Source organism: Ambystoma mexicanum, chromosome 1p, assembly GCF_040938575.1.
Source record: "Ambystoma mexicanum isolate Mex_15411 chromosome 1p, UKY_AmexF1_1, whole genome shotgun sequence".
Lineage (NCBI taxonomy): Eukaryota > Metazoa > Chordata > Amphibia > Caudata > Ambystomatidae > Ambystoma > Ambystoma mexicanum.
Genome location: NC_090921.1, coordinates 1,340,403,319 through 1,340,691,676, shown reverse-complemented (window position 1 = coordinate 1,340,691,676; position 288,358 = coordinate 1,340,403,319). Strand labels below are relative to the sequence as shown.

General features: G+C 46.4%; 1 long non-coding RNA gene across 1 annotated transcript; it reads right to left on the bottom strand.

Moving 5' to 3' along the window:
- Positions 1-62,023: 62,023 nt before the first annotated feature.
- LOC138576774 (uncharacterized) lies at positions 62,024-231,570 on the bottom strand. The gene is made up of 3 exons (XR_011303968.1): positions 231,493-231,570; positions 67,623-67,798; positions 62,024-62,196 (listed from the first exon to the last, which is right to left on the bottom strand). It is a non-coding gene; the product is annotated as an uncharacterized lncRNA (long non-coding RNA).
- Between the last annotated feature and the right edge of the window lie 56,788 nt (positions 231,571-288,358).

The following is a 288,358-nucleotide window of genomic DNA, read 5'->3' as shown; positions in this document are numbered from 1 at the left end:
ACAGGAGCATTTCCCAACAAATTTTCATGGAACCTACACCCACAATACATGCCAAACTTGTAAAAACATGTTCACATTGGCTGTACCCATACATTTTCATGCTGCCGTACCATTACATGTCAGACTTCCTGTAAAGGAACATACTAGTATTTGCTTTGCACATAATGGCAGTAATTACCATGAGAAAACAAGTCCACACTGGCTCTACCAATATATGGCACTATCCCCAAAAAAGAACATACTCCTCTTGGTTTTGCCTTTAAAAATGTCATGACACAATAAGAAAACATGTCCTAACTGGCTGCACAATGTAGTCCAGTCTAGACACGTAATTACGGATCTGTGTGATTTGGCCGTGGCATAATTGTTTGCGGCAGGAATTGACCCCCACCCTCCCCCCACTTACCTTTTATGCGTCTGCTTTCATTCTGATCTGCAGCATCAGTTCCGTCCCTCCTGCGTGAGTCGGATCTGACGCTCTATGGTCCACTTTTCTTCTTTTTTTCCCTCCGTGCCAGCCTCCAATCTTCCGGAAGCGGGGGACACCCCCACTACCTCCAAAAGTAATCACTACCAAACATTGGGAGGGGGGACACCCCTGCAACACCCACTCCCCATGTTCAGTAGTAATTAATCAATTTGATTGATTTTAATCGATCAAATGGTACTGGCTGAATTCGACCAGATGTACCATTCGATCATTTAAAATCGATCAAATTGGGTAATACCGTAATATGCTTGCTTTATCAAAGATGCCCAGAATAAAATGCCATGCCACAATAAAAAAAAGGGCGAAACTGGCTACCCCAAGATGCCAGTCTAGCTGAGTAATACATATCATGATTGGTTTATTACAGATACCCAGAGCTAATGTCATGCCACAGTAAGAAAGTGCTAGACTGGCTTCCCCAAAATGCGGGTTTAGGCAAGTAATAATGCAGATCATGCTTGGTTTATAATTACAATGCAGTAAAGAATGTCATGCCACTATAAGAAATGACTAGACTGGCTTCCCCAAAATGCCAGTGTAGCCAAGTAATAGCACATCATCCTTTTTTTCATCAACCGCCTGTTGATGAAAGAAAGGATAACAATGTTTTACTAGGCATCTATGATAGGGGCCCGATAAAAAAATTCATTTTTGCGTGCCACCATCCCCACCCCCACTCCTATTTCCCACTTGCTCCCCAGCCCAGCACAAGCACACACACACATCCACATTCACATAACACATTCACACACAGCATTCTCTCACTCATTCACACGTACATCCATACACTCACTCATTCAATCAAACATGAATATTGTAATACGAAACTATAAACATCTTACCTGAAAGCAGCTCTGGTCCGGAGTCAGTTCCCTTCTCTCACAGTTCCTGCTCGTGCATGAGAAGAGACCAAGAAATAGAGCATTTCCTGGTTCCTGCTCATGTGCAAGTAGGAGACGGAGCGCCGATGATACAGCGCCGCGCAGGAGCGCCCCCTCACACATACAAACATGCAGTTCCCGAGCCAGCACTCCTAATGGGCCATGCAAGGCTGGGGAAGCATAATGCCCTAGTCTTGCTTGGCTCATTGAGCATGCGCTATGCTGGGGAACTGAAATGTCAAAGGGAAACCGTGTTTCTCTTTGACAGTTCAAGCCAGCCCAGTAGTATTCCTTCGGCTGCAGCTTGAATTTATCTTAGGTGAATTTATATGAGGTGGCGACCTTAACACCAGTACTGAAACGCATTGCAGAGTCAGTCCACAGTGATTGTGGTACCAGACCCTTCTTCAATATGGAGCTGGTTCCTGCTCATGTGCAAGTAGGAGACGGAGCGCCGAAGATACAGCGCCGCGCAGGAGCGCCCCCTCACACATACAAACATGCAGTTCCCGAGCCAGCACTCCTAATGGGCCATGCAAGGCTGGGGAAGCATAATGCCCTAGTCTTGCTTGGCTCATTGAGCATGCGCTATGCTGGGTAACTGAAATGTCAAAGGGAAACCGTGTTTCTCTTTGACAGTTCAAGCCAGCCCAGTAGTATTCCTTCGGCTGCAGCTTGAATTTATCTTAGGTGAATTTATATGAGGTGGCGACCTTAACACCAGTACTGAAACGCATTGCAGAGTCAGTCCACAGTGATTGTGGCACCAGACCCTTCTTCAATACGGAGCTAAGTGGTTCTTAGCGACCTGGGTTTTATGCTCACACAGAACTGACAGGAACTCAGTGGGTGGAAGTTCCTGTGACAGTTGACACAGGTTCTGGGAGGTTCCGCTGCAGAGACGTTCTTAACACATCCAATACATCGCTTGAACACTGTTGTCAGCCGCATGCATGGAAAACGAGGCTATGATGACAAAAAAAGTATCCAATTGAATTGAATAAAAAATAGGCACCGCTGGGAAGGGAGACAGCAAAAATGAAAATCAAGAATGCCCTGAAAAGGGAGGTGTACGGAGAAACTCTTCCCTCATCCAACCGCATTGGTGGAAATACATGAACAGGGAGATGTTATTTGGTGAAGCACAGGTGGGCACAGGGTGTGGCTCGCTGAGGGATGTTCACATGTACCGAGCTCCACCTCAAAACACTACATAGTTTAACACTGGAGTACATTTATGTGCTGCTGTTAGATCAATGAGCCCCTGGAATCTGCCTGAATTTTACGTCTGGTAAAAGTAGGTGGATTTCATAGGAATCCATTGTAAGTGTCCGACTGAATCACGTGTACGGCCAGGTTTAACACCTTTGATATTGATATTGATATTTTATTTCTATCACGCTCGTACACAAGTGTTTCAGAGCGCGACAAGTCAAAGGAGGGGAACAGGGGAGAACAAAACAGCGATCTTACTAGGCCCAGTGACATTGAGAACGCGCAAGTGCATGGGAGAGGGGGAGGGGAAAAGTGCATGAAAGGGGGGAGAAGTACAAAGTGCGAAGCAGAGGAGAAACAGATAAATAACAATAAATAAATAATAAAGGCAACAAACCGTGGTAGTGCAGACAGCAATTTGCAAGTGCTAGGTTTAAGGTAGCAGACAGGGTAGGTCTGATAATTGCAGGAAGAAAAACGGGGGGCTTTATGGGTACAGATACAGACCCCAGTGCGAGGGGTGGCCCGGAGGCCGTGAGAGTCTTGCAGTCCAGTTCTGGATTAGTTGCAGAGGGCGGAGAGTAGAGGCAGGTAGATTTAGAAAGAGGCTGTTACAATAGTCCATCAAAGAGAGAACCAGAGCTTGGGATACCATGAGCTTCTGCGGGAAGGTGAGGAAAGGCAGAGTACTTCTGAGGAGGTGCAGTAAGAAATTTGACTTTTTAGAGACCTCAGAGATGTGGGCGGAGAAGTGAAGGGTGGAGTCAAAGATGACCCAAGGTTCTTAGCCTCGCAGGTGGGAGTAGGAGGAGGGCCAAGGGAGGCCGGCCAGAGAGTGAGGGGAAAGAGTGGTGAAGGTGTGCCGATGAGGAGGATCTCCGTCTTGCTGGCATTCAGACAAAGATCATTGGTGGCACACCAATCTTGGATGGCGGTTGGGCAATCAGAGATGAGAGAGGGAGAGGAGGTTTCAGAGGGCAGCCTGAAAATGAGTTGAGTGTCGTCAGCGTAGCACTGGAAATTTGAGCAGAAAGTGGCAATGCAGTGGGCGAGAGTTGCCAGGTATTGGTTGAAAAGCCTTTGTTTTCCATTATGTTTTTCGAAATGTGGACAATCGCTCAGAGGGGAACTTTTTGCATGAAAGTGCAAATGGATCCAGCAGCTTACAGGCAATTACCACCTTTGGAAAATAGATTGATCTTAGAACGTATTTACTGGGAAGACTAATCATGGACTCAATAATGCTCTAAAGAAAGCTATTATTCTTTGTTTGTATATATTTTATTTACATTTTCAAGAAAAAGTAATAAACAATAGAGTAAATTCAATGCAATACTCCCCAATAATACAAAATTCATACTAGGTAAAACGCACACAGACAACTGCAATTCAACTAATCCATATATTATAAATAAACACCTATCCCAACAAACAGACAAACCAAAATAACAAACACAAGCAACAGAAAGAAGAAAAGAAAAAGAAAAAAGAGAAAAGGAATTGAAAAATATAATATATTACTGAATTTCATAGGTTTTTAGTAGCGCAACTTAACCATAACGTCCCTTTAACAACGTTTTTTTACTGAATTTCATAGGTTTTTAGTAGCGCAACTTAACCATAACGTCCCTCTAACAAAGTTTTTTTACTGAATTTCATAGGTTTTTAGTAGAGCAACTTATCCATAACCTCCCTTTAACAGCTTTTTTTAAACTAAATTTCATAGGTTTTTATTAGTGCAACTTAACCATAACGTCCCTTTAAATGGATAAAGGCCATTAGCACCCTAGGTTCCTAAAGCGGGAACCCGGGGTGCTAAAAAAAGATTTTTCTTCCCACACCTTACCAAGATGACCACCATGGAAAGGGAAGGCGGGGTTCCATATAGGGCCCCTCTTCGCTTTCCATGGCAGCCTACAGAAGGCAAAAAGAGAACTCTATGACCATATTTCTTCCTTTTGAATTCTATACCAATTTCGAATAACTTTACCACAAAGCCAGTCCCAGGAGGACATAGCCACTTTAACCCTATGTTTTGTCCCTCATGGTCATGGCCAGTAGCCAAATTGCCAAATTGTCCAGATCATTACCTTATTCCATGAACCGGACAATGTGGGCACTGCCCATGGCCACAGGCTACACCTCAGTCACCAAAGATATATCACAATTTTTTGTAACTACTTTATGACAGTGGTCAAAAATTAAAACACGGGCACATTTGCAAAACCATGCTTTCGGGTCCTTCTCAATGCTCCTTACACAAGTTTGCTGGAAATCCACCCATGTTTTATTTTTTCAAAAGTGTCAAATATATGCACAAACAATCATCATATAACCTAGCCCCCACTTGACAAAATCCATACAGACTTTACGAAAACATTTATATCTAGATCTATAATCTGTTTGCAAACCTTTGTGTCGATTTGTCAAATGGCACCATATTAATAAGCCTTTACAATATTTTGGACCCTCCCCTCTAATTTTGCCCCTCTTGACAAAATCCCACCAAACTTCCAAAATCATTTATATCTATATGTATTATCAGTTTCCCAAATTAAGTGTAGATTCATCAAATGGCACATCATTTATAAGCTTTTACATAATTTTGGGACTACCCCTCTAGTTTTGCCCCTCTTGACAGAATCCCACCAAACTTTGCCAAGAGCTGGTGAAGTAGTTACGCGCGTGCGCGGTTTTTGTTTGCTTGTGTCACTAACTCTGCTGCGGTCTTCACTGATACATGTTTCCTCCAAAACGTGTATCAGTGAAGACTCTACTGCAGGAAATCTCCTATGCGTGTGCGCTTTGGAACGTGAACTCTGCTACGCGTGAGCGTGGTCTACACCGCTACGTGCTTCCTTCAACACGTGTGCGCGGTCTTCGCAGCTACATGTTTTCCACAATGCGTGTGCGTGGTCTTCGCAGCTGCGTGTTATCTACAGCACGTGCACGCGGTCATCACAGCTACGTGTTTTCTACAGCACATGCATGCGGTCTTCACAGCTACATGTTTTCTACAGCGCATGTGCATGGTCTTTGCAGCTACGTGTTTTCTACAACATGTGTGCGTGGTCTTCGCAGCTATGTGTTATCTACAGCGCGTGAGTGCGGTCTTCACAGCAACGTGTTTTCTACAACGCATGTGCATGGTCTTCGCAGCTACGTGTTTTCTACAACAGGTGTGTGTGCTCTTCGCAGCTACGTGTTATCTACAGCGCGTGTAGCGGTCTTCACAGCTATGTGTTTTCTACAGCACTTGTGTGTGTTCGGATGAGGCGCGTGAGAGCTCAGATTCACATTTGTGATGTCATCTTTGATGTCCTGGGTGTTAGTGTTAGCGGTGCACGGTGGCGCGAGTTATGGTTGCTTATCTTACCATAACTGCCGAATTTCAGGGGTTTTTCGGTTTTACTTTGAACCATAACGTCCCTTTAACAAAGTTTTTTCACTGAATTTCATAGGTTTTTAGTAGCGCAACTTAACCATAACGTCCCTTTAACAAAGTTTTTTCACTGAATTTCATAGGTTTTTAGTAGCACAACTTAACCATAATATCCCTGACATGTAACATAGAACATACTAACCCCCTCGTAGTGATTTTCATGTCCGCGGACTACTGCCATGTCCGCAGACACATCGAAAATCTGAGCGTGCTGAATGTAAATTTAAATAGTGTGCCCCATTTCCCCTTTGAAGTTGGCTCTGAAAAGAGCCGTTTTTTTTTTTTTTTACAGATGCTTGACAGACACCTGTTATTTTATTTTATTTTTCTTGGTTTTTTTTTCTTACTTTACTCCTAAAATCTTCACATAACCGTCTGCAAAGCAACCCTTACATTCCAAAATAGAAAGGCATTTCCGGTAAAAGATAAAGAAATGCCATCTTCTTTAAAATTAACAGCATTACTGGCATCAATATTCTCATTGTTACAGAAGAACATACCAGCTCTAAGCATGAAGGCACACATGCCTGGGTTGATGACACACCTAGCAATGTTTTGCTGAGGACAAAAAACTGAACTATTGTCCCATATTGCCCTAGGTAGTAATCCAGAAAAAATTACTTTCGCATTTGGAAGGATCTTCATTACGGCTTGAACCAAGCGTTCCAAATCAGCCAACAAAGTAGGGGCACTGACGTTGCCCAAATGGAAAGCACCATAGTGCAAAACTACCACATGCGGACTGTTCATCGTGGCCATATCCGCACAAACTTGTACAATTCCCTTTACATTGCAATCAGGCACCGTGCTCCACACCACCTCCACTCCTTTCACATCAAAGTTCTTTGCAACATGCCTGCATTCAGCGTGCTGCTGTAAACCATGCACAAACATATCTCCGAGCACCAACACCCTGACTTTCTCCACTTCTGCCACCTTCACCACACACAGTCTCTTTCAACACAAATCCACAACCTCGACATCTGATTGGCTGATCCGTACAGTCTTCTTTCCATGTTGGATTTCCTGGAAAAACCCGGATGTACCACGCCCTGTCCACGAACAGCCGCGGTGTCCGCAGACGGCGTCCACTTTACTCTCTGTGCCATTCCCTCATTGCATATGGCTAAGCAATCACACAATATGAATAACGTCCTCAGAACACCCCCATTTTGTGAATTTTCGAACATTTCAGGACAATTATCATTTCATTATTCAACATATTAACATTACAAATATACTTTTATCTTGTACTCTGCACACAATGCTATCTTTCTCCATTAGTAGCTCAGTATACTACATAGAATCCCATAATACAATGCTATTTATATCAATGCATCGTTCAAAGCACTAATAACGGTATGATATTTATTGCAATATCCTTGACACTTTTTTCAGAACATTATAATAAAAATCCCTAATACACAAATTCCATGAAAAGTACATACACATGTGATGTCATCTGTGATTTCATCAATGACATTTGCGATGTCATCTTTGATGTCCTGGGTGTTAGTCTTAGCAGTGCATGGTGGTGGCGCAAGTTATTTTTCATAGCTTACCATAACTTGCTATTTTCAGGGGTCTTTCGGCTGTACTTAGAACCATAACGTCCTTTAAACAAACTTTTTTTAATATCACGCAAACAATATACAAACATGGCGTGCAAAAACCAACTTCTACAGGTGGCTTTACACAGAATGTTGCAAAGTAAGAATTTATGCTCGTTCACAGTGAAGGTCAGCTGCTTCCATTTTTTTCTCGGGCCCCGGAGAGGCTCACGAAGCAGACTATAAGGTTGTATTGTGTTTTGACCTTGACAGACAGAGATTGTGATGAAAGACTTCTCTTGAAGGAGTGTTGCTAAAATGTAAGAGAAGATAAAGATGAAATTTCTGAAACGAAACCACTTTTATATATTATATCACTATGCGAAAGATCATTGGCACACGCAGAGTCGTATTTTGGGACTGCACCACTCGTAGACAATGGAAATTGCAATTGTACTGTAAGTAACCCTTTAGATTACTTTATACCAAATATAATTACAATAGCGTAGCATTAAAGACCGCTGAAGTTGAACTTGTTCGTTGAAAGTGGCATAATGTTTTCTACCGCGCACTATCACCGCCGAATTGATCCCCTGTCGTTTAGAGGGCTCTGAAAAAGGCAGACGACACAGGGTGGGTTAATAGAAATAATTTAACCGGTCTATAGGCGGTCAAGCGCTCTACTCGCTGTGCCACTTCACTGTAGCCGTCAAGTGGCACAGCGAGTACAACGCTCGCTTTGACATTCGTGCACAGCTTGCTAACGCAAGTTTGAATCCCGGCAAGGCGAAACCCAGCCTTTCATCCTTCCGTGGTCGATAAATGAGCACCACACACTGTGGTTAATAATAAGCACCGCTTACATACCTCACGGTTCTTAGCGCTATATGAATGGGAAAATATTATTATTTTATTATTAACATACTCTGTTGCACTATCTTCGATAGCAAATAGTTTCACGTCCTAATAAATAAAATGATGATTTTTAATGAAGATCGGCTGGTGAGACTAATTTATGTTTTTTAAAACAGGTACGTGGCCCCATTTTGTCTATGTCACGATTTACAGACTCCAGCGGATGGGGTCTTCAACTGCCAGGTGCAAGTCCAAATATGCAACTTCATGACCCTCACCATTTTATGGGACAATCGCCAAGGACCAATATGCCCTTACGCAGTACTAGCGGCTACAAACAACATACCAACCAATAGAGTGGTCTAATGGCTCGTTGTTGGAGCAACCTTCCGATTATCAGAGCGACCATTTACTGCTTGTATCATAAACCAACAGCCTATCTACCGCAAAGGAACAACGCATGGCTCCAAATAAACTTTTCCTGATCGACAGCAGAGATAATAGCAAATCGCTGAATATTCACTAAACATTTCATGTGAAATAAATGTACTTTACCAAATGTACAATCCTGCTGTTTACTTTTAAACCACAGTTTCATATTCCGAATTGTGGCGCACTGAGTTGTAAGCTGATCTAACACTCTCTGTACCGCAAAGGAACATTGCGTGTCTCAACATGAACTTTTGCGGATCGACAACAAAGACAAATGCAAATTGCTGAATATTCTCTAAACATTTGATGTCAAATAAATGTACTTTACAACATTTACAATCTTGCTCTTTGCTTTTAAATCACAGTTTCATATTCCGAATTGTGGCGCGCTGTGTTGTGACATAATGTGTGTTGTCTTCCGGGTTCTGTGTAAAGTCGCGTAGTACTGGAGACGACTGGGCGCGTTTGATTACGCACCCTGTAACGTCACGGAGAGCGGCGGGGAATATGAATGCTTTGATAATATCAGGCTTAGGGGCGGGAGATATGATTTAGTGTCGCAAAAGCAAGTCAGCCAGGTCAATAGCGCCAGTCATAGGATTATCACATAATGTCGGCGCACACCAGCCGGATTTATCGTTTCTTTAGTGGACAAAAAGTCGGTTGACGCTCCAAGGAAATTGTACTATTAGCGAACAAAAGGAGTGCTCTTAAAACACTTTCACTCTGACAACAAACAATACAGACAACATTCTCAGAACACCCCCATTTTGTGTAATTGCAACCATTTCGGGACACTGCGAGTGTTCTTAGAACACATTCAACTAAACAGATTACAATACGGACAGCGTCCTGAGGACACCCCCAGTTTGTGTATTTACGAACAATTAAGTACACCACGAGTGTTCATAGCTCATTTTTACCTTCCTTGCGAACAAAAATGACACATACTCAGTCCACTAAACACCCCACCATTTAGTTTATTTACAAAATGTCAGAACAGCCGTGTTCTCCGCGGACAAATCGAACGCAACAAAAAGGTCTAGCACATAAAAAAACAAAACATTGAACCTATCTCATACACTCCCACCCTCCCCAAACACTCCTACACACCAACACACTCTACAAAATACACATTTTGAACAAAGTTTCACCGCGCTGTCCGGGGACGTCCACGAATCCAATATGGCAGGCGCTACCGAAAAATCTGACGCGCTTCACGCTCCACGCCGTCCAATCAGCGAACACGTCGCATGTCCGCGGACATGACGCAAGCCCATGGGCCAATCGGGGGGCTGTCTGCGGAGCGAAGAGGGAAGTCCGTCCACGAAGCGAACGCAGATATCACTAATTTTTTTGCCTTACATTTTGGTCATTTTTAAAAAAACTACTGGACAGATTTACACCAAATTTACAAAAGCACGCTTTTGGGACCATGCCACCGCTCCTGCCGCAAATTTGGTGTAAATCCGTCCAGCGGTTCGGGCTGTAGCCGTGCGCAAAGTTTTTTCCCATTCAGTCTATGGGAAACAAAAATTTTGGCGCCCCCCCTATAACTTTTCCCCCCCTGGACGAATCCTCACCAAACTTTGCAAAAAAATTCAGAGTGACCCAACTACTTTTTTTGCAAAGTTTGGTGAGGGTCCGTCCAGGGAGAGCGAAGTTGTAAGCCGCCCAAAAAGTGCTCTACCTATGGAAACAGCAACTTAACCATAGCTACATGGCCACTACCGTGGCCATGTAATATATATATATATACATATATATATATATGTATGTCTGGATTGGATATATATATATATATATCCAATCCAGAAGAAAGGAGGAGAAGGGAACCGCACTCCCGCCAGCCCAAATGTGGACTCCACAATACGGACAAAAGAGAAAAACACTGTGTAATGGATAAGGATGTTTTTTAATAGTGAAAAATGTAACAAATATTACACAATTGAAAAAGAGCAGCAACACATAGACAGACAGAGGCAGGACGCCGTGGTGCACGACCTGCAACACAATGCGTTTCGCGCTACACTGAGCGCTTGATCACCTGGGGGGAAATGGGTTGTCCGGCATAAATGTGGTCAAAACAAACAGTCCTACAACTCTGTCAGTTATTCACTCAGTCAACACAGCATTGGATGGAAACAATGGCGGCCATATTGGCATGGAGACAGGAGCATGAAGTGCATGGGAGACTGGAGTCCAGCCTGCACAAACAAGAAAACAGGGGACAAAAAAGCAAACTTGGCGCATAGTGCGCGTATACTGCTAAATATGGAGAAAACACGGCATGAAAAAAATATGCATAAAATTAATGTCGAAATAAACATCAAAATACCACATATACATTGTAATCAACAGAAGCAAGTATAAAATCAAATAATGCAATATAGTCCCCAGGTTTCCGACAAACATGCACACAATAAAGCAATGCTACCTGTTAAAAAAGGCTACGTGGAAGAATTGCAAATAGTAAGTATTAAAATGGGCACAGAATTGTGCAGCAATATAAAAAACATACGAGGAGACCAATTAAGGTGGACAAACCATGACAGCCGAAAGAAGATACAAGAACAGGTAAGTTTAATGGTCACAAAGATTATAAAAATATGCAGAGAAAATAAAATACATGAGGATAAATATATATATATACACACGCACATATATATATAGCAAAGAAAGGAAAAGTAATTTCTTCTTTCCCAGAGGGGATGGCACTCCAAACACTGAAGTGCTCGCCAGAAAAATGCTTCGTCCGTTTTAAAAAAAAAGCCAAAACCAACTGAAATGTCCTTTCAAAGTATCCAGTTTTATTGCGGCATCAGCCAAAGATAGAAAACACACGGTACAACGCGTTTCACAGCTTCCTCGCTGCTTGATCACGTACCTATATATACTCACATATACATAAATACATACATCAATAGAACCAGTCATGTACAAACATATAGTTAAGAACCATCATTCTGTGTCAGTGAGAAACTTGAATTTGGATAGTACAATTTATTTCACTTTCCACGATGTAACTAACGGGGACAATGTGCGCGATGATGTGTTTTGTAGGATGCAAGGGTGCGGTGGCCGTATCTTTGAGTTATAGGATTGCTTCATCATTATTTGTAGAAATGTAGCGCTTCTCAGATGGACGGTGGATGAAATACAGACACATTTGATGGGGTTATTCTATCTGTTGAGATGAATTCAGACATACCATTGTGTGCGTGGACCTTTACAATATATCTAGCATGTTAATATAACAATTCTGTATATGACTTTGTTCAGGGAGATAAAGTTGCTCAACAGTGTAGTCCGGGTTTTTTGCAAGAGTGTCCCTCCACGTTATACAAAACGAGCCCAGGGCAGGTGCCCACGCAACCGAAGGAATTATGTTTATTTTATTGGGGTTTTTTCTTTAGTGTGCTTCTGCGCACCAGGAAAACATCTGAACTATTGTAGGCCATTATAAACATTTAATTCAACCAAATGTCCACTTCCATTGTCCTACAACGTAAAGTAACGTGAGCACAAAAACGAATGTCCTCTGAGCTTTCTAACTGTACTTTCATGATACACAACAAAAGAAACTGTGTCTCATTACAAGGTCGGCGGTAGCCCGCCGATGCTACTGCCGACCTTGTAACACCATGTCTGCCGCCTGATATTCCCGTGCCACCACGGTATTACAAGGTCTGTGATTTCAGGCGGCGGGAACTTTAAGTCCCCATTCCCACAGGGAAAGGGAACGCAGAACACGGAATGGGGACACGGAAGCACCGGCACCATTGCTAACGGTGCTGTTGCTTCTGTAGAAACCATGCTTGCAAAGGGCCAGTGCTCCCGGCAAGTCAGACATCCCGGGAGCACCGTCCCCAGCAGGCATTCTCATTGCTACCGGCACCCTTATTTCCAGACCACCAGCCTTGTAATGAGGCCCACTGTGTGAAATGGACAGCTGCTTGTAATCATTGTTTGACGCAGCATGCAGACTTTTGATGTGTGTGATGTGATAAATAATTCGAAGTGCACAAAAAAGGATGCCAGGTTTCTTTTAGATTCCGGTTCTTCTTTTGTAATATAAGATTTCTAAATAGGACGTGGGAGCGCTTTCAGACCAAATGCACCCACTCGAGTTTGATTCATTCAAACATTCACACTTACATGAAGGAAAATGTGTAAAATTCCATGCTTCACAGTAACCACAAGTGGCTTCATTTCATTTTTAATAATGCCTTTTTAAAATGGTATTCATTTTATGGACCGGAAAAACAAACGAAAGTGGCCCTGGCAGAGTTCAAGCATGTGCATGTTTTTTCTTCTGGGGCAGTACAATGAGATGCATGCAAAGTGACTGGCAGATATGAATATTCATAACCTTGCTAAAGGCAGAAATGCAGAAATGCAGAAAAGACGCAATCCACTTTTCTCAACTAACGCCATTTCATCATACATGCTAGGGTTTCTTAAAAATATGCCAAAACAGAACTCTCAAATCAGGGTCTATAAACCTTGGTATTTATATTGGATGCAATTTTGCATTGCTGTACATTTTATATATACAGCACTAAATGAACCAGAATGCAACAGGAAGTCAAAGTAAAACCCAGAATTGGTTTACTTCACACCTGAAATGGCACAACTTGAGATCTCTGCAACCATATTTATTTGACTTTAACTCTTTCATACCTAAACACAACCAAAAAGGGTCTGTTGGATAGTCACCCGCTTGTAGTAATTGTTCCACACATGCAAGTATCTTGGTACTGTGCGGCACAATTTTGTAAATCCTCAGTTAAAGGTGGTAAATCCCTTGCTACCCGAAGACTAGCCGAAGCGGTTGACTGTCCATCCTGCTTATGTCATAGCTAGGAATATCACAGATGTTACTAGGCTCTATTTATCTTTGTTTTCCAGTCTTTCTGAAGAGGCTCTCAGTACTTTTATAGTAGAGGACCCGCCCCCTTCTCCAAGCCCCACCCACCCGACTCAACCACTTCTGTTTTTGTAGGTTGCGTGTACGCGGGGGTGACACTCTCTTCACATCAGTCCAGGAGATGCTGCTAACTGGGCGCTGGCCTTCAGATCTGTCGCAGATACTTAGTTTCCGCCCACACCTCGATGTGATTGCCCACAAACGGTGTGTTTGTAGTCTATCACATCGAGGCGTGGGTGGATTTCCTTGGATTGCGGGAAACCCTGGAGACTCCACGCTCTTCCCCAGAGACCCGGAGAACAGCGTAAAAACCTGGAGTCTCTGGGGTAAACCCAGAGACGAGGCAGGTATGGACAGAGCCCCAGTGCTGGCGGGGCCCTGGTTGTTTATTTCTCTTTGCTATCTGGTTGTTTATTTCTCTCCTGTGATATTCTGTTCACTGGAAACTGTGTTTGACCCTTTTAAGTGAGGGCATTCTTAACATATTTTGGAAATCTGGACACAGGCCAGGTTTGGGGCACTCCTCAAAACCCGAACCTAAAGAAAGAAGGTACCCTAAGTCTCTCTAGTTGTGCCCACCTCTACACATTTGTCGCGATAACATACCCATCTTAATACTTTGCCCTGATGGTCATTAAAAGAAACATGGGACTTCCTCAAAGTCCCCCTACCTTTTCATCCATGTTAGAATGTTAATAATAAACAAGTGGCATTTCAATGGAAACATAGGCTATCCAAAACAAGGCTACTTGTGTTCTAGCATAGCTACAGGACACATTGTAACAATAATAGCCACAAGTAAAGTACAAAGGATTGAGTATAGATCCAGGGGCTGACCAGAAGCCCTAGAACAAAGGTACACATAGCACAGCATCGGGACAGAACTCGGATTACCAGCCTCACAGGGCGTACAACCGTTTAAGCATGGAAGAGGTGTACAAATAGGAAGCAATAGGCAATGTACACTTGCAACAGCATTTATAGAGGATACAGATTAGAAGGTACTGGGAAGGTGAACATGCCCAAACACACTAATTGTGATATCCAATATATATCAATTTCCCTATTATAAGATATGAGCCAAAACTATAAACCATGAGGGGCAGATTCCCAAAACGGTTTTTAATGCTAATGAGGAGATGTGCACCCCAATCCCCAAAGGGCATCTGAATGTGCACATTCTGATGCCCTTCTCCAGCCCTTTTGATTAAAAAGGGGGGCGTTACTGCGCATTTCAATGCATGTCCCGAATCTTCAAGCGGGATGAGCTCTGAAAAGTGCAACAATTAAAGACCTTCCTGTTTGGACTAAGTTAATGTTAATATTAATATTAGAGGACATTCGTACCGTGCACTATCACAACCGGAGTGGTCCCCTGGCGCTCTGGCGGCTCTGAAAAAGGAGGGGAGGTTGAGTTAGTGGGAGGAAGCAGGAAAAGTGCAAGAGAGTAGTGATGTGCTGTTGGAGGCCTCAGCCCGTTGGGTCCGTTGGCTGGGCCTGGGGTGTTTGCGGCAGGTAATCTTCGGGTACTGTTGTGTCTTTTTTGTTTTGTTGTTGCAATGTAGTGAAGTTTGTGCGGTTTGTTGTGCTGTAGGTTTTGGTTTTGTTGGTTAGGAATTTGAGAGGTGTATGTAGAGGGGAAATTGTTAGTGGAGTTGGTTAGTTGGCATCTCAACCCTGAGTTGAGGCGTTGGGCTTCTGTAGTCTCACCCGATGCGCCTGTCCTGATCTGGGTCCCTCTGACATTCAAGGTTCCTTACTCCTCTGGTCCCCACCTCTATCAGGCTCTCTCATACCCCCACCTGTACTCCCTTCATACTCCTGTGGCTAGTGCACCTGCCAATGTCAACAAGTAAGACAGTGTGCTAATTGCCAATATCTCGGGAATTCCACACCAATGTGGTACCTGGTGGTAACTAAGGGCCGGGTGGAGTAGTCGACTCGATCTCCGTGCGTGTCGCCTGAGTTCCCGTCTAACCGGTGTCACCCGTCCATGTGACGTGGGAGCTTCCCTATCATTTCTGGGGTTGTCCATGTCCTTTCCAGTTTAGTCATCCTTTTCACTGTTTCGGTTTTCAGTTTGAGTCAGTGGTGTTGAAGAGCCAGGTTTTTAGTGATTTCCTGAATTGTAGGTGATCTTCGGTGTTTCTTATTTCTTTTGGGATGTTGTTCCAAGTTTTTGCGGCTAAGTGGTAGAAGGAGGTGCCTCCAAGTTTTTTCTTAAGGAATGGTTTGATTTCCAGGCGGACTTCGTTGCTTGATCGGAGGTGTCTTGTTGGTTTGTAGATTGTTATTTTCTTTTGTAGGAATTCTGCTCCTTGTCCACTGATTGCCCTGTGCGTTATGCACATTGTTTTAAAGGTGATGCAATGTTTAACTGGGAGCCAGTGTAGTGTTTTTAGGGCTGGAGTGGTGTGGTCTCTTCTGGATAGTTTGAGGAGTAGTCTTGCTGCTGCATTTTGGATCCGTTTCTTCAGGAGGTGTTCTGGTATTCCGAGGTAGAGGCTGTTTGCATAGTCGATTCTTGACATGATTAGGGCGACGATAGTGTGTGTTTTGTGCGTGAAGAATTCCTCTTGCCGTGTGGAGGAGGAAAAAACATTTCTTCACTGTTGCATTTATTTGTGGTTCCAAGGTTAGGGTGTTTTAAATTAGGACTCCCAGATTTTTTACTACCTTCGATGGTGTTGGTGTGTTTCCCATTTCCGTAGGCCACGGGATGGTGGTTTCATTTTCTTGGTCTTTGGGTACGATCATGATTTCTGTTTTTCCTGGGTTGATTTTTAGGTTGTTTGCATTCATCCAAATAAAGACTTCTTTTAGGCAGTCGATTAGGGCTGAATGATCGGCATCAGTGTCTTTGATTTTGTAGATGATTTGAGTATCATCTGCGTAGTTGTAGCATGTAATGTTGCATTTTTTTAAGATTCTGATGACCGGAGTCTGGTAGATGTTGAAATATAGTGGAGATAATGAGGATCCTTGTGGCACTCCACAATCGTTAACTCGTGGAGAGGATTTGAATGTTTTAATCCATACGGTTTCTGTTCTTTCTGCTAGGAATGATTTGGTCCAAAGTAGGGCTGTGCCTGTTATGCCTATGTCTTCTAGTGTTTTGGTTAGGGTGTTGTGGCTCACTGTGTCAAAGGCTGCAGAGAGGTCGAGCAGAATAAGGGCTGAGGTAGTGTTTGAGTCTGCGTTATTTTTGAGGTCGTCCCAGATGGATAGTAGTGCTGTTTCCGTTCCTCTTGCTGGTCTGAAACCACCTTGAGCTTGGTCTAGCAGGTGGTGTTTTTCTACATGTTCATGGGTTAGTTTGTATACGTAGGTCTCTATAAGTTTTGCCGGGTAGGGAATGTTAGAGATCGGCCTGTAGTTGGAGAGGTCTTCTACGTCGCCACTTGTGTTTTTTAAGAGTGGTTTGATATATGCTGATTTGAACATCCTCGGTACAGTCCCTGTTGTTAGTGATAGATTTAGAAGGTTTCTGTAGTGTTCTGCTGGCGTTCCTTGCGCGAGGATTGATTTGTAGATGTCTGGGGGACATGGGTCCATGGGTGATCCAGCTTTTTTGCTTCGTTTTACCAGCATTGCAAATGCCTTTGCTGATATTTCAGGAAAGCTTTGGAGTTTGTGCTGTGGTTCCGTGTTGGGTTCATTAGGTTGTACGTTGTGGTTGGCTGGTCTCTTTGTAGGGTTTGTCGGATGTCATTGATTTTTTTTTTTTAAGTGGTCTGCCAGGTCGTTGCATAGTTTTTCTGAGGGGGTTGAGGTGTTATCGCAGCCTGGTGAGTTTCTCATTTCTTTAATGATGCAAAACATTTCTTTTTGTGTGTTGGTGGCATTGGTGATTCTGTCATTGTAATGTCTTCTCTTGGACTTTTGAATTTCCTTCTTGTATGCGCGGATTTGTTTCTGGAACAGTGTTTTTGTTTTTGGGTTGTATTCTTTCCTTCATTCCTGTTCCATCTTTTTGTTTTCCTTTTTCATGGTGCTTAATAGTGGGGTGAACCATTTACCCATTGCTCTTTTTTATGATGGGGTGAACGGTTTTTCTGGGGCGATCTTGTCTATTGTATCTGCAATCCATTTGCGTAGCATCTCCGCTTTCCCGTCTAGGTCAGCTAGCTCTAGTTCTGTAGTTGAGGGTTTGGTTAATTCCAGTTGTTCTAATAGGTTGCTTTCTTTGACTTGTTTCCAGTTTCTCTTTGTGGTGGTTGTGAGTTTCGGGGGTTGGATGCAGACTTGAGTAGGCAGAGTGATCACGAATGGGATGATGAGATGGTCACTCCACAATATTTGTATTGGTGGTGCCGTGGTGATGAATTTTTCGTTGGCGAAAATTGCATCGAGGGTGTGTCTTGCAGAGTGTGTTGCCCCTTTGACTAGTTGTCGTAGTTTCATGGTGGTGAGTTGTTCAATCAATGAGTTTTGTGAGTTGGCGTGATTGTCTTCAAACCATATGTTGAAGTCCCCCAGGATGATTAGGTGTTCGTGGTTGATGGCTAAGTTGGTGATGGCTTCTGTGAAGTTGTCGACGAATGTTGCATCATATGTCGGGGGTCTGTACACCAGGATGAATGTGATGTTGGTTTTTGGGTTCGCCGTTAGGTGTATTACCATGGTTTCGCAGTTGAGGATGTTGAGTGGTTCGTCAGTTTTTATTTTCAGGTGTTCGTTGAATGCTATTGCGATGCCTCCTTCTTTTTTGTTTTTCCTGTTTATTTGCAGGCATTTGAAGTTGGCTGGAAGGCAGCTATGGAGTATGATTTTGTAGTTGTCGCCCAGCCATGTTTCTGTGATGAACAGGATGTCAATGCCGTTGTCGTCGAGTAGGTTGAAGATGTCTCTTGAGTGTTTTGACATGGATCTTGCGTTTATTAGATTCCAGTGAAGTTTGGAGGTGTTGTTTGGTTTGGACTTTCTTGTTGAGGTCGTCTTCTGATCGGTGTTGAGGTTTCCTTCCTGGTCGATCTCTTGTTGAGCAGTGGGTTTCGGGGTGTCCGCGTCTTCGAAGAGTTCTTCTAGGTTCTGTCTTGGGTTATTTTTGTTTTCATCGTGTTCATCTTCCAGAAGTTGTGCTTGTTGATTGGAAGTTCCTTTTGTTTTGGTGATGTAGGGTGTTATGGCATAGGTCGTGTGCTTGTTGTTTTTTAAGTTGTTCCCCCTTTCTTCTACCTGCTTGTGTTATGTTGTTTGATGTGACTGCTTCTAACATTGGGTTGGATTGCTGTGGTTGCCAGTTGTCAGCGAGGTATGGAGTTAGGTAGAGGGATTTGTCTCTTCTCTCAGTGTTGGTTCGATTTGTGTTCTTTTCAGTGGGGGTGCAATCTATCGTTGTCATTCTTAGTTGCTGTTCTGGAGTGTTTGTTCTTTCTTCTCTTCGTCTTTTCCTTGGAATGGGTCATTTGCACGGCATTATAAGCTTGAGAGTTGTTTAGTCTTTTGTTTGGTGATGTCCAGTTGGTCCTGCTTTGGTCTGGTTGTCTTGTGGTGTAGTAGTGGGTGTGAAAGCTGTCCGCTACTAGTTTGGGCTCTGTCTGTCGGTGGTGTTCCTGCTGAAGTTGGCGACTCGTGCAGCCCCTGTCCTTAGACGGGATGGGGGTGCGTTTATGGGTAGTTTCGTTGGGTGCTATCTGTGGCTCTCTTTGTGTACGTCTCCTCTCCCTGAGCGCGTTTCCCTGTGGTGAGCTAGCTATGTGGATTTGGGGAGGGTATCTGCTAGTTGAAGAGTGGCTTGGAGTGGCGCAGCTCGGACCTGCGCCTTGCGATGTGTGAGCCCCTAATCAGAGTGAGACTCCACAGTAATTCACTAATGGGTTCTGTTTCACTTGAGAGTGAGTTAGTCAGCTAAATTTGAGACACCTGTATGGTGGGAGAGAGACCTATCACTGCAATCTAAATGACACAAAAAGAAATGTGGGCACAGAGGCCCTGCTAAGCTTGAGCGACCTGTATAGTGGGAGGGAGGCTTGCAAATGCAATCTAAATGACACAGAAAGAAAAATGTGGGCGCAGAGGCCTCGCTAAATTTGAGAGACCTGTATAGTGGGAGAGAGGCCTATCAATGCAATCTAACACAGTGCAGTTGGGGACAGAACCCCAGCTAAACTGGAGAAGCCTGTATAGTGGGAGAGAGACCCCTCAATGCAAATCAAATGACACAGAAGGAAATTTGGGAACAGAGGCCCTGCTAAATTTGAGAGACCTGTGTAGTGGGAGAGAGGCCTAGCAGTGCAATCTAAATATCACACAATGCAATTTTGGGCACAGAGGCGATGCTAAATTTGAGAGACCTGTATAGTGGGAGAGAGGCCTAGCAGTGCAATCTACATATCATGCAATGCAGTGTGGAGGCCTATCAAAGCAGTCTAACACAGTGCAATTGGGGACAGAACCCAAGCTAGATTAGGGACACCTGTATAGTGGGAGAGAGGCCTAGCAGTGCAATCTAAATATCACCCAATGCAATTTTGGGCACAGAGGCCCTGCTAAATTTGAGATACCTGTATAGTGGGAGAGAGGCCAACAGTGCAATCTACATATCATACAATGCAGTGTGGAGACTAAGTTTGGATTTAGACAAAATTTGAGGAAGAGGGTGAGAGATGCAGTGTGGTGTAGTGACCCTGCGCAACGTGGTCTCCCCAAATGGCTGACTCTAGTGCAGAGCGGCTGTTCCTCTCCCGGCACTTGGCCACCCCTACCTTACTGGTCCTTGTAGTTGCAGATTGACGGCTGGCCACTGGCTTCCCCTGCGGACACCTGCTGACACTTCCTGGGACCGCCTTTGTTGGAGCTGCCCTTGGCCTTGGGCCCTTAGCCGAAAGCTGCACGGGCAGAGGGCTGCCCTGGAAGGACCAGTGATAAAGGGTGAGAGGACCCGTGAGGACGGGGCGGGTCGGGAGGTGGGAGGGAAGGGGAAGTAGGAAGAGGGTGCGGGGTGGGAACGGGCTGCTGGGGGATCCAAAAAGGCCTCGGGGCCTGCATAAATTAACAATTTAGGGCTCTCCTGGAAGGGCCTTGGCACTCACCGTGCTCCTCTGCAAATGGACCCGGTAACTTCGGTGCGTTGCTGGGTCTGTAGTAGCAAGGTCCTAAGGACCAATGAGGACGGGCCTGGGCGGGTCGGGAGGCGGGAGGGATGGGGAAGCAGGAAGAGGGTGCTGGGTGGGAGCGGGCTGCTGGGGGATCCAAAAAGACCTTGGGCCTGCAAAAATGAACAATTTAGCTGCCGGATTCATGGAATTATTTGCGCTGAAAATGCAGATTTGCGCGCCTTTCTGCCCGAAAATCCCCATACTTCAAACAAGGATTTTCGGGCAGAAAGGTGCGCAAATCTGCGTTTTCAGCGCAAATAATTCCATGAATCTCATATTAGGGCTCTCCAGGAAACCCCTTGGCACTCACTGTGCTCCTCTGCAAATGAGTGCAGTGGAAGGCGAATTGCATGCATTTCTAAACCTTTCATCCAATGTCTTTTAGGTGGGAGAGCACTGGCCTGAATCGCTCTCCGACTTGCATTTCTATCCCTCAAACAAAGATAGAAATGCTTTTGGTCGCTTGGGGGGGGTGCTGGACAGCACATCTTTTCGATACTGTCCATGCCCTCGTGAAATCTGCAGGTCACCTTTGAGAAAAAAATGACCTCCGCGTTTAAAAAAGCAGCGCAAATGATATGTGCACATTCACCGCTTTCCTTTCATTTGCGCTACTTCTTCAGAATCTGGCCCAGCGTGTGGATTTTTTGACGTACAGACCATCAGAACTAAATTCACTTTTCTCTATGTTCCCCCCTGTTTTTGTCTTTTAATTTAGTTTTCTACTTCAGTAAGTTCATTGATGCTGACTTGCCCAGCATATTCTTGATCAATTGGATTTGTTCTGATTCATCAGATCATTTAATCGCTTAAAAATTGGTTTACCTGTTCTCGCACCATTTGCTGTATGCTATTCCTCGAAATTTGCCAGCAGGGAGCCATTACGTGTGTAATGTGCAAATGTGCATGGCAAAAAGCGGCATGCACGCGGTTGCACTCTGCTATGCAAATGAATTAAATGCAGCCTGCCATGCGTGCATGGCAGCCAGCGTTTAATTGCAATTGCACCCATGGTAGGCAGCATTTACAATGGATCGCTATGGAATCGGCCTGCTTTATGCTGGCACCTAAAGCCGGCTAGCTCAATAGCATCTCCAGTATTTACACCGACATGAAAATTCATGCAGGCGTAAATGCGTGGGCATTGGTATGGCGGAGAGGAAAGGGGGCGGCGGAAACCCAAGTTGCTTTCCACCCCTCCTCTAGGCCATACAAATGGACAAAAATGGGGTGGGACGTTCATGAAAGGCGTAAAAGCCTTACACAATGCTTTTACGCCTTCCATTTACATTACGCCCCTCCCCAAAATTAGCCTCAGAATGCCTTGCAGGATTTATTGATCAATTCAGAACTTAGTTATCCACAACAGCCAGACAGCATGCTCAGTGCTTCTATAAAATATCCTAACGTATTCTTTATTTTCATAAAACAATGCATTGCCTTCTTTTTTTATCAGGGCACCAGGTGGGGGCTGCTGCCAGGGTTTTAAGTGTATTCACGTGCCAGCACACTGATCAGTATTCCAGGGAACTCAGAAATAGCTGCAGCTTCCCACTCCACACTCGTCCCCGCCCCTCAATTTAATGTCACAAGCTGGACTCTGAGGAATAGAGTGTGGGCTTTGCCCTCATGCTGTGGCCTGTCTAGGCCCCTGGAAAATTCGAATTTCTCAAAAGATGGCTCTTTCAACAACACCTGACCAAGGACTAATTCCAATGGACGCACATACCGGTGCACAGGCCTCACAGTACTGCGCTGCTGTTAAAAGATGGCAGCCCAAATGCGGCTACCCACACTCTGTACAGTGCTCTGCTGCTCTCGAGCTACGAATGCGCTTTGAACAATAAAAATAAAAAACATTGTGCAGACCCTCTATAATTCTAAAACATCCAGCTTTTTTCCATGTCACATGCGGCAATAGGTGAACCTGAGCTTGCATAAAGTGCTCAAGGGAATTTAAAAAGTTTTCATTCCCTGCCTCATAGATTCCCACAAAGGCCTGTGATTTGGCTATCCTTCATTGGTGACAGTTTTGTGATGATATGGGGATAATTTTTATTTGGGCAAAAAAATGGCCCGGAGGCATGGAAACACGCAGAGGGAAACTCCCCACTGTTTTTTTCAGACGTTGGCCAACTTGGACCAGATTTCCTGCACAGAGCGGGAAATCTGCTCTGTGCGCTTACACACTTGTACAGAGAATCCGTATGAATCTTGCAGAGAATCACAATGTGTATGTGGGCTGAAATACATGAATCTCTGCAGGCTCTGCACAGGACAGGAAGAATCAAATCGGATCAACATCAATGCTGTGTTTTTGATTTCGGTGAAGCACCACAAAATTGCCAAAACCATTGTTCCAGAAGAGAGGGTGAGGGAATGAGTGCTTCTGAATGGAGATTATCTGGTTGGCATAGCAACGGGCAATGCCATGGCATGAAGTTACCAAATCACCCAAATCTCTTTTTCTAAACTCCTCCACCGTACGACCCAATGAGAAGTTCCCTAACATTGTTTGCTCCAGTCAGCAGCTTTGTAAGGCTTTGCATGTTTTAGCTGTGTATTTATTGGTGGGTTATTTTGGGCTATTTTTTGCAACAGATGTTTTTTTGTCCTCCTGCCTTTCAACATTCAGTCACCCGCCGACCCCACTGGCACGCTCTCTACCCTTCACCCCCACTCGCTCTACCCCCACGCACCCCACTCCCACTCGCTCTATCCAACCCACCCCACCCCCATTATGTAGGCTGGTTTGATTTTGTTTGGGCTATTTTGGGCTACTTTTGACCATTCCTCCTGAGGCTGCATTTTTCTTCATGTTTTTTGTCCCAACCAACTGCCCTTACCCAACCAATCCCCATTCACCATAACCCCACCCTATCAACCACCACTAACCAATCCTACCACCTCTTGACCCAACCCATCATACACCCTTTCACTACCCCACCCACCCTACCTCCACTCTCTCTACTGCCACCCAGCCACCCAACCCTCTCTCTATGCCCCCACCCAACCACCGTACCCCCACTCCCTCTGCCCAACCCACCCACCCTACCACCGCTCTCTCGTCCCGCACCCATCCAACCCCACTCTCTACCCCACTCACCCACCCTACCACTGCTCTGTCTACCTGAACCCACTCAACCTACCGCCACCCTCTCTACCCCCACCCGCCCTAGCCCCAACCTCTCTACCCCCACCCACCCAGATATCTACTTCTCTACCCTCACCCACCCAAACCCCACTCTCTCTAACCCCTCCCACCCTACCCCCACCCTGTCTACCACCCACCATCCCTACGCCCACCCTCTAACCCCACCCACTCTACACCCACTCTCTCTACCCCAACCCACCCACCTTACCCCCACTCTCACTACCCCAACACACCCACCCTACCCCCACTCTCTGCCCTCACCCACCCTATCCCACTCTCTCTACCCATCCACCCATCCCTCACTCTCTCAACCCCCATCAACCCACCCTGCCCCACATGCACTCTACCACCACCCACCCACCCTAGCCCCACACTCTCTACCCCCACCAGCCAATCCAGTCCACACCACTCTCTATGCCCCACCCACCCACTATACCTCCCCTCTCTCTACCCCCTCTCTATAGATCCCTACCCATCAACCCTACCTCCACTCTCGAACCCCACCCACTGTAACCCCACTCTCTACACCCACTCTCTCTACCACCCACCCACCCTATGCCCAACTCTCTCTACACCCAACCACCCACCCTACCTCCACTCTCTACTCCACCCACCCTACCCCCGCTAGCTCTACCTCCACCCACCAACCCTACACCTGCTCTCTCTACCCCATCAAACCACCCCCTGCTCTCTCTACCCCCCACCCAAGCTCCCCCACTCTCTCTATCCCCACTCTCTCTACCCCCACCCACTCTTTCAACCCCCACCTTCTCTACACCCACCCAACCACCTTTCTATACACCCACCCACCCTACCCCCACTCTCTCAACCCCCACATACCCAACTCTCTGTACAACACCCCCACCCACCCCCACTCTGTATCCTCTATCATCCTTCCTTTCACAATCTCGCTTTATTTCTTACTCTCTGACTTTTAACATTTCTCGCTCACCTGTCTTCTTGATCATCATCAATGGCACCCTCTCTCAATCGCTTCCTCCCTTGCTCTATTCTCCTTCCTTCTCATTCTCTCCACCCCTGTGCACCTTTCCTCCTTTGAAACTTTGCACTCCCCACCTTGCAGCATTGTGCCTATAAATGCAAAGTACACAGCAAACACTGAAACTACTGGCTTTGCCAATGCTTCTTTTTATGGCATTATCATTCACTGTAATGCACACCAAGGCTTCACACATTCACTGTTTCATAAGGTGTCGACTATTAGCACTTGAAAAGATCCCAGGTCACATCAGTGGTCACAATCATACTCGCACTCCTTCCAGCAGATAAAGGCAGAAAATGCGCTATTGCGCGGATGCCGGGTTGGGCGGGTGTGCGGTGGCCAGGGGGGGAAGTGGCTTATGGATGCCAGCTAAAACTTGTTGCCCCCAGTGGGGGGCCGGGCAGATTTGTGGGCTAGGTGGGGGGGAGCAGTGTGGTGCCGATTTGAGCACTTAAAAGAGGCCCCTGGGGGCGAGGAGGGCATCGATCTCTGCTTCGTCCTGCTGGGGATTGTCGCTGCCACACTCTCACTGCCCTGTCCTGAACCCCCGACCGCTGGACCGATTTCATTTTGGGATCTCGTGATCATCTAGCTTTGGACATCCTGCCTCTGGTCTACCACAGATGCTGTTGCTGGACTCCAGGCAAAGAGGGAGCATTTTGTGGAGCGCAGGTGGTGTGGGTCTCCCATCTTCGCACCAGAGGAGGCTTACAGCGAAGTAAAGTGGCCAGGGCAAGGTGGGGAAGGGAGGCAGGAATGAAGCAACGGTGACTGGGCTGGGAGTGTGGTAGGTTGGGTGGTGGGGCTGTGGGTGAGATTGAAAGAGGGATTGCCTGTTTTGAAGTACCGAGTAATTTTACTGTATTGCATCATTAGTCTTGAACGACCGAGAGCCGGTAGGGGGCAGAACTGTCTGACAAAGGTTGTGCAGTGAGAAAGAAAGATTGATTGCATTAAGGAGTGCCCAGTTGGTTAATTAGTGTCATTTTCCCTTACCTCTGCAGTGACAACGCTGAGTGGCAGTCGATGTTCAAAGAGGCAACAGCTTTCTTAATTATTTGGAGCATACAGATAGTGTCGGCTGGTTTCTGGAAGTGAGCTCGGGGACTAATTTGATTGTCAAGGGTGTGCTGCGGGGAGCAGGCTGTCGGATCTGTGACTGGGTTGCTAGGCAATGGGGAAGATACTTTGTGGCGGAGGGTTGTGCTTGGTCCGGGAGTAATTACACATAGAAGGTAAGAGAAAGGTTTTAAGAAGCTGGAATAGAGAGTTGTAAAAAGAAGGTTGTTTCAGAAGAAGAGCAGGCATGGACCCAGCCGAATTGGCAAAATCTTTGCTCTTTTACGGGGAAAAGAATTGGGAACAGTATTGGGCTCCTTAATGGGGAGCGCAGGGGCAGCGCAAGCGGAGGGGACATAGGGATGAGAGGGGGTCAATGCTGAGGTTCCCCCTACTTCGAGACCTCAGAGAAAGAACGTGGCACCCAGAGCTGCTTTTCCTCCTGCAAAAAGGAGGCGGACAGTGGCAAAGCAGCTTCTTCTCCTGCCACATCAGTAGTATTAGTGGCGACATCAGCTCCTACTCCAGTGGGGGAGAATGGGATTGGCTTTTGGTGAGGAAAAATGCCGGGGCAGCAGGGGCTTGGGCAGGGGTGATGGGCAGCAACGGAGTCAGGGGAGGCAACATGGGGAATGCAGGTGGACACCCCCAGGGAGCAGAGGATTTCCCCGGCAGAGCAGGCCGCCGCGGTGCAAATCATGGGTCCGCTGGGGGCAACAGGTGGGGCTGGTGCCACTTCAGAGACGACAGTAGCATTTCCGCTGGTTGTGCAACAACCAATGAAGAGGGATCTAAGGGGGCAGCTGTACTGGTAACAAGTGCGTAGTACATCACCAGCTCATAACGCCGGCTGCCTCTTTCGTAAGCACTGCCCACGTTCCTCCTTGCTTAACAGCTGCAGGTCCTCTTTATTGTGTTTTATAAAGATTAGAATATGCGTTTTGAAATCCATGCACTTTCAGTTGAATTAATGTGGTGTATCTGTTTATGACGCAGTCAGGTGGATATCTGAAACAACCTTAGGGCTTGAGTGTAGTAACCTGTTTTGTGGGATACTTTGTTAGTTTATTCAATAGAGGCCATGCCCACCTTTCCGCTCCTTTCATGCCACTAAGCTCCTCATCATTTCTTTGGTCTTTTCTCGTATCGACTACTGTTGTGCCCGCCTCTTTGGACTACCCCCTCCCATCTTGCCCCTCTCTGCTCTATACTTAATTAATCTATTAATCTCCTCCTCTCTTCCCTTTCTCTCTTCTATTACCTCCTATTTGCTATCTATGTCTCTTCTTCCCTTTGAGCCCCGTCTTCTTTTTCACTTCTTGTATATGGTCTTTAAGTGTATCCATGGTCTCGCTCCTCTCTATCTTTCCTCACTGATTTCACTCCATTCCCCCTCCCGTGTGTTATGGTCCAAGAACCAGTTCTTGCTTTCAGTCCCCAAACACCCCTGTGCTTCCTTGTGTTTGCTTTCCTTTGCCCTACTCACCCCCTCAAGCACAGGAAGTGCCTCTTTCTATCCATGCGTCTGCCTCCGTACGCATTTTTCAAACCAATCCCAAAACTTATCTCCTTTCCGCTCTTTCTAATAATTGACTGTTTTTCTTTTCCCAGTGATTACTTGTTATTTGTAATGTACTATCTACTCTGAATGTACCGTCCTTTTTTAAACTTGTTCAGCACTTTGGTGAAAGCGCTATAAAAGGGAAATATAATACAAATAGGATCATCCTAGTAATATATACAAAAATTAAATAGAAACATATATTCAGAATGAAATATAAATCCCTTTTGAAAAATGGAGTAAGTGCCATGCAGCTTAAACACAGATCTAAGTTACACTCTCTCAACCTACTGAGCTACCTCTTCTCATTTCTGCTTTAAATCGGATCCCCCATGTGGTTACATCAAAGAGCTAAAAAATGCAGAAAAAGTTCATGAATACTGATGGGAACATGGAACCTTATGGGTGCGAGGGTGCGTCACAAAGCAGGAAGTGAACACCCACCAAGACAAGAAACAGAAAACAGACTTGCAGAATACAGGCAGCAACACGCTTTGGTTGTGTTCGCCTGCAGGGCACATATTAGGTGAGGCATTCACAGTCGACGCACGCTGGTGGGGGGCTGGCATAATACAGCCTAGGACTGATAGCAGTAAGGGCACAACGACAGCTATAAATAGGATTCAGTCCTTTTGTAACCCATGCCCGCTCAGTGCCCTGCCAGGATGACCCTAAGGCAGTGGTCTTCAAACTTTTTGACCCCGAGCCCCCCCTAAGAAAAATTTCTCCGGCCCAGGCCCCCCCTATACACATGTACTCCAAAATGTTACTCGGTTGCGAACGGTTATCGCGCGCTGGAGTATAATGGTGCCCCCAACGAAGGAGTGCATGCCACACACCACGTTGTTTCAAAATCATTGCTTGCAATGATTCAAATCAGATGAGGACAAATATTTGTGAACAAAGCATTCCGATTATTTTGCTATAATACAGAGGACTCGACTAAAAATAGTGTTGGGTATTTATTTCACACAAACGAAAACACCCAATATTGCTGTCCTGTAGTAACATTTGCTATGCAAGTGCTGTAACAATTTGTTTCTGAAGTACAACAACGTACTGTCAATGCTGTCACTTGCAAGTTGGACAGTGGCATACTGGAGAACTAGTGTGAAGGGTGGGCCTGCCTTTCACCAGCCAGCCTGTCAATATTGGGTTCAATTTTTCCAATAGCCAACCGCAGGCTTTCTTCCACCTCCAGCTTTGAGCGCAATCTGAGCAGGAACGAGGAGGGCAAGCATTGACTAGGGGTCCATAGATAGCTTGCGTTTAGGGGAGGAGAAAGGAAATGAGCTTAGTGTAGTAATTGAATTTGCAGTAGTGACAGATGTGGTATTACATACCATTTGGGGATTTTCCCTAGAGCCAAGAACCTTAGTTATGGCCAAGTGCCATCAGTTTGTAGGAGAGGCTTTGCCGAAAGGAGTATCAACCTCAGAATTGGGAAAGAAAAAAGGTACCACCAAAAGTTGAAAAACATTCTCCAAAAGTCAGTAAATCATCTGTCAAACAGGACCAACACTGAAAACGAACCTGACTTCATATCCAGAGAAATAAATTTCAAGCTGCAAGTTACTACCAGGCATGAGAAGTAACTCACCACTTCAATTCGCCAAATGCACACCATATATATACTCCCCATGATCACTCGCTATTGGCGGGTGAAGGTTGAGAGCCCTGGTTTAACCAACACATTTTTTCCAGAACGAGGAGCATTGCGCAAGCTAGGGATCCAATGGATGACTGGAAACACAGCCATGGCAAATGAAGCAGGACCGGTGCTGCATTAACAACGCGGCTCCCCCATGGCAGATTGCTGGGCTCCAGCAATCTGCCATGGGGGAGCCGCGTTGTAAAAAAAAACACCAGCAGAGCAGTTCCGGTCCCCCGCTCGCCTCCTCTCCTCCATGCATGCCCCCCAATGTGGGGGATGCAGGAAGAGAGGGGCGCAGGGGGACCGGTGCTGCATTAACAACGCGGCTCCCCCATGACAGATTGCTGGGCTCCAGCAATCTGCCATGGGGGAGCCGCGTTGTAAAAAAAAAAACACCAACAGAGCAGTTCCGGTCCCCCGCTCGCCTCCTCTCCCCCATGCATGCCCCCCAATGTGGGGGATGCAGGGAGAGAGGGGCGCAGGGGGACCGGTGCTGCATTAATAACGCGGCTCCCCCATGGCAGATTGCCACGGGGGAGCCGTGTTAAACATAAAGCGGAACGAGTCACTTACCTCGGACTCGTCGGCGGCAGCAGCAGCAACAACAACAGGGAACACAGGACACCACAACGCAGCCTGGACGCGCGATCCAAATGCAGGAAAGCGCGCGTCCAGGCTGCGTTTATTTCCTGTTTCCATGGCCACGCCCCCACCACATCGCACTGGCTGAGCATGTGCATGGGAGCCAGTGGCTCCCCTTTGCACATGCTCAGTTCAGTGCGGCCAAAAAAAAAAAAAAAAAAGCGTTACTCGTTTTCTTTTCTTTTGGAAGGCATCACGCGCCCCCCCAGGCATGGTGGCGTGCCCCCCAAGGGGGGCGCGCCCCACAGATTGAAGACCTCTGCCCTAAGGGGATTCCATACAAAGGTAGTCAAAAGGCAGGAAGGGGTGTTAACGACCAGCTCTGTGGGGCATATCGCCAGGAGTTCACGTGGTGGAAAACCAAACAGGTGATAGCTCGAGCCCCTGGAGCTGCAGCTGAAGCTTGCCCTGATGAATAGTGCCTAATGGGCGAAACGGTGGGAGCCGCGGGGGTGGGGGGTGGCAGAAGGGTGTGGCGGGGGGGGGGGCGCAAAGTGGTGATAAAAAGTAACATTCTTCAGGTTGGTTCTATTTCGTTTTACCAACAGTCATTTTTTCGATGGATTTTTTACTGATAAAAATCCATCGGAAAAACTCAGCAAATGTTTTATTTTTATTTTGGAGGGGTACCCCCCAAACCTCCATTCCCTGTTATTAACCCCACCCTGACCCCCTGCCCATCCCTTTTAACGCCTTACCCACCCCACACATATATTTCGACTCGAAAAACCGACTGTCGCTAAAGGACGCCGTGCCCTTCAGGATACACCACAGGCTGGAGATGCATGGAGCAGCAAAGGCAGCCTGTAGCATACGCGCTGCAGCAAAGTGTCTTTTAATGTACACGTTAAAGAGGAATGTACTTATAACGCAACATGGGGGTACTAAATTGAAACGATTTTGCACAGAGACTGGTAGGCCGTTTTGCCCCACCACCGTGGCCCTGCAGAGGCCCCTTCGGCTTGGCCAAAGTGGCACGACAGCCAATTGGGCACCGCTCGCTCGCTCAGCGCGAGGGTGATTTGGGTGCAGCTGCTGACATTTAGCAGCTGTGCCTAAATCTCCCTCACACCAAATGGATGCATAATTCTGGCTTATATAAAAAGAAATGCACTGCTGCACTACGAACCCAGTTCTCCAGTCAGTGTTCAAGGAACGTCAATTGGCCACATGACCGAACGGGACTTAAAGGTGAAGGGAACAACGTTCATACTACCCTACAACCATACATATGCACATACGTATGACACATGGATATGTGTATGGTTGCGGGCTGTTAACGTTGTGCACCTCCTAGCTGCGAGTTCCATTTGGTCGTGTGGCTAGGCGAAGATGAAAGGCCGGTTTCAGATCGCAGCAAGTGTAACCGTACGTTTTTTTTTTTTTAACATATGCCATTTGGCCGGCGCTGATAGATCCCCGCGCCCTGCAGGCCACGGCCTATAGGGCGCGCGTGCGCCGACAAGGGATCTACGTCAAAGCAGCTCCCAACATGTCCTGCTTCGACTTTCAAAAGGATCTCCGGCTGTTTTACAGAGGTTGGCCGCCACCTGCTGGTCCACGATGGTACGGACACTGAAATATTTGTCTGAAATACAACGAGTGAAGAACCATAATACCCTGCTCAGCACAGACTAGGACAGGGCTTTTTCGGACCAGTGTGCCATTTAACAATCCCTTATTCCCAGTTTTTGCTACCCCGATGTTGCTTGTTTTTGCCTCTCCCCTGCTTTTGGTTCAAGGAATGGAGGGAGAAGGGGAGTGCAGTGCTCCTCCTTCCTCAACCCTCCACATGTAACTTCCCGCCCATTATAGCTAAACTAACGACGCTAACCACTGTAATATTTTTGAATGTTCGTTATCAATATCTAAATGCATTTTCGTTTTCAAAATCTCAGTAAATTCACAAAACTTCTTGGTCAAACGCTTTGTCATCAGAACATCAGAATTCAGAATAAAAATCGATTCTTCTGCTTTGGGAAACGTTGGCCCGCCGGTTTTATGTTAATGTTAATGTTAAAGGATATTTGTACCGCGCACTTTCAATACCGGAGTGGTCCCCTGGCGCTCTGGCAGCTCTGAAAAAGGGAGGGGTGGGGTGAGTTAGTGGGAGTAAGGTGGAAAAGTGCAAGAGAGCAGTGATGTGCTGTTGGCAGCCTCAACCCGGTGGGTCCGTTGGCTGGGCTTGGGGTGTTTTACGGTCGGTAGTCATCGTGTACTGGTGTGCAAGTCTATGTGTGGTTTGTTTTGTTGTTGCAGTGTAGTGAAGTTTGTGCGGTTTGCTGCGTTAAGGCTTGTGGTTGTGTTTGTTCGAATTTGAGAGGTGTATGCAGAGGATTGAAATTGTTAGTGGGTTGGTTATTGATTCATGATTGCACGCTAGGCAGGAGAGTCATATCAGTCATTGAATGGCTTTTCTATCTAGATGTGGCGCATGGAAGGCTAAAGAATTCCATCTATGTGTGCACATGCTAACATTTATAATTCTATCCAGATGCGACGCAGGCTAGGTTGAGGATTCCAACTAAGTGAGGCACATGCTAACATTCACAATTCCATCTAGATGTGGCGCATCCTAGGCCAAAGAATTCCCTCTATGTGTGCACATGCTAACATTTATAATTCTATCCTGATTCGATGCAGGCTAGGTGCAGGATTTCAACTAAGTGTGGCACATGCTAACATTCACAATTCCATCTAGATGTGGCGCATGCTAGGCTGAAGAATTCCCTCTATGTGTGCACATGCTTACATTTACAAATCTATCCAGATGCGACGCAGGCTAGCTTGAGGGTTCCAACTAAGTGTGGCACATGCTATCGTTCACAATTCCATCTAGATGTGGCATATGCTAACGATTATTACACCTGTCTAAGGTGGCATTGGTTGATCATAAGGTAGAGTGGCAGAGGCTTTCTGGAGTAGAGTGATTACTCTACCCCCCACCCATGCCACACTTACAGTTTTGTTGGTGTCTGTTGCCTTCCCTTGCGGACACTTGCTGACACTTCTCTGGAGCCGTCTTTGTACCAATCATGGGTGGGGGGTGGGAGGGACGCAGGATTGGGACGGGAGACACACAGGGGAGGGCGCCGGGCTGCAAGGCAGCACGCAGGGGCCTGGGGGCTACAGGACGAAGGCCCAAGATTTCACTGGGGCCAGGGGCCTCCAGGGGCCTCACCTGCTCACCGGGGGACGCCGGATGGTAAAGGCGTGATCCCCCGGTGCAGCGAGCAGTCCTCAGTGCCTGAGTACAGGCAACCAATCACGGGTGGGGGGAGGGCTGGGAGGCGGGATTGGGATGGGAGACACACACGGGATGGAGCCGGGCTGCAAGGCAGCACACGGGGGCCTGGGGGCTACAGGGCGAAGGCCCAAGATTTCACTGGGGCCGGGGGCCTCCAGGGGACTCACCTGCTCGCCGGTCGGAGGCTCGGATTATGCTTTAACTCCTTTCTTTAATTTTAGGGCAACATAACCAGAACATGTTAAAACAACAACACTATGACAAACTACAAATCCCTCGAACATTGAGTCTTTTCAAAGTTTGTGCATGATTGGTGTGTTCTGTCACGTGGCTCTCTCGTCCAATCTGCAACTTCATCCTGCCTTCATCTTCTCTCTCTATTGTCACTTCCTCCGCTTCCTTTTCTGCTCGGGCAACAGATCAGTACACTGTTTTCTTCATGTACTTTGTATGTGAGAGTGTGTGTTATTGTGGATATGTGCCACAGGCTAATTAGCGCATCACGTTTCTGAGAGGGCGCGAGCGCGGCACAAGGCAGACCATTTCCGCATTCAGAGGGACTGGCAGAGGGTGACAGAGTTTGTTGCTCCACTGCCGTCAGAAGGGCCTCTCTTTATAGGGCACTGCCCCACAGAAGTAGCTCAGAACCCGACGGGACCCTGCGGTTCCGCCGTTCCGGCACTTGCAGCGTGTACCTCCGTGGTGGTCAATAGGTGGCCGAGAGGCTGGTAGAGCACGTGGTGAGAGACTCGCTGTACAGAGTTATAGAGCACAGATTGAAGGGAGATTAGCGACATTTACTTACCAATAAGAGAGGTCGGCTGGTATCAAACGGGACACCGATTTCAAAGAACAGCATTAGCTGGCTACGTGATGGGCTCAGTCCCAAGCTCAACTGACAAGGTTTTGGACAGCAACTATCCCTGACTCGTGTAATTATTACTGCGTGATAAAAGTACTGTGACGGGGCAGGCCCAAGTAACCTGCGTGTTACCCACCTTCATAAGATCAGAGAGTATTTGGGACATTACAATGATAAGCATAACAGCAGCTCCATTGAGGAGTAAGAGGGGCCTCACACAAGCCACAAGAGGCTTCAACCTAGCATGGGCCAGGTTATACAGAAAGCCTTATGCGCAGGACTGGGACCCATCTCTAAACAGATGAGCTTGGTGGAAGACTGGCTAGCATTCTCCCAGGGGAAAGAGGAGCTGGGAGGCAGATCAGGAGACGCTAGAACCAAAGGGGGAAGAGAGACAGCCTGCAGGGTTTGCAGTGCACAGAACCCCCCCCCCCCCCGGGCTCACCACGCAAAGAACAAGGTGGCAAAAAGAAGGCAGCGAGGTTAAGGAAAAGAGGTGGCAGGAAGTCACCACAAGCAAGCTCGGACGAGCAAGATGGCATGAACTGGCATGAGTCATCAGACGAGGAGGCAGATGAAACACAATCATCTTCGAGTGAGGCCCATGAGATCAAAGCTTCCGAGAAAAGGGCAGAGGAGCAGGAGGTAGGCAGGGATGAGTTCGATCCTGACACACTCATATACCCCAGATCCTCAAAGTGGGAGCCACCAGCAAAGATTGTGGCATACTTGAAAAAGAGGCTGCAAACACCACTGTCCAAAGAGGCCAGGAATAAATAAAGAGCAGAATGCCCTAGACCACATCTATCAGATGGTGTGATGGACACACTGGAGATTGACGGGAGAATGCTCATGTTCATGGGGCACTATACTAAATACATCCAAAAAGGCCTGGGCAGATCATGGAGATCGTACCAGGACAAAATGCTACGAAGCAACGTGCTATGCGAGCACATGCAGAGGTACCCACAGCAGGCTGGAGAGTAGTGCAGTGCATGGAGTGGGGAAGAGGAATCTCCTGAGATCCTTGGGTACTCGACACAGTCGAAGGTCCAGTCAGATTTCTATTAGGAACTGATTCAGGTCTTTCCCCCAAGCCCGATAGTAGTCAGCGAAGAAGAGCAAAAGCTGCTAGACACAGAGATCGAGGAGCTAGGGCGAATAAAGGCTGTTGCGCTGGCATCGGACAACACAGGCGGGTTTATAAGCAATATATTCCTAGTAAAGGGCAAACACAAGTTGACACCAGTGATCAACCTCAGGAATCTCAATGATTTTCTAGTATACAGACACTTAGAGATGGAGGGAATCCATCTCATAAGAGACATCTTTCAGAAAGGGGACTGGTTAGCCACAGTAGACCTCAGAAACACGTATCTGACGGTACCTGTAGCAACAGAACACCGACAGTTTGGTCAGTTTATCTGGAAGGGACAGACGTGGGAGGGTATGAATCTGCCTTTCGGCTAGCATCAGCCCCGTGCTGTTTCACCAAGCTGATGAAACCAGTAGGGAGTCAGCTAAGAGAACAGGGCATTTGTCTGATTGCATACCTGGATGATATCTGCCTGATGTGTCAGGACAGGGATCTGCTATGGAGGCAGGTGCAGACCACAACCCATCTTTTACAGGAGCTAGGATTTCTAGTAAACTGGGAGAAATCTCAACTAGATCCGGCTCAGTCTATGGGATACCTGGGAGTTATAGTAGACAAGAACCAGGGACTCTCAGTTTCCCATTGGACAAGATGAACATGATCAAAAAAGAAATCAAGACGAGCTTGGTAAAAGAGGTCATATCTCTAAGGGAGCTAGCCAGGTTAGTGGGTCAACTAGCTCCATCGATCCAGGCCCTTTTCCCAGGGCCTCTCCACTACCGAGCATTTCAGCAGTTGAAGGTTCAACATCTCAGTAAAGGTCTGTCTTACGAACAGAGGTTTCCGATATCACAGGAGGCAAGAGGAGGGTTGCAATGGTGGTTTCACCATATGGAAGCATGGAATGGGAGAGCGATTTTCAGATCCTCCCCCGATCTTGTAATAGAGTCGGACGCCAGCCAGTGGGGCTGGGGAGCCAGATGTGGAGAAATGACGACAAGAGACAGATGGTCATAGAAGGAACTCGATATGCACAGCAACTGTCAAGAGTTGCCAGTGGGTTAATTTGCATTGAAATGCTGGATTCAGGAGAGAGCCTGATGTTGCGTGCTCCTCAAGATGGACAACGTGTCCGCAGTGAGGTATATCAACCGTCTAGGTGGCACAAAGTCCAGAATGCTAGCGGAGTTAGCAAAGGACTTTTGGCAGTTATACCTACAGATGAAGGTCTCAGTGATGGCGGAATACCTCCCAGGTCTACAAAGCCAAGTAGCAGACTGGTACTCAAGGTATCTGAGAGATGCCAGCGATTGGTGGCTGGACCCAGCAGTATTTTGTGAACTGATGTCCCAATGGGGCCCCTGCATGACAGACCTGTTTGCACTAAGGTTGAACAGGCAGCTGCCTCTTTTTTGTTCAGTTGGAGGCCGGACCCATAAGCAGAGGCAACAGATGCATTCCTTTAGCCAGGGGGTTTGGAAAGGGAATATGAGTTTCCACCATTCACGATGATCCTGAGAACGTTGGCTCAAGTGAGGAGGCACAGGACCTCTCTATTACTGATAACGCCAGACTGGGAAGGGCAGGTGTGTTTCCCAGACCTGTTGGAAATGTCATGCGACATTCCGGTCTCACTACCTAGAATGGAGATGATTGTGCTGGGCCCAGCAGGAGGGGGCCACCTCCTGGTTCAAGTAGGTAACTTGAACTTAATGGCGTGGATGATTTCTGGGGATCCAGGGTTATGGGCTTTTGGGAGAAGCTGAGCACATTATCAAGGAATCATGGGCTCCAGGAACCAGGGAGGCTTACAGATCAGCTTGGGCGAAATGGCACAGCTGGTGTCTGGAGAGGAACGTGCATCCCGCTGGATCAGATGTGGTACACATGATACATTTCCCGGCAAGTTTGGCAGCGCAAGGCAGAGCATGTAGGTCAATAAATAGGGCATGGTCAGCGTTCTCAGCAGGTCATCCCCGAGTGGATGGCCTTCCGTTAGGGGAACATCCCTTGGTATGCAGACTTATCAGAGGGATACAAATTATGAGACCACTTACACCCAAGTACACACATCTATGGGACGTGAATGAGGTATTAAGGAGATTCCCTGATTGGCCAGATAACAAAGTGCTATCTAGTAAAGCTCTCTCGGCCAAGGTGACGATGTTGTTATGCCATATCTCTTGCAAAAGAGTATCGGATGTAAAAGCTTTGGAGATCAATAGAAAGAGGGTGTCCACAATGGGGAGTTACCTTCTGTGTATTACCTTCTGTGTATCGAAGAAAACTAAGACAGGACTTAGGTTGGTAACCTACGCAGAGTTCCCAGAACATCCGAGGCTGTGCCCGGTCAGATGCCTGGCAGCTTACGAAGCCATGACAGAACACCTTAGACCAGCGGGAGAGTCTCAGCTGCTCATAGCATTACGCAGACCATATACTGCAGTGGCGCCAGCAACTTTGGCGAGGTGGGTGAGATGTTGCATGCAACAAGCGGCCATCGACGTAGAAACCTATAGTGCTGACTCAGGGGAGCAATGTCTTCTAAAACGTACAACGTAGGAGCACGACTAGAAGATATTTTGAAAGCAGCAGAGTGGTCGAATGAGACAACTTTTAAGAATTTTTATTTTCGACCAACTGACCAGATATCGTCATTGCTTCTGAGTAGCTTTGAACAAGCGTAATCCGTGCCTCCGGTCTTGATATAGAATTCAGATTTTCAATGCTAACGTTATAGAAAGTAATAATTCTATTAAAGACACAGAGGTGAAGGATTATCCGCCCCGTAAAATCGAGAATTTCATCAGAGGACTGTATAAAGTAAATGTTGAAAGGTTGTTTTTTTCATAATGTGTTGGATAATTCACGATTGGCCACCCTGAAATGTTGGCTTCATGATGCATTTGTTTATATTTACTGCAGATTTGGGAAACAAACCAGCAGGTTCATGAGGTGTGACACAGAACTGTGCTTGAAGAGTGGCCTCGACCGGTTGGAGCGCAAGAGTTAAGTTATCCAAGAACAGCAAAAGAAACAGGAGGAAGTGACAATAGAGATGATGAAGGCAGGATGAATATGCTGATTGGACGAGAGATCCACGTGGCAAAACACACCAATCAAGCACAAATAATGAAAAGACTCAATGTTCGAGGGATTTGTAGTTTTTCATAGTGTTGTTGTTTTAACATGTTTTGGTTTTGCTGCTCGAAAATTAACAAAAGGAGTTAAAGCATAATCCTTCACCTCCGTGTCTGTAATAGAATCATGACTTTCTATAACATTAGTATTGAAAATCTGAATTGACCTACAGAGCCGGCGCCTTACAGAACAGGACACACATGTTAAACAGCACCTGGGCTTGGCTGTTAACAAAGCCCCTGCAATTACTAATTTAAAGCATTTCACTGCTAGCACTTGCATTCATATAGATACATTTTTAGTCAATCGAAATCGTGGAGTGGGGTTAGTACTTGAATGCTGGGGGAGTGATTGGAAGGGTAGAGAGGGGACAGGAGACGGCTCATTCTCACAGCAGTCCTTAAGTGGGTGCTTTTAGACTTAAAGGAGAGAGTTAACTGCTTCTAACATTGAAGCTGCACTAGAATAGTCTCATTAGAATGCATAAGAAGTTAGATGCCCCCACATAAATAAATGTGCCCCTCCCCACCGTCTCTGTAGTTTGCTCCTCTCCCAACATTTGAAGGGTTAGACCCCCACAGAAATGTAGGTTTGTTGCGCCCCTGGTGTATGAGTGTCATTGCTGATATGGCAAAGGCGCTGCACAGCGGCATTTAGATATGTTTTTAGAGCTCGACGTCGGCTTTAGGTGCTGCAGACTAGGAGTGAGGTACATTGGCAGAGCCGAGCTCTGCATGAGCTACAGTACTGCGGGTGTGGCTATGGCGCTGCAAGCCAGGAGTGAGATATATCTTTAGAGCTATCGCGATGTTAGTGGCATTGGAATAGCATAGGTGCTGCAGGTCAGAGGCAATCGCCGTTAGCAGAGTTCCGCCCTAAGAGCTTGAATTAGCTGGGGAGAGGGGGTTGGGTCCTAGAGTTCCCCGACCTCAATTAATTCTCGAATGCTGCTAATGTTGGTTTACATTTTTCAGATTCATCAACTCACCACATCCACTAGGAAATCAATCCAGTGCCGTACCTATGTGGGTGTTACCAGTACCATGATAGCAAGGAAGTGGCAGAGAAAGATTGAGGTGCACTGGCAGAGCGGTGTGCAGGGTTAAGTGGCGGTGAAATGGACTCCCAACCTGAATGGTGCTGTTCAAGGCCACTGGATATCAGCTGACCATCAGTTAAGCCGCCGAGTGCATCCTACATACAGCCCTTGCCCTATAAACCTCTAAATCCATAAACGACCCTAGGCAGATTTTTACCTGTTTTCAAGATGGCGGTTCTGGCATTCCGGAAGCAAGGGCAGTGCTGAGGCATTCCTTGCATCGCTGCTGCAAGCTTCATTCTATGACAAGACAGGAGGCTCATATTATGCATTACAATCTTTACTCTGAAACCACAGCAGCAAAGAAAAAACTTTTACAAACAAAAAAGTTGTAAAGAACAGAACTAAATAGAGTTCAATGGCAATGTATGGGAGCTCCCCAATCCATCATGGAGGACAGGTCATGCCCTGCAGGAGACCAATGAGCAGGGACCCTTCTCCATATAAGTCCATTACTCCAATCCCAACCCCTCGTTCTTTCCTGCTGACACCACAGTTAAGTACACTCCTTTCAGTTTGTCTCTTACATGTTGTCAGTAGAAGTTAAACCTTAATTGGTTATATTATGGGAAAAATATTGTATGCTTGTAGCATTTCTTTGTGATACATTTAAGGTATATATTAGTCCTTTATATTTTAAAGTACTGTTTGTTTAACTTTCCAACGCTCGCTGCGCCTGGGTGCCAGGGTTCTAATACAATGTCCGGAACATCATGGATATTTTAAAAAATGTATGTATGGTTAATTTGCGCCTCTTTTTTTTCTTTGAATTACACCTGGGACTTCCAGGTGCTGCGGGCGTGCTTGGTCCTATATATTTCGTATTTTTCCTTCTTTTCTATTATTTTGAAGCCAGTCTCTGTAGCACAGGCAGTAGGGGTTGTCACTGGTACTTGGAAGGTTCCAGGTTCGAACCAATCCTCCAACTTTTAAATTCGGAACGTGTTGGGGTAAATAATTACAATTTTATTTTCCATACCGCCCAACCATGCAAATCCCAGAGGGGTTTCTCAAATGGAATCCGGGTTGCCTGTTCACCCTAGTTATGCGAGACCACTTGAGACAGCCCAGTCCGCATTTTTCCACTTTAACAAGATTATATGTAATTTTAATTACTTTTGAATATGAATGTTTATGTATATATATATTTAAAAATTGATATTTTATTTTGTGTTTATATTGATATTTCAACTCATATTAACACTGGTTGCCTACTGCAGAGCCTCATACACTGCCAATTCTGCAGTTTTTATTTTGTTGTTTATTTATTTACTTATTTCTTAAATTAAGTGATTTGTCTTCACTCAGGTGCCATCTGTTCGGTTTCAGAATCAGCCTGAATTCTATTGCGAGGTTAGCCCCTCGTGTACTGCAGATTATCACGCCCTGCTCGGGCGAGCAGTTGGAGGTGCACTTGCTCAGTGTTTCCTACCTTAAACATGACAGTTTTCTTTTGTTTGGGTGCTGCTGGTGGCAGATGTCATTATCTTCCCTGGAAAGGTGCAGTCACCTGCTCGGTGGCAAGGTTGCCTGTGTTTTCTGCGAGGGGTCCCCTCGTATACTGCTGGGTCCACGCCCTGCTAGGGTGAGCAGTTTGAGGTACACTTGCTCAGTGTTTCCTCCCTTAAAGTCGGCAACTTGGGTAATTACCTTAACTGGCATGCACCATAACCTGCTCGGTTTCAGTCTCTGCCTGAGTTCTAATGCAAGGTTACCCCCTCGTATACTGCTGATTATCACGCCCTGCTCGGGCGAGCAGTTGGAGATGCACTTGCTCAGTGTATTACTCCCTTAAGGTCAGCAGCTTTGTTTAAGTGCTGCATATGGCTGACGCCATTGTTTGTTCTGGTAGGCGTGCAGTAACCGTCGGTTTCAGGCTTCGCCTGGTTTATACTGCGAGGTGCTCCCTCGTGTACTATTAGTTGCCACACCCTGCTGGGGTGAGCAGTTGAGGTGCACTTGCTCAGTGTACGCTTTTGATAAACAATATGTTTAAGTGTTGACTGGAGCACATTTGCGTTTTTCAGAATTGTCAGTGGCCCGGATAGCTCAGTGAGTATCAGCTTATATAAGGGCCTGGGGTTCGGACCCCTGTGAGGGCGTAAGCCCTCTTTGTTGGATATATTATATATTTTATATATTATATATTATTTATTTATTAAGTACTTTGAAGAAAAGAGAGTGTGGAAGTGTTTGTAAACAGACCCATATGGAGGGGTTGTACCTTCCTCTCTAACCATCTCTCTGGTATTATCCTTCGTCTTTTAGTTAAAAATTCTGTCGCCCTTTACCTTAGTTAGTTCAGGACAACTCAGTCCTTTCCTTAGGTTTGCTTCCCCGACCTCAATTGCTCCACCCAATACCCGTACTGTTTAAGCTACAGTATTTTCTCTCAACATGAGGAGAAAAAAGTGTCTCTAGTGAGGTCTGCAGGGCTTAAGGCTCTTTAGTGGGGACATGTTTTTCTCCCCTACTTTTGTTCCATTGGACATTCATTATTCTATTGGATTTTGGTGGAGACAGGGTCAGCTCGAGGGTAACTGTTCAGTTTTTGTTGCATGACAAGTTGAGCAACCATGTTTTACTTGGATGGAATGTTTGGAAACACTTGATGGAAACACTTGATGGTATCTGATAGATGAGTTGCCAAGTAATAACTTTATGGCGCCTGCCCCATGGTTTTCCTCCCAAAGCTTGGCCTATGGTTCAGCTTGCTGTCTAATAGTATATTGCAACTTCTCCTCTGCTCAAGGAGTACAAGTAGGCTTCTGTACCCTCATGAGCGTTGCTTAACCTCTTTATACATATATATTTTTCTATAGTGCACCAAATAGAGTGCTGTTTTCATATCTGTGCTGACCCTACTGATGCAGGTTCCTAAATTTGGAAAGGTCTAAATCTGTCTTTTATCCTGCTGAGATCGATAAGTAAGCACCTCTCGTATACCTGAGGGTTCGTCGTACTGTATAAGTACTGGGTTGCTATGGAAAATGTGCTTAGTTTTTCATTCCCTGATTCCTTTAGTGGCCAGTCAGCCTCACATGAATACAGTGATTCAGTCCTCAGGGTTTGAGGGGACAGTGGTCCCAGTTTCTTTCTCAACCTTACATTTACAGGGCATTGATAATTATCCGGAGTCCTTTCCCCCTCATTCCCTTCCTGCCATCCTTGGGGGAGATTGCATCATATCATTACATCTCTGGGGGTAACACCCGATGGTTTTCCGTTTTCCTTTTTTACAGGAGTTCTGACGCGTGACCAGTGCAGACTCGCACTGAGCATTTCCCTCCCGTCAGTTACTTTCCTTTCTGCTAATATCTGGTATTTCAAGAAGTTAAGCTGAATATGTCCACGGTCAGGGGTTGGTTAGAGGTGCTATAGTGTATTTATTTCTCTTAAGGGTGTAAAGCGGTGCTTTAATGGGGTCCTCAGGGTAGCTTTCTTCTGGGTTGCAAGGTTTCCCTTGGATAAGTGGGGGAGGTTTCTCCTCTTTTGGGAGGACTCAATATCCTTTGGTGGGATAGAGGGGTCTGGGAGTGATACTAATTCCCCATCCACGTTCTCATGACCCTCTATTGATGTGTTTCTAGCGTCTATACATTCACTATCAGAAGGTGTCTGCCGCTACGATTCCCAGAGGGCTGGGATATTTATATTTAGTTACTGACGTGGTTCTCATAGTCGCCTGCATGGCAGGTGGTCCTTTGGGTTCTTTCACAAGAGTTTGTTTGTACAGTAAGGTGCCAGCTCAAGGTGCTGTGAGCTTCAAGGATCTGCAAGTTGGCTGAAATATTTGCTGGACCTTTTCTGGTGTACAACTTCAGTTTAACTGTTTAGTGATTAGTTCTTTGCAGTTTAGAGTCTTGCTAAGACTTTGGAATTTTGGTGTCCTCCTTCGGTTAGTTTTGATCCTCTAGGGGGTTTATCTCCAGGGAGGAGGGATCAAGGTTCAAACACCGGGCATATCTACAAGGGGGTTTACATATCACTATAATGGTGGCGATTGGATGTCAGATACATTTTCTCCTTGCCAAGTTTGCCCTCTTAAGGATCAGGTTTGTTAATATCTGCCTTTTGTCATGTAGCAGAGTCCTTCTGCAAGAGTTAGGGAGGTCTGAAGGTCTCTGTGTTGGCGGTTTGATGGGTTTAGCTTCTCAGGTGGGGCTCCTCTCTTCCATTCTGTTTCTGCCTCCAGAAGACATCCCTCCTTAGTATACATATATGTCTGAAAACAATTGTGGGTTAATTCTATTTCTTTTCCGCTCTGCTCAGGATGGGTTGTCCTATTACAAAATGTACTCCCATTTTACCTTTTGAAGATTTGTCTTTCCCTCTTGGTTCCCAGTGTAGTTCTGCGACATGCCCTATTTCTAATGCAATATCTTCCTTTAATGCATGGGATGGAACCTACAAGACTTTCACCCCTATGGGGTACTTTTCTTTTCTTTATCTCCAGGAGAGCTAGGTGCTTATTTTCTTTGGTTTGCTTTCTAGGTTCCCAAAAAGGGTATGAATTTAAGTGTTTTAAATGTTTGATTGAACAACAGAGGTGTTTATTTCAGATGAGTTTTGTCCTAACCTATTAGTATAGGAGAACTTTGTTCAATGTTTTCCCCTCTTTTAACCAGTTGGTTTTGTGGCTGGTAAGGAAGACATGAATTGACACATTTTCCTGTTTTCTTGCAGTGGATTTGTCTATGCCTTATAAGACAGTTTTTCGGGCATCCTAGTCTTGGGCAATTCTCTTGCGGTCAGCTGATTATTTAATGAAAACATTTAAGGTTTCCTTTCCTATTATTTTATTATTCATTATATTGGCTCTATTATGGATCATGTTGTACTAATGAGATGCAAGGGCTTTGAACTTGCATAATATGAGCCTCCTGTCTTGTCATAGAATGACTAATCCCCCACACTAACGTGAGATGGGGGTTTAGATTCTATTAAAGACAAGGAGGCGATTATTATCCCACCCTCCCACCCTGGATATGATATGATGTCAATTGTGATATGCATGTACATAGGTGGTTCAAGTGAAAACATTCTTTGGTTTGTTGTTCTGCCCAACCACCCACCCTTCTTGCTTGTTGTTTTTTACAGCTATGGTTTAAGGTCCTGATCAGGAGTGTGGCTCGCAGTTACAAGTTATGGAGTGCGTGGTACGAGAGCTTCACTGGATTGGCCTTCATCGTTTATCGTCTGATCTGTGCAGTGGACGTCTGGTTCAAGACAGCTACAGAAAGAGGGGTTGGGATTTGAGTAATGGACTTATATGGGGAAGGGTCCCTGCTCATTGGTCGCCTGTAGGGCATGACCTGTCCTCCATGATGGATTGGGGAGCTCCCATACATTGCCATTGAACTCTATTTAGTTCTGTTCTTTACAACTTTTTTGTTTGTAAAAGTTTTTTCTTTGCTGCTGTAGTTTCAGAGTAAAGATTGTAATGCATAATAATCGCCTCCTTGTCTTTAATAGAATCTAAACCCCCATCTCACGTTAGTGTGGGGGATTAGTCAGTCTCGGAACCAGGTGGGGGTGGGTATGACAATTAGATGTAGAGAGGTGGAGACAACAGTCATCAGAGGTGCCCCTGTGAAGGGCCCAACAAGAGAGGGGGGAGGCGAGGAGGGAGCGGTAGTCTTTTTGGCTCTCTTCAACCTGGAGTTGTGTAGGGGTGTCAGGCGAGGGGCAATATCGTCGAATATTTGAGAACAATTAAGAGAGATTTTTCACCAGGAAGAGGAAGGTTTGTACTTTCCCATTGACTTGCACTGGTGTTAAGTTAAGTTTATAAAGGGGGAGGCAGAGAGAAAAACAAGCAATGACAAAGCCAATAGTTCTACCTTCTCTGTAAATGTAGAGAGTACAACGTTTTTGTAAATCCTCCAAAGGAATTAAAGGCCCATTGTCTACCTCTGCAGAGCCAAATCCATTGGCTATAACAAAGTGTGTTATTGTAGATTTGTCATTGAACAGAATAACCAACGCTACTAGTTCATACTATATGGCAAGTTTGTCAAGGTCACTATTTGCTACACAGCCTTGGCTTTTAATGATTCTGACCAGGACCTGCCATGCACGCACCAGGAATCAGACAGGTCTTGTTTGCATAGTCATGAATCCCTCTTCAGATCAGCACTGCCGCTTTCTTCGTGTAAATCCTGTTATATTCTCATACAGGATGAATTACAATGCATTGACTGCCAAGATTTGAGTGCACAGACAGTGTTTACTGTCTGTTGCTCGCAATCTATGGCGGGCACAGAAGACCCTAAATGGAAGCCTGAGGACTGCCAAGGCTCCGCCCACCCCACGCAGGCTCGACCTAGAAGCGGCCTGGCAGAGGAAGGACACCGGCACGCAGAGAAGGTAAGTGTGTGTTTGTGTGTATGTGTATGGATGGTGTGAGGGGCGGGGAGCGCAATGTAGACTGTAGGGCTGTGCCACACTGTTGCAGTGGAGTGAGACTTTCTGAGGTCCCCAAATCAAAGTCTGTACATGGGGGTGCACATTTGTTGGGGCGGATGCCATGGCTCTCTGTTACCTGGAAATCTGCTGCTCAAGCCCTGGGGCACGTTCAGGTTCTGGGCAGTGCATGATTTTAGCATAACTGTGTTCTTGGTAATGCACATATCTATTTTTCGAACAGGATGACCAAACAAGAGCCTAATAAGAAGTTAAGGTCCCGCTAGTCCCCAGGGATCTGTCATCCAGGTGGCCAGGACACGGCCATCGCTATTGAATACAGTTCCTGGGGGTGGACAAGTGCGGGAGGATCAACTGGATGGGGAGTCTTTGGGGAGTGGAAGTGGGACACCGACAGGTGAGACGCGGTACCCCCTTCCGTATAACACCTTTTCCCATCCTACCCTGTAGGATATTCAGAAGCTCTACCCCACACCCCCATTTCCGACACAAACACTTTCTTACACCACAAAAGACAACGGACTAACATCTGGCCCGTTTACCTGAGACATGTCCCAACACAAGGGTCAGGCAGAGTCAGGCAATTGCCAATATTCACACACACCTGACGGCCATTTCTCTTCCCCACAGGAATATAAGGTGGAGCACAAGAGCACACTTTGAGCAAGACAGACGGCATGACGAGACAGCTATTCCAGGATGACAGTTCAAGAGGAGAAAGGCGGTGATAAGCAAAAGGATGACAAGGAGGGAGGTGCCCTTGCCCTTTCCAAACCTGTGAAGCCTCCGTGAAAGGAATCATTAGGCCGGGAACAACAGCTAGCTTGTGTTGTAGCAGATGTCAATGGTGCACGGAGCCCTCCCATACTGATAACCAAATCAGGGAGAGACGCTTGCTATTGTGGTACTGTCCTTGACTCTAGAGACAAGAAATACCAAGCAGTTCATCATAGCCGGTGTGTCGGAGTGAGAACCGATAGCAGACAGAACTGTGTTGAGCGAAGGTTGCAAGTGGCAACATAACTTAAACTGAAAGAACAAAGACTTTGTGTGTTACGGAACTGTTGAAATAATCCAGGGAGAGACCAGCTGCACAGTGGTCTGCCGTCACATGGGCGCTCATTCGAAATACTCTGGCCGGTCCCTGATTTTTGTTAAAACTACAGATCCCAGAGGGCCCTAGGAGAACTGACGCAAGAGGTCAAAGTAGTCCTACAAAGGTCAAGTAAACACCCCTTGTACAATCAAAAGTCTTTGACCCATAACCAAGAGGAAAGAGGGAAGTGTGAACCTGACAGAGGGATGCCAAAAGAAAGCTAGGGGAAGGGAACACCGCTTTCTGATGCGATTGTGTTAGAATGGCTATGTGAACCCAGCGGAGGGATGCCAGGGGAATTAATTCCACATTGGGCATCATTACAACTATACCGGTCTGGAAAGAGCAGTGCCGGTAGCACCGTACCAAACCGTTTTCCGGACTGGGACATTCAGAGTCGCAAGTGCGGAAAGACTGTGACCGTAATCTGTGCAAAGAGTCTCCGGACGTGCCTAAATTACTGGCACGGTGGTAGTACGGGCACATTCAGAGTACCGCCTACATGGGAAAACTGGCACGGTGGACCAGGTGTTAAACAGTGCCAGGTGATCAGCAACAGGCCCCAGGTGTCCAAAATCCACACAGCTGCACACCATTGACCACTGTGAATGCACAAAAGGACCACACCCACACCAAACACCCCTCCCAACACAACCATCCTGGCAAACAGGCCACAGGTGTCAGAAATTAGCTCAGCTGCAAACCATTGACCACTGGGAATGTACAAAAGGACCACACCCACACCCAACCCACCTTCCAACACAACCATGCTGGCAGTCGCAGTAGCAGCAATTGGGCTGGGGAACCTGCAAGGAAGGATTGAGGATGAAGCAGCAGAGAGGCAGAGGAGGTGGCATAGGTGCAGGAGGCGAATGAGGAATCAGTTGGCCATGCATGACATCAATGTCCAGCAGGTAGCACCCAGCAGGCAGTCACCAATACCCCGCAACAGGGCCTCACCCTGGAACCTGACCCCAAGCCAAATCCACACCTTGTACCGGCTTGACAGGGAGACCATAACATCAATAGTCACCCTCATTCATGACGACATCAGCAGCCTGATAAATATAAGGACTGCAATCCCCCCTTGCTGATGGTAGTGTCGGTACTGCACTTCCTTGAAACCGGCACATACCAACAGACCGTAGGTGAGCTGCATGGTCTGTCACAACCCTGTTTTTCAAGGGTCTTGTTCCAGGTACTGGATGCACTGCTGCACCATGTGGTGGACCACACCGCCTTTCCCCAAACCCCATCCCAGGTTAATGCCACTAAAGTGGCCTTCCATGCCCTTGCAGGCATGCCCAATAGCATTGGTGCGTTAGATTGCACCCATGTGGAGTTGGTGGCCAGACATACCATTGAGGCAGTGTATAGAAACCGCAAACAATTCCACTTCCTCAATGTGCAGATGGTCTGTGATGCTGAACACCTCATGACCCATTGTTGCTCGTGGTTTCCGGGATCCACCCATGACTCAATGGTCTTACAGAACTCCACGTTGCCATGGTACATGGCACCGCACATCAGAGAGCGCACCTGGCTGTTGGGTGAGTAGAATGAGCAATGCATAACCTCTGTGTAGTGGGTGGAGGGGTAAATAGGCACACACCAGAGTGCACCTGGCTGTTGGGTGAGTAGAATGACCAATGCATGACCTCTGTGTAGTGGGGGGCGGGCGGGTAGAAGCACAGTTAGCAGAGCATGTGGCAAATGCAACCTAACACACATTGTGCATAAAGCGCGCTTTTCTTTTAAAAAAATCAAAATTTAAATTTCGGATTTGTTTGCCTGCGGGCAGTGGACTGCAAGAAGTTGCAATCTTCATCTGTATTGTACCCATCTTGTGGGTTTCTGCCATTGTGCCTGCCATAAACCATTGGGGCACACTGTTTTTCAGGCCCTTCCAAGATGGCCTCATTCTCTTCATGCAACTGATGTCTTATTGCCTTGCCTGACTCCCAACCCCATTGGCTGCCTGTGCCTTCATTGCCCAATCCAAGCAACCGGAAGGCGGGAGCCAGCACCATCTCCAAAGGCCCACTTCTAAGGCCCCTGTCTGATTCCCTGTCCGCTACCGGTACACTACATGATGCTACTACCACAGCATGACCCTCCCTGGGACTGTCAGCTCACTCAGCTTTGAAACTGGACTACCAAGACTCTCTTACTTCCCTCTCCATTGGTCAGTTCCCTCCTTCTGCCTACCCTTTCTGTTTCCCTTCATGGACCTTCACTCTCCCCTCTGCCTATTTCAACTGTCTCCCTGTATGCTCGCTAATGCTCTTGTATTAATTCTCACCTCTAACTCATACCTCATTTCTTTTACCTGTTGTGTCTTAGCATTTGCCTTTGTTAATCAAATGTGGGTGTGTTTTTCAAAGTCAAATTTGGGTGTGTTTTTCAAAGTCAATTTTGAGGTGCATTTTTGTAAATCATATTTGGGTTGAAGAGCTGTTTTTCACTTCACTTCTGCCCTCAATTGTAAAATGCTAGCCCAGTGACGGTTCCTTACCTCTGTTGTTGCATCATTCTCCCACTGCCTCCTCTCTCTCATGGCATTATCTGTTTCTCCCATCTACTCCAACTGCTTCTCTATCAACTATCCTTCCCTTCTCACTAAGTTTGGTAAGAAGAAATTTACAAAGGATATCTTGGCTTCCAACCCGGTTCTCCCCATCACTGATACCTAGTCCAGCGCCTCTGCCAGACAAACCCTCACCTACATCCTATTTTCCATTCCTTCGCCAGATCTTTGGACCCCTCATATGATCTCTGTGCTCTGTCCTCTCTCCTCCTCTCCCATTAATGGTGGCACCCACTGGGAAGTCCTCATGGATTCCTTTAACTCCTCCAGGGTAACCATTATTGTCTAACTAAATGGCACTTCATGGTTCAAGGCCCTCAGGCTAATCTCCTCTTTGATAGGCGGTTCCCTCGCCTCATCAACTTACTCTCATCTCCAACTGTCCCCTACTCTCCTCCCTTGGCTACCTTACCCTCCTTTCCATCCTCCTCTACCCCATCTCAAACTCCCTCCATACCTCTGCAGGGCGTACCTCTGATTTGTACCCTCCCCGGATTGTCTTTAAGGCTGGCAACCTTCTTCATCTTGCCACTCTCAACTCTCGCTCGGCTGTCAAACACTCCTCTGACATCTGCCACCTCCTAGAAGAACTTAACCTCAATGTCCTCGGTCTTACCGAGACATAGTTCACGGCCAGCTTTGTCACAAGTTTTGACACTCTCCTCCCTGACAGCTACAAGATCCTCCCCGCCCCCAGATTCAGCTGGCCCGCAGGGGGTGTAGCCCTTATCTTCCCTCAGTGGATTCCTGCCTCGATAATCCCCACTCAGACTTACTCCCCTTTCGAATGCCTTGTATGCAGGCTCTCTCTCTCTCCCAGCCATTCTCTTACTGTTGCTTCTCTCTAATGGCCCCCTGATCAAATCACCTCTTTTCTCTCTGAATGGGCTGACCTCTCCTCCTCCCTCCTAGCCTCAACCACTCCACTCCTCCTTGGTGACCTCAACATCCATCTTGATTCTACCTGTTCCTCATCTGTGCTCTTTCGCGACCTCTGCGTTTCACTCTCCCTCTCTATCCTCTCCTCCAGCCCAACTCACTCTGCTGGTCACACACTTAATGTCTTGATCTCCTCCGTCCTCCCCTCTTTACTCCCCTCACCACTCCTCTCTCATGGAGTGATCAATGCCTCCTCTCCTCTCATCTTTCCATCTCCTCCCCTCAAGCCAAGCCTACCCCAAGACTTCCACCCACCTTCTCGGACATCCGGCCCATGAAGCGTGTGTCAGTCGAGGCTTTCGCTGCCACCTTTCCCCCCTTCTTCCACTCCAGGCTGATTCACACCCTGACACAGCCCTGTCCCTGCTCTACTCCTCTATTTCTGCTACTCATGATGCTCTTGCCCCCGTCATGAGGATCCGCTTGAAGTCCAAAGCCAAGTGCAATTCTTGGTATGACTCTGACCTAGCTACACTTAAATGTAAGTGTAGGGCGGCGGAGAGGAAATGGAGGGCTTCTTGTGCATCCTCTGACAAACTGGCCTGCCGCCTGCTCGAAAGACAATACCAACTCGCTGTCTGCACCAAGAAGAGAGTCCACATTCAAGCCCCCATCTCTGCGGTATCTAACAACTCGGCCAAACTCTTTAAAATATGCAAAGAGCTGGCCAACCCTGCTGCAGTCTCCACCCCTCCTCTCACCTCCCAGGCTCTTTGCAATGCCCTTTCCTCTCACTTTATTTCTAAAACCCAGGACATCTTGTTTACCCTCTCCTCCGCTCCCCCCTCCTCTCCCCTCTCCTACCCGGCTTGCTGACCCTCCCTCAGCTACCCTCCCTCCCTCTTTCTCCTCCTTTTCTCCCCTGATGAGGTTGCTAGACAAGTCCGATCTATGGAAGCCTCATCAAAACAGGTCCATCCCTGTTCCTCTAAAGCCATTAAGGACCACATTGACACCCTTGCTCCGGCCCTTGCTGATTTCTGCAACCACTCCTTTGCCTCTGGATCTTCCCCCTCCCCTCTGAAGCACTCCCTTGTGCATCCTCTCCTCAAGAAACCCACAGTTTATCCCTCTTGCCCGGCTTACTATCACCCAATTTCCATTACTCCCTATCTGGGTGAGCTCCTGGAAAAGCTGGCCATCACTCAGCTTAACCTTCATTTGGACTCTGTTGGCTCTCTACATGACCACCAATCTGGTTTCAGAGCTTCCATAAGCACGGAAACTGCTCTCCTGAACATCCATGAAGACCTCCTCTCCAGCCTTGACTCTAACATTTCCTCTGTCCTCATCCTACTTGATCTCTCCTCTTCTTTCGAGGCGGTCAACCATCCCAACCTGCTCAATCGTCTCTGTGACAACCTGGCTATCACCGATCAGACTCCGGCCTGGCTGACCTCTTTCCATTCTGACCGACCCTCCCAGGTACAACTTGGGTCCTTCCTATCTTCTATCTCCCTCTCTACCTGTGGTGTTCCCCAGGGGTCTAACCTCTCGCCCTGGTTTTTCAACCAATACCTGGCAACTCTCGCCTACTGCATTTCCATTTTCTGCTCAAACTTCCAGTGCTATGCTGATGACACCCAACTCATTTTCAGGCTTCCTTCAGCCACCTCCCCTCCTTCCCTCATCTCTGATTTCCTAATCGCCATTCAAAATTGGTGTGCCGCCAACCATCTTTGTCCAAATGCCAGCAAGACTGAGATCCTCCTCATTGGTACACCTTCACCATACTTTCCCCTCACTCTCTGGCCGGCCTCCCTTGGCCCTCCTCCTACCCCTACCTGAGAGGCTAAGAACCTCAGGGTCATCTTTGACTCCACGTGTTCCTTCTCCGCACACATCTCTGATGTCTCTAAAAAGTCAAACTTCTTACTGCAGCTCCTTAGAGGTACTCTGCCTTTCCTCTCCTTACCTCAGAGGTTCACTGTCTCCCCCAAACTCTGGTTCTCTCTAGGTTGGACTACTACTGTAACAGCCTCTTTCTAAATCTACCTGCCTCCACTCTCTGCCCTTTACAACTAATCCAGAACAGGACTGCGTGACTTGTCCTTGGCCACAAGCCCTGGGATCATATCTCTCCAGCTCTGAAATCCCTTCATTGGCTCCCGGTGGATGCAAGGATTACATTTAAAACCCTCTGCATTGTCCACAAGGTGTTCTGGGGCCTGGGTCCAAAATACCTTTAACTATCCCTCCGTAAATACCTCCCCTCTCGAGCCCTTTGTTCCTCCACTTCTAACTCCTCAGGGTCAGTCGTTTTTCAAAGAAACGAGCTGGGGGTAGATCTTTGTCTTCAGCTGGGGCCTCCCTGCCACCTTGATACTTGAGGAGAACCATCTCTGGTTCCGGAAGCACCTTAAGACCTTCCTCTTTGCTTCTGCCTTTGCCCCTTTTCTCCCCTGCTGATCTGTTTTCTCTCTCGGCACTGTGCACCTGGCCACCCTCTGTTCTCCGGGCCCAGTTACCTGCTCACCCTGCCACCCTCCTCAACTGCCTCCGGGCCACCCCTTGCACTGGGGCCTGTATCTGTGTCCATATAGTCCCCCTCCCACTTTTGTTCTGCACTTATCAGATATACCCTATCTGACTAATCTAGCACTTGCCACATGCTGGCTGTATTACCACTGTTTATCACCTTTATTTCTTTATTTTATTTGACTTATTATTTATTCTGTTCTCTCCTCTGTTGCGCACTATCCACTTCTCCCCCTTCCATGCACTTCCCCCTTTTCCCTTTTCCTTGCACTTGCGCATTCTCAATGTCACTGAGCCTAGTAAGATCGCTGTTTTTGTTCTCCCTTGTTCCACTCCCTTTGCCTGGTCGCGCTCTGAAACACTTGTGTACGAGCGTGATATAAATAAAATATTTCATCATTTCATTTACTTTGCATCCCTTAGTCCAAAGGCATTGAACGCAAGTACCAAACAACAATATGGATCATACTCAATCCCTATCAATAAAAAGTCTAATGAGGCAAAACAAAAGTACCACATGTACCAGAATGCCTCTGACAACCTACAAAAGTGCCTGCTAAAAGACTGTGCACATCTCCCACCGCCTTCATCACAGACAAGTCAAATGAATGCAATCCTACACACCATCATCAGAGAAACCCACAGCATGTATCCAGTACACATGCCAACACAACTGTTCAGCAAGCACCAAGTGCTCATTACAGGGCATACACCCACCTCAAACAATACACAATTATGTCAAGCACACCCATGCTGCATCATGTGTGATGAACGATAAACGTATCACAGCACACATGTTCATATATAGCAAATCGATGTACATCTGTGTGCCATCATGATACAAATTGTACCTGTGATTGCAGACATGCAAATTGACATATGAGCACTCAGAAGATGTCGAATAGCATGGTGAAGCAGGCAAAACACACAACATGAAAGAACAATGCAGTGGGATTTGGCATCAATATGTGCGAGACATAAAAGCCAACACGCACATGGGCCACATCCGTAGGCATGTGGGAAGCTTGAGCTTGCCCCTGCTGGGGTTGTGCCGGACACCACATACCTGGCTTATCAGTGCAACAGGCCCATCACAGGTTTCTGAAGCCAGGTACCGGTAAATTGCAAGTCCCCCTTACCATGGAGTGCCAGAGTACGCAATGGGGATATGTACATGTGAGGATTGTCATTGTTGATAAAGTAGCGCCTACTGGGCCAGTAGCGCACAGCAGTGTCATGCCTCTTGCGCGCTGCGGGTGCGATAGGCAGATTGTTAGCACCGTACCAGATACGAGGCTCCTAGTAGGCAGACACGCACCTTTTTTCCATACCAGCAAGAAAACACATAGAAGCATCGTAGGCCATATGAATGAATGACTGCAGACATTGAGCACGACAAACAGTCTCAGATCAAATGAGTGACCAAACATTTGAAAGTGGTCATGGCATCACATGTGACATTGCAGCAATCACTAGGGTAATCTGTGGCATGTGCTATGTCTTGTGCTAATTAAATGTGGGTAATGTGTACATGCACACCTCACTGACCTGAGATTGAGACCACAATGATTCAATCCCCATTCTGTCACTCGCATGCATGTGATGCCGGATACCCCCTCATGCCATGGCTGATGACATCCGTTAGATGGCCACGGAACATGCATGAAGAGGCCTATCACTGTGCACATATCCGTACACGGGGCACTATTGAACAGACATTTAGACTAATCAAGGCAAGGTTGCACTGCCTCAGCAGATCCGGCGGTGCCCCATCAAGGTTGGCAGGATTGGCCTGGCCTGTGCAATGTTGCACAACATGTGTATTAGACGCAACATTGCACTGCCCCCGGACATGGACCCTGCTGAGGAGGAGGATGGGGATGACTACAATGACGGGATGCCTTTGCGACTCCGGCGGGAGGCCATGGATGGGCAACAGCTTGAGAGCTACCGGCGCAATACAAATAAATAAATAAATAAACATGCACGGGATGCACTGATACACAACTTCTTTTGAACACTACTCACAAGCACATGGTGCACAACTAGTGGCATATATTTTTGAGCACTTCTATTAAAAAGGTAATACTCACGCAGAAACGGAATATCCAGTCATGATTTTTATGCAGAACCAAGTGTACTGTTAATTAAGATTTTGAAAAACAGGTGCACCATCAATACCATCCACAACTTACCCTCCCACTCTCTATCACTCCCAACTATGAACCTCCCTACCCCTCCCCAACTTACCCTTCCCCCTCTCACTCCCCAACTATCACTCCCAACTATGAACTCCCCCTCCCCAACCTACCCTCCCACTCCCTAACTAGTCACACATGGAGCAAGTGTTGTCTGCCCATGTGTGAGCCTTGCCATGTCCAGGGTTCCGCACTACTTGCACCCATGCTTGGCGGCATGTGAGTGCTTGTGTGACGTGACAGACAGGCGCATGGATCGCCTCCTAGGGCTGGCTGCCTGGAAGCTCACAGGCGTGGAGCTGGTGGAGACCACGGTGTGTTATCGGTGGAGATTTGCAACATGCAAGTCTGGAGGGCCAGTGCTATTGTCGCGGCAATAGTAGACTGGATGCTATCGCCCTCACAGACCCTCCTAGCCAAATGAACGGTGGCCGCAGTTGACTGCCCAATTGCACGGGCAACCCACCATCCAATGGCCTGGTTACTTTCCCTCATGAGCCGGGACTCTTCCAAGTGCTACTGTACCAGGGCAGTGAGGGTGTCCTGACGCTCTTCCATGCGTCTGAGACGTGCAGTCATCTCACGGACAGAGGGGTAGGGTGAGCGCTGTGGACTTGCTAGGCTCATGTGGCTGAATGTGCCTAACATATCCAGAGTGTGATCTGTGTCGTCCCCCGTGTTAAGTCCAGCCTCTCGAGCTGCATCCCCATCACTGGTGTCAGTGGCATGGGAGTCAGTGCATGTGTTGCACTTCTCCTCCCAGGGAAGCAGCTCGATGGCTGAGGGTGGTCCACCACCTGTAGCTTTGCAGTGCCTGTGGTGTGCAGCAAGGAGGTTGCGCACCCTCTGGCGCAGGTCGTCCCACCGCTTATGGTAGTCTTTGGCACTGTGTGGTGTCACCCCCACAGCAGTCATCTTCTGGGCAGCTTGCACCCACATTGCCTTCCTCTGCTAAAAAAAGCTCCCTGGCATGCTCCACAATGTGGTCGACCAGCATGTTCAGCTCAGCCTCACCAAAGCGTGACTTGCACTGGTGGGTTTGGGGAATCTGGCTGACATGTCCCTTGATTGACTCATGAACTAAAAAGGGGTGGATGGCTTCAGGCACAGGGAGATTGCAGTGGATTGTGATTTTTGAAATGGCTGCCGGGCTCTTTCCGGTTCCCGCCATCACATTATACCGGTACCGGTGTTTCCGGCTCCATGTCCACGGTGCTACTACGTCCAGCATGCACGCGGCGGAGGCGTATGCACCGCCAACCTGCGTGGCGGTGCATCCGTCTCCACCGGTGTAACCGTGATGGCGGTGGCACCGGTTCCGCAAATAATAGATACGTGCGGCTGACAAGCTGTAATCCTACCTTGTTTCCGGCACACCACGTTGGCGGAACCGGTGGGACCGCCATCACGTTAACACCAGATTTTTAACCACCAGACTTGGAATGAGGCCCATTGTGTTGAAGCCAAGGTGAACTGTTGAGTGAGGCAAATTGTCAATCCGGCTGAGGGATGCCTGCAAAACGGGGTGAAGTACAATAACCCAGTGAACATTGTGTTGACAAGAGTGAACCCAGCTGAGGGATGTCCACAGTGAAAAATTGTTTAAAAAGACATTGTGACTCGTGAATACAACAAGTGGAATGATCAGAGAAAAAGGTTGTAGTGAACCTGACTGAGGGAGGCTAACACTGAGAGAACAAGGATCGAAAGCCCGACTGAGTGGTGCCAAGAAGAAAGCTAAGGGAGGTGAATCCTATACTGTGATAAAGCCAAGGGAAGGCTAAGGGAAAGCAAATGTGCACCCGATCGAGGGATGCCTGCGCCTTAGGGCGAACAGTAACACACCCGTGAACATTGTGGTAACAAATATGAACCCGACCAGGGGTTTTTCACAGTGAGTGGTTGGGCATAGTGAACCCGATTGAGGGAGGCTCACGTAGCAAGGAGGATCAGAGCCCGGTTGAGGAGGATCCAAGGGTGAAGAGAAATCACCCAACGTGAAGATTTATTAAAGATACTTTTTGTTGTTTATGGTCCATCAGGCCTTCTAAGGCAAAAGACTTTGTAGAAAAGAGACTTGGCCCCAGAAGAGCCTGGTATCCTTGCAAGGAATGATAACCTCATGCTGGCGAGGCCCAGGAGTGTGCTGTGCTCAAGAGTCCCACCTTGTCCCATGCTTAAAAGGTGGGGAAGGGAGACCCCATCCATACCATCCTGACATCATTTGGTGAACATTTCTTTCTTACCTGGTGACCATTATGCTACACTATTTTGTAATTTAGAGGTAAGGATTTGCAATATTTTTTTTTAGTATAGGCCCTTTTTGTTTGACAAGACGCCACTAGGACCGCCTTATTATTATTTGATGGTCGTAGCTTGCTCCCATCTTAGATTTAGGTTTACATCAGGCCTTTTTCTCACCCATTCATACAGTTTAATAAACACCCTTGAACTGTGATCACATGTGTCTGTCTTTACTACTGCCAACATGAGTTCCTTAAATATGGTGTCAGTAGTGGGATGTGATTCAACTGATAAAAATGTAAACCCATGCTGATAATCATGGTTCCACCATAAGGGGAAAATAAAATCAGTCAACTCCTCGACTCTGATCGCGTATCCACACTCAAAGAGATGTTGTTCTCACAACTTCATATCCTGACTGGGCAGCAGGATCTGTTCTTAAAGACCCAAGTGCTACTAGACACCCTTCCTCTCTCACATAATAATATACAACAGTGGGATCGAATAATATTGAAGGTTCGACCCATCTTTATTTTTATCAGATCAAGTGCACTGGACCCCCGCACCTCCTCGCCACCATCCAGCCCCTCTTCGAAACTTTTTTTTGGTACCCAACTGCCATCTGGGTTAGAGATTAATTTATCAAAACCCACTCCTTCGGCAATCTCGGAGTCAGAAGATTCTGAGGATTTTGAAACCTTATCCAAGGGAGTAGAGAGTTGTTTCTTTTCTGATTCAGAACCATCCACAGAAGGAACCCTTATACCCCTGGAAGAAATGGCCGACCTAACCAATGTCATCGCCCATTTACCGGCCCATCAGATGCATGCTGACTCTAGACTCCAAGAAAATCTAACCAAGCTAATTGAATTACAAGCAAGACCTTTACTACCACAGGGGTACTTCAACCATATCTTGAAGATGAAGATCTAGGAAACTTCTTCCTAAACCTCGACTATCTAACTAAACAACTAGGAGGGGACGAGAACCTTAAAATATGCTATTTGGGCCCTTTGTTGAAAGTTGAACTCCAAACCTCTTTTCAACTACTTAATCTAGCACAGGGGGCCACCTTTGCATCCATCAAAGAGGGGCTGTTAAAAAGAGTGTGGCAAACCTGCAATTTTTATCGACAAAAACTGAGAACCATTACATTAAACCAGAGAGAAACCTCCTTAAAAATAGGTGAACATAAAACACTGTGGATCAATGGTAAATCTCTAGAAGAATTGATGGAAATGATTACCCTGGAACAATTCACTAATTCCTTACCCAAAAAGCCGTTCTCCAGTTAAATAGACCTACCATAGTTACGGCCATTGAGACTGCACAAAACCACTCAGATGCAGCTAAACAATTCCACTCGACACATCATTGGGCGGACCGGAAGGATCATAAGCTGATCCACCGACCTCAATTTCAGGGAATGAAGAAACAAGGGGGGACATATAGAGTCAAAGAAGGGATGCCACAGGAAAAAGTAGAAATCAGAACTGATTCCAAAAACAAAGAGGAAAGCAAAAGAGAGGAAGTAAAAGGAAGCAGACCACCTCCTCCTATCTGTTTTTCCTGCAGAGAAACCGGGCATGTAGCTAGACACTGTCCAAAGAATCTGAGGAACAAAGCTCTGGAAATAGGCTGTTTAAATGGCAAACAGTGTGAAGAACCCAAGGAAGAGCTACAAACCTTTAGCATCTGTTTATGTCAATCATCTACGGATTTTACATACAAAAAGGCTTGGGTAAATGGGAGGCAAGTGAGAGCCTTAATTGACTCAGGGAGTAAGCAAACTGCTGTACGGGTTGATTTAGTTACAACCGAGGACCTAGAGGATGCTGCTCTAGTTAGAGTCACATGTGTACATGGGGACAATGAAGTGTACCCCAAAATACCTGTACACATTAAAATCTGGGGTAAATCCTGTGAAATACCGTCAGCCATAATTCCTGGGCTCCCCGAAGAAGTTATTCTTGGGAGGGACTTACCTACCTTCTCAGATCTCTTACAGTAAACTCCACCTCTGTTTGGAGATTTATTACCCAGATTTGCTGGCAAGCAGACTACTATGCCCAGAATTCTCCAGTATGGGACTGCGAAAACTCTGTGCCTGTGAAACCTGAGATAACCCTTAAACCCCAATTCATGGGCTACTGTAGAGAGACTGGTAAAACCCCTACACCTCCACAAACACTGATCACAGTAAATTAATGGGACAGCTCTCGTCCGTGTTCTCTTCCAGATCTTGACAACTGGGTATCTGGACAAAGAACAGACATATCCATCTAGCATATGGGAAGAGAATGTGAGAAACCTGAAGGTGTCTCCTCTGCTAGACCCCAGGGAACTGTCATCGAGGTGGCCAGGACACGGCCATCACTACAGTATCAAGTTCCTGGAGGTGGACCAGTGCGGGAGGATCACCTGGATGGGGGTTCCTGAGGGAGTGGAAGTGGGACACCAATGAGTGAGACGCGGTACCCACTTCCTTATTTATAACACCTTTTCCCCATCCTACCCTGTAGGATATTCAGAAGCTCTACTCCCTGCCCCCTTTTCTGACACAAACACTTTCTTACACCACGAAAGACAACAGACTGACGCCAGGGCCGTTTACCTGACATGTCCCAACACAAGGGTCAGGCAGAGTCAGGCAATTGACAATCACACACACCTGACAGCCCTTTTGAACTGGGTATATATATGTGTATATATATGTATATATATGTATATATATATATATATATATAGTCTATTTTATGGTTGCCAAAATAATACAGCTGGTCTCTCAGAATAGTCTGCATGACACACGTTGTACCCTCTTCAATAAGAACATAGATGCATTTATCTAAACTTCCCTTACTTATCTGGCCTCATCACAATCTTGTCATTTATCTAAACTTCCCTTACTTATCTGGCCTCATCACAATCTTGTCTGCTTTTTCTGCCAATTTCCATTTTTAACCTAACATACCTAATTACCTCACTGTGAGATGCTGCCAAAGACTGTCTCCAATGTATCAGCCTCTGTTGCTTGTCTGAAAACTCTTGGCATGGTTCATAGCCCGCCACACCTGGCTTAGACCTGGAAACCCTTTTGAAATATATCTTTGTCTGACACTGTATTTTTCTTCAGGGGGATATTATTTATTGATTAAGCATCCCATACTTTGTATCCTTTATTCATAATATATCCTTACACACTTATGGTATGTGTGTGATATTTGAAGCACCCTTTATTTCCTGGGCCATCCCAACCCAAATATGCACAGTGCCATGTGCACTTTTTACTTTTAATGAAGGCAATCTAATCCTGATTTCTACAATGATGGAACTATTTCATCCTCCTATCATGTTATCTATATTCAGTTGAGGGGGGAGGGGTTGGCACACCCTAAACATTTCCCCCAACTGGTCGATATTCGACCAGTGTTCAATATTCAACCACTGCACCATTGTCCACCCTCCCCCATATGCAGTGTACCTATGCAACCCTATCTCAGTCACCCCCCTCAATGCAGTGCTCTATCTCAACATGGGTGGTATCATAAAAGACACTTTTAAAGAATCAATAGTGTCTTCAACCATATAGTATTTTCCTAATCTAAGATATATATGTATCTATGTGTGTATATATGTATATATATATATATATATATATATATATATATATATATATATATATATATATATATATATGATTTCTTCTCCCTCCCAACCCACAACAATTCCTTGGTCCATGCCCTCTCCCATGCACATTTAATTTTGTCTTCCATCTGCACATTTTCCACGCAATTCTTTATTCTCCTTATTCCAAGTCCAAGAACTTTCTCAATTTAGTCCATAATTTATTGTATTTGTCCTTTTGGCTGCTTTGCAGCAAGTTCAATGGCCCCTTAATTCAAAGGCCTATCTTTTTAGGATTCACTGTGGACTCGAACCATCAATCTGCTGATCTGAATAAAATAGTCAGTTGGGGGGCATGAGATTGTTTCTGGGGAACACAAGAATGGGGGAGTTTTATAAAGAGAGTCTTCAGTTTTAGTTGCAACTGGGCATCTGGCTGGGTCCCTCAAAACCCCTTTTCATGATGAGGGCTTTTCTCCCTGCTCGCAGGATCGGTTGCTTTTAATCACACGGAGTGCAGGTGCTACCCGTCCATCTGTAATATAAATATTGGGTGAGTTTTTTGAAGAATAAGTACATTTTTATCATCAGTACTTCCCTCCTCAACCCTAAGCTTTATGGGGACCATATCCCTTTTTTTTAAAGCACTCCTACCTCCTAAAAACAATTGCTACTGAATTTCCTCTTTTTCTTATGATAATGATTTGTTATTTATATAGCACCTTAAGCCAAATTGCTTTACAGAGAACATATTTACATACATTTATCATCCCAACCAATGTTGGTACTCTAATATAATAGAATGGCTGTTTTGTTCTCCCTTTCCTGCATATCTTAGTGTCACCTATGCTATATATACACTGGCTGATACCTGAGTGTGTCTATGACATGAGACCATAAAGCACATACATAATTGTTTTTCTTTCACTTTCACCATCTGGGCTCATACTCCATTTGTTTCCTTTATAGTGTGTTTATTTTCTAAGTGACAAAGGAAACATTTTCTCTGTGGTTGTGTCATTCTTCACACCACCAGAGTTACATTTTGTCCTTCTTTATGATAAAATAATAAAAGACAAAACAGACAACATAACAAATTCTAAACATTTTTTCAAAAAAGGATGTCGTCTTCTTCAGCCGCTCACCTTCTTTCTTCTTTTCGTATCAATAGCTAATATGGTGTCTTGCTCCCTGTAGAAACCAACATAGAGGCAAAGTCATGATAAACTAGCCAAGCGATCAGTTATTTCTGTAAAATAGGCCTGGTTTATTCATTTTTTCCTTCAATATGATGTTGCTGGGGTAATTTCTTTGTAGCCTCAGCTCAATAAAATGAAAAACTTGTTTTCTTGAAAAATGGAAACGACGGTGCACTTTAACTAGTCTTTTCTTTTGAATTATCATACATATAGTGGCAGGCCTGTTGTTAATCTTTTCTGCTATGCTGAAAATGTTCTCTGTACTTTTGTAGTCTTCCTCCTGATCGCGTGGGACCACGGTCTCTGCTTTCTTTGCTATATTTATTCTGTTAAACATAATTAAACATTTTTGCGGCCCTTCCTTCACTGATCTTACTTACCCGTGGTATTTGGAAATAAGCACTGATCCTATTAAGTGCATGCAAATGTGGCATATAGGCATACATGTTTTGCCTATCCGTAAAGTTTTGTGCATTTGCCAAATATACATATATGACATTCCTTATTGTCAGGATTACAAAAGGTTACCCCACCTTTTATCTAAGAGTCTTCTTTGTTCTCTTCAATAGATATGGCCATATTCACATATATGTACTATTCTGTGCTCACACCTGTTTACATCTTTCTTGGGGAACATTCTATCTATTTAAAAATACGGTATCCGTTACTACCTTTTTCTGTACTCACCTGGGTCCTCTTTCTCCTGATAATGATCAATGAGGTTATTCACACACTTATTGTGTCCACTGGTGCCTTTTCTTTTTCTACTTGTTCACTAGTATTTATCTTTGTCATAATGTTTCTTCCCATTATATCGCTATACTCCGCTAAGGTGACATAGACATTCCTCCTGCGCTCCAAAAATATCAATTATTTCATCTGTAATACATAAATCAACATTTTCATGTAAACATAAACAATGTTCTTGTTACTTACTCTCATGTGTTCTTTTGTGCAATTCTGCTATAGGTTCTCTCATACTGTAAGATCATTGTTGGCCGTCCATACCTTCTTGGCCTTTCATCAATCGCATTTATTTGATCAAATATACTACACTGATCAATTTAAACAGGCACCATTCTTTGCGGCTCATTGTTTGAAAATCAGGTTTATCCACACCTTCCTCCATCAACCTTGTGTCACAATGTTATGTGTGTTCCTCTATTTACACCTTCTATCAACTTGTATTATATTGTTGCTTTAATATTCATTAATTCATCCATTTTTTTGTTTATTTATTTCAACCACTGGATTGATGTCAATCTTTTGGTTAGGAACCTCTTACTTCAGTGCTTTAGTTTTAACTGTGTATTTTTATCTTGTATTTATTAGTCTAAACACAACCCAAACTCCTATACTGGACATAATAAAATCCCTCACAATGCATACTTTTATTTTGTCCCCTTATGTACATGTTTACTCCACTGTCTTAGTGGATGTACTGTCTTTTCTTTTTGTTACCTCTTCTGGGTATTTGATGTGCACTCTCCTACCGGGCCCTGCCAGTAGGAATCCTTACCACTCTCATATGAGGTGTTCTAGTGTGTACCCTTCCCGTTGCTTCTTGAGCCTGTACATTCAAGGTATCCTTATCCCTCTTCCATTTATAGTCCCCAAAAATACAGCTTCTCTTATATTGTGTTTCAGCAGGACATAATGTTTCTAACTGTTGTTCCTAATGTGTGTGTGTGGGTGAGTATCACTTCCGCTCTCCTCATAAGCATATCATGACAGGGACGCTAACTTAATTATCTCTATTTTTTCCCAATCGCATAAAAAATGTCTTCTCTTTTCATATCTCCAAATGCCACTTCTTTCTACTCCTTCAAATAAATCAATTCATCATGCATAATAGTAATCCATATTGTACTCAATAATTGTGCCAAGCCTTCCTTGTTTCTCCTTGTCAGCTCCCAGTCTGCTTGCACTTATTCATGAATATGTTTCATCTAAACAAACCTTGCATGAAATCTAAATATTGCACTCTGTATTCTTGAAAATCATACTAATCAGGATGTGTGCTCTATAAAAAAAATACTCCTTTGACCTAATAGCACACTCGTTTACATGTTCAGGCCTTAAAAATACTAGTGTGATTTCTTGTGTGTCTACATAACTAATCCCTTAAACTAGTGCATGTTATCTCCTATTTACTTACTGAGATCTTTCCACAATACAACTATTACTTTGTTATAAAATATATCATGCTTTTTTATCTATAGTGTGTGCAACCTTAGCCTTGGTGCGTTTGAGAGTACTTCCTCTCATTACTTGTTGATCCCCGTTCTAAATATAAATGTTTGCATCAATGCATGCACTTTTAACATTGTTGCTGAAAAAAGTGTTTTATTTTATTAATTCTTGCTATTCCCCATACATATTTACTGTGCTTAATCTAGTATCCTTTGCTATTGTGTTTTACATTTTATTCTCGGCGCATTTCTCACAAATTGTGTGATCTTGGGTAAAAAAAATGTAATCCCTCTATGCTGTACAATGGGGGAGATGCTGCCCCCCTCCTTGAAGCTTGCCTAAAATTTGCTGTAGCTTTGGTGCATATGCTTGAGTCTGCATGTGTAATATCCTTATGACTCTGCATTGTATTATGGTGCATATACCATTCCTCATCTCTCTCTCCTTAAGTACCAATATTCTCACTGTTCTAGTTACTTATAGTACTCTCCTGTGCTTTTATTTGCAATCTGTCTTACTTTTTCTATTTTTTATTTTATTATTATTATTGCATTTGTTTAAATTTAAACCTTTACAATACTCATTAGAAAGGAAGCAGAACAAATAACATCAAACATATATACAGTAAAAGATATCTGTCGTACTTTTGCTCTCCCAAAACTGTACCTTCTCATCCTCCCTCTCTCCTTCTGCAATCACTTTCCCATTTCTTTCTGCTGACATACTTCCTTGCCTTTTTTGTTACAAATTCTATGAAAATAAACTGTGTGCATCAGCTCTTCCTTTTTGTAGCGCACTAAAACATTTTAGCGAAGCAGCTTTCCTTTTTCCAAATTACTTTTCATCAATGTGTCTAGACATTTTAAAATGGTTTCTTTCCATTGCCTTTTTCTCATCTATGTAATTCACCTATGCATGTTTATGATATATGCTCCTACAAAATACCCCATTTATTACTTAATTAAAAAAAGCCTGTATTGCTTAAAATGAGATTAACAGATCAGGGGTGACCAAGTGTGTGCCTAACAGAGAAAGCATCAAGCATTAATTCCAAAATAACTAACAAACCCTTTGAAATGGGAAGTGGCGTGTGTAATTTTAAAATGTGATTTAATGGGATCAATCTAGTTCACATATGTGTAATGACTGGCGACAATTTCTAGTGTAAAACAGTAGACTCACAATATGGTTTAGTCACACATAGCTTTCTTGGCAAAACAACAATGTTTGAGAATATATACCTTTACTTAACTTTAATCAATCAAGGGCTTAGCCACCCCACAATATTATATATTTCAATCAAGTGCTCCTTCAGCACCTTGCTTCAACATAACATGCACAAATACCACTAAAAATGCTTTCCTCAAAACCTACTCAATTTTCAATTTCTTCAACTGGTGTTTGTCATATGAACCTAAACTGAGCTTCACTACTCAAGAAGCACAAGCATTACACGTGTGTTTCACAAACATCCCTAACAAACGAAAGTTAGTTCAATGAGTTCTGGTTGAAGGGTACATTTTCATAAGGGTGTCAGTCAGCCCTGGCTCACTTACAGGCTTTTACACAAAATATGAATATTTTCAAAATACACAATTCAATCATTATAATACTCTCTCTAGTAATAATGTTGAACCAAAATCACTCTACTACTATACAAAACATATTATGTTGTTCTAAAAAACTAAAAGTTACAAATTTAAAAAATAAATCTGTATTTGTTCTCAACAAATTATATGCATGGTCATACATGCATAAGCTCTAGCTCCACTCATTCATTTTCATTTTGCTCAATTTTCAGAAATTGTTTACTTATTTTTCTGTCTCAATGTTAGTACACACATATACATCTACACCACGGTTCTCCTTCATTCACAGACACTTGTCATTTCTCTAATCTACCCATATTTTCGCTGGTGTCTTATAAAAGTATGTCACTTTGCTAAAGAAAACAGCATTTTCCTAATTTCTCCTGCAGAAATGATTCACAGCTGCTTCAACACCAGAGCTCCCTCATGTTTTCACTCATCACTTGTCTTTCACAAGGAATGCAAGGAGCTGTTTTTCTGCAACTATTAATCACTTCCTTGCTTCGTGTCAGCTCTTAGCTCATCTTTGAAAAAGTCTTCAAACTCCCTAGTCTATTTCAAAGCAACAGAATGATGTATCCGTTTGAAACATAAATCTTGCGCTGCACAATATGTGTGGTTCCTTTCGACTATGCACACATTGTGCTTTAAAATAAATCAATTTCTATTTTCTTTTCACTCCTACGGCATGACATGTTCAAGCTGTCTTCATTTGTCCAAAGAGAAAATAGAATCACTGTTGTTTTAGCTCACAACCCAGCATGGAATGCTTTTAACTGCATGCTTTCCTAGCCAGAGAAATGCTCGCAGATTTTATTTCCACTACTGTTTTATGTCATTCTTGGTTTTATAATCTGAGTTTTATCTCTATGCATATGTTGATTTTATTTATTTTCAACCCCTTACTTGATGTCAATCCTTTGTTTAAAATGTGTAACACAAAGGGTGTTTTGCTTAGGTGCATGAGAAGAGTATCCTCCATAATGACAAGTCTCAATTGACTGTCAATACTTACCAGATCGTTAAATAAACCCTTTACTTTAACTTAAACCACCACTTTTAATATTTTAATACAACAAATATGAGCACGCACCATCAATTGCTGCTCAATCCTCTTATTTCAATTACCTATCTATTCTTTTGATTGGCGCCAATCATTTTGCTACACTTTACCTCTAATCACTGTTACCTTCTCAACTCTTCACAATTCTATCACTCCTCGATACTTTATTCAACAACAACATTTAGACTGGTCACACACTACATATTATAAAAGACCGTAATCACGCTTCGCTCGCCTTTATTTTTACCCTGTACAGGGTTTGAGACATCACCTTACACGGTCCTGACCTGTGTGTTTTTTATTTCTCTCTACTCCCGTTGGAGTTTGAAATGTCTCCTTCTAATTCCCTTGAATTAGGACTCCTAGGCGGTCTCTCTTATTTTCACAATATTTCCCGTTACTCAAAATGTATCACAATCACCTTAATCTGTACATAAACATGTTTATTCATTTTCTCCTGCCTCTGCCTTTCACAATACATACCATAATTCATAGATGCCAGGTGTGCTGTGCTGGCAGTCATGAGGACATGTTCTTGACAGAAATGACATCATACTGCAGTTTGTCACTCACCTATTATCTTTTCAGGCATTCTCCTCCTGCCCGCCGGCACATCACCACCAAGAAAAAGGGTCTTGGGTCGTTGACCCTGAATCTAATGAAAGACTAGGTCCCAAAGCTTGGGCGCTGCATGAACTGGGGGTCCTGCTTCCCATCTTCCATCAAGCACCAGACATCTATGAACACTTCTAAGAAAGAGACAAGAGAAAATCAGACGCTTGGGAGAATTTTAATCATAGTCTTTATTTGCTGGAATAACAAGACACACTCTAAAAGAAATGTTTTCCTTTATCCTACTTTATATTCTTTGAAGATGATGCAACATTTTTATGCAAATAACCACCTTGTACATGGTATGCTTCTGATAGGTCCCTTTATTCAGAGGAAAAAAACATTCCTTCAGTATCATTGGATAGCTTATTTTTATGAGTACAACAAGCCCACATTAGCATAGCTGGCATCCACAATTTGCTCTGACACATGAAACTGATATGCTTATTTTAGACTTGGCTGGACACAGCTATGACAGTGCTCAACTCCTGCCAAGAAAATGTTCATGCACCGATATCAAATTCCTATCTGATTGCTGAGGTCCTGTCCAGTTAGTTAGTGCTTTGTACTGTTGGAGAAATATATATATATATATATTCTGTTTCATGGTTGCCAAAATAATGCAGCTGGTCTCTCAGAATAGTCTGCATGACACACACTGTAACCTCTTGAATAAGAACACATATCAGTGTATCTAAACTTCTCTTACTTATCTGGCCTCATCACAATCTTGTCTGATTTTCTGCCAATTTCAATTTTTGACCTAACAAACCTGATTACCGCACTGCGAGATGCTGCCAAAGACTGTCTCCAATGTATCAGCCTTTGTAGCTTGTCTGAAAACTCTTGGCCTGGTTCCTAGCCTTCTACACCTGGTTTAGACCTGGAAACCATTTTGAAATAGATTTTTGTCTGACACTGTATTTTACTTCAGGGAGCTATTATTTATTTAATTAAGCATCTCTCACTTTGTATCCTTTTTTCATAATATATCCTTACACACTTATGGTATGTGTGTGATGTTTGAAGAACCCTTTGGTTCCTCGGCCATGCCAACCCAAATATGTGCAGTGCCATGTGCACTTTTCACTTTTAATAAAGGCAATTTAATCCTAATTTCTACAATGATGGAACTATTTGGTCTGCCTATCATGTTATCTATATTCAGTTGAGGAAACGAGGGGTTGGTACACCCTATACACTTTCCCTTTCCCACAGGGATAAAAGGTGGAGCACGAGAGCACACTTTGATTGATTGATTGATTGATTTATTTATTTATAGAGCGCTTTACACCAAGGCACTGGAGCAAGGCAGACTGCAAAATGAGACAGCTATTCCAGGACAGAAGTTCAAGAGGAGGAGAAAGGTGGACATAAGCGAAAGGACAACAAGGAGGGACATGCCCTTGCCCTTTCCAAACCAGACCCGCAAAGTCTCTGTGAAAGGAAACATAAGGCCGGGAACAACCGCTAGCTTGTGGTGTAGCAGATGTCAACGGTGCACGGAGTCTCCTACACTGATAATCAAGTCAGGGAGAGACGCTTGCTACCGTGGTACCGTCCTTGACTCCAGTGACAAGAAATACCAAACAGGTCATCACAGCCGGTGAGTCAAAGGGAGAACTGATAGTAAAGGGAACTGTGTTGAGCGAAGGTTGCAAATGACAGCATAATGTAAACGGAAAGAACAAAGACTTTGGGCCTCATTACGACCCTGGCGCTAAGTGAAAAACGATGGCGGTATATGGTTACCGCCATCGTTTTCCGCTAGGTCCGATCATGACCCGTGACCGTTAACTATGATGCCATTAGCGGTATCGTAGTTAACGCTGCCGCTAACTGCGCCAAGGGCGCGCGCACGCGACCTCCCACACCGTACTTAGCGCCATGGCGGAAAGGTACGCGAATGCCGACCCAAGCGGACATGCACCTAACGCCATCACCCAGCCCGTTAAGTACCTTACAGCTATGGTGCTAATTACGCCATCGCGAACCAACCGTAAATGGCCATGTAAAGTGAATGCAGCTGCCACAGGTGCACAGAAACAGCACAGATGAAGGCAATACAGACTCAGGAAGTACAAAAAGAGCACACCCCACCCCTTCCCACACCCAGTCACACTCCACAATGATACCAATATGACTAGCAATGTTGGGGCTGGAGGACCTGATAGCAATGCAAGTGCTACAACAGCAACAACAACAACAGGCAGCACAGAGGAGACGCAGGAGGAGAAGGAGGGCAAGGCAGGCCCAGCAAGCCCCACCAGCACAGCCAGTGCCACCACGCAGCCAGCCCCCAATCCCACGCATCAGAGCCAATCCATTCAACCTCACTGCTGAGCAGATCCACACCCTGTACCGTTTGGACCGGGACACCATCACCGCCATCGTAGACATAACACACAACGACATCGTCAGCATGATAGAAACTCCAACCGCCATCCCACCCCGACTGAAGGTAATGTCTGTACTCCACTTCCTGGCCACAGGCACCTACCAGCACACAGTGGGGCACTTGCATGGCATTTCACAACCATTATTCTCATGAACACTCATCCAAGTGCTCGATGCCCTCCTCAAGCACACAGACGACCACATCTCCTTACCACGGACTGCCCAGGAGATTGCAAACACCAAAGTGGGTTTCCATGCACTAGCCGGCATACCTGGTTGCATTGGTGCCATCGACTGCAACCATGTGGAATTGGTGGTTCCACTTGCCATGGAGGTACCGTACCGCAACCAGAAACAGTTCCACTCAATCAACGTGCAAATGGTCTGTGACTCCAACAAGATCATCACACATTGTTGTGCCCGATTCCCCGGAGCAACCGATGATTCTATGGTCCTGAGGAACTCCACAATACCACGCTACATGGAGCGACATGCAGGCCCAAGATCCTGGCTACTCGGTGAGTCCAATGTCATGACCATGGAAATGTGAAGTGGGTAAGTGAATGACGTACCGATGCATACTCCACCTGGCTGAAAGGGGGGGGAATGATGCATACTCCACCTGGCTGAAAGGGGGGGGGTGATGCATACTCCACCTGGCTGAAAGGGGAGAGGGGGGAATGATGCATACTCCACCTGGCTGAAAGGGGGGGGGATGATGCATGCTCCACCTGGCTGAAAGGGGGGGGGGAATGATGCATACTCCACCTGGCTGAAAGGGGGGAGGGTGATGCATACTCCAACTGGCTGAAAGGGGGGGGAATGATGCATACTGCAATTGGCTGTGAGTAGCAGAGAGAACGGAGACAGATGATACCCTAAAGCAACCCAAACTCCACCCAACACCAGTAAAGCCAATACCCAATGTATGCAGCCCTACCATGTGAATGAGGTTGTATCCCAACCATGACACAACCATCTGCAAGTGCAGTCTACCAATTCAGACCACATTGTCAACAATGAAAAGCATCTACATGCACGTCACCAAACACCATCAACCGATAGGCCTGTCCCCCATAACTGCCCACAAAGGAGGCACATGACGGACAGAAACATCAACACACCATTACACAGACAACAGGGCCCCCAAAATGTCCCTGTCTACATCAGCATTGCTCACTGGGGTCATGATGAGGCCCACAGCAATGTTGCAATGATGTGCGCATTGCCATCACAGGACATGTGCCAGGCCAACTAACCAAACGGCATGAACGGACACAGTGGATGGGCACTCACAATGCACTCCACCCCTCTGCATGCATTGGGTGATGGCATGCAAAACAGGCCATGGGAGCCATGAGCATATACTGGTTGCATTGTGTGAATCAATTAGTGCATGTAGAATTGAGCCAAAGTAACAGTTGGATGCAAGCCATGGTGGCACATCATGTTCTTGATCAGACGTCATGACTGACACATACATTCTCGCCTGCATACAGGTGATGCAGGCTATCCCCTGAAGAGGCGGCTCCTTACACCAGTCCGGAACCCGCAGAACCAGCACGAGGAGGACTTCAACCGTGCACATACACGTACCCGTGTGGTCATAGAGCAGACATTCGGCCTATTGAAGGCACGGTTCCGATGCCTCAGCAGGTCTGGTGGGGCACTCCTGTACCGCCATGAGAAGGTGCCAAAGATCGTCATGGCATGTGTCATGCTACACAATATGTGTGTCAGACGGAATATGCCCCTGCCCCCGACGCAGAACTGCAACCACCTGACGATGAGGATGAGGAGGGTGCAGATGGGGCGGCACCCCATGGAGGAGGCGATGCACAGGAGGGGCGTGCAATGCGCCAAAATATCATCGACCACTGCTTCTAGCACACACGGCTGGTGTGTATCACATGGAGACTGCACTTGGGGCACTGTGTGTCTCTGGGACATGCTCACTGTGGACTGTACACCAATAAAGCACACATATGCAATGGAAATGTCCACACATTTCATTTCGGAAAAGCAAAAAGTGTATTTCAATCATAAAACGTCGTGACACACCCCCTCCCACCTCCCCCCTGCCCCCTGCACACCCCAACACACCCCCTCCCACCTCCCCCCTCCCCTCTGCACACCCCAACACACCCCCTCCCACCTCCCCCCTCCCCCCTGCACACCCCAACACACCCCCTCCCCCCTGCACACCCCAACACACCCCATGTAAGTGTCAACAGATGCCTGTGACAGTGGCCACAGGCTGTTACAAGCCCCCTCTCCCGGCCCCCGGGGCACCCCTGGCTGTGGAGCGCAGGTTCCGTCCGGAACGTCGGACGGGGCTGCTCTGTGTAGAACTGGCAGCGGAGGATGTCCCTGCCTGCCCCCGTGCATGCACGTCCTGTAGGGTGTGGGTGAGCTCGGTGAGCGCACGACGCAACCCGGCAAGTTCACCACAAATGTCCCTAGACATGGCCTGAATAGCATCCCTCAGGGTGGCAGTGCTCTGCGCTATTTCGGCCCTTAGGGTCTCTGTGGCCTGTTCAATGGTTGCCCTAGCCCCCACACATTCCGCAGCATGCTCAGTCAGCATCGTGGACAGATGTTGCTGCCGTTGTATGATGTCCTCGAGGGACTTCTGCCCCTGCTGGGCCATGCCCAGTGCTGGTGGTGTGATGGAGGGGCTGCTCCCCTCCTGTGGACTGAGGACTGGGCATGGGGTAGAAGGCCACTCCTCTTCCTCTGTGTGCCCCTGTGTGTGATCCTCATGGGGGCTGGCATTTGACAAACAGGGGGAATGTAGAAGGTCAGTGGGGCTTCTGACTTTGTGCTCCTCAATGTCAGAGTCTGAACATGCAGCAATTGCAGCTGTTTCACCCATGTTGCTGCTGGCCGCAGACCCGGTGCCTTCTGTGGCAGGCAATGTTGGTACAGGTGGAGCTGCTGCTGCTGGCCTGCTGCCTACTGGGGTGCTTGCCGGTGGGCCGTCCGGTTTGCTTGCAGTGGATTCTGCTTGTTGTGGGGTCTGCCTCACTGCAGCTGAGGTTGAGGGTGCGGGGATGGTATTATTGGCCTTCTTGGCTCTCTTCGTCGCAGGGGTGTCCTGGTCCTCGGGGTGTGAATCTGTGCCTGTGGTGGAGCAAAGGAGGGAGGGCGTTATTGATGGGTCTGCGGACTTTGGAATGACAATGATTGACATGAATCTGGTCAGTAAATGAGGCAGATTTCAGGCAGGGCCATGCAGGTTGTCTCCTTTTTGTGTGGAATGTGGATGCAGGTATGTGGGTGGCAGCAGTGTATACAGGGTGGAGCTCGCATGTGGCTATGGGCAGTGTCGAGCTAATGTGTTGCATTTACACACTAGGGCAACATTGAGCTACACATGAATGGACTGCAGTGACTATGGCATGTCTTGTTTGAGGCATCTACCTTCATCGCCTGATGTCGGAACTCCCCTTTCCATCCCTCCGACGCCTTCAATGCCTTCCATGCCAATCGTGGTTGCACAAATCTCCCACGGTTGGAGTTTCAGTGGGGATTCCGAACCTCCACCGGTACCCAGGGCAAGGTTGCGGTTCGCAGAGATGACGGCTCTGACCCGTATGCAAAGGTCATCCCAGCGCTTCCTGCACTGCTGTGGGGTGCGGGGTACGGTCCCCACCGCGCTGACGCGCTCGGCCACCAGGGCCCATATGGCCTTCTTTTTTGCTATCGCTGGCCTGGTCATTTCCGGCGAGAAAACGACAGCTGCATTGTCTTGCAGGGTCTCCGCAAGCATGCAGAGTTCCTCCCGGGTAAATCTTTCCTGGCGCTGGTGGTCACATCCCTTCTTAACAACTTTAGGCATTTTTGGGTGGTTGGATGGGTGGGTGATGGGTTGGGACAGGTGTCAGGGTTGGATCTGGTGTTGTTCGGAAGGATGGCAATGGATTGTGTTTTTAAAGATGGCCGACATGCTGTTTCCCGTTCCGCCGCGATGACGCTATTTCCGGTTCTGCTTTTTACGGTGACCGCTAATTGCGGCCACCGCTAATTACGGTGGCCGCTAATTACGGTGGCCGCTACTTACGGTGGCGGAAGTGCACCTTGCTCGCCCTACGATGCCGGTAGGGGCCCTTTCCGCCATGGCGTTATTTACATTACCGCCATGGCGTAATGCTCGTGCGCGATGGGTCGTAATGTGGCGCTCTTTACGCCATCGGCCCACGGCGTAAACGCTCATTACGCCATGGCGGTAATGTCGGCAGATTACCGCCTGGGTCGTAATGAGGCCCTTTGTGTGTTAAGGAACTGTTGAAAAAATTCAGGGAGAGACCAGCTGCAGAGTGGTCCAGTGTCACATGGGGCTCATTCAGAAGGTTCTGTCCGACCCCCGTTTTGTTAAAACTACAGATCCCAGAAGGCCCTTGGAGAGCCGATGCAAAAGGTCAAAGTGGTCCCACAAGGGTCGAGTAAATCCCCCTTATTCAATCGAAAGTCTTTGACCCATAACCAAGCTGAAAGAGGTAAGTGTGAACACAATGGAGGGATGTCAAAAGAAAGCTAGGGGAAGGGAACCACGCTTTCTGATGAGATTGTGTCAGAATGGCTATGTGAACCTGACGGAGGGATGCCAGGAGGAAGCTAAGTGAAATGAATCCCACATTGTGTTAAAATCAAGGTGAACTGTTGAGTGAGGCAAATTGTGAACCCAGCTGACGGATGCCTGCAAAACGGGGTGAAGTACGATAACCGTGTGAACATTGTGTTGACAAGAGTGAACCTGGCTGAGGGATGTCCACAGAGAAAGATTGTTTAAAAAGACATTGAGACTTAAGAATACGAATTGAATGATCTGAGAAAAAGGCTGTAGTGAACCCGACTGAGGGAGACTAACACTGAGAGAACAACAATCAAAGCCCGACTGAGGGGCGCCAAGAAGAAAGCTAAGGGAGGTGAATCCTGTACTGTGTAAAGCCAAGGGAAGGCTAAGGCAAGTGAACCCCACCTTGTGATAAAATCCAAATGACCTGTATCATTTGGCAAATATGAACCTGATCGAGGGATGCCTGTGAATTAGGGTGAACGGTAACACACCCGTGAACATTGTGGTAACAAATATGAACCCGACTGAGTGAGGCCCACGTAGCAAGGATGATCACCCAACATTAAGATTTATTGAAGATACTATTTGTTTGTTGTTTATGGTCCATCAGGCCTTCTAAGGGAGTGGTCTTTAAACTTTTCAGGCCTGGGCCGTCCCCATCAAAATGGGGGCAGGCCGGGCCCCCCAAAAATGCCAAATGGACAGTAAGTCCAAATGGCTATGAACTATTGTGCTCCGTCACCGCACCCTACTCTCAATATAGTCCCCAGGCTCCACCGCCTGCTCCCATCACAGTCTCTGGGCACTTTCATCCCACTCCTATCCAGTGCCTGGGCTCTCTCCACCCCACCACAGACCCTGGGCTCTCCCCACCCTGCTCCCACCACTATCCCATGGCTCCCGCCCATCCGGCTCCCACCACGTCCCTCGGCTCCCCCACCCTGCTACCAGCACAGTTCCAGGGCCAATGGTGGCTGGTGATTTTTTTAAGTGGAGGGGCATACACATTTCCCCCAGATATGCCATAGCGACCGAGCGTAGCGTGGGAGCCCAAACTAATCAAGGAGGGTTCGGGGGGTTTCTCCTCTGGGAATTGTTTTTTAAATAATGGGTTAAAATATTGCATTTTAGAGCACACTTTAAAAAAAATTGGGTAAAAAGACAAACAGTTTGCAATTGGTGCTGGGAGGCCCAGGGGGCAGGCATGATCTTTTTTTTACTGGACGTCTAGATGTAAAGTAAAAAGATACCATCCCTATCCCCTGGGCCCCACAGTGCATAACACAATCAACATGATTATGTGTGTATGCACGATGCTGAGGGGCCCAGGGGGAAAGTATGGTGTTTGTGGTGTTTTTGACTGGACATCTATTATAGATGTCCAGTAAAGAAAATACCATCCCTGTCTCCTGAGCTCTACAGCGCCTCAGAAGGAGAGCTGATATTGGCAGGTTGGTAGGGGAATTGTGCAACAAAGACATTTTAAAAATGCCTTTGTTGTACAATCTTCCTCCCCCCCACTCGCCAAAATCAGCTCCATAGACCAACACAAACACACACACAGCAAGCACTTTATCATTCACATGAGCACCCATCATCATACACTCACTCATAGCACAAGCATACATGCATCCATACACATATTTAAATAAAAAATGAATTAACATAAACTTACCTTCTGCCCCAGTCCTGATGTTTCCTCCCCAGCATTTTAGCTCCTGCATCATGAACAGGAATTGGGACGCAAGGGCTTCCTGGTTCCTACACATGTGTGCTGGAGCCTGCTTATGGGTGCTGCAACACCCCGCTCCAGGCTGCTCTGACCATATTTGCGAGGAGGCACACAAGCTCCCCCTTGCACATACAGACATGCAATGAAAAGGGAAGCTCAGAATACACCTCCCATCCCGGAAAACCCTCTTACCGGAAGAAGCACCAAAGACAATATGGCCACCGATCGTATGAACTCACACCAATTCCCACTGCTCCCACAATGGACAATTACCATGAAAGATACCCTCTCAGCAGGCCCTACAAACCTCCAGCAGTACGAACCCTACCCAGAGTGGACGAAGATGCACAAGAGGGAGCTGGGGACAGCTACATGGACATAATCGACTAAAGCACCGAGAAGCCATGCATCAAGTCGTTAGAAACATCACATCGGCTTAGCTACGTCAGACATGATGCACACGTGCCATCCGTACATTCGGGACACTCACACACCCAACTACATGAAGAACACATGTGTACAGCTCTATAAGTTAGAGGACAGTGACATATACATAAGGTTTGTTCGCTGTAATAAACCACAGTTGTACCTTGCTACTTGTGTGGACCTTGCATTATTTTGGGAAAGGAAGGAGTTAGGTCTTCCATGAGTTCGGCATCCGCGGACTCCTAACAAAGGCTCTGCCTGCCTGGGGGTCCACCCTAACAAGTTGGAGGCACTGCTGAGATAGTTTTTGTGCCCGGCCAGAAGCTTCCTCCTTAGCTATCGGACCTGGAAGGCTGCAGGACCCTCGCGGGAATTGCGAGATAACCGGACAGCGCAACCAGAGATAGGCCATCGGGAGCCGTCTTGAGAATATATCCCACCCGCAGTCAGCACGGTGTCCAAGCAGACTAGAAGGGAGAAACAAGCAGTTGATGGGGAGCCAGCGGGCAAGCAGCGTCGACGAACGCAGAGCGTAAGTAGTGGTCCACATAAAAAGCAACGTGTTGTGTGAGTGGGTTTCAGGCATGCAGGAGGAGGGAGGTGTTAACTGTGATTTTGTGAGTTATGGTTGTGAATAGTGGTGATCGAATAGTGGTAGCACGTGCATGACAGCAGGGACTGGAGCGGAGGTAGGAGTCCCTTTTCTATGTCTACAGAACGTTCGGTCTTAGAGGTGAAAGGTTCTGGTGAACAAGCAGGACTATTGACTTGATAGGCTTGGACTATAGACATATGTACATTAGGTATCCCTATGAAGTGGGCATTTTAGCTTGAAGCATAGATGTCAGTATCCCCGTAAGTGTTAGCTGGAGCCATCCTAGATTGCAGAAGATGGATTAGCTGTTTAAGTCTCCTGGAGAGAGGCATGTGACGTGTTAGGCGACGTGGCAGGTGCAGTTAATCACGAGAAATAAAAGAGTATACTCCACCCCGGAGAGTTGGGAAGACAGCTGTGGGGATCGTGGGTTGTGGGTTTTCTGTGCGGGTTTGAAGCAACGGGTCGGTGTTCTGTGTATGTGTATGTACAAATTGTCTGTTCATCTGGTCAAACTTTAGCTTGGTGACATCACCCATAGGTCGGTGCATAGAACGGTGTGTTGTAACGGTGAGGAGTTAGCATTGCGGCATTGGGATTGGTATAGAGGTGAACCAGTGGCGGTGCATGGACCGCACATGCGCACAATTGAGGTAGTGTGCCAGAAAACGGCAGCGCTTGTGAAGGAAGGGCTGTACATGGAGTACGCCATGTTAGGGGCAGATCCGCGGAGGCTCATAATAAGCAAAGTGATAAATGATTGCATTTAACGTTTGTCCCTTGACAGCGGACTATCAAAATCCTCGACTAGAGGTCAGGTTAAAAATAAAAATACATGCATCAAACATACAGCAGGTGGGGGTTATGTACAGCAGGGCTGTAACACCCATACAACACATGTGCAAGACCCTTCCCCCGTATAAGGATAAGATAGTGAAATACTGTGTACAATGGTCCAAAGGTATGGAAGGAAAGATAGCAAGACCTTGGCTGCCTAACAGCAGTTTCTCCAAAAACGTGTTTCAATCACTGCTGACCCAGTTACAGAGCACCTACAAGGGAAAGAAATTATCGAACCGAAATGCAAATATTTGAACTGTGGCGTATGTTCCAGGAGGACAGGTCATGGATGATGAGCCAGCAGGAGGTAAAGGAGGAGGGATCAGACCCTTCTGCTCTGCCTGCAGCTCCGCCTAGTATAGTGTCTGATGATGCAGATGAGGAAGAGGGCATATACTCATTAAGAGAACTAAAAGCAGCCGAGGGGTATTCAAACCCTACGTATAAACCACCCCATATGCTAAAAACGAACAACATCAAGGTTTAGGGCAGGTGGCCACCAGCTCCGATCTCGACGAGGGGGTGCTGTGGCACGCGAAAACAGAGTTCGTGGGAATAGGGGCAGAGGAGTGGATAGCAGCACAGATACTTCTAAAATTAAAGGGGACGACTACCGGGGCGGCCGAAAGGGCCAACAAAGGCAATAGAGAGCTTGGAGTTGAGACAAGGATGTTGTGGAAGGGCAACGCAGGTAGAGGGGGAGGAGAAGCAACAAGGGGATGAGGAAGCAAGACTAGAACGTGAGGACAGGGAGTGGAAACAAGAATTAGCAAAGGAACTGGAGCTTCAGGAGCAGGGACAGAGAGAGCACTTGGCAGTGTTAGAAAGGGAACAAAGGGACATAGTGGAGAGGGACACGAAAGAGGAAAGACTAAGGGAAGAGATGGATAAGAAGAGGGAGGAAATAGAGAAGCTGGGAGAAGAGGAAAAGGAGATGGAAATGGCGTTATGGATGAAGAAAATATTATCGCAAGCAACTCGTAAGTATGAGGAGAAATGGCTGAAGCAGTTGAGGTTGTAAAGATTGGCAAGGGAGCAGTGTAGGGAAGATGAAGATGCGCAAGTATTAAGACGGGTAGGTGACCAGGTCGCCTTAGAATTGGATAGGAAAAGGAGAGATGAGGAGAAGCAACAGGAATGAGGCAGTGTAAATGTACCTAAGGAAGGCCCAGTCGGGAATGGCGCTGCATGCCTAGGAGTACAGGAAAGGGAGAACAAAAGTAAACTAACAGACATTGATCTTAATGCACCACACAACCCCAACCTAATCACATGAAAATTAATCTTTTTAAATGGGTTCTGAAGCCACATGGATGAAGAGTCCGACCATGACGACGGCCATAATGATGAGGAGAGGGAGGGGCCCAGCAAACTCTACCTCACAAGGACAGGTGAAGGGACCTTGTGGGAGGGCAGGTCACAGGAACAGAGGAGAGGAGAGCACGGCACAGACAAGCCAACACAAGGCATAGCAGAAGTGGTAGCCCCACAGACACCATACAATAACAGGCTACGGGATCTCCCAAGGCGTAGGAGGGATGAAGCAATGATTAAACAATCCAGGGGACATGCCTGTTACAGGGGGCAACAGCTTGGGGTACATGACCAACTACAACAGACACCTGCAGTAGAGCAGATAGACTTATGTCCAGGTATCGAGGATGAGAGAGGGCCCGTCCTGATCAGGCAGTACAGATGGACACCAGAGGTGAGAGCAGCATACTCACAAATGCCTTTACTAGAGCGGGGAGGGGCAAGCACACAGACAAGGACAACGTCAAGTACCGATTCCCCTCATTAAGTGCTGGGGCGGGGAGGTGGATCTATGAAATAGAGAACCTGACTGCAGGACACAGACTGGCAGTGGGTGACATAATAGAACTGCTGGTCTCCATACTGGGTGATGAAGCTGACAACATTTGGAAAAGGGCAGGGTTCCCAGTGGTGACTATACAAAATACAGCCTATGACGGGTCACCACTCGCCAATTGTAGAGCTGCAGTATGGCAATATCCACACAATATCCCGATACGTCAGACATAGGGGCTTTTACATCAGGCAAGATGCGTGACGACGAGGACCCTGTTAATTACATTCAAGAGATTCAAGAGTTTTGGTGCCTTGAAATTCGAGAGCTGTGTGACAAAACAATAGCATTCTTTTATCACATCTTGAAACAAGGGTTACCAGAGCAGGTACATAAATGTTTGAAAAAGTTAGTGGGGATGGAGGCAAAGGTGTGGCCAGAAATACAGTTCACCATAGTACACCATTGCAGGTTATGGCAGGAGAAAGCAAAACAAAAGGCAGAAGAGAGAAAAACAGATGAAGCAAAGTTAGTGCAAAAGAAATTATCAAAATATGCACTGGAAGGAGCACTAATAACGAGCCCTTACCCACAAACACAAGCACTGGCCACTTTACCTCAACCCCCGTACCAACAACAGACTGCGTCCAACCTCATACAACAATACACACCACCCATGGGAGGAGGGCGTATGGGAAGGGGTGGATGTTCACAGAATTACCGAGGGTGGGGAGGTTCCCAAAGGGGGGGAGGTTTCTAACCTCAATCACACCAACCCATGGGGGTTCAGGGGATACACACAGCAAATGTCACAGGGACCAGGAGAGGGAGGTGGAGGATTCCCATGGCAAGCGAGGGAGCCACCCGAGTGCTTGACCTACGGGCAGCAAGGACACATTTCCCATCCATGAAGAAAAAGGGGGTACAACAAGGGTGGAGAGAACAAGGACAGCAGGGCTACCAAAGGGGACAGGACGAGGTTTTACCCTCAAGACATGCAGCAACAAGGACATGTACAGAACATACAACAGTAGGCCACACACACAGTACAGATACAGCATCAGGCTGCACCAACAACACCCATGATAGCACCCCAAGCAACAACACCACAAATGACAGCACCATTACCCCAATATCCACAGGCAGCACAACAGTTAACACAATTACAGGAGCATCACCCCCCAGAACCCATGGACACAATGGCAACTGTATCTGTCAGGCGGATGGGAGGAGTTACTATAGTAGGGAACAACCCATACACAGGGAATGGACTATCATTGTACCCACAACAGGACAGCCCACAGACAAACTTGTGTCCCATCATGTCGGTCACACCCAATCCTGCAGAGGAATCTTGCATAAGGGTAGCGATAGGTGACAAAACGTTTTCCTTTCTTGTTCACACTGGGGCGACTAGGTCGTGCATCCGGGAAGGGACATTTGCATTCCCAGGCGATGCCATGAACACTCAAGGATTCTCTGGGGCTCGAGAAGGGGTTCCATTTACTGATAACATCTCCTTATCTATAGGAAATCACAACTTATCTTTACCCTTATTTTACTCCAAACAAGCACCTGTAAACATATTGGGCCGCGACATAATGAGCAGACTGAACATGACCGTCTCGCATTCACAGACTATGGCATAGTATGCTCCACACCAGGAATACACATGCTCACTCTAAGGCAGATTGTTCAAGCATATTGTGGGAACACAGTACAGAGGGGGGAACCATCAGACCCTGAAATGAGGATCTGGCCAAGGTACCCGACACACTATGGACAACAAGTCCCTATGATGTGGAATGCATCAAAAGCATAGTTGGAATGAAGATCAAATTGAAACCTGGAGCAATCTTGCCAAGGTTCAAACAATACCCACTGACCAAAGAAGCAGATGTGGGCATTTATGAAACTATCAATGTCCTCATTGATTGAGGCATTCTAGTACCATCAGAATCTCCATGCAACACCGCAGTGTACCCGGTGTGCAAAGCCAACAGAGGGTCATGGCATATTTATACAGGATTTACGAGCTCTTAACAACATTGTAGAGGCAGAATACCCTGTATCAGCACACCCTGCAACGATCCTATGTGGCATTTTTCTCAGTACCATTACACCTAGATTCACAAGATTTGACCAGCTTCATGTACCGCAATCAGAAATGGAAACACAATAGATTAACACAAGGGTACTGCGAATCACCATCCATCTTTAATAGAGTGATACAAATGGATTTAGGGAACATTCAGACAGAAAGCACTGTCTTGCAGTACGTAGATGATATCCCCATCTGCAGCCAAACCGAGGAAGAGTGCAGAAAAGACTCAGTGCTCATGTTCACAGTACTGGCAGAAAATGGCTACAAGGTAGACAAGGCCAAACTCCAGTACTGTCAGAAGGAAGTGCTGTATATTGGACAGTTGATTTCCAAAAATAGGAGGCACATTGCCCCAAAAACGAGCTCAAACTATCCTTAACACTCCACAACCTAAAACAGTGAGAGAGTTACATCAGTTCCTCGGCTTATGCAACTATTGCAGAGCATGGGTTTTTGACTACAGTACCTATACATGTCCACTCCTCACCGCCCTCAAAGAAGCACAGAGAGAGGCAAAGCCACTGGGGTGGACAGGACAAATGACTGAGGCATTCAACAAGCTGAAAGAGGCAATATGCACAGCTCCAGTGGTAGGGACCCCAAATTACAAAAAGCAATTGTTCCTGTTTTCACACACCAACGGTGTGGTTATGAAAGCAGTACTGACCAAAAAACAAGCATGGGCCATAAGCCAATTGCTTACTGCAGTGGACAACTTGAACCAATAATGAGAGGACATTATCTGTGTGAACAATCATTTGCTGCTGCAGCATTCACGGTAAAAAGGGCCTCAACAATAACAATGGGGTGCACAACCACCCTTTATGTGGAACACGCCCTCTTTGCGATACTGCATAAGCCAAAAAGCAGGTTGACAACCCAGTGAGCATCAGGTTACGAGATAACACTATCAAAGGCAGAGCTGAAGATAGTAAGATGCAAAAATGTAAACCCAGCACTATTTATGACAGATGTCTACCAACCAGGAGAGTGGGCCCATGGTTGTACCAAGAACATAGAATTCTTCACTGAGACATGCAAGGTAGAGGAAGATGCACTTGAGGGAGGAGAGGTACTGTACATTGATGGGTCTTCAACTATTGATCAAAGTGATGGGATCAGAAGAACTGGAGTTGGTGTAGTGAGATTAAAGGAAGATTGGACAAGCGAGGTGGTAGTGAGTGCTTGATTACCTCCCCATTATTCAGCACAAGCAGCAGAATTAGTAGCACTAATATTGGCCCTGAAAATATGTGAAGGAAAGAGTGTGACGATATACTCAGACAGCGCTTACGTCACCTCAACAGTACATTTGGGATTGGCCAGGTGGCTCAGGAGAGGGTTCAGGAGAGCCGATGGAACTCCAGTACAGCATGCCTTGTTGTTAGGAGAGCTGATCAAAGTAATAACATACCCACAGGAGCTAGCATTAGTGAAGTGTCAATAAGGCAGCAGACTATGAGGCAAAATGTGCTTCATACTTTGGAGAACTGTAAAAGGAAGGGGGGTGAGACAAATGTTGTTGAAGGAAGGCTACAATTACTTACCAGAAACTCAGATAATGGAACTGCAAGGAGCCGCACCAAAAAATGAGAAGGAACTCTGGGTAAAGAGAGGATATATAATGTCCCCTACAGATGCCCTATGGTGACAAAACAACACAGGGAAAGTGGTCATGCCACTTGCATTACTAAAACAGCATTAACACAGTTGCATCACTCCAAACACACAGGGAAAGTGGTAATAGCAGCACGCATTGGAGAATCATGGTTCTGTCCCAACCTAAATGAAAATGTAGCTAACTTCATCAGTAATTGTTTGACGTGCCAGCAGTTTACCACTGGGCACACCCTGAGAGTTGTGACGGGAGCCATACCTAGACCCGAAGGCCCATTCCTGCACCTCCATGTTGACTACGTGGACATGATCCAGGTATGTCAAGGATACCGCTACATGATAGTGGTTGTCTGTCCTTTCTCAAGATGGGTGGAGGCTGGAGCCTGTTCCCATGCCGACACTCTCTGAGCTGCAAAATTCCTGGTTCGGGAAGTATTCCCAAGATGGGGTGTTTCTGAGGTCCTGCGGTCTGACAACGGCCCTCACTTCGCCAATGAAATGTTCCAACACATAACCACTCCGTTAGGAATAAAACACAAATTTGCATGTGCGTACCACCCGCAAGCAAATGGAATGGGTGAACGCCTCAACAGCCTCCTGAAAGAGCGCATAGCAAAGACTGCTTGCCCTTGGCATTATTCAAGATGTTCAACAAACCAGGGCCCGACCACCATTTAAAGTCCCGCGATGTGGTGACAGGACGACAAATTCACCCCCCATTGGCTCCTCCCACCAGGGCATTGAAGGATTGCGAGAATGTGGCTGAAGTACTGGGTCAGGAAATGTGTGAGTATATAACTTCACTGGTGTCTAGCGCTTCTTTTATCCCTCGCCAGATATAGCAAACACGGGGCAGGCAAGAAGACAACCTACAAGAAGATACTAACGACCAATAACAGGAACAACACAAAGAACCACCTGTGCAAATGGGGGACCTCGTCCTCCTTAAAAAAAAAGTATCCAGCTCTGGAATTCACCCCGTTTCACTGGTCCTCACATCGTTGAGGAGGTAATAGACTGTGCAGTCAAACTGCAAGACAAATCAGTTTGGAACCACATCTAGGACATCAAGCCCTACAAAGCACCAGCTTCGCCCCAATGCGCAACTGCAGAGATCGACTGAGCCAACACTGCACCTATCAACAATCCACAAGGAAGCACAGATGTCCCAAACACCCCTGAACTAGAGACTACTGACCATCCTATGTCCAAGTCCCTGAAATGCCCACAGCAACATTGGTGCAACTTGACCAGTAAAGAACACTACCTTATCTCCAGTAAAATAATCCCCAAAATATTCCCTTGCCCAAGCACGCTCCTCTGAGAAGAAACAATCCCGACAAGTGCACATTGACAGCAGTAACACGATTTGGCACACCTTTTTCTCGTAAACACAGTTTGTACAAACGCCTACAGCAGTAACACTGTTTTAACATTTCTCTTTCCTCGCACATTCAGGGTGCTGCGACTGTGATATAAATGTTAGAGAGGATTGTCTGATTTTACCTCCTATTGAATGCCCTGAAGTATTTTCAAACCAGTCCGTCCATGCTATAAGAAGACCCAGACACTTTAGAGCATGATCCTCTGAGATTTACTTCCTAGTATTCATAGAGTATTTGGCCCAAGCATACCCACAACTTGAGCACAGGGCATACCCTGTCCTGCCCACGCTACGAAACTCATCTATACAGAAAATTTGGGAAGAGATATTTGCATGGGCACTTAGTGATTATTTAGTTTGCAGAGCTTGAAAATACTCATAAATAATAAAACAATAACACTTTTTCTCATGATTTTCAGGCAACTTTATCATCTCATCAGCTGCCAAAATGCAGCATGAGAAATTATGGCAAATGTAATAAAAATTGTCATGACTTCTGTGTGGTTACTGATATCCACTACCTACTGCCCTCTGGCAGCTATACCTTGCTTTGCATGTCTCTGCTGTAGCCCTCACTAACCATTCCCCGATTCAAGGTGCAAGGACTACTGTGTCAGGTGGTACAGAAGACACTGCTGATAAGGTAAGAGATAAGCGCAGTGTTAGCACAGACATGAAGGGAGTTGACACGTATCTCACAGACACAGCACACATAACAAACAACATGTGGTACAAGCACATGTCCAAAATTGGTAGAGATACAACCAGGGAGAGCTGCTATGTCTGCTTGTTAAACGGGAAATCATTTTGTGCCTCCTTTCCTGTATATATTGGCCTAAACCCAGTCTCTCTGCGAAGAAAACCGTGTTACAATGTTCCCATTTTAGATCGACTTCGCCACCATTTTAGGTCTATCCGCCATTTTGATTTCTGTTCCAATGTAACTCTGTATTGTAAAATGGTGGACAGTGTTTCCCGCTTTTAACTGAGCCGCCCTGAACCTTGTAGTGAAGTTAATGTTTAAACTGTCCATTGGCTGAATGTTTGGGTTGAGTAAAGACACCTTGTCCCATGCCTGACTTGTAGACAGAGGATTGTCTGCACCAAAAAGTGTGATCCGCGGACATACATCGACCACAATGTTGAACAAATACTGAACGTGGTCACTAGCTGAACTGCATTGTAAAGAACATGGGTTAAGGCTTATTGTTAAATCCAAGAATACACTGTTGCCATTGTAACTTGTTTGTATGTAAACTAAAGATGATCCATGTGCATATTGTTGGTCAAACCAGAAGTGAACTCAGCACGAACCTCTGGACCATGGATGATTAACCTGCAGAGGGGCTGGACATCATTATTGGAAATGTATTAAATGTACAACTGTTTAGAGGTCCAGTACCTCTCACTTCTCACACCGAAAGGGATGGCATTCGCTGTGATGTTCTGAGGGCCAGATAGCTATCTGATTCTGATTTTGTTCCTTTGTAACTGTACAGTTTTAGAATAAAGATCTGTGAATCTTTATAAGCCTGCGTTTGGTGTATTTCCTTTTGTGGTAATCAGCCTCGATATTTCCTTGTTTTTACAGATGGTGCCCGAATAGGGACCCTCAAGATTGATGCCATCTCGTTGAAGGTTGACGGGGCTATCGGACCGGGATCGGACAGTGAAAAAGGGGGCCCCTTTCCTGGATGAGACGCGATTCCTCAACAGTACGGCACGACCCGATCCCTGGACGGTGAGCCTGCTATCCCAGACGGCATCTTGACGAGGGTCCATATATTGAGGCAGGCAGTTTTGCCGAAACCACCAACCACGTGGGTCCTTTGTGTCCTTAGAAATCCGATCGGACTTCCTTAGTTCTTTGATCAGGTGAGTCGTGACCCAATTCTTAAGTATCCTGATAATTTGTTTTGGGGTATTGCACTCGCGAGTACAATTATTGACCAGGTAACACCAGTAATCTGATATGCCTGAGAAATTGTCTGCCTGCTTCAGGGCGTTATTCCGCAGTGACAGACAATCTTTGGAATTTGGCCGGCCGGTGCCAGTGGAGGGGTCTCCGGCATGTACTATGTACTGTAAGCACGGCATTGGTAGTATAGTGTTTAATGATATTTGGCACAGACAAACTATACATGCTTCAGAACTTCAGTGGCCAACCAATGGTAGTTTTGAAATTCCTCGTATAGAATATTTAGAGTCTATATTGTTAAAGAAAAAGGCTAGACCTGCAGCATTTGATGTATTACAAAAACAAAATTGGAAAAGAGAAGCTTTGCAGCAACTTAGAAGTAGGGAAAAACATTTGCGTCGTCATATGACCAACGCCGAAAAAGCGTTGTTATACGATCAAAATAAACAATCTGAGTCAGTTAGAAGTATGGATAGGGCTTTTTCACCTGGTGTTCAGAAAATGTATCCGTCTAAAGATTTTCATGTACCTGATGAGTTAATTGACAAACTTCTAAATGAACGAAGGCCTGGTGCCACTGCGCCACATCCGGATGTACCTATTCCTGTTGTTTTACCTCTTCCTGCTGTTATTCCTCCTCCCGTAGTTGCTCCTGCTCCTCCTATCGTTCCTCCCATTGTTCCTCTTCCTCAGGTTGTTGTTCCTCCTCCTACTGTAGCTCCTGCACCTGTACCTCCGCCTTTGCCTGCTGCCGTAGATTTAGAGGATTTGTCTCTTCCACCAGTGTTAACACCTTCGTTACCTGTTGCACAAGATTTGTCTACTCTTTCTCTTCCAAGTGGTTCTATTCCGCTTGTAGTTGATAAGGGAGCGGAATCAAAGATTGTAACTCGTAATACTGTGGGCCTCATCACGAGTTGGGCGGTAACGCCGACGCTAATAGTCCTACCGCCAAACCCCCCAGCACTATTAGCGCCGGATCACGGGGTTGGTGGAAGGGTTATTGCCCATTCCCCATTGGGCCCATTCGGGAATTCCTCAAAATCGGCAATTTTGCCCCGGATTTTCCCCCCAGCTCAGAGCTGGGGGGAAATCCACCACAACCATGATCTGGTGGACCCTTAAATGCGGCGGTAATAGCGCTACTGCTGCATTTAAGGGTTATCGCCAGACTCGTGATGAGGCCCTGTGTCTAAAGAGAGAAAGCACAATTTGACTGCATGGGCTAGACACTGCATGGAGAGGGCTGAACAAGCTGATGTTTTTGCCACACTCTCTAATCTAGACAGTTTTCCTGAGAAAAATGTTTTTATCGAAGGGTTGGGAATTCATTTATGTGTAATGTGGAACAGACTAAACCCACAAGGGTTGAGGGATCTGAATGTTTTAGCATATTTAAGGGACACTGCAGAGAAAGTATATGAGCACGTCAAGAGGGTTTTTGAGTATAGAAGGGAGTGGAAAGGTTACGGAATGAAGAAAAAGATGGTGATTGCTTGGACGCTATGTTTGTACAAAAACGGTTCCTGCCTGGTTGTAAGTCGATAAGTGAGGAAACGCGAATTTGTACAAAGGATGCAATTAGATGGATTTCAGACATGTCGATATCTCCCGTAGAAGTATATGAGACGTATAGTCAGTATACGCCAGAAATGCAGAGGAAGGTGATACAGGGAATGGTAGAATACCTGCAGGATGAATGCATAAAAAGAAAGATTTGGTGTCCCACAGAATTATTGAATATCTATAAGAGAGCCTTTTTGTCAGGCACTTCTTCCGCTGCCTTAGCGCTCGATTTAGCTCTGTTGCTCAGTAAGCGTTCGGAGTTTCCTCTCAGTTGCCTATGAGAGAAGTTCCTCTGACATTTGTCCCAAAAGTTGAGGTTCCAGCTGATGCCACAGCAGGTACAGCTGCCTATGACATTCCTGCACATTATGTGTCGCAGTTCGTTCACGTCCCGTTCTCGAGACAGGAAGTGAACACCATTAAACAATCCATTCCCAATATTAGGAAGACTCCAACAGGGCTCTACAAAGAGATAGAATCTGTCTTGCAATCATCAGTATTTACCTTGAGCGATATTGATTTGTTATTTCCCGTACTCCTACCAATTGATTTATTGAAACAGATTAGAACTGTAGATGATGTAGCAGGGTTAGGAGACACATGGGTAAATATAGTCAGGCTAGATAGAGAAAGGCCAGCTGGTGAGAAACCACCACAGGTAATACTGACTCTGCCTGTTAGAATAGTTACGAAACTAAAGAAGGATTATTTGGGACAAACTGACTGCTTGTGTCCCAGGGAAGTCTGAGGGTGTTACCGAATTCTTTAATCGGTTCGAACAAGTGTTCTCTGGTTTCAGTGGACAAGATTTGAGCACAGAGTCTGGAAAAATTTGTGGACAACATTGTGTGTGGATTGCTGCCTGACATCCAGTCGCAAATTATATCTTCTGAGAGCGCTTGGCAAGCTAAGTCTCAGGCAGAAGTATTGCATATGGCTCAGTACTATGAGAATCGTGTCAATAACGAAAAAGAAAGAATTGAAAAAAGGAAGGGAGACCTCAAAACAAAGGTTCTATTACAGCAAATTGTCAAAGGCCCTAGAGGGGGTAATTCACAGTTTAGGGGACAGTATGCTCCACAGGGTAATGCGCCATTGGGTCCCATACATGCAAACCAGTGTGCTTATTGCAGACAAGAGGGTCATTGGCGTGCGCAATGCCCGATCCTCCAAAAGAGGTTGAATAACACATTTGGTGCCATGGGTAGACAATCCAGAGGCCGCCCTGGGGCAGGGGGTCCTAGTAGAAGCCAGTTTTCACAAATTTGCACTTTTTCGCAGGATATTCAGTCTCCGAGTGTGGATAATAAAAATATTTTTGATCATCCTTCTGCTCATATCTCTCTGAAGACCTACCCTAATGATATTCTGTTTCGCTAGGATTGCCCGAAGTAGGGTTTGGAACCAACGCCTATTCCCATTAATCAGAAAGGTCCCTACGTTGAGATGGGAGTGGGAAATAGGAAACAACTATTCTTGGTAGATACAGGAGCACAGAAGTGTTCCATTGACCATTCACGGGTTCTAAACATTCCACTGTCAGGGCAAACCAATGTTTCTGTAGGGTTTTCTGGTACACCAGTAGTTTGTCCGGTTTCTTCGCCGGTACCGATTACATTGGGTCCATTTACGGACCATTGTCCATTTCTTTTGACTTCGAATTGTGGAGAGAATTTGTTGGGGTTGAAACTGTTGAAGGAATTAAATGCAGTAATTCATTGTTCTTCGGATGGAGTACGTTTGACGATTTCACCACAGCAACTTTCTGTCTCTCAGTTCCTGACCAGACCTTTGCGGCCGGAATTTAGTGATGTTCCGGAGTCTTTATGGGCGATTGATGACAATGATGTTGGTGTCCTACAAATTGAGCCTGTTAAGATTATTTTGAAACATGGAGTAAAGTTGCCACGTATTCTCAGTATAAGATTTCGGTCGATGGTGAGCAAGCTTTGAAATGCATTGTCTCCGATTTTGTACATTGTGGGGTAATTGAGGAAATTGTAGGTAGTTTGTGCAATGGCGGTGTCTGGGCGGGACAAAGACTGATATGCAAATGGATATTTCCCATCTGTGAAAGGTACAGTGAGCAAAAAGCGTGTGCTGCAAACTCTCATCTCAGAACTGGTTATCATGCCATTTTCTTTCTGGAGAGGAACGCCTGCAACCTTTTTTGAAAAGTTTGTGCAATAGTCCGATTTTGCCCGTGTACAAAAAAGGCGATAATACAATTCCTTTTCGTTTCATTATTGATTTAAGTGCCATCAATAAGATTGTTGCTCCACAATTTCCCATTGTGCCTGATGTGACGACAATACTTACCATGATTCCGGCTTCTGCTACTCACGTTAGTGTTGTAGAGCTTAAAAATGCTTTCTTTAGCATTCCTATACACAAAGATAGTAGATATCTGTTTGTGTTCACCTTAGGGGGACGCTCGTTTACATTCACCCGTGCACCGCAAGGTTACATGGAAAGTCCAAGCATCTATAGTAGGTCTTTGAAGGAGCAGCTCGACACACTCGAGTTACCCACCACTTGTGCACTGCTTCAGAGAGTGCCTGTAAGGAGGGCACCGTGCTGTTGCTTATTCGCCTAGCAAAACATGGACACAAAGCTTCACTCAAATAGTGTCAGTATTGTTGACAGGATGTCGCCTATTTAGGCTATCTCCTGTTAAAGGAGGGAAGAAGGTTGACGCCTGAGCTGTAACGACTGCCAATACAATTCAGAAGCACTTTGCAGGTAACAATGGAAAAGTCCTACCTTGTCTTCGGTATCTCCGAAGGAGTGAAAGTTTACCGAAGGCCCCTTCCCCAACCTTCTAGCACAGGTGCCAGAAAGGGGTTCTCCGGGAAACCCTCTTAGAGGGGAAAAACCCGATTGTGGATGTTGTTCTGTACGTGGTTCTCGTCGATCCTTCACGACTGGAGTTGGAAGTCTAACAAGATGGAGTCGCGATGAATTGGCTTGGGGTTTAATCGGTGAGACTCTTCTGTGGGAATAGAATGGATAGAATTATCTACCTGTAGCACCCTTCATCTTATGGTTACCCAAAGTTGAATGAGTGAGAAGTACCTGTGGGAGGATCCCAAAGAGTGTTATGGAGAGTCTTTGTTGGCTGGGGACGTTGTCCGATCTGATATAAGTTAAAGGAAATAGAATGGAAGTGTTTGAATAAGGTTTTGTAAGAAGAGAAGTGAAGTGAAGGGGAGCAGAAGCCTGAATGCTTAGATCCCTACCTGTGGATATGCCAGGATGCAGAGATCGTGTGTTGAGTCTTGGGAGTTTGAGTGTAGTATCGAGACGAGATCGACCAAAGTGAAATAAGACTGCTGAGGATTTCTTCCGTAAAGCTGAGCAGAGTGGAGCTGCCGGGTCGGACAGAATAGGGGTGAAATGGTGGAAAGTCCTGCAGGGAATGTAAGCAGAGTAAAGTAAAGAAAGAAAGGCTACACTGAATTGAAATCAATGAGAGGCGTGTATCGCAGTTCAATAACTCACGGAGCGGAGCTGTAATGAATCGTAGCAACGCGTAGTACTCCTGGAAACTCTCGTTCATATCGTACTTCCGGAGTGGGGGGAGGAGTCTCGCTCTCGTCCTTCTCACAAGCCACTAGACCGCTCCTCTGAGCTTGAGGCTCCATGTTGGTGGTATGAACTCGCAACCGCGGCTGTAACCGCCAACAATGCCAAAGAGTGGTATGCCGAAATCTGGGTGTAACAGTATACCCCCTCCCCAGAGAAGCGAAACCAGGTTTGCCAGGATGAAAAAGATGAAAGGAGCGATCCAATCGGGAAGCATGGACGGCCGAAGCCGGCTCCCATGACCTTTCAGAAGGAGAATAACCCTTCCAGTCCACCAGGTATTGTAGCACACCACGATGATACCGAGAGTCACAGATACCCGAGATCTCGTATTCAGGACCCGCATCGGTCATCACCGGCAGAGGGGCGGATACTGCTGTTCGATGAAAGAGGTTCCGTACGTCCGGCTTCAATTGGGAGACATGAAAAGTCGGATGAATACGGCTCCAGGATCTGGGCAACTGCAAGGTATAGGCCACAGGACCCCATTTAGCCACTATGGAGAATGGTCCAAAACATCTGGGAGACAGTTTGGACGGGACAAGCCTTCTAGGTAGAAATTTGCTTGCCAACCAGACCTGTCCACCAATCTGTAATTGGGGAGTTGGAGAGCGATGTTTATCTGCTTGAGGTTTACTGCGAGTTTGGGCTTCTTAAAGAGCCAGGTGAGCAGTCCGATGTCCTTGTTGGATGGCGTCTACCAATCTCTCTAGAGCAGGGAATTGTGCACCTGGTGATATGGCAACTGGAAAAACCGTAGGATGAAAGCCATAGGTGTAGAAAAATGAACTTGCTTTGATGGCCGAATGTGCCGCATTATTATAAGCAAATTCGGCCAACGGCAGTTGACGCTTCCAATTGTCCTGTGCAGAGGAGACATTACACCTAAGATATCCTTCCAGCGTCTGGTTGAGGCGCTCCGTCTGACCATTGGTCTGCGGGTGAAACCCATAGCTCAAAGCTCGGGATATCCCTAGAAGGGAGTAAAGTTGTTTCCAATATCTGGAAGTATACTGTGGACCCCTGTCCGAAATAATAGTATCCGGAAGGCCATGTAGAGAAAAAATACGTTCCAAAAATATGTGAGCCATCTGGGCCGCTGAAGGAACTGCAGGCAAGGGTATAAAATGAGCCATTTTAGTCAATGTATCTATGGTCACCATGATAGCGGTACAATCTTCCGATCTCGGTAGATCCACAATGAAATCTATTGAAATTATTTGCCCTGGTCTCTCCGGAATCGGGGTCACGACCAATTCCCCCATGGGTGGTATTCGGGGAGATTTAGTCTGAAGGCATATCGTGCATTATGCAATATAATCCTGTACATCAGTACGGACCGAAGGCCACCAAAAATGCCTTTGAACCAATTCGAGAGTGTTGACGATTCCTCGGTGACCAGCTGCTAGTGAATCGTGACAAAGTCTCAATACTTCTTTTTGGAGAGTTATATCCGGGACGTGCACTTGTTCCCCTTTGAATAGGAGTCCTTGACTGCTTGTCAATCCCCTAATGAGACCATGTTCTGGTTCTGCTGTTAGCAGATCCTTAGTCTTGTCCTCCAGTGTCTGTAAAAAGTGATGGACTACTGGAACAAAAACAGCCTTTGGAAACATAGGTTCTGCTCGGAAGGGGATCTTCCCCGTAGGGTCTTTGCGGGATAAAGCGTTGGCCCGGAGATTTGTACTTCCCGGGATGAAGGAGAATTTGATTTGATAGGGTGAGAAAAAATGTGCCCATCGTGCTTGTCGGCTGTTGCAGGTTTGCACATACTGAAGAGAACGAAGGTTGTGGTGATCAGTTCTTACTTCGATAGGATATCGTGCTCCCAAAAGGAGATGCCGCCATTCCTCAAAAGCCCGCTTGATGGCTAGAAGTTCTTTTTCTAAGACGGTATAATTGATTTCTGTGGGTGAAAGGGTTTTGGATAGGAAGGCTACGGGTCTTTCGATGTTACTGCCAACGATGCCAAAGAGTGGTATGCCGAAATCTGGGTGTAACATGAGCGGATAAAAACCCTTTCTGGCATGTCTGTCCCAAATACACAGAAGGAAGTCAGAGCCTTGATAGGAATGGCTTCTTACTGTAGGCAATGGATCCCAAATTTCTCGTTAACGATTAAACCAATGTTGGCTTTGACAAAGAAGGGCATTTCTTTGCCATTGCCGTGGAACTTGGAACACCAGCAAGCGTTTGATTTGCTCAAGAGTGTACTGTGTTCAGCACCAGTTTTGGGCACACCAAATTATGAAAAGAACTTCGTGTTGTATGTGCATGAACGTGATGGATGTGCTTTGGCTGTATTAACGCAGGAACATGGAGGGAAGAATAGGCAGTGGGGCCTTGATCCTTTAGCATGCGCTTTGCCAAGATGTTTGAGAGCTGTCACTGCTGCTGTTGCGTCTGTAAAACAGAGCGAGGGAATGGTCCTAGGCCATTCTCTAACCCTGATGGTACCTCACTCTGTGGATGTTCTATTAAAAAAACACAAACGCAACACCTCACTTCCACACGATTAATGAGATACGAATTGATCTTGTTTGCACCGCACATCAAAATTCAGAGGTGTTGTGTATTGAATCCTTGAATCCGGCTGATTCCAAACTCCCGGATGGTACATCTACGGCTGCTTACGCAATCACCACATTGAGCACGGTTGTGGAGACCAAGAGAATCACACATAATTCCACGCAGGCCGCAGAAATTATTGCATTGACTCGAGCTTGTGAACTTTCCGAAGGGCTTACTGTAAATATATATACTGACAGTCAGTACGCCTTTGGGGTGGTTCACAACTTCGGCAGATTTTGGGCAGAACGAGGTTTCTTGACTTCCCATGGAACTAAGATTCAGTACGGCTCCTTGATAGTACGGTTACTCTCAGCGATTGCACTCCCCACTCAGTTAGCAATCATGAAATGCGCAGCGCATCAGAAGATCATAGATAATGTGGGTAAAGGGAATGCTTTCGGTGATCAGATAGCCAAACAGACTGCCACTGATCTCTATTCAGAAATGTATACTTCAAGGGAAGCCACAAATCTGTGTACTTTTGATGAGGGTACCGAATCTGTGAAAGACATTCAAGCTGATGCCACTTTAGAGGAATCTAAGAAATGGGCTGAGGGTTTGGCAAAATTGGATGATGATGGGTGTTGGGTGGACAAGGTGGAAAGGAAATGGCTACTGCCAGATGCATACATTACGATGATGGTCACTATGGCTCATGGTCCCACCCATATCTGTGCCCGAAAGGTTACCAAAATGTTGCAGAATGTGTGGGTAAATGATAAAATCTCCAAGGTAGCCGAGCACTTTGTCCAAAGCTGTATGATTTGCTTGCAGCATAACGTGGGGAAGGGCACATCGACTCCTAGGGGTAGCTTTGGTCCACCTTCTGTCCCCTTTGAGATGATACATTTTGACTTCATTGAAATGAAGCATTGCAATAACTACAAATATGTACTAGTTGTAATCTGCGCTTTTAGTAAATGGGTTGAAGCCTTTCCTGTCAAAGATGCCACAGCTATGACAACGGCGAAGACCATGCTGAAGGAATATTTTCCTAGATTTGGTTTGCCAAGAGTCATCTGGTCGGACAATGGTCCACATTTTATCACATTTTATCACTGCTGTAATTCTGCTGATTTACGCGGGATTACAGATCGATAACGGTTCCATTCGGCTAGGCACGCTCAGAGTGCTGGTTTGGTAGAGAGACACAACGGCATCGTCAAGAACAAGCTCGCTAAGACGTGTGCCGGCACCAAACTAAAATGGCCGGACGCCTTACCGATCGTGTTATTGTCTATGAGAACAACCCCTCAAACTAAGACTGGGCTCTCTCCATTTGAGGTGGTCATGGGTAGGCCAGCTAACATTTGGAACCTGCCTAAGCCCCGCTCGCTACGTGATATTGAACATGTACTTCTTTCTGATTACTGTGGACAGTTAATTAAAAATCTGTATTTGATTTACCAACAGGTGTGCGAAGCTCTACCTGTTAGGTACGAGGGTCCTGGCCACAGCATACGGCCAGGAAATTGGGTCTTGATTAATGCGTTTGAAAGATCATCTTGCCTCGCACCCCGTTGGCAGGGCCCACACCAAGTTCTCCTGGTCACACAGACCGCTGTGCGAGTAGAGGGCCGGAAGCACTGGATACACGCATCCCACATCAAGAGGATTCCCTTCCCTTTGCCACACGATACAGAATACACAGAAACCCTTACCTGTACCGTAACCAACGATCACGAAGCATCAAACAGCATCGAGAGTGCGTCGGAGACTCTCCCTGAGCCCGTGGGGCCTGAGGAAATAGCCGCTTCATCTCCACACTCTCCAACAGATTCTTTTGCACCATCGTCAAATTCTGTGTTAAATCCTGCTTTGAATTCACCGCTTCCATCAGGAAGTAACGACACAGTGTTTGCAGATCACTCAGTACCAGGGATCACAAGGTACGATCTGCGTCCGAGGAGTTATATTTACTGCACGGTTCGGCTGTGCCATCAAGGAAAATCATTGAAGGGCTTGTCTTTTTGGGCCGATCTTTTGTACGTAAGGGGATTCTTTTGGCTAAGGCTTGGGAAAGGACTAAGAAAACGCTCGATCTGGAGATCGCCAGCAAATTAACTTTGGTGAATTTGTTTGAAGAAACAATGCCTGCAATCGCTCCCACTCGCACAGAACAGATAAGAGACTGTGGCCCTCATTCCGAGTTAGGACTACACCATGGAGTAAATAGCTCCATGGTTGGCAACCATGGAGCTATTTACTCCATGGAATACCGGCATGGTGAATGGAGTAATTACCGGTCCATTCCAAGGTTGGATGGACCGGTAATTCCCCATTCACCATAGCTCTTACCCATCCCCATTTCTGCCCCCATAGGGCTCAATGGGAATGGGGAAGGAGGTAATTACGGCACCGTAAATTACGGTGCCATAATTTACTCCAAGGTCACTTTGCGGGTCCCGTATTTTACTCCTGCTAAAAGCAGGAGGTAAAGAGGGACCCGCAAAGGGAACTCGGAATACAGAGGTAAGGGATTACCGCCATCGGTGCCCTTACAGGCGCCGGTAATACCTTACCTCCAACCTCGGAATGACCCCCTGTGTGACCGATCGTAAAAATGAACTATCGTCTGTGTGGGCCCCGAAAACGTATTGTTGTCTTGTGATTATGTTAACTGGTTTCACAATAGTCATTGCCTTAGGATTTTGGTATTTGGAAGAAGTACATCCGCTTGAAATTCTGTTACCCACTGAAAATGTACCCACTGTTTCAACACCCTCCTAGAGACTCTCAGCACAGACAGAGTTACCATAACAATACTCTATTACTCATCATGAATGCCACACATGCCATTTTTAATAAGTCTAATTGTTGGGTCTGCTCGCATATATCGCAACACGGAGATAAGGGGCTGAGGTGGTATATTCATCCTTTAGCTCTGACTACTGCCTGCTATGCTTCTTTAAGGGCTCTATTCTTTGGTCGATGGAACAATAGCATCTCGGAAAACTTTGATGGGACGAATCTGAATGATTTTGGGAAACATGTTCTAACGCCCCTGGGATGCTCACTCTTTGCGAATAGGAGCAAGCCTAATGTTGCTTCTATTAGGCCTTCTGATAGACTGTCTCGTCCTTTCCAATCTTTGATCTCTTTCAAGATGGCTCCTATAGGCAATAGGGACGCCACGCCACCTTCCTATACTCTTAACCACAGCCCTGAGTCAGTTTTGTTCTGCATACAGAGGAATGGTACTCAGTCCATGGGTAATTTCAAGGGTTGTGCCAACATTGCGAATTTGACCAGTGAGGACAGACCTTTGTATGTAGACAAACCTATCTACTTTGTTTGCGCTAATGAAGCTTTCCCATGGTTACCTAGGGATTGGCAGGGAACCTGTTATTTAGGAATTCTGTTGCCCGGGGTATTCATAGCGAGCACTGTAGAAATCTCAAAGGCTCGTCCAAGACGGGACGAAAATGGCGATACTTCAGCACAAGTTCTGGGTGACGTAGCAAAATCTTTCGTACCATTTTGGGGGCAAATATTAAACTCTGAGGATATCAGAAGACTAGCGAGAGTACTGGAGAGGATCATCAACCGGACCACTGACATACTCTATAACATGACTTTAGAACAGAAAGCGATAAGGTTAGTGGCACTTCAGAACCGGATGGCATTAGACGTCATCCTGGCTGAGCGTGGTAGAGTATGTAAATTAGTGGGGTCCGCTTGTTGTGTTTTTGTGCCAGATTCCTCCCCAACCATCTTTAAGGCAATACAAAATCTGCACGTCCTTAGTTCATAAGTGCATGTTCCCGAGGGAAACTTGGATCTTAGCGCTTGGTTCTGGGACTTCTTACGATCTTGGGGATGGAAGCTACGCTCAGTCTTGTTGATTATTCTGGGTATTCTGTTGTTTTTCTGTTGCTGTATACAATGTTTTCCTGGCATATGTTTGGTGTTAGGAGGTGCACAGGCGATGGGAACATTAGGACGAAAGGTATGCGCACCGGAGGAAATGATGAGTGAATTTGTGTTGAAAGAAATCTCAGCATCTGACCTCATGGCAATCGATATCTCCGATAGTGATTCAGGATGAATGGACATTGAGACGTGGAGTTACTCATAAAGTGACTAGAAGTAGTTTAGCGCTTGGCTTAGGCCAAAAGGAGGGTTTGTTAAACGGGAAATCATATTGGGCCTCCTTTCCTGTATATATTGGCCTAAGCCCAGTCGCTCTGTGAAGAAAACTGTGTTACAAAGTTCCGATTTTAGGTCGACTTCGCCGCCATTTTAGGTCTATCCGCCATTTTGATTTCTGTTCCAATGTAACTCTGTATTGTAAAATGGTGGACAGTGTTTCCCGCTTGTAACTGAGCCGTCCTGAACCTTGTAGTGAAGTCAATGTTTAAACTGTCTGTTGGCCGAATGTTTGGGTTGAGTAAAGAGACCTTGCCCCATGCCTGACTTGTAGACAGAGGATTGTCTGCACCAATAAGTGTGATCTGCGGACATACATCGGCCACAATGTTGAACAAATACTGAACGTGAACACTAGCTGAACTGCACTGTAAAGGACATGTGTTAAGGCTTATTGGTAAATCCAAGAATACACTGTTGCCATTGTAACTTGTTTGTATGTAAACTAAAGATGATCCATGTGCATATTGTTGGTCAAGCCAGAAGTGAACTCAGCACAAACCTCTAGACCACGGATGATTAACCTGCAGAGGGGCTGGACATCATTATTGGAAATGTATAAAATATACAACTGTTTAGATGTCCAGTACCTCTGACTTCTCACACCGAAAGGGCTGGTATTCGCTGTGATGTACTGAGGGCCAGATAGCTATCTGTATCTGACTTTGTTCCTTTGTAACTGTACAGTTTTAGAATAAAGATCTTTGAATCTTTATAAGCCCGTGTTTGGTGTATTTCCTTTTGTGGTACTCAGTCTCAATATTTCCTTGTTTTTACATGCTCATTGATCCCCTATGCCATGAGTGATTCCGGAACCTTTGTAGAAACAGAAATACCTGCAGCAACAGCACAGTGCCTGATGTATCTAGCAATGTTCCAATCACGAGGAAGATTCCAAGGGTAGTACAGCCACCTTAAGATGGATGTCCAAGGCAACCTTCTCATACGAGGACAATTATATTAAGATGTTACCTATGATGGACAATTACTGGCAACTCAGTGTGGGGCTGCAGTACGTAACAGAAGGACCTGAGAAAGGAGAAACAAAGACAATCACATTGCAATACCTGCCATGCAAGTGGAGAGCGAGAGAAATAGGAGGAGAGCCGGGGAGCTGGGAAAGGCAACAGATATTAGTCTATGGAAAAGTATACACAGACAATGTCTGGGTAGACGGAGTGGTGGGAAGCAAAGCAGTAACATTCACAAAGGCGGCAGTGAATAAAGTGCAAGAAGAAAACGTCAAGTGCCTCAAAGAGTGGGACAGAGGTGCAAAATTAGTGACATGGGTAGACAACGAAGCTGGACTGATGCCAATAATTCCCCTTACTACACCAGCACTGTGTTTCCAACACAATGGTGAAGAAGAAGTAGGAGAAAACGTCAGATGCAAGAGAATAGAAACAATACAGGAAATGGGAACCAGAACAGTTGTACTGATGTACCACTATTGGGCCTGCGGAGCTAAGGCATATGACAAGCTGCCCCCAAACTGGGGAGGAATATGTTCCCTAGCACACGTCAACACGCCAAAAAAAGACTTTAAGCTCGATGAGTTCCTGAAAATTCAACACAACGAAAGGAAGAAAAGATCATTGAACACACTAAAAACTGTCCAACCAGACAACGCCGACCAACACAAGACACTCAGCCGGGTGAAAAGAGAGGGAAATTACTTATGGGGAAGGTCAGAAGCAGCATTGGATGAAGTACCGGCATCTCACAGATTGTTCAGCAGAACACAAATGTTCTTTGCATCACTATATCCCGGAGTGCAGGCATATGCAAACGCCAAGGGGCTACAAATTACCGGCTGGGAGTTGATGGGACTCCACAGTGAACGGGTTCAACGCAATAAAAGAAGAGCTCAGAGCAATATGGTTGGTGGCACTCCAGACCAGATATGTTCTGGATCTCCTCACAGCTATGGAAGGAGGAGTTTGCGCAAAAATAGAGAGTTCCTGTTGCACATTCATAGGTGCCAACAACGAAGATAACGGGACACTCCCAGATGCAGTAGCACAATTGGCCCAGATGCACGCAAAGATGGAAGAAGAATCGAAGGGAAAGAAGGAGGACAGGTTTGCCTATCTATCGTCATGGATGCCCTTATGGCTGGCAGATGGCCTGAAGGTGATAGTTGGAGGATTGATACTAGGAGCAGCGTCTCTGTGCGAAATAAAGATATGCATTGGAAAGTGCCAGAAAGAATGCAACTACCAATGGAGCTGGAAAATGGAGGTGCAATGGATGACATTATGAAGGAAAGAGAGAGACTAAGGCAGAAGATAGCGGAATCTGACATATTCCTACCTGGAATGAAAGTAGAAAACCCACGCAACCAAAAGAAGTACGTAGGGAAGTGGATTTATTGCAAACCCGAAGGTGGATGTGTTTACATGTACTGGTCGTTCGTGGATCATGTCAATTACTATGGACACCTGGCAGGGATAACAAAGGCATGGTGCTTCATAGACGACAGAAGAGATTGTGATGGTGTGGTCGACAAGTCCACCATAGTGGGGGACTGAAGAGGGAAGGTCAGAATAAGCCTCTGGAAGACCCTCTAATGGGAAGAAGCACCAAAGACAATATGGCCGCCGATCATATGAACTCACACCAATTTGCACTGCTCCCACAATGCACAATTACCACAAAAGATATCCTCTCAGCAGGCCCTACAACCCTGCTGCAGGACGAACCCTACCCAGATTGGACGTAGATGCACAAGAGGGAGCTGCGGACAGCTACATGGACAGAATCGACAAAAGCAAAAGGAAGCCATGCCTCAAGTTGTTAGAGACATCATGACGACATAGCTACATCAGAGATGAAGCACACGTGCCATCTGCACATTTGGGACACTCACACACCCAACTACACGAAGAACACATGTGTACAGCTCTATGAATTAGAGGACAGTGACATATACATACTGTCTGCACGTTTATCATTTTGCCATCAGGCTTGTTGCAGCAACGCAGGAACACAAGAAGCAAGAAGGGCTTGTGTAAATTCTTGCAGATGCTTCATGCAAATAACCCTATGGTATGGCAGGAGCACTCGAGGGACCTGACAGCCATGACACACTAAATTATGGATACTATGGGAGACGCATACAGTAGAAGCCAGACCATGGTTTAGGAAAATCTAGTAGGCCATGATCATCTTAGAGAAAGCTGAAGCTACACAAAATGCTGTGCAAGCAGTACCACCCCAGCGGGAACAACGCCACTGCCAAGGTCGCAATGTTGCAAATGACATTCCTCACCCTGAACCGAAGTAACAACAGCTGCAGGAGAGGCACGTTCTCTGACAAACACAGAATAATTCAGAGCTCCTGCACTCAGAAACGTGTTCTCCAAGCACGTGATCCGGCCGAGCTGATGAGGAGATAAGATTTGGTGACCGGGAAGAGCAAACCGTCCCACGGACCAGACAATGGTTGCAACACATTTTTTACACCCCAGCTACAGTTCTGCGCTGGAAACGAAGCACGCTCATGGCAATACTGGTCCACACACGGTTATGGTGCTGACACATAGTTGTACCTCACGGACACATAGTTGCACATGCACCGTGAACAGGTGTCTAGCGGGCTGGGAACTGAGGTTGTCCCAGGCTTGGGGTCTCGTGGCTCAACCAATCAGAAATCATGCCCTAGGGGTGGGCAGCTGGGGTCACTGACCAATCACAAGGTCCACATAGTGTAACAAATAGTTAGTATCAGTTTTCGGGGATGTTCCAAGCCTACCACCTGACGCAGCCTTGTCCAATAAAATTACTTCTATAGGGGCTCCTATATGGGAACTAACACTCAGCAACCTATACAGAGTGGAGTTAGGTTGTGGAAAAAGGCCCAGAGTGTGATGCAAGTTGTGACGCCACACGTCACCAAAACTGTCCTGCGAGCCAGAATGCGGCAAGATGTGCCTGGACTTCCCTCCTTGCATGTAATTCCTGTGGTTTGTTGGCTGTAATAAATCCCAGTTGTACCTTGCTACTTGTGTGGACCTTGCATTCTTTTGGGAAAGGAAGGAGTTAGGCCTTCCATGAGTTCGGCATCCGTGGACTCCTAGCAAAGGCTCTGCCTGCCTAAGGGTCCACCCTAACAGCAGTTCCTCAGCCAGCATTTCCAATAAGCAAATTGCCCCGAGCTTGCAAGGCTCAGTGTGCATGTGCGGCTGGGGAACTGAACTGTCAAAGGGAATGACAGTTCAGCCAGCCCAGGAGCACTTCCTCAGCTGGAAAAAGGAGCTGAGGGAGTGCTCAGTGTTTTACTGGGCTGACTCCTCGGCTCCTCCATAATGGCTGAGGGGGCCACTGGGTCGACTCCCCCTCGCCCATTATGGATGACCGCCAGGCTCGGACTAGCCTATAGGGCAATAGGGCAATTCCCGAAACCAAAAATGAAAAATGCTAGTGTGGGTCAGTTTATTTTGGTCTAAATGGGCCACTTTAATGGCCAGTGTGGGCCAGTTCGATGAGTTACTGCACTATGCAGCTAGTAGTTTTGACCATTGCTGCTGAAAAAATATTCCTTAAATATCGTAAATTTGCTTACATTTTAACAACCCCGCCCCTTGGGTACTATTCAAACAGTCTGTCACCTCAGGAATGAATTTCCATTTGCAACTGTGGGCCACTTTTTCATTGGTGCCCCGAGACAGTTTTATGCCCATGTCTGGCCCTGTGAGACGATCCTGCCCATTTCCATTTTCACCATTTAAAAAAAATATTTAAATTTCAGCCTGGGGACTCGCGTCCCTCTCCCCCTCCCCCGCAAATGTGGCCACGCCTGCCTGCAGGGGCGCAACCCACAGTTTAAAGACCTTTGTACTAAGGCAAAAGACTTTGTAGGAAAGTGACTTGGCCCCAGAAGAGCCTGATATTGTTGCAAGGAACGATAACCTCGTGCTGGCGAGGCCCACGAGTGTGCTGTGCTCAAGAGTCCCACCTTGTCCCGTGCTTAAAACGTGGGCAAGGGAGACCCCAGCCATACCATCCTGGCATATTATTTGGTGAACACTTCTTTCTTTTCTTGTGAACATTATCCCACACTATTTTGTAACTTAGAGGTAAGGATTGGCAATAGTTTATTTTTAGTGTAGGCCCTTTTTATTTGACAAGACACCACTAGGACTGCCTTATTATTATTTGATGGTCGTAGCTTGATCCCATCTTAGATTTAGGTTTAGATGAGGTGTTTCTCTCACCCATACATACAGTTTAATAAACACCCTTGAACTGTGATCACTTGTGTCTGTCTTTACTGTTACCACCATGAGTTCCTTACAATGGGTACATGGTTTCTCTCATGTCCAAGAGCCAGAGGAGCTTTGGACAACGGAAGATCCTTCTCCTCTCTGGATTCTAGAGCCTGGAATTCCTTGCCTGTGAATCTTCAGCAGGAAACGAACTTACCACCATTTCGAAAACGTTTGAAGGCCTTCCTGTTCGAATAAATTCTCACCGGTCTGGTGGATCCCTTGATCTTTCTGTGTTGTCTAGTGTTTTATGTTTTTCCCTTGAGTTTTATGTGTGCCCTGATGCCTGTGTTGTTTTGGTGCGTTATAAACAAACAAATAAAATAAGATTTATCGAATAACAATAGAGTATTAACTTCAGATCCAGTGTAATATACATTTCTGTGCAAATATATTGGATCGGATGCACCATAGGTATGGACCAGTGTCAGATGTATCTGATGGAATAAAACTACAAACCAGAAAGTGAGGTTGAAAAAGTTTTAAACCGGGGTGGAAAGAAAAGCTTGCTGGGTGAAGGCATATGTAAAACGAGGTCTTACTTTCTAGACAGTAACTTAACATGAAAGGTATATCAAGGAATTTGGACTCACTTGTTAAATGCTTAAGTAGTTTAGCTCACCGATAAGCGCGGGCAGAAAAGCCTTGGTGGTTACAGCATGAAGTCGGAGCTTGCGTGGTAATGTCATCCCATCATGACGTCACAACGACGATGACTGAGCAATCGGCAACTGACTGTAAAGTATGGTATGTGTGAAAGAACAAGCTATCTGCTGCTGTGGTGCAGATTTGCACTTAAGTGCTAATGGTGAATGTCAAATAATCCAACAAGTGTAATACACTAAACACACTCTATTCCTGAAATCACAGGTATGTGTGTGGCGCACCAATAAATTATAATTTGTATTTGTATTTTTATTTATTTGTTTATATAGCGCTTTACACCAAAACGCTGCACAATTGAACAACTTGATACATTTAAACATAAAATAATATAACGGTAGAAGCAAATTACAATTATGAATCAGTCAACAAAACAGTAAGAAGAGCAATTAAACTGAAGGGAATAGGGAGAGTGGTGCAGTAGGACTGACTGTGAGGGAGAGGGAGGGGTGAGGAGGAGAAGGAGGAGGGAAGGGGAGAGGAGGAGAAGGAGGAGGGAAGGGGAAAGGGTGAGAGTGGAGTAGTAGGGGAGGGAGATAATCAAGGGGAAAAGATAAAGGAAGGAGGGGAAGCAAGAAGGGGAAGGGGCTCAAGGCGGGGAATGGAGGAGGAGAGATTTAAGGGAGGTGCAGAATGAGGAGAAGGTAGGAATAGAGCGGATAGAGAGAGGGTTTTCATGCAACGTACCACTCTGGCCTCTTTGAGAAACATATGTTTTTAAGGATCAGATCTTCTAGTGCCAGTGTTAAGTATCCACTATAGGATGTCCTCTGCAGAATGGTGATGTCACCAAATGTTGAATAAGTGATGCATTTAGGGTTTTACATCGTATTCTCAATCAATGTTCTGAGATGTGCACATGGACAGCTCTCATTGTCTGGTCAACGTAACTTTTTTGCCATGGGCATTCAATGCAGCAATTACTTTATTGCTTCTGCAGTTCGTCATCTCCATCAGGGACCATGTCTTATCGAAGATAGGAAAGTGTTCCATTTTCTTGGTAAATCTGTAAACTGAGCACTGGCCGCAGGGAAAATGGCCTACTAATGGCCCCAGATTCCACGTTGTTGTTTGATACGTGGTTCTAGAATACTGGGAGTTAACCAACCATCATCATCATCAATTTACTTTATTTGACAATAGTGCCTTACAGGAAGAGTCTTGGAGATTTCTAGATCTTTTATGGGCAAACAGAGGGCCTCATTACGACCCAGGCGGTAGCCGTGCCCTTATTAAGGTCACGGCTGCCGCCGGTAATGAATTTTTACTGGGTCCCAGAAAAGGGCAATAACCGGGTCATTCCAACCATGGCGGACCCAGTAATTGCTCTTTTCTGGGACCCGGTAAAAATCAATCCCCATTCCCATTTGAGCCCTATATGGCTCGATGGGAATGGAGAGGATGCTAACAACGGGCCCGTTAATGACGGGCCCGTTGTTAGCATCCTGGCCTGCTAGCGGGTCCCGCTTTTCACGTCTGGTCTGACCAGACGTGAAAAGCGGGACCCGCTAGCAGGCCTCGTAATAGGGCAGCCCGTAAAGAATAGTGCCGGTCTGTACCGGCACCGTTCATTACGGGACCACCAGGGTCCTAATGAGGCCCAGAATGTCTTAATCTAGGAGACACATCCCCACTAGTAGACAGACTGGACTCGTTATCACCCAACGGGATGAACGAAGAGCTAGACCTCAGTTGGTTCCTTTGAGTCATGAATAGTTAAACATGCAGTTGTTACATTGTAAAGTGCACCCTTTTTGCGAATTTGAAATAACAATGTATTTTGTCTATACAATACAGCACATGATATAAGCTCTTGTCATAAGTGGACGTTTCAGATCCACTGCAGTGATCACCAGTGCAATTAACGTAACATACAGCGAACAACACGCAGGATTACCCAACAAGAATTCTTGAATATGTACAACATATTCGTTTCCTACTTTTTCTTTTCTCTATTTGTTTCCTTTTTTATATATTTTTCTCGTAACTTGTACTGTGTAAAGTAGATTATAACATACCATCTTCCTCAGCCGTTTACCTTCCGGGTTCTCCCCGTTAAGTGTATGCTTTATTTTATATTTTGCCCCTTAAATCAATCCCCGTTTTAGATAGACAGTTTTCCATACACCATTATGGTCTAATTTATCTTTTACATCCTAGACCGCCTTTATAGTACGATCGCTCGTTTCGGTTATGGCCGCCCTTCAGTGCCATCCAAGTATGGTTTCATAATTAATAAGCACCAGATTGTGGCACAGGCAACAGAGATCTGATCAAGACGAGATTATCCACCCAATTAAGCGCTATTATTACGGACATTTTTAGCACTGAATTAACATCCTTCCAACACCTTATGAATTTGTTTTACAGTTGATCATAGTCTCTCTTACACAGTTCGGCATACATTTAACTGATGCTTCATGTGTAACTATCTGATAGCACCAGTATTTGCACATAACGTCTGAAGTTACATATCCTCTAATGCATGGAGGCAGACATTACAAAATGGCCGCCGCTTTCTACACGACCTTGGTCGTTTCCATGACTACGGCATGTAAACACCTTTAAGTATATCTACACGAAGCGCGCGCTCTCGTAGCGTCCTTCGGGGATCTTCAGCCTGTGGTTGCTAGGTAAGGTGCCTTCTCCATATAAGCATATTCTATCCGCTCCTTATATCATACTCAGTACCATCCTGGCACACACTTTAACTATTTATTCACAACGTGATACTTGTGTTTTTCATAGACCCGTAACGCGGCTAGTAACCTGTTTTGTCAACTCACTCCCGGCGGCTGCATCGTGGCATCCAATTAATGCTAGTTTCAATTCAAGGTCAGTGCATTCTTTTTGACCACTGACAATTACATGACGCATATCATCTGAATTAGCTAAACTGCATTTTCTCTTTCCCTTTTTCTTCTCACCTTGTTATTTTGCTGACTTATGGATACACCAATTTATCTGCATATTCTTTATGGTCTGGCACGTATGTAGTCACTTACTTTTTTGATGTACTTCCGGATTCAATTAATGATAAATGTGATTTTTTCATGTGCATCGGTATGCATCTACATGTATTCAGTTACCAATTGTCCTACTGATTCTTGGCATTCACACCTGAACGCGATCTTTGTCTCATTTAAATGGTTTGACTTTTATTGAATGTCCAATATGCTCATGGGGACATGCATTCTGCATATTTAACATGATAATTTGGAATCATGATAAAATTCTGTGTTGACGGCTGTATTACACTGCTTTTCACAGATCTTTTTATTTTTCATTTTTTTATTATTTTTTGTATTAATTTGATGAATAATGTATTCACATCTTCTTGCATTCAATCTATGTGGTTAATACACATTCTATATGTTGTAATATGTGGGTCACAGATCCGTTTTCCTTAAAAAAATGTTTTCGGATCTTATGTGCATATTCAAAGAGCTGGCCCTGACGAAGGATTTTTGAATCCGAAATGCATAGGCCATTATGAGCCCACCCGATGCACCTGCTTTGATCAAGATGCATAGCTGCCTAATGTTAAAATATGAATAAATAACTACATTTTTTCAATAAGCATCATTTGAGTACTAGAGGTTTTCTTACCCTTGAGTCACCAACATTAAATAACTTCACCATTTCGTGGTGATTGGGAGTGCAGCCCGCACCGCTGGCTTTACGGCATTGGTCTTTTCCCCTGTTCTACTTTGTGTGCCATTTCACGGAGGCACCTCTCCAGCGGGTTTGCACCCCTTCTTGAAAGGAGCTTTAAATCAAACACTGTACCTACCAATCTTAAAGAGTCTGGGTCCTCCCCTTACTCAAAAAACAAACCCTGGACCCCACCATCACCACCAACTACAGACCTATCACCACTGTGCCATTCCTACTTAAAATCCTAGATAGAGCTGGCTACATACAAATCCAGGACTATCTGGAAGCTAACTACCTACTAGGCTCACGGCAATCTGGCTTCCGTCCCCTCCATGGCACGGAAACAGCTTTACTAGACCTTAAGACACAAATTGAGGAGCTAAAGGACAATGGAAAAACAGCTCTGCTACTCCTACTGGACTTGTCGGCAGCCTTCGACTTGGTGGATCATGCAGTCTTATGCAACCACCTTAGGTCTGCCGCCAACTTCACTGAAGAGGCCATAGCCTGGGTCCAATCCTTTCTAGCTAACCGCACCATGAGAGTCTTCTCCACCTCAGCCTCTGCTGACCCTATCAAAATAACCTGCGGCGTCCCACAGGGATCCTGTGTCTCTCCTGTGTCTCTCTCACCATGTACAACATCTTCACCAAGCCGCTGTTTGACACGTTGGACAGACTGGGTGTCACCTACACTAATTATGCAGATGACACCCAGATCCTCATACCCCTTTCGGGCAACATCAAGGCTGACTCAGCTTTGGTGAATAAGATCTACATCCTCAATGACGATAAAACGGAGATACTAATCTTAGGATCTGAAGCTAACATCAAAAAACTAAGCCCAAACTATGCATCTTTCAACATTGACAACAATACTATCAAGGTGATGTCTGTGGTTAAAACCTTAGGATTCTATTTGGACTCCTCTCTCACACTCAAGATGCAAGTCAACTCCCTTACCTCTACTACAGCCTACACCTGCAAACTAATCAGAGCCTCTAGACCGTACCTTTCTAGTGCTAGCTGTATCACCCTAGCCAATGCTCTCATCATGTCGAGATTAGATTATTGCAATGCCCTGTATTCAGGAGCTAACAAATATATCACAGACACAATTCAAAGACTGCAGAACAACGCCTTGAGAGCAGCATTGAACATCCCCTATACAGAGCACATTACCAAAATCAGAGAAGAGGTTAACTGGCTGAAAATAAAGGATAGAATTTTCCTTAAAACAGGCTCCCTCACGTCCAAATGCCTGAATAACCTAGCACCCCCTTACCTAACGGAAAAAATCACTAGGAGTACAGCCATCCGCCCCATGAGATCTGCTAACACTTTTATGCTTGAGATTCCCAGGTTCAAACGATCGACAGCGGGAGGAACTAGTTTCCCTGTTACAGCTGCGCAATTTTGGAATAAGCTCCCACTTGACCTCAGACTAGAACCTTACCCTAAATTTAGAGATAAGATACTCAAATGGCTTCGCACTAACGACCTTTAACCAGACTTACCTTACACCCACCACTCCCGGCGTTCATCTGACATGACTTTTGCACACTTCTGAGCCATACTGTACTTTAGGCGAATATGTATATATAAATGTATATGTCAATGTTTCCATGACTCTCTAAGGATATGCTCTGTATTATATGTGTGTATGTACTTGTACTTTCTTGTGTCATGCACTGTAACTAAGCTATAAGACTGCTTGTACTGCTGCGCCCGGCTACCCAAGGGTTTGGTGCGCATTACCAAATAAATAAACAAACAAATCTTGCTCATTTACAGGAGTGGCTGATTAGTTTATTGGGGTATCCCCTCTGTCTTAAACGAGTGCCACATATTTGAGCATTGTCTCTAAAGTCTGCAGTGATGTACAATTCCTCCTTATTCTCAAATATGGATTGAATGGGATGTTGTCTCTTAAGCTCCGTGGATAACTCCTATAGTAGAGCAAAGTGTTTCTGTCCGTCTGCTTTTGTTACAGAGTTCAAGCCAGTTTGCTGTCAACAGTTTTGTTGGTGAAATCTAAAAAGATGATATTTTGACAATTGTATTCCTTGGTGAACTGTATATTGTGATTACGAGTGTTCAACCGGTTAAGGAATAGTTCCAGGATTTCAATTTGGTCATACCAGATCAAAAGAATGTTAGCGATTTACCGCTTCCACATCCTGATTTTAGCTTATTAGGGGTTATTAGCAGGCATCCCTCATACTCAATTGTCTAGGTTCCAAGTTGCTCAAAATGCAGCAGTTAAGACTAATTTTTCACATTCCAACATCTGCCTCCGTCTCTCATTATCGTATATCTCTTAATCGACTGTCTGTTAGACAGAGCATTGAGTTTAAGATTATTTGCCTAGTTTTCAAGGGTATCTAGTGTGTTTTGTACCTCGCTACCTGCCAGAAAGAATTCAGCCATTCAGCCCTATCACCTGGCCTGTAATTTGCGATCTGCTAAACAATAGGCCTCATTACGGGTCTGGCGGTAACCCTGCTGGTGCTACCGGCAGGTTGCCGCTGGACCCGTAAAAATGTAGTTGCACCTGACTTCCCGATGCCACCGGCTCATTACGAGTCTGGCGGCCGGGAAATCAGGTGCTGGTAAATTTGTAAATCCCCATTCCCATAGAGTACCATAGGACTCTATGGGAGTGGGGTCATGGAAAACCTGGCACTGTTGCTAACGACGGTGCAGTGTTTTCGTGATGGGTTTGCATACCGTGACCGCTGCGCCCGGCAGGGTCAGACCTGTCGGGCACAGCGGCTCCGGCAGGCAAACCCAGAGTTTGCCGGTTCAGAAACCAGGGTGCTGGTGAGCTTACCGGCACACTTGTTTCCGGACTGGAAAACTTGTCATGATGCCCAATGTCTACTGCCCAATGTCTACTTCTGGTGTCTAGATCTCGATGTAGCGCCAGAGGTGATTGGCGTTTCCCTGTCTTGGGCTCACGTATATGAAATTCAAGTACTCTGTCTCTTAGAGAAACTTTCTCCTTGCTACTATTCCAGAAACTGCTCAAGGCCTACTATTGTAAAAAATTAAAACGTTCTCTCTGATTATCTCATTTGTGTCTCTTACCTGCTAATGTCACCTGGGCCCAGATGCAGTGTACATCTATTCAGTTTTGTGCATTATATGTTAAATGAAAATGTGAAATGCTCCCACGTAACGTGGGGGCCTGGTCTATTGGAGTAGGTCATTTGTTCTCCTACAACCCCGATTTTAAAAGTTGCGGCTTTAGATCACATTTTCCGAAATTTGGGCTGTACAATTCACAAAAAAGATATATTTTTTTTTTATTGTCTCAGAGGTCGACACCCTCTGACACCATCTCAGTTGATTTGTACTTGTTTATTGTTCTTGCAAATGTGAGAAAAAACGTTTAAAATGCAATTTAATTATATTACCGATCCCCTGACTAAACCCCCACAATTTCCCTTGTATAAAAGGATCTTTCCTTAAGTCTGGCTGCAATGGAGTCTTAATTCATGTCTGCATTCTTCAAAGAACTTTACCCTGAGGCAGTTTGGTCGAATAGAGAAAAAAGAATGTTCTAGACGGTTTGATGCCTCTGAAAGACTGGTAGGACTGTGGCAGAGTCGTCTCTTGTAAGGCTCACCATATTCCAATGCTATTTTCATAATGCCCGAACTGCTTAGTCGCTGGAGGGGGGATCAGTCAGTTGGCTAAAGCACCTGCAACAGAGATCTGCACATAACCTGAGGATTATAAATTTGAATCCCATTCAGATAAATTGGTTGTTAATGCAGGAGCGGCTAAGTAAGGAATACATTTAGCCGTTCGGTGAGTACCACTAACTTGTGCATAATTTTCCCTGCTGATACTCTGGGCACACTTTATGATCTCATTCTTGAGGAAAGAGGGAGCACGTAGTGATAAAAACTTCAGTCTAATAGATTTTTTAAGGGCTTTTAATGTTGAATAATACTTTTTGTATGATGGTTCTAGCTAAAAATATTAATATTTTTCAACTTTCTTCCAGCAAAAGTCCATAGGGAAAACACACTCCCTTATCCTAATGTTAAATCTCCCACTTCCCCATTTAGAAATCTTGGAAGGTATAGGTACGTGGTACGTTTGAAACAATAATGATAAAACAAAAGAATGAGCAGAAGGCTTTGATTTTGGCAGAAGGCTTTTTTCTTCATGTTAAGACCACCTCCTGTTTTATTTACAGCACCTCAGAATCTAAAGAGGGACATGAAACACTGTATGAATGGAGACCAAACATTACAAGCAGTTAGGACAATGGGCCACAATGGACGGCACAAGCCCGAGGGCTGCTGCCTGCAATATTTAATTTGTATGGGGCTATAGAAAGGCCTACCTACAAAACACCGCTGTCACCTTTCTTTCCATCAGGCGGGGAAAAGGTGTTAAAGGAAAGGCGGTTATTTAGCCCGTCAATTAAGAATTGTTGCTTTAATAGCCGTACATTGTACAGCCAGATCCGAGGCACTTCACGTTTCCATCAAACGCTTATTACGGTTCTCTCGATCCTCGACACCGCGCTCCTTCTTTCAACTATTCTTTTGTCTAATTAAGTGGTGCTCTAATTGCCCTCGGCCGCTAGCCTGCACACCACAAGCGCGGAATCTGCGCAGGAAATATTCAGTAATTGGGCAGGTGGCCTCCTGTTTCCTGAATAGTGGCGAGTCTGGCCCGCGCTTGCACCAGTACATTTCAACCCAATATGGCGGGCGGAAGCGAGGGGGAGGGTGCTCGAGCAGCACAGGGGGACCAAGGCTCACCAAGATTCCTAGAAATTGTGCTTTGGGAGTTGTCTCTGCTTAGTGGGCCCACGCCCTTAGGGACGTCGTCCAGCCCTTACTCATTGTATTTTCTGGTGCATGTAAACTGATTATGTGCTTGCAGTTACCAGACATTTGGTAGAAAAAAATTGGTCGACCAGACAAATGGTCGAACCAATTTGGTCGAAAACCAAATGGACGAATTTTTTTATTTTTTTATTTTCACCCCTTTTTTTTATTTTTTGGGGGGGTCCCCCCCAACTCCCTTTTTTTTCTAAAAAACCCATTTTTTTAAAAAACGAAAACCCGAAAAATAAATATATAATTTAAAAAAAAATTCGACCATTTGGTTTTCGACGAAATTGCGTCGACCAAATGTCTTTCGACCAGTTTTCGGTCGACCAAATGTCTGGACACCTGTGCTTGCTATAAGACAACCATATTTTTCATATCTCACGCCATAATTACAAGTAGCAGAAGGAACTCGTGAAATATATCTCCTGCACTCATGAAATCAGTATGCAGTTTCACATTGACTTTCTTTTTATTCATTGATATATATATACTTGTAGTTTATCTTGAGCTTGAATTGACAGGTGGGCCTCCTCCTGGGTTGAATCATAGAAGTTAATAGGCCATTGTCCAAGGAGTGGCAACATTTCTATTAAAACGTTACATACAATGTTATTAGAATGTTCTGTTTAACACAAGGTTGTCCAACATACGGCCCGCGGGCCACAGTGCGGCCCTCCAAGCCATTTCATGTGGCCCGCGAGGCTGTACAGACAACATCGAACAAATAAAGAAATACACTGGGCCGTGGTGGAGGACTGTTACTGCCTCTGGTGCCCCCTAAAAGGGAGTGAGGGCACCAGAGGCAGTAACAGGCCACGGCCCAGTTTATTTTTTTATTTATTCAATGTTTGTCGGGTCCGTGGACCCGATTAATGTATTTATTTCTGCAGAAATAAATATATTAATCGGGTCCACGGACCCGGCAAACATTGAACAAATAAATAAATAAACATAAATAAACCAGGCCGTGGCGGAGGACTGTTACTGCCTCTGCCACGGCCCAGTTTATTTATTTATTTGTTCAATGTTTGTCGGGTCCGTGGACCCGATTAATTTATTTATTTCTGCAATGTTGGGTCCGACCAATAAACCGGGCCGTGGCGGAGGACTTTTACTGCCTCAGGTGCCCCCTGGAATGGGATTATGCTTCTTTCATTACCACAGAAGTAATGAATGTGTATTACAGAGATATCTGGCATATGTATTGGGCACACTGCACATGCTCAGGCAGCATCAATCATGCCTTGTAGAGGACAATGCTGGCCTAAATTGGTAACAGCCAGCACAGACATGTTGCTACAGAGGCATATTTTGGGCACAACCAGCATGTCAATGTGTTACATCAGTGACAATGCTGTCTTACACTGTGGACACATTGATCATTAAAATGTGTTGTGTTCTACAATGTTCATGTCTGCTGTTAGTGACATGGAATGTATATGTTCCCCTTTAGAACTGATTGTAAACGTATGGCTTTTTGGTCACTTTTCCTGCTGTAAAATGCACAATTTCAGCCCCATATTTGGAAAATAAATCTTGGGGGGGGAGACCCCCCCAAACCCTCCCTATATTGTTATAGCTCCCTCGCTACGCTCGGTCGCCCCCACTATTTCCGAGAAATATCAACACATACACACTGGAAGAAATCACAAGAAACTAACCTTTCATCACTGCTCCCGACACCAAAAGCTATCTTTGGGACTGCATGGCTATGCCTTTGATGCTATTGTGTGAAAGGTCACACACCATCGCTTTTGAATATACTGCTTTGGGTGAGGGTGTTCACTTTTGGCTCGCCGGCCCTCCGGGTGACAAAAAGTGAAGGCTTCGGCCCCACATTCAAAAAGGTTGGACAAGCCTGGTTTAACACAAGTAAAGTTAAAGAAAACATTGGGACAAACACTTACACCCGTCATATTGCCCGCTTTCACTTCGGTGTCTGCAATAGATTTAACAACATAGCAATGTTTTAATTAATATTTGGTCTCGGCTGTACCAGGCCTTATGGGCCTAGGTGTGAGGCTATAAAACTGTCATACCCGGCATTACTCTTGAAAGTATAAAGTACATATGAGTCGTGCAATTAATTTCCTGCCACTTCCCAGGTGGGTTAAGCACATAAATCCGCCTCTGCTCTCACAGAGAAATAGCTGCAGATACACACTGCACTGTCAGTAGGATAAGAATATAACATTTTGGGGGGAAAAGGGCCTCTCAGGAGTTATGGGCCCTTAAGACCAAGTTAAAGGACCGAGCAAAGCAAGCGTGTTTATAGAAGTACATGGGTCTATAACGCCAAGTACGACCCCAAGGGCAAGGCCCATAACGCTTTCATATCCTGCATCGTTCTTGATATTTGGTATGGTTACTCATTATTTAGCAATTTGTACTACATCTCTCATGTGACTGAAAACTAGTTGTGCATTTATACTTGGTTTCGTTTTCTTCTTATTTTTTGTTTATCTCTATTATATTTGGTATTTTACATATCATGTCATGATCTACGGTTTTTCTGCTTTCCTTGATTTATCTACTCTACAATGGCATGCAGTGTTTTTATGATTTCACATGTTCTAACTATTTCACTATACTATGTTCACTATGTAAAATGTGTGGTTTGGCACTTACTAAAGCACCAGACAACTCAAATATTTTATGTTAGTTACATTTATTTTTTGCAAAAAGGGTTGTACTTTGTAAGTTGCTGTTATCCTAAAAATAACACAATGATACCTTTTGACAGTCATGTCACACAATTTTACAAAACATTAATTTGTTGTACAACATCTATATTTTTGATTTCAATCCCGATACTTGTCTTGCTATCTAACTAATATCACAATTTCACTTTCTAGCACATCATAAAAATTACATGTTACAGTCATACTGCTTTCTGCCATTCCTGCCTACATGTGTTTCAACCTTCAACTTCAGGTCTTCATCAGGGCTATTGTGCCAATAGTGAACAACATAAATTGAACATAAGATATATTCACAATTATATTTCATCACTATTAATATAATAGTACAAACCGCATGTCAGGTCACTGAGGAATCACAAGGAGATGGGGGACGGGGGGAATGAGATCATTGTTGTGAACAGAACATAGGATATTCATCACATTACATATTCATCATGCCATTTCATATACTCAATATCCTCACATGTTGATTACATAAATAATTACATGTAATCCATTGACCATCTTTTTGTCCACATTGTCGTGAATCTTTAACTTTCCATTAATTACTTTATGCTAATCCTTTTTCCAATTAACTTAAAAATAATACACCGGGGCAGCCCCAGATCCACCACCAATCACAACTGGATGCCAAATTATTTGGCTAAATTAATCCCAATCTTCCGATTGACACATTTCAATAATCCACCCTACGTGATTAAGGTCATTAAACCTACCTCTCTCAAAATCTTGTCATAAGTATTTTAGCGAATCACCTAACAAATTAAATTATTATTATTGTGGTTGTGACAGCAAGTACTTATTCAACACCACATATGTATATCAACTTCATAGCTTATAACTTACTTATTTGCTCAGCGCCAACTTGTGTTCTTTTTCTAACTCTTTATCATCAGCATGATCTCCCAATTCACCAGTACCTACAAACAATAGTTACTATTATCCAATATATCAAGGCTGTTACCTTAGAGCTCTTATTTGAGATACGTATCTTAATTTACCAAAGACCTTTACGTTTTACACATCCATCTTGCTTGTCTCAATTAGTTTATACTTTCTCAATGGTCTATAGCGGCTTTTCGCTACTACTACCAACAATTTAGCATATGTATTTCTCATATAGTGGAACTACCAATACTCTTTATTGATAGTTTGTTCAATCAGTTTGTTTGGAAAGTGTTAAAAACCACTATTACTTGATTCATATATTGTGATTAGTTCTTTACACATAGTTAAATTAATACTATGGTTTTATAAACCCCCAGGGGCCTCAACTAAGTCATTACCAATAGCAATTCAAATACAATCAATACATTTCTAATGATGTTGGTTACCAAATTGTGGCCAATATGAGCAGTTTTAGCCAAATACTTGCCAAAGAATTACTGTCTCACATAACATCTTGCATAATATTACTATGGCACCCAATGTCACTGACAACGGAACAAGAACTGCATCCATGCATCTTTCCACACAATCAGTATATGCAGGTGTCAAACTCACAACCTTTATTTTTGCAATTTGAAACTCTATTCATTTGTTACATTTCAAACATCAGACATCTAATAAATTACAAGAAATGTCCTATTTCATAGTCCCAATTCAGCTCCCTCAATATAGGTCTGTAATTGCAAATCATTTTCACCTAGTGCCTTTTCTTTATCGCCCCATCTCGGGTCTTTCTTTACCATTTTAAGGCCCGTGAATCTAATTCCAGCGTTGTCCTCCATCTGATGGTACTCTTGCCAATGTACTGTTAAAGGTAGTTTCATATCTGTTTTCTGCAATGCTTTGATATGCTCCCTAATCCTCACATGAAGCTCACGTATTGTGCTACCAATATACATAAGTTTACACACACATATAATGCCATAGACAACATACTTTGTTTTACAGTTGAGGAAATCTGCAATATTTAGTTCCTCGTTAATATTAATCCTCAGACTTTGACATTCATTAGTGTATTTGCACATACTACAATTCCCACATTTGTAGAAACCAATCAAATCTTGATGTAACCAAGTAATATTAGTTGGAGATGGTTTTAGGAAAGATGGACATAGCGTGTTTTTCAATGTTGATGCTTTCATGTACACAATATTACGTTTATTGTCAATATAGTCTCTGAGGTCAGGGTCTAATGTTAACATTTTCCAGTGTCTACACATTAGGCCATATCACTTCTGACTCTCAGCTGAGCATTGTGATACCATTCGCATTTGTTGATAACCAGTTTTCTCTCTCTCTTTACGTTTCAATAAATCTGTTCTTACCAACCCCAAATGTTTCTTCCTAGCAATTGACAGTACCTCCTCAGTATATCCATTTTGTCTAAATCTGGTATCCAGTAAATCACATTCCTGCTCAAACTGGTTAATTTCTTTCCAGCTTCTATGCACCCTAATATATTCACCAGTTGGAATATTCTTGACAACACTTGATTTATGACAGTTCGAAGCTAACAGAACAGAGTTCACCTGAGTGGGTATTCTGAAAGTTCTTGAAAAAATAAATCTTGTTGTCCTTCACATATAATCTATCATCCAAAACTCAATTTCCTGTTGGTGGTTATTACATGTAAACTGTATACCAAATCATTCAAATTCAGATATTGTACAAATTGTAATAAATTAATTTTAATTGTTTGTTTATTTGTATTTAATCAAGATAAATAGATTTTTACAAAATTGAGGTATATTGTCAATTGAATAATCACTGTCTTAAAGTTCTGTTTAAAGTTCAATTTAAAGTTCAATTTTAAGGTAGCTTGTGTCGATGTCGTTGGATCAAAATGAGTTAAGTTTGATTTGTTGATGCTTACGCCAATCAGAGGCAGAGTCAGCCTCAATTCACGATGGATTGATTTGAAGGAAATTTTATATGCTGCATAATTTTGTAGGTCGCGATTAACCATTTTGTTGACTCGCCGCTGATCAGTCTAGACCAGCATGTTGGTTCATCCATCAACACAAAGTCTGAGAGGGTGTTTTTTAGGTAACACGATCTGATCTGTTAATTCGCTGGGCACTGGAGCACAAGATGTCGTACAATTTCTTTTTCAGTTTTTGAGTTACAGAAACAACATAAATTGGTTGTTGCTAGGCCTCTGATGTCCAAGATTTCATTCGTAAGAAGCAAGTTGAGTCTGGATCGCAAAAGGAGATCTCGTCCCTGTTTGTTTGGGAATTTTTTTATGCAGCTCTGGAGCTCATTCAGTTTTTTTGTGTTAGGTGGCAGGTGAGCTGCCAATTTGTTTTTATCTGCTGCTTCAAGCGTAGATATCCAGTCTTGCTCCTTTAGTTTCGTTTGAATTCTAACAGGGTTGTTGAATAAGGTGCCTTTGTCGCACCTAATCGAGTCCAGAGCGGCTGTGTTTGAATTCCACCATAAGAGTAGTTTTTTGGATTGTAAAACCTCTAGTTATTGATTGATCAAGTTGTAGATAGAAGGAGCAGGGGCCATCCGGCACTTTCGATAAATCATCAACTTGCTGGATTTGACCATTCCTTGAAGAGAGGACAGACTTAGTTTGTGTCGTATAGACGCTACCAGGGTTGAATTGGGCAAGCCGAGAACTTTCCTCCAAAACAGAGCTTCAAGTTTTGGCCAGGTTTCTTGAGGGATGTTTAGCATCGCGTCTGCCCATATATCAAAGTTGGAGCCACCTTCTTTTTGTAAAACTCAATCACTGGAACCAAGGAGAAACAACCACATTTGTTGTCTATGGCTTTGCCTTGTGCCGCCAGTTTGATTGTTTTAGATCTTATCGACAGTTGCATGGCTGTTTCATGTTTGGTACTGTCGAGCATGACTCCCAAGTATTTGAATTCTTGTACTTTTTCGATACAGTTGCCATTTAGTTTGAGTCGGATCTTTTCATGTTTTCTGTTGCGAGTTTCTAGAATCATGAACTTGGTCTTCTTTTCGTTTATTTCTAGATTGTTTAACTGGATATATTGATGTAGGTTGTTTAGTTGTCGCTGAAGACCAATTGGCGTATAGTCGAGGAGAATGAGATCATCGGCATACAGTAAGCGGGAGATGGCTGTTTTGTGTAATTTTGGAGGGAATGCCCTGACAGCTGTTTCTGACTCCTTAAGATCTCTCAAATTCGCCAAAAAGAGTGCTTTGGCTAAAGGACACCTCTGCTTCACGCCTCTTGCTGTAGGAATTAGTGATGATAGGACCCCTTGTTGATCTAGACTCACACGCATGGTGGTATCGGTGTAAAGTGCCCTGATGGGATCTAAAAGAGCTGATGGACAATCCCAGGCTTCAAGGTTATTCCACAGGCAGGCTCTATCGACTTTGTCAAATGCTTGTGTTAGATCTATGAACACGATGAAGATTCAGGGCCCTCCTTCTAACACTTTGTTCTTCAAGACATTCAACAAAAGGATGTTGGCTGCTGTACCCAAGTTTTTTAAAAACCTGTTTGGCCCAGGCTTTGAATTTATCCAATAGTAGCATGCCGAAGACCTTTCCTATCGAATCTAATAGAGCAATAAGCCTGTAGTTCGCCGGATCACTCTTGTCTCCTTTCTTAAAGATCGGCACAACCAATGCAGATTTCAATGAGGGTGGAATAGATTTTAGTTCTGCACATCTCTCAAAGATTTTGCTGAGGAGTCTTGACCATTCTTTCGGACAGGATTTCAGATCAACATTTGTCACCCCATCTGGACCTGAAGCTCTGGAGTTCTTTAAGATTTTAATTAGGTCTTCGAGGCCTTCCTAGTTATTTAGTTTTACCCAGTGTGTGATTACTGTAGTTGAGGATGGAATAGGCCCGGTGGATGGGCATTGAAACAGTTTCTTGAAGAATGTCATCCACTTTTGCTCACTTATACAGGTTATCATTCAGTTTTCTACTGCTGGCGATGTAGATTTTAGGAGAGTGCAGAATTCTCGAACTTTGTGTCCGCTTATTGCTGTTAAGATGTTTTCGACATCATTTTGATAAAGGTCGAGCCGGTACCTTTTAAGCCAGTTTTTATAGCTTTTTATTGCTTGGATGCTATCAGTGAAGTGTTTGCCTTTCGTTTGATTCTTCTCATCTCTCGTCTTTTAGTCACTAGCATTTTGTTATAGGTGTGAATGATTTGCATACTTGGTCTCTGTTTACAAGTGGTTTTTTTTTTGTACACTGTCAGAAGTGGAATGTAATTGACTTGTTTTAATCGGTCGGAGTAAGTCATCCCATTGTATCTGGTCACCATGTCTCTTATTAAATCGATCTTCTATTGTAACCTAGTCCCTTTGGGAGTTGCTTTCTAGGTTAATACTCATCATTTGTCTTGATGGGGCTGATGCGGACCATGTCATAGACAACGGGTTGTGGTTGCTTATTTGGTTACCTTGCCATATTAAAAACACATCATCTATATATCTCGTCCATAACTTGATCCTGGATGCATATGGATGATCTGAGTATACACATTTGTGTTAAAAAAAAACAGAAACAAATGTACTAGTTAGGGGGCATAATTGCCCCTCATGGCCACCCCTCTCAACTGTCTGTACATGTTCCATCAAATAAGAACACATTGTTTTTCAGAGTAAATTCCAACATCTCTTTTACCATCATGATATGGCGCAAATAGGATGCTAATCAATCTCTGTGCATACATGAAATCAATTGTCTTCAAGGCTAACTCGTGTTCAATCCAAGTGTACAATGCTTTCAGATCAAGGGTCACAAAACAAAAGCCTTCATTGCACTCAAAATTGTCTAACAAATTTAATAGATGCATAGTATCTCTTAGATAACCTGGTATTTTAGGGACTTCTTTGACTATAATTACATCAGTGTATTTGAAATATTTCTCACTGAGCCAAACAATTCCACTCACCTGCTCATTGGGGTTGATGGATGCTCGGACTATCACCATGACATAATCAAACTGAGTGGAAGTCAATAAGTGCCAGAGCTGATCCTGCCAAGCACCCCCACACATTAAGCTATATATATATATATCAAAACCTGAAGAGAAATGCACCGAAAGGGTGTAGGGTCGCACAGCGGGCACGGCAAAAATGAAAATACACCAAACACGACTATGTAATGAAGTAGAGTAAAACTATATATTTAATAGGAACAGTGTCCAGAAACCACAAGGGAAACAAAATATATATATATACTATGGAGCATCCCTTATGGAGAATTCATCCATATCAGGCGAAACTGCAGCAACATAATGGACTTCGATTTAGCCAGTAAAGTGACTGCCCAGAACTTCCTGCAACAACAGTACCCTAAAAAGATAATTGAAAGGGCATACCTGAAAGTCCGAGAAATGAATAGACACAGCATGCTAATAGCATCAAAGTCAGACCAAACTAAGAGAGACGATGAAAACACCACCAGACTGATTTTGACATATTATCAGACGGATAATTAAAAAATATTGGAAGGTGCTGAAAGCAGATAAAGATATTGGTAGCCTACTAAACGACCATCCGGATATCACCTTTAGAAAGAGTACTTCCATTAGAGACTTAGGGGCCGATTCATGGAACAAACGTGCGCCGAAAATCCATGCGCAAGCAGGCGCAAGGGAGCGCAAGCGTGAGAAACGCAGCGCACGCGCACGTGTGCGATTCAAGGAAGACGCTGCGCGTGTTTCCTGCTGTCCGTGCGCCCAATCCAGCCATGGCGCACGCAGGCATACACGGCGTGCGCTACGCGCACAGCAAAAGCGCACATAGCGCGGCGCACACAACCAAAGTGGGCGGAACAGTGGGCGTAACACGCGGAATGGGGAACAACACGTGAAAAAGAAGGCGTTACAGGGCAAGTACTGCAGGGAACTACACGGAACGCCCACACGCACGCGAACAACCCGTATACATGGATCCGAATACGGGAAACCCGCGCATGGCAAAAGACGCTCAGAGGCGTCAACGCGTCCGCCACACGAAGGCAGGCGGAAGCGTCCCCGCGCACAGTACAAAAGTGCGCGCAAACAACAAACACGTATATACAGCTACGATGAATGCCCCATTTGTCGCAGCACTGATCGTGGGACACCGCAGAAGGAGGAGAATAGCCAGGGCACGCATTTTCGCACCACGGACAAGCCTTTTTGGGATGCCTGACGACCAGGTCTATGGCAGGTATAGGTTTCCACCCCACATCATCCTAGACCTGGTCAGGGAGTGGGAAGATGACCTTACATCCCCCACCCTTTGCTCCCAAGCATTGAGCCCCTTGGAGAAGCTGCTCAATGTCCTGCATTTTTTGGCCACTGGGTCATTTCAGCGGACTACTGCCATAGTGGGGGGTCTCACAGGCCACGCAGTCACGCTGCCTACACCAGGTACTGGCAATCATGACAGCGCGCCCCTCAGTCCGCAGGCACATATACATGCCCAGAACACCCACAGAAAGGCAGGCCGTTGTCCTGGATTTTTTCAGGGTGGCACACTTCCCCAAAGTGCTCGGTGCCATAGATTGCACCCATGTGGCCCTACTGTCATGATGCCTACCTCCAAGGAGCCAGGTCTGACCCAGCAACCCCAGAGGCAGGCATCATTCCCCCCAGGGAAGTGCCAGCGGGTCCAAGCTGGGGCCCTTTGGACACAGTCCTGGCGCCTTAGGCGCCAGGCTCATGTTGGACCCCTGTCCTGGCGCCTTAGGCGCCAGGCTCATAAAGCTAGACATGTGTTCAAGTGTTTTAATGTGCACTTACCTGATGCAGACCATGCTGCTACATCCAGGCCCTCTTGAGGCCTGAATGGAACTACTTTACCTGTGGGACTACTTCCACCTGGGTGTGGTCGGGGAAGGATACATACCTGATCGGTGGAAGGGTACATGCCTGGAACTTCTTCCAAAGCTATTTAAACCACGCCCGATCAGCAACTCACGCTTCGCGTTGTTCTGCTCCTCGCAGCTGGACGCTCACCGTGTCAGCTCCTGCATCTGGACTTCAGCCACGCCTGTCAGCATCCTGGGTCGCCTGCAAAAGGAGATAAGAAGGAATTGGAGAGAAAGAAGACCTTACCTGCTAAAGCTGCATCACGGGGACATCACACCGACGATCCTGAAAGGGAAGACATCATTTTAAAAGCATTTCGTTTCGACCGCTGCAGCGCTGCATTTCACTCACCTTTCCTGGGCGCCTCCATCTTCAGCAGCGATCATCCGGATCCGCACCCACTTCCCAGAGCCTAGAGAGAAAAGACAAGAAAACAAGGTTAGAGAAGGAAGGGAAAAAGGAAAAGCTCAGTTTCCTTCTAAGACTTACCTGTTGGGTCATTCCCATTTCATTTCGGGTCCTGCCGCTTCCAGGCATTCCGGACCCCGGCCCCAATGGGGAAAAAAGACAAAGACATTGAATGAGCGAATGCAAAGACATTACCTGAACGCTCATCCAGAACTTACACTTCGGGTCGGCGCCATATCTCCGGCATTCCGAACCCCGGCCCCTAAGGGGAAAAAGACATAAGCATTAGCGCTTGCTGCAATAAGACAATGAACATTATCATTAAGCTTGAACTTTTGAACTTGCAACAGAACTCTTACAGCGCCTCACCTGAATAGTCAAGCTTATATTGAACTCCCATCAAACCTCAATCCAGTGAAGTAACTGGGTTTCAACGCGCCCCTGCATCAGAAGCAGGATGGAGAGCTCATCCTTCCAAACCCTAAGGTGAGACTTCACGGGGAATCGTGGAAGGGTATCGAAGAGGGTTGGAAGGGAGTGGGAGGCTTGAGCATTATTCCGTCTGTAGGTAATACTCCTTTTTCACGCACAGGGGAATATTCCTTCGAGCCAGAAAAGCCAGAGTAGAGGGGCCCTTCCTGTCCATCATCAGAGTCCTGCGCTTCACCATTGAAGAAGCATCAGCACTCGAAGCCAGACCTGCGCCTCCGTGGGAATCAGGTGAGCGTGACACCTACGTCCACCTAGGGCCACTGAGCACATCTACCGAAACCGCAAGTACTGGCATTCCATCAATGTACAGGAGGTATGCGATGCAAAGGGAATAATCACCTCTGTCTATGCAAACTACCCTGGCTCCACCCATGACAGTTTCATATACAGAATGTCCGCCCTGAGCTGGGCCCTGGAAGCTGGGCAGCATGGCTACACATGGCTCCTAGGTGAGTACAAATGCCCTTGCACATGCATGCAAGTCACACACAGACAAAAACCCAAACCCTAATAATCTCAACTATTATCACCTCCCCAGGGGACAGTGCCTACCCTCTGAACAACCACATGATGACGCCAATCCGGAACCCCACCACACCACCCCAGGTAAGATACAACGCCGCCCATATTGCAACCAGGGCCATAGTGGAGCGCACATTCGGAGTGCTCAAGTCACGTTTCCGCTCCCTTGACCGCTCTGGCGGGCAACTACTCTATGCACCACCAGTAGTGTGCAGGATCATTGTGGCAGCATGTGTCCTGCACAATGTTGCAACACGGCAGGGCGTCCCGGTGGACATGGTGGTGCCCCCACATCCCCAACCACACGCACAGGCGCTGCCCATGGGAGGGGACAGGGCACGTGGCGAGGAAGCCTGGACCCAGCTTGTGGCCACATTGTTCACCTAAACTCCCACCCCTGCGGAGTGCACACAGGCCTGGCACATACCAGGTGACAATCGATGATGACAAAGAGACAGTCAACTGTCACAACCCTACCACCCTGAGATAGTTGCCATGGAAGTGCCACATCGTCTGCATCCCTAGCTACTTAAACACAAGCTATCCTGTGTGACCAAAAGGCACACATATGACATATGACATGATATGGCCTATACACAAGTATTTCAAGGTGCGATGAGGCAGGGAGGGGGGAACAAGGGAAGACAGACAACGGTACTACTAGGCCAGGTGTCATTTAGATAGTGCAAGTGCAGGTGTAGGGGGAAGGGAAAAGTGCAAGGGGAAGGGGACTGGGGTGGAGTGCAGTACAGGGGAAGTAGACCAAAAAACAAATACATAGGTCAGCTGGTGGCAACTGCAAAGGTAAGTGCAGACAAGTGCTGGGAAGGGGGGGCTGTAGGGATAGAGAGACAGTACCGCAGTGCAGGGGTTGCCAGGGAGGCAGTGCAAGTGGAGAGTGGCTGGGCCAGGGACCGAGGTCGGTGAGAGTGGCCCAATTGCAGATCCAGTGCAGTTCCAGTGAAGAATTCCGCAAGGGAGAGGCAGAGAGAAAGCAGAAGCAAAGAGGAAGGTCTTGAGGTTCTTCCCGAACCGGAGATGGTTCCCCTCAAGTTCAAGTGAGGCAGGAAGGCTGTTCCAGAGGGAGGGCCCTGCCGCAGAGAGAGATCTACCCCCAGCTAGTTGCTCTGAGAAGCGGATGACCCTGACATGCAAGGTGTGCATCACACACACCTGCAAAACAGGCCATGGCCATCACTGTTATGTCACTCAAACCCTCCCAAACCACAACATGACATGGCAAGCAATACCCATACACCAACACAGTAACAATAAGGTACACATTGCCATGTCCAAAATGTACAGTGGCATCAGACAATGATGCCTGACCTGGAATCAGATGAAATGACAGACCAACAACCTCCCACCCAAAATAAGTCATTTCCAAATGCATTACAAGAGTTGTAGACGTAACATAACAATGAATGCCTGTCTACATGCACATTGTGCATTGCAAAATCAACACTGCAGCTTCTGTGTGCTGTGTCCTACTCCTGCAACACACTGCTGAGCGCACAGCACAGTGAACTGCCATTGTGTGTGATGCACACCCTGAGCATCACATCTAAGCGACAGACCACATCAAAAAGCAAATTAGGCATGTACAGGATCCATAATTGGTCACAGAACATGTGCTGCAGGGACACAGTGGCCACCAGAAGGCAAACAGTGTACACGTGGATATGCAAGGGTGGGAGTACATGTAGTGCATCAGAGTGCAAGTGTGTGGGTCTGCAAGGACATGCACTCAACATATGGATGTGCACTCAAGTGACCATCAGTGTTCTCTACACATCACATGTGAACATTCACCATGTGTACACCCCAGCATGTCAAACCACAACTATCCCCTCGCACCTGAAAGGTAAACACAACACATGAACAGGCATTGATCAGCACAACACAACATGTACATAGGATACCACCATTACAATGTCAGAGTTCCCATCACACTGCAGGGCAAGGCAACTATCAACAACAACACCCCCTCCCTCACAAATGACCATGACCCACTGAACAACTGCACCTGGGTCATGGAGCCTTCAACCCTCAATTCCACCTGGCCACAGGATCACCTTTACCCTTCGTCACCATCTCCCACCTTGTGTGTAAAAAGGTGCCTGCATCCTCAGAATCCACACTCATTTCCAAAATCACAAAATCCAAGGCATAAAAATGAACCCGAACACCCTCCAGTAGATGACTTGACGTAGCAGTACCTCACAAAGGCCAAGTACTACCACAATGATGCAACAACCAAGGTAGCACAGTAAAACAATGTCACAACAGGATGTGAACCATGTGTGGTACATAACATAGGATGATGCACCATGAACGGTGTACTGTCACAGGTCCCGTGTACAGGCGCGGGAGTGTCACGAAACAACCACCCCCACCGTGTCCCGGGTGCCTGCAAGGTCAAACTCACACAGGCCCCTGAGACCCTGGTGGGGAAGGAGGTTCAGGGATATGCAGTCAGGACAGGTGTTGGGACACTAGATAACTGGAATGAGTGGCAGGAGAGGGGAGGAGGAATGACACATGAAAGTAGGTAATGCATGAAAATGTACTACCTGCATGAACACATACACAATCCAAACAAACTTGGACATCATTGTCATGGCCTTCTGTAGTCCAGGCTTAGGAGTGGTATGAACCAACCACCCCCTCTAGGGTTTTGGCGCCTGCAAGTTCGGGGCTTACACAGGCATCCGCAACCCCAGCGGGGAAAGAGGGTTAGGGAACGTTGCTTGGATAGGTACGGGAAGCAGGAACACCGGGTAGAGGGTACAGGGTTCAACATTGCAAAGGATTCCGGGTGATTAGGGGGAAAAAACATACCAAATTGAATCACACATACATCCATGCATTAGTGCACCCCCCAGCAAGCCTATGCAGAGCAGTTTGAAAGAAAAACAACAAGACACTTAGCTCTGGTTTTGAGTACTGGCCTCCTGCCTGCGCACTCTCAGGTCCGGTTACAGGAGCACTGCAATGCTGCAAAGAGAGCCACAGTCAATAACCTGTACGTGCCAATTGCACAAAAACACACCACCAAACATGCCCCATAGCAACAAACTACTCTACAAACAGACAATCTGGTGTAGATGCTTCGTACCCATATATAACCTTACCCATGTGACGGGTCATACACAGTCAATGCAGTAAGTCAGCCGCCGGTGGGTGCGTGGCAAATGGAACACAAATGTGTCACAATTCACACAACATGCAATGTTCCCTGGGTAAGCAGACAGACCCATATAGCAAGCCATGACTTCAGAGCAAGTTGCGTACCACCATGACCGAAAAACAAGGTTGGCAGTGCATTAATCAAAATGTACATGGAAATGAAATGCACTGCACCCGAGTATGTCCCTTGCTGTATGTCCCTGTGAGCTGCCCCTTTCCATGTCTCGGAAGGCTACATGGTTGATACAAGTGCCTCAATGGACCTTGGTGTACCGGAGGGCATGTGCCACTGCCCCTGCAGGTGTCCCAGACACCCTTACAATCAACAGCCATCAGTCCACCAACACATCTGAGCTGCATTGTGTGCTTCAACACCAATATTCGTCCAAGCTCACCCTCAGTGCTGTGACTAAGCCTGCATGTGCAACTCGCCTGGTGCAAGCTTTGCTGTGTTGTGGCCCCCCTGTGCTGCTCACCTTGCCTGGAGTTCCTTGGAACACATCAGCAGTTCTAGGATGTAGGTCTGCAATCCCTGTGCCTCTGCTTGTGCACACATGTGCATGTGGGCACCAACAAACGTGTCCAGAATTCCGTCGTTCAATGGGCCATGTCTGCTGGCAAAGGTGCTCTGGAGGCTCATCCCCCTGCAGAAAGGGCATGAAACACATGATTAATGCTTCAAAGTCATCTGTGTGTGTCTCTTCCGGCATCTCATTACTTGACCATGTCAGAGAGTCACATCAGAAATCACACCATCAGTCTATCTACAGCATGAATTGCAACAAGCACGTATACAGTAAAGATAAGAAACATACTACACAATGCATAGCAATTAATGTACACATTAATCATGAAACACCCCATCTAGCAAAAGCTGAACAGTGGACAATAACACCAAAATCATCCCCACTAGGGGTGTAAACACAAGTCACACAGCACCAGACATGCCACAGATATGGCAGTCCAAAGCCCTTGTGTAAAAGTTTGTGACACCGAACCATCCTTGCGAGCCCATGGATAAGGGAGGCAGGAGTGGCATATGTGAGTCAAGGACCCCAAGCAGCAAACACATACACAAACAAGCCTGAAGGGCCCAGCTGGAACAGACAGTGGATGCCTTCAAAAGCCACAAAGCACTGCACCGTCACATGAAAGCACAATAGACAATCAATTTTAAACTATAGTAACTATTAACTAATTACACTAACTATGGAAAACCTACATTACCTAATTAAACTAACTATCAAACAGAAACTTAACTAACTAAACTAAAAGAAAAATCAAAAATGGCCACATACGACCCGGGGGGGAGGGGAGGCACCCAGGAGGGGGGAGGTACAGGGTGCTGCTCAACATCCACATGCGATGATGCTGAGCCAAAAAAAAAACCTCCATGGGCTCAACGCCTGCACAGCCCGACCTATGTGGGAGATAGATGGTCGTCCGAGTCTGGCTCATCCTGTAAAGGAGGACGTGGCACAGTAGCCTGGCCACGCCTAGCCGCAGCTTGCCCCTCATCGGCAGCAAGTCTGCCGGACGGGTGAGCCTGGTTCTGTGTGGCGATGTGACGTAGGTCTGCATGCAGAACCTCACGTGATACACGTGCTTCCTCTTGCAAGGTAGCACGTGTAACACGGAGTTCCTCCTGCAAGGCCTGGCTGGACAACCGCTGCACCTCCCGGCAAGCATGTAGCTCAGCCGAGATGGTACGCTCAAGCTGTGCAAACCTCTCCTCTGCCTGCTGCCTCTGGGACATCATAAGGACACCCAGAGTGGATCTGAGGGAAGCATACTCCTGCCTCAGGGCATCCATGTGCGCCTCTGCGTGAGCAGCAATTGCTTGATGCAGAGACGACATTTCAGCCTGGCGTGCCCTGTCTGAGGCCGCCATGCCCAGCCTGAGCGAGCGGGCTGTGGACCGTGCCGCCTGCTGCTGGAGAAGCACCTGCCTAGCAGGGGGGGGCACAGATCGGGCCACACGCTCCATGCTCTCAGCGATGTTCTCCATTGCTGCCCCCTGCCGTTCTGAATTGGCAGTCATGTCTTGCTCCTACTCAGTATACTGCGGTTGCGCGCGGCGACCGCATTGCCGGGCTTGACCCCTGCGGGACCCAAGGACCGGGGGTCCTCACTGTGTTGGCACCGCCCGCAGCTGCACGACTACATGCCCCCGTCAACGTGATGTCCCAGGCACATCAGTGACTGGTGTGGAGGGTGACCCTGCATCCCGATCCACCACGGGCAGAGGAACCAAGACTGTCTGATCCCTCAGTGCAGGTGTCGCAGACAGAGGAGTGTCCACATCAGAATCACTCACCCCTGACACATAGACTTGATGCTCATCCAACTCAACATGGACGTCAGAGTCGTCATCAAGGCTGGACTCATAGGCAGCCAGAGACAAGATGAACTGTAGCACTTGGGGGTTTTCGGGGCCTACCACCCCACGACCCCCACCAGTGCCGGGTTGATGTAGTGGTAACAACCCTGTGTCTGGCATGACAACACCATCCTCCGCCTCCATTGCGTCATCACCTGAAAAATAGAGAGAAAAAAAGTCACTACACATGTCAGAAGCACACAACACACACACACCGACAGCAAACGCATCAGGCAGACATGTGACACACAACATATAACCTGCCATGCATGCTGGGTCAACTTTGAATTGCTTCTGTGATCAGACCTGTTGAAAGGTGGCAGTTTCCATAGAAGTGGGTCTATGCAGTGCAGAAAATGTGTACGCCACTCACTACCTACATGTACAAGGACTCCATGGTGTGTGCCAGGAAATGTGAAGGCAGTGCAATGTCAAATTCAGACATCACATGCATTGTGCATTCAATGTGTACCATATCTAGAAGCCAAGCACCCCTCCACCCCAGTACCAAAGCAGGGATGCCTAGCATGGTATCAAAAGGCTGACCATACACCTGTGTATTGACAGGCAGTGTTGACTGGCATCAACAGCTGAATGTGATTCAAGTGACAACACTGCAAATGATGCTGGGACAGTAAGCAGGACACATGATGAAAACTCTGGATTCCGCCCATGTGTGAAGAAGACACAACAACAGTTGGACAGAGTCATTGGACATTGAACAGGCTGAGGCCTGTGAGCCACACAGATTGTCAGACCCTAAACATGTGTGCAACGCAAGACTGAGCCACAGTTGACATGGGAAGGCTGATGAGATGGCAGGCAATGTATGTAACCAAGGACTTGTATTACAGTGATCATCCAGTCAAGGACACATAGGGGCATGCGTGCAATGCACATGGAGCATGAATGGGCACTCATTACCCTGCGGGACATCTGACCTATGCACAGTACAAGTGAGATACCCTGCATCAAGTACTAAGGCTGTACCACATGGCATATGTTTGGCAGATTCTACGCTGGAAGTTAGCATCTACACAGGACGCATGAACAAGAAAGTACACATTGGCAAGATTGAAGAACACCAGTGCAAAGGTGGAACTGGGGTGCAGAGTGGCGGAGGAGGGGCAAGGGAGCATGCCTACATGGAGTCCCCGCATGCAGGCAGAGGAGACATGCATGACGGGAGCCTTGCATTACTTACACATCAGAACCATGTACACGTCACATGTAGCGGCAATCATGCACAACACATCCCACAAGTGAAACACACACGTCCTCAACAAACACGCATCAACACTCACTGGACTGGGCATCAAAGTCCAGCATCTCTCCCACTCCTTCGACCAATTCAGGTGGTATGAACTCCGCAACGAGTGCCTCATGCGGAGTGAGCTCTTCCTCCTCTGGTGCAGGCCCACCGCCAGTCACCAGAGTCAAGTTGTAATTAGAGGCACGCTTAGCCTTAGTGCTGCGTTTGATGTCATTCCAACGCTTTTTGCACTCTTGCGCCATGCGCACCTCATGGCCGAATTAACTGACATGTTCCGCAACATGCTTCCAGTGGGTGTCACATTGGGCAGCCGTAGTCTGACTATTGGCACCCACTAGCATGTCACGGCTGTGGCCCCGCACGTAGTCCACGAAGAAGTCCAGTTCCTGCTTACAGAAAGGCTTCTTCCTCGACGTGCAGGAGGTCGTGGCTGTGTGTGGGGTCCCAGCCTGTGCTGCAGGTGCAACCTTCCTCCTCTTGGACTGTGGCGCAGATCCTGGCTGGCTAATGCCACCCTGACCAGTATGGCCAGTGGGTTCGGTGGATTGAGCCAAGGGAGTGGCAGGTGGAGGGATGACCAAAGGCCTGACTTGTGTCACTGGCAGCTGGGTGCCCACTAATGGACCCTGCGCAGCAACATCAGCTGTGGCAGGGTCATTGACCGCAACGGTCCTGGTTGGCAGACTCACAACCGGGGTGCTGTTGGGTGCATCTGCCCCTGCACTTGCCAACACCCTGCTGTTCGGGGCAGCAGATGACATGACTGCCCCAGGGACACGTGTCTTGGTCTGAGCAGCCCGGCCTGCCCCTATGGTTTCCCCCCTGGCCTGTTGGAGATCTACCAAGGGCTCTTCAAGTGCCAACGCAGCCTGCGCTGGCAGACCCCGAGCCTGGGTGGCGGTGTCCACAGCTGCACCTGCAGCTACCACTACCCTTCGGCCCGTGGCAGTCGATGGAACGGACTGCCGGGTCACACGGGCGCCAGTGCCAGATGCAGAAGCTGCATCCCCCAGAACCACAGGGGGTGGTGGCATGACTGCACCGACACATGGCACAACATTGTGCTCAAGTGGCGCACCCCTGCCTCTTCCCCCTCTGTGGCCACCCTGGATACCCTGGAGTCCCCCTACTCCCTGGTCACCACGGCCACATCCCCGACCACGCCCGCCACGAGGAGGATGCCCAGCTGAGGCGCCCCTCACCTTTGGTGGCCTCCCAACCCTGGCACAGATGTAGTAGTGCCGGCACAGATGGAGTGGTGCCAATGGGAGGTGTACACCACAATTGACCTGGGCAATTGGGGTGAAGGGGGTGGGAAGCAAGATGTTAACAGCCCCCCTGCACCTGCAAGGCTGTATGTGACCCCGGTGATGTAGTGACGGGTCACACAATGCTCTGGCACCCCAAAACTGCAGTATAACCGTGCACGCAACCCTGCAGCCTACGTGCGTGGATTCAACCTCCCGCAGTACGCGGTGGCACCCAGTAACACGAATAACGCGTACGCGTGGGACACGCAGGCTACTATGATATTGAAAATGGGTGCGATACACAGGGGCACCCGCAGTGGGAAAAAGAGCGTGTGCGACTCACCGTCTGACTAGCACGATGCAGAAAAACACGCGTAGCCAATACCCCCGCCAAAAGAAGAGATACGTCCTTGATAGCTGTGAAGTTGTGATGGTGCGCGAAACAGGAAGCAGCAACACACGTCGGTCTCCACGAAAGGCACGTACAGCGAACTGCTGGGCCTGCTCACCTTTAACCCGTGCTGAGGGAAACGCACGCGCGCGTCACCTCACTTACGCGCATGGGCCCTTTCCTCGTATTACACGCGGATGTGCAGTTTTTCACGCGCGCTGAAATGCCCATGCACGCCTGTGCGCGTCACGTCACAGGGGCGCTTGCGCTTGAGGGGCCTTCTGTCCAATGAAATTGCGTATGCGTGCAGACGCGCTTACGCGCTAATGGCCTTTCCTCGAATTACACGCTGACGTGCCGAATTTTCATGTGCCAAATCACTCCGTATCAAGCTGGCCACGCGTAAGCACACGGAAGACCATGCTCCTGCCCAGAAGGCCGAACTACTGCCCCCCAGAGCCCCGAGCACGCTCCCACCTGCCATCTGCTGCTGCCTGACTGCCTGCTGCCCACGTTCCTGCCATTTGCTGCCTGCACATCAGCCAGGGGTGCTGTTGCTGTGACCACCCCTGCTGGAACCGAAGACTCCCGGCTGGGATTCCATCGCTCCACAGCCCAGCCCCAGGACCCAGTTGCCCACCCACTCCTGCCTCTGGGGTTGTCATGTCGGGCACTGCAACATCTGGCACCACTGACAACCCCAGGCCGGAGAGGCAGAGGGGCACCAGCTTCAGTGCCAGGGAAGTTGGTGTCCTGGTGGAGCAAGTCCTGGGGCAATATGATGCCCTCTTCGGAAGTTCCCGCGCCGACAAGGAAGGACGGACTCGGATCTGGACTGACATCGTGACTGCCATCAACGCGGAGGGGGTGATAGTCCGCGACTTCCAACATGTCAAGAAGCGCTGGGAGGACTTCAGGTCCAGGACCCTGAAAAAGACCTGCCGCCTCTTGAAGGCAGTGGATGCCAAGGGGCGCCGGGGCCACTTGTCGGAAGATCAGATGAGGGTCCTGGAACGCATATCCCCAGCGCTCCACGTCCAGGTCCTTGAGAGGCAGACCCGTCTGGAGTCGAGCGGTAAGTGTACATGCATCCTGATTGTGAGCTGTGCTTGTGGTGATGTTTCAGTAGTGTGCAGGTTGCACATCTGTTTGTATGGGGTTGAGTATGGGTGGGGGTGTACAGGGCCGTGGGGCTAATACATGCGAGGGCTGTAATGTGTGAGACATGGATGGTGCTTGTGTGTGTAGGCTTGCATGCCAAATGCAGTTGTGTGGGCACACATGTTTGGATGAATGTGTATGTAAGTAGACATGTCCATGATGTCACGCATGTATGTTGTTTTCAGCTGCATGTATCAGCACTGTGTACATGTGCATTTGTGTGTATTTGACAAGGGTGCTACAGTGATGCAACATGGATGCATGTGACAGCGGGATGTGGAAGCCTGATTGGCAGATGTGACATGGATGCCCATCTGAACACTGCGACACTTGGCAGAGGTGTACACATGCATGCAAGTGTGGTGGTGTGTGTACATGTGTGGTGCACTTCCTGTGTTGCATATGATGTCTGGCTCAGCTTTGCCTGCTCATGCTGTTGTATGTGTATGGATGGTGCTGGCAGTTGCGATATGGCTGTGGTATGGCTCATGTGTGCGAGTTGAAATGACATGTGTGTTGGGGATTGTGATGGCATGTCTGAGGTTTGCCAATGCCACTCATGTACAACTGTCATGTGTGTATGTGTCCATTGTACAGTGCCCTGATGCCTGTGTTTTATTTCTCCCTGTCTGCAGCGTCAACTGATGAAGAGGGCGGAGAAGGTGCTGTGGAGCACAGCGGCGGGGATCCCACCGCCAGCCGGAGACGCAAGGCCCGGCTCCCCTCCCATGTTGTCATCTCGTCGGGGAGTGAGGAGTCCGGTGCCGCGTCCCAGGCCGCAGCTGCCGGGGGGAGGTCCAAGAGGCGGAGGTTGGAGTTGGACTCCTTGGCAGCAGAAGGGGCAGCTGGGACCCCACAGGGCCCAACGGGGGAAGATGGCACAGAGTCATCCAGGTTGGTGGGGGGTTTGGTGGAGGAGGAGGCCGTGCAAGCAACAGAGACGGGGTCTGGAGGTGGGGATCCCACTGGTGCTAGTGGTGCAGTGCAGGACCAGGGACAGGAGGCAGCACAGGCCGCCGCGGAGGTGCCTGTGTGCAATCCTGTCCCTGATCATGCCCTGCATCATCTTGCACCAGCAGGGATGCCTACGTCCAGACCCGTTTTCAGGCAGGGGATGAGCAAACCACAACTGGCCTTCCTCTGCCTGCGGACGTGGCTATCCGGGTCCGGGTTGAGCCTGTCCTGACTGGTGTGGCGTTGCGTCAACGGGCCATGCGAGGTGACCTGCAGTCTTTTCATGAGGAGACTGCACGTCATCTCGAATGGCTCGTTGACCACGTCAGCCTACTGGGACAGGTCACCCAGGCCGGATTGCTCCGTCTGATGGGGCTTGGTACGACCCCCTCCTCAGCTGGACCTCTGTGCCATCTTCCCACCCATCAGTCACCTGGGTGCCCTGTGGAGCTGCCTCTGACGGTGCGGCCAGGCTGGTGGAGGAGGCATCCCTGCCACAGTCGGGAGTTGGACGTCCAGCAGGGGTGGCCACATCTACGACTGCACCCCAGCCGGCGGAGGATGTGCAGGCAGCAGGAGGCAGTGCACGGGCAGAGGCACAGCAGCAGCAGCAACGTGGTGGGAGCCATGAAGGCTCGGGGCCTTCAACATCGGAGGGGCAGGCATCGGCCGGAGGGCAGGAGGACCCAGGACAGAGAGTGTCTTCCGTGTGGCAGCGGTTGGGCCACGCCATAGATGCGGAGCGGCAGCGGGCGGAAGAGGCACGGCTCACAATGGTCAGGGCGGAGAACTCCATGCGGAGGGCCCTGAGGCGGGCCGAGTGCCTCGAGGCAATCCGCAGGGGGTTGGAGGTGGACACGTCGACGGCCCTGCGGACCCTCGGGGCCATGGAGGAGGACCGCCTCCGGGACATTGAGCAGGAGTTCGATGATGCCCTGTCCCGGGACATCCAAAAGTGAGCCGTCAGACTAGCCCGCTGCCCTTGTACATAGTTATGTAGTTATTGTTAGGTTTCCTTTATTTTTTAATTTATTTTGGACCTTTTGGACATTGGCCACATTTTTGTATATAGTTTATTTTATTAGTTAGTGTTGTTAGATAGGTTTCATTTCTTTTGTTGGGATAATGGATCCTGGCTTATTCGTCTGTACATAGTTCACTGTTGGATTTTATTTTTCTTTCACAATTTACCCATGGAGCAATGGCTTTCAATTATTATTTCCCATTGGATTTTCTTTTGTGGACTGTGACTTTGGACACCATTACTTTGGATTATGATTTTTGGTTTTGCTTTTTTTCACGGACATGCTTCTTTTCATTTTTGTACATTCCCATTTCTGTTTCTTTATTTTTGAATCTATTTATGTTTCCTTTAATACATATTTTTTTATCGAACTTCAATGTGTAGTATCATCTCATTGGTTTCATGCATATCATGATATGGGTTTTGAGATTCACTGACACCCATTGGGTGTATGTGGGGACATGTGTTTGTTTCGAAACTTGCAATTGGTGTTCTGTCATGTAATTGCCATTTCTGACTGGGTGGATGCAATACTCGGGTGGATGTTTTGCATTTGGAGGCTGACCATAGGGACCAGGGATCTAGATTGTGATGACATGTTGGCTGGGGAACATGAGTTGGGGCCTGCTGGCAGGTGCCCCACAGTGCTGGGGGGTGGGGGTGGTGGGGAACATGAGTTGGACATGGGTGGGGGCCTGGTGGAGGCTGCCCCTGCACTGCTGGGGGGTGGGGGTGGTGGGGACATGAGTTGGACATGGGTGGGGGCCTGGTGGAGGCTGCCCCTGCACTGCTGGTGGGTGGGGGTGGTGTTGACATGAGTTGGACATGGGTGGGGGCCTGGTGGAGGGTGCCCCTGCACTGCTGGGGGGTGGGGGTGGTGGGAGACATGGGTGGGGGCCTGGTGGATGGTGCCCCTGCACTGCTGGGGGGTGGGGTTGGTGGGGACATGAGTTGGACATGGGTGGGGGCCTTGTGGAGGGTGCCCCTGCACTGCTGGGGGGTGGGGGTGGTGGGAGACATGGGTGGGGGCCTGGTGGAGGGTGCCCCTGCACTGCTGGGGGTGGGGGTGGTGGGAGACATGGGTGGGGGCCTGGTGGAGGGTGCCCCTGCACTGCTGGTGGGTGGGGGTGGTGGGAGACATGGGTGGGGGCCTGGTGGAGGGTGCCCCTGCACTGCTGGGGGGTGGGGTTGGTGGGAGACATGGGTGGGGACCTGGTGGAGGCTGCCCCTGCACTGCTGGGGGTGGGGGTGGTGGGGACATGACTTGGACATGGGTGGGGGCCTGGTGGAGGGTGCCCCTGCACTGCTGGGGGGTGGGGGTGATGGGAGACATGGGTGGAGGCCTGGTGGAGGGTGCCCCTGCACTGCTGGGGGTGGGGGTGGTGGGAGACATGGGTGGGGGCCTGGTGGAGGGTGCCCCTGCACTGCTGGGGGTGGGGGTGGTGGGAGACATGGGTGGGGGCCTGGTGGAGGCTGCCCCTGCACTGCTGGGGGGTGGGGGTGGTGGGGACATGAGTTGGACATGGGTGGGGGCCTGGTGGAGGGTGCCCCTGCGCTGCTGGGGGGTGGGGGTGGTGGGAGACATGGGTGGGGGCCTGGTGGAGGGTGCCCCTGCACTGCTGGGGGGTGGGGGTGGTGGGGAACATGAGTTGGACATGGGTGGGGCCTGGTGGAGGGTGCCCCTGCACTGCTGGGGGTGGGGGTGGTGGGAGGCATGGGTGGGGGCCTGGTGGAGGGTGCCCCTGCACTGCTGGGGGGGTGGGGGTGGTGGGAGAGATGGGTGGGGGCCTGGTGGAGGGTGCCCCTGCACTGCTGGGGGTGGGGTGGTGGGAGACATGGTTGGGGGCCTGGTGGAGGGTGCCCCTGCACTGCTGGGGGGTGGGGGTGGTGGGGACATGAGTTGGACATGGGTGGGGGCCTGGTGGAGGGTGCCCCTGCACTGCTGGGGGGTGGGGGTGGTGGGGAACATGAGTTGGACATGGGTGGGGGCCTGCTGGCAGGTGCCCCACAGTGCTGGGGGGTGGAGGTGGTGGGGAACATGAGTTGGACATGGGTGGGGGCCTGCTGGCAGGTGCCCCACAGTGCTGGGGGGTGGGGGTGGTGGGGAACATGGGTTGGACATGGGTGTGGGCCTGCTGGCAGGTGCCCCACAGTGCTGGGGGGTGGGGGTGTTGGGGAACATGAGTTGGACATGGGTGGGGGCCTGCTGGCAGGTGCCCCACAGTGCTGGGGGGTGAGGGTCATGGGGACATGAGTTGGACATGGGTGGGGGCCTGGTGGAGGCTGCCCCTGCACTGCTGGGGGGTGGGGGTGGTGGGAGACATGGGTGGGGGCCTGGTGGAGGGTGCCCCTGCACTGCTGGGGGGTGGGGGTGGTGGGAGACATGGGTGGGGGCCTGGTGGAGGGTGCCCCTGCACTGCCGGGGGGTGGGGGTGGTGGGAGACATGGGTGGGGGCCTGGTGGAGGGTGCCCCTGCACTGCTGGGGGGTGGGGGTGGTGGGAGACATGGGTGGGGGCCTGGTGGAGGGTGCCCCTGCACTGCTGGGAGGTGGGAGTGGTGGGGACATGAGTTGGACATGGGTGGGGGCTTGGTGGGGGGTGCCCCTGCACTGCTGGGGGGTGGGGGTGGTGGGAGACATGGGTGGGGGCCTGGTGGAGGCTGCCCCTGCACTGCTGGGGGGTGGGGGTGGTGGGAGACATGGGTGGGGGCCTAGTGGAGGGTGCCCCTGCACTGCTGGGGGGTGGGGGTGGTGGGAGACATGGGTGGGGGCCTGGTGGAGGGTGCCCCTGCACTGCTGGGGGGTGGGGGTGGTGGGGAACATGAATTGGACATGGGTGGGGGCCTGCTGGCAGGTGCCCCACAGTGCTGGGGGGTGGGGGTGGTGGGGACATGAGTTTGACATGGGTGTGGGCCTGCTGGCAGGTGCCCCACAGTGCTGGGGGGTGGGGGTGTTGGGGAACATGAGTTGGACATGGGTGGGGGCCTGCTGGCAGGTGCCCCACAGTGCTGGGGGGTGAGGGTCATGGGGACATGAGTTGGACATGGGTGGGGGCCTGGTGGAGGCTGCCCCTGCACTGCTGGGGGGTGGGGGTGGTGGGAGACATGGGTGGGGGCCTGGTGGAGGGTGCCCCTGCACTGCTGGGGGGTGGGGGTGGTGGGAGACATGGGTGGGGGCCTGGTGGAGGGTGCCCCTGCACTGCCGGGGGGTGGGGGTGGTGGGAGACATGGGTGGGGGCCTGGTGGAGGGTGCCCCTGCACTGCTGGGGGGTGGGGGTGGTGGGAGACATGGGTGGGGGCCTGGTGGAGGGTGCCCCTGCACTGCTGGGAGGTGGGAGTGGTGGGGACATGAGTTGGACATGGGTGGGGGCTTGGTGGGGGGTGCCCCTGCACTGCTGGGGGGTGGGGGTGGTGGGAGACATGGGTGGGGGCCTGGTGGAGGCTGCCCCTGCACTGCTGGGGAGTGGGGGTGGTGGGAGACATGGGTGGGGGCCTAGTGGAGGGTGCCCCTGCACTGCTGGGGGGTGGGGGTGGTGGGAGACATGGGTGGGGGCCTGGTGGAGGGTGCCCCTGCACTGCTGGGGGGTGGGGGTGGTGGGGAACATGAATTGGACATGGGTGGGGGCCTGCTGGCAGGTGCCCCACAGTGCTGGGGGGTGGGGGTGGTGGGGACATGAGTTGGACATGGGTGGGGGCCTGGTGGAGGCTGCCCCTGTACTGCTGGGGGTGGGGGTGGTGGGAGACATGGGTGGGGGCCTGGTGGAGGGTGCCCCTGGTGGCTGGGGGTGCAGGGGGACATGCGTTGGTGGGCAGTAGTGCAAGTTGACATGTGGGTTGGCTGGGGGGCATGGCCATGGTGGATGGGGTGCCTGCAGGACATGTGCAGGGTAGGCCCCTATGGTGTGAGCCACCTGCAGGGGCCGTGGAGGGTGTAGAGGGAACACCTGGGAGGACCCACACGTGCAATTCATGTGTGGTGCTCCCTGCGCACCCCTGTAATACACGTACCCTGATGGAATCGCGTGTGATACTTTCCGCGCACCCCTGATATGCACGTACCCTGCTGATATCGCACCCCAAGATACACATAGCCAGGAGATTTGCGTGTGTAACTTCCCGTGCACCCCGAAATACACGTAGCCAGGAGATTCGCGTGTGAAACTTCCCGCACACCCCGAAATACACGTAGCCAGGACATTTGCGTGTGGAACTTTCTGCGCACCCCTGGAATACACGTACCCTGCTGATATCGCGTGTGAAACTTCCCGCGCACCCCTGGAATACACGTACCCTTCTGATATCGCGTGTGAAACTTCCCGCACACCCCGAAATACACGTAGCCAGGACATTCACGTGTGGAACTTCCCGCGCATCCCTGATATACACGTACCCTGCTGAATTCACATATGAAAATTCCCGCGCACCCCTGATGTACACGTACCCTGATGGAATCGCGTGTGGAACTTCAAGCGCACCCCTGTAATACACGTACCCTGCTGAAATCGCGTGTGGAACTTCCCGCGCACCCCTGAAATACACGTACCCTGCTAAAATCGCGTGTGGAACTTCCCGCGCACCCATGAAATACACGTACCCTGATGGAATCGCGTGTGGAACTTCCCGCGCACCCCAGAGATACACGTAGCCCGCTTGCAATGCTGGTACAGGGTTAGCGCAGCCCTTTGCGCTGGATTGGGGATTTTGATGGCTTTTCCCTGCGCGAGAGGCGTTCTTGGGGGCGTAACTGGCGCTGCTGCAGGGTCGCTGCGCCACTGTGCGCCACGGCTGGTTTTGGTAGCTGGAATCCATGAATACGCTGTGCGCGGAAATGGGTTTTGGCGCATGCGGCTGGCGCAGGGATTCGCACGCGCACACTGTGCGCCAGCCGCGTGCGCCACTTGTACACTGAATTCTGTGAATTACCCCCTTACTGGTGAACAGCTATATGGCTGTAGAAAAGAGTGATGTTGGCACCAATTGGCTTTCTGCATCAGGAGGTGGCTTCATGAAATGTACCAGATGTAAGATTTGCAAATATGCAAAAAACTGTAAAAGTTACACTCATCCAATTTTGAAACATCTGGTTTACATAAAAAGCAAAATCACTTGCGAATCTGAACTGGTGGTTTATGTTTTGGTATGCTCGTGCCTTAAATGGTACGTAGGAAGTACCAAATGCAAATTGAAGGTACTCATCCTACAACACGTCAGAGCCATCATTAATAAAGACTGTACATATCCTATGGCCAAGCACTTTTCCAAATTCCACAATGGGGACCCAACAAGTCTTACATTTTTTGGTATATATAGGGTCATTTCAAGCCATAGAGGAAGTGACAATGAGAAAACCCTCCGACAAGAAGAGGCCAAATTTATTCTCGATTTTGAGAGTAAGACCCCTGTTGGCCATAATGTTGATGAGGAACTATACACCTTTTTGGGGACTTAATCATTGCATTATAGTAATAGAGTGCCCATCAAATATCCTTCATCATCAACGCAGAGGACCCTATATTATAATTCCTGATGTTTGGTTGTATGTCAAGGTTTTTTCTTTCTTTTCTCCCTCATTTAATGTTTGTAAAAAAAAATAATTTGTGGTGTATGGCTTCATATTCCATTCACTTTCTTATGGTAACTTGCAATATATGGTTGATCATGATCACAGGCTATTTGCACGTTGAATTGGTTAAAAAGGAAAATATACAGATTTGTAAAATATCTGTAACGCTCACCTGATTCCCGTAGAGGCGCCGGTCTTGACTGGGCGTATACCGTATCTGCAAAGGTGATGTGTAACACACGGCTGGCTCTTTGGGCTGGACCTCTGTGCACTGTATGTCTGACTTGAAGGGTAAGATGTCTGCAGATAGAAAATATGGGATTAAGGAACTGGGTTATTGAATGTCTCTCTCTTCTTCCCTTTCTCCTCTCCTGTAGAACCCCAAAGGTTAACGCTCTCACCTTAGGTAAGTGAACTCCGTGCTCTCCATCTGCCTCGGGGCAGGGTGCTGTAACCAGTTTCTTCACTGGATAAGGGGAGCAGGCCTCTTGACTTCAGAGGACTGCTGTCCGTTGTTTACTGCACGAACGGTATGTTTCGAGTAATTCTAATGTCTTTAAAGTCTTTAGTAATGATGTTTCTTGTTTTGCAGGGTTCCGGCGATGGCGGATGACGGGCTGAAGTGAGTTGACGATGGAGCCCGTGTGATGAATAGAAGCGCCTGGAAGCACGTAAGTAAGCGCTTGTTGCCTGCTTCACGATGCGCTCTAACTGTCTTTTTATTTTGCAGGTACAAGTTCGGAGCGGCTGCAGGGTGCCGGAATACCCACTGGGTTAGATGTGGAAAGGAGTAATGGCACGTGAGTATTAAAGTTCCCCAATGTCTTTAAACGCACCTTGTTTTGTCTTTCAGATGCGGGATGCAGCGCCGAAGGCCTCCGGAGCGTGCGAAGAGTTGGTAAGCTTTTGTCTTTCAGATGCCGGAATGCAGTGTGAAGACCTCCGGAGCGCACGAAGAGTAGGTAAGCCTTTGTCTTTCAGATGCCGGAATGCAGCGCGAGGCGTTGGTGACAGCCGATGGACCAGGTAAGTGAAGAGCTGTCACTGAAGACCGTAATGCTAACCTGTTCTTTCTTGTCTTTATAGGTGTTGCTGAAGACTGGATTCAGGATGGTAAGCCTTTTTCCTTAGGCCCAGGATCAGATGCAGAAGACACGATGAGCGTTCTGCTGCAGAGGATGCAGAATAACGCAAAGCAAGATTCATCCATCGGGTGTGGTTTAAATAGCCTCCTGTAGTGCTTAGGTGTCTCCTTCCACAGCCACGCCTAGGTAAGAAAAGAGTTCCTGCTTTCCAGAAGAGTTCCAGTGTTCTGAATCTAGGGAGTGGCTCCTGCCCCACCCAACAGGAAAAGTAGTTCCAAACAGAAGAGGATCAGAGGCTCATCTGGCAGGCAAGTAAGCAGCATGGTCTGCTGCAGGTAAGTCCACCCAAGCATTATGAGCCCGGCGCTTCCAGCGCTGGGACTGGGCATATTTATGAGCCTGGTGCCACTGGCGCCAGGACTGGGTCCAAAAGGTCCCAATTGGGACTGGTTGGCATTCGGAACCTGGGTTATGGATCTGCTTCCAAGGGAGTTGGGAAAACCCTGACCTTTTGGAAGCAGAGATCATGACAGTACCCCCCCTCAAGGCCCCTCCCAAACCGGGCTTCTCCGGGGATTTCGCTTGTCAGGAAATGTTCGGTGAAATCTTTTGATTAGGCGAGGAGCGTGGACATATTCAGCAGGTTCCCAGGATCTCTCTTGGGGGCCGTAGCCTTTCCAGTCAATTAGGTAAAATAGTTTAGATTTGGAGATCTTGGAGTCCAGAATGCTTTTGACTTCAAACTCGAGTTCTCCATCAACTAGGATAGGTTTTGGAGATTTAGTTAGTCGGGTTTGAGGTTGCACGGGTTTTAATAGAGAGACGTGGAAGACCGGATGTATCTTCATGTGCGGGGGCAAGTCCAACTTGACCGCTACTGGGTTTACTATGGTAGTGATGGAATAGGGACCAAGGTATCTTGGGTTGAATGTGCGTGGCCCTTTTAGAGGTAGATATTTGGTGGATAACCAGACTTGATCCCCTACTTGATATTGAGGGGCTTCCTTCCGATGTTGATCTGCTCCTTTCTTGTATTGTTCTTTAGCCCTTTGAAGGTGAGAAACAGCTTCCTTAAAGGCTTGGGTGATTGTAGAATGCAGGTAGTCTACTGCTGGTGTTTCAAGATCTTGGAGGGGATCCAACTCCGAGGTTCGAGGGTGACTGCCGTACAAAAGAAAAAACGGGGTTTTCCCAGTTCCCGAATGGACAGAGTTATTGTAGGCATATTCGGCTATCCAAAGGATGTCTTTCCAAGTTTTTTCAGTTTGTTGCAGCATGCAGCGTAAATACTGTTCCAGAGTTTGATTGGTCCTCTCGGTTTGTCCGTCGGTCTGAGGGTGGTGACTGGTCGATAGTCTCACATCAATTTGAGCCGACCGACAGCAACTTCGCCAAAAATGAGAAATAAATTGACTACCTCGATCCGAAATTAGAACCGAAGGAAAACCGTGCAGTCGGACGATGTTTTCGAGAAATTCTCGGGCCAGAGTTGCTGCTGTTGGCAAGCCTTTGAGCGGAATGAAATGCGCCATCTTGGAGAATAAGTCCACGATTACTAGAATCGTATTGTATCCGGAGCATGGAGGTAGATCGGTGATGAAGTCCATAGAAAGCGTATGCCAAGGGCGAGGTGGGATGTCAATAGGGCGTAAGAGGCCTGCTGGTCTTTCCTTTTGACTCTTGTTTTGGGCGCATACTCCACAGGACATTATAAAGTCTCTGATATCTTTTTTCCAAGACGGCCACCAGAAGTAGCGCTTGATCTTTTCTGAGGTCTTGGCCATACCGGGATGTCCTTCCATTAAAGAATCGTGATAACAAGAGATTACTTTTTTCTGTAAATCTGTGCTGGGTAGGTATAATCGTTCTTGGAAATACAATAAGTTGTCCTTTACTGCAAAGTCCTTTCCCTGCAGATGCCAATTCTGTATGTCTGCTGGAGTTACAAGTTGCCTGGCCTTATCCTTAACTTCCTCTATGGTTTCTGTGGCGATTACACCCAGAATTCTTTGTTCGGGAATGATTGGTACAGGTTTAGGGTTGATCAAGTGTTCTTCCACTCCCATCCGAGAAAGGGCATCAGCTTTACCGTTCTTTGTACCAGGTCGATAGGTAATTATGAAGTCAAACTCGGCAAAGAATAATGCCCAACGGAGTTGTCTAGAGGATTGGGCTTTTGCGGTTTTCAAATATTGCAGGTTTCGGTGATCCGTAATCACAGAAACGGTGTGTCGGGCCCCCAGCAGATAATGCTGCCAAGCCTTAAAGGCAGACTTAATAGCCAGAAGTTCCTTGTCAGTAATCGTGTAATTGATTTCAGGAGGCGAGAATTTGAGGGACCAAAATGCCACGGGATGCAACTGATTGGTTACCGGGTCCTTTTGTGATAGAACTGCCCCCATGGCAAGGCTTGAAGCATCAGTTTCCACGATGTAGGGGAGTTCGGGGCGAGGGTGTTTTAAGATTGGTGCAGGGATAAATTTAGTCTTCAAATCCTGGAAAGCTTGTTCCGCCTCGGTAGACCATTCAAAACGTTTGTTTTTCTTTAACAAGGCAGTGATGGGCTGGACTATTCGAGAGAATTCGGGGATAAACCTGCGGTAAAAGTTAGCGAAGCCTAACATGCTTTGCACACCTTTTACGGAGGATGGTGATGGCCATTTGAGAACTGCATCGACCTTCTTTGAATCCATACGCACTCCGCCAGGTGATAATATGAATCCCAAGAATTCAACTTCAGTCACGTTGAAAACACATTTTTCCAACTTAGCGAAAAGTTTGTGTTGACGCAATCTTTCGAGGACCATTTTCACGTGTTTCCGATGTTCAGATTCCGATGAAGAATAAACAAGGATGTCGTCAATGTAAACAACAACACACACATCTATGAGCTCTCTGAGGACATCGTTCATAAAATATTGAAAGGCGGCCGGGGCATTGCAAAGTCCGAAAGGGCATGACCTGATATTCAAATAGTCCATACTTGGTGCGGAAGGCCGTCTTCCATTCATCGCCCTCTTTTACTCGTACCAAGTGGTAAGCTCCTCTAAGATCCAGCTTTGTATATATGCATGCTTTTCTGACTTGGTCCAGGAGTTCAGGGATCAAAGGTAACGGATATCTATTCTTAACGGTGATCTGGTTCAGGGAGCGATAATCTATACAAGTTCTAAGGTCTCCTTCCTTTTTTGGAACGAAGAACAAAGCTGAAGAAGCAGGGGACTTGGAAGGACGAATAAACCCATTTGCCAGGTATTGATCCAGGTATTGTCGAAGGTGAAGGTTCTCAGGCTCGGTGAGGGCATAAATTCTACTACAAGGAGGAGTAGATCCAGGTATCAGGTCTATCTGGCAGTCATAAGACCTATGAGGAGGTAGAGAGTTAGCCTGATCCTTCCGGAAAACATCTTGGTATTCTAGGTATTCGGGAGGTAACTGGGGAGTCTCTGAAGAAATTGCTGCCAGTGCAACACCAGGTGGAGGGTGACAAGTAGAGACACATTCTGGAAACTGGACCGTTCTTGCTCGCCAATCGATCAGAGGATTGTGTTTCTCTAACCAAGGTATTCCTAGAATAATCTGAAACTGAGGGGCCTTGATCACATCGAACACGATCTTCTCATGGTGTCCATCTTGACTTACTAGCGTCACCTCTTGAGTGGTATGCGTTACTGGCCCGGAGGCTATCTCCGTACCATCCACCGTAGTAATGATGTCCTTTACAGCCTTGGGACAAAGAGTTAGATTCATCCTCAAAACCATTTCATGATCCACATAATTGCCGATGGCACCGCTGTCGACGTAAGCTTCAATTGCATGTAATCGATCCGGATTATCAGGGCTAATGAGGACCATAGGTATCACGAAATGCGAGGTCACGGAACTGGTTTTCACGCTCGGCAAGAGGACCTCTATTCTTGTCGGGCGAGGTCGTTTCCCTGCTCAGAGTTTGTAACTTTGGTAACTGCAGCTCCTACTGCCTTCTTGGCAGGTTTCACCGGACAGTCTCGAAGAAAGTTCCCTGAGTTTCCGCAATAAAGGCATAATTGCAACTGTTTTCTCCTTTCCCGCTCCTTTTGTGTTAGAGGACCTTTCAGACCCCCTATTTGCATGGGTTCCCCGGGGTCTACTCCTTTGGAAGGAGTTGGCGGTTTGGAAAATACTCGAGCATCAAACTTGGAACGATCGGCCTTCCTGTTCTGCAGTCTGTGATCTATTTGAACGACTAAGTCTATATAGTCCGAACAATCTTGTGGGGGATTCACTACTTGGGCTAACACATCTTTGAGCTCTCCACGTAGACCTCTATAAAACAGCGTAATCCTTTTGTCCTCAGGCCATTGAGTTTCCACTATCAGTCTGTTGAAAGACGCAATATAAGCCAAAAGGTCTTGATTACCTTGTCGCAACGAAAGAAGCTCATTGTCCAAGGCCTGCCCCTGTGAATGTCTTGCGAACAGTTTTTCCATACTGAGCTGAAAAGCTTGAAAATCATGGAGGACCGGATCATCTTGATTTACTAGAGGGATCGACCAGTCTGCCGCATTGCCACTAAGGTACGAAAGCACGAAAGCTACTTTAGCTTGATCAGTTGGAAAGGCTGCTGGCCGGCATAAGAAATGCAACCGGCACTGATTGATAAATACTGCAAACCTCTTTGGGTCACCAGAAAATCGTTCGGGCGGAGCCAGAGGTACATTCCCAGGTAGGTTGATCTGCACTGGATTCATAGAGGATGTAGAAGGAAGATTTCCCCCAGATGCGGGTAACGGGGTCTGTCCGGCTTGTGACTGTAGCAATTGTCTAGCGAGATCATCTATTCGCTCCTTGGAAATAATCAGTTCCCTTCTTAGAGCGTTCGTTTCCTGACGGGCTGCATGCACTTCTGCCCTTAGTTCCCCAAGTAACTGGGCTAGCTGGTCGGTATCCGAGGTTTCCATAGCGCCTGGACGGGAGTTTTGTGGTAGGCTTTGCGTTCTGTAACGCTCACCTGATTCCCGTAGAGGCGCCGGTCTTGACTGGGCGTATACCGTATCTGCAAAGGTGATGTGTAACACACGGCTGGCTCTTTGGGCTGGACCTCTGTGCACTGTATGTCTGACTTGAAGGGTAAGATGTCTGCAGATAGAAAATATGGGATTAAGGAACTGGGTTATTGAATGTCTCTCTCTTCTTCCCTTTCTCCTCTCCTGTAGAACCCCAAAGGTTAACGCTCTCACCTTAGGTAAGTGAACGCCGTGCTCTCCATCTGCCTCGGGGCAGGGTGCTGTAACCAGTTTCTTCACTGGATAAGGGGAGCAGGCCTCTTGACTTCAGAGGACTGCTGTCCGTTGTTTACTGCACGAACGGTAAGTTTCGAGTAATTCTAATGTCTTTAAAGTCTTTAGTAATGATGTTTCTTGTTTTGCAGGGTTCCGGCGATGGCGGATGACGGGCTGAAGTGAGTTGACGATGGAGCCCGTGTGATGAATAGAAGCGCCTGGAAGCACGTAAGTAAGCGCTTGTTGCCTGCTTCACGATGCGCTCTAACTGTCTTTTTATTTTGCAGGTACAAGTTCGGAGCGGCTGCAGGGTGCCGGAATACCCACTGGGTTAGATGTGGAAAGGAGTAATGGCACGTGAGTATTAAAGTTCCCCAATGTCTTTAAACGCACCTTGTTTTGTCTTTCAGATGCGGGATGCAGCGCCGAAGGCCTCCGGAGCGTGCGAAGAGTTGGTAAGCTTTTGTCTTTCAGATGCCGGAATGCAGTGTGAAGACCTCCGGAGCGCACGAAGAGTAGGTAAGCCTTTGTCTTTCAGATGCCGGAATGCAGCGCGAGGCGTTGGTGACAGCCGATGGACCAGGTAAGTGAAGAGCTGTCACTGAAGACCGTAATGCTAACCTGTTCTTTCTTGTCTTTATAGGTGTTGCTGAAGACTGGATTCAGGATGGTAAGCCTTTTTCCTTAGGCCCAGGATCAGATGCAGAAGACACGATGAGCGTTCTGCTGCAGAGGATGCAGAATAACGCAAAGCAAGATTCATCCATCGGGTGTGGTTTAAATAGCCTCCTGTAGTGCTTAGGTGTCTCCTTCCACAGCCACGCCTAGGTAAGAAAAGAGTTCCTGCTTTCCAGAAGAGTTCCAGTGTTCTGAATCTAGGGAGTGGCTCCTGCCCCACCCAACAGGAAAAGTAGTTCCAAACAGAAGAGGATCAGAGGCTCAACTGGCAGGCAAGTAAGCAGCATGGTCTGCTGCAGGTAAGTCCACCCAAGCATTATGAGCCCGGCGCTTCCAGCGCTGGGACTGGGCATATTTATGAGCCTGGTGCCACTGGCGCCAGGACTGGGTCCAAAAGGTCCCAATTGGGACTGGTTGGCATTCGGAACCTGGGTTATGGATCTGCTTCCAAGGGAGTTGGGAAAACCCTGACCTTTTGGAAGCAGAGATCATGACAATATCTGAACATTTATCAACTGTTGCATAACATATATGGCATTGTATAGAATACTTTTTAAGTTGTTTCTTTTACATCTAGTAGGATATATTTATTGCAAATATGTGTTGCTGTATCCATACCTGGGTTTTCCATTATGGGTCACACATGTATCATTGATCATAGGAAGGCACTATGCACTTTATATCATGTCAATGTTGCTTTATGAATGGGTAACATTCATGTATTATATGAATGTAACTTGTACTGTATTAGCATGAACTCATGAACCCAGCCATGGCTCTCCTTAGTATCGGAATGCACAATGCACTTGCACTTTATAGTTTGCAATTTTGCACTGACAAAGTAACTGTGACATAATATATAGCACTATGCCATATATGCGCAAATTTATCGAAGATTGTGATAAACTGTTCCAGTGCTGTTAAATAGCTTTTTTAATTGAATAAGGAGCCCTATATCTTTCCATGCACTGGTAATATATGTTTTAGAAAAGGAAATAGCTTGTTTTAAATGCACTATGCACTTTAAATATGACCTTTAGAAATGCGTATTACATTTCGTTACCATACAGCATCCTTGGTTATGCAATCAGTGGAACATGGGAGCCCTTTGAAACGTAACAGATAAAGCCCAAAACACACAGAGAAAAGGATGACGACTTTCTATCATGTCTTTTACAATGTAACAATGACAATAATATGTATGCCTTATTATGAACGTTGAAAATAATGCTTTCATTTTTTTAGCTAATCTTCTTCGTTTTCCGTGATATGGGTAAACCTGGCCTTGATAACCCAATCCAATATGGCTACCAACCATAGATTGACCTTCTTTGTAAGTTACCTCTTCTATGTTTATCACTATGGTGTGGTGCTGGGTTTAAAAACAAACTCCCATAGGGGGAGGCGTAACTGTGAGCAAGCCACTAGGTTGTGGCGAAACGCATCAGGCTGCCGTCTGGCTAATGATTTGACTAGGAAACTTTCCTTTTTAAGAAACTGCTATGAATTAAATAAAGGCTGTTCAAATGCACACAACCGGTGCAGTTTCTTTTTCAACTCGTGCCTTGAGATGAGGTAACTTGGAACCTCATGTTTAGAACTGGATGGTGAGGAGTGCAGCTCGAGGGAAAAGCGTTTTCTATGCTATTCTAAATGGAAATATATATATATATATATATATATATTTATTTTTATTAACATGCTCTATAACTATAGCAACAACAGTTTTTCAGCACAATACAAAAATATTAACATAGACCCCCCCACACTTCTTAGCAATCCAAAAATCTCCTTGCCAATTTCTTCCTCCTCCCACCCATTCATCCCACACATCATTAGATACCCTGCAACCCATCTAAAATCAGCATTAACTTCCTCCACAGAATAGTAAAATAAATAATACAGGCTTCATTATTGCCATTTAGAAGCATCATCCACAATGCACTGTCATCACACTCAGTTATTCATGCCTCTGCACATGCAGCAATCCTTAAGGGCTCAACAGCAACACAGCCCGTTAGGAGATGTTTGTCAGTTTTGATTTTAGTGTCTCCACAAAGCCTACAATAACGGAGTGACCGCGGTATATGGGACCAAACTCCAGTTTTTTCCAGGGACTTGACCATATTTATTTTGATCTTTAAATAGTCCCACCCCAAGGAATTTCCCACTAAGTTGTGGATGTAATTAGGGGGTAGGACACGTTGTAAAATGTATTCATGAAATTGAAAACACAACCTCTTCCCAGAGAGTTTGTGTTTCAGTTGTTCATGAACATTTTGAAAAATTGTGGTTTTCATATGCAATTTATGATATATGTAACTAGCACTCTCGCTCAACCCAATTGTCAGGGAATGCCAGTAATCCACCATGGCCATGATATTTCACCAAATTACTTTTAGGCATTAAGAAAGGCTTGGTTCTTTCGGCTTCTAATATGAACCAATTTAGAGAGCCACTTAGAGCTGAGCTCAGTGCCCTTTAGAAACGTGCGTGCAATTGATGGCTTCACACAGAATAACTCTGAGTCCAAATAACCGAACCAACTCAGAAAGATTGCAAAGTACTGTTTTATTAACAATTATCTAAAACAGGGAGTTACAACGAACATCAACGGACATACGCTTGATTTCTCTCTCTGATCTTTTCATAAAAACATGGTTATATACCCAAAATACGTCAGAGGTGACATCATAGTATGTGGCAAATAATGAAAAACCTACTGAGGATCGGGATAGGCTTAAGGGGAGCATCTAAGTATATTCTCTATATGAACTGGGATTGTGATTGGCTGCCCACTGTCAGGTGGACAACATATGACTACCTCTAAAACATGTAATCTTCAGAAACATTAGATACACAGTTTCTCTTTGGTTTTCAAACTATAAGGTCCTTCATTATGGGGACCACTACAAATGGTTGTCATGCTTGTGCCATGTCTGGAACAATTGGTTTACTTAGAAGCACGTAAGCCCAGACCCAGGTGCAAGGAGATGGGCCAGACTCTACCTCCCCACCCAATCAGCCCAGCATCTCCCATCACCCAAACCTTCTGCCATGAAGATTGCCTTTGAACTTGGCCTTGCAAAGTATCCTTGTCTCTGAGAATACATAGGAGTGCGGGCACTCAGTGTTCTAGGTCTCCAAGTTCAAACTCTATTTTCATCCTGGGCTCACGTGACAGGAGACCATGATTTGGTCAATTTTGCAGGTTTTGAATGTCTTAAATGAATTAAACTTGGCACTCTTGGTGTTCTTTCTTTGCACCTTAACAAGAGATGGCTAATCCTTGCATGTTCACTCCTTTTCAGAATAAATAACCTACCATGGCTGCTTCAGTCTTGACTCCAGGCCAGACAACCTTGCCATGCAGCTCCATGATTCAGCTTATTCTTGCTGCGACACAATTTTCCCTTTCCTCTCCATGTGTCTTGGTTTACTATAAATTAATGATACTGATGTCCAGCTTCTATATAGTGGCAGCTTCGCCTGCATTCTATTCACTACATATAGCCAGCTTCTATGAGGACTTAGTCTACCTTGCGTTTCAGTGTCTGCATAATTATTGAACAGTTTATTCTCAGCAGCACTTTGTGCACGTGTAATCTTCTTTTTCATATTTAAAAGTTCTCCTGATTCTTTACTTCGTTATTCGTTTCTGTAATATCCATACATCCTCTTCAGCCAGTATCCTGAAACATCGTTCATACTCTCTTATGATGTCACAGGCTTCTTTATTTGCTATTTTCTCATATTCCTTCAGGGAGTTCCTCCCTCAAATTGTCCTCCCTCTGGGGGATACATTCGGTAGGGTTGTCTCAATGCGTATCTTCTTTCGAACATAAGTTGCAGTATTGGCACAACTGCTGGTCTCAAACACGGCACAATCTCAGGCTTCCAACATATGGTAGGTAGGGGGCGGGGTTTCCTGCAGAGGCATGCAGCTGCTCCGCTACAGCGCGTTACTCACTTTCCAATTAATGTTAACACAGGACAACTAAAATCTCGAATCCCATGGGGCCAAGTCAAATTCAAGATATTTAGGCACCACTCGAACATGCGCCAGGAGGCGGAAGATTTTCCTCAACAGCTTGCACTCCAGTCTGGTTAGCATCGCAGTATTACCAAAAGCCCAAACCCCTGCACCATATAGGAGTATGAGTAAGATTGTTGCCACATATAGTTGTATCAGGATCCCAAGGGAATATCCTCCACCCCTCCTGGCCATCTTGTACATGCCACCCATGATCTGGATGCATTTTCGCTCAAGTAACTCGAGATGACAAGAGCCAGTTAGCCTCCGATCCAGCATAACTCTGAGATATTTGTATTCGTCAACTACCTCAAGTTTGATCCCCTCTAGTTGCCATTCAAAACACTGAGTCTTGGCATGCAATGGGCTAAAGATCATGACTTTAGATTTATTCAAAATAATAGTCAAGGATTTGAGATCAGAATATTCCTTTAGTTTGGACAAGGCAGCCTGCAACCCTACAGGATTAAGGTTGAGCAGGACAATATCGTCCGCATAGCCTATCCATTGGAGCGGCAGATTCCCCAATTTTGGAGGAATAGAAACAGAGACCAGTGCTGGTCCCATGTCAGCCATGGATAGGTTGTAAAGTAGCGGTGCAAGTAAACATCCCTCTTTGAGGCCCTGAAAGGTTGAAATCCAAGGTGATATCCTTCCTGCCTTATCGATGCGTATTTTGACTCTGGTCCCTTCATGGAGAGCGATTATCATTGAGAGGAGCCCTGCTGGAATATTCCAACTAGCAAGCTTACGCCAAAGCCTGTGCTTATTGACCGAGTCGAAAGCAGCGCTGTAGTCAATAAATGCTACATACACTGCTCTCGAACAAATGCTCCAGGCTTGCTGAATCACTGATAACAGCGTGAGACAATTAGTGGACGTACTCAGACCCTTCTGAAAACCAGTCTGGTTGAAGGGTATATGGTTTGAGCTTAATGCCCACTCCTGCAAATCGTCGACGGGTGACATTTCTGGAGGGGGCGTCCAACATGGCCAGTAGCCGATAATTATTGGGGTCAGTCCAGTAACCCTTCTTCCAGATAGGCACGATGATGCTGTCCCGCCATGATGGCGGGATCTGCTGCGCTTCTCCAATCCAGTGAAATAGCCAGTGAATGGCGTCAGCTTTGATCAGAGAACTACAAACACCATCAGGCCTGGTGCACTGGAGGATTTACTTCTCCCTATTAGCCTAAAGACATCAACCGGGCCCTTGGAGTATGTCCACTTGTTCAAAATATATATTTAATAGGAACAGTGTCCAGAAACCATTAGTGAAACCAAAGATATATTTTTATATATACATATGTATATATATATATATATATATATATATATATATATATATATATATATATATATTAGTCGTTAGTATATAAATCTGCCTTGGTGTTCACAGGGAGTGGGCTGCAGGCATCCGCCCTGCCGATAACTTTAGAATGCAGTTTTCTGAACTGTTAGCAGGCTATGCACGCTATACTGGTTTGTGTAGCCCGCAGATTACCCACTTAGAGCACTCTTCAGCATTCCAAGGGATATGATAACTCATTGACAAGGACTGTCAAAGCTTTGCACATTATTAATTTTTATTACAGAGGTCAACCACAAAATTTTATTTCACAATTTTAACAACTGGTAGGTGTTTGCTATTTCTGAGTGCTTAAATCACCTTGGATCTTTCATGTTGTTTACTGGTGGTCTTTTGTTTTCTAGTTTTCTTTGGGAGCCTAGTAATGACATTTGTTTCTGAACATCTAAGTATAGTATTGAGTATCCAATAATGACATTCGTCTTTTGAAGTCTTTTAGCACTCAATGTTAGATGAGCAATAGTTTCAAATGTCTTTTAGTGTCTGATAATGTGTTAGTGTTTAGGTGTCTAATAGCCTCTATTAGGCTATGGCAGCCTAATAGAGTGTGTTATTCTTTTTTGGGGGAAATCTGACAGTGACCATTGAAGTTTTGATATTCAAGAATGTATTTTGGTCTTCTAGTATCTGAGTCTTTTAGTGTCAGATAATGTTGAGTAATCTGCGGATGTCTGAGAAAGTAATTCAGGACCACTGTGCAGGGACTTTTGGATTAGCAAAGAGAAGTTGCAAGTGACTGAAGGAACCACTCACCAGGCGAGCGGGCCAAGCGCCTGTCCGCAGAAAAATTCCTACTTGCTTTCCCTCATGTTTCTTTCTATCCATTCCGATCAGTTCAGGCTCCCGCCAACACCACCTCGAGGTCAGGAAATCCCCATCACCTGTCAGTGGAATGAAGCTGATTAAAGGACGTGAGGAGGAAGCACTGTCAAGTAGTACACTGTATTACTGCCCATGCAGCAGACCCCCTGCACAAGATGGGGGACCATTGTGCGCTAGTCTGCCTGATATCCCAGACCATCATGCAGACACGTCTGATGAAGGTGTGAGTGCAGGAATGTGCCACCATGTGAGCTGGTCTCTTTCCCTCACATACACCCCTATCATAATAGGCTCACCTGGGTGGTTCATTAGTAGAGGTTAGGTAAAGTTAAAGCCTCTTCACCAAGCTCACGCTGCTCTATGCATTTCCTGATGTCACCTAAGCACGGACATGGTGTTGGTGTCCTACGAGAGCAAGTGACCTATTACCGGCCCATAGAGTCAGAGCTTGCTCTGTAGTACTTTTAAGATGAGATAGCTGCACCTTGAGGTGGATGGGGTGTAGGATTTCTTACTCCAACACCAATCAATAAGGACAACTCAATGGTTTGGCAAAGGGGAGTCTGTTTAATGACAAGTACAGAAAACGGGGAAACATGGAAATCAACAGTGATGCCATAGCCCGTCTCGCTTCAACTCCCAACGACTTCATGCAAACAGTAACAGCTATACCCAAAATTCGTCATCATTGACGTGTAACACTCAAAAGTTTGTCATGCAATTCTATTGGTTGGAAAAGGTAACTTAAGTATAGGTGCTATATCTGTATATGGTAATGGAGTGAGGGGATTGGATAAACACAATCAGGTGGGCGTCTACACCCACCCTTCTAACATTGCTCTTGTAGACGTCACTAAAAGTATGACATCCCATTGGTTCTACTATCTATAGGACCCTAGATTATTTGGTCAACTATGATTGGGTTGCCTTCAACCCCATGCATAAATCTCCACTTTAATTAGCAGCATGCCAGATGGTCACCCAAGTGCAGGATGCCCCAAGATTCACCCGGCCTCCCTTCCACTAATCAGTACTTTAGTGCTATGTGTCAATTAGTTGGCTGTGGTCTGCCTCAAAACTGTAGCTTCTTGTCAGGAAAAGTTATGGTATCTTCTGCTCGGGAGATAGCCTGGCGTAGGTGCCTCTTCTCGCTTGGCTGGTCACGTGCTAGCACACCGTGAATCTGCTTGGTTTTCCTTCTATTTGTGCATTTAATTCTTTATTCGGTTTGCCACCTGCCTGGGCCTCCTTATCTCGACCTTCATGGGGCAGGCTGCTCTGTTCTTAAGTTTCAATTCTCCGAAGCTACTGTCCGTCTCCCTCTCTTGGTCTGACCTCGACTTCCCAGGCATGAGCTGCTCTTGCTGAGTTTAGATTCCACCGTCTCTTCTTGTTTTAGCTGTAATACGAATCCTGTCCTGTTTGACCCTTAGTAACCTGGGTTAATTCTGCTTTTGTGTAAAGTGGACTCGCACTTATATAGTGTGCTTTGTTGAGGTAGATATATAGGTGGCGCTTGCTGCTCTATTCTTCTACTAAGCATAGCAAGCCGCACTGTTTTCTAAGCTTCTTGCAGTTACAAGCATATGTACAGACGTTAGCTGGTTGAATAACTTCATCCTGCTTTATAGTTTGTTTCTTTATATTTCAACATCGTCTCTCCTAAGTTCATGATGTCCTTATTCATGACGTTTCGTCTCTGTGTGTCCTCTTTTAATTGTCGTTTCTTTCATCTGTGAGTCTGTCTGGGCCCTCGTGACGTCACCATTCGTCTTCAATTAAGGCCTGTGGAGTTTCTTCTGGGACAGTGTTTAAGCAATCTTCATTTCGTGTTATTTGCTGGTAGGGTTTTCTAAATGGAAACATTACTATCCATGGCTGTCTGGTTATTGTTACTTCAATAGGTATTACTCTTCTGATAGGCACTGGGCAGAGCCCTAATGTGGCTCTCTGCTGGTTTAGTTGCTTATCATACGTCACATATCTCAGCATGAATGTTCTTGGTACCTCAAAATGGGCGACTGGAGTGCAGGCTTTATGTGGGACCTCCTCTACACTACCCCCTCTGGTCGGTTTATCGACCACTTCCGCTTCATCTTTTGGATTCATCTTACTTGGTTCTTCTGTATCCATTTCTTCTTCATCTTCTGGGTTTGTACATGATAGTTTGAAGGAGTATCTTTTTGGAGTCCATATTTTTATCACTCCTTTCAGGCTTCCTGCTGTCTTTACATGTTCGTCTTTGTTCCATGTCATTAGCTGACATTGTCCATTTGGGCTGCAATAGATCCATTTTCCTTCATAATTTCTGCGTTTCCTGGGATACAGAAACTTCGTACCTTCTGGCGCATGTTTGCTGGCCTTCACAAAGTCTCTTATTTCCTCATCAGTTAGATCTCTGGGCTTCCATCTTGGTTTGACGTCAATCATGATCTTCATCCCTATGGCTTTCTTCGCAGTTTTCTGGCATTGCGAGATTATTATTTTGATAACACAAAATCCTAGTAATATTATTACTAGCAGGGCTCCTAGGAACTTGAATGCATCTGCCATCCATTGCGGAACCCATGAAAACAGTGATCCAAACCAATCAACTTTGTCAGTTTCATTGATCATCTGGTTCTGCAGGTTTGTCAGCATACTTATGGCTTCTGTTAGAGTTCCATTTTCCTCATCGTCGGAAGGTATAAATGCGCAACATGATTCTGCAATTTTTGCACAAACTCCTCCATCCATAGCTGTGATCATGTCAAGTACATAACTCTTCCTTAATCACGTTGAATCCTTTCATTGCCGAGTTGATGGTTTGCAGTAACTCCCATCTGGTTATCTGCAACCATTTAGTATTTGCTCCAACTTGGAATCTTGGCATGACGATTGTTGCATACAATGATGAGATGAGGCTGAACAGCCTGTGTTCATATGGGATTGCATGAAATGCGTCTTCTGATTTGGCAGTGAAATAATTTTCTCTCTTCACTCGAGTTATCAGTTCTACAGATCTCTTCTTCCTCAGGTGAGCATCTGCTTTCGAGAAACTATCAATGTTCAGGTCATTTTTCAGGATCACTAGTGCTGGAACGTGGACATTCACTATTGTGCATATGCCTCCCCAGTTGTTCGGCAGTCTGATGTATGCTTTGGATCCACATGCCCAATAATGATCCATGATTACTGCAGTCCCATGAGTCATTCCTGGAGCTTCAAAAATGTGTCTGCAGTTCTTATTCTCTCCCATCTTCCTTGTGCCATTGTTCCTGAAGCACAATTTTGGGCTTTCTAGTGGCACTATCTGCAAGGGTCCTCCTCTGTCTTTGACCCATGTCAGTAATCTTGTAAGCTTTGGCCATAGTGGTATGCAAAGTCTCGGTGAGTTTTCTATTGCTTCCTTGCAGGCTCCAAGGACGATCCATGCTTGGCAAATCACTACTCCTTCTTCCCATCCGTTTGGTGAAAGCACTGTTCCCCAAATCTGCATTTGGCCTCTGTTTTTCCAAATTTGAGCCTCTTCTGGAGTTTTTCCTTGGACATTCAGTCTCGGGTTTATTTCCCATCTTATCCCTGCTCCTTTGACTTCAGGTTTCTCGTACCTGATCATGTGATTCCTAGTATGCGCTCTATTTCTCGTCTTAATGTCCTGAACATAATCATCTTCATCAGGATAATCTGTTTCAGTTGCCCATATCAATGAGGCATCACTTCCCATGAACTGGCCTCTGGTGTTGCATATTGCTACGTGTGACAGACAGTGTGCTGTCGGGGCATCAATTTCTACAGCCACGAAGATCTTGGATTTGCCCATGCTGTACGGTAGAAGTGCACAAACGATGCATTCTCCTTCTGAGTTTCGTCTTCCCACTTCTTTCATGTGCTTGTACCAAATGTTGTTCCCTAGATGTGCTGTGCTGTCCAGGTAATCGTTTAGTTCATTGTTATCTTCATGTAGGCTTCTCTTGATTCTTAATGTTTTCCTGTAGTTTGCTATAATTACATCTCTGAGTGCCTCTGTATGTTTTTTCCTTGCTGGAGGGTTCTCAGGTATCCTGGTCCATGGTGCAGGCTACTTCATCTGCGCCATTTGAGTGGACAAGAGTCTGGCTGCTCTTTCCTGGTCCTCGTGCATCTTTCCTCAGCTGCGTGCAAGTGCCCATGCTAACCAGCCTAACATTGGTCCGGTATAAGGCTTTATGGTAGGCCTGGTACTTGTCCCTTTTGTTGGAATATGCGTACTGGGTAATACAGCCTCTGTCGTTGTTGAGTTCTTCAGTTCCTCTTGTCGTTTTCTCGCTCTGGCTATGTTTGGAAATAGAAGGTCTACTAACATTTGTGTCCTTTGGAGCGTTTTTCTGAGGCCGCTTCTGTTTTCTTGAGGGCTTCTGATATGACTGCTTCTGTTGGCCTTCCTCTTAATTCTGCTCGTTTCTTCTCACTATCTCCTGTAAAAGTCTTTTCGGTAGGTAGTCTCATCTTCTCTGCTGTTTTCGTTTGAGGTTCTGTGGTCATTGACACTAGGCCTGGTTCGTGTGCATTCAGTGTGTGTGTGCGTGTAGTTGTCAGTTTTTTGTCTTCATTCTTTTCGTGCCGACCCTGTCTCCGGCTTTTCTACTCATTTGTTACCATAAGTGTGTGCATATCACTATTAATCACGTTCATTTTAAGTTCATTTACTCTACCAACAGATTTTCTAGGGACTGGAATGACTATATAAGGTCTGGGTGCTTTTGTGGGTTTCATGCGTGTATCATCAGGAGGGTGCACTGAAATCAGAACGCTTCGAGCACCAATAAAAAATGCAGTTCTGATCGTTAATGACAGTAAAATAATGATGAATACAATGCATAAATACATTATAGTTCGATATGTAAGGCGGCAGCATTTTCTTCCAGAAAAGCAGGGGTGCCTCTCTGCTTGTGGGAGGACCAGGTTACTACTCTGGGCCCCCATCTCGATCATTCACCAAATGTCAATGTTATTGTTTCCCCATCCAATGTCATTTTTTGAGTTCTGCGTCAAAAGTGTCAGGTGCTTCACAAGTGTCCCCCCTCTTGCAAGTGGCGATTGTCTCTTAATACAGGATAAAGTTCCTTTGCTAAACTATGGGAAAAACAGATTAAAATAATACTTCGATGAGTCATCTTTACTGTGCATGTTCAAAGTGTGTGAGTTCCCAGTCCACTCCTAGAATCTGTTTCAGTCCTGAGGACATGTTGGACACTGGTCAGTATGAAAAAATAGGGAAAAGATGACAACAACTGCGACAAATAAGGTTCTTGACTCTGCTCCCTCGATCTGTCCCTCGTCGGAAAGTTTCTTCCAAATCTCCTCAGATAATCTCTCTGAGGGTTGGAAAGTTCTACTTGGAGTATTATTCCATGCAGGAGCATACCCATCTGTGCGATATTGGCTGGATCTCTGATGAAGGTGAGGACGTCAACCTCGATAGGTCTCCCCACTAATTCCACAAAGTCAGTAACTAGGCGAAAAAGGACATTGTGCGCCAATCTGCTGTCTTCTGGTGAAAGGGACATTTGTCCAGTCTTTGTTGAGATTCAGGATTATATGTTCTTTCCTTGATGTAAACAATGTTTGCACTGTCCGGTCGGGTGGAGTGCGACCAAGATAATAATCTTATTCAAAAGATGGCTTAAATGTTCGAAGTTCGCTGGATCTCGAAGGAATGTTAACGTATCAGTTGTTCTCCCGACAATAGATGGACAGTCTTCGATTATGGGAAAGAAAAGTGTATTGATGAGTTCATCTATTTCCCCCTGTGGTGGAAGCATTTGTTTCCTTCTCACTGTACTCAGGGCGTACAATAAATTGTTCAGCAATGACAGTAAGCAGTTGCTTATTATTTTTTCATTTTCAGGATCTTGGAGAAAGTCTGTGACACTGGTGAGCCTCCATACCAATGACGGGTATGATCTTAAATCTAACTTGAAATATATAACCAGGTCCTTTGTGATGTCTCTATTGTGGGACACCATAAGTGCTTCCAAACATAGTCTCGGTTTTGGATGAATCGGGATGTTGTATCTACTCCCAATCTAAATATCCTTGATCAAAGTTTGTCATAGTCTTTTCCTCATCAAGGCTTAAGTGTGCCTCGGTTCAGAGTTCAAATCAACAAAACATGTTGTGGCTTATGCGTGCAATTTCTTCTTCACCCTGCAACTAGGATGCACAGAGTGTCAGTTTTTTATGTCCTTATCACCTTTTTTGCTTAGAGGAAGGGTTCAGGTTAGGCCACAACTTGCAAAAGTTCTTTGTCTTTACTTTGCTGGTCATGCGTCCTTCTTTCTCATCATGGATCTTTTCTGCACGTGCTGTGGTTCTTCCCCATCGACTGTATTGTCTTTGCGGTGGGGTGCAGGCAGGGGGGTTCCTCCGATGTATGGTTTGATATCACCCAGGAAGATCGAAGCTCTTCTTCCTTGCAGATTGACTGCGGATGGAGTCACGTCTTCAACTGTGAATGGTCTGTTAAACCTTGGCTTGTCTCACTTTTTCCTTGTGTGATTCCTCACCAAGACGGTGTCTCCAGGGAAGACGAGTGGAACACGTAGACCTTGAGCTGAGTCTGGTGTAGTGTCTCTTTCTGTGTTCTGCGCTGCACTGCACCCTGTTCGTCATCGCTGCAGCTGATCTGAAATTATAGTAAGGCACATCTAGCTCTATCTCGGGGTGTGAGGAAAGTTCTCATTCTTCCTGTGGCTATCTCATGTGGCGTAAGATGATGGTCAGAGCCAGGTTGGTTCCGAAGAGCATACAGTGCCAGAGGAAGACAGTGCAACCATCCCCTCTTTAGAGTAAGCTTCAACTTGGCTATCCTTTCCTTTAACAAGCCGTTGAGCCTCTCACAGATCCCATTACCTTCTGGATGATACGCCGACGAGAACTTGTGCTTTAAACCAAGCAGCAAGCTAATATGCTCAAAGACTGCATTTACAAAATGTGCCCCGTTATCTGATCTCATGACTTCACACACCCCCCACCTGGGGAACACTTCCCTCACTCAGAATTTGGCTGCACAGGTAGAGTTTGGGTGTGTACATGGACTTGCTACTATCCATCTAGAGAATGGACACACCATGACAATTAAATATCTGTACCTGTTGCATACTTGAATCATGTCGACGTAATCGACATGCAAGTGCTGAAAAGGCCCATTTGGCCTGGGGATGACTCCTCTTATTTTTTAATGTGCGGCCAGCGGTGAATTGCTGGCAGGTTATGCAGTTCACCATAAAGAATGCAACATGCTCCGCTAAATTCGGTATGAACCAGTCTTCCGCGAGCGTTGCTGCTAGAGTCTCCTTTGTCATGTGCGTCAGGTAATGCAACTATTCCAGCGCTATTCTTAGTAGAGCTACAAGCATTACTGGTTTACCAGTGCTGTCTTGTTGCCACAAGCTGTCAAAGGGGTTTAAAGAACACCCTCAACGTTTCCCCAAGTTTTTCTCTTCCTGTGGTGCCTCCCCTTAGAGCTCCATTAGTTGCGTTTTCCCAAGATCGTTATAGCCTTCTGGTGTGATTCGTGCAACCATCATTCTTTCATGGGTGCATGCCACTTCCACTTCCTTAACCATCTCACTTTTGGATGCCATACGCTTGGCTTCCGTGTCTGCTGCGTGATTTCCGCGTGAGACAAAATCTGTCCGTTTCGTGTGGGCGGTGCATTTTACGACCGCTATGCCCACTGAGAACTGTAGTGTCTTTATCAGCCTGTCCTATAAGGCTGTGTGATGTACTGGGTGACGTCCGCTCGGAGGTAGCCCCTCCTTTTCCAGCGCGCTAAGCCTGCGTGCACTGTTGACGTCACAAAGGCAGAGTCACTATACACCGTTACTTCCTGGTCTGCATGATTCTCAATGGCGAGTATCAACGCCAATAGTTCTGCAGCCTGTGCTGAGTAATGAGATGGTATTCGTGCACTAACAAGTACTCAAAATTCTCCATTTGCTATTTGTTTCATCACAGCGACGCCTGTGTATCTTTGCCCATCACTTTGGTCAATCCTCAAAACCCCTCAATAAAGACGATCTCTCCTCCTGCCAAGGCATTTTCTTTTACTCTTTGGATTTCATCATAGAATTCTTCATAATTCGTGCAGTGATGTATCGGTTCTCCTTCAGTGACCGGCTTTGCTATAAACACAGCTGGGTTCACAATCTTACATCGGACTATTTTTATTGATGGGTTTGATATGATCACTTCATAGGCAGAAGCTCTCTGAGATGTCAATGTGCCCTTTGGTTTCTCTAAAATGGCAAATAATGAGTGCTCGACATATAACGTCATAGAACATCCCATTACAATGGTTGTCGCTTTCTCTATGGCAAACGCTGCGGCAGATAAGCTTTGTTCGCATGGGAAGTGGCCTTTCATTACTGGGTCCAGGTTCCCACTGTAATATTCTAAGGGCTTGTACCCCAGCAAGGTTCTTTGGGTGAGCACTGCCGTCATAACGCTGCCATCTGTGTGCGAAAATTCCTCTGCATAATTGGGAATTCCATGAACTGGAGCTGTACAAATCGCTCTCTTGAGTTCAGTAAACCCTTTCTCCATTGTTTCAGACCATTCAATTTTTTCCGTTGTCACTTGGGCCTTCTTTAGGGCCTGAAGTAAAGGCTTAGTATAAGAGCTGTAATCGAAAACCCATGCCCTAACATAGTTGCACAGGCCCATAGAAAGCTCTGCATTTGCTTTATCGTGTGTGGCTTAGCCGTGTTCAATATGGCTTCAGCCCTTTCTGTGGTCACCTTCTTTCCTTCATGCAAGATTAGCTGGCCTATGTACAGCACTTCCTGTTGACAATATTGTAACTTTTCTTTGTCAACCTTATAACCCTTCTCAGCCAGTATAGTCAGTAGCTGAACAGAATCGTGCCTGCATTGCTCTTCTGTGGTGCTGCAGATTAGGATGTCATCCACATACTGCAAGACGATGCTTTCGAATGCAATATTGCTTAAATCCATCTGCAGGACTCTGTTGAAAATAGACAGACACTCACAGTACCCCTGTGGCAGCCTTGTGCTTTTCAGACGCATTTTTCTCAACGTGAATGACGTCAGATCGTGTGAGTCACGATGCAACAGGATTGAGAAAAATGCATTTTTCAAGTCAATCACCGTAAAATATTTTGCCTCAACGGGTATATTCCATAGAATTGTAGATAGGTTAGGGACTAGAGGGAACTCGGCCTCAACAATATCATTTATTGCTCGTAAATCCTGAATTAAACGCCAAGACCCCCTCCCTTTGATTTCTTGACAGGATAAACTGCCGTATTACATGGTGACTCTGATGTCACTAAGATGCCCTGGTCCATCATAGCAGAGATTGTCTTAAAAATCCCTTTGTCTGCCTCTCTGGACATGGGATATTGTCGGACTCTCCGTAAAATTGGTCCTGGTTTTAGTTTAATTTTCACTTCTCCCACCCCCTTCAAGAGGCCTATGTCATAGGGTCCTGTAGTCCATACTGAGATAGGCACTTTAGCTATATCCTCATCAAAATATTCTGGGCGCTTCAGCGCCAACATCATTCTCTGAAGCACTTCTCTTTTGATCATTTTTACCCAAAAGATGATACTCACTTTCACCCTTGTCTCTTCCATGTCTGATTGTTCTTCAAACAGACCGTCATCGGTGACGTCAGTCACTCGATATCCCTCTTCGATGGCGATAATCGCGCACTATTGTCTGCCTTCATCATCGTACCCATCAACCAATGCTACTTTCCCTCGCACTGCTGCTGTGTGTATCGTCAAGGGAAATACTTGTCCCTCCTCCTCATGCATAGGTATCCGTGGTCTAAATAAAAACTCATCAGGGGTTCTCATGGTTCTGTCTGCAAGGTGTGGCAATCCTGCCATAAGCACACGCATGCCATATGCGAACATTTCTGGCTCCAATGGTATGGCCCTCATGGCTATGTGTCCTGAGTATGCTCTAATCATTTTGCATACATTTGAATAGTGCATTCCTGGAGTGGAGCATACTATGCCCTCCTCTGTAATTGAAATTGTCATTTTGAACTTTGTCATTAGGTCCCGACCCAAAATGTTTACTGGGGTCTGACATGAATATAATAAAGGTACATTCATTTCGCACTCTCCTATGGAGACTGGGAGTGTGTCTGTAAAGGGAACTCGACTGTGAGCTCCTGTAAAACTCTGAGTATGTATGGCCTCGCCGGACAAGGAAAACTTGCCTTCACGTATGCACAAGCGTGTTGCACCTGTGTCCACTAGGAAGGAATATTCTTTACCCCCTACCACGACATCCACCCTAGGTTCCCTATGAGGGTCTGGTGTCACTGATAGGATAGAGCACATCAGGGTTCCCAGTGAGCTGTCCTAGTATATATATAAGTTTGGCCCACTGTGCACCTGTGGATTTTTCCCATTCCTAGTGTTGCTTCCCCTTCCAGGGTTCTGGATCTGTGGTAGTTGCGGTGGTGCCTGTTGGGATTGTCCTTGTGGAAAATTCCCCATGTTTTGTGGTTGCGCCTCTTGTTGCGCTCCTGGTGCTTGTTGCTGCACCGTGTGAATTTGTGCAATGCCCTGTTGTAAAACTGCAGGTGGATTCGCTGTGCCTGCCCCCATTCCTTGGCCGTTCTGCATCATGCCTTGACTTCTGCATGTGCGCGCCAAATGCCCTGTTACTCCACACAGCCAACAGACTGGCGGTGGTCGGATGATTTGTCCATTTGACATGTGTTATGTTATGTTATGTTATGTTATGTTATTTTGCACTCATATAGCGCCTTATATACCATTGGTATGGTCTGAAGTCGCTGGTAGGTTGACCGCCCTTGGGAACCGAAGTTCAGGTCAGTAGAGAGAGTAGGGAGATTCAACTGCGCGAGTGCACACCGGTTATGTGTGCAGCTGGTGTGGTATTCGTGTAATAGCTGCTTCTTAGCGGTAGGTGTGGTGGTTGAGATCAGGGCTATGTGTTAGTTCTGGCAGGATTTATCCAGACCGATTGTGGCTGTGTTAGTGCCTGAGGAGAATGCCTGGCTGGGGTGTGTGTAACCAGCAGTGTTTACTTAGAATGATGGGGAGTGAGCGGGAGATGTTGGTATGAGAACAGTTATACCGAATGGTGTCATAGTATCTCTGTGTTCTAGTTGAGTGGTGGTGTAAAGGAGAGTAAGTGTGGGGTGTGATATGATGGGTTACATGGTCTTTCAAACATTCCCTGCATTCCAGACCATACTATTTACGTCGCGCAGTTCTATGCACTCCAGTCCGTTCTATGGACTTTTATTTATTCCATGCGTCCCCGTCTGCTACACACTCCGGTCTGCTCGACGCACTCATGCACTCCAGTCCGCCCGCGCGCTCACGTCCGCCCTGCACGCTCCAGTCTGCCCCACGCATGCACTCCTGTCTGCCCCTGTATTTCGCATTCACCCACCTTACGCAGTCACCAGTTCCCCGCATTCACCCGTTCCCCGCATTCACCCGTTCCCCACACTCATCCGCTCCCCGCACTCATCCGCTCCCCGCACTCATCCGCTCCCCACACTCATTCGCTCGCTTCACTCATCTGCTCCCTGTGCTCATCAGTTCCCCGTACACATTCGCTCCCCGTACACATTCGCTCCCCGTACTCATCCGCTCCCCGTACTCATCCGCTCCCCGTACTCATCCGCTCAATGCACTTGTGCTTTCCACGCATTCAACTCATCCGCTCCCCGCACTCATCCGCTCCGCACACTCATCCGCTCTATGCATTCGCGCTTTCCCCGCATTCAACATTAATATGCACACATCAGGCCCTTAGAGTCATTTGCTAATACGCAGTAATCCTGTTCTATCAATTCATTTGCTCTCTACACTCATCCGATCTATACACTCGTCCGCTCTATACACTCGTCCGCTCTTCCATACTCATCCGCTCTACACACTCATCCGCACTTCCATACTCATCCGCACTTCCATACTCATACGCTCTACATACTCATCCGCTCTACATACTCATCCGCTCTACGTACTCATCCGCTCTACGTACTCATCCATTCTACATGCTCATCCACTTTACACGCTCATACGTTCTGTGCATTCATCAGTTCTACACTCTCCTGCGTTCTATTCGCTTCTCTGTTTTTATGCACTCATCCGCCATACACACTCATCCACTCTACACACTCAACCACTCTATAAGCTCATCCGCATAACATGTTCATCCATTCTATACCCTCATCCGATCTACATACTCATTTGATTTACACACTCATTCAATCTATGTAGTCATCTGTTCTTCCACTCATGCATTCTTCCACTCGGTGCATTCATCTGTTTACACTCAACCACTCTACACACTCAACCGCTGGGTTAACATTTTGCACATTTTGAAAGCCTACTTGATTATTTTGGAAACCTCCCTGATTGCTCTGCCATCCTCTTCCTCTAAATCCTCTTCCCTGGTTATTCTGTTCTGGATTAGCCACCTGCTGCATGTTGTGTTCAGCTGCGTTAGTTAGCATAGCTCCTTCAAGAGCATACTTTGATCATTTCTTTTGCACCAGCTTCGCTTACTCACCCTTTCGAGTTGCCTCCTTTTTTCAATTTTTTTCTTGCAACAGTCTACATTAATGTGCGATAGTCAACTGTATTTCAGCCCAAGGCTTAGCCTCAACTCCTACCAATTTCTTAAGTTGTTTCTACACTGGTTCTAGCAACCCTTGGCACAATATATGGTAAAACACAGGTATTAATTTTATCCAAGATTCATAAGTTTCGGGCACCCACGCGTCTTGGAAATTCTGTATATAAATTAACGGATCTTCCGACTCTCGATATCGGAAGTGTCTGGGTAAAGCACTTGGAGCGCTTTCCATACTGCTGCTCTGGAATTGTTAAATGGCAATCCGTCATGCGCGGTGTTGACTGTGGTTACACCGGGGTACCCTGATTGTGTCCACACATCATCTGCTCTTTCACCAAGTATTGCGATCAGGAGACCTTTAATGTCCCCTATAGCTAGCGTGTTTCCTCCTGTAATTTTTTCTAGCTCGTGTATCCATTTTACAGCTCCCGATGTCAACATTGGAAGCTTGTTTTTCAAGTTTTCTCAATCGATGTGTGGCCATGGAATATATTGTTGTCTTGCTCCCCCCTTTTCTAGTAGCGGAAATTGGAATGTGCAGCCCTCTTTCTCTTCTCTCATAGTTCTCCTGTCTATCGCAGGGGTAATATTCCCACATCGCCATCTACCTGGCAATGTCCTTAGTCTGTCTACATAGGGCGGTGATGACAGCCCCCTCTGACCATGAGGTACTCCTTCATGTCGGTCAGACTGTGCGGCTGACTCTGATGCCCTCGGTGCGGACTCGCTAGTGTCTGACCATCGTATCCCTCTTTCCCTAGGGAGTCGTCTTTCACGCCGTCTCCCTTTCTCGTTTGCCTCGTGCTCCTCCCCCTTGAAGTCAGACATTGTTTGTGCCCAATTCACGGAACTTCTTATCTCCTCATTGTTTCTACTAATTTCTAATCTGTCCAGGGACAGTTTCCTATTCCCACTACTTCGGGTGTCATCCTCAGTGTTATACAGCTGAGTGCTTTCTAAGCGCTCGTCCTCCTCCTCTCCTTGGGGTATTTGTCCTAGCCCCATTTCATCATATACTCTATCGATCGTTTCCCCGATGCTTCTGGTGTCAAAGTCATCTTCAATATTTGCCCTAGACTTGCCTGGTGGTACTGAATCGTACGCAGGAAATAATTCTTCAATGTCTTCCCAGTCTACAACTGGATCAGGTTTTTTGACTTCCCTCTCCAAATATTCGAGATCGCGTGCCCTCGGTCTCCGTTTATGTTCCATATTGTCATCAAATTCTTTGCGCTTCCTCGCCTCTTCTCTGACCCTATCTTCTTCCCTTCTCTTTTCATTTCTACGTTCATCTGCCCTTCAAATTTCCTCATCTCTTCGTCCACTTATCCTTTTTTCACGTACCCTTTGCTCTTCTTCTAACCTTTGCTGTTTCTGTCTGTCTTGATCATAGGCTGCTCTCGGGTTGCGATCAAGCTGTTTTTCTTGCTCTTCGCGATATAGCTGTTCTCGTCTTAGTCTATCTTTCCTTCTTATCCTTTTGTCTCTTAACTCCTCCTCTTTCTCCTTTCTCTGTGCCTCATCTAACCTCTCCTTTGGTCTCACGTCATCACTTCCTTTCCCATCGAGTTTTAATAAGATTTGTCCTCCCATCCACTTGTCTTTTGCGAATGCTATCTCATCGGTTCTGTCTTCACTTCCTTTCCATTCCTTTCCCTCTCTCTCGTTGTCGAGAGATGCACTTGTCTGTGCCTGATCCTACGTTCGTCATCGCGTCTCCCCTTGTCCCTTGGGACTGCAGAGGTAAGATTCTTGTCCTTATCCTTCCCTTGATTTTCGTCACTACTTTATGTAGGTGACTCATATGCGGGGTTGCTGTACCCCGTGGCTGCTTTAAGCTCCCTTAACGGGTATAATCCCTCATCCTTACTTCCTTCTGTTTTCGTTTCGGGTGGGGCAGGTGGCGCGGTAGGCGTCACACCCCCATCTGTGCATACATTTAGTATCCAATCTGCTGGTGGCTCTTCATCCTTTATCTGTTCATACATCTTCTAAAGTTCTAGAACAGCAAGGCGTTTTTCTAGCTTCTTGCCTGCATATGTGGCATGCAAATATGTCGTCATATGTTGTGAGACGGCTTTAGATAAAGACCCATTTTGTGGCCATGGCATAAACATCTTGTGGGCAGTACCTTAAACCCACTCGGTGCTATACTTCTTTAGCTTGGGTGCATGTTTTGAGAACTTCTTGCATAAGTGTGCTAATGGGGTTATGTCTTCCATGCTTAAATCTGTTCCCTTTTCTCTTATATAACACTTGTTAATGCTCACGTGTGGTTTAAACACCTTGCAACAATATGAGCGAGCACCAAACACCCCAAGCTCCAATCCAAATTTTCCACTAACATTTTTATATTACCAATTTGCTCAAAAACATCAATTCATATGCGATTTTGTCTCAGCTATCTAATTGCGCAATTTTTTAAAATCAGTTCTCTTAACAAAAATTTCACATATCACGTCACAACAAAACATGTAAGACAGACACTTAACAGACTAGACGGACACCAGCTGGACACAGATATCTCTGCCTCTAATCATTACCCCTTCATGGAGTCTAAACGAACCCCTTTCACAACGTCTTTAAATGTTGTGGTAGTCTAATTGTTCCCCATTATGTGGGACTCTGGGTACACGTTTCTTCTGGCCGCTATATTAAAACGCAGGAATAAGGCGAATCCTCTCACTTCTCAGGTGTCTGCCCTGGTAACCTCTCTCTTCTCTGGTGTCCACCCCGGTAACCTTTATTTATTCAATTATTCTTGAGTCATTATCCCCTTATATATATACAGTCTTCTCTACTTCTTACTATTTTGTTTTTCCTCCTCCCTCCGTTACCTTTTCCCTTTACTTGTTCTTAAGGTGTACACTGTTTGCCAAAGCACTACATTTTTTGCTTCACTCTCTGTTCTCATTGTTCGTCCCTGGACCCTGGGGATCACCGCCTCCATTACCGCCTCCTTTAGATTTTTGCCTGAACAGCTGCCCGTAGGAATGGGAAGGGATCTGTTGGGAAAACGGGTCCCTTCAGGCCCCGACTGCAGTCTTGGGTTAAGCTACCATTGTCTACGGGAAGCTTCATGGTCTACTCAGCCTAATGGAAAAGGACTTGTGATATTGCCGAAGACCTAGAGTTACTTTATGTCGACGGTCAATAGGTGTCTTATTTTAATCAATAATCAATAATCAATGGTTTCCAACCATCCTCTGCTACCAAGTGTCCTACGAGAGCGAGTGACCCTTGACCGGCCCATAGAGTCAGAGCTTGCTCTGTAGTACTTTTAAGACGAGATAGCTGCACCTTGAGGTGGATGAGGTGTAGGATTTCTTTCTCCAACACCAATCAATAAGGACATATCAATGGTTTGGCAAAGGGGAGTCCATTTAATGACAAGTACAGAAAACGGGGAAACATGGAAATCAACAGTGATGCGATAGCCCGTCTCGCTTCAACTCCCAACGACTTCATGCAAACAGTAACAGTTATACCCAAAATTCGTCATCATTGATGTGTAACACTCAAAAGTTTGTCATGCAATTCTATTGGTTGGAAAAGGTAACTTAAGTATTGGTGCTATATCTGTATATGGTAATGGAGTGAGGGGATTGGATAAACACTATCAGGTGGGCGTCTAAAGCCATCCTGCTAACATTACTCTTGTAGACATCACTAAAAGTATGACGTCCCATTGGTTCTACTATCTATAGGACCCTAGATTATTTGGTCCACTATGATTGGGTTGGCTTCAACCCCATGCATACATCTCCACTTTAATTAGCAGCACGCAGGATGGTCACCCAGGTGCAGGATGCCCCAAGATTCACCCGGCCTCCCTTCCATCAATCAGTACTTTAGTGCTATGTGTCAATTAGTTGGCTGTGGTCGGCCTCGAAACTGTAGCTTCTTGTCAGGAAAAGTGATGGTATCTTCTGCTCGGGAGATAGCCTGGCATCGGTGCCTCTTCTCGCTTGGCTGGTCACGTGCTAGCACACCGTGAATCTGCTTGGTTTTCCTTCTATTTGTGCATTTCATTCTTTATTCGGCTTGTCACCTGCCTGGGCCTCCTTATCTCGACCTTCACGGGACTGGCTGCTCTGTTCTTAAGTTTTGATTCTCCGAAGCTACTCTCCGCCTCCCTCTCTTGGTCTGACCTCGACTTCCCAGGCATGAGCTGCTCTTGCTGAGTTTCGATTCCGCCGTCTCTTCTTGTTTTAGCTGGAATACGAATCCTGTCCTGTTTGACCCTTAATAACCTGGATTAATTCTGCTTTTGTGTAAAGTGGACTCGCACTTATATAGTGTGCCTTGTTGAGGTAGATATATAGGTGGCGCTTGCCGCTCTATTCTTCTTCTAAGCATAGCAAGCCGCACTGTTTTCTTAGCTTCTTGCGGTTGCAAGCATATGTACAGACATTAGCTGGTTGAATAGCTTCATCCTGCTTTACAGTTTAAGTTTCTTTATATTTCAACATCGTCTCTCCTTCTATGTCCATGATGTCCTTATTCATGACGTTTCGTCTCTGTGTCATCTTTTAATTGTCGTTTCTTTCATCTGTGAGTCTGTCTGGGCCCTCGTGACGTCACCATTCGTCTTCAATTAAGGCCTGTTGAGTTTCTTCTGGGACAGTGTTTAAGCAATCTTCATTTCGTGTTATTTGCTGGTAGGATTTTCTCAATGGATACCTTACTGTCCATGGTTGTCTGGTTATTGGTACTTCAATAGGTATTACTCTTCTGATAGGCACTGGGCAGAGCCCTAATGCAGCTCTCTGCTAATTTAGTTGCTCATCATATGTCACATATCTCGGCGTGAATGTTCTTGGTACTTCAAAATGAGCGACTGGAGTGCAGGCTTTATGTGGGACCTCCTCTACACTGCCTTTTCCAAGAATGATAAACTGCTAGTAACCCTTTTCCCCTTCCCAAGGTCTTCTCTGGACCCCGTCAAGCTTTACACCATCTCTCTTCTCCTCCCCTTCTGCCTTTGTCCCTACCTATTTTTCCAACCCACTCCACCTCTAACCTATGTCGGTCGTGGCCTGCTCGGCCTCCTTGCAGCGACCATCACGCCCTTGATGTACCCACTTCGGATCACAGTGTTTTGTCTGGTTACATCTTCTTCTATCCTCCGAGACATCATCTCATGCCTCGTTCCGCAAATCTGCTCCGATTTCTCTTTGTATCTCTCCTGACATTGATGTGGGACACTAGAGGTACCTCCCCCTTCCTGCTTGTCTGCCCTGCATCTCTTGGTGCCCACATTTCTTTGCCCCCCCCCCACTGGTAGTTGCAATCTCCAATTACTCACACCACCTAACTGACAGTGCTTTCTGGCTCAACACCCACTCCACTAGCTCTCGGCTCACTCCAGTCTTTCTGATTGCATGGGCCTTTCCACTTCTCCTCCACTCCTGGTCCTTCCCTGGCTTCCCCTGTCCTGCAGTTGTAACCCTGATTTCCAGCCCTTCACTGTCCATCTTCTACCCTCTTCTCGCTCTCACCCCCACCGGATTTAACCTCTCCATCCTCCGGCTTCTCCACTGACACTCCACCTCAGCAAACCCCCACACCGGCTTTCTGAACCCCTCCCTCCTTGCCAGTTCCTATGACAAGGATTGCAACCAGGATCAGTTAAAGTCTTCTGGTTCATGTAGCAGATGCTTCCTTCTGCATCAGGAAGACACACATCTAATCACCCCCAACTGCCCCCCCCTTCAAAATAATGTTCCCTCCTAATGTAATTGGAGCACACAGCCAAACCATTAACCATCTATTATCCTACACACCATTACCCAAAGACCCACTGCCATGACAGCTACTGTTGACCCAAGATCTGTAATTGAAAGACACTAAAGCCCTCATTCCGAGTAGGGTGGTAAGGGATACCGGTCACCGGTAAGGAGACTGGTGCCGGTAATCCCTTACCGCCCTACTACGAGGTCCCTTAGCGGGTCCCTTCCTAAACGCCTGGCTTGACATACGCTGGCCCGTTATTTGCGCCCTCCCCATTCCCATTGAGCCCTATGGGGGCTCAATGGGAATGGGGGAATGGTTTGGTGAATGGGGACTTACCGGTCCCGCCAAGGTCGGACTGGACCGGTAAGTCCCCATTTCACCAATCCGGACACGGTACCGTTATTGGTGGTAGTCACGGCGCAAATAGCGCCATGACTACCACCAACCTCGGAATGACAGCCTAAGTCTTTCGTAGCTTACTTCTCAGACCACAAGTTTCACCTTAGATCCTTCCGTAATGCAACCTAGTCCACCCTGTGATATGGTTACCTCCCAACAAATCTAAACTCTCTAGAAGAGATAGCCTATATCTCAACCCCCATATAGCCACACTCTGGGGTTAAACCTTGCAGACGGGTAGCACTAGCCCTTCTGTGAACAATACCAAGCCTTGGCTTACCCCTCAGCCATCCTCCAACTCACTCACTCGCTAATCCAAAAGCTCAGAAGAAGGCATGCTGATTGATAAAAGACAGCCCAACATCACCCATCTGGTTATTCGGGATCCCGAAAAGGCAAGTTGAACCACACCAATGCGGACACCAGACTGTTTTCCTCATCATCATCCCCTCCATATATGTCCCACTCAACTAAAAACCCAATCTCGGCATGAACAATCTTTGCTTGGGCTGCATAGAGGCTCGCTCTGCCTGCAAAATCGCACCCAACATCTAAAATTGTATGAAATCCCAACGATTCCCTGCCTCCCTATCACGTAAACATGGTTCACCTTGGGCTATCCAACATTCCTAGGCACTCTCACTTGATTGCAAACTCCTGTCGAGAAACCACCCCACTACAAAAGGAGGAGGTTTAGCCTGGTTCTGTCACAAAGTGCTCAAATGCACCACTGTGGGAAGCAAAGCAAGCCTTACACTTTAGTAGAACACAGGTGGATTAAAGCTGTAGTCAACAATAATAGCAGCCTGATCATCATCATTGCCACTTATCGGCCAACAGGACTTTAGCCTCAAAATGGTTTTAACTGGTTTAGTCAGCATCCAACACAGTGGTCAAAATGCTTATCTGGCTTTGATGTCCCCAAAAAGACTGCAGCACTCGAACTCATGGATAACTTATGTCTGCAGGGCTTTTAATACAGTTTCCTACTGTGGGAAACCCGAGGGTGTTCTCCCAGTAAGACCTCGGGAATCCCTCATTCAGGTGGCCAGGACACAGCCATCGCTGTTGGACTAGTAGGGGAGGATCACCTGCGAAGGGGAACCCAGAGTTACGCCTGGGGGAATACCTAAGGTGAAACACAGTATGTTACCGGGGAAGAAGACGAGGATGGGAAGATCCTTGAGACCTTTGTGGGCTGTGCCACATCGAGCCCCCTTTCTCCCATAAAATGTCCTGTATCAAAATATATCCACCCCCCCCAATCAGGTAAATCACCCAAAAATACAAACCCTATTAAGTTGGAAAACCACATCTCCCAGTAACCCTGCTTTCCCGCTTTCTATCCGATAACTCTCAAACATTCTTCTCCACATCCTTCTGATTATTCTTTTCCGAACACCCAATTTACCCTGACAAAACACTTCCGGTCCCAGACTCCCATGTGTTCATTTCACAATCCCAGTTGTTCCCGTGTGCCTCACAAATCCCAACGATCCCCTTCCTCTGATTATCATTTTCCACATTCCCAGTCAAATGTAGCATACCCTTCTGAGACCCCCACAAACCCTAATATGAGGGTTTTTATTCCATGTAACACCTCTTCACCTTACGACCCTGTAGGATACCTGGAAACTCTACTACATTCTTCTTCTGACATAAACACTTTTTCCCACCATAACACTAGAACTGTTTACCTGACATGTCCCGACAAAAAAGGTCAGGCAGAGCCAGGCAATTCATCATAACCACTCACACCTGACGGCCCCTTTGTTTCCCCACAGGGATAAAACGTGGAACGAGGGAGCACAGTACAAAAAAGGCGAGAAAGGCGAGCACGGCAGACAGCACGCAGAGGCGGTTAACACGGTGCAGCAGTTCAAGAGATTTAGAAAAATGGTGGGAAGCGAGAGAGTGGTGAGGATAGAAGCTACCTTGTCCTTTTCTTCATCCCAGGCCCAAAGAACCTTTGTGGAGGTGAACTTAAGGCCGCAAACAATAGCACAAGTGTCTTTCGGCAGATTTCAGTGGTACACGGGACAAGCCTATGCCGATAAGGTGGAGCAGAGGAGGCTTGTGCAGTACCGGCCTTGACTCGAGGAAGAATAAAAGCCAAGTGGTTGATCACAGCCGGTGAGTGGAAGGGGAGACTGAGAGGGTGGCGAGGATAGAAGCTACCTTGCCCTTTTCTTCGTCACAGGCCCACAGAACCTTTGTGGAGGTGAACGTAAGGCTGCAAACAATAGCACAAGTGTCTTGCGGCCGATGTCAGTGGTACACGGGACAAGCCTATGCCGATAAGGTGGAGCAGAGGAGACTTGCGCAGTACCGGCATTGACTCGAGGAAGAATAAAAGCCAAGTGGTTGATCACAGCCGATGAGTCGAAGGGGAGACCGATAAGAAACCGGGCTGTGATGATTGAGAATTGCAAAGTGCCAAGTTTGAACCAAGTGTACAGAACTGTAAAAAGTGTTACGGGGAGACCAGCAGAAGAGGAAAACCGGCACCATGAGGGTGCTAACTCGAGAGACGCTGAGCACCCTAATTTGACCAAGACTTCAGATACCAGATGGCTGTAGGAAGGCCACCAAGTTAAATCAAAGTGGTCATACGTGAGGGTCAAGCAAAATCCCTGTACAATCGAAAGACTTTTATCTGCAAGTTGGCTGAAACCAAGGGAAGCCAATCCCAAATTGTCAATGAAAGTAAGGGGTGTGAATCCCGTAAACAATGAATCCATTAGAAGGTATTCAAACAGCTATAGTGAACCGGGAGGAGGAATGCCAGAGAAGAGGGGCAAAGTCTAAAAGTCCCAAGAAACAGAGTGTTGACAGAAGTGAACCCAGAAGAGGGATGTCCACTATGAACTGTTGGAAAAGACATTGAGAAATCAGGGGAACTGAATCCCACTAAGAAGAAGAGAAAGCCATAGTGAACCCGGAGGAGGGAGGCTGAGATCTGAGAAGGGTCCGAGCCTGACCGAGGGAGATCCGTGGTGAAGGTAATACCCAAATACTGGCAGTCGAGAGAGGTCTGAGCCCGAACGAGGGAGATCCAGGGGTGAAGCCATCACCCAAGTACTGACCGTCAAGAGGGGTCTGAGCCCAGACAAGGGAGATCCAGGGAGTGAAGCTATCCCCCAAAGTTCATTGAAGAAAGAAAGATGCAAATTGTGGAATACAATAAGTAGGAAGGATCAGCACCCAGAAGGGAGGGACCCAGGGGTGAAACCATCACCCTACGTGAATCATAGTTAACAATTGAGAAACTATTGAGAAGCGTCAGCACCCACAAGAGGGAGACCCAGGGGTGAACCATTATCACCCCAAAGAACTATAATTTGTTAAAGGAACTTTCGTTTTGTTGTTTTTGAACACAGCAGGCCCTCGAGGGCAAGTGACTTTTGGAGAAACGGGGCTTGGCCTTTGAAAAGCCTGATAGCTGAAAAGAACTGTTGTCTTGTGCAAGAGAAGCCCGAGACTGTACTGTGCTCCATGATCCCCCCCTTAACCTGTCCTCAAAACGTGGGCAAGGGAGACTGAGATCACTGCATCCTGACTTATTATTTGAGAACACTTCTTTCTTTTCTTGAGAACTATCCCACACCCTTTTCTGTATTAGTTGTAAGGTTTGGCAATAGATTTCTTAGTATAGGCCCTTTTATTTTGACACGACACCACAAAGACTGCCTTATTTCTCATTTGATGGTTGATGCTTGCTCCCATCTTAGATTTAGGTTTTTCCAACCCGCATGCAACTCTCATTGTTCAATAAACACCCTTGAACTGTGATCAACTGTGTCTGTTTTACTTGTTGTCACCATGAGATCTTCACAGTACCCACTACCAAGTTCAGAAGTTGGACATCCTAATCACAGATAAATGCACAATATCAGAGACTTCCACAACTCCTGCTTTTAGTCTGACCTCCACCTCATGCCAGTATTGCTGCCTTTGTCATCCAAGGGTGAGACCCAAACAACACAAACTTATGTGACCCCCATTTGTCTTTCAGACCAGAATCGAAGAGCACCCTGATCTTGTTTGCCTAACGAGTACCCGTCTCCAGAGTGGATCCTACCTTTTCAAACAACTGCAAAACACTTCTAGCTATAGCCTCAGTATTGGGCCCAATTTGTCTATCATCAAGCAAAACCTTAATTGCAAAAAATGTATCAGTCCAATATGTCATTTCTCTTAAAAATGTGTGATACGATTGTGCCCCTCAAAACAACAACTAGACCTAGAAATCCATTGCTCAAAAAGCTGTCACTAGATCATCATTTATAATATTTGGCCTATTGCAGGCTTGGTCTGGCTCACTAAGATTCTTGAAACACAGTTACCCTACAACTTCAACATTTCCTTGAAGAACACAGGATTCTTGAGAATTTACAGTGAGGGTTAATACCACGCCATGGCACTGAAACCGCTCTTGTGGCGGTCTACGATGATACATTGAGGGATGCCGATGTAGATCATCTTAGCCTGCTGGTCATGCTTGGTCAATCAGCAGCCTTCCAGTTGATATCAATATCCTCATCTCTAGACTGGCCAAGATTGCTTTGGTATCAGGAAAATCACTGGAGTGGTGTTCATCCTTTCTCTATAATTGAACCCACCATAGGCAAATGGGAGCCCTCTGCTCCAACCCTCTGCCTGTACCCTGTGGAGTTCTTCGGGGGTCATCTCTCACCTGCTGTTATTTATTAGTTGCATATATCCCTATTTAATATTTTTGCTCAGTTTATTTAAGTTATCATTCCTATGCTGACAACACCCAAATTAGATGTTAGAAAACAGCCTTCAATTCAATCCTCCAAAATGGAGAACATCTTATTTGGTCCAACAAAACCTGCTGGCAAGTTCACATCCCTGTTTTCCCTGTCTGACTCTATTTGAAGTTCAGAAGGTGTTTCTAAAGTAAGAAATCTTGGCTGCATCTGGCAGTCCACTACGTGTTGCAATTTACACATTATCGAAACTGTCAGAGCTGCCTGCTACCAACTCAATTTACTAAGACCTATTCTTCCGCTTCTAGCAAAAATGATCACCCAGGAGTCGTCAGTACACTGTTCAATCCAAAACTGGATTATTGTAATGCCCTTCTTGTGTGGATCCTGGCGGGCCAGTTTCTCCGCCTCCAAGTGGCACAAAACGCAGCCATTAGACAACTTTATAGCCTTCCTAGAACTACCCCGCGGTCCACCAGAGGATCCTCTTCTGGGCCCTTTGTCTCATCTTTAAATGCCTCTATAGTTTAGCATCGGGTTATTTGGCTGCTAAAATGTCTGTTTACCTTCCTACCCATCCTTTTCAATCGACAGGTCAAAACCTCTTATGAATTCCTTCATCTCATTTTGTTCACCCCGGAGACAGACGTTTTTCTATCTTCGGTCCTCGAGCCTGGAATTCGCTGCCCCTTGAACTCAGAGAAGTCATATGCGTGTTGCTGTCTAGAAAGATCCTAAAGACATATCTTTTTCAATAATCCATTCTGCTCTTCACGCTAAACTGCTTGGTCTACCACATTTATAACATCTGCTCCTAGATGCAGTTTCTGACAGGTTACTTCTGAATTTGTGCTTTATAAATCACCAGAATCAAATCAAATTAAGTCTTCCCATCAAAGCAAGGAAAAAAATGGTTTTACCCTGTATTGTGGGAATAAAATGCTGGAGTTGCAAATTGGTACAGACCTGGCATACATATTCTACCACAGACCACAAAAAAGCTGCATTACTCATAGTAGAAACAATAAATGCACCATTATCAGGAAGCCCTCCTTTTCTCTACAAAGAATTCACACAGCAAATAAAAAAACGAGAGTAGCTTTTCATACACAAAAGGAGAAATCCATGCCGATTAAAAAGGCATTACTCACTTTTGCTGCAAGATAGTTTCACCACATTTTTTAACTGCATTTTCTACCATTTTGGTGCAGTTAAATTATAGAAGGTGAATTTGGGTAAGGTATATAGTAGGTTGGATGGAGGGAAAAGTGCGAGGGTTTCACTTTTTGCTGTAGAAAAGTGGTAAAATCATCAAACGAAAATTCTGCAAAATGAAATTTGGCAAAAAGAAGTCGGTCACCCTTCAAAGATCTATCTAAGAAGCCCTTGTTGAAGCACCCTCTCAAAACCTCACAGAGAAGCATAGCCATTTTTTTCAATTTAAAAGTGGAAGATATCTTATCAACCATCTAATCCACCCTTTCATCCACTCCCCTTAACTGTATATCCCTCTTTCATCCTCTTCCTTCCAAGCTTGTATCACCATTTTCCTGAGGACACTAAAATTAGACGGAAAAAAACACAAAACACCAGACATACACTCGATTGGCACATCTGATTCAATTTCTCATGGGCACAATGGTCACCTTCCTGACATACTCCTGCAGCACTGCCCTCTCCACTGGAATATGCCCACCTTTAACATGCACCTTACCACCTCTTTCATCAAGAAACCCAACCAGTACCATGTCACCCAGGCCATTACGAGCACTTGCCAATCCCTCCAATGAAGCTAAAACCATTGGAGGATTTGCCACAATAGAGCTTCAAAATTACAGTGAGAGGAACCACCTGTTGCACGACAAACAATCCAGCTTACGCCCTGCACTCAGTCAAAGCTCTTACACACACAAGAGAGAATACTTGTCAACATTAAAACCAATTTCCCAAAGGCGGTAATTATCCTAGACCTCTTTGAAGCCTATGACAAGATTGCCGACACTTTCCAGTTGACCTGCCTTAAGTCCGTCATGGGTTCAAAGGAGCACCAATGTCATTGATGTCATCCTTTCTTAAGAACCAAACAACAATGATAAAACTTGGTGCTATCCTGTCCAACAATCACTCTCTCAACTGAAAGCCCCTTAGGGCTCTTCTTTCCCCCCTGTCTCTTTAACAACTTGGTCTCTATCGCAAACATTGCCCGTCAGCTACACAACACTAGATGGATGCCACCTCTGCCTGAACGTATCCAAAATGGAAATTCTCTTCAGTGTGGATACTGCATTTTTATCCTCCCCCATGATTACTGCATAGAATCAGGGGGAAATTATTCAGCTAGCACCTCATCTTGCACATTCTTCCATATTAGTACCAGTCGGGGGTAAGAGGGAGTGGCTGCCTTTCAGCCAGTGAGGAGCTTGGATGGTAATCCCCCCGCCCGAAGTGCCTCACAGCTGGAGGCCACCATCTCCCCCCGCCGGGGAATGAGGTGAGTGCTCCCACCCCCTCCACAGATTTCCCTCCCCCCTTCCCTTCACTTACCTGTTTTTGTGCTCCTCTTCAGAAGTGGACGTGCTGGAAACACTTCTGTCTCCAGCGCGCAACAGCTCCCGATCTCTGACATGCTTCCATCGCTTCTCCTTTCCATGGCAGCCATTTTTTTTGTTTATATTTTTTTCTACTTTTTGAATGGCTCGCCATGGGAAGGGAGAAGGGACTACATGTAGTCCCTTTCCCCTTTCCATGGTGGCCATTTTTGTTTGTTTACTTTTTTTAATCTATTTCCAAAGGCCGCCATGGAAAGGTCGAATGGACTATGTTCTCCCGTTCTTGGCAGGCAGTTTATTTTCTTCTTCTTTGCGAGACATGCAACAAAGAAAAATGCTTTTTAGTACCCTAGTCTTACCCCAGTCACTACGCTCGAGCCTGTAACTATGGGCCCCAGGGTATTACCTGACTCGGGAATGCCCCCTGGCTCGGGGATTATTGCTTAGGTAAGAGATGACTTCTGCCAGTGCTCAACATCATACACAAAATCCAGATAATCCAAGCATTAATAGTCTCCATACTAGAGTACTATAACATAGTTTACCTGGAGCTACAAAAATAGATATACACACTCCAAGCTATTGAGAATAAAGCTGACCACATGCTCTTTGCATTGAAAGAACACAACCACATTAGTAAAGCATTCCAGGACATCACTGACTCGACATGTAGCATCAAATTCAAGAGCTTATAAATCATGGGGAAGGCCTTAAGGGCCTCAAGACCCCAATGCATCAGGAACCTACTTAACAAATACGCCCACTTGTGAACATTTCAATCAACTTCTACTTTGACGCTCATCCATCCACCCTCAAGACTGACAAACTGGGAAATATGAGACTAGCAATCAATGGACCTGAATGCTGGAACTCGCTTCCCTCTAGTGCTCAGACAAGATGCTGACCACTTACAGTATGGGAAATCAATCAAAACTGTAGCATTTGTACAGGAGTAGCTCCACCCCTGCAAGCCTGAACTAAGGACCCAGATCACTGCAATATTTATATATATTAGCTTATCTTGCTATGGACTGTTTTGTGAGGTACTCTCTTGACAGTGTTTGTTTTGACTGCATTGACCAAAACCTTGATTTGTTTATGAAGGCTGGAATACCAATTTCCTTCTCCTTGTCAGGGTTTGTTATGCTATTCAAGTTTGGTTCTTTGTTTTTTTCATCAGCCTTGGCTTCCCTTCCTCTATGCCGCTCACCCCATCCCTCCGCTCTTTCTCCCTAAACTCGTTGAAGTCTTTTGTATGTATGTGACACTCCATAGAGCACCAAATTCATAAGAGAATCCATTTGATAGATACTGTTTTAGAATGCTCTTATTCTCTGGATGTCTGATAGTGTCTGTTCGTCTCTCTGCATCTAGAAGTAATGATTTGCCTTTGCGCATCTTGTAGCCTGTGCTGGTACTTTTGCATGTATAAGAGTCTTTATTGGTATTTAGGAGCTGCAACATGTTTTGATCTTTGGTTGTTCAATATTGTCTATTACATGTCTCGTAATGTTTATTGGTCCAAGAGTGCCTTAAATTATGTAACTGTGTCTCTAGGCAAGGCAGCCCTGTGCATTCAGCATGGGTGCCATCAGCAGGGACTGCCAGATTGCCCCTGCAAGGAGAAAATGTTGGTGTCCACATTTTGGAGGGGAAGGAAGGAGGAGCAAACTGCCCCTTTCCCTACCTGGCAAGAATTCCTGCATTTTCCCTAGCAGTGTTTCTGGGGTATGAGTGTCTGAGAGAGTTTGTTAATGTTTGCATGTCACATTAAGTGTTTTGTTCTTTGAATGTCTGACATTGTTTGTCAATCTTTTGATCTAGTAGTGTTGGTTGGTCTTTGACTGTCGGGTATTGTTGATTAGGGTGCAAAAGGCAGCATGTATTAGCTTTGCTGAGGCTAGTATTGCTTGATGATCTTTGAAAGTTTGGCATCATGTATTGGCCTTTACCTGCTTGTAATGAGTTGAGAGTGCATTTAGAAGCTGTAGAAATCCATGTGCCTATCCCTGCTTTTGAGCTCCAGCAATAAAAGCTGTAATTTGTCACATATCTGGACTCCTCCATTTCATGGACACGGGGGATTACCCTCGAGCCAACCGTTTTTCATTCCACTTCAATTGGCAGCAGAGGATTGCTGCTAATGCCTTTCCCCTGCATTCCTGCCTGCTCCCAGTGGGACGTCCAGACATCAGAAGGTGGGGGTGACGGCGAGTCTGAGGGCTTCGGCAGTTCCACAGAGTTGTTGTTAAGTATGGGCCCAGAAATCTGACGAATACAGGTGGGAGGAAATTTGGGGGAACAGTTATGTTGTTGTCTTGTGTTGTAAAGAAAATGAAAATGAAAAGAAAAAGGTTACCTGTGAGTTAGGCAGTTTAGCTTGATGCACGGATGATTATAGATGGTTACCTGTGTACAGGTATTAACAGGAGAAGCTAGCTTATATCACAGAAGGTGGTTTCCTAATTTATCTCTTGGAGATGGTTTCCCATAATACGGCAGTATGGAAGAGGGACCACATGATTTGGAGGATACACTGTTAGTTAGGCAGGAAGACGGCCGTGCATTATATAATGTTTTGTTATGGTGCCTATGTTGTGAAGCATGGGGGTATATTTTAAGTATTAGGGGTTTTTCCTTTGTAAGGTTTGTGACCTCACATGTCAGGATGGTGAATATGACGGTGGTCAGTCATAATTTCGAAGAAAAAACATTCGAAAGACAATAATGTCAAAACAATAATATCGAGAAAAAAAAATCACATTTTTTTTTATTATATATTTATTTTGGGGTCCGGGAATAAAAATAATGGGTAAAACAAAACAAAAATTAAAAAAGGGGGGTTGGGGGGAACCCCCTGCATTTCGAATAAAAAACGTAATTTAAAAAAAATGCGACTTTTTTTTCGATATTTTTTTTTCGATATTTTTACTTTCGAAATGTTTGTTTTCGAAATTATCACTATAATCCGAATATGACTTAACATGCTTAGAAGGTGGTGGAGTTTATTTCAGTGAACTGCTGCTTGAATTGATGAAAAGTGTTATGCCGTTTGGGCGAGGCTCGAGGAGCCCATGAAATAATTGTATATTGGCCTTTGAGGGCAGAGAGCACACGCTCTTGTTAATGCGTTAATGCTGGAGAGCCGGAGAGGCTTGTTGTGATTTTGAGAGAATTGGTTCAACATTTATGGCAAATGTGAAATGCATTGTGACCCATAGTGGAGCATGGAGTGGTTGCTGAAGGAAAATGGTAAACATATTGAGGTTTTGAAGCTTTGCAAAATGAAGAGTGTGGCACTATTGGGGTGGGCTTGAGAAGCAGGTGGAAGAATGAAGGAAAAAACCCTAATACTTAAAATATACCCCCACGCTTCACAACATATACACCATAACAAAACATTATATATGACTGGCCTAGGGCAGAGGTCAAAGTGAACGGCGGCTCGTTGTGTGTGTGTGTGTGTGTGTGTGTGTTTGTGTGCACGCGCGTGCAGTTCGGGCACTTACTGCTACAGAGTCTTTACTGTATTCCTGATGACAGCCATATTCTACTTTGCTTGCTGCACTCTATCCACCATGCTGTGGATATTTTGTTGTCTCAAGGTGATGTCCTGGCTAACCTCTTAAAGCTTTGTTTTCAGGGATTTACGAAGACCAGTAATAGCCAAGAGGAACTCTTTGTGCTGAGCACCACTGTTGCACCAATCGGGCCCCAGGTATGAAGTGTACACTACCGCACTCTTCTTGCGGAATGAAACAAAGTAAGCTTCATTGTCCAATTTAGGCAAGAGTGTGGGAGCTTGCCTACATTGTAAAACTTGGGGTTTCACCCAACTTAACCAAGGCTAATGGACTCCTTGTTCACTGTGCCTTAGAGAGGCTCAGCTTCACCTCACTGAGGGGGCCCAACAAGGCCGAAACATGTGCCTGGGGTTGCTGATGATACTCTTGTTCAGAGGAGAATTGCCCAGCATCAGTGCTGGACTGTCCTTGTGAGTGGGACCAGACTGATATGCAAATGGTTATTTCTACTCTGTGAAGGGAGCAGTGAGATAAAATGTGGTTGTAGACCCTCCTGAGTTGAAGAGATTCCATAGAACAGGGTATTTGAACCATGTTCGTTCTCAGTAGAGGGGGTCCCTCTTACATTAAGTGCAATTGTCCACCTTGGAATGGCACAAACACTTCATCCGTCAATCTATCAACAGAAGGCAATAGCTGGGGAGGCATCCAACAAGGCCCACCACTAAGCAAGCGATGCACCTGTAACACTGCCGGTACAAGCACAAAGGCAAATGTCGAAAGCAAGGAAGTAAGCAAGGAAGTAAGTGAACACATGATTAGCACAAGATTAGTACAAGATCTTCAGGCACTAACCTCCACAATGGTAGCCCAATGGTGCACAGGAGGTGCTTAGCACAGCAGTGGATCTCAAAAGACACCAGGAGAGCAACAGGGTAGAGGTCCAATAACCAAAGGGATCCACCAAGGGACAAGGTTCTCACAGCCACTGGATGAATGAATGCAGTAGACCTCCAGGGTGACCACTCAGTGAGGTGCACAACATGCAGAAAGCCAGTTATATTTTGCCTGGCTTACACCATGCAGGCCGACAGTGAGCCTGCACCCATACAGTCACATATAACAACACACTAAGCAATTAAGACTCCCAGGTGGGTGAAATTCAATGTTTTGGATGTTGGTGTGTCAACAATCATGAATGTCTATGAAAGGTTATGGGGCCAACTGTATTAGCAAGCTGCGTCCAGGACAAATGATACCCACCAAATGCAGTTGAGTTGATAGGTATGCGGCAGCAATCACATATGCCAGTGCTGGATCCCACCTCTCCATAAGGCTTCAAGTATCTGCACTGCTGGGCACAGAAGCTGTCCCCTTCAGTGCCTCACACCGCGCTCATCAAACCCTTTCAAATCAGTTTTCAAACCCTCATGGTGCAGCTGCAGCCACAGGAAAAGTCAGATGCATTTCAGGATGTAATGTTGCAGTTCTGTAACTCTACACAGCCGCTGTCAAACCACTCTGCCCCAAGTCTAGTGATCCTTGCCTCCTCACAAGCTGTTTCCTTAGCAGAGCTGCAGCACAGTGGCCATCATGGCCCTAAAGAGGGGAGGGTCTGGACCACTGTCCACAGGAACATTTTCATGAAGCCCAAAGTACACTATGGGCCTCATTACAACCCTGGCGTTAAGGGGTTAACGGCGCCGTAAAAGGCTGCGGCGCCGTTAAACCCTTAACGCCAGATTCAAACTTTAACGCCTGCTTTTTGCAGGCGTTAAAGTCCAACCCGCTAAAGGACCTTGGTGCTAATTACAGCACCGTAATTTACGGTGCCGTAATTAGCGCCTTCCCCATTCCCATTGAGCCCTATGGGCAAAAAATGGGAATGGGAAAGGGGCCATGGTGAATGGGGATTTACCGCCCCGCCAACCTTGGAATAGGGTGGTAAATCCGCCATCCACCATGGCAGAATTCGGCATGGACCATGGTTCTAATAGCACCATGGTCCAACGCCAGGGTTGTAATGAGGCCCTATATCAGGGCAGGCACACAATTTCAACATCGCAGGAACAGCGGTGCTCCATTCATCGCTCTGCTGGGAAATAGCTTGAAAAGACAGATTGCTGAGGGAACATTATGGACAATTTGGAGATCAGAAGAAAGGTAGTATTCAGTATTATAAAGACTTAGCAATTATACAGACCTGATTCAACCTGAATACTTAGGATTCGAATTTAGATATAAGACAAAAAGAATTTGGGAATATCGATGCAGATTCTTTAGGCTTCTCTGCTGCCTTTTGTTTCTCTTAATACACCAATCTTCTGAGGTTTCACCCTGATCTTCAGTTTACTCCAGATCCTCATAGGTCTCACTGCAACGTCTGGTTCTCTCACACTTTCCTTAGATCTCGCCATGACCTTTGGTTCGCTCAGGTCTCTCTTAGGTGTCTCCATGGCCTGTGACTCTCTCAGCAGAGCAATCTGGGCAATAATAGTTATTTCTCACCCCATCATTCTGGGTTCTTGTCAGGTAGGAGATATTGTTACCCTCATTCCAGGGGTTCCCCCTCTTCTCGGTTTCATTAGGAAAGTGCCTGGGCCTCAGGCCTTCCTCTTGATATCTGGTCTGTTGGGTAGGACCTTTTCCTGGGTCCTTTCTTCAATATATCACCAGCACTTGAGATAAGTACTCAAGCATCCATTTGCCAGAGTAACTGCTGAACAACTGCCAGTAAGTGAGCTACCTCCTTCCAGTTAGCAGTCTCCCTGTGTATCCATGTGGAAAATGAAAGCACACATACTCTTTGGCTTCACAGACGTTTGCCAGTTCCTTTTTATAGTGGTGGGCTGGTAGCTGGTTCTGTAAGCCAGCCCAGGATTGGTTCTTCTATAGAGCGGCTCCTTTTGGGTTTCCTGGTTACAATTGCCTCCTAGGACGTTTAATTTGAAATGTAATATCATTATTTTGTCTCATTTGGTATTGGGTGGGTCTTAATTTGTATTCAAAATATTTAATGGTCTACTCCAAGTCTTTTAACAGGGTCCTGGTCACCAGCACCATTTTGGATCTGCAAATGGTTGAGGATGTGGACCTATGGTGTTCCGTGGTGTTCATCTTTCTGGGGATAAGCCAGGTTTGCTGCTTCACCCACACAGGAGCTGTCTTCTCTGCACTTACAAGTTGTCCTGTGTTACTAATGTTCTCACAGATGAAGTCATTGCCATGCTTAGCATTCCACAAAGTCCTGCGGTTTGCAGTTCTTTTGATATTCCGTTGTATTAAAGGGATGCTGTTCCCTTTCTCTTTGTACTCAATCCTTTCTGTACTTGAGGCTCCATATAGTTCCCAGTCTTACACTTCAGAAAAAAAATACATTTGCCATAGTACATGGTGGCCTTTCTGAGGCATGTTGGAACCTGCAGTCCTGAAACAACTTATCAGGCAAAGACAAATTCCCTAAAGAAATACTGGGTATCTGAGAAGAGGGCAGGTCCAGGAAATCCCGGCCCATCTACCCTTTGGGAGGCACATAGTTAGCTGCTGGACTAGCCCAGATCCACAGTCCCTGGCCCCTCATAAAAAAGGATGAGGAGTTTTCCAAACTCACCACACCAGTCAGTAACTAGTTTTGAGCCATCCCAATTATGTGTCCCGTTTTCCATAACTGTTAGGTACTGCAATCAGATGTAAAGGTACTCATATTATACCATTGACATAAATTGGCTTAAAATGTCCAGTTATAAAATGACACATATATGTTTCTGAATTTTTGCTTTTGGAAAATGGAGATAAATGAGGGGCACTGATTCAAAGGAAAAGAAATTAGAAATGTGCTCCATTCTAGTGGTCAAAATATGGACAGAAGCAGGAGGGACAGTTACTTTACAAATCCCCTGGATGGATTAACCAATTAGAAATCATGCTTGAAATTCCTTCTTAATGCAGAGAAATAGCAAACATGGAAGACGACTTGCCATGGTGATAGTGATAATGATAAAAAACAGACATTATTGACAACCGATCTTTAAAATGGTACTACAGTGACGACGTCTCGAAGCTTTGGTGACAACAGAAGTTACCATTATTCCAAACGTCAATACGTACATGAATAGCGTCGAGAAGATGGGAGGCAATGCTGACCCCGAGAGAAGTCGACTGCAGCTGGTGCACCAGCCAGCTAAGCTATTGCACTTACAAACGATACTGCCAGTAAAGTTACACCAGTTTTATGGAAAAGGACATGCTCTTGTGGTCACCACAACCACTCTCCTAAGGGAGTCCTTGTCTATTGTTTGTACGCCGGAGTTATGCAGTGCATTGTCTGCCTTGATTCAACACAACTGGTGTAACATGCACAGACCACATAATGGCATGAGTCGGGTGATTTCACGACAGGCTAGTCTCCTGGAAAGTCTGGTAGAACTTTATCAAAGACAGTCAAATGTCACTCCTACATGCATTTTGGGGCAATTTGCTGACAGGCCTCCATCCCTGTAAAGTAAGCCTGCTCAGGAGTAATATGGCTTCCACCACCACTGTGGGGGGGTGGCCATGGCCAGAAACGGTCCGCCAGCCTGAGCCAAGCTAGGCCCGAGTGAGGGCTGCGGCCCGTTACTGGCTATGGCTGGCCCCCACAGAGGGGGTGAAAGCCCTTCACACCATGGGGTTGATCCAGGGTGTGGATGATTTTTTTTTTCTTCCTTTGGAAATTGGTGGTGCAAGTGACGCCAATCAATCTACAGAGGAAGAAAAAAAGATGGCCGCCGCCATAGGGAAAAGGGACAAAGTCTCTTTTCTTTTCTACTTTTCTGGCAGCTGGAGCGGGAGGCGTGCCGGACCAGAGCAGGTCCTGCAGGTAATTGGGGAAGGAGGGAGAGGGTGGGGAAGAGGCTTGGTTTGGGGGGGAGGGAAGACAACAGGGAGAAGCCCACAGTACAAAAAAAACGATGGCTCCACCCGGGTAAGGCCATGGGTGTCTGGAACAGCAGGCCGGGAATGTGTATTCTCACCTGCTGTTCCAGCCACCTGATGCGAATCAGGTATACAGAAGGATTCCAGCACAATTGAGGAATTAACTAAAAGTTTTGGCATCCCGCTGGCTTCTCCCCCAGCTGCACAACACCCTCAGAGGCACTGGCCCGAAAGCCAATCCATTTCTTAAAAGCAAAACATGGCAACAGACTGCATAAGCCATATGCCCCCTGCCAACTAGTTGAGGGGATAAAAGAATCCAGTATATGAAACAAACACTAGGACAATAGCAGCTATCTGTATCTGAGAGGAGGGTATATCTGCACTGAGAAATATTAGGGCTGGGATGTCTGCCTGTCCCCTTCGAAGATCTATCATATATTTATGAGGACAATTGTCATTATAGTGCTTAGGGAGGTGACGGTTAGATTATTTGTTGGTGTTTTCTAATTTATGCATAACATAACTAAGGAGAGTGACTTGGTAGGATGAGGTGAGTTATTGTTGAAAGCAGTTTGAGTCATCCACTCAGTGCGGACTGAAGCAGGGCCGGGGCCAATATAAAAAGGATCCCTGATGGCCACCCAAACCTATACCTGCCATCAAGTTTGCAGGCCCAGTACAGGCCCAGTACACACACACCCCCACTGTCAATGCATGCTCTGCCAATGTCAGCCATATTGGTAAGTTAATTTGGGAAATAGCAATACCTTTTGTTCAAGTATAAAGAGAAATTTCAAGTTCCTTTGTGCACGAACTACATAGTCAATAGTTTTCTGTTTTGATCAAACATTAAACATAATGTATAAATCCCTTCACTCTTCTGTGAGGATAAGTCGATAACTCCCATTGGACGTTGCTATGAATGAGCTAAGTAACCATTCGGCTAATGGTGTTAAATAGATCATTGGCCAATGCCATTATGATGAATCACAGATACAATGACATATGGAGGTTACACTAAATTTCAATAACCATGGATAAGTGGGCCATTGTCTACAGTTCGATCTGAACTTAATAATTGCTAGGCTATCCCAATTTTGGCTGTTTAGCAACATAAGGACTGTGAGATAGTGATGTGTGTCAACCACACAATTTGGTTACGTGGCGGAGCTTGGTTCCAATTCAAAGATGCACGTCTCCACAAGTTCCAATGTAACATGTAAACCACATCGCCTATCCACTATGTAGTTTTACACCAACATACAACGCCTTTAGCAGAGTTGCTTTCAACACCTAAATGAGTACTCTTTGTTCAATAAATCTAACTTGAAAAGCACCAACTTGACTTCCACAGAGTTTCTGCTACTCTCCAGTTAGGTTTGATCTTGAGAATTCATATACATAAATATACATTCCCTGTTAAATCACCCTGACAATATATGATGAATTTAGATCATAGGGGGTCATTCCGAGTTTGGAGGCAGCCATGGTGCGGGTCGGGGTAGTCGGAATGGGGACTTACCGGGACATTCTGACCTATGTGGACCCGGTAAGTCCCCCACAGGGCTCAATGGGAATGGGGAAAGAGCTAATAACGGGCCCGCAATTAGCGGGCCCGTTATTAGCTCCATGGTCCCTTAACGGGTCCTGCTGAGGACGGCTGGTAGAACTAGCCGCTCCTGGTGGGACCCGCTAAGGGACCTCGAAATATGGCGGTATGGGGGTTAACGGCACCGGCATCCTTACCGGTGCCATTAACCCCCTACCGCCATACTCGGAATGACCCAAAATGAATAACAATTATTCTCATAACAGGAAACAGCAAAAAAAGAGAATGAATATCTGTAATTGGATTGCAGAAAATGCCATGGAGTAAAAATCCGCCTGACCTGTTCTATAATGTTCTGTACATTTTGATGCAATCCGTAAGAAGTGGAAGAGGCTATTGTTTTGTTACAAGTTGTAAGCAGGGTTGTTTTGGCATGAATAACTACTATTTTAGAAGTTGATAAATGTGGCCAAATAGAGCTTAACTTCCACATATTCATAGAAGTAATACATTCCTTTATAAACAAACCCATAGGCCCATAAGACAATAGCCTGCCTGTCATTACATGTGGAAGTTCTGTCACGCCAAGCTGCCGTGAATGCATTTCAGCTTGCAGCTGTGCTGTTTCAAGCTTTTATGACACCAATCATCAGGCAAAGTGGGCCGGAGGAAGAAGGACAGAGGTTGCTAGAGGCAAGTCCAGTGGTCTAGACATGATTTTATGGTGGGAGGGTTTTACTCCTTATTTTTTTAACTTTGAGAGGAAATGCGATTTCAAGGGAGTAAAAATGAGATCTCTACTCCGCAAGAGAGTTAAAATGATTTGAAATCCAGCCACTGTGTGCAAAAAAAAATAAAACTGTATGGAAATTATAATGCGCAAGCGGTCCACATCGTGACAGAACAGCAGGTTTCTTCACAATGTGCAGACGAACAAGGGCACTCTCACAAAAGGAACCGATGCACACCAACACACTGAGCACCTCTTGCATGTACCTTGAAGAGGTACAACAGCAGCATAAGCTTTTATTTTAAAGTATGTACCGTTTGTATTAAGGGTATGTATGAATGGGTAATCCCTATTTTTTGTTTACGGGGGTCAAAACTGTAGGAAGGGATGCTCTGTGAAGGAAATTTATGGGAAACAGATCGACTACCCCTCTCTTTTAGTCCTGTATAGATCACGGGTGAAGATAAAGGTTAACCTGTACACTTTGTTAGTAAGGTTTTCGCCTTGTTGGGAAAAATTGCACAGAAATGCAACTGAATACAAAAATTATATCTCTTTAATAATCGTAAAAATACCTTAAAAAACATTACAAACTAAATACATTTTCAATCAAACCATTTAGTCATCATTCATCTGTTCTAACAGGGGAATACTAGAACTTAAAAAACTTTGTGCATAACAGTAAATCAGAATATGCATTCATGACATGGGAAAAAAACATTAGATTTTCCCTTAAGCAGTCGACATATGTTTCGTCCCGTTATAGTGTACCACCTCTGTCAACAGTGGTCACAAAGATGAATATTGGGCCATCTTCAGGACAACGGTTACTTTTTGTAGATTATTCTTGTTCCCCATTGGGCACACAAGCACATCTAAAAAGATAAATGTACATGTATTAATGTATAAAAAAGGAGATAGAAAAGAGTTATAGTTCCCAACTGGATTGGATCAAGGCGATGGCTAGGTTATACTATTCTAGACACACACACTAAACCCACCTATGGTCCATAGACTGAAGTTTGGACTATTGAGCTTGGTCAGACTCTCGGATGTGGCAAGGAATTACCATCCCTGGTCTTGGTTCCTATGGTTAATTAGAAACAACAGTTTCTTAGTGTTATGTTCTTGCTGATACAGACGATGTATTTAATGAGCTTAAAAAACTTACAAGTTAGCAACTTCTGTAGCTTTGTCTTCGAAGTCGATCTTTATTTTTCTGAATTCCACCTGGTACCATTCAGAGGCAGGACATGGACTATTATTCCTGTAATTGTGGTGCTGCCTAAATCAAAGGGAAAGAGCACGCTAATGAATGGATATATTGGGGCATTTAATATCCAGGTTTAAGGTTAAAAAATAATTGTCAATCTTGTTTTGCCCTTTTGTTACTGTTGTTATTTATTTCTAGAAGCCTGTAGTTAAATATACTCGGCTTTTGATGTTCTAAAGCGGCAGTCATTGCGCCTTATACATGGAGTTTTAAAAGCATTGTGGTCTCGCACCTGAGGTCTGTAGCCAAGGGATACATGAAGTGGCAGTGGCTAGTTGTTATATTTTCTAGACATGTTTTAAATGTATTGCTGTCATGAATTACAAAAACAAGCAGTATTCGAGCATCTTAGCACCGTGGTCACCGCTTTGCAACCAACAACATTACTTTTCAGTGTTTGTTTAAAACGCACGTGGTTACATAACCTGCTGCAGTCATTGCCGTTATTATCAGATTTTACGAGCGAGCACATCTGTCATTTTAATTGCAATGCCATACTGACAGTGCGGATAAGGCTTGTATAATTTAGACCCCTGGATAGATTAAAGCTTTTCCATCGCTTACCTTGATCTATGCCGTTTGTGCGCCCAAGTGAAAGCTGGAAATCTGCAAGACCGGCGAAAGCTCGTTCTGCAGAGTAATGGTGTGTTTAAATTAAGTCACGTGATTGGAAACCCGTGCTTACCTCACGTTTGTAGCCATTAAAACGTGAATACAGGGCTGCTGGAACTTGTAGTGAAAGGCCAATAAAGGCCGTATTTTATTTTTTACTATTGTAAATAGAAACGGCCGCATGAGTGACATATTTTGTAGTGTTGCACCTGGTTATGTAATGTACTCAAGCTATTTATAACAGCTGCAGGCATCATATATTCAAAGAATGCCTCATATACTACCCAGTTGTAATGCAGTTGTATTGGTCAACTTTAGATTATTTACACTTGCATGGCACCCTTTTTGGTTCAATGAGGGAGACCTATAGGTTGTATTATCGGTCTTGCAAGAGTATGTGGGGAGAAAAAAAATGCTTCTTTATATTGGTGGTTTTTAAGTGCCAATGTGCTAAAGATAGCCCTCGTTACCATACACTCAATGTGCCCACTTGTACCGTCTCTTTTTGTTATGCCGAAAAAGCCTAGCCATCATTGTCTAGCGCTTGATGTGTCCACAGCCCATCTCTTCTTTTTTATGCTGGACTGTTGAGCGGTATTTATACCAGGAAAGAGATGTGCTCTATACTTCGGAGGTTTGCTATATTGGTTATAGCTAAATGTCAACGCGCACTTTAGGTTGTGCCTGTACTATGAGTTGCCTAGTGGTAGTCGTGGAGGCATACTGACACAAGTTTGTTATATTATCCTCAACATTGAGGATACTGGTACTGGACAGCCAATTAGAAAAAGTGAAGGGGAGCCCTTAATGAAGGGGGACCTTCAATGATATTCATTTATCAAATGTTGGAAAAGGGGTGGCATCAAATGAGTGCATTCCATTCTATGGCGATGTTAAGGCCATATTTAACCGTATCTAGATTATAAATCCATTTCTGCTCGCATCTTGTGAGGTTGAGATCCATATTGCCTCCTCTCGGGGATGGTTTGATAACTTGTATGACACACCATAATAAATCTGTGCGTTTATTTTGTTGATGGATGTAATGGGCCACTAAGGGTTTATTATCAATTTTATTCCGAATGCAAGATTTGTGTTCACAGATTCTTTGACGTACCTGTCGTTTAGTCTTCCCTATATATACTAGGCTACAGGGGCATTTTATAGCATATACAGCCCATTTAGTAAGGCAATTGGTAAATGTCTTTAGCTGTACTATGGTGTTACGTAGTTGAATGCTTTTCATAGTGGTGGTCTGTGCACAAACTGAACATTTTCCACAACGATGGTGCCCCACAACTGGTGGTAGGCCCCAGAGTTGTGTCTGGGTGGTAAAAGCCTTGGGCACAACGGGATAAGTGTAGACCAAGGCGTCCTTGATGTTGCATTGTCTTTTAAAGGCAAAACGAGGCATGGGAGGATTAAAATCCTCAGTTTTGATCATGTACCAGTGCCTTTTAATGATCTTTCTAAGATGGCTACTTATAGGGCTATATGTGCTGACACATGTTATTTTTTCTTCCTTGTGGCGGTGCATGGATTCAAGACTGGCGATCCTATTGCTATGCAGTGCTCTTTTATATGCACAGTGGACTGTCTTTTTCGGATAGCCTCTATCTTTTAACCTTATTTTCAAGGATTTCCCATATTGTTTGTACATCTCAACTTGTGTACAGTTTCTGCGGATGCACAGAAACTGCCCATACAGAAGTCCTTCTTTTAAGCTCAAAGCATGGAAGCTGTGATAATTGAGCAATGTGTTTTTATCTGTGGGCTTCCTGTATAAGACTGTTTCTATGCTACCTGTATTGGTTTTTTGTATTTGAAGATCCAAGAACGGTATGGTATGCAGGTCGGTGTGTATAGTGAACTGTATATTAGAGTTCTGCGTGTTAAGCCATTCATGGAACTTTGTCAAGTTGTCAGATGTATCCCTCCAAATCATATAGATGTCATCGATATACCGTAGCCATGTTATAATCGATGCGGAGAAAGGGTTAGAAGAATCAAAAATGAATTGTTGTTCAAGGTCATCCATATATAAATTTGCCAAATCTGGAGCGAAAGTCGCTCCCATGCTTGTGCCCTTTAGTTGATTATAAAAACGTCCATTGTATAGGAAAAAATTCTCTGTTAGAACTAGTCTTATGCATTGTAAAATGAATGCGGTGGGGACACTGTTGAGTGTTCTAGTGCGTCTGTCTAAGTATTTTGCCATCACCTTCAAACAATCCTGTTGTGGGATACTGGTGTAAAGACTGACCACATCCACGGTCACCAAGATGTCTGATGGATTAATTTAGAATGCATAAGACTAGCTCTAACAGAGATGGATGGATCTTCATTATGGCTGCCAGTTGTGATTTAAAATATGGGGGTCCTATGGACATGATCCTAGAGAAGATTTCTCTAGTTCTGTGATTCAGTGGCCTGGAGTTCCGGTTGGAGACATTCATCCTACATTGTTTCTACTGCTAACTCTCTGAGTTTATGGCGTCAGGGGCAGTTGCTATGACGATCATGCAGACCTGCTCTTTGGTGCATTCTGCTTCTCTGGTTTCAAACACAGTTGCCTTATGTCTATAGCAGGACAAGACGTCAGCTGGGATGGTGATGCCAGGCCTGAGTGCTATGGTGATATATAAGCTCTGTAGCTGTAATACCAATGTCTTTACCCGCGGGCGGTCTTAGAGTGGGCCCTCACAGGATGGGTATAAGTGGCTTGTGGTCGGTGATCACCTTGAACGTGTGCCCATATGTATAGAGGTGGAAGTGTTGGATGCCCCAGAGCATGGCAATGGCCTCCTTCTCAATTTGAGAGTGCATCTGCTCTGTCGGTGTAAAGCGTAGCTGGCGCAGCCGAGTCAGCACGGCTCTGAGACTTCATGCACAAGCATCTGCTAGATGTTTTGTCTTCATTTTATCATAGTATTCCATGGTGGTTTTGTGTGAGAGGGCAACTTTTGTGTTCTGGAATTCTGCTTGGGGGCATTCAGTCCACTGCTCAGGATCAGTCTTGGTCATGATCCAAAGTGGCTCAGCCAATGTAGCTAACTGCAGAATTAAGCGACCACAGTAATTAGTTGTACTAAGGAAGCTTCTACTTAGGAGACACCCTTGGGGCATGGCCTGTCTTTATATGAGTGACTTTCTTGGGATCATGCCACATTCCTTGGCAGTCGAAGAAAGGTCTGTAGTATTCCAGTGTTGGCTTGAACTACTGACACTTCTGGCAGTGCAGTTGGAGTCTGCTGTTATGAAAGCACTGGAAGACTGTTTGAATTCAGTGAAGGTGCTCTTATTCCATTACAGAGTACACTAAAATGTCATCCCTTAGGTTTATGATGCCTTCTAGGCCTGTGAGGGTGCTTCTAATTGTGTTCTGAAAGACCTTGGTGGATGACGAGATCCCAGAGTCCAGCCTTTTCTATCTTTGGAGCCCCATGTGTGTGAGGAGAACATGGTGTTTGCTCATGACTCTTTGCCCAGAATGAGTTGGTGGTAGCCTGATTTGAGGTTGAGTTTCGAGATGAAGCAGGCAGAGCTCAGGTATGTCACAATATAATCTACTGTTGATGTGATATGCCGTTCATGCTGGATCGCGTTGTTGGGCATGGAGACTTTATGATCCCAGCCTTCTCTAGTTTGACCAGTTTCTGTTCTACTTTTGAGCGCATGTGGAAGGGGGCGCACTAGTGCCACAGACAGATGGGTTGCACCAAAGGGCCCACATGTAGCTTTTGCCGCTTCCCTCAGCAACATCTTGTGCATGTGAGGGAGGAGGGACATCAACTCCATCAGCAGGTCTTCTAGGTCAGACTGATACAGCTTGAACGTGAAGTGGACCAGGCCTAATGACTCTGCTGCCTTTTTTTATTATTGTTATTATTATTAGGGTATTTATTGAGCAGGGATCTGGCTTCAGGAAGTGATGTCACGCTTTACAATCATAGAGGAAGAACACAGTGGGGGAAGCAGGAAGCAGAGAAAAAGGTAGCGGGAGCTGAAAGGGGAGTGCCAGGGTGGGCAATTGGCAGCAAGGGGTCTACAAGCAACTAGGAGAGCTTGCAGCTATGGAACATGTATGTGCTGACCTCTGCAACGAAGGCATGCTCTGTTGTGTTTTTGTTGCCTTGGGAACTGATGGGTGTGAAGACTCCTTTTAGTGATATGGGGGTCCTGTTGCCATGTGAATGCGTACACTTATCTGTTATAAGTCCCGCCGTGGGTTGATGAGGTTGAATTTTGCGATTGATAGAATGTTCACTGACACCTCTGTGTTGATCACCACTCACACGCGTAGATTGTCAATGTGCACCTTGGCTCATAGAGCTTTTATCCTGTGATCTTTTGATCCCTGGTGTATGTCGTATTATTATAAAATTTGTAAAGTGCAACTAAGGCCCTAGGGTGTCTAGGCGCTAGCGGGAGGGCGGCAGACTCAGAAACTCGGGTGCCACAAAGCTCTAGCAAAGAGGAAGAAAAAGATTAAACAGATGTGTCTTCAGGGCTCTCCTGAAGGGAAGATAGTCAGCCAGAGTCCTTATGCCTAAAGGAAGGGCATTCCATAAGCTGAGTGTAAGGACAGAAAAGAAGCGACTCCCCAGATTTGGGAATCGTGAGAAGCTGATGAGAGTCCGATCATAAGTTTCTTGCAGTATCTAATCAGCTTGTTTTTCAAATTAGTGAGGGCCCACATTGTGCATGGCTTGGTGGACAACACACAAGATCTTAAACTCAATACCAGCCGTCACCGTAAGCCGATGCAAACGGCGTAACAGAGCTAAAGACGTAGTTAGCCGTGGCACCCTAAGCGCCAAACGGGCTGCGGCATAGTCATACATAAAGAAGACTATCTCTTGTAGAGTTTTGCCTGTTTGTAGCTTCTTCAACAGTTAATGGTCCCATCCTCCTTCTGATGGGCTTCCTGACATAGCAGGCCAGGATTTGCATACTTGGAGAAGTGGTATAGCTTGTTACAGTTGTTACATGTATATCCCCTTATCAAGCATTGTTGGAGACCTTGGGGGTTGCTGCAACATTGAGTGCGCACATGCTGGGAAGGTTGGTGATGTCCAATTACCAGCTCAAATGCCGTGGATGGGGAGTATGAGGATCACTGATCATGCAGGGGTGCAGTAATTTGCTGCGTTGGATGGCTGGGGTGTGGTCCACGAGGAACACCCATTCTTTGAGCAGTCTGTCAATTAGCTTTACATGGTGGTGGCTAGTGAGTCAGGTAGGTCATGGATTCTCACCCTCTCAAGGCTCTTTTGCAGGGAGATGTGTGATTCTCAGAGTATGTTGCGAAGAGGGGTTTACTGACACACAGCCTTGGATTATCTGCACACCAATTTTGTTGTTTGCATCAACCAATTCGCAGGACTTTGCAAGGTGTTGCACCCTTGCGTGGAACTCATGAGATTCGCCTGATTTGTGTGATGCCTGAAGTAGGATAAATCTCTCATACTTGGGATTCATATGCGGTTGAAAATGTGCAGAGCGTTCCGCAATGGCAGCCGAGCAGGTGTAATCTTCACCAGAGGTAGAATGTGAGGTCAACCCATCATGGCCACCTGCCCCTACTAGATCAAGTGATGTGGATCTCATGATGCTGGGATTGGCCTTTCTCACAGCTTTAATGTAGTTAAGGCAGTTCAATCATCTGATCCACGTGGACCCTTGTGATGATGCCTTCTAGGCCATGTCAAGGGGAAGCAGAGATGTGAAGCCTTGCTTCACAAACATTCTTAACACTGGTTGGACTGCAGCCATAGTGACTACAGCCACGGCAGACCAGGCAGACATGACAGGATGAGACCTGGTACTGGCTCGCCAAGCACGTACCTTGATGTGAGGATTATGGTGCTGCTGGCAGCAGCTCGCTGTGCATGTGCTGACCAATGGGATCATTGTTTGTGGCCGGGAGTCGCGGTGCCCAGAGGCCTCATAATCACCACCACATGATGCAGGTGGCGGAGGAGTGTATCGAAATGGGGGCTTGCCTCATCGCCATTGGTTATGTGATTACGCTCTGTGACCCAACTGTCAGTAGGCCCAGCCGGAGAACTAACACTGGACCAGAGTAAAGATCAAGTGCCGTATGATTCCTACTCGAGCGTGGGAGTGGAGTTCTTTCATTAATGAGCAGTAACGTCAGATGTCCCTTGCTTGTGAAAGTGGGGGGGGAATGGGAGTGAGCTCTGCAACGGGATCCAGTAGTGCACACTGCACTCGTGAACCTACCAGCAGAGTCAGTCCCCGGCCCTCACCCCAAAAATGTCTGCTGCAACGACTGAATAGGCTAAAGCAGGCTGCCAGGGCCCCCACTGGACTGATACCACTCGCTGATCCTTTGTCAAATGACCTCTGGAGCAGGTGAGCTTTCTTAGATGTGTATCCACAAAATGGTGCCAGGAGCAAGTGCTCATGGGAGTGCCGCCAATGTGGTTTTAGGATGGCAAACTATCAGCTTTGTATTTTCACTAAGACATATGAAAATTAGTAGTCGAAGTAAATAGTGCATTTAAAAAAAAATACCAGTGACAAAAATAAACTTCAATTTAAAAAATGAGTAGTTTGCCACTGAGAAAAAGTAATGATTCCCTTAGCCTACATTGGGCCTCATTACGAGTATGCCGGTCCGGTAACAATGGTGCCGGTAAGCTAACAGCACCGTTGTTGCCGGACCAGCATACTCCGAATTCTGCGAGCGGATGCCTTTCCGCCCGCCAGGAGTAACCTGGCGGGCGGAAAGACACCCGCTCACGGACTTTGGCGGTAGCACCGGCACCATCATGAATGGTGCCGATGCTACCGTCCTCCCCATTCCCATTGAGTCCTATGGGACTCGAATGGGAATGGGGAGTCATTTTTCCCGGCGCCTGGCAATGGGGAATTACCGGGACCGCCGGGGCTGCAATGCCAAGGCAATTCCCCATTGCCAGGCGCCGTGAAAAAAAATTACTGCGGTGGCTGCCGTGCCTTTTTTACCGGCACAGCTCCCAGCAGAGTCGTAATGACCCCCATTGTGTAGGCTGGATGGGTCGCTACCAGCCTTAATGGACAGGCAAATGGTGCACGTGTTTCGGCCCCCTTCACTTTGCTGCTTCATGCAAAGAAACCAGTACACAATATAAAACACAAAACATGGATTACATGTCATGATATTGTGTAGTGCACAGCTGAGGCTGATGGGCCTGCTGCCTGGCAGTTGTTGACAACTACGTTCTGATCTGATGAATTAATACTGCAACACGTTCGATGTTCACTGTAATACATTCTGTCTGTGCATATACTATAGCAAAACTTGTGGATCACTTTCCCCTGTCTTTGTAACATGAATTGATCACGCACAATGACCAAAGTTGAAATGCACATTGATACATTTGAGTGGGTAGAAATATAGCTCAGTACCCCAAGCACTTGTTGCAAAGATCTGTGATCACATGCCAGATCACAGCCCTGTGTCAGAGCAAAGACGACTCAACCCTTCCTCTCTTTGAGGTAGATAAACTGGAGTATATAAACCTTGGTGATAGTAACATCAGCTGTGCCGCAAAACAACATAGATGCAGCAGAAAGCGCTAGTTATTTATGTATTTTTTAAACCGAGCAATGGTATGGTGCAGTTCTAGACCTGGGCCCTTCCAAACCAAGGTAATACAAACTGGGCAATAAGCATTCATTAAGAGAGGTGGTTAGGAGGCATAATTGGAGCCAGTGGGACTAAAGCGTTGAGGCTCATATCCCAGTGTTCCCACTTGTCAATACAGTGATACTGGAGAGATATTCTTATGTCACTGTGTAGTACTGTTCTATCTTTCATTAAAGGCATATTTTCTCATGCCATGGTCACATTGTTAAATCCATGGCCTGCTCTCACATTTCAAGCAGGCCATTTGAGTGGAAGGGGCCCTATACGTGGGGGATCTGATACATGTTACGGGCCTCTGGCTAGCTTGTTTTCAGGACAGCTTTTTTAACACAAACATCTATTTGCTTTTGTCTAACATTTCAAATGTTCCTCCTCACATCAAGAATAACAATGTTCAGGTCTGTGTCAAGAAATAACTTGAATCAGATGACCTAAAGACAGTGGCCCTCATTACGACCCTTGCGGAAAGGGGTTTAAGCCGGCGTAAACCATGGCGCACCTTTCCGCCTGAGTACGAGTTCCCGTAGCGCCATGGTGATTTTTACGCCTGCTTTTTGCAAGCGGAAAAATCCATGGCGCTACACTTGTTGTTAATTACGCCACCGTAATTTACGGTGGCGTAATTAACGCCTTCCCCACTCCCATTATACCCTATGGGGCAAAAATGGGAATGGGGAAGGGTAAATGGGGATTGGGGACTTACCGCCCCGCCAAGGTCGGAATGGGGCGGTAAGTCCGCCAACCACCATGGCGGAGTTGGCAGCTTAGCGCCATGGACCATGGTGCTAATAGCACCATGGTTCTCCGCCAGGGTCGTAATGAGGGCCAGTTTCTTTTGTTGGGTGTATTTACATGTTTTAAATACAACACTAAAGCCCATATGAGATGTGTTAATTTCACAGAAGTTAGGATTCTGGTACTTGCATACTTCCATTGATGATGGAGAAAATAAAGCTACGATCGTGCTCCTTTTGTATAATGTATTTCTATGAGGATTTTCTTTTATAAATATTGTCAAGCAAGTCTATCATGTGATTTATGTAATGTCTAAGTCAGGTCTGGAAAATTATTTTATTTTAATTCATGAAAATCAAACCTTCACAAGTGTTTCAAAATGGGAAACAATATGGCCAAGTGCTGAAATTGTGGACTGTGTTCAAAATCCCAGGTTCCTAAATATTGTACTCCCTGTAGGAACTGTTTCTATTATCTGTTCTGCAGGTGCAACTGTACTATGTTCCTGAGGTTGTGGAGAGGTCCTTGGCTATTCATGAGTTGGCATTTTGGGTCCTGGTCATGACTATATAATGCTCTTGTTAAGGGAACTCATTTTCCCGACCTCTTAGCCTTATATGAACTGTGCTTACCACCATGTAGTAGCAATACATTACCACCATGTAGTGGCCATACATTACCACCATGTAGTGGGCATACATTAGGTTTAGGAGTAGGCGGGGTCTGTCTAGGCCCCTTACCATGTGTAAACATACACAGTGTCTTTCTATGTGTTATGTTTACACCTAAGTGCTTATTCAAGGTTGATATGATATGATACAACAGGTTATTTAGGGATCATAGCTGTGTTGCTCCGTGTCGTCTTGCTTCCAAGGTGAGCACGTTGCCGTTGAGCTATCCTCCCGAGACGTTATCCTCCCGTTACCCATGTGTGATGTTATACTCTAGTGTATGTATTTCAATACATCAGTGTGGTGTATTCTCTGGGGATAACTATTGGGCCTAATTGGACCTCACTGCCAGCCTACCTCCACTCAAGAGTGAACGTTCACCGCCAAATAGTGGTTGATTAGCAGTGGGATGTGCTGCTGTGAGAACTCTGAACTCTGTGGCCTTCCTATGGGTCCTGAAAGTGTGTGCCTGTCTGTGTGCCTGCATATTCTTAAAGAAGAATCCGTTGACCTTTTGTAAGTTACTGGTGGCTATTAAACTGTTTATTTACCTTCGTGTTCGTTTATTTTTCCTGGATTATGCTTAATGTGTCTTAATGTGAATGTTGTCTCTTATTTGGGATCAGAATTATAAGGACTTTCAAGGTCTATCAACCGCTCTGCAATGCTCTGGGACACTCACCCTCGAATTGAATTGTGATTCTGTCTAATTATCAATTGGGTGGTATTCTAATTGTTATAATCTTTTTTTTTGTTCTCGATTAAGTTTGGCTTAATTTTGATCCCTTCCGCAATTTCACAAATTTTAGCCTATTTTTATCATATATGTATTGCTACATTTGATGTTTGTAATTTTTAGGATGTTTATGAATTTGTTAAATATTGAAAAAGTTGATATTTCAGCTATATTCAATAAAGTAAAAAATAAGAATAAGAATAATAATGTGTCTCTTCTGTACATTTACACAAATCTTATACTTACCCTCAAATGTGTTGGGGTGTCTTTTAGCAACTTTATTTTAAATCAAAACGGTTTTATTTTACGGAGTTGTAATTTGTTTGTGCTGGATTACTCGCCGCACTTTGCTGTAACAAAAACGGTTATACTTAGCAGTGGATGTTGTTTTCATGTTGGGTAGCTTGCCTTGTCCTTCTAACTGTGTTTTTAGGTTGAACATCTCTTTCAAATACATACCACATATCATTGCAAAGTCTGTTTGGGTAGTTACCCTTTAGGCAGATACTGCTTTTGCCGTCTGTGAGTTGTCTTTCCGGTAGGAAAGCTTACCGGTGCCTGTACCAGGATGGAATCCTTCACCAGTGGGGGCCGGAGCAAAGTGATTGTTAAGAAATGAACAACCATCTTTACTGCCAGAGGGCTGTCTCACTGCTGCGGGTACTAAAGCAGTGCGTGTCAATATTATTCTCCAATACCAACCTGAAAATGGTGCTGCTGAGGTGGGACGGGTCTGTCTGCCTTTCCGGTTGACGCCCCCTTCCGCCAGAATCCGAGCTTCAAATATGGATCTGAAAAATACCTAAATAGAGCCCCAGTGCAAAACTCAGTCGATAGCCCTAATAAAGTTACAGAGAGAGCTTGCTCTCAAACTGACTAAGAGGCTGGCAGTGCCCAGCAGATTGAACTAAAGACATTGGAGTTAGAGAACACCAGGGCCATTGGATCTGGGTCGGGGGGGGGGGGTTTCTGGGTTTCCCCATCATCCTATGTGCCCTACGGACTTGGTTGGTACCGCTGTGTGCATACGCTGCATGGCTTTGAGCTTGCTTGTGCAGTGCAGGGAGGGCCCGATGACAGGAAGGCTGCGTTGCTTGTCTCCTGTCTCCCCCTGGCTGCATGCAGTGCTATTCTGGAATGTACAACCAATCACACTGGTAGTGTCATAAGAACAGAGGCCGAATTCACTTCCATTTGAACTATTGGTTGTTTTTGCAACCTTTTGAGCATAGGAAGGCTACTTCATGTAGAACCGTCATGGCAACATGAAACCCATCATTGATGCCACCTCGTCAAAGTAATACATTCTTCATTTTTCAAGGGCATCCCCCGGATTCTTACCACAAATGTAAACTTGGTAGCCCATAAGGAAAAGCGCAATGGTGCACCCCATTTTCACTTTCTCTCAAGATCCAGTGGGGTTTGCTGCATAACCTAACATCAGTATGTACCCAGCCTTTACAATGGACATACATCATATACTTATTGTAGTCCTGTGTGTGCAGTGACCCAGGCTGCCAAAGATTCTCGCTATTGCCTCATTTAGTGTCTGGTCTATTATTCTCAAAATGCCTACTTAATGTAGCAAATGCTATTTTATTTTTTTACACAACACATTTTGGTTATTCATGTCTCAGTGACTCACATTGTAGAACAGCCGGTCCATATTCAGACCATAACGCAGCACATAGGAGCTGAAAGAACGAGTTAAGCACAGTATTGCAAATGCTCCTATTGTTTTTTTTTTCTTTCTGATTATTGGCGGGAGGAAATGAATAGGTTTCTTCTTTTTCCCTTTCAATAAGACATGGAATGATGACAAATGTTTTGAAGTAATAAGTGATAGTCTTTTCTTTTCGTTTGTATAAAGGTTTTGTATGAAACTACATTCAAATAAATAAATAAATAACGCAGCACAGAGACTGCCGCCATTCAAGTTACCAATGTCCCTCTCCACAATATTGACAAAGGAGGCCCGGTTTACGTGTTGTTCTACGCCACCACTCATGCACCTGCAACAGCATTCGTCATTACGTCTTCCGCATTTGTCTTTCCGAGGACATGGGGGTTGATGGAGGAAACCTGCAGTGGTTCACCGCCAACTTCTCCCACAGAGACCTGTCATCTGGATGGTTCCCAACAGATCCCAGGGGTGCACCATCCTCTCCCCCGCCATCTCTAACCTGGACATCGAACCTCTGGGGGACCTCCTTGCCAACACAAACATTCATATTCACCAATATGCAGATCACACGCAAATTTACCTAAAGATCATTTGGAACAGTGGCACGCCTTGACTCAAGCACTTTCTGTCCCTCGTCCAAGCACGGAGGTCAAGTGCCTACCTGAGACTCAATCCGGCAAGGACCAAAAATGTCCTTCTGGGAGACCGCACCACAGGGGTGTTGCTAGGTTTGGAAAAGATATGGGGCTATGATAATGTCGGGACTGTCGGGACTCAGGGCTAGCTAGCCTTTTGGTTGTAGCTCCTGAGCTTCTATCCGGGGCTACAACCAAAAGAACCGGGGCTAAAGCCCCTTCAGCCCCCCCCAGCAATGCCTCTGCCCCACCAAGCATGCACAAGCCTAGATTTGGTTGGCAGACATGAAGCACGACAGAGTCACGCCTGGACTCTCACTCAGTCCAACTCTCAGTTTTATCCATGACTGCGACCCCTCATTTAAAACACACATCTCCAGGGAGACCCAAAACAGCATGGTACCAACTTGCACCCCTCCATAAAATCAAGCCTTGAACCCAAGCCCCAAGATTGAGAACAGTTGTCCGAGTCCTTGTCATCACCCACCTGTATGGTTGTAATGCCGTACTGGCTGGAGCATGTTAGGCCAGCCTGTCCTCTCTGCAAGCTATCCAGCACACTGCAGCACCCCTCATCAGAGGGCCAATAACAAACACATCACCTCTGTACTCAAGGAGCTGTATTGGCGACCCTTCAACTGTGCATTGTTTTCAGGGCAGCCTACATCACCTACAAGGCAGACACAACCAAAACATCAATTTACCACACTGAGACACTCAACAGCTCTTGAGGACAATGCACCACCATAAACCGCATCACCGCCAGACTGGAAACAAAGAAGTGCAAGAGGGAAAACTAGGAAGCCGGCCTTTTCCTGCTATGCACCGCGTCTCTGGAACAAGTTATCAAAACACAGATAAAACTAAACCCTTCGGTCCTACACTTCAGACAAGATCTGAAGGGCTACTCTTGAAAGAAAATCTCACCAATCGCTAATTGCTACACTGAACCCTACTTCTCCCTCTACGGATCTCCCTCTGTACCCCACTGCTCCCATCCATTCCAGCTACCTCTGCTGCCAGGGCCGGCCTTAGGGCCATAGCCCACCTGGGCACCATTAGCACCCCAGGGCGCCAGCTCGGGGCAGCCTTTCAAGGGCGACCCCAAACTGGCGTGGTGGGAGAAGTGTCCTTTTGAAATTAAATGCGCTTGCGGGCGCATTTAACAATAGGGTGCTGGCACCCTATTGAGATAATTACCTGCTGGCTGCAACACAGGAGCAGGCGGTTTTCATTAGAATAGGGCGCTGAAGGTCCTATTCTAGTAATTAACTCCAATTAACTCCCTGCTCCAGCGAGGGAGTGGGGAGATAATCATCTTACTAGCGTGCTGCAGCACCCTATTGTTGTTAAATTCCCCCGCTCCCGCGGGCACATTTAATTTCAAAAGGACACCTTCTCCCACCACCGAAGAAACAGTTGGCGCCTCCACCTGCCACTGCCCCCAAATTGACTAGGGGCGTGGGGATGGAAGGGCCGCCAAATTCGTCTTTTTCTACCCGGGGCGCTGCCGCCACAAAGGCCAGCACTGTCTGCTACCCTCACATCCTACTGAAACACCCGAGGTGAATCCCCTGTGTTCTTATCGTCGTCCTTTCTGTTCTAGGGTAACCAGTACTTGAGGCCCAAGTGAGTAGTCTATTCTTAAAAATCCTTCTGCCCAATGATGCTGAAACAGGTAAAGATTTGCTTGCGATCTTGTTCAGAAGGGATGGGACACAGCAGTTGGAGAGGGACAGTGCCCCTCTTAGGGTGGACCAGGCCTGCTTTGCATATGGTATTTCTCCAGGGTTCGAAATGGAGGGGAGCTGGGAGCTATTTAGCTCCTGCTTGTAGCCTAGTACAGCCTGGTTACCTTGATACCATCATCTACCAGGAGCTATTTTTGGCTCCCCAGGCCAACTGATGCCAACAGGCACACCTATAGGAATATCATTCTGTGCATTTGGGACAATCCAGTTCCCCAGTGGTAGGTCCTGGCCCCCGTTTTATGCTGGATAACCCAGGAACTGTATTTAGCTCCTGCTTATCCAATCGTAATTTCGATCCCAGTTTCCACTTTATGTAATGGTGTGGCAGGCTGAAATAGCATGGTGTTGAGGGTAGCACAGTGCAAAACCAGAGATTCTATGTCAAGACTCGGAGGCTCAGATTATGCTCTGACTTCTCTTTACTAACTCGAGCAGCAACAATCACAAACCAACAAACATGGAAAACAATGGCAAAAACTACAAATTCCAACAGAACCCAGCAATTTTGTAGTTCGTTTTCCATAGGTTGTAAGAAAAAACACGTGATCCTCTCCTCCAATCAGCATCACTTCTCCCTTATAATATCCAACAACCCCAAAGTCCTTCCTCTTTCTTTGCTGCTTGAACAGCTGAGATAAGTACCCTTTGTTTTGTTAATAATGGAATGTTTATTAACAGGTATAGCGCGCGCAACTAGCAGGCGAGCGCGTAGGGCGTTGGCGGAGCATATCCGCGGGAAAGACGCGACGGGACTTTCGTTCCGGCGTCGATTCCCTCGTTAGGAGGCACTGCAGACACGGAAGTTCGCAACGGTGCGACGGGACCTCGGGAGTTCCGGCGCCATTGCGAACTTGCGTGTCAGGAGACGGAGACCGAGTACAAAACTCCTCGGAGCTCGCACAGGGATATTTCAATCCCTGGCCCTCAGAAGGCTCCGTCGTTCGGGGCGGGCAGCCGTGTGTATAGTGAGGAGACACCGGCTCATCTCCTAGCTGTGAACGCCACCTAGTGGCTGAAACTGGTACCGCAGGCAAGGAAACCTGCTCAGAGACGGTGAGCTGCGAAGTCAGCACAAGCACATTAACCCCTCATTCTGCCACTGGGGAGGAGGTGAAAAGAGGCTACAGCCTCCGCTTGACGGGCTCAGTCCCAGGTAAGACTGCTATTAGTACGAGGACTCGCCTAGCTTCTCGATACATATATTGACGGGGGCAGCCCAAGCAAACTGCATAAGGCACCTTGATAGTGTTACAAAGTCAGTGAAAACATGAGCGACTACACTGACGACTCTGACGGCCCTAATGTCAGTGGACGCCGTATGAGCGAGGCAGTACAGATGCTGCAGAGTGCCGAAAGGCCCTGGGAAGAGAGGGGCATTTTGCGAAGCTTGGCGGCTTTGTCCCAGGGCAAGGCTCGCAAAAAGAGAGGGGGAAGCAAACATAAAACCCGCAGGGGCCGTAGCGCCCAGACCGCCCCGGGTTCACCCCACAGATCGTGGAAAAGGAAGGCGAGAGCCACGAGAGACGGAGCACTAGCTCGAGCGAGTCGGACGACGGCTACTGCAAGAGCAGCTCAAAATCTGAGTTTTACACCTCCTCAGAAGACCAGACCTCCCCGGAAGAGGAGGAAATCCAACCTAGAAAGAAAGGCAGGAGGGAAGAGGAGGATCTTCACAGGGAGGAGTTCGATCCCGATGAGCTTATTCACCCCAGGTCCAATGAATGGGACCCTCCGGAGAAGATCGCGGAATATCTTAGACGGCGCCTGCGGGCACCTTTAAGTAAACAAGCCAGATCTAAATTGAAGTCAGAGTGTCCAAGACCGAGGGTCCCAGACGGGGTAGCGGAGACCCCGGAAATTGACGAGAGAATCCTGACGTTCCTGGGCCGGTATGGCAGGGACGTGAAGAGGGGCATCGACAGATCCTGGCGGTCCTGTCAGGACAAGGTGCTAGACATGCTAGGGCCGGTCACCAAGATCTGGCAGCTGGCCGAGGAGGCGAAGGCCAAGAAAGAGCCCCTGGACCCGGACATTATATCTGGCTGGGCTCAGAGGATTATCTGCCTGCTCGGTAACGCGAATACAGCGTTAGCAACCGAAAGGAGAAGGTCGATCCTAATGAAACTGGACTCCAGGCTAGGGGAGATGGCGACATCCGAGCAGGCCACAGCCGCGAGAGGCAAGCTCTTCGGGGACTTGTTCATCAAGGACATGGCGAAATTCGCCAGTACTTATGTATCGATGGACAGGGCCCAATCTTCCCTGAAGAAGATTTTCGGTCGAAGAGTTTTCGACAGGGCTGGAGGAGGAAGGGGCCGCTCGTCCAGCCGTGGCCAGTACAGAGGGTCCTAAAAGGACACAGCTTGGAGACAGGAAGACCGGAGGTCCAACCCCTTCTTCCATTCTAGGGGAAGAGGCAGGGGTAGAGGTTGGAGGAACAACGGAAGGCAACAGCACCAGAGTAACTCAGGTGAGAGATGTGGAAGTCATATGCAAGTATTCCTCCAGTAGGAGGGAGAGTGAAACTGTATGTCAAAATATGGGAAGAGTTGTCTTCAGATGCTTGGATAAGGCAGACCGTAAGAGGGTTTCAGTTAGAATTTTGGCAAGAGCCATATCAGGAAGTGTGGCCGAGGCAGATAAAATTCAGCAGAGAAGACGAGGTCTTTCTAGACAAGGAGGTAGAATTGCTAAGGGCAAAGAATGCAATCGGTCCGGATTCAGAAGGCCCAGGGGGTTTCATAAGCAATCTGTTTTTGGTCAAAAAGAGACACAAGGTCACACCAGTGATAAACCTGAGGGGTTTGAATTACTTTCTGGTGTACAGACATTTCAAGATGGAAGGCATCCATCCTCTAAGGGATGTTCTCCAGCAAGGATACTGGCTAGCAAGGATAGACCTCAGGGATGCGTATCTAACGATTCCAATCCGGCCAGAACAGACAAAACTCCTTCAGTTCCTTTGGAAGGGACGGAAGTGGGAGTTCAAATGTCTCCCCTTTGGGCTAGCGTCGGCACCATTGTGTTTCACCAAACTTTTGAGACCAGTGGTGGCACACCTGAGAGAGCAGGGGATCAGGCTGATTATTTACCTGGACGACATATGTTTAATGTGCCAGGACAAAGAAATTCTGGTTCGACAGGTCCTGTTAACCACGGGGTTACTACAACAGCTGGGATTCCTGATAAACTGGGAGAAATCACAGTTAGAACCAGCCCAGGATATGGAATTTCTGGGGTTCAGCTTAGAGACGACGCAGGGCATTCTCAAATTACCTCTAGTCAAAGTCAACTCAGTCAAGAGGGAGATCAAGGGGATGATAGCGAAGCAGGAAGTTTCCCTGAGGGAAATAGCGAGACTTATAGGACGTCTGTCATCATCGATACAGGCGATATTCCCAGGGCCTCTGCATTACAGAGCTTTGCAGAGGTTGAAGATCAGCCATCTCAGGAGAGGTTTTTCTTACGAACAGAAAGTGAGGCTATCACAGGAAGCGAAACTGGAGCTAGAATGGTGGTACTGCCACATGGAAGCCTGGAATGGCCGGGCGATATTTGGCTCATCCCCGGACCTGGTGATAGAGTCCGACGCCAGCCGTTGGGGATGGGGAGCCAGATGTGGAGATCAGTCGATAGGAGGGAGATGGTCGAGAGAGGAGCTGGGTCTCCACATCAATTGCTTGGAGCTTCTAGCGGGCTCCTTCGCGATTCAGTGCTGGACACAGAAAGGTGCAAAATTGTCCATTCTCTTTAAGATGGACAACGTTTCGGCAGTCAGATACATAAATCGGCTGGGCGGAACAAGGTCGCAGAAGCTGACGGAGATGGCCAAGGAGTTTTGGCAGATCTGCCTCCAGAAGGGAATAAACGTGAGAGCGGAACATTTGGCGGGGGAGCTCAATCTGGTAGCAGATTGGAACTCAAGATACCTGAGGGATTCCAGCGGCTGGCAGCTGGATGACTCAGTATTCCAGGAGATAATGCGCCGCAGGGGTCCCTGTCAGAAGGATCTCTTCGCTTCCAGGCTGAACAGGAAGCTCTCCAGATTTTACAGTTGGAGGCCGGATCCGGAAGCGACAGCGACAGACGCTTTTCTCCAGGTCTGGGGACCAGCAAGGGAATACGCGTTTCCCCTGTTCTCCTTGATAGCGCGCACAGTTGCGCATGTCAGACGTCAGCTAGCAACAGTGATCCTGATAACGCCAGACTGGAGAGGTCAAGCTTGGTTTCCGGATCTTCTAGAGCTGTCGTTCGAAGCCCCTATTCGGCTGCCAGCCAGGGAGGATATATTGCTAAATCCGGCAGGAGAGATTCATCCATTGGTCAGGTCAGGGAGTTTGAGTCTCCTGGCTTGGGCAATTTCAGGGAGAACTGGTCTAAGCCAGGACTTTCAGGCACAGCTCAGGAATTCATCAGGGAGTCTTGGGCTCCGGCGACAGGAAAGGCATATAGAGTGGCATGGCATAGATGGAGTGATTGGTGTCTGGAGAGACAAGTTGATCCCGTATATACAGATGTAGTACACATAGTGAATTTCTTAGCAGCGCAGGCAGCACAGGCGAAGGCTTACAGGACCATTAATAATTATAGGTCGCCGATTTCAGCAGGCCACGTGTACATAGACAATAAGCCTGTAGGCGAGCATCCCTTGGTGTGTAGGCTTCTGAAGGGTATCAGGTGTATGAGACCTCCCACTCCCAGATACTCTCGTTTGTGGGATGTGAGCATAGTTTTAAGGATGTTTGAAAGTTGGCCGGACAATGAATTCTTGTCTCGGAAAGCATTGTGGGCCAAGTTAACTACCCTTCTGTGCCTTATTTCTTGTAAAAGGGTCTCGGACGTGAGAGCTTTAGAAGCAAACAGAAAATCTTTTTCGCCTTCAGGGGTAGTATTTTTCATAGCAAGGAGAACAAAGACGAATATTAAATTGGTGGAGTACATGGCCTTTCCGGACAAGCTTAAGTTGTGTCCAGTTAGGTGCTTGAAAGTGTACGAACAAAAAGCGAATGAAGTGAGACCTGCGGGAGTAAGTCAGCTACTGATAGAGCTTAGGAAACCTTTTAGAGCAGTAGCATCAGCCACTTTATCTAGATGGGTCAGGTGGTGCATGGCCGAGGCAGAGGTAGACGTGCGGCAGTTCGGAGCACATTCTACACGAGGTGCTATGGCATTGTCTGCCTTTTTGGCAGGGGCTCGTCTGGAAGATGTCCTAAAGGCGGCAGACTGGTCTAACGAGGAGACCTTTAAGAATTTCTATTTTAGACCAGTGGAGCGAGTAGCATCGTTGGTGGTAGGTAAGCTTTAAACGAGCATAATCTGAGCCTCCGAGTCTTGACATAGAATACAGATTTTCCACACATTCGTTACCGAAAGTCATGATTCTATTAAAGACTCGGAGGCGAAAGATTATTCCACCCAATTTAAATCGCTATTATATAAGTTATGTTGTCATGTTGGTAAATAATGCAATCTTGCTTGGAAATAATGCAATCTTGTCTTGTGATAATAATGGTATTGCTATGCGATTGCCCACCCGTCCATGATGGGATTTCTAACGGCTTATGTTTGCTTCAGGAGCGGAACAGAAAGCAACAACTTGAGAAGATTAACTGGAATTAAGTCGTCTACCGGTTGGGGCGCAAGTTTATCAGTTCAGCGAAAGAAAGAGGAAGGACTTTGGGGTTGTTGGATATTATAAGGGAGAAGTGATGCTGATTGGAGGAGAGGATCACGTGTTTTTTCTTACAACCTATGGAAAACGAACTACAAAATTGCTGGGTTCTGTTGGAATTTGTAGTTTTTTGCCATTGTTTTCCATGTTATTGTTTTGTAATTGTTGCTGCTCGAGTTAGTAAAGAGAAGTCAGAGCATAATCTTTCGCCTCCGAGTCTTTAATAGAATCATGACTTTCTGTAACGAATGTGTGGAAAATCTTTACTATGCTCCATTCAGAACCTTCCAGCCATCACCCTCTGTTTAGCATCCTTCCAGCCCACAATGGGGCAGGTATGCCCAGACATGGGTACCGAGCCTGTTATGCCTAAAGACCCATGCTACACTTGCTTGGCAATGCACAGGGTAGCTGAAACATGTATGGGGTTGCTTGTGGTCTCATGCATGATGGCTGTGATCAAGCAGTTCAGGCTTCTCCCCACAGCAGGAGTGATGCGGGGAGGCCATTTCAAATGTCTCTCTAAAGAAGATGACCTCTCCCCCCAGGCGCAGTAGTTCAATGCAGGGACGTAATGCTGGAAGATTGGGAGCTGTCTGAGGTCCCAATGAGCTCGTTGACAGGGAAACGTGAAATGCAGTATTGTTAATGTTGGGAGGTCACAATATCGAGTGGAAAATAAAGTGGCTCAAAATAATGAGTGCAAGAATAAATGTATCTGAAAACAAACCAGAGGCTTGGATGGTGTTTGAGGGAAGCGAGGGTCAGGGGGCGTAAAACAAGGCAATCAAAATGAGCCCATTGAGCTATGTGTGGAAATAATATTGAGCAAAGCGTGAACGCCAATAATTTACAAAGAACACCAATGAATGAATCGGCTGCAATATTTCTGGACCAATGTGTTTAATAGGAATTCTAAATAATGAGGATGATGTCAAAGTAACCTCCAGCTTTCTCCGTTATATATTATAACAGGAAACCGTTGATGACGCAGCTCACGCTGCAGGTGAACCGTAGACAGCATCACAGAAGCCTGCAAGAACCGTCGGCGCGGTTATCGCCCCCGCTGCCAAGATCAGTGTGTTGCTTGCAGGTGAAGTGCGAATAAGTACAGGGCCGCCCGAGCCTTTCACCATTCCGTGGGAAACAAAACGGTTTTAATGGAGCTTGAAAATACTCGTCTCCCAAGCCTGGGCCCTGCTGGGGATTTAACCTGGGGACCGCTGCTAGCACACCAGTGTCACAGCCAGGCCCGGCCTTAGGGGCGGAGAGGTGGGGGTTTGTGGGGCGGCAGGAGGGCCACCTTTGTTTTGTCCTTCCCTGATCCAGCGCCTCACAAGGGGTTTATCACTGGAATAAGGCGCTCCTGAATACTAATGCATGAGCGCCCTATTCCAATTAAAACCTCCTCGCTCCCGCGTTGGCGCAGGGAGTAATCATCATGTGAATAGGGTGCTGAGCCTCGAAGGTGCTGACCCTATTGTTATTAAACGCGCCCCATCGTTGCGGCCGCATTTAATAACATAAGGGCGCCTGCCGCACCTTCTCCCCTAGGCCACCTCAGGGGAGCCTTTAAAAGACTCCCCTGAGCTGGGGTGGCAGGGGCTAATGGCGTCCCGGGGAGTCGCCCGGCCCACCCTGCCCTAAGGCCAGCTCTGGTCACAGCCACTGTGCTATTTCAGACTCAGGAGAAATTATTTTGTTGTATTCAATAGACTGCTTGACTTGATGGGCTTCATGTTTCAAACAGTCTATTGAATGAAACAAAGAGAGATTCCAGCACCTATGAAATAGCACAGTGCCATTTCGTGGGTGATGGATTTCTTTAGTTTCATTTAAGACTGCTTGACACATGAAGCATAAGGGCCTTTATGTGTCAGTCTATTCAATGAAACGAAGGACATTAAGTACCTATGAAATAGCACAGTGCCACTTCCAGAGAGCATCCTGGCTTGTCAGCAGTAGGACCAGGGTTCCAGTCCCCAGCAGGGGCGAGGGAGATCCGAACCCAAGCTCTGTCTATGGCAAGTCTGTCACATCACACTGTGCTATTCGGGAGATGCTGGATCACTCGTGTTTCGTTCAATAGACTGCTTGACACATAAAGCCTGTGTCAAGCGGGCTATTGGATGAAACAGGGCTCGGGTTTGAATCCCCGTCACTAGACAATAAAAAAAAAACTGCAAGAGAGGAAAGCCAATGTTTTTTATTGTCCCGTGCTGGGGACACTTCAGGCCACGCCCATCATTTAGGCCACACACCCTGTTACAGCCCCCCTCGATTTGTCACCCCACTTAAAGCACTGATAATAGCACGCCATTCACTTTGCGTGCATGTTATATACAAGAAATGCAATATTAGCGGCCATGCGACATACAAAGAACCCATTAAGTCCTGATTCACAGAAGCGATTTATAACGTCGCAATTCCATTGGAAAACGCTCTGTGCATCAGGCCCTTTCTTTTCGGAACTGGAAGGCAGGCCATTAGGCATCCCTGCGCTCTCTGTGGGAAAGGGTGGGGTCCCCCGGCTGCAGGGGGTGTCTTCTGGCGTGTGGGTGGGGTCTCTCTCTGTCAGGGGCTGTCTTCAGGCGGACACAGGCGGACCTTGCCGCACCAGGACGCAGCTCTCGCCTTCCGATGGCGCATGTCCCCGCTGGACCCGGCACCTGCTCCAGCCGCCTATCCGCCCCTCGGCAGCTGGGCGCGCCCGCCTAAAGGGCCTCCTCCAGAGCCAGGTAAGTGGACCCGGGGTGCCTCGAGACAGGCTGTGCGGAAATAGCACGAAGAACGCAGGGTACCTTGAAGTGACCCTGGAGGTCACACGTTTCAGTCCCAGTACGGAAACTCGGACGGTTTCCGGACTCGAGGCAGCGATCTCTTTAACCGGCAGGTGAAATGTTACTATCTAAAAAATATAGCTCAGTGCGTTAGAGCGCCTGTTTCAGGGTTTGGAATACAGCTGTCCGGATACCGGCTGTGCCCCGCATTAGAGCGCTCCGCGGGCTGGATCTAACACTTTACTGCTTCAGTTTGCTCCCGAAAAACGTTATTACCTATATCATCTGTGACCCAAAATGAAAGCAGCAGAGAGGGACAGTGAATTTAGTTGCATAGAGTCGGTGTTTTGGAACGCGCAAAAATACCTCCTTCCTACAGCTTCCTAACGCTTGGCGGCAATGTGTGTATATATATAATAATCACATATACCTGCATTAATAATATCTATATGCATGAATGCATCTTGAACAGATGAATGGACTCAGTTGCAGCAAACCAAGTGGAATGCTACAGGGTAGTAGGAAAGTTCGCATTCGTGGGTTTGCAAACGCCCTATAAATTCAGTCAGCAATTAAGAGAGGGTTAGTGGTCGAAGTGAGCAGGAACGGTCGGGAGCGGCGTTCCACTATTTTTAATTTTTACTGTTAACAGCTGCACTACTTTTTGCAACCATTTTCACCATTCTGGAACTGTTCGTTATGAAGTTAAATCACACGTCCCCACTTTATAACAACTAAACTGAAATCTATTTCAGCTCAATTGGCTGTCAACCAGAATGGCCGCACGCCTTGAAAAATGTGTTGCACGTTGCTCCCTTCCTTCATACTCTGTCCCCCGCCAGACACAGTGGTCCACTACCAGCCAGGCGCTGAAGCATGTTTTATACCCTGGCTTGTGCCCATGGGCGTGGAATAAAAGCTACCTTTATGTCATGTAATATGTAAGCACGAATGGGAAAACAGGCGGTTTTGCCGTTAACAGAGAAAAGGAACAGGAACCGGGGGAACATCAGAAAAAGGCCAAGGAAAACGTTACCAGCAGATGCAGAGCCGTTATCAACCCTAGCACGCACGTTCTGTTTCAAGAACATTTCGTTAAAATAAGAAAAAAATAGTTGACAGAATGTGTTCAACCAGTGGCGCCCCCAGACATTTTTCATAGGGGTGGCCACACTTGAAGTCTTGGGGTGGCACACCAAAACCAACATACATACATGAATGGGCCGGTGCTTTTATAAGGGTGGCCGTGGCCCCCCTTGGCAACCTCTTGGAGGCGCCCCTGTGTTCAACGTGAACATATGTTTTGTCATGTCTTGAACAACCAACAACAGGCGTCGTAAAGGCGGCTGATGTCGGTGGAGTTCGCGGCTGCGTGAAACTGCAAGATTTCAGCAGTTTAAAGAAATGGAGCCTCTAGTCCAAGTAGTTCTTTAACGATTCATAGTGGCATGAATTCCGCTTCTAAGCACTCAGCCTTTGGACAGGTGTGGGAAATAAAGCAGAAAGGTGACCTTGTTGCTGGGATCAAAGTGGTCAAGTGAAACAGCGGGGGGTCAGAAACAATTTTTTCTGGATTTGCAAGTGGACTCTTAGCCCAACTACCCGTTTACATTTGGGTTGGTTTTTGTTATAGCGCCGCGCAAACCTAGCTAAAAAGCAGCCAGGCGCTGTAGATGTCGTTCACAGTCACATAAGTGGACTGGGGAGGGGGTTACTTTATATGGCAAGGGGTGTTCGGGTCAAGTGAGTGAGATGCGATGTAGTTACACAAGGAGCATAGGAGACACCTATGCATTGACTGAATAAAAAGACACCCCATGAAAGCCTAGTCACGTGACTGTAACGTCTACTCGCGTCTGGAAACCAAGCCATTACCTCTTACATTCTAAAAGAAATGATGCCGCGTCCCCTTATACACATTACAGCCATTTGTATTTTTACGTAGCACTTCGTGCCCGATTCCGCCCGCTTCTGGGCGCTGTAGTAACAATTGGTGTGGTTAGGGACGCTCCTAACTCGCAAGCTACCCCCCTACCACTTCACACCAAGCAAGGACCCGGTCCAAAGAAGCCTTCAAAGCGCATCAGCCATTACTTTTGCGCCATCTTTTTCACAGCCGCACCTATGTTGCATTTCTTTCTTGTTTGTTCATTGTTAATGTCATTTTTTTTTTCTTCAAATACATTCACTGAAAAGGAAGGGGCGACCAAAGCAGTCACAATCCGTAAACCAAAAGAAAGAACCGCGTATAAAGGTAGAACGGGACCGTCGGCTCCCTGCAAAGCCCTAACGCAAAGCGCACAGAAACCCCCCTGCACAGAGGCAACAATAAAACGCGCCGTGCCTCGCACACGCGACCCAGTAGGAACCTCGGCCGTGGTCCCTCTGCTCCGACTGACTGACTCGCCCAGCCAAAGCGCCAAGGGGCCATAACAATGATACAAGACATGCCACAGCAAGGCCCAGTCATATTTTCTTTAAAAAAAAAAACAATAAACCTAGGTTTTTTGTTCGATAGTAAACTTGGATTGTTCAGGGCCGTCCGCTTCAGCGTGGAATCCCAAAGAATTCTATTCGGATCCATGTAATCATCTTTCCCCAAATATTCTAGGAGGGGTATAATTATATATTATTACCTCCAGTGCGAGGTTATTTGGGGAACGTGTTTGGTAGCCTGGAGGGTGCATCATTAAAGCATTTTATTTTTTAAAAGTCGCCAACCTGACGCCTTTTTTCATGGCGACATTATTACCTGATACCTTCTAGTTTGAGTATGCTGGCGTCACGCAATGTGCCACTCTACCCCAGGCGCTTGGGGTGGCATGTCTTGAATGCCAAGGGAGCTTGACTGGGGCGGCTCCGGAAGTCTGGCGGAATTGTAAAGCTTGCTCTTAATCTGCCTCATTACTATTCAGTGACAGGAGCTTCGGCGATTGGCTGCCAGTCGCTCACAGGATTATATTTAACGCCCAAGTGATAATTCCCCAAATCTACCTCTGGAGCATGACCCGCGTTGCCATCTGATGAGCGTCCTAGAACCCTGCGTTGCTACAGGACTCTGCCTGTACCCAAGACCCTGAGACCTAGAACATGGTGGCGCTCGGGAGCGTGTCTAGGAACCTAGTACATGGGGGCGTTCGGGAGCGTGTCTAGGAACCTAGAACATGGCGGCGCTCAGGAGCGTGTCTAGGAACCTAGAACATGGTAGCACTCGAACATGGCAGCTCTCGGGAGTGTGTCTAGGAACCTAGTACATGGGGGCGCTCGGGAGCGTGTCTAGGAACCTAGAACATGGCGGCACTCGGGAGCGTGTCTAGGAACCTAGTACATGGGGGCGCTCGGGAGCGTGTCTAGGAACCTAGAACATGGCGGCGCTCAGGAGCGTGTCTAGGAACCTAGAACATGGTAGCACTCGAACATGGCAGCTCTCGGGAGTGTGTCTAGGAACCTAGTACATGGGGGCGCTCGGGAGCGTGTCTAGGAACCTAGAACATGGCGGCACTCGGGAGCGTGTCTAGGAACCTAGTACATGGCGGCGCTCAGGAGCATGTCTAGGAACCGAGAACATGGCGGCACTCGGGAGCGTGTCTAGGAACCTAGTACATGGGGGCGCTCGGGAGCGTGTCTAGGAACCTAGAACATGGCGGCACTCGGGAGCGTGTCTAGGAACCTAGTACATGGGGGCGCTCGGGAGCGTGTCTAGAAACCTAGAACATGGCGGCACTCGGGAGCGTGTCTAGGAACCTAGTACATGGCGGCGCTCAGGAGCATGTCTAGGAACCAAGAACATGGCGGCGCTCGGGAGCGTGTCTAGGAACCTAGAACATGGCAGCGCTCGAACATGGCAGCTCTCAGGAGCGTGTCTAGGAACCTAGTACATGGGGGCGCTCGGGAGCGTGTCTAGGAACCTAGAACATGGCGGCGCTCGAACATGGCAGTGCTCAGGAGCAGGGCCGGTCTTACAACAGATTGCACCCCAGGCGGGAAGCATTGTTGGCACCCCCCTCCCCCGACCTGTGATCTCATGCATGTGTCATGGGCTGAGCAGTGGGTATGGGGACTATGAGTTGACAAAATTGTCAATGCTGGCATCTGCTGAATTTCATGAACCTCAGAAAACAGCAATAAGAGGGTCAAACCCGAACAGGCCTGGTTATGTTAGTCTGCTTTTGCTCTTCATTTTTAGTAACAATGACCAGTTTGCTGCTGTGACTTAGGTCAGAGAATCGACAGTTTCAGATCTACACTAATGTCATTCGTATGACCTCAAACATTTAGCCACTCTTAAAAGGTGATGAACTGGTCTTGAACAGTGTTACTCAAACCTTCAAGAACAAGCACCAGCAACATACCCACCGATAGCTGTACAAGCCCGTCTATCTCAGCATTAAAAGACATGCATTTATGCAATATGCATTGCATCAAATATTTCAGGGGAAGTTAAATATATTTAGGAGGGACACACGTAAACAATATCACTACTCCATGTGAGTGGTAAAGTCTACTTTAAACATATGCAGAGAGTTGACATGCATGTACAATTCAACATAGCTCCCAATGTTAATGTTGGAGAGGTAGCGTTCTAAATTTATGACATTTAATGTGGACTTTACATTGAAACACACTGCAGTGCATTACCGCGGCAGAGAAATGGCAGTTCGAGTATTGGGGTTTGTTTCGCTCATGCACGTGAACTCTCAACATTCTTAAATGTTTCCTTCGTGATCACTCATTTTAGCTCCCAACAGCACCATGAAACTGTAAGATCGCAAGGAAAAACGATGTCTACCATCCCAACATAAAAACAAAAACAATCAAATTCTTAAAGGGTGGAAGGCAACCTTTTCTTGATACTCGTTAAGTTTACTTTTTGCAAATTACTAGTCGCGTGCTGCTTGAATAACAGCGGCCCTTGCACATTGTGCAGTGTATAGATGAATTTCATTTCAAGGGACTTGGAATACTGCGGGTATCAGGGGAAGCATCTCCAGTGTACCCCAAGCGTAGTGCGCTTTGCCCTCCACCCTCACCCCCCAGCCTTGCAGCCCTGCGCTTTTTCACATTCTCCATTATGGTAAAGAACATTGTCCCGAGCTTGGGAGAGAAATGGACTATGCAGAAGGAGCTGCCTCCCCAGGGTGTGTTTGGCTGCTGGTGAATCAAATGCAGAAATGGGTGGCATCAAGAGGCCACGCTCTGAAACATCTTTTGTGCACTGGTTGGTCACACGACAGAAAGTGTGAGCAGGTGATTCCCCAACACTTGAACCATTCTTTAGAGACCTGGCTTTGATTAATGTGCCGTTGGCTAGTCATGGCCATTTCCCAGCGTTTGTGTTAAGGGAGATCGGGAGCTGCACCGTGCAGGGTATTTTAAAGGCCATGAATTGATGCTACAGCATGTCGCCCCCAATTGAACAAGGAAAGTGAAGCATGCATCCTGCAAATCTGGGTATTTGCATTATACGGAAGACGGGCCAACCGTCCACGGAGACGGTTTCTACTGTAGTTGCTGAGTCACTTTCCCAAGCCAGCTGCCGTGCAGACTTCGCTCAGCTTTTGGTCCAGTGCCTGCATCCATCCTTCACACCATCATTCACAAGGCATGTTTGTGTAGGTGTTTATCTCGTTAGACTAGCGTGATTGCTATTCCAAACAAAAGAAGCACAACAACAAAGAGTAGAAGACAAGTCTGAGCGAACAGTGAAATGTATGAAACTCTTGCACTAAAATAAAGTCAGCAGTGCATGCCCAGGAAACAGGGAAGGACTAACCATATGCTCGGGAGCGGGAACTAGGGGGGCGTAGTAACCTCCAAACCGGCTCACGTGTGGTACTGGTCCCCAGGGCCTCGCCCTCGAAGTGATTTTGGCCTGGCCACGTGTCGACTGGCCGACGGACGGACCAATCCAACCCCACTGGAACTTGCAACTGTCTAAGATCTGCTGACGGTGACACTCTGCCCAGGTCTTCCGAGAACCGGCCTTTTGATCTCCTGAGGAGAGTCCACCACCAGTGCTCGCTTCCTTTTTCATGACTACTTGAGCCTTGACAAAAGTGTCTAGCTTTGTGGCCTCCAGAGGCCGTTCTTGGTTGGCCCAGTCATCTCCGCAATACCATTTTAAAATAAATAAAACACCTATGCAGCAATAGGCCTCACCTGCGAGGACGGGAGCAGGAGGAAAGAAGTGTGCTTGCCTTGGCAGGCTGTAGTTACTGCTGGTTTTCCTGAAACAAGGTCCAATCAGCGAGGGCAGGATGCGGCAACTGTTTGTATTTGCTGATTCTGCTGCTTGGCAGTGTGTGCTTGTGATGGGAACAACTTCAGCATTTAGTGACCCAATCGCTCCTCTTTCCTGTAGTGGCTGGGGCCGACAACACCAGCCAGCCCCAATCGATCCACACTTCAGTGTCAGTGCGCGCCCATAGCCTGGAGGAGGGCACACTGCATGTGCGCCCATGGGCCTGGCTGGCGCCAGCGGCGCCGGCACCACCCGGGGCCGGGGGAAGCTAATAAAGCAACAAATGTTGCTAATTTATTTGCCAATTGCACTGCCCTGCCTGTGGGCCGAGGCCAGGCCTGTTTCTTGGCCCGGGCGAGGTGGGCAACTGCCCGGGGCACAATAGCCCCGAGGGGTGCAATTGCCACGGTCCCTGTAGCCTCTGGAGGGGATGGAATTCCCCAGTTTGTGGGGCGGCGCATTGACGTGGGGAAAGTTCCGCAGGTCAGGTGCTGGCGCTGCCCCTTCCGACTGTAATGTCACGTAGTACAAAAGTACTATGTGACATTACAGAAGTCAGAGGCTCCCTCTGACCACTTTTGCGCAACTTGGGATGGGGGGCATTAGCACACCAATAAAAACACTTTAGGTCCCCCTGCAGCTAAGACCAGCCCCTTCCATCACAATGCCGGCAGGAAACTGCTAATGGTGGCCCATTAGTCACTAAATGGTTTTGTGCTGGCATTGAGATGGGAGGGGAGGTGCCGTGGGGAGTGGGCGTGCCTTGCAGGGACGCACCTTGGGCCCCGACACGGTACAAACGGAGACCCGTTTGGGCCCATGGCGCGTCCCTGCAAGTTCAGAAAATGGCCAAAATAATAGTTTAAAGTAGCGCTATTTCTTTCATGCCACTTCTTTTCCAAACTATATATCAATTACACTTTAAACCACTTCCATGGTAATGGTGATGAGTTACTTCACTATGCGGATAATAGTTTTGACCAGTGTTGCTGAGCAAATATTCTTTAAGCCACGAACCAGTTTATTAATTTATTTATGCAATGTTTGTCGGGTTCATGGAGACAGATTATTTATTTATGCAATGTTTGTCGGATACCTGTATCCGACACACATTGCATAAATAAATAAATATACAGGTACCCGACAAACATTGCATGAATAAATAAATAATCCTGGTCCATGTATCCTTACAACAGTCAAGACTTTACTGTATCAAAACATACACTTGATTCCCATTCAAAGAATGTTAAAGTGATTGTTTATTGGGTTCAGGTGGCTCCTTGTCATTGCCCTTTTGGCTTAGGTTGCCTCCAAACCCTCTTCAGCATCTTGTGTTCTTTGTTGGTTGTATATACTGCATCCTATGCCATATTCATGGTCTCTTTGTGTGCCCACTCCTCATTATCTGCAGCCTAAGTGGGACTGGGGCATACAATTGTCTTGGGCACCAATGAAAAAGTGGCAATTCATTCCTTGTGTGATGGACTGTTTGACTTTGGGTAGGAGTTCCTTAACGGTGTAGTTTGGGAATGGCGTGCAGGGTGCAGTGGGAGTGGTGCGCGGGGTGCGGTGGGAGTGGAGCGTGGGGTGCATTGGGAGTGGCGCATGGGATCGGGTGCGGGGTTGGGGGGCGCATTCCCAGTGTTTTGCCCTGGGCACCAAATGGACTAGAAACTTCCCTGGCCGAGGCCACAGCCTTCAGCAGTGCCTGTGGTCGAATACACGTGTAACACGTTTGTTTCCTAACATTATAAAAATTAACAGGCACATTTGTTTTTATAATGTTAGGACACGAACGTGTTACACGTGTATTCTAGCACTGGCACTGTAAACTGCTGGTGCAGCGCCCCCTAGAGGCTGACTGACGTCAGCCAGCCGCCTGGGCTGCCTGATGCAAAGACCGGCCCTGCTCAGGAGCGTGTCTAGGAACCGAGAACATGGCGGCGCTCGGGAGCGTGTCTAGGAACCGAGAACATGGCGGTGCTCAGGAGCGTGTCTAGGAACCGAGAACATGGCGGCGCTCCGGAGCGTGTCTACGAACCTAGAACATGGCGGCGCTCGGGAGCATGTCTAGGAACCTAGAACATGGCGGCACTCGAACATGGCGGGGCTCGGGAGCGTGTCTAGGAACCTAGAACATGGCGGCGCTCGAACATGGCGGCGCTCGGGAGCGTGTCTAGGAGCCCGCAAATGAAATCTGCTTCCCTGAGATTTCAGATGCGCCATCGCCCTCTCATCCTTCAGAGCGCATTTACAGAACTACCGCGCCTCTCGCTTATTAACAGGACATTTGGTGGGAAGCTGCCTTCATTTGTGAAAGATGTACTTTAGAAGTGCCTACCTACACCCTACACCTAAACAAATACACTACGTAAAAGAGAAAACATACATGAAATGAAACATTTCAGTTCGCCGCATAGACGCATAAGAAGAATGTTTTAACATGGGAAAGTCCCATTGAAAACATTTCTGTAAATCAGGCCCTTGGGGCCAATTTCACAGAGCGTTTTCCAATGGTGTTTTGCCATTGTAAAAGAGCTGTGTGAATGAGCCCTTTTAAGCAGGGCTGGACTGGCCTACAGGGAACTCCGAAGATTTTCCGGTGGGCCTCTGCACCCTGGGCCTCTTTTGTGTGGTATTTCCACATTTCTTTATAGGAAAAGGTTTGGACTTGCTGAAAATGTGGAATATGGGTCCACTTTGAAAATGATTTCCAGGGTCTCTTTTGGTTCCCTGACCACCCCTTCCCTAAGGGTCTGATGTACACATTTCTTTTGGTATCCGGTAATAAAATTGCTGCAAAAATGTTGCCGGTAAAAAAAATCCTGGCAAAAATGCTGTTGTATGACCCGGTAAAGGTGTACCCCATTATACCATTTAAGGGGAGCGGGGGTTGTGGGGGTGTCCCCCGCTCCCTTTACATGATTGTGGCGGCAAAACCACGGCCATTTTTGCAGCAATTTTAAGACATGGAACCTTTATTTCAATTTTTTCAATGGGATTGTGCCATTGCAGAAGGCTTTTGTAAATCAGGCCCTAAGCATGCTGCCTCAGGGGGTGTCATTTTTGAACCTCCAAGAAAAGGAAATATATTTGAGCACATCATAGTGTCAGAGACAGCATAGCAGCCTCTTTTCCCTTTTTCTCCCTCCTTTTTAATAGGTGTGGGAGGATAGCTCAGGGCAATGTGCTCGCCTTGGAAGCAAAACGACACGAGCAACACAGCTTCGATCCCAGGTCCGTGCTTAGAAACCTCTGGGTATTAAGCCGTTATAAATAACCAATTACAATTACAAACAGGGAGAGAACAAAGACAAACTTGGCTTTCGTTGCACAGAGCGGCAGAAGCGATGCTGGACTCCCCTACCACACAATTGTCCCCCTTCCTCTATCCCAATAGCAGTTTCTCCCATTCGCTTTGAATTGAAGGACATTATATCTGACCATCTCTCACTACCTTCGTCCCTACATATGTTTGAGTGATTTTTGGTACCATTAAAAAAATATACATTGTTCAGCACTTTGACAGCCCGCTAGTTTATTAATTTAATGTTCAGAGCACGTTTATCCAGAGTGCTAAACCATTATAAAGGTGATTAGGTAAAATTCGAAAAACCGAGTTAAATGCAGTCTTTTTCCATTTCCTCCTGAGATACTGCACGCGGCACAAAACAGGGCACTTAGATGCAAATGTTCCAGTATTCACAGGGCCTGATTCACAGAAGCATTTTATAATGGCAAAAACCCCATCAGAAAACGCTCTGTGAATTAGGTGCTTAGTCTCATCTTTAACAGCTACATAATGATGAGTAAAACATGAGGCAAACTGTGGGCTGTAGATCTCGGGAAGGCTGGATTTGGCTGTTCCAGAAAGACAGACAGTAATAGGTATAAATCATTACCTCCACGTCCACTCTTCCTCGTCCCAGTACTTACTTCATGAGGCCCCTGCCTCCGACACAGGACCTTCTTCTATTTCTTTAAATTCCTATAACTCCTTCCCCACATCCACGTCACTTAGTTTAATTTTTCCTGCCTCTGGCAGGTTGGACTTTCTCTTCCCGGTGCGGGGCACTGGGGAGCACCGATTGCTGGCCCCTGGGGGGGGGGGGGCTGTGTGGCGCATGCCGTTTCCTCGTGCTCTGTATACACATCTTTATTGGAAATAATGGCAAGCACTTGGCAGTATGGCCTAGCCTTCCCTTTTTGTTGTGAGGCCTCTCTGCTTCTTGTCGTGGGGTGACAGTGGCAGAGAGTCTTTGAAAGTGCTGGGGCTTTGTTCTGTCACAGGCATGTCACATACTACCCGCTCCTCAGACACACGCAGCCCAGGATGCACCGAATGTTGGCTGCATTCTTTGCGTGCAGCCTGTGAAAACGGCGCAGATTTGGACGCGTCTGCAAGCGGCCTGAAGGGTACCGGCCTGGCATAGTCTACACTTCAGGTTCGAGTCTCTGCGGTGCTGACTCGGCATTTCATCCTTCCTAGACCGACGCATTGGAACGATTTAGAGCTTGGGGCTACCAGCTACTGGATACAGGGCTCAAGCCATCTCTCAGTAATGTGGCGAGTTAGTGGTGTGTTTGGGTCTGTGCTAGCTATGGACGCAGACTCCTTGTCCTGTCCTCTTCCTCTGAACTGCACGAGGGAAGGTCAAAGGAGATGATTTTCTTTTCCCTTGTCGGGCATGGAATTATAGAAAATACATCATGGAAGTAATGGCCATTCAGAGGGTTCCCAGTGTCTCTTCTTTTAGGGCCTAGGTCCTCCGGTGCTGACATGTTGCTTTCACGCCTCCTCTTAGACTTGTGGGAAGTGATATGGCACATAGTGGCACATGTCTGTGCTTAGAGGGGTTCTCAGAGCCCCTGGCCCGGTGGAGGGGGATGTCACTTCAGTGGGTTTTTCCAGTGTAGGAATACCCCAGGTGGGGGTTGCCTTTGATGTCTGCTATCCGGGATGGATTGCTTTGCCCTGCTTTGTGACAGTACTCTGCCCTTTTGACGCCAGCCTGGTGGCTCCTCTGTCGGCCGGGGGGGGGCTGGTCTGCTGGACTTCTGGGCTATCCTGTATCTTCCTTTTGATAAATCGGATCTTTTTGTGGGCTGACAAGCATGCATTGTGGCGCAGGCATGCTTCAACGTCCTGTGATTTTCCTCTGGTGCAAGTGCAGTGACTGGCAGTTGTCCATGGCTCCTCGTCTCTATCTTCTCTGAGGTGTATGGGACCGGTGGGGTTCGGCTTCCTGGGTGATGGGCTCCTTCCGGATGGGGGGTATCGGTTGCAGTTCCTGTCTCCTCCTGTCCAGGTTTGCATGGTTAGGACTTTGGTACCCAGCTCACGGTCCAAGTAGTTGGCCATGGGATCCGTTCTCTAGGAAGGATTGTTGTGGGTTACCGTCTTGCCCATTCCTCTCTCTGTTCAGAGTGAAGTTTTCTACTTGCGGGTGTTCCTGGTCCCTATGCCTTCTAGGATGCGTCAACTGCTTATGGGTCTCAAGACCCTGCACTGCTTGTGCGGACGTCTGGGGAGAGTGTACTCTGGATGTTGTGCAGGGGGGGCGCTTGCTGGCTGGTCTGGGCTGGGTTCTCAGAAGGCAGTGTGTCTCGGCTCGCCTGTTGCTGAAGTTACGGGGCACGTGGCGTCTTGTGTTTTTTCGGTTCCTTGAGCCCGTCTTCGGTTATGTCCCCTGGTGTCTTATACTCTCTCCCACTGGTTTTCGACGTCTCGGCTTTCGTAGTTGTGTTTTCGGTGTCCCCAGCGCTGCGAGTCTCCCTGCTGTGGTGGCGGGGGGTTTCAGGTCTACAGGCTGAGGTGTGCATGGTCCATCCTCCTTGGCCTCTCTTACTACCGACGCCAGCAGAAAGGGTCTACATTGGGGGTCCTCGCAGCTCAAGGGTTGTGAGATCTGGGGAGAGCCGGCGATCAACCAATTGGCAAGAGTTGTGCCATTGTCCAAGCTCTGGTGTACTACAAGGAGTTGCTGGACGGTCGGCGGTTTTGATCCGATCGGACAATACGACGGCCTTGCCATATGTCAACTGCAAAAGGGGTTCCGGCTGTTCCTTGAATGCTCTGGCAGCGCTGATAGGCACCTGGGAGAAATCTCATCTGGTGTCTCTGGTGGCCTCACGTATCAGAAGGGTGGACAATGTTCAAGCGGATCTTCTCAGATGCCGGTTTTCACTCCTCGGCGGAACTGGTCCTGTTGGCCCAGGTCTTGGCAGTGACCTGTGTCAGATTAGGGTCCCTGGTTCTAGACCTGTTTGCATCCCCGGCCTCAGCAGAAGTTCGCCTCTTCTGCTCTCGGTTTCAGGCCGGGGGGATTGGGGAATCGACGCCTTCTCTGTACAGTGGCCTTGGGGTTTTCCTTTATGCCTTTCCGCCTATTCCCCTTCTGCCCCGGGTGGTTTGGCGCATCAGAGTGTTCAGGGTGACTGTGTTGTTGTTAGCTCAGTTCTGGTCCCGCCGGAGTTGGCTCCCCTCTCTGTTGGAACTTCGGTCCTAGGAACCTTGGCTGATTCCGAGGTGGCCGTGTCCCCTTCAAGGGGATCTGAGGTTGGAATTCCACTGGATGCAATGGGCAGTGTGGCTATTGCTCAGTCTAGGTTGATATCTCAGGGGTGCTCAGATCCTGTAGTTGAGTACATAATGGATGCTCTTAGACCCTCCACTCTGATGGTGTTCTGATAAAGGGCTTCCCCCTTGGGATCTCCCTCTTGTATTACGGTTCCTTCAAGGGCCTCCTTTTGAGCCCTTTTCCGAGATTGATATCAAACATCTTACACTGAAATCTGCTTTTCTTATTGCCTTCACTTCTGCCCGTAGGCTTGGGGAGATTGGGGCTCTCTTATGTCACCCTCCTTTCCTGAGGGTGTTGCCAGACTCGGTGCTGCTGAGGTGTGGTCCGAAGTTCCTCCCTTAAGTTGTATCGCGGTTTTCATACCTCTCAGGATCTGGTTCTCCCTGACTTCTTTCATGATCCGAGAATGCATGAGGAGGTGGCTTGGCTTAACATTATGTCCGGCGGGACGTGTTGGAGTATTTGGCTAGGTTTGCTTTTTCCCACCAATCTGATAGTCTTCTGATTGCTTGTGGTCCGACTAAGGCTGGGCAAAACGCATCGGTGGTTTCCATTTTCCGATGGTTCCGGGTTGTGATCCCAGTGCCTATATGGCTTTTGGCCTGCCTGTGCATGATCAGGGGCGGTCCGCCAGGGGTTTGGCGGCTTCCTGGGCTGATGCAAGGAGGGTTTTTCTCTGCAAGAGATTTGTATGGCTGCCGCCTTGGCTGGTCTAGGGATTTCCATCAACCGCTATGGGTTGAGTTTCTCCCACTCGGGGGGTTGGTTCCTTCGTGGTTGGAGTTTTATCTGTGGGGATGTGAATTAAGAGTTATTGTGGGTGTGTTTGCTGCACTGTTTTTAGCTCTGTTTCTCATTGGGACCTTTTCCCCGTAGCTGCTTTGGTATACCTCATGAAGTAAGTACTGGGACGAGGAAGAGTGGACGTGGAGGTAATGCTCTGATTACTTACCGGTAATCTTCATTACTCCTAGTCCTACTCTTCCTCGTCACAGTACTAACGACCCTCCTCACCCTCCCTGCGGGGAAGGTCCCATGCTCTGGCTTGGTAATATGAAACTAAGTGACGTGGATGTGGGGAAGGAGTTATAGGAATTTAAAGAAATAGAAGAAGGTCCTGTGTCGGAGGCAGGGGCCTCATGAAGTAAGTACTGTGACGAGGAAGAGTAGGACTAGGAGTAATGAAGATTACCGGTAAGTAATCAGAGCAATATCCATCTTCAGGGCTTTGAGCTGTCCTTCAATGGTAATAATCTTAACTCATTTTTTATCTGTTCACCTACAACAAGTAATATATGGGGATTAGCCTACGTGTACTTCCCCATTATTCAATTACTCATTACCACCTTAGTAGTCAACATGTAACTAACCTCTATTGTTGTACAGATTACCAAGGTTTGGTCTAACCGGCAAGGAGATACACTCTATTACTGACATGATCACACCCATATTGCTAGTATACTCGCAGATCTCACTTAGCTTGGTCGATATGACATCAAGCCTCGGCACTCAACCTGCTTCAAACGATTCAGGTAAACTGTGTATACAAATGTTCATGTATTGAGTCGAGACCCCATCATGCTGTGCTGCAATATTTGAAAAATACTAATAACAACAATGGGGCCTGTTAGTCGTCCATCTGTGGACCCAACTGACTTCTTGCTCGATACTATATAGTAGCGGTCTGCAAAGCTTGACACGGAATCCTGACTGCGGGTAGCACTGTGTGAAACGTGTTATCCAGATAGTTTAGCTGTAACTCACGTGTATCTGTGCTAACAGCCATAATGGCATAGGACGTAACTTGTTACTTATAAACATTACTCGGTATAGCTGAACGGGAGCAGACGCGGAATGGCAGCCGCAAAGCCGGAGTTTGCCTCGTTCCTTTAGCAACGTATGGCAGCACTGTCAATCTCTATTAGTTTCTACGGTCCTCGTGGGGACTGGATCTGTAATACCCGTGATCAATCCAAACGGGAATAGCGTTCGTACCCAGTTAGATCCCACTTACTTGGTGCTAGGCTATGACACGAAAAATGAGGCAGAAGACCGGCAGCACGGTCGGTTGCACCATGGCCGTGAAAACAACTTCCGTAACTATAGCAACAACCAAGACAAGCAACCGATAGCAGGGTGCTAACGTTGCGGCCATCTTGGTGTCTGTTGGGACTCCATCCCGTATATGTCCGTGTGGCCTGTTGCCAATGTACTGCCTGATTCATGGAATTATTTGCGTAAAAAACGCAGATTTGCGCGTCTTTCTGCCTGAAAATCCCTGTTTGAAGTATGGGGATTTTCGTACAGAAAGGCGCGCAAATCTACGTTTTTCATGCAAATAATTCCATGAATCAGGCTTTTAACAGTGAATACCCATCACGGATTGTCCCTCGGATGGGATCCCACATATCCAGTTATGTGGCTTATTGTATAACTGAATCGGATGACCCAAAATCAAATTCCATCAACCATTGGTTCTCAAAGGCCCATAATGCCCCCAGGGACAGTTGCGTGTCTATCTATCCGGCTAAAAAAGAGAGAAGGGAATGAGGAGCTACCGGCTACACTCTCAGGCATGGCCCACTTACATTCTATAAGGAACGTGGGATGAGCCGAGGGCTCAGTTACCTCAATTCCAATGGTCAATAACATATGGCAACAATATTTAGAAGCTGACACACCATATCCTGAGCGCAGAACACACTGTAGGACAGTCACACCACCGTACATATTCAGTATATGCCTGCACCAATGACACTGGGCTGCAGGCAATCATGGAATCCTCTCAGGCGTAATCAGCTCACAGTCTAGATGAAACACATCAGGTCCCATTCACAATTACCCTCCCCCCCCCTTTGAGGGAGTGGGTCCAATACCTCTTACCCAGGCTTTCTCTCGTTGTAATAAGTTCCTATGGAGGTCACCTCCCCTATCTCCTGCCGGCACAAAACCAGCAGGCACCCGAGGGCGAAGGAATGCAGGGTGTTAATGTTAAATCAGCTCTGTGCCCCTACCCTGCCTCCAAAGGCCATTGAAATACTCTGGAGTGTCAAAAGAAAGCCCGAACGGCTTAGGCCTTGCTATTATGCCTTACTCATGCACTCGGTGGCATAGAAAATGATACCCTTTCTCTACCGCCCACCTCTTCTCCTTGAGGTGCCCCGATGCGGCTCTTGCACAGCGGGCGCCTTATGAGTGAACCATAAATAAATGCATACATTAAACGAGGGGTTGCCTTACCTTAACACAGTAACAACTGAAGGTTCTTAGAAACTGTGCGTGGCTGGAACTCGCAGGGGGTCATTTCATGAAAAGTGTTAATTGCGTGCAGGGGACCGCCAATCGTAGCACGCATATGCTGTTGGCTCCAATGCATGCAAACGTAGCCTGCCTGTGTGCGGTTGGCTCCAATGCATGCAACCGTAGCACAAATACGATGTTGCCTCCAATGCATGCAATTGCCAACTTTTCCAAAATAGAGTGGACAAAGTAAAGAGTAAAACAGGTGAAATTGTCGTTGCTCTTTGGTTTTACGCTCTGTTCTGTAAAAAAAACACGTTAATGCAGCCTGCAAACTACATTTTGCAGGCGGCATTTACAATGGCGTTCTAGGGAAGCTAAACAAAAGAGTTGATGGCTGGAAGGTTTAGAATAAATCTTGACCTCTGGCTGACAGCAGGTGCTAAAAGCAGGCTGATTCCATGAGCATCCCTTTTACGCCTGCATCCAAATCTCTTGCGGGCGCAGGGTGACCAGATTTTGAAATTGAAAAACCAGGACAGGCTAGAAACATAAAAGTAGGACTAGCATTCTAAGCACATTTAACCCCCTCCTCCCATCTCGGTCACGCCGCCTTTCCATGGCATCCCCTCTCCATGGGATCGAGCATTAAAATAAATATTTCCAGCATGTGCCATATATACTGGAGGGTTATGCAATTATACGTCACTAGAGCACTTTGAGGAGCTTTTGCTTTGATTGTTGTTACAGGCTTTGCTTCACTCTTTTTTTTAACCAGTCTCAGTGGGCAATCAGAAGATGCATGTTGTTATGGACAAAAAGGTTGGAGGTTCCAGGCTTCCTAACAATGGTGATGCTAGAACACAATTTGTGATGTAAAAATGTCAGCTTAAATTGTTGCAATACAGCAGCAGCAACCCTCCATTTCCCAAAACCGGGACATGTATTTTAAATTTAAAGAAACTCTTGGGACAGAGTACAGGGGTCCTAATTCCGGGACGGTCCGAGCCAAACCGGGACTTCTGGTCACCCTATGCAGGCGTATAAGCACATGCCCTTTGACATCGGAGGAGGAATGCACTGCGGAAATGTTCATTCCATCTGGGGCGTCTTCACTGCTTCAAAATGGCTGGACAAAGGCCCCAGAGTTCAAAGGCAAGGCCTACATGACTAACATTATGCTTCTTCATGCCGGTCCCATATACTCGGGGGGAGCTCAGGAATAATTTGAGTGAGTAGAAGGAAATGAAAAGGAAGGGTTGTGGCCATCACATCTTATTTTACAAGCATAATGACGTAGATGCATGCATGTAGACGTAGATCAGTGGTAGGCAACCTGTGGCCTTCCGGACGTCTAGGCCTACAACTCCATCCTCCCTCACCATGAGTTGTAGCCCAGAACATCTGGCGGGCCGCAGGTTGCCCACCACTGACCTAGATTACTTGTCCTCCTCAAGGAAACAGATGATAAGACCGCAGTGTTTGCAGTGGTTAAACTTGAAGTGACTGCAAAGCAGAGAATTTTCACAAAAGTAGAGGATGATGGACGGAAGAGGAAGGAGTTATGCAATACCAGCTTCAAGTCTATAAAATTCCAACACATGATCAGTATATCAGAACTTATCTCTCAGATAAATGATACAGAGGATGCAGGGTGGTACTATGGTGACGAACTATGTCTTTCCCAATTTTTGGGGGATGGTGTTCATTGACTCATTGGCGCCAGGGCATGGTGGAATCTCTGGTCATTTCATGAAGTTGACACCCGAGTGACAGGCTAGTCCCCATCTCTCATCGTAATAAATGCGGTCGCCGGGTTCCTAATGAATGCATGCACAGGAGGTATAAGAGATACCTTGGTAATTAAAACAGGAAATGGAAAAGTACCAGGGGGTTATAGTGTGAAAACAAGGAAATAATATGAGGCACACCAAACACAGGTTACAAAGGAACATACAAAGTACTTTATTTTATACTGAATCCAGTTACAAAAGAACAGAACAAAATTCAGATAGCTATCGACCCTCAGTACAACACAGCGAACTCCGGCGTGGTTCGGTGTGCTCAGTGAGTGCAAATATTCATTGAAACAGTCGGGCTTTTATACATTTCTCCAGCCTGTTGTCCAGCCTTTCTGCAGGTTAACCATTCCATAAATAAGTTACTGCTCTAGGGTCCCTTGCCAGGTCAAATCTAGTTCATCTTAGGTTTATACATTAACAAGAAGAAATGGTAATAATGTATGCTCTAGGCCTAACATTACAATGCAGGACTTAATTTATACAATATAGTTAAGCAGGTGTTCTCATTCAATTATAGATCAGTTTTGGTGATACAGGTAATCCATTGCACACAGGTCAGCAGAAGGACACGGTCTCAGCTCATGACCCTAACAAGTGGCCTGCAGGCAAGTTATACATTAGCTGTACAGAGGTAATGACAATCGAGTTCTGTTCTGAATAACATAGGCTACCATTTTAGCTCACATGGTGACTTTATAGAGCAAGAAAACCTAAAATGGCGGTTTGACCCAAAATGACACTTTTCATGGTTTCTAAGGTCAGGACTTTGCAATGAGAGTTTATTCACATGTAGTTTATAAGCAGCTTGTTAGCAGCTTGGCATAGGCCAATATACATATATTCATAGCAATAGGAGGCACGATATAATTTCTAGTTTGACAAACCCTCCTTTTGGCCTACGCCAAGTGCTAAACTACTTCTGACCTCCCTGCAAATAACTCCATGTGTGATCGTACATACACCCTGAATAGCTGTCAGAAATATCTATCGCCATTAGATCTTTTACTAAGATCTCTTTCAGTACATACTCCTTAGAGGTTTTATCCGGGGCATACACTTTATGTCCTATTGTACCTATCGCCTGAGTGCAACATCCCCCTAGCATTGAACATATACTTGGTAGACATTGGATATAACAACAAAGAAATAGCAGAATTCCCAAAATAATCAGCAAGACTGAAAGCACTTTCCAACCCCAAGACCGCAAGAAGTCCCAGAACCAAGCGCTAAGATCCCAATTTCCCTCGGGAACATGCACTTCTGAACTAAGAATGTGCAGATTCTGTATTGCCTTAAAAATAGTTGGGGAGGAATCCGGTACGAAAACACAGCAAGCGGACCCCACTAGTTTACATACTCCACCACGTTCAGCCAGAATGACATCTAATGCCATCCGGTTCTGAAGCGCTACCAATCTGATCGCTTTCTGCTCTAAAGTCATATTATAGAGTATATCTGTGGTCCGGTTGATGGTTCTCTCCAGTACTCTCGCTAGTTTCCTGATATCCTCGGAATTCGCTATCTGCCCAAAGAATGGAAGGAATGATTTTGCTACATCTCCTAAAACCTGTGCTGGAGTGTCGCCATTCTCGTCCCGCCGTGGACGAGCCTTCGAAACCTCTACAGTACTTGCTATAAACACCCCAGGTAACAGAATTCCTAGATAACAAGTTCCCTGCCAATCCCTGGGCAACCATGGAAATGCTACATTACCGCAAACAAAATAGATAGGTTCGCCTACATACAAAGGTCTGTCTTCCCCAGTCAAATTTGCAACGTTGGCACAACCTTTAAAATCTCCCATTGACCGGGTGCCATTCCTCTGTATGCAGAAAGAAACTGAATCGGGGCTATGGTTAACAGTATAAGAAGGAGGCACGGCATCCTTATTGCCTATCAGAGCCATTTTAAAGGAAATCAAAGTTTGGAAAGGACGAAACAGTCTATCAGAAGGCCTAATAGAAGCAATATTGAGCTTACTCCTATTTGCAAAAAGCGAGCATCCCAGGGGAGTCAGAACACGTTTCTCAAAACTATTCAAATTAGTGCCATCAAAGTTCCCCGAGATGCTATCGTTCCATCGGCCAAAGAACAGTGCTCTAAGTGAAGCATAACAAGCAGTTGTCAAAGGTAAAGGGTGAATATACCAACCTAGCTCCTTATCCCCATGTTGCGGTAAATGCGAGCAGATCCAACAATTGGTTCTGTTAAAGATTGCATGGGTAGCATTCATAATTAGAAGTAGAGTGTTATTTTGATAATTCCGTCTATGCAAAAGATCTCTAGGTGACAAGGTATGTAGTTGCACAGAAGGAGTAGGAACAACAGTTATATTTTCAACAGGTAGGAAATCATTCAAAGGGTACATTCTCTCCAAATACCAAAACCCACAACCAACAGTTACTAAAAGTCCCGTGATTATCACCAGTAGACAACAAAACGTTTTCGGGGCCCCCATACATATCTGCTCATTGTCTCTCCTAGTCACATTTTTGTCCAAAAGTTCAGTACGAACGGTAGCGGATGCGGGCATTGTCGTCTTCAATCGAGAAACACCAATTGTTCGTTTGCTGGCGACTCCGGTCATGCGTCTTCTTAATATCTTTTCCCACTACCCTTAGCCAGCAGAACCCTTTATGCAATTGGGCCAAAAAAAGGCATGCCCTCAAATTCTTTCAATTGTACAGCAAGAGCCGTATTGCAAACCTATCTCCTTGGGCAGAGATTATACTTCACAGTTTCCGGTGCAAAAGAATCAGCAGACAGGATGTCGTCACTTCCCACAGGAGGTGGCGAGTGAACGGAAGTTGGATCAGAAGATGGATGATCCACAAACGATGCAGTGGGAGAGCAAGGAGGCAAGATGGCTGTTTTGTCGGGCCTTACAACTTCCGGAACGGCCTCCGATACTCTCTCTCCACCATCTGCCGTTTCGGGTACGTTGGTTTCAATGTCGGAAAGGGGTTCTGCGTCTTCTGTATCGTATGGCACTGGGTGTGGGATCCGTTTGGTGTGGCTGCCGTGGATCCAGTGGCGACGTCCTCCTACCCGCACCGCAGTCTGAGTGACCAGGAGCACCTGCTAGGGGCCCCTCCAACGTGGTGCGAGGCAAGACGCTCTATCGAAGGATTTAACGAGGATCCAATCCCCTGGTCGTAGACTGTGACCGGGGCCCTCGTACCTCACCGGCAATGCCTCTCGCACCTGGTGATAAATTGAAAACAGGTTTTTAGTCAATTGGTTACAATAGTCGGAGAGAAGTACATTTTCTACATCGCGCAATGCGCAGCTTTTAGGCAAACCCCAAATATTAGCAGGTCTCCCCATTACCACCTCAAAGGGAGAGAGCCCAGTCTTAGTTTGAGGGGTTGTCCGCATTGAAAGTAACACGATCGGTAAGGCGTCCGGCTATTTTAGTTTTGTGCCGGCACACGTCTTTGCGAGCTTGTTTTTTATGATACCATTGTGTCTTTCCACTAATCCGGCGCTCTGAGCATGTCTGGCCGAATGGAATCGTTTGTCAATTTGCAATGCCGTACATATCTGTAGAATTACAGCAGCGCTAAAATGCGGACCATTATCCGACCAGATAACTCTCGGCAAACCGAACCGTGGGAAGAATTCCTTTAACATGGTCTTTGCAGTGGTCATGGCTGTAGCGTCTTTAACAGGGAAAGCCTCGACCCACTTACTAAAGACGCAAATGACCACAAGGACATATTTTAGATTGTTACATTGCTCCATTTCAATAAAGTCAAAGTGAATCACTTCAAACGGGACAGAAGGAGGCCCAAAGCTACCTCTTGGAGTTGCTGTCCCCTTTCCCACATTGTGTTGTAGGCAAATCATGCAATTTTGGACATAATGCTGGGCAATTTTTGAAATCTTATCATTTACCCAGACTTTCTCTAACATTCTCGTGATGTGTTGAGCGCACACATGTGTGGGACCGTGTGCCATGGTAACCATCATTACTATATAGGCATTAGGAAGCAACCATTTCCCTTCAACCATGTCCACCCAACACCCATCATCATCGAGTTTCCCCAAGCCCTCAGCCCACCTCTTGGATTCTTCTAATGTGGCATCGGCTTGGATATCCCGTACAGACCCGACACCCTCATCCATTGCATAGGCATCTACAGTCTCCCTTGAAACATACATCTCCGTGAAGAGATCAGAGGCAGTTTGTCTAGCTATTTGATCAGCGAAAGCATTCCCTTTCCCTACATCATCTATAATCATGCGATGTGCTGCGCACTTAATGATTGCTAACTGACTAGGGAGCGCAAGCGCTGAAAGCAATTGTACTATCATGGAGCCATGTTGGATCTTGGTGCCATGAGAAGTTAAAAACCCTCTCTCTGACCAAAGTCTCCCAAAGTTGTGAGCCACCCCAAAGGCATACTGGCTATCAGTATATATGTTTACTGTTAGCCCTTCGGAAAGCTCACAAGCTCGAGTCAATGCTATAATCTCTGCGGCCTGCGCAGAGTTATGCGTAATTCTCTTGGTTTCCACAACCGTGCTCAATGTAGTGACTGCATAAGCAGCTGTGGATGTACCATCCAGTAGTTTGAAGCAGGAGCCATCACAAAACAGCTCCCCTTGTGGGTTATCCAAAGGAGTGTCCCTCAAATCAACTCTGCTTTTGTATCTTGTTCAGTAGTATACAGGCAGTCATGTGACTCTTCGTCACCACAAACAGTATTTTGCCGCAAAGGTAGGAGTTCAGCCGGATTAAGAATGCAGCACCTCCTAATTTGAATGTGGGCAGCAAACAAGATTAATTCATATCTTGTCAGTCATGCGGAAGTGAGGTGTTGCGTTTGGGTTTTGTTCAATAGAATATCTACAAAGTGAGGCACCATCAGGGTTAAATCATGGCCTAGGACCATTCCCTCACTCTGTTTTACAGACGCAGCAGCAGCAGCGACAGCGCGCAAACCTCTTGGCAAAGCGCATGCAACAGGATCAAGGGCGGAAGAGTAGTAACCGCATGGCCTATTCTTCCCTCCATGTTCCTGCGTTAATACAGCCAAAGCAAATCCATCACATTCATGCACAAACAACACAAAGGCCTTCTCATAGTTCGGTGTGCCCAAAACTGGCGCCGAACATAATGCAGTCTTGAGCAACTCGAATGAATGTTGATGCTCCGTATTCCATGGCAATGGCGAAGAAATACCCTTCTTCGTCAAGGCCAACATCAGTTTTATCACCAGTGAGAAGTTTGGGATCCATAACCTACAGTAAGAAGCCATACCTATCAAGGCTCTAACTTCCTTTTGTGTATTTGGGACAGACATGCCAGAAATGTGTTTTATTCTTTCAGGTGTCAATCTTCTTCCCTCCTTTGACAGGAGATAGCCTAAATAGGCGACCTCCTGGCAACAATATTGAAACTTTTTAAGCAAAGCTTTGTGACCATGCTTAGCTAGATGGATGAGCAACAACACAGTGCCCTCTTTACAAGAGCTCTCAGAGTCAGCGACTAAAAGCAAATCATCAACATATTGAAGCAACATACAAGTAGGGGGCAATTCAAGGGTATCAAGCTGCTCTTTCAAAGCCCTACTATAAATACTAGGACTCTCAGTATAACCTTGAGGGGCACGAGTAAATGTGAATGAGCGTCCCCCTAAGGTGAACGCGAACAAGTATCTACTTTCCTCATGTATAGGAATACTGAAGAAAGCATTCTTTAGGTCCACAACACTGAAGTGAGTAGCCGTAGCTGGAATCATGGTCAATATTGTGGTCACATCAGGCACAATTGGAAATTGCGGAGCGACGACTTTATTAATGGGACGTAAATCTATTATAAAACGAAATGGAATTGCATTATCACCTTTTTTGTACACGGGTAAAATCGGACTATTGCACAAACTTCCTGCAATCTCCTCAATCACCCCACGATGCACAAAATCGGAAACAATGCTCTTCAAAGCTCGCTCGCCTTCAACTGAGATCTTATACTGTGGAATACGGGGCAGCTTAATTCCATGTTTCAAAACTATTTTAACAGGCTCAATCTGCAAAACACTGACATCATTGTCATCAACTGCCCACAAACACTCTGGTACATTACTGAATTCTGGCAGCAAAGGTCTAGTCAAGAATTGCGAAACAGAACATTGCTGTGGTGAAATCGTCAAACGCACTCCATCAGAAGAACAATGAATTACCGCATTTAATTCCTTCAACAAATTCAACCCCAGCAAATTCTCTCCACAATTCGAAGTCAAGAGAAATGGACAGTGGTCCATAAAGGGACCCAAAGAAATAGGTACCGGTGAAGAAACCGGACAAACAACTGGTGTGCCAGAAAACCCTACAGAAACATTGGTTTGCCCTGACAGTGGAATGTTTGGAACCCGAGAATGATCAATGGAGCACTTCTGTGCTTCAGTGTCTATCAAAAATTGATGTTTCCTATTTCCCACTACCATTTCAACGTAGGGACCTTTCTGATTAACGGGAATAGGTGTAGGTTCCAAACCCTGCTTCGGGCAATCCTAACGAAACAAAATATCATCAAAAGGAAGCTCTTCAGATAGATATGCAGCAGAAGGATGATCAAATATGTTTCTAGTATCCACACTCAAAGTCTTATTATCCTGTGAAAAAGGTTGTTGGGGATCCTGCAAAAACTGGCCCCTACCAGGGCCCCCTACACCCGGGCGACCTCTGGATCGTCTACCCATATTTCCAAATGTGTTATTCGACCTCTGTCGAAGGACGGGGCATTGTGCACGCCAATGACCCTCCTGGCGACAATAGACACACTGGTTAATATTCACAGGACCCAAGGGCACATTCCATTGTGGAACATACTGACCTCTAATCTGCGAACTACCCCCTCTGGGGCCTCTAACAATTTGCTGTAACAATACTTTAGTCTTCAAATCACCTTTTCTCTTCTCGACTCTATCTTTTTCATTATTGACACGGTTCTCGTAGTACTGAGCCATGTGCAGTACTTCTGATTGGGATTTCGCCTGCCAAGCGCTCTCAGAAGACATAATTTGTGACTGGATGTCAGGCAGCAATCCACGTACAAATTTGTCCACAAATAATCTTTTCCCAGACTCTGTGCCTAAGTCTTGTCCACTGAAATCCGAGAATACCTGTTCGAACCGATTAAAGAACTCGGTAGCACCCTCAGATTTTCCTTGGGCACAGGCCGTAAGCTTGTCCCAAATAATTCTCTTTTCGGGGATTATAGTTTTTAGTTTTGCAATGATTCTGTCAGGCAAAGTTAGTATCACCTGAGGTGGTCTCTCACCAGCTGACCTTTCCCCATCAAGCCTAACTATGTTAGCCCATGTATCTCCCAACCCTGGTACATCGTCTATAGTTCTAACTTGTTTCCACAAATCTACAGGCAGGAGTACAGGGAATAGCAAATCAATGTCGCCTAGGGTAAACACTGAGGACTGCAAAACGGACTCAATCTCTTTATGGAACCCTGTCGGATTTTTCCTAATGTCTAATAGTATTCACTTCCTGTCGTGAAAACGGGACGTGAACAAACTGCGATACATAATGTGCAGGAATGTCCACAGCAGGTGTACCTGCTGCAGCATTAGCAGGAATCTCAACCTTTGGGACAAATGTCGGAGGAACCTCTCTCATAGGCAACTGAGATGTAGGCAACTCCGAACGCTTACTAAGCAACAGAGCTAAGTCGAGCGCTAAAGCAGTTGAAGAAGTGTCAAGTGAAAAAGCTCTCTTATAAATGCTCAATAACTCTGTGGGACAACTAACCTTTCTCTTTAAACATTCATCCTGCAGGTACTCTACCATTACCTGTATCACTTTCCTCTGCATTTCTAGCGTATATTGACTGTATGTGTCATATACCTCAACTGGAGTTATCGATATGTCTGAAATCCATCTAATCGCATCTTTTGTACAAATTCGCGCCTCCTCAGATGTCCATTTACGACACGGAAGAAAACGTTTCTGTACATACATACTTTCTTCTTCGTCATCCTCATTCCATAACCTTTCCAACTCCTTTCTATACTCAAATATCCTCTCAACATGCTCATGTACCTTCTCCACAGTGTCTCTTGAAAACGCTAAATTATTCAGGTCCCTCAACCCTTGTGGGAGGTCTGCATTATTTAATTTACCCCACATTACACATAAATGAATCCCTAAACCTTCAATGAAAACATTTTTCTCAGGAAAATTATCCATATTAGAAAGTGTGGCAAGAACATTAGCTCGATCATCTCTCTCCATACAATGCTTAGCCCATGCAAACAAATCCTGTTTCTTTTCTGTAGGAACAGTATTACGAGTAACAATCCTCGACCCCGCACCCTGATCAACTACAAGCGGTACAGAACTACTTGGGAGTGAGGGTGCAGGCAAATTCAATGGAGGTACTATTACTGGTGCAATGGGAAGAGGCAGAGGAGCAGGTGGAGGAACAACAACCGGAGAAATAGGAACAACAGGTTGAGCAGGAAGAGCAGGAATAACAGCAGGAAGAGGTACAGCAGGAGGAAGAGGAACATACGGAGGTGGTGCAGAGGCACCAGGCCTTCGTTCATTTAACAATTTGTCGATAAACTCATCAGAAACATGAAGATCTTTAGAAGGATAGATTTTCTGAATACCGAGTGAGAAAGCCCTGTCCATATTCCTAACCGACTAAGACTGTTTGTCCTGATCATATAACAACGCCTTTTCAGCATTTGTTTTATGACGGCGCACATGTTTTTCCCTACTTTTAAGCTGCTGCAACGCTTCTCTTTTCCAATTTTGCAAAATATCAAGTGCTGCAGGTCTGGCCTTCTTTTTTAACAAGACTGACTCTAAATATTCAATACGAGGGATCTCAAAACTACCATTGACTGGCCACTGAAGTTCGGAGGCATGTCTGGTTTGTCTGTGCCAAATTTTATTAAATACTACACTTCCAATGCCATGCTTACAGTACATAGTACATGCCGATGAGCCCTCCTGTGGTGCCGGACGGCTAAATTCCAAAGATTGTCTATCGCTGCGGAATAATGCCCTAAAGCAGCTAGACAATTTCCCAGGCATTTCTCCAATACTCGGTGTTACCTGGTCAATAATTGTGTCTGCAGATACAATGCGGCAAATTCAAATTGTCAGGGTTGAATTAAGAGTCGGGTAACGACTCACCTGACCAAACCTAAGGAGGACCGATCGGTTTACAAAGGACTTACCTAACGAATTTTACCTTGTGCATGGTGATTTCGGCAAATCTGCCCGCCTCAAAAAATTGACCCTCGCCAAGATGCCGTCTCAGACCACACGGCTATCGTCCAGGGAACGGATCGTGGAGCGCTGTTGAGGTGTCGCGTCTCGTTCAGTCGGGCCCGTTGTGTCACACCGTCCGATCCCGGTCCGATAGCGTGCTTCAACCTTCAATAATCCGGCATCAATCTTGAGGGTCCCTATTCCGGGCTCCAACTGTGAAAACAAGGAAATAATATGAGGCAGGGTAACCAAAAAGGAAACACACCAAACACAGGTTACAAAGGAACATACAAAGTACTTTATTTTATACTGAATCCAGTTACAAAAGAACAGAACAAAATTCAGATAGCTATCGACCCTCAGTACAACACAGCGAACTCTGGCGTGGTTCGGTGTGCTCAGTGAGTGCAAATATTCATTGAAACAGTCAGGCTTTTATACATTTCTCCAGCCTGTTGTCCAGCCTTTCTGCAGGTTAACCATTCCATAAATAAGTTACTGCTCTAGGGTCCCTTGCCAGGTCAAATCTAGTTCATCTTAGGTTTATACATTAACAAGAAGAAATGGTAATAATGTATGCTCTAGGCCTAACATTACAATGCGGGACTTAATTTATACAATATAGTTATGCAGGTGTTCTCATTCAATTATAGATCAGTTTCGGTGATACAGGTAATTCATTGCACACAGGTCAGCAGAAGGACAAGGTCTCAGCTCATGACCCTAACAAGTGGCCTGCAGGCAAGTTATACATTAGCTGTACAGAGGTCATGACAATCGAGTTCTGTTCTGAATAACATAGGCTACCATTTTAGCTACATGGTGACTTTATAGAACAAGAAAACCTAAAATGGCGGTTTGACCCAAAATGACAGTTTACATGGTTTCTAAGGTCAGGACCTTGCAATGCGAGTTTATTCACATGTAGTTTATAAGCAGCTTGTTAGCAGCTTGGTGTAGGCCAATATACATATATTCATAGCAATAGGAGGCACGATATAATTTCTAGTTTGACAATAGATTGATATCTCCCTCTTCATCTCAAGTGGGAAGTTATTTCTTGTGATTGGTAATGCTTCAAGTGGGAGAATCAGTGAAGAAGCAAAAAGAAATACTCTGCCTGGTTTTAAGATGATGTTGTATATTGCCCTGAAGTACACGCGGTGAACAGGTCCCAGAATGCCTTGCGAATCTAGGGCCCCTTCTGAGGCACAGCTGATAGACAGATGTAAAGGCCACCCATGTAAAGCTTGATTTGTGCAGAATAAAGTACTCATGACATCTTAAAAAGCATAACCAGGGAATGTGAGTCCAAGTGAGGAATGTAATGGATGGATCACTGGCTCCCAACATTTCTGTGTAAAATGGCCTTAGACAAGGCTTTTGTTTTTTACCCGCATACTGTCTTCCCTTATGACTTTCCAACCATATTTTTAAATTGGCATGCCTTCCCTGACTTATTTTAGACCCGGCTTTAGATCAATTCATTATACTATAATGGTGACCTGGTCACTCTTGACCCAGATGCATAAAGGCCTTCAAAGGCCGCTCAGTGCATGGGGAGATTATGAAGATGCCAGCGGGTGGGAAGTTAAGGATGGCTAACGCAAAAGCAGGATGTGGCAAAAAAGAAAACCCTGAAATGTGGACATACGTACAAGGGATTGAGGTTTGAAAATATTGACGCCCTTGTAGATTTATGAATACAAATCGCATGAAAAAATAGCTTGACTCTGCATGTCGGCATGCAGTGTAGGCGGGGGAGCTGTTGATGACATGTCTTCTCGAAGTTCTGTGAAGGGTGCTTGAGGTTGTGGTATCTAGCCTTCAGGACTAAACTTGTTGCCTTAGTGACATGTGGATCAATCTGGTGGCGATATGACATGTGTGTTGATCAAAGAAGTATTAATGAAATGACGAAAAACAGTAACATGTTTCCATTGGACAGGTAACTTCAAGGATTGAGTTATTTCGCTGCTGGACAAGTGCCTCCACCTATTTTTTTTTTAATTTACTTTTTTTTAATCTACCCAGAATTGTGTTGCGTTGTATTGTAGTCGTCATTTATATAACACCTTTTCCCATTTGTATGGCCGCAATGCATTTTGTGGTAGGAACGGCCTTGGGGACCGAAGTGAAGGTATGGGAACATTCTGAGAAAAGGCTGAGTGCATTTGGCCAAGGTTAGGAATTAAGTGGGCCGGCTAGCCTCCAGTACGCAACCTAAGAGGTCAGGCATGTGGATGGGTGCTGAGGGAGGTCACGACAGAGCGCTAGCGCAAGAGACTTGTTCTGTGCCCAGCTGGACCGGATTTGTCGTAGGTTGTCGCTGTGTTCTAATGGCAAAGATGTTGCGAAACTCTGGTGTAAGGAGGCAAAGACGTAAGTGTCCAGCTAGTCAGAAGAGGTTCAAATCTTTTCTACATTCCAGTTGTAGTGTTTCATACACCGCTCAGTACATGACACATCTTTCAGCTATAGAGAATCAATTTGATTTAGAGACGTTTTCATGGGAGGGAAAAAGGGGCACTTGCCCAGGGCCCCCACTTTGGAGGGGGCCCGACAGGGCTGCCTGATCTGAAGAAGTAAGATTCCATTGTTCACCAGTCTTAAATAGCACACGTCAGCCTTGATCAATTCATCATGTATTTTTTTTCTGTGTTCACTGGGGTATACATAGTTTGTGTGTTCTTTACGGCACAACTCTGTAGCATTCTTTCCTTCCTGTGGGAATTATATTGATCATGTGCAATAGGCAACAGTGTAATGCACATTGATAAATTGAGTGCCACAATGGTTCAGAAGTTGGCTCAGTGTGTGAAGCACCCATTGTAGAGTTATGTGTTCATATGCAAAATTAGAATATCACATTGCAGCAAGGCTGGCTGAGCCTTTCCTGTGTCTGATAAACCTGCTTGCATATGTACTTGGTTTTGCAGAGCAACATCTGCTTTTATCAGCAATGTACCTGCACCAGATAGGGGTTGCTATGAAAACTAACATATCATCCGTATGGTGAAGGTCTAGAAAGGTGTTTGTTCAGATGGGGTGTTGTAAAACCTAGGCAATCGCCTCCAACGATGGTATAAACTGTTAGCCCTGGAGGTGAATAAGTATCCAAGTTCAAGACTATGGAACAAAAGTGTTCATGCTTGTGTCCTGGATTTGCCAGCAGTCGATACAGTGATCCTGGTCAAATCATCTAATATATCTTTCATTACTGTGCTGTCATCTGTGAGGTTTGCCTTCTTGCATGCTGCTCGTATCGTTTAGCCCATTACTTGATCTTTCTTCTTATTTATGCCATTTGGGTGAAAGGGTTGGTAGACAGAAGAGAGTGGACCAGATGTTGCAGGCCTCAGACAAGCATATTTTAAGGTCTGCTTGTTTGACACAAAAAAGGTTTGCTTTTTGGTAAAAGTCAAAGGTTTTTATGCACGTTTATAAATGAAAATGTCACAAGCCATTGTTTTCGAAGTATTTAAAGCTTTAAAATACAAAAGACAAACCAGGATTACATTTGTTAAATCACATCGATTGGTAAGCTGGTAATTATTTACTTCCCTTGACGATGGAGAGAATGAAGCTAGAATCATTACCATTTTGCATAACACCTTCTATAATATTTTGTTTAAAAATGGTCACATTTGGTAATGTGATTTGTGTACTTCCCAAGTCCGTTTTTATAAAATGAGATTGCTTTAGTGCATGGTAACAAATGGAAAAGAAAGTGTCCAAATGCAGAAATGGCAGCGTTGGCACAAATCCCAGCTTCACCCCTTAACCAATGTGTGATCCTGGGCATCTCATTTAATCTTGTATTGCCTAACCTCTCCATATTACCAGCCCCTAAACCTTTCAAAATGGTCAGCCCCTCAGTGTGATTACCTTCTCATGGTATGATGTTCATAAAAGCCTTAATCGTGGTTTCATTGGCTATAGAGTTGCTTCCACTTTAATAGTGAGCGTATTTATATTGCACACCACAGGCATTCGTTCCATTGATATCTAATGGGAACACTATTTGAAAACCATATCCCACTTCTAATCTCTGTCTCGATAACGACACCTTCCTGGGAGCTTCTAATCTGCACCCACTATCCATGCTACGGTATGTGTAGCTTTCTCCTTCCTTCCAATGGGTCTCCTCTATCCATGCATGAGCACTTTTGCATTCTGTGAGGCAGCTAATGTGAGTTCTCTGTCTATTATGGGTTACATTACCTTTTACATACGGTCCTGCATTATTACTACAGGCTGCATACCTTCCCGGATGCTATTGATAAAAAAGTATCCTGTATGTACTAGCACAGTAAACTCTTTGTAGACTGCTAATGTTGGTCTTCAAATGCTACTTGTTTATCATTCTGATTAGAGCAAGAAAGAAGAGCACTAGGGGACTTAAAGGGAGTAAACGTGCTTATTATGCTGCAAGACAGCACATCAACCTATAAGTTGTGAGCGCGACGGGTGGGGGGCGCGACCAGTATTCTAGATTCCTTTGGTTTGGTGGAGGGGGCCCCAAAGATATCCGTGCCCAGGGCCCCAAAAGTGCTTAAGATGGCCCTGATTTGATTCTATCATTTTCACAGTAAACTAAAGGGGAATGACAACAGGCTCGCTACGAGCATTAACCCTTCGTTGGTAGCGGTGGCAGAAGTAAGTTCAGAAGCTGGTATGCCAAAGACATGCTTTCTTTTATCTTGCGCATGGGGAAATCTTAGTCCGCGGTCCTTCTCCTCGCGGTGCCCTGGTGGTAACGCCACAAGAATAACCTGATGCAGTTCCTCAAAAAGGAACCATCGCACTATGACACGTAGCTTTCTGTGACAACTTACTGGTGATTAGTGCAGCCCAGGCCCTCTGTCAAGTCTACCAGCAAGCGGTACATAAAGGACTGGCTTGATTTTGGAACCTACCACATTACCCGTGCAGAGAGCCACACCTTCAGTCCCATTGTTGGACGAATTGGGCCTAACTAAACGGCAACGATTAAAACCACTTCAGGACCATTTTAAAAACTTAAAAGCAACTGTCTTGTGCTTCGAGGTGACGACCCAGGGCAGGCCTGTGGCTAAGCTAGGGTTCACTGACCCGGTTCTTTTTCCCACAGGGAAGCCACACGGCCATTCCATTTTTTTCAGAATAGTGATTCCAGGCAATTTCTCGCTATTACCAGGTGGAAATGGTCCTCGCCACAAGTAAATAGGTTGGAATGAATTAAGAACCTTTAACACGGGCAAAGGGACCTTCCACAGTGGACTGAGTGGAGCATTATTGCAATTAGCGCCCAGGACAAGCCCCCATGGGGCTAAGCACAAGCTTCAAGTACATGATTTACACAGAGGCGAGGGGCTTCAAGGGAGACCAGACACAAGAACATCACTTTTTGGACATATTGGGCTGTATTTATTCACACCAAAATGCAAAGTTAACCAGAATAAAACAACACATTTACAACAAAAGAAAACAATTTCTTCAGCACCATTCGTCGCTTCTTCCTGTCATGTTCCCCTTTACATGAAGCGTGGCAGGGGATCCAGCCTGCATACCTGCCACGCTCTTGGGAGTGATACCAGGAGGCCTCTGGCCCCGCACCTCTACTTAGTGCTTCTTAGGCTCATCAGGCCCCCCTGGAGAGTCCATACCACCCCAAAGCTGTCCAGAGCATGCCAGTTTTGGCCACCCCACTTGCTGCCCCTGGGCACCGGAGCCCACCCCCTAGGGAAAAGTTCTGTCCTGACAGTCCTCCGCAAACTGCTCCCCAAAGGTTCTACAGCGACCCATCAAAAACCTTACATCAGTGTGGGGGGTGGGAAATTCCTCAAGTCCCACCACAGGGAGTGTCGTCAGTGACTCCAAGGCGGGAACCAGGACGAGGCAACCCAGTCTCCTCGAGGGGCCCCTTTTATCCAACACTGTTTGAAGCCGTGACACCTCCACCACCATGAAGGAGCCTGCCAACCCATAGCTCTTCCCAGAGCTTCACCCACATACCCCTGCATCACCCCAGCCTGCCGGACTGCATCGCCAGGCGACACCAGGCCCGCATCACCAGCCGACGCCAGGCCTGGGGTGGTGTAGAGAGAGGTAGGAAGGGCCCCCGCCATCTCCCAACCACACCACCTTGCTTCCGGCCCAGCCCGGCTCACCCAATCTGGCTGCCAGGGCAGTCAGCCATGCTAGCCACCATGGGTTGCGCTGGGGCGAGGGCCCGCAAGGGAGACTAGACACAAGAAATTCTTATTGGACATATTGGGCTGCATTTATTCACACCAAAATACAATGCAAATCAAAAATAAACAACACATTTTAAAATAATTTCTTCAACACCATTCGTCATTTCTTTCTGTCATGTCCCTCTTTACATGTAGCGTGCCAGAGGGCTGGGTTCGCGATTAGGGGGCTCAAGACCCCACAACCTGTACTGAGTGCCTCCTTATTCCACTTACCCGGCCCTTGGAAGGTCCCTACCGGCCCTAAGCCATCCGGTGTGTGTCGGCCTACACATGCGGGGCAAAGGTCCATCCTGACAGTCCTCCCTCAACTGCCACAGGGACCTGGACCAAACGGTCTGGGGCACTCCACCAATCCATTCTGATGAACGCCAAAATGTTCTGCACAATGTTGGTCTTTGCCTGGACAGGTGGACCCTGTTCTGGTCAAAAAGCCCATGGGCGACCTCTCTGAAGTGCCCGTGGCTGGATGCCAACTAGGCTAGTTCATTGTTCAGTTTGTGTGCCGAAGGGTTCAGTGGCTGGGCCAGCTCCCCTTTTCCCCATACCTTCCTCTGTATGATCTGGGATCAAGCTATGATAACACCGGGACCGAACCTCCCGGAGGGTCTGGTGTGCAAGAGGGGAAGGCGGGTGAGGAGAGGGGAAAACAAGGAGGGCAAGAGGACAAAAGGCACAAAGAACAGGCCCTGCAGGCGGATGCCTGCTCAACTCACCCTCAGGACCCTTTCTCTGCTGGTGCGAGGCTGTGCAGACGCTGGCTCGACTGAACTTTCACCCTTTACTTTTTTTTAAAGATCCCCTCTGGCCCCTCAAACCATGCCGACTTCTTCTCAAAACCCGGCCTGGCGCAACCAACAACGCTGCCCACTCAAGATCAGCCACTGCAATTATCAGCTGCAGCCTTCTCCCCCTTTGTGCTCCCCTACCTAGGTCGGCCCCACAATTCACCAGCTGCCGCTCCTCAGGCTACCCCAAACCGGCATCCACATCGGCACCCCTGCACACATTTCCTGTACACCAATAGCACACAACATGAGTGTCTGGGCATACTCTGTTCAGAACCCTACCTGCACACTCATCACAGGTGTGGGCCAATAGTCCTACTTAACCTTAATCATTTTGAAAGACCCTTTTTTTGAAGAGATAATACTACTCACATTCTAATGTAAACATTCCCTTAACATATTTATTGTCTCAGAATATATACGGAAATCCTAACTAATTGATAAATGCATTTATATTCGACAAATTCAAAGAAACAAACACAGAGATAGTTATTTCTGTCAGTTCACCTTCTGTTATAACGCCCCTACATAGACATCAGGTCTTGTGAGTTTACAAGTCTTCACGAATCACCTAACTCAAAATTCAAAGCATTTCACAGAATAATCTCAGTCCACACATGGGCGTTTATGGTGACACAAATCCTACGCGTTTCAGGACATCAGATCCCATCATCAGGGAAGAACCCTCATATATCTGTAACATTGATAAAGAAAAATACAATTACTCCCCTTGTACATGTATTCTTTTTAACAAAATCTTATAATAAATGCCATCTCGAAGAACAGAATTCAAGGTTGAATAAAACAACCTCCAGTCTTACATCAGAAACCATTGTCTGTACGCCTTATACCCAGGTTTTGACATAAAGTATCAACATTACCCTACTCGAATACTGGTATGAAAGGCAGAGAGCCTCTATGCAAAATTAGAAACAAAAAAAGAGAAAAACACGTAATCAGACAAAAATGTCTAATCTAAATTCAGAACCTTCACCACATCACCCATGCAGTGTTGGGCAGGTCAAGTACCTCAGAGTTGCCATACTCCTCCAGTCTACAACTATACTATAGAAAGAAGAAAAACTATCAAAATGACACTCCATGATATAAGTAAACCAGCGTGCTCACCAATTAAACAAACAATACCTGAATGGGTGGGAAATCACGTGCACTACTACACACTAAGTTGTCTCAAACAGGTACCCTGTAAAAAATAGCAAAATGCTAAATAAACTGCTCCTATTATGCCATACGTAGGAGCTGCTAATGCCTATAGCCTCGCTTAATCACCAATCGTAAAGATTTTACCTTCGCAGCATAGCGCAATCCTCCTCCGTGCCTGTCGTAGCTATTTTCAGTGGCTCCCCAACATGCCCCAGAAGTGTAGAAACAACTTCCTTATACTGTGAACTGGCAACGCGCATATGCCGTCAACCTACTATCAGTATGTGGCACTGTGCGCCATCTTGGAGAGGCAATTCTCATATTTACTCGTCCACAATGCGGCCATATAGACGTGAGGTGCTCAGGGCCCGGGATCACCTAGGTCGGGTGCTACCAGGCAGCAGACGCACCCGCGGATCGCCATGCCAATGTGGAAAATGCCAAGCAGTTTACTGCTCTTTATCTTAAACTGAGCCTGGCCCGTTAAGAAAGAGAAGATACCAAATGGGTTAACTACCTCCATATGACATAGATGTAGAATTCAAGCACATCCCTAGAGCTCACTTCCTTGTTTGTACACCCAATGGGTAATAATACCATAAATTAAACCAATGGAGTAGACCACCCCAGAGGTAATTAAGAAAGTAATCAATCTCTAGATTAAAGCCCAGGTTTCCAGAACTGCTATCCTGGTATACTGCCATTTTAAAATACCATTCTACACATCAATAGCTCTTGCATTTTTATCTCCAACCGCAAACGCTCTCAGCATGCCCTAAAAGATACCCCCTTGTGAAAAGAAATGTATAATAATGGTGTATACTAACATGGCCAGTCCAGACTAATAAATGAGTCGATGCACATTAGAGTAGAAACAGAATAAATAATAATGTAACTAGAAGAAAAGGTTTCCCAATTAAACACTCAGTGAAATTTCCATAAGGGGATCTCTCCAGCAATTATGCCTACTCCACTCCACAGCCAACTCAAATATACCTAGATATAGCAATTTAAATCAAACTCAGTATTCATTCCTCTATAATGAGGCCAGAGTCTCCATCCACCAGATCGCCCGTTCACGTAGTCAACACCTCTCGTGCCAGCCTTGACTTGTTCTAAAATGACAAATTGCAATTGGTCAAAGGTATGTTTCTTGTCCATAAAATGCACTGCTACTGGCGATCGTTGATTTTGTGTTCTTAATTGTGACTTGTGTTCTGTCCACCTCTGCTTAGCTTGGCGTGCAGTAAGACCAACATAGTATATCCCACAGGGATATTTTAAACCATAAACAACATTCATAGAGTCACGCATACACGATACACAAAAAACCCCAGCAAACCCCCCTGTTGTGCCCTCCAGCTGATGAGACGGGGCACCAGAGGGTTACTGGCATGCACACGCAGGAAGGTACGCACAAATACTTGGGAGACCTGCTGGAAATTCAATAACTCCCTGCTTGGGCTCACTTAATCGCGTAGAGCGTAGCCGTCTTTATTGGGCACATGTGATGGCATGCTACCCACGTCATCTTAAAGGCCTAGTGCCTATAACATTGCTCCTTTAAATAACAAATGTGAAACAAACATATTAGCAGAAACTTTGTGTATCACCACTTGAACAACTTATGTACCATAGTCTCTACACCTGCACACTCACGGTTCCACTACATATTCTTCCAGATGTATAGGATGACGTCTCAATGACCTCACTGGACATACCTCTGGCTGGGTGTACATTCCCTCGCACTAGGAGAAGCCCCAGATGTCTCCAGCTCGTTACACTCTAGACCATCCAAGATCGTTCTGTCCTTTTCAACATCGCTGCTTGAGTCTTCACTATCAGCGTCTATTCCAGTGCCATCAGCCTCTCCTTCTGAGGAGTGGTGGTTGAACACTTTCCTAAAGAAATTGTAGTTTTTTGTGACCTCTTCCCGGCCATTTGACACTGTTGTCATAGATCCGTTCTTGTCCACCACAGTTAATGGACAGGGTTCAAAAGGCAGACTCAACTTCCCAATCGGCCGACGTGTCTTCACCAGTACTGAATTGCCAATCACTAAATCTCGGTCGTGCAGACCCCTGCGCACACTCTTTTTACTGTTGGTGCGACTTCGCTCCTGTTGTACCGCAGCAACATCCATCCAGCATGGTTCCATGGAGAAATGCTGCGGAATGATATATCATGGACATCGTCCAAACAAGGCTTCGGCCGGTTCTACTTTGGTTGCCGAATGGGGAGCTAATCGGTATTCAAACAGGAACTGGTACAGAGCCTTACTTTTATCAATTCCTTCACTATGAGCAATACAGAACACTTTATTGAGTGTCCTCATAAATCGCACCGCATCCACATTGGCCCACGCCCACATGGGGCTAATCTTCCAATGATGTACCCCTCTCTGTTTCTAAAAACCGTCTGGAAGTTTCTCCCTGAAAAGGTGTTCCATTGTCAGAGCACAGCTCCTTTGGATGTCCTTGAGCCACAAACACCTTTTCTAACACAGGAATGTCATCTTACACATTTGTCGACTTCACAAATTCCACTTCAGGATATCATGACCACTGGTCAATTATTACAAGAAAGTGTCCCTGCGCCATGACTGTCCCGAAGTTCACAATTATTGTGCCCCAGGGGTCCCAGCTCCTGGGCTTAGACTGTATCAGTGTTCTCGGCTCCGGTGAGGCGGCTTGACACAACAAGCATCGTTTCTTGTATGGGTCGACACTGTCCTCCAGCGCTGGAAACCATACTTTGGAACGAAGGCGTGTCATCATCTTGGATTCACCTTCGTGTCCCTGGTGCATCAGTTCCAACACCTTCGGCACTAATGTTCTTGGGATGACTACCCAGGAATCCCGCAGCAGAAGTCCTTTCGGTGTAAGTGTCAACTCAAACCTTACCCTCCAAAATTGTTCAAGGGATCTGTGTGCTTCTTCCGCTTTCTTGCTTAACTGGTGTATTGCCGCCATCCAATGCCCACTTAGTAAGGCAGCCTTAATTATCTCAAAACACTCATCCACTTTTGATGCAGAAGCAATTTCCTCCAGTGACATCGAATTTGGCAATACGCACTGTGTACATATCCTGCATCAACATCCCTTACTGCGGTCGTTGGGGTAACTGGATAAGTAGTCAGCTGGGTTGGCACCAACTTCATAATCCTCCAAGGCGGGGATACATTTTTTGATTCTGCCCAGGGCAGCAATGAGGAATGAGGATGCAGCAATAATGAGGTCCTTCACAACTGAATTGGGTTTCCTGTATATGAACAGGTGATAGTGCCAAAAGTCCCATAGGACTGCCAATGCCTCGCATTCAATCTGTGCTAATACCTTTGATCAGTCGCCGACAATGCTCTGCTGGCATAGGCCACCGGCCTCATGTCTCCCCTCTGATCAGCTTGCTAAAGCACCACTCACAGGCCAAATGGGCTCGCATCCACCGCCAGCTCCGATTTCTTCCCTGGATCAAAGATATCCATGGCCAACTCTAAGGATAATGGTGCCTTGATTTCCGAGAATGCTGTTTCCTCCAGAGGAGTCCATTGTCAGGGAACATCTTTCTTTGTTACCTGATGCAATGGTTCTGGGAGGGTGGCCCCGTTTTTAATAAACATTCCGCAATAGGTGACCATCCCCAAGAAACTGCAGATTTCAGAGACATTTGTGACACTGATGCCTCTGGGTCTGCTGATATCCCCCCATTTTGGAATATGTACTGTGAGAAACCCAAGGCTTTTTCCCACATCTACTGCCCCTGGATCCTTGGTGCAAGTGACCACGTATAGCATCCCATGTTAGACTTTTTAGAGTATGGGTTTATGTATGGGGTTTATGAATATCATTTTTGTGAAGACCTTTCAGTTTCTTGTTTATTGCAATGTTTAAACTGCTAGATTCGGAACTAACGACTTTTTTTGCTGCCACTATCAGGATTTAATCCATCTTCTAATTCATTTCGAAACCATCCTGACTATATTCGGTTGACTAGGATTTTTTCCACCCGAGGGATTCCCTTCTCTCGAGTGGACTTTATCCTTCGACATTGACTTGGACTTATTTTGGACGATGGTGATTATTACCCAGTTTGTAATTGGGCAGCAAGTTCCCAGCAGCTCTATCGTGATATTAGAATTTTTCTTCACATTTTGCACTTTATTCATGTTGTATAACTGTATGTCCTATATTTATACTCACTCTTATATGAGCTCTGATCTATTTAATAATCATTTTAATGTTTCTAATTAAATAAAGAAAAAGAAAAATACATTTTTCAAAAAAACTTGCTTATGCATTACGTGTAGTGATCTAAGGGGTTGATTGAGGGACCACCCCTAATACTGGTGGGATTGTGTTGTTTATAGTGGACTTGTTTATATCCGCTGGCTTGATTTCTGTGCCTTGTTTCTGGTTGTTTCCCCTCTTGCCAGCGATGTAGGGGGTACCCATCTATTGTATTGCAGTGACCAAAGAAAGGCCATTGCTTCTGAATCCTGCACTCAGGGTGGACAAGCGAGGGACGATCAGCTGGATATAGGGTCCTTGAGGATTGGAGATGGGACACCTTTACGTAAAGCACAGTATTCCACATCCGCCTTGCCGAAGAATACCCCTATCCCACAAGTAGTTATGGGATTTTGTTCATCATGCTCCGTTATCGCTGAGGAGGGCAGGAGGTATTCTTATCCCAGATATGTTAGAAAAAGGGTGAAAAGACTGTAGATGAGATATTTTGGGGGAAAGCACAGTATCCTCCTTAGCCTCGTAATAATCAGTCTAACCCTCCCCTGACCTTTTTGGGTAATTATAAGACCGTTCCTCTTTATTCACTCTTGGGATACATAACAGTATTGAGAAGAGGAAGAAACAACTGAGGGTTATGAACAGTACATCATTTCCACCCTCTAGTACTGAGACGAGGAAGAGGCAACTGAGAGTAATAGACAACAGGTACTCTCACCACTTTGGAATTTGGACAAAGTAGAGGAGAGGTCTGGCATGCCATTGTAATGAAATCCAGGCAATCTTTAATGAAGAACACCGGCAGAGTGGACCACATGTGTATAAGAGGTGAAATGCTGCCACAGTATGAGGAAGCCGGGAAAGAGAAAGACACAGCAGCAACAGCCGTGTGGGACCAAGGGAGGCCGAGATGCTGGAACGCCAACAGAGATCCTGGGAGTCCTGCTGGAGTGACAGTGCAGAACAGAAAGCCCACAGAAGGAAAGGCAGACAGCAGGTGCTGCAGAAGAGCGAGGGCCACGCTGCGCACAAGAGTTGGGGCAGGCAGTATGAAGCGCCCAGTGATGAGGCCTTCCCGCAAAGGGGGAGAAGCCGTTACGAGGAGCTGCAGAGTCCGGATATGTCTGGGACACTTACAAACGCTAGCTAGCTCCAAAAAAATGTACTTCTAATAGAGGTATACGTAAAGAAGCAAAGTTGTCTTTATTGAATACTGAACTGAATGAAAGAAGCGAAGTTGCTTATAACGAATACCGAACTGAATGAAAGGAGCACATTTGCTTACACTGAATTCCGAACTAAATGATAGAAGCACAGTTGGATTTATTGAATACCGAATTGAAAGAAACAGGCAAAGTGGTGTTTATTAAATATCGAATTGAATGAAATAAGCAAAGCAGCATTTTTTGGAATGCCAAATTAAATGAACTAAGTAAAGATGAATGTATTGAACACTGAATAAGAGGAAAATAAGCAAAAAGGCATACCTTTAATATTGAACTGAATGTAAGAAGCAAAACATACGCCTGTTAAAGTGAAAGGAAAGAACAACCTTGTTGCACTATGGCACAATGAACTGCTAGCCAATAGAAAGTTAAGGCGAATGAAAGATCCTGGGTGCAAAGTTGAAGTTAAGGTTGAGAAACCACTGATGTGTGAAATTCAAGGAACTACATTTGAGAAAATACTTGTTTGACTGAATATTAAACTACTCAAGAGAACCTGGAAGTTCCTGGTTGTGTGACCTGTAATGGGTAGACTGTGTGGTCTAAAACTGCGGCTAGACCAGAGAACTAATAGTAGTTGAATCAAGAACTTGTAAAAGAGAATGATAGGTTTCTGGTTGTGTGATCTGTAATGGATGGACCGTGTGGTCTAAAACTATGCCAAGACCAGAGAGCCCTTATATGCTAACAAGGAAGTTTGCTCTTGTGGAAGAAAGAAACAAACCATTGGTGTATACCAGACTTGGGAAAGGGAACCCTAAGTTGTAAAGAATTGTTAAAATATGAAACCAAAGCTCCAAGATACTTCTTTTTGTGTCATGTTGTTATGGTGATTTGGGGGGAGGTAACCCTGAAACATGTTGTCCTGAAACTGTATTGAACTCCGGGAAAGGCATTTTGACCTTTATAAAAGTGTGGAACTTTATTGCTGCATGTCTAAAGAAAGTAAAATTTAACATTGTAAAGAACCTATTGACATTGGAAGAAGAGAATCTGAAACGTAAGCCCAAGTTGGAAATTGCTCAAAACTTTATTTTTGGAACACTATTTAGTTTATGGTTGACATCCCAACACATTGGTCTGTTTTAGTTGTGAGGGCAAGTATAGTTTAGACATTTCAGTTAGACTTATTGACACAGACTTTCTTTAGTTTCTTTGGGTAGGGAAATCCCAGCTTATTATAGGGCAAGTTAGACCTCACCCCATCCTGACAATTTCAATAATAAAAGCTATTTGTTATATTGAATCTGTTGTCTGTGTCTCCTTCCATGATGCCAATCTCACAGTACCCAAATAATTTGGCATGCTTCTGTGCAAATACACATTTCTCCCTGTGTTATGTTAACCGCACAGATCGTATTCTCCCCTGGGCCTTCTCCAGCCCGCTACATGTTCCACCTCAGTTTGGGCAAAAGACTTAAATGTCCTCACTAATATTGATCACTCCTGGAAGTCATGCCAGCACTCCCCTCACAGTGTGTTGGAAAACGTCTGCTGCCGAGGAGATACCAAAGCTCAACCATTTATAACGGTACAAGCCCCTGTGCGTTGAATACCTAGTGATATACCTTGAAGACTGGTGTAAGCTCAACTGGTGGCAGCCAATTTTTAAAGGAATGCAGCTACTTGTAGTTCTGAAATAATCTCAATAATTATACAGATAATGTGTCTCTCTCGTTTTGTGGCCTTGTTGGGGATCCTCATGTCCACACAGATTTGCACTGAGTCCCATTGTTTCGGATTGGGGGCCACACAATTGGTGAAACCCAAGGTGTAGGCCCTTCCACTGTTTCAATGTTGTCAAGTGATACTGGCTTTTCAAGCTCCTGTTCAGCTTTGTCTTTGAGATGAAAAGTGACCCTGCAATGCTTGAGGGCTATGGGCTGAACAGTTTTGTCACTATACAGCCTTATAAATTCCCCTTTTAAGCACCCAATCCCTTCGAACATATTGTAACATTTTTCCACCAGGGACCGGGCATCCTTGACATATACGCCAAAAGCAAAATTGACTATGTGTAGGGCTTCAGCAGCTGCACACCCTTGCAGAGTATCTTCACTGTCTGCCGTCACATTAAAGGTACCTTTATCTGTTGAGAGCCATGCTTGACAGTGCCCACAAAAGCTCCCATAAGTGAAATCGGTTTCACTCCACCGAATGTGAATATGCTCAACGTCGTCTTCCGTAATGCCATGGGAATTCTAAGCTTTATATAGTGCGATAACACCATTACATTAACGGACACGCCGGTATCTAAGATCACCGATGTGTCTATATCTTGTATTTGCACTGTGCATTTCAGAAGACATATTTGATTCCATCCCACATCCAAAACATTGCATATGAAGAATGCTTCTCCATCCTCGTCCTCCGGAATTTCCGGGTCTTCACCTTGCACAGATGGATCAACCTATGTGACCTTCTGTTTGCGCCTTCCAGACTGTTTACGTTTAGGTTTTCCTTGTGAGGTCAACAGAGGTAATTGGGTTCGGCAGGCCTTAGCGAAATGATTGATTGTCCGCCCCTGCCGCAAATATGACTCTTTGCTGGGCAGTCACCCGTATGAGGCAGGATGTACGTGCAGTATGGACATGGAGTTCGAGATTACTTGTTTTCCTTCCTTGGGAGCATTATTTCTAGAGAACGTCCTTGGCTGTCCCTTGCCAATTGCAGGCACATCTTCGATTTTGATTTACTTGATGGTGGATTCCATCCTCTAAGCCCTCACTTGTGCCGGTTCATGGGATCTCCCGAGCTCCAGAAGCCTAGCGAGGCTGATGGCAGGTTCCCTGAGAATCTGCTTGCATAGTTTCACTGACAGGCCTCCTTGAATTATCTGAGCCCTGACCTCATCTTCCTCATCCAGCAAAACACACGTAAACGCCAGTTGACGCAATCTGGCATAGAAAGTGTCCAGGGACTCATCATCCTTCTGCTTTGCATCCCGTAGAAGAAAACATTTGTAGTCTGTGTTCCCCATCGAGCTGAAATAGTTGCTGAGGGCTGTGGTGGCTGCCGCATATGTGTTGGCAGCCAGGGTCAGGGTTTTAAATATTCTGTGCACAGCAGGCCATGCTGAGTTCAACAGCATGAATTTCTTAGCGCTATCATTACGTTCACCTGTTGCGTCGAACTACATCTCTAACTTTTCAACCCAAAAGACCCATCTCAGAACTTGATTTGAGGGGGCACCCAGAATGATGTCAAATTCAGTAAGTGGGGCAAGGGAACCTTGTTGTTGAGGCCTCACCGCAGGACCAGGAACTCCCTCGACGTCTGCCATCCGTGGATCAGGTTTGCTTCATTCCCTCGATTGTCTTCCTATTCAGCATGCCTTTCAATGTCTTGCAGCATCTACAGACAGTGTGTGGGTGAAAAGCCAGTGTCCTTTGTCTGCACTTGCAGCTAATGGGCTCTCATGCCCTTCCATCAGTCTGTGTCTGCCACCTTGAAGTGACGAGGAGTGCGAGCACTCCATACCGGAGCGGCAACCTCAGTAAACCCCAACCATTGGGATCCCTACCTGTGGATCCAGCTTCGAGCTAGGGGCTCGGCAGTGCCTCTCTTTGGCCACCAAAGGGGTGGGGGTAGCTAGCATAGGACACGAGCGTATCAAGGCTAAGTTTAGCAGCAGACAGTAATCACCAACACAGGTCTATCAAAGATTCAGCACCTGAGGTACTTGACTGTCCTCATCACCAATGTTGTGCCCTCTGGCTGAGGAGCCAGGGTACTAGAGGGTTACTGGAAGGGACACTCATGAAGGCAGGCACAGACACACAGGAGACCCTTTGGCTTTTTAAGAGCTCCCCGCTCGTACTCCCTTAATCACGTAGCGTGGAGTTGTTTTTATTAGGCACACGTGATGACGTGCTACCCATGTTATCTTAAAGGCCTAGTGCCTATAACTTTCAACAACTGATCATCAATTGAAGGGTACTCACAAGTCTTCTTTGTTCTTAACCTCCAGTAAAGATGCATATAGGAACGTCCCTCCAGTCGTCCAGAGGCCAGAAAACTGAGCTCTGTGCAACCCAGGGGGCCGCCCCCTGGGAAACCCTCTTGGGGAATAAAACCCAGATGATAAGGTTGAAGATTGTGTAGAAAAGTCCAGTAGAGATGATCAGAAGCAATCCAATGATGCAGGAGGAAGTAAAGCAGCCAAAGGAAGTCTTTAGTATCAGAAATCCAAAGTAGGCGGCGCAACCCCAAAGTAACAGCAAGTGTTACAGAGGTTGGAAGTAATCCGAGAAAAGTATACTCAGCTGTACAAGCGGGTGGAAAGGGAGCAAGGTAAAGAGGCAAACTGGACAGGAAGCACCGAGGAAAAAAGTGGCAGTAAGGAGGAGAGAAAGACAGAAGGTAAGAAACGGCTGAAGCGCCGTACTCAGGAGAAAGGTGAGCCGTAGGAGAACGGCAAAATAAGGAGGGATACGGTAAGTAGTAGGCAGAAATGCCAAGTAAATAGAAAGGCGAGCCGTGGAAGGACGGCAAAGGGAGGCGGAAAGGAGCTGGCAGTAGTGCCGTGAATTATAAGGTGATCCGTGGAAAAACGGCAAAGGGAGGAAAAGGCGAGCCACGAAGGTACGGCTAAGTGGAAGGAAAACTGAAAGGGCGGTCTTGATAAAAATACCGCGAGCGAGAGCAAGAAGTAAGGAGAAGCTAAGGGTGAAAGCAATAGCGCAGGCGGAGGGCAGGAAAGGAAAAGAAAGTCAGTAAGGTTCCGACAAATGAACACGAAAAAGAAGGTTGAAGATTTGGAATACAAGGAATTCCAAATTGAACTGCAAACGCGAAGGAGAGCAGGAGCAATGCTAAAGCGAATAGGACAGAGTAGCAACGCAATTACCTGTCTTTCCCCACTGCATATGTAGAAGTGAAGGGAGTTGTGGATCTGACTCCTCCATCTTGGATGGAAGACTAGACTGGTAATAGTAGTTGATGGTGATAGAACTGAGAAGCCGCCATCTTGGATTCCATTGTGCATAACAAGGATGGTGATCTTCCACTGTTGTCAGAAGGACCTGGGTGTACTTCTGACAATAACACCCCCAGTGCTTCCATGTCCGCTTATTATATACTATATGGGCTTTTTTTTGCCCAAAGTCGCTTATAATATTTGCAGGTCGCTTGTCGTGGTTTTTGTCCGCTTGTTTGACCATCTGTGCGTGTGTAATTGGGCTTGTTTGCATTGCCCATTACACGTCGCTGTCTCCACAGTGATCGGCTGATCACACTTACTTCACTCCTGTCTGCACCTCGAGTGTTTTACTAATCAAGGGAACCAGTGCAGAGCCACCTTTACCTCTTGGTAACTGCGGAAAGCGTTTCACACGACCAATAATTAACAGCAATTTCTCCTTACATTTTATACAATTGCCTGAAAGAGCTGCAGCCCCGAGCTGTAACGTAACTTTCATGTTCAAATGATGTAAAATTCCGTCTTTTTTGTTAACACGATGCTTGTGGTCTCATGCAAAAGGGATGTGATCTAGCAGTTCTGGCTGGACTGCCCCTTTTGGGGTGGGACCAAGCCTGATTTGCATATGGTTTTTCCCCTTCTGTAATGGCTTGGCAGGCTGAAAAACGATGGTCTGGAGGGTTGCACAGAGCTCTGTGCCTTTCGTTATGAATTGCTTTGCTGTATTTCTGAATGAATCATTCATTTTGAACGTGATCTTTAATGTGATTAGCACAGTATGAAAAGGTTATTTAGAACCATAACATAGGCATAAATAAAAGCATGCATTTCAGAAATCTCTGTAAACGTTCTGCCCAACAGTCACAGGGGACATGAGCAGAGGAGCACGCGTTGAGCATGGTTCAAGTATTTTCTAGTTCATCCAGGATATGAAATTATTTCTTTTGTGGACTAAAGTCGTCTACAATTTTACTGTAAACTCTTCTTTTATAGCAGACTTGAACAATGATTTGTATCTTCTAAAGTAGAAGTCTATCTGACTGCAAAATGTGTCTATGCCATTTTCTCTCCTGAGAGATCTTTTGATAGCTTTTGAATCTGTGAGATGTGGATTTCAGTCAATTATCACTTTCCAGTGGTTAGTGACAAGTGCAGTTTTTGAGCCCTGTCTTGCACCATTCTTTTTTGAGTGGATTTTGGGAAATGTGCAAGTGGGGCAATACCACTCTGACTTGTATCATCTGAGTATCCTATCGTGGCCCTTTAGCTACTTGTCTACTCCCGGGACAGTAGTGACCCTGCCTGCAGAGGACATCTGCAGCCCATCACCCTTTGAGCACCTTTGGAGGAACTCTGACTTCTTGCTCTTACCAAGCCCCATTAGGCAAATGTCCGCCACCGGTCTCCCAGAGCGGAACCAGCTTGCTGCTGTGATGCCATGCATCACCTCAAACTCGTTCCCTGGACCTCTCCCCTTCTCCCATTGAGCCTCTGGCCCAAACCACCCTAACCATGTCGCCCCCACCCAGGAGATGTTACAACAGTCAATGGTTACAAATAAGGGGCTTAACCGCATCCTATTATTCTGTGCGGGGACGCTGATCTGCAGCCTGCATTGCACAGTGTTGCCGTCCGTGCTTGAGTGCCATATTGTGGTGACACCTATAGCTGGTAAGTGATAGTCCCGGTTTTTGTGTGAAAGCTGCTCCATTGCAAGTCGGTGATGTATTGTCTGGTCTAGTGCTGGCGCAGCTGTTAGCGTGCCACACGCACCGGTATTGGTAAGCGGTGCCAGGCATCCCTGGTGGCTTCACATGTTCTCCCTTGCCTCTTTCGCCTAGTCTCTTTTGTCTTGTTCTTCTCGGCTGCGGGGTGACTGAAATCCTCTGGAATGAGTCGCTGGTGGATCACCTTCTTGCCGGCGGTCTGCCCAGGCTTCGGCTACCTCTTTAATAGGTGAACAAAAAAGAGAAAGAAACTGCCCAGTATGCCTGCCGAGAGGGTTATCATGGGGTGATCCAAAGTGGTACTGTAAAGAAACATACAGGCACTTGGGGAGGGGATAAGAACTGTGGGCCTCCCAACTGCCACCATCTCCCTCTCGGGTAGAAATTGGCACTTGTTCCTCCCTGGTAGGCCTCCCACCCCAGGCTCAGAGGGGTCCTTATCTCCCCAGATTACTGACCTTGTCACAACATCAATGGCATCACAGCTGACATCATGACATCACGTGTCAGCCCTAATATCAACATCAAAGACATGTGTGCAACTGTGTCTCATTGGTACTGTCTACGGGCATGCCTGGCGGCTATTCCCTGATACCCATACCCATCGCTAAATTACCCACAAAGCATGGCATGAGGACATGACATGCAGGTGTTCATCTCTTTCTCAATGCAGCTTAAAATGTGTTGGGAAGAGAACAAGCCAACTCTCCCACCAGGCATTTCACCATTTGTCTTGCACCCATGACATGTGGGTACTGTACACTGCCCGAAACACGCAGAAGGCATGTACTGTTGTCATATCACAGAGTATGTCAAACTGTAGGATCTGTGGCTCCAATTCCACTAGGTGTGCCAGTGACCAAGCAGAGTCTGCACTAACAATGTTCATAGTACACAGCATTGCCCCTGAATATGCTAGGTGGGTATTGGGCACAGGGCATGACCTTTGGTTGTGTCCTGTGCCCAGTACCTCTGCTTACATCAATGCATGCATTTCATGCCATCACGGTGCAATGGTGTGCGGGCACTGCACAAGGGATATGGCCTGCTGCCATGCTTCAATCGCAGTACTCCATGCACCCCATATCTAAAGATCTAAAGAGAATGGCGTGGGGACATGCCTTGAGCATAGCAGCCATTGCCCATATTACTCCCAGGGAATGGCCACAAGCCATACCTTAAGCATCGCCCTCCTGCACACATTACTCAAATGTTGGTAATGTGGGCAGGGAGGAGGTCCTGAGTGTAATGCTACTGCCGAGAGAAACCACAAGTCATAGCCTATGGCATGCACTCAGCACACTACCCATGCCAACGGCCCTAGGTTATTGACAAACTGCATGCCCTGTGGGTAGTTTCCTTGCTGCAATAAAAGGCATGGCCTGTGGCTACGCCGTGGGTATACTAGGTACAGGACATGGTCGAGTGTAGCACCCTTGCACGAAATATCCTAAAGAAATGGCCTATCGGCAAGTGATGTCTGCACTACCCCTCCACACAGCACTGCGGTCATGGCCTGAGTGCAGTACTGCACAGTACTACTGTACACCATTACACAAAGGTGCTGCAGTTGCTATGCCATGATAGCGGTGGTCCTGGAGCAAGACTGGTGGCAATGCACTGGGTTCAGAGCTCATGCCCACAGTACCCACAGGGCGTGACTTCTCTATCATATGGCCATATCACCCCTGCCAATAACCACATAGTGTACTAATGGAATAGTAGACACCCCTCTGCTTTATGTGACTAGTGCTACTAGCAGTTAAAACCAATGTTACTGTAACATAAATACAAATAAACATGAACAAATGTAAAGCAATTATCCAAATACATACAATGTATGCTTCCAAGTAACATGCCAATCTACATGTCCAAATATATACAAGGTACGCTTTCTAATAACATACACCAATTGATTGATTACATGTGGCAGTGGTGTACACTTAATTATTTCTTCCTTCTTATCTGCCTATATGCATTCTGAAACCGTACTTGGAATATCACTCAAAATAGTTGAGCTGTAAACGCTTCATACAATTTAATCCTGGGACCCTATGTAGCTGTGCCAGTTTCTTCTTGGTTTTGGGAAAAGCCCTAAAATGAGTATGCCAGTCCCTTAATTCAACCTGACAAGTTGTATTCCTATTCCTAAACAGTAACAGTGGACATTCTAATTGAAGCCATTAGCAATACAAAGAAGTACAGAAGGCATGATTTGAGGACAGATATTCTTTGAAGCAAAAACACATCTAAACATGACAAATTACAATAAATAATTGGATGTGTAACATTTTCACGTATGTCATTTGTGGTTACTACCTTTCCCTATCAGGGTATCATGACTATGCCCTTGTTTAATGTGCAATGAAATGCCACTGTTAGTATTGCGGTGTATTTGACATAAATGAACACTCCTGCTATTGTAAGAGAGAGGGGACAAAAGCAATTAGAAGACCATGAGATGATGCAACAACAGACATGGTTATTCTATATTTAGGATTTGGACAGGACTGAACTTGCATGAAGAAACGCTGCGAATGGTTCCTTTAAACCCTGGTGGCTGTGACAGAGAGAGAGAGAATGAGAGAGAGACAGACACACACACTCTCCTCTCCCACACACACACACACTCACACTCTCTCCTCCTCTCCCTCCTCTCCTCTCCCCCGCCCCACACCCCAAGACTACATGCTTGAAGTATCCTATAAGGAATAATGTTACTTTTCTGAAAATGCCCCAGTCTTGAAGGCCAGTGCCTTCACGCCATTGCATTCGCAGTCGGACGCCAAACTCTTTCATGTCTGTATACGGCGTAAGAACGTCTGTTGCTGGCGTGCGTGATGACATCTTTAATGCAATGACGCATCGGGACACAGTGCAATCTTCCTGGCGCCATAATAGTGAATGATAAAGAATATTCGCGGCCAATAAAATCCTCCCAAACTAGGGATTGAACATATTAATAGAAGGAGAACCGTTTATGAAAAACAAAATGGTTGTAACTCCACAACACCGGGCTTAAGTACCGATTGATGCTGCATTCAAAATGTTCTCATATCTTTTAGAACACAATTAAGAAAAAATTGATGTGTACATGTACCTTTCGCAACATATCCGATGATCACAATCAAATCTTTCACTGATCATTAAGAACATCTTGATAAGATTATCGTCAAAAATAAAAAATGGCAGATTGCATGCATAACCAGAAATTCCTCTCTGACTGTAAATGGGGTACAACGATCGTATTTACAAGGTTCCCATTGTGTGCAGGCATTTAGTCCCACCAGATGGCTTTTGGTGATAAATATAATGTTCTCGTTCCACTCTTCCCATAGTTTTTGTCGGTTTATCACTGATCATGCTTGATCAATGGTATTTCCGACCATCTTATCTCTTCTTCAGTGTGAGTTTTTCCTCTGAAATGTACTTCTGGAGCTGTTGTACAGCGTTCCTGATACAGCTGCGGTGGTCGATGATCCAAACCTTGACATTTCTTCTAGCCTTCCAGCTATATGATCTGCTGCACAGCACCAAATACCATATACCACCATCTGGTTGTTACAATTGGCGAATTCCGTCTGTGTCCAAGCTCTTGCCAGTCCAATCTCCATCTCATGAGTAGTATATTTTTTTATTTTTTACATTTGTATAGCGCACAAACAGCCCATGGACATCGTGGCGCTGTTACTTGCAGGGAGCCTAGTTACAGGGGGGTAAATTTGACATATTTTACATTTGACATATTTTACATTGATAGCACAATAATACAGTCAGCTAGTTGCAAGTACATTTTCAGGTTATCAGGAGATGCGGCGAGTAGTCCCATGGGGACTGTGGTGTTGATCAAGCGAACAGAGTGGTTTTCATGGCTTTGCAGAAGGCATTGAGTCAAGCTTCGGCACGAAGAGTCGTAGGAAGGGCGTTCCAGTGTAGGGAGACAATGTAGGAGAAGCTAGCGCCTCCTGTTCTGGCTCTTTTTACCCTGGGCACGGTGAGCATGTTTGCGTAGGGTGTTCTGGTTGGCCTTGTAGATGTGGCGGGGTAGATACTTGGTGATAGGTAGGCCGGTGCAGAGAGGTGGGTGCATTTATGGGTAAGAGTCAGGTATTTGGATATAACCCTCTCCTTTATTGGGATCTGATTTTCTAGCGGCCATGATGTGTTCTCTTTTAGAGATACCTTGGGCAGCACGCAGAGCACTGTTCTGGATTACTTGCAGTTTTCTAGATTTTTAGTGGAGGTCCCTAGGAAGAGTACGTTACAGTAGTCCAACCTAGAACCAGTGATAGCTCTGGCTATGTTGGTGCAGTTCTCTTTGGAGAGAAATGGCCTAGCCGCGTTTATGAGTTTTGCATGGTAGGCTGCAGAAGAGGCAATTGCATTGACTTGTCTCATCATGGATAGGTTGGAATCCAGATATACTCTGAGAGTTTTCACTGTGTCAGATACTGGAATTGTGATGGAGTCAATGGTGAAGTGGCTGAACTGAGTGTCAAGATTTTTGAGTATGTCAGGTGTATTTGCATGCTTTGCACAAGTCAGGTGATGTCCTGTCATTTTTTTGGTACACCCCACAAAATAGGGAAAGTATTAGCTCCTGAATAGAGTCTGTGCCGACTGATGTCACTACCTTGTCCCGAATGGAATTACTCTTTTAAAAATCAAATAATGGGGCTGCCAGCTTGTGTGTGCCCATGCCATGTTGAAAAGGTCCCAAGGTTTGTTGATGATACGCTTGATTTTCATTGTCAAGGTAGAGTATGTGCTGATAAATACAAAGGGACTATGTTTATTATCCCTGTTTCTTTTCTCTGGAATAGCTTCTGAAAGGTTATTCGCAAGCTCTCTTTTTGGACCTCCTGGTCAATTTCATTGCATAACCTCTTGCTTGAAGTTTGGAAGACAAGCTTCAGTCTCATAATTTGCTTTCTCAGTACTGTTGTGGAATAGTCTAAATAAAACTGTCCATAGGGTAGATTGTCCCTAACGGATCTATAGGGAACTCTCGGTAGGCGTATTCAATGGTTTGATTTCCGAGATGGCGCTACTTTTGTAAATGGTCAAGTCTAAAAAACGGACATTCATGGTGGCTGTGAATTTCAAAGGGGCATTAAGTTGGCTGAGCCACACTAAAAATAGTACTTCCTCCCTCAATACTCGCAGAACAGTACCCAGGACCAAAGAACGGCAACCCTCTCCCTAGTATCACCTGTGAAGCTGCACTGTGGCCACAGCACAAGAGTATGGCTGCAGGCCATGCCATGAGCTTAGTCGTTTTGTCTATGGCACCAACAGAGCACAGCCTGTGGCTAAACCATGTAGGCGCTGTTCCCACGACAGGCCCTCAGTACACTCAATCTGCCCACAGTGTCCAAAGCTGGTGGCTGGGACCAAACCACATTAGTATTGCAAAAAGGATCTGGCCGCACTCAGGACCGCTGGCCAAGGTATGAGCAGGGTATTGTCTGTAGCCATGCTCTTTTCACAGAGCCCCTGCCTACTGCACCCACATGGCATTGTTTGTGGCTGTTCCGTGCGGCTACTGAACATGAGGCAAGACCCAAAAACAGTCCCTCTGAAAGTGGTGCTCAGTACCTGCAGGGCATGTTAGGTTGCTACCCAGCAAGAGGAATGGCCTGCAATGTTGCTAGGGGAGGCATGATTCATGCCATTTGGTAATGTCCCCAATTATCAAGGCTAGACAAGCAATACCAATATGGGGCAAAGCTGGTCGGCATGCACTGTGTGAACTATGATTACTGGGCATGGAATATCCCATTGGGTGATGCCATCAAGCAGCACCCTTGCCTGTTGTAACCACAGGGACTACCCTCATGCCCTATTCAGTGAGGGCTGTGCAAGGGGCATGGTCTACTGCCACTCCCCAAGCTCATAACCCCTGACCACAGCACTCATAGGGTAATACTATCTGCTCTCCTTCTACATCGAGCACAACTTTCTCCTCAGAGAAAAGCAGCCTGGCCGCCACCCATGCAGAGGGACTCTCAGAGAAGATTTCCTTAGTGCTGGGGATCAGGGGAAGGCTTCTGCCCTGATCCTACTAGACCTCTCCAGGAGTGTTGGCACTGAACACCATATTACATTTTCATGCCGGCTGAAAGGGTCTGAAGGAAAACAGAGGACTTTTTCCTTGTTGGGTTGTTTCCCGTCCACAGTGAAGGGCCCAGAAGATTAGATTAGTTCAGTTTCAGTCCTTCAACCTGGACTGTCATGTTGTGTGCCTCAGGGCACGCCCTTTCCACGGTTCATTTTTACTGTCCATATGGACCCACCATTTGTAGGACGAGGGAAGCAGGGGAGCAGTGTGGGAATGCCTCCCGCACATAAAGGATCCACCTCCAAAACCTCCAAGACTGCTCAGTAGCCCAGTGAACCTGTGCATGGCCTACAACCTACCAGAAAGGTCCAAGTTTGTAAATTGGTCACCCCTGAAGCTGACTTTCCCTTCATTCCACGTGTGAATGCAGTCACGAAAGAGGTCTTCTACTTACTACTCTTGAGCGGGATTGTGCCCTTTCCCCAGAATGCCCTGAAGATGCCTCATGTAGATCCGTTATGGTGCCTTGATCAATGCATTTGAATCTATGTGGGGATTCCAGGGAAAACTCTGTAAAAACGTTTGATCTCATCCTTCTCGCATTTAAATCCCCCCCACTCACCAGCAGGAAAACATTGTACAGATTTCAAGTGTCTGCCTGGCCCACCTCAGACCTCTGGTCTTAACATGGACCTTTCACACACAGTATACCTCACCAGTGTTCCCTCACTCCCAGTCGAGCTGATTTGTCAAAACCTGCTCGCAATCAGCGAATGCAGATACCAGAACATTTGGTGGCAGAACATCAAATCTTCAGGGATCCTTTGGAACTCGCTCTGCCCTCTCTTCATTTGAAGGTCCATCTGTTCCGGACTGCCGAAGGCTTATGAATCTTTCCCTCCATTTTAGCCCTTCCACCTTGAAGAAGGTATGGATGGGATCATGGGCTGGGGAAGTCTTTTTGTTTAATGATGGGAATTGATGTACAAGGGTGGGCATGATATATATAGGGGGTGCTCACTAACAATTGGGGAGGGTGGCATGTTAGTCAGGGGAATTATTTGGTTCTATTGCTGTTTCGGGCCAGGACTGGCACCGGCGCAGAGAGTGCTTTTTGAATGGTGACTTTTTAGGGTTTGACAGGCCATCTCCCACTCTGAGACAGAAAGTCTCGAGAATCTCTAATCAGCTCTCAAACCCAAGGGGAACCTGTTTCAGTAAGAGATGCTAAAAAATTCAGATCTTAGAATGTTGATGGTCTCAACTGTCCAGTCAAGAGGAAAAAATGCTTTGGATTCTGGGGAGAACGGGATTGGATGGGGCCATTTTACAGACAAAACTCTTGACAGATGCAGACTCAACTGAGCTGTGTAGGGGCCGGTGGGTCCAGGTGTTTGCCTCCTATTACAATTCATATTGAAGGGGGGTGGCTGGTGTTTTGAATGAGATACTAAGGCAAGCTAGATCTGGAATATGACTTTGAAACTCTGGTCCTAGGAGATGCCCTTCTGGGGGTCCTGTCACGTTTGTAAACAAATTGGCTATTCGGGGCAGTGATGTCAGCGAAATAGTTGATAGTGAAGAGCTGGAAGTTGGACAAACTTCAAAGGCAGTGTGGAGCCATGAGTTAAACAGCAGGACACGTGGGACAGGTTCCTGAAAACCGCACTGTAATCATATCTGGATTGGAAGTACCAGTGTGTCTCCTTAAGTTGGATGGGGGACAAGAGGGGAAGCAAAGGGAAACTGTGGGGGAGGGTTTGTACTCGTAAGGTCACCGATTTGTGCTTCGTGTTTGCTTGTGTTAGAAGTTGTGAACTTGCTACAATGTCAATAAAAAAACATTGATCTGCCTAACCTAATGACATTTCAAATAGTCTAATGCAGATCAAGGGAAGATTAATACATCGCCTTCATCACCTACCAAAAGTCTACCTTAAGAATGTTGACTTCTTGCTAGAAAACATCAACAGCTCTAACTGATGAATCAAGTCCTCCATCCAGTCTTTCTTCCTTCTTGACTTTTGTAGTTGCTATCCAGTTTTTGAAAACTACGCAGCATGGCACTGTAAACTATGCAGCATGGCTAAAAACGGCACAGCATGGCGGAAAACGACTGTAAACCCTTAAATATGAAAGTCTTTCCAGATTTAGATACTCCCGTAACATACCAAGCACTCATACAGTTGTCAGATGATAATGGTATATCTGCTGTTCAGTGATATCAAATCAATTCTTTAAAACCCTGCAGCTCAGTAGGTTGACACAAGAAAGAGATCCCAAAGCATATTAAATAAAGAGCCCTCTTCCTTGGTCCATTCACTCACACTGAGACAGCAAAGATAGGAACGGAGCAGAGGAATAAATCCCCCGTTCAGAATACAAGGGACGACGTATCTGTCGAGACTGGCAGAGTCTGCAAAGTGAATGTTTCTATAGCGTAGACAGTGAAGAGAGCAACAAGAAGTAACATCCATGCTGTGACGCCATCCAGCTTGAGCACACCTGGAAAACCAAGAAGGTAACCGGGTTGCCCAGGGAGGTGGGAGGTGAGCGGGACGCAACACGAAGAAGAAGCCTAATGATGAGGGGTTTGGGAGCCCGATAAACCCAAGTTATGAATATTGGCAGGGGCCAACAATCGCACTACAAAAACTAACACAGCCAAAAACCAAAGGTATCTGGAGAGCCCCGGGGAAGCAAGGAATATTATACAACTGATAAAGAGAAGAGAACTTCAAGGGTTCAATGAGTCTAGTCAAGACTCAGACATAGGGGAGGAAAGAAAAAGAGCCGAATTGGTGGACAAGGAAGAGAATTCTCTCTCTTCCTAAAGGACAAGAGACATTTGGTTTATACAGAGGCTTTCAACTTTTTATGAGTAGCCTAAAGAAAGACCTAAGGAGTTTGCTTCGGAGAATGGTCAGGAATATCTCTTTTGGTGAACTGTGAACATTGCCATGGGAGTGATTCCATCAACATTGGCTGGATGAAGCCTGAACTGAGGGGTCATGGTCCTAGCCTAATTTTCACCTGTTTTGTTAAAGTGGTAGGGTCAGATATTAGATAGGTTGTGGACTGAGGACTATCTTTTCTTATTTTGACAGTGGACAAGCACCCTTTGTCATGGATGGCACTCTGTCAAGAGTGGCACAGGGCACCCAGGTAGGGTTTGGGTAGTTGTGCTTATGTAAGGTGGGCAGATAAGTACACACTCAGCTGGAAGTTCAAACAGAACAAAGAGTAGGCAAGTGTAGCAGGAAAATAAAAGGTACAAACAAACTGGATTCCCTCTTGGGGTGTGTGCAGAAATGGGAACGAGTGTTCCACGGACCTTAGGAAACTCCAGCCTTCTGCACAGATTGCTATAACAGAGGCCCACGCTGTATGCTCATGACTAGGAAAAACAGCTGTGGGTGTCTGTAACACTGAAACGCGACAAGGGAAGAAGCAGAGGTTGCCTGCCGGAAACCAACAGTCAAGCTCTGTACAAAGGAATCTACATACAATACAAGAGAAGACAAGAACAGAAATATCCAGGGAAAAGGAAGTCGATGAGCAAACTAGCAGAAGGAAATGAAGGAAAAGCAGTATAACTGAAATGGACAGGGATAGAGAACAGAGGGATGAAAACAAGGAAGAAAGCAAGGAAGCAGCAGCCAGGAAACGGGGGCTGCAATAACCGCTGGCACAACGTGCAGGTAAACTGTTGTGCACTGCAGAGGACTGTAGTAGGCTGCAAGTCAGAGAGCCCAGATGAGCAGGACAGCAAGGAGCGAGCCCAAAGGAGCAGGGCTGCCAGGCAGGGAGCCCAGAGGATGAGGGCTGTAGGCAAGGAGCCAAAAGGACAAGGGCTGAAGGCAGATGAGGGTAGCAAGCTGCAAGCCAGGGGTACCAGAGGACAAGGACTGTAAGCAGCGGAGTGAAGCAGACTGCAAGGCATGGAGCCCCGAGGATAAGGGCTGTAGGTAAGGAGCCCAAAGGACAAGGGCTGCAGTCAAGGAGCCCAAATGACAAGGGCTGAAGGCAGAGGAGTGTAGCAAGCTGCAAGGCAGGGGTTCCAGAGGACAAGGCTGTAAGCAGCGGAGTGAAGCAGACTGCAAGGCAGGGAGCCCAGAGGAGCAGGGCTGTGAGGCAGGGAGCCCAAAAGGCTAGGGCTGTAGGCAGCAGAGTGTATCAGGCTGCAAGGCAGGAAGCCCGGAGGAGCAGGGCTGTGAGGCAGCAGGGTGTAGCAGGCTGCAAGGCAGGAAGCCCAGCGGACAAGGGCTGTATGTAGAAGGCAGCGGAGCGTGATCGGCTGCAAGGCAGGAGCCCGGAAGACAAGGGCGGTAGGTAGAAGGCAGCAGAGCGTGATCGGCTGCTATGCAGAGAGCCCGGAAGGGCACTGGATCAAAAGCAGGAGAAAGCAGGAACAACATACAAAATTCGTAGCTCGAAGCAAAACGGTGCTGGAAGTACTCCTAATGCAAGAGACTGAGCTCCTGCAGGCAGCAGCTTAAATACCGCTCTGCCCTGTACTGAGGCAGGCTAATTGGCTGCACCTGGATCAGCACACCTGAATACAATCTGCCTCCTCCCTCTCTGGTCCTGAGATGGTGGAAGCAGCGCTGATCCCTAGGGCTTCTGGGGATTGTGGTTCCGATGATGACGAATTGGAATGGCCAGGAATAGATAGTTGTAGCAAAGTGCATTGTGGTACGTGTAGTTAGTTGAGTAAAATAAAAAGGCACCAAAGTCACGTAAATGAGAAATAAGGTCCAAAGTGTGAATAGGGGTTGTTCCAAGAGTATTCTGTGGGTAATGAATAACAATTAGTCCATGATGGTCGCCAATGTGTGCGCCCCTGGCGCAGGAATGACAGTATGCCCCTCTCCAGGCTCCCTGAAGACTGACCAACAAGAAGAGCACGTTCAAAGTCTGTCACACCGTGAAAGAGTCTTATACCAAAAAGGCACATCATGAAGCACCAAAAACTGTTTAAGGCTGAAAGGTGAGAGTCTTGAAGGGAGGAGACATTACCAATGTTCTGAACCTTTGAGGTAGAAGTCAGAAAGGACAAAGTCTTTGGAGCACAAAACCCAACAGTGCGTTCATGAACTGAGGAACTGTGAAAATCTGCTGCAGGCTCCATGGCAAATATTGCTTTGAAAGTAGTGGTCTTCCTTAGGGCTGGCAACAGTATATTGCTGAAAGATGGAACCAGAGATACAGCTGAATTGGTTGCTCTAGGAAGGTTTTCCAAGGCATCAGAAGCAGCAATGGCAAAGTCAGGATTTGCCACAGAGACTTCAGGAGTCCCAGCAGCGGGTTCTCCATGAGTTGCAGGAAGTTCAGAAGCCACAGCAGCAGGGAGATCATGAATGGCAGTAGGTAGTTCTGGTGCTGTAGCAACTGGGAGAGTAGGTGCCATAGGAGAACCAGCGGGCAGGGACGCACCTGAGACTGATAGAATAGAGTCTGGTAGTTTAAGTGCTGCAGAGGCACCAGCAGGAACAACCGGAGCTGTAGACTTAAAAGAAGAGCTGTTAACTGGCTTAGCAACAGGTACTGTCTTTGCAGGCAGAGAGGAAGGGGGTGCTTCTACTGCAGAAAGAGTGATGTGAGATGCTGCATCAGTAGCAGATTTAGAAGTACTAGCAGGAGAAGCAGTAGAGATTGGGCTAGCAGATACTGTAACAGGTAGCATGACAGATATGGGGTTAAGATAGGGTAGGCCTTCTGATGGCTGGCCTTCAAAGTCTGGTGTGCTCAGGTTGCTAGGTGGGTCTGGGGTATTGATTGTTGGCAAAGCCGGATTCCAGACAGGTACTGGGTATAGTTCAGGATCTGACACATGGTCTGGTGCACAAAAGTCCATAGAAGCAGAGTAGCTCTCTGACTTGGTCACCTCTTTAGAGGCTGTAAGTGTGAGTAAAGGACCGCCATCAAGGGTAAGAATGGGACAATCCTTTGACTGAGCAGAATCTCCAGCCAGATGATTACACTTGATTTGTGGTGTTAAGTCAGTGTGAGTGATTTGGCCCACCGAAGGAGTTAATTCTTCACTATCTGAGCAACAGCCTGAGTGACTGTGGCTAGTAAGGGAATGAGCTAAGTCAAACTTTAGAAGGTATGCATACGCCAAGTTCAGGTCTTCCATCTGCTCTGTATAAGTCTGTATCATTTTCTGTATTACCCTTCCAAGCCTTGTCATGCCAATCTCTAAAGACAGAATGTCAGGTGTTGGGCATAGTGCCAGATGGTCTGGTAAATTGTGTCCCTTTGCTAGATTCTTACTATGCAAATAGACAAATTCATCATAGAGGTCTTCGGTTTGTCTTTTAAGGCGTAAGAGTTGTTCTTGTAACATGTATGTTCTATTAGCCTGTTCTACAGCTTCAGAATCTGGTGTAGCAGAAAATTCGGGTGTTGCAATAGGAAGACTGACCTTAGAGTTATCATGGTTTGTAGTTACTGGGGAAGCATTAAGACAACCGATGGTCAGTATTGGTCTTTTGTACCCAGGACCAGCTGCACTAACCTCAGGATAATGAATGCCTTGTCCTGTTAAATGAGTGTTTGCAGCAGTCTGGGGAGGTTGTGTAGCTTGCCAAGCTGATCTTGAGCATATCACTTTGGCAACAGCGTACTCTGGTTGAGAGTCTCCCACAATGAGTGCAATATCCTTGGCTGTGGCAGTGTTACGACATTGGTCCTGAGACAGGGTAGCCTGGGGTAAAGGAATAAAAGGTTCGTGTACCGGCTGAATGTCGAATGCAGTGTCAGAAGAAATGCCAGAAAATGCATGAGTGTTTTCCACTGGTTGGGCTAACAAAATCTGCAGGAATTCATTTGCTTGCTGTAGTTCTTCTACAGATAGAGACTGCGGATCATAGTTACAAATGTCATAGTAGTTACACATAGAAGGGTCAGCGAGCCAGTGAGTGTAGTACTGTGCTTGTAAACCTTTGTTTACTAGGACGAGTCTGTCTTTTAAACTAGGGTTTTTGTTTGCAGTCCTTTAGAAAGCTTTAGATTTTTGCAGAGGTTTCTTGAATCGAAAGGAAAGCATCCTTGGTCTGTGTGTGCCTTTCCTGCCTATGGAACAAGATATTTTTGGCTCTTGCATTCTGTCACGGATGGCACTCTGTCAAGAGTGGCACAGGGCACCCAGGTAGGGTTTGGGTAGTTGTGCTTATGTAAGGTGGGCAGATAAGTACACACTCAGCGGGAAGTTCAAACAGAACAAAGAGTAGGCAAGTGTAGCAGGAAAATAAAAGGTACAAACAAACTGGATTCCCTCTTGGGGTGTATGCAGAAATGGGAAAGAGTGTTCCACGGACCTTAGGAAACTCCAGCCTTCTGCACATATTGCTATAACAGAGGCCCACGATGTATGCTCATGGCTAGGAACAACAGCTGTGGGTGTCTGTAACACTGAAGCGTGACAAGGGAAGGGGCAGAGGTTGCCTGCCGGAAACCAACAGTCAAGCTCTGTACAAAGGGATCTACATACAATACAAGAGAAGACAAGAACAGAAATATCCAGGGAAAAGGAAGTCGATGAGCAAATTAGCAGAAGGAAATGAAGGAAAAGCAGTATAACTAAAATGGACAGGGATAGAGAACAGAGGGTTGAAAACAAGGAAGAAAGCAAGGAAGCAGCAGCCAGGAAACAGGGGGGCTGCAATAACCGATGGCACAACATGCAGGTAAACTGTTGTGCACTGCAGAGGACTGTAGTAGGCTGCAAGTCAGAGAGCCCAGAGGAGCAGGACAGCAAGGAGCGAGCCCGAAGGAGCAGGGCTGCAAGGCAGGGAGCCCAGAGGATAAGGGCTGTAGGCAAGGAGCCCAAAGGACAAGGGCTGAAGGCAGAGGAGGGTAGCAAGCTGCAAGGCAGGGGTACCAGAGGACAAGGGCTGTAAGCAGCGGAGTGAAGCAGACTGAAAGGCAGGGAGCCCAGAGGATAAAGGCTGTAGGCAAGGAGCCCATAGGACAAGGGCTGCAGGTAAGGAGCCCAAAGGACAAGGGCTGAAGGCAGAGGAGTGTAGCAAGCTGCAAGGCAGTGGTTCCAGAGGACAAGGGCTGTAAGCAGTGGAGTGAAGCAGACTGCAAGCCAGGGAGCCCAGAGGAGCAGGTCTGTGAGGCAGGGAGCCCAAAAGGCTAGGGCTGTAGGCAGCAGAGTGTAGCAGGCGGCAAGACAGGAAGCCCAGCGGACAAGGGCTATAGGTAGAAGGCAGCGGAGCGTGATCGGCTGCAAGTAGGAGCCCGGAAGACAAGGGCGGTAGGTAGATGGCAGCAGAGCGTGATCGGCTGCTATGCAGAGAGCCCGGAAGGGCACTGGATCAAAAGCAGGAGAAATCAGGAACAGCATACAAAATTCGTAGCTCGAAGCAAAAAGGTGCTGGAAGGACTCTTAATGCAAGAGACTGAGCTCCTGCAGGCAGCAGTTTAAATACCGCCCTGCCCTGTACTGAGGCAGGCTAATTGGCCGCATCTGGATCAGCACACCTGAATACAATCTGCCTCCTCCCTCTCTGGTCCTGAGATGGTGGAAGCAGCACTGATCCCTAGGGCTTCTGGGGATTGTGGTTCCGATGATGACGAATTGGAATGGCCAGGAATAGATAGTTGTAGCAAAGTGCATTGTGGTACGTGTAGTTAGTTGAGTAAAATAAAAAGGCACCAAAGTCACGCAAATGAGAAATAAGGTCCAAAATGTGAATAGGGGTTGTTCCAAGAGTATTCTGTACGTAAATGAATAACAATTAGTCCATGATGGTCACCAATGTGTGCGCCCATGGCGCAGGCATGACACCCTTAGATTTAATTCACAGGTCGGGAAATCCCTATTAGCAGAAAGGACAGACAGGTGTTTTTCTTTTACTTAAACACCCTGAATATGACATCCTTGAGTCTGCCTCCTCCTTCTGGTTCGCCACAGTACCTACACCTTGGGCCTCATTACGAGTCCGGCGGTAACCTGATGGTTTTTCCAGCTCGGTTACCGCCAGTCTAGTGTTACCATTCCGCCTCTGTGATTCCCGGAATTACCGGGGCATTACGACCCCGGTGTCCCGGGAATTCCAGAGGCGGAAAAGGTCCATGGAAAAGGTCAGACCTGGCAGGAATGACAACTCTGCCTGCAGGACTCGAGATCAGGCGATCCGGAAACAACGGTGGCGGCGGGTTTACCGCCACCGTTATTTCCGGACCGCCTGACTCGTAATGAGGCCCCTTCTATCTTTCTATGCTTACCATTTACGCACCAGTTGAGAGCAGTGTTCAGTGCAAAGGGCAGGTGGCTTGACAGAAGCCAGAGCACATCTTTTGATTAATATCTGCAGGGATGAAATTGCAGGCCATGAAGGAGCGGTTCAGACATTTTTCTCTGAGCTGCGTGCACTGAGCTTGTCAGAAACAGCACACAGTGAGATGAGGGATGAGTTCTTTCTATTTAACTTCTGCTATGTTTTGTTTCTGTAGATGTTCACGGAGAGGAGCATAGCACATGCATATTTATTTTCTTAGCATTTTGGCATCACAGCAGTATTGAGATGGACAACTTAGTTACAATTGGAAAGTATCCTTTTAACAAACAAAAGATGCTCTTTCAGTCTTTCAGTGAAGGTATTTTTATGAGTTCCTTTGTTGTGTGCATATATTTATTTGTATTTATTGGACATTTGTCTGGCGCCTAGGCACAGGTGTTTCCAGGAGCCACAAGACAAGATTGGGGGGGAGCCTGAGGGCAAGTGCTGGCAAAGGATGCTGGGGGCACTGGTAGGGGGTGTTCTGGTCCCTGTATGACTCTGAAAGGACCAGACCCCAGTTGCAGTGGGAGAGGGAGGGTTAGCAACGGAGGGGGAACAGGAAGGGCAAGCTCTGGCTCAAGTCTGGGGGGGAGGCATCCCAGAGGGAGGAGCCAGATGAGGAAAGGGATCTACCCCCAACTCTCTGTTTGGAGAAGCGCTTGACCTGCAGAGAGTTGGAGCCAGAAGACCGAAGGATTCTGGCCAGGAGGTATTTAGGGAGGGAAAGCTGGATGTAAAGAGGTCCAAGGCCCCAGACAGCCTTGTGGATGATGCAAAGGGTCTTAGATTTGATCCTTGTGCTCACCATGAGCCAGTGGTGAGATGTTAGCGCTGCAGAGATGCTGTCCTTGGGCTTGAGGCCAAGGATAACTCTTGCAGTCCTATTCTGGATTAGCTGAAGGGGGCGAAGGGAGGAAAGACGCATGTTAAGGAAGAGGCTGTTGCATTAACCTAGCCTAGAGAGAACCAGGGCTCTGAAGAGGTTGAGCTTCTGGGGGAAGGTGAGGAAAAGTAGAAGGCGAGGAGATGCATCTGAAAATTGGACTTCTTGGCAAGGTCCATGATGTGTGGAGAGAAAGAGACCAAGGTTTTTTGCCTAACAAGTGGGTGAGGCGAGAGGACCCAGGGAGTCAGGCCAGAGAGTGGGGTGAAAACAAGGAGCAGGCGTCCCAATGAGAAGGGCCCCGTCTCACTGGCATTAAGGCATATATCATTGGTGGAGCACCATGCCTGGATGGCAGTCAGGCAGTCAAGTATGAGGGAGGAGTTAGAGGAAGGCAGCTGGAAAGAGAGCTGTGTGTCATCTGCGTTTCACTGGAAATGAGGGTAGAAAGTGATCAGGTGGGCCAGAGGGGCCCGGTAGATGTTAAAGAGCCAAGGGGATAGGTTAGAGAGCCGGGGGATGCCCCAGGTAGAGAATAAGGTGGAAGAGAGAAAAGGGCCCGTTTGCACTTGGGAAGGTATGTTTGAAAGGAAGGAGGTCACCCACACCAGTGTGCAGTCCGTGATGCCTACGGTATCGTGGAGAAGGTTTATGAGGATGGAGTAGTTGACTCTGTCAAATGCAAAAGAGAGATCGAGGATTATCAGAACAGAGGGAGTGTTGTCATCAAGATACATCTATGTGATATGGTCAGACATATTAATGGGTGGGAGAAGGTTTTCCACAAATGTGATAGCTTGTTTGAAACCAGACTTCTTTGCTACACAACTGTTTTGGTCAGGTGTTCTATTCATTTTTAAGTTTAGTAATGCTCTGGGTGGCTGTCCCATGCTTTTTACACTCTTGCTGAGGTAAATTTTTATTTTATTATTTTATTTATTTATTTATTTATTGCATTTATTACTCGCCCAAACCCTTGGGTACCACGGCGATGTTACAGACAGCTTGGTTAAAACATTTCTTGGACTTTGCCAATCAGGCGCAGTGCATGTGAATACAAAATAATCATACACGAAGACATTAAATGCAGGGTTTCAGTACAATGATATTTCCTGAAGCATGGAGGGGGATTTTTTAGTCTTGGTTAAATAGCCACGTTTTCAGGGATTTCTTGAAACCTGAGAATGTTTGCTCATTTTTGATGGGGAGGGGAAGAGTGTTCCAATATGTGGGTGCGAGGTATTGGAAACTACTGCCTCCTGCCTTGGTTGTCTTGTAGCGGGGGATAGCTAGGAGTAGTTGACTGTTAGATCTGAGGGGCCTCTTAGATACTTTTCTGGTGATGGCGTGGTTGAGGTAGATGGGGACACATGAGTGGATGCATTTGAATGTGACGCACAGGGCTTTGAATGTGACCCTGGCTTTGATGGGGAGCCAGTGATGGTTTCTTCTAATATTTGAGATATGATCTGACTTCCTTATTCCAAGGGCCGCCCGAAGGGCTTTATTTTGGATAAGCTGTAGTTTGTTTAGATTGGCTTTTGAGGTACCCAGGTAGAGTACGTTGCAGTAGTCGAGCCTGGATAATATTAAAGCTCTTGCCAGCGTGATACAATTGGTGGGTGTCAAGAATTGGCGACTGAGAGCAATAAGTTTTGCGGTGTAGGATGTAGAGGAAGAGAGGGCGTTGATGTGCTTGGTCATGGTGAGGTTGGCATCAAGGTAGACACCTAGTGTTTTCACTTGTTTGAGTACTGATATGTTTGTGCCATCAATGTTGATGGATGAGTAATCAGGATGTAATGCTTCTATTTTGGATTGGGAGCCCACAATGAGAACCTCAGTCTTCTCATCATTGAGACAGAGGCTATTTAGTGCCATCCAATTTTGGATTATGGCATATATTTTGTTGATAGTGTCGGTGTCTTGAGTGTAGTCTCCCGATAAAGGGATGAGGATCTGGGTGTCATCTGCAAAGTTGGTGTAGATGACACCCATGTCGTCTAGCGCTGAGAAGAGGAGTTTAGTGTATGCATTGTATAATGTTGGTGAGAGACAGGAACCTTGGGGGACACCAATGGGTACTATGATGGGGTTGGCGGCTTGTTTACCTATGGCGACCCTGGAGGTGCGGTCAGCAAGAAAAGATTTGATCCAGGTAGTAGCTTCGGTGGAGAAGTTGAAGTCTTTCGCTAGTGTGGCGCACAGTTTATTATGGTCTACTAAATCAAACGCTGCGGAGAGATCGAGTAGGAGGAGGATGCAGAGTTTCCCTGAGTCTCTGATGGTATCCATCTGGATTTTTAAGTCAAGGAGCGCCGTTTCTGTGCTATGGTTGGGGCGGAAGCCTGATTGCCTGAAATTATTTGTACAATTTAATTTACACTCCAATTATTAAAACAGTGTGTAAAATAATCCCACCTGGAAACCTTATCTGGAGCATGGAAGAGCATGCAATGTCAAGTTTAAATGTCCTGTAAACCTTAACTTGGAGTCAATGTGGTGAATGTGTTATAAATGGCCAGTGTCAGCAAGGGCGCTGCTGAAGGGTGAGCAATTGGCATTACCCCAATCCCAGGGTTCACAGCCTCTTTCAAATCTTCAAGACTAGTCTTAACACATTTAAAACCTGACTCTCCAGCCAATGCAAGCGCTCTTACAAAACAACAATGAAAAAATTGCATTTGCAAATGAAACAGAAATGCAGCGAAACTTGTCCCTGTACTGATAATCCACATAAGTATTTCAAATGTGTATGTAGCACTTCATTCAGGATTCCTCCAACTTCTAAGCACTATGATTATTATTAGTTCAGTCGATAGTCAGTTTACTGACCTCTGAAAGATGTAAGGGTAACTCGGACCAGCAAACATTTGGCCATGAGATTAGATATACGCTCTCATTATGAGTTAATGCCAAACTCACGTATCATTACCGCCACTTGGTCTGTGAGTTTACCATGGAATTACAAGTGGTATTAGTGCTATTTTTAATCCCCATTTTTCAGCCCATAGGACTCCATGCGAATTACGACAGAATTACTGCTGGCAGAAATTCTGCCAAAATGTGGCCTTAAAGTGGCAAATGTACCTCCAGCATGATGCTCCACTTGAAAATCCTCCACTTCAAGGTCAAACCTATAGTTCACTGATGCAGTAAGGCCAGCAATTCCATTACCACCAACAACAAAAGTAGGCTGAACGAAATTACAACCTGTTTTTCCCATACCTCCTAACTTGGAATGAGGTGCGTAGATTGTAGTATTGAGCACTTGCCTCTCTGTGCTATTGTATGACAACACTGGCATACATTAAGTAGTAGTAGTTCTAGTGAATGATGGCTTTCATTAATCATCAACAGACATGTTTGCTTTACTGTGTAATTGGCAAGGTTTGTTTGGGTGTTAAAAATGAAAATATATACAATATATATATAAAGAAGAAAGCAAATGTGCAGACCTTTGAACAAGAAAAATTAAAGGTGCATTGGGTGACTTAGTCTCTTGCAATATTAACATCCAGTTTGGCAACATGCTTTAGAAAGTAAACCAGATTTGGATTGGCTGGGAATTGGTACACAAATGATTTGTTGTTCTAAAGTGAATTCCTTCTAATTATGGTTTACTAAATTCCTATGAGTTTTTCTGATTCCGGAAGCAGAGTTAGGGCCTCATTACGAGTTTGGAGGCAGCCATGCCCTTCGTAAGGGCATGGCTGTCTCCAAACTCGGGTTCGGGTTCGGGTTCCTTGAATGAGGAATTACCGGGCCATTCCAACCTTGGAGGACCCGGTAATTCCTCATTCAAAATACCCATCCCCATTCCCATTCGAGCCCCCGTAGGGCTCAATGGGAATGGGGAGGGAGCTAACAACGGGCCCGTTAATAATGGGCCCGTTGTTAGCTCCCTGGTCCCCTCGCGGGACCCGCAAAGGACGTCTGGTCTGACCAGATGTTCAGAGCGGGTCCTGCAAGGGAACCTCGTAATAGGGCGGAATGGGATTAACGGCACCGGCACCATTACCAGCGCCGTTAAACCCATTCCGCCAGGGTCGTAATGAGGCCCTTAGTCTTATGTATTTTAACTAGTCGCTATTAATGCTATATTAGTTCTATCTAGGGGGAGCTTGCACTGCAAAGGCCATTGACTGTTCCTGTTCTACGTGGGTTGTGCTCCCTCTGCTATCCATGTTCCTTTCCTTGTGTGGGGAGCTTGGATCACTTAGCCCCTGCTGTGCACGTTTTTTGTGATGGAAATCTGGCCTATGCCGAGGCCTATGCTGTTCCAGTTCTGTGCGAGTTTAGCTTGCATTTCTGAGGCCATTCATTTACCTGTTCAGTGTGGGGGTGCTTATACTGCTCCATCCCATGCAGTTCCATCTCTATGGGAATGGAACTTCTACTGCTGTGACCAATGACTTGTCTGTGTTAATCTTGTACTCAGGCCCAAAACATTCCTGTTCCATGTGAGGAAAGAATTATCCTCTGAAGTCCATGGCTGGCCTTTTGTATACTAGGCTTCAGAAGTGTTTACTCCTCTCACATGTTGCAGCTGTTCTATGTGAGGGGAGCTTCTCTTGTGGAGACCCTTTCCATATCTGTTCTTTGTGTGGGCATTTAATACTCTTGCTTTGCGTTGCACTGGCCTACCCCGCCTTTTTCACATGATGAATGCTTGCATTGCTGTTTCCCTGATTCGTCTTTTCTGTTTGTGTGAGGGACCCCTGTACGGCTCCTATTCAAGATGACCCGTTATGTGTGAGTGAAGCTTTAAACAGTGTATCCTTCTGTTGTACCTATTCTTAGCATGCAGGGGAAGTTCACAGTGTTAGTACTCATCTATTCCAGTTGTGAGTGGGTGTTTGTTCTACTGCACACTGTGCTTATCTGTTAATTGCGAGAGAACATGCTTTGCTGTCAGGACGTGGACGAGTGCTGCATGATAACGATTACCACACAGTTTTACTTTTTTGCATGCGTCGACTGGAATGCACATACATTTTACTCTGTTGCGAAGGAGAAAACACATTTTTACTTCCTTGGAATCACATTTACTCTCAAAGTTTAAAAATAGGAAGCAAAATACTCCCATCTCAAAATCTTATCTGGCGCACTGCCTGTTTGTTTCACTCCCTACTATTAGGTAAATACACCTACAAAAACAGATATAACGAGGGCCTATGAAATAAGAGCAATCTTTGGTCATTACTGGGCACAAAAAAAGTATCTGTTACAACAAAAATACCTGTATTTTTTAAATCAATTAATGTATGTATTTCCATGAAAATATCCCAGTCAACAGTGAGACGTACTTGTTTACTCCCGCAAGAATCCTCTTACTCCAAACATTTGAAAGTAGGGAGTAAACTGCTACCACCTCAAAATCTTACCTTGAGTCTTGCTTGTTCCTATTACTTAAACCTTGTCTTTCCATTCTTATTCTAGTCTGTTATACCCTTAACATAGCTTTCTTGTGAATCTAAATGTCTATTAGATCTACAATGACTTGTTTTCTTATTGGTTTGATGAAACTTCTTGGAGGTCTAAGGTTTCTTTATGGGTTTGTTTCAGATGTTCCTCGTCATTTGAATTAGGGCTTCTCCTTTCTTGGCTTAGGTGTACTATGTTGTATAGTGGTGTGCTTATGTTTCCAGTGTTCCTGTTGTGAGGGGTCAGAAATGAAAGCCGGACACAAGGTTGTCATATTTTCAAACAAAGACACTTTATTAAATTGAAAGGGGTTGGGAAAAGGCTTCTCTGACCCTATTTCTAAAGAGGAGATTTCCCTACGTAGAAACTAAAACTAAGGATCTGTCTATGTCAGGATGTCAGTAACTGAAAAGCTGTCCTTGTGTCCAAAACACCTTATCCTGACCCTCACACTTTAAACAAAAAAACAAAAGGTGCAAGGAAATGTCTTTGGTTTGATGTTGGTAACATATGTTCAAAGTCAAAATAACACCAACCAAAATGTCCTTCAAGGAAAAGACCCCTGTGTCGACAGGGTGGTTCCCTTCCACTGGAATATCAAAATAAAATGGCAAAAATGTTTCTTTAACTAATAGTTCCTTTGTGTCGTCGCTGGACTCACAAAGTTCTTGATTAAACAAGCACATTCTGCAACAGTCTTTCTGTAGAGTTCTCTTGGATCTTTCCAGATTCACTGGTATGCTCCCCTACCAGTGGCCTGACGTACTCGCCTGCCAGGCCCTTTCTTTATGGGTTTTTCAGACTTCCTGGTGTACTTCCCTACCAGGAAAGTCCCATTCAGACTTCTGCTGTTTTCAGCGTTCCTGTGCAAATAAACTATCATACAGTGCATTTGATTATATGCGAGTCAATGCGCCATTCACTTTTCCCTATGTATCCCCATTTGCAAAAATACCATGGAAATGACACGGTCGGCATTTTGCCAGTCTGCAATTCATTTGCAACTGATTTTAAATGCGGGGGGGGGGGGGTCATTGTACAGGTCCCAGTTGCATGGAGGGTACCGCACCCATATGCACTTCCGTACATGTAGTCTCCTTCATGCATTTTTGAATGTTTGCAGTGTGAGTTGCAAATGCACGGAAATGTGAGTGCTTTCATGTTTACACCTCCCAGTGTATGCAGTTGTAAGAGCCTCCCTTGCTGCGCAGGCAGGGCGGGCGGGAGGCTTTGAATATGAATTCCTATAGAATCTGCCAGCTTTTTGTAATTGCAAAAAGATGGTGAATTCTGCAGTAATCGCGGACAGCGTCAGGGCGTTTCAAGTTTCTCTGTTGAAATGGGCCCCAAGCCTGGGGGGGTGTGGGGGGGGCCTTCAGCAGCTGCTCCCGTGTTGGCAAGCATATCACAAAGCAACATCTTTATCATATCATATCATATCATCATATCATATCATCTTTAAACCAGGACATTAAAAGTGCACTTTCAAGCATCACATTTACAACGCCGCCTTTGCTGCCACTCTGATGGCGTCACAATGGCCTCATGTAGCAACGCACTTATAACATTTGCTGCCTTTTTCCTGGGTTTCACTCGCCTAATCGCGCTGTGTCAGCAAGATGCAAACAAGCTTTTCAGTGGGCATTTAGTGTTTTCGCTCCTCGTTGGCTGTCTGTCCTGGGGATAATCAGTAGCTATTAACCCCTTGCTGCTTTTCTGTCTCTGTTGTAATGTAATCACCCCATGTTGTGCCGCAGACTGTTTTTCCCAGCTGTAGGCAGGGAGCCCCAGACTTTATGTGGAAATGGCCCCCACAAGCCCTGACAGATCTCCCGACAGTCCTGGTAGTAATCCATGACATCCAATTCCAAACACGCAGTGATTGACAGTGGCAGGATCTTACATTCCGATGAGCAAAACACGAACATTGAGGAATTTGTAAAAAGCATGCTAACATCGGTGTTCAGGGGCTTTTTACAAAGCACTTGATGTTCGAACTAGGACAAACACCGCCCCCCACACTGCACATAGGAGCTCCTTTTAAAATACCTCGTAAATTGACAGAGATGAGCTGTTACTGTGGCAATGCAATATAAAAGGCTTACCGCCACCAAATGTTGGTCATTTGCACGGCAGAGTGCAAAAGTGCAGGTCAAGGCTTTTGCCCTGTACCTCAGCACTTTGTCCACTAAATGAAGTAAACGCTGCCTGCCATGTACGCATCGCAGTTTACAATGGATCCCTGTGGAGTCTGCCTGCTTTTTGTGCAGGCTCCATAGGGTTCCACACCTTTTGCGCCGGCATGAAAATGAATGCTGACTCAAATGCTGGAGTATTTATATGGCATAGAGAAAGGGAGCGACGGAAATGCAAGTTGCGTTCCACCCCTCCTCTCTGCCGTACAAATGGATGCAAATGAGCGGTGACATTAATGCATGGCCAGTGACTTATTTATAATAAGGCCAACTAGGCCTGGTCCGAAGGGCGGCCGATTTTTGGGGGGGACGGCAAGATCTAGTGTTCAATTTTTTTTGTCAGAATCATCTATATTCAAGGGCAAACGAGGATGGCCTGGTCAATAAAAATAAGTGTTTGCTAAAATATCATTTTCTTGCTGGCTGAAGC